At 37.3% G+C, this 243,834-nt stretch overlaps 44 protein-coding genes and 2 non-coding genes across 75 annotated transcripts; 28 read left to right on the plus strand and 18 right to left on the minus strand.

The window, feature by feature from the left end:
* Positions 1-2,354: 2,354 nt before the first annotated feature.
* On the plus strand, positions 2,355-5,203 carry LOC110760356 (UDP-arabinopyranose mutase 1-like). 3 transcript variants are annotated; one of them, XR_002527256.2, is made up of 5 exons: positions 2,355-2,968; positions 3,120-3,370; positions 3,501-3,669; positions 4,379-4,792; positions 4,892-5,034. XR_002527256.2 is itself a non-coding variant. In XM_021962605.2 (4 exons), exons 1-4 carry the CDS (start codon positions 2,660-2,662, stop codon positions 4,730-4,732), a joined length of 1,083 nt encoding a protein of 360 aa, XP_021818297.1. In that variant the 5' UTR covers positions 2,357-2,659; the 3' UTR covers positions 4,733-4,905. The 3 variants fall into 3 exon arrangements, 1 of the variants encoding a protein (XP_021818297.1); XR_002527257.2 differs by lacking the exon at positions 4,892-5,034 and adding an exon at positions 5,063-5,203 and having other exon boundaries at positions 2,356-2,968; XM_021962605.2 differs by having other exon boundaries at positions 2,357-2,968; positions 4,379-4,905.
* Positions 5,204-5,251: 48 nt separating this feature from the next.
* Positions 5,252-6,839, plus strand: LOC110760359 (putative WRKY transcription factor 43). The gene is made up of 2 exons (XM_021962607.2): positions 5,252-5,597; positions 6,374-6,839. Exons 1-2 carry the CDS (start codon positions 5,263-5,265, stop codon positions 6,549-6,551), a joined length of 513 nt encoding a protein of 170 aa, XP_021818299.1. The 5' UTR covers positions 5,252-5,262; the 3' UTR covers positions 6,552-6,839.
* A 76-nt stretch (positions 6,840-6,915) lies between these two features.
* Positions 6,916-7,875, minus strand: LOC110760357 (uncharacterized). Its single transcript, XM_021962606.2, has one exon. The coding sequence runs from the start codon at positions 7,867-7,869 to the stop codon at positions 7,069-7,071; it is 801 nt and encodes a 266-aa protein (XP_021818298.1). The 5' UTR covers positions 7,870-7,875; the 3' UTR covers positions 6,916-7,068.
* A 966-nt stretch (positions 7,876-8,841) lies between these two features.
* Positions 8,842-12,329, minus strand: SAE1A (SUMO-activating enzyme 1A). Of its 3 annotated transcripts, none has more exons than XM_021962635.2 (11): positions 12,190-12,329; positions 12,010-12,112; positions 11,817-11,868; positions 11,504-11,699; positions 11,190-11,269; positions 10,966-11,082; positions 10,646-10,696; positions 10,197-10,263; positions 9,605-9,708; positions 9,401-9,505; positions 8,842-9,273 (listed from the first exon to the last, which is right to left on the minus strand). In XM_021962635.2, the coding sequence occupies exons 2-11, from the start codon at positions 12,090-12,092 to the stop codon at positions 9,166-9,168; spliced, it is 963 nt and encodes a 320-aa protein (XP_021818327.1). In that variant the 5' UTR covers positions 12,093-12,112; positions 12,190-12,329; the 3' UTR covers positions 8,842-9,165. The 3 variants fall into 3 exon arrangements, with proteins under 3 accessions (XP_021818327.1, XP_021818328.1, XP_088108993.1); XM_021962636.2 differs by having other exon boundaries at positions 12,010-12,105; positions 12,190-12,325; XM_088252867.1 differs by having other exon boundaries at positions 12,222-12,239.
* A 4,065-nt stretch (positions 12,330-16,394) lies between these two features.
* Positions 16,395-19,985, plus strand: LOC110760374 (squamosa promoter-binding-like protein 13A). 2 transcript variants are annotated; one of them, XM_021962626.2, is made up of 4 exons: positions 16,395-16,719; positions 17,281-17,804; positions 18,465-18,598; positions 19,160-19,985. In XM_021962626.2, the coding sequence occupies exons 2-4, from the start codon at positions 17,386-17,388 to the stop codon at positions 19,810-19,812; spliced, it is 1,206 nt and encodes a 401-aa protein (XP_021818318.1). In that variant the 5' UTR covers positions 16,395-16,719; positions 17,281-17,385; the 3' UTR covers positions 19,813-19,985. The 2 variants fall into 2 exon arrangements, with proteins under 2 accessions (XP_021818318.1, XP_088109744.1); XM_088253618.1 differs by lacking the exon at positions 16,395-16,719 and having other exon boundaries at positions 16,751-17,804.
* A 6,179-nt stretch (positions 19,986-26,164) lies between these two features.
* LOC110760386 (uncharacterized) lies at positions 26,165-27,123 on the plus strand. Its single transcript, XM_088253650.1, has one exon. It carries the CDS (start codon positions 26,301-26,303, stop codon positions 26,850-26,852), a length of 552 nt encoding a protein of 183 aa, XP_088109776.1. The 5' UTR covers positions 26,165-26,300; the 3' UTR covers positions 26,853-27,123.
* A 62-nt stretch (positions 27,124-27,185) lies between these two features.
* LOC110760391 (F-box/LRR protein) lies at positions 27,186-31,268 on the plus strand. The gene is made up of 10 exons (XM_021962645.2): positions 27,186-27,548; positions 27,661-27,768; positions 27,878-27,970; positions 28,074-28,217; positions 28,406-28,507; positions 28,634-28,673; positions 29,010-29,165; positions 29,930-30,111; positions 30,329-30,447; positions 30,644-31,268. The coding sequence occupies exons 1-10, from the start codon at positions 27,306-27,308 to the stop codon at positions 31,071-31,073; spliced, it is 1,617 nt and encodes a 538-aa protein (XP_021818337.2). The 5' UTR covers positions 27,186-27,305; the 3' UTR covers positions 31,074-31,268.
* A 4,346-nt stretch (positions 31,269-35,614) lies between these two features.
* LOC110760360 (gamma carbonic anhydrase-like 2, mitochondrial) lies at positions 35,615-38,993 on the minus strand. Its single transcript, XM_021962608.2, has 2 exons — positions 38,553-38,993; positions 35,615-36,260 (listed from the first exon to the last, which is right to left on the minus strand). The coding sequence occupies exons 1-2, from the start codon at positions 38,923-38,925 to the stop codon at positions 35,884-35,886; spliced, it is 750 nt and encodes a 249-aa protein (XP_021818300.1). The 5' UTR covers positions 38,926-38,993; the 3' UTR covers positions 35,615-35,883.
* Positions 38,994-39,608: 615 nt separating this feature from the next.
* LOC110760390 (agamous-like MADS-box protein AGL19) lies at positions 39,609-42,266 on the minus strand. Of its 2 annotated transcripts, none has more exons than XM_021962644.2 (8): positions 42,030-42,266; positions 41,824-41,911; positions 41,438-41,502; positions 41,196-41,295; positions 41,020-41,061; positions 40,087-40,128; positions 39,905-39,982; positions 39,609-39,794 (listed from the first exon to the last, which is right to left on the minus strand). In XM_021962644.2, exons 1-7 carry the CDS (start codon positions 42,209-42,211, stop codon positions 39,905-39,907), a joined length of 597 nt encoding a protein of 198 aa, XP_021818336.1. In that variant the 5' UTR covers positions 42,212-42,266; the 3' UTR covers positions 39,609-39,794. The 2 variants fall into 2 exon arrangements, with proteins under 2 accessions (XP_021818336.1, XP_021818335.1); XM_021962643.2 differs by having other exon boundaries at positions 39,905-39,988.
* Positions 42,267-45,514: 3,248 nt separating this feature from the next.
* On the minus strand, positions 45,515-46,045 carry LOC110760381 (uncharacterized). The gene has a single exon (XM_021962634.2). The coding sequence runs from the start codon at positions 45,847-45,849 to the stop codon at positions 45,640-45,642; it is 210 nt and encodes a 69-aa protein (XP_021818326.1). The 5' UTR covers positions 45,850-46,045; the 3' UTR covers positions 45,515-45,639.
* A 2,125-nt stretch (positions 46,046-48,170) lies between these two features.
* LOC110760344 (uncharacterized) lies at positions 48,171-54,966 on the plus strand. Its single transcript, XM_021962590.2, has 5 exons — positions 48,171-50,109; positions 50,190-50,480; positions 51,343-51,414; positions 52,276-54,270; positions 54,391-54,966. The coding sequence occupies exons 1-5, from the start codon at positions 49,563-49,565 to the stop codon at positions 54,810-54,812; spliced, it is 3,327 nt and encodes a 1,108-aa protein (XP_021818282.2). The 5' UTR covers positions 48,171-49,562; the 3' UTR covers positions 54,813-54,966.
* Positions 54,967-55,744: 778 nt separating this feature from the next.
* LOC110760379 (uncharacterized) lies at positions 55,745-56,273 on the minus strand. The gene has a single exon (XM_021962633.2). The coding sequence runs from the start codon at positions 56,077-56,079 to the stop codon at positions 55,870-55,872; it is 210 nt and encodes a 69-aa protein (XP_021818325.1). The 5' UTR covers positions 56,080-56,273; the 3' UTR covers positions 55,745-55,869.
* Positions 56,274-58,210: 1,937 nt separating this feature from the next.
* LOC110760351 (CBS / octicosapeptide/Phox/Bemp1 (PB1) domains-containing protein) lies at positions 58,211-63,042 on the plus strand. The gene is made up of 15 exons (XM_021962597.2): positions 58,211-58,635; positions 58,864-59,032; positions 59,394-59,562; positions 59,704-59,836; positions 59,930-60,100; positions 60,263-60,341; positions 60,431-60,544; positions 60,690-60,756; positions 60,953-61,058; positions 61,147-61,205; positions 61,619-61,728; positions 61,830-61,963; positions 62,170-62,255; positions 62,346-62,435; positions 62,569-63,042. Exons 2-15 carry the CDS (start codon positions 58,896-58,898, stop codon positions 62,749-62,751), a joined length of 1,638 nt encoding a protein of 545 aa, XP_021818289.2. The 5' UTR covers positions 58,211-58,635; positions 58,864-58,895; the 3' UTR covers positions 62,752-63,042.
* A 1,146-nt stretch (positions 63,043-64,188) lies between these two features.
* NPC6 (non-specific phospholipase C6) lies at positions 64,189-67,274 on the plus strand. The gene is made up of 3 exons (XM_021962601.2): positions 64,189-65,803; positions 66,171-66,347; positions 66,651-67,274. The coding sequence occupies exons 1-3, from the start codon at positions 64,690-64,692 to the stop codon at positions 66,947-66,949; spliced, it is 1,590 nt and encodes a 529-aa protein (XP_021818293.2). The 5' UTR covers positions 64,189-64,689; the 3' UTR covers positions 66,950-67,274.
* Positions 67,275-81,772: 14,498 nt separating this feature from the next.
* TRNAS-UGA (transfer RNA serine (anticodon UGA)) lies at positions 81,773-81,854 on the minus strand. Its single transcript has one exon. It is a non-coding gene; the product is annotated as a tRNA-Ser (tRNA).
* Positions 81,855-82,016: 162 nt separating this feature from the next.
* Positions 82,017-83,839, plus strand: LOC110760375 (thylakoid lumenal 17.9 kDa protein, chloroplast). Its single transcript, XM_021962627.2, has 4 exons — positions 82,017-82,377; positions 82,679-82,793; positions 83,013-83,082; positions 83,301-83,839. The coding sequence occupies exons 1-4, from the start codon at positions 82,103-82,105 to the stop codon at positions 83,522-83,524; spliced, it is 684 nt and encodes a 227-aa protein (XP_021818319.1). The 5' UTR covers positions 82,017-82,102; the 3' UTR covers positions 83,525-83,839.
* Positions 83,840-85,521: 1,682 nt separating this feature from the next.
* LOC110760361 (protein NUCLEAR FUSION DEFECTIVE 4-like) lies at positions 85,522-88,578 on the plus strand. Its single transcript, XM_021962609.2, has 3 exons — positions 85,522-86,057; positions 86,638-87,569; positions 87,687-88,578. Exons 1-3 carry the CDS (start codon positions 85,722-85,724, stop codon positions 88,177-88,179), a joined length of 1,761 nt encoding a protein of 586 aa, XP_021818301.2. The 5' UTR covers positions 85,522-85,721; the 3' UTR covers positions 88,180-88,578.
* Positions 88,579-88,641: 63 nt separating this feature from the next.
* LOC110760362 (uncharacterized) lies at positions 88,642-91,543 on the minus strand. 4 transcript variants are annotated; one of them, XM_088253468.1, is made up of 5 exons: positions 90,797-91,543; positions 89,559-90,536; positions 89,368-89,452; positions 89,116-89,229; positions 88,642-88,836 (listed from the first exon to the last, which is right to left on the minus strand). In XM_088253468.1, exons 1-4 carry the CDS (start codon positions 91,150-91,152, stop codon positions 89,152-89,154), a joined length of 1,497 nt encoding a protein of 498 aa, XP_088109594.1. In that variant the 5' UTR covers positions 91,153-91,543; the 3' UTR covers positions 88,642-88,836; positions 89,116-89,151. The 4 variants fall into 4 exon arrangements, with proteins under 4 accessions (XP_088109594.1, XP_088109593.1, XP_088109592.1 ...); XM_088253467.1 differs by lacking the exon at positions 88,642-88,836 and adding an exon at positions 88,879-89,027; XM_088253466.1 differs by lacking the exon at positions 88,642-88,836 and adding an exon at positions 88,879-89,024 and having other exon boundaries at positions 90,797-91,542.
* Positions 91,544-108,681: 17,138 nt separating this feature from the next.
* On the plus strand, positions 108,682-112,926 carry LOC110760392 (uncharacterized). The gene is made up of 2 exons (XM_021962646.2): positions 108,682-108,866; positions 109,770-112,926. The coding sequence occupies exon 2, from the start codon at positions 109,935-109,937 to the stop codon at positions 112,416-112,418; it is 2,484 nt and encodes an 827-aa protein (XP_021818338.1). The 5' UTR covers positions 108,682-108,866; positions 109,770-109,934; the 3' UTR covers positions 112,419-112,926.
* A 1,412-nt stretch (positions 112,927-114,338) lies between these two features.
* Positions 114,339-116,979, plus strand: NF-YC1 (nuclear factor Y, subunit C1). Of its 2 annotated transcripts, none has more exons than XM_021962625.2 (2): positions 114,339-115,330; positions 116,713-116,979. In XM_021962625.2, exon 1 carries the CDS (start codon positions 114,616-114,618, stop codon positions 115,327-115,329), a length of 714 nt encoding a protein of 237 aa, XP_021818317.1. In that variant the 5' UTR covers positions 114,339-114,615; the 3' UTR covers position 115,330; positions 116,713-116,979. The 2 variants fall into 2 exon arrangements, with proteins under 2 accessions (XP_021818317.1, XP_021818316.1); XM_021962624.2 differs by having other exon boundaries at positions 114,342-115,325.
* A 3,336-nt stretch (positions 116,980-120,315) lies between these two features.
* On the plus strand, positions 120,316-121,435 carry LOC110760370 (protein transport protein Sec61 subunit gamma-1). Of its 2 annotated transcripts, none has more exons than XM_088253111.1 (3): positions 120,316-120,540; positions 120,661-120,776; positions 121,055-121,182. In XM_088253111.1, exons 1-2 carry the CDS (start codon positions 120,447-120,449, stop codon positions 120,774-120,776), a joined length of 210 nt encoding a protein of 69 aa, XP_088109237.1. In that variant the 5' UTR covers positions 120,316-120,446; the 3' UTR covers positions 121,055-121,182. The 2 variants fall into 2 exon arrangements, with proteins under 2 accessions (XP_088109237.1, XP_021818315.1); XM_021962623.2 differs by lacking the exon at positions 121,055-121,182 and adding an exon at positions 121,212-121,435 and having other exon boundaries at positions 120,324-120,540.
* A 137-nt stretch (positions 121,436-121,572) lies between these two features.
* LOC110760369 (glucuronoxylan 4-O-methyltransferase-like protein (DUF579)) lies at positions 121,573-123,609 on the plus strand. Its single transcript, XM_021962622.2, has one exon. The coding sequence runs from the start codon at positions 122,227-122,229 to the stop codon at positions 123,244-123,246; it is 1,020 nt and encodes a 339-aa protein (XP_021818314.1). The 5' UTR covers positions 121,573-122,226; the 3' UTR covers positions 123,247-123,609.
* A 172-nt stretch (positions 123,610-123,781) lies between these two features.
* LOC110760367 (coiled coil protein) lies at positions 123,782-126,873 on the minus strand. Of its 5 annotated transcripts, none has more exons than XM_021962619.2 (7): positions 126,282-126,873; positions 125,970-126,093; positions 125,415-125,733; positions 125,161-125,237; positions 124,995-125,049; positions 124,337-124,767; positions 123,782-124,103 (listed from the first exon to the last, which is right to left on the minus strand). In XM_021962619.2, the coding sequence occupies exons 1-7, from the start codon at positions 126,548-126,550 to the stop codon at positions 124,035-124,037; spliced, it is 1,344 nt and encodes a 447-aa protein (XP_021818311.1). In that variant the 5' UTR covers positions 126,551-126,873; the 3' UTR covers positions 123,782-124,034. The 5 variants fall into 5 exon arrangements, with proteins under 5 accessions (XP_021818311.1, XP_021818310.1, XP_021818312.1 ...); XM_021962618.2 differs by having other exon boundaries at positions 125,970-126,096; positions 126,282-126,868; XM_021962620.2 differs by having other exon boundaries at positions 125,448-125,733; positions 125,970-126,096; positions 126,282-126,866.
* A 3,413-nt stretch (positions 126,874-130,286) lies between these two features.
* LOC110760377 (SHOOT GRAVITROPISM-like protein) lies at positions 130,287-131,260 on the minus strand. The gene has a single exon (XM_021962630.2). It carries the CDS (start codon positions 131,165-131,167, stop codon positions 130,625-130,627), a length of 543 nt encoding a protein of 180 aa, XP_021818322.1. The 5' UTR covers positions 131,168-131,260; the 3' UTR covers positions 130,287-130,624.
* Positions 131,261-132,882: 1,622 nt separating this feature from the next.
* Positions 132,883-132,963, minus strand: TRNAL-AAG (transfer RNA leucine (anticodon AAG)). Its single transcript has one exon. It is a non-coding gene; the product is annotated as a tRNA-Leu (tRNA).
* A 1,327-nt stretch (positions 132,964-134,290) lies between these two features.
* Positions 134,291-137,254, plus strand: LOC110760348 (Cytidine/deoxycytidylate deaminase family protein). Of its 3 annotated transcripts, XM_021962594.2 has the most exons (9): positions 134,291-134,595; positions 134,782-134,857; positions 135,044-135,083; positions 135,262-135,320; positions 135,418-135,455; positions 135,718-135,781; positions 136,096-136,149; positions 136,435-136,536; positions 136,872-137,253. In XM_021962594.2, the coding sequence occupies exons 1-9, from the start codon at positions 134,408-134,410 to the stop codon at positions 136,926-136,928; spliced, it is 678 nt and encodes a 225-aa protein (XP_021818286.1). In that variant the 5' UTR covers positions 134,291-134,407; the 3' UTR covers positions 136,929-137,253. The 3 variants fall into 3 exon arrangements, with proteins under 3 accessions (XP_021818286.1, XP_088109148.1, XP_088109147.1); XM_088253022.1 differs by lacking the exon at positions 135,044-135,083 and having other exon boundaries at positions 134,782-134,880; positions 135,242-135,320; positions 136,435-136,556; positions 136,872-137,254; XM_088253021.1 differs by lacking the exon at positions 135,044-135,083 and having other exon boundaries at positions 134,782-134,880; positions 135,242-135,320.
* A 2,569-nt stretch (positions 137,255-139,823) lies between these two features.
* LOC110760345 (HCP-like superfamily protein with MYND-type zinc finger) lies at positions 139,824-141,405 on the minus strand. The gene is made up of 3 exons (XM_021962591.2): positions 141,067-141,405; positions 140,803-140,965; positions 139,824-140,710 (listed from the first exon to the last, which is right to left on the minus strand). Exons 1-3 carry the CDS (start codon positions 141,228-141,230, stop codon positions 139,994-139,996), a joined length of 1,044 nt encoding a protein of 347 aa, XP_021818283.1. The 5' UTR covers positions 141,231-141,405; the 3' UTR covers positions 139,824-139,993.
* A 7,441-nt stretch (positions 141,406-148,846) lies between these two features.
* On the plus strand, positions 148,847-153,339 carry LOC110760394 (NAD(P)-binding Rossmann-fold superfamily protein). 3 transcript variants are annotated; one of them, XM_021962649.2, is made up of 15 exons: positions 148,847-148,993; positions 149,065-149,202; positions 149,702-149,770; positions 149,874-149,987; positions 150,095-150,223; positions 150,484-150,552; positions 150,755-150,907; positions 150,995-151,031; positions 151,497-151,579; positions 151,699-151,773; positions 152,109-152,183; positions 152,327-152,413; positions 152,523-152,641; positions 152,817-152,863; positions 152,969-153,339. In XM_021962649.2, the coding sequence occupies exons 2-15, from the start codon at positions 149,113-149,115 to the stop codon at positions 153,100-153,102; spliced, it is 1,281 nt and encodes a 426-aa protein (XP_021818341.2). In that variant the 5' UTR covers positions 148,847-148,993; positions 149,065-149,112; the 3' UTR covers positions 153,103-153,339. The 3 variants fall into 3 exon arrangements, with proteins under 3 accessions (XP_021818341.2, XP_088110035.1, XP_021818342.2); XM_088253909.1 differs by having other exon boundaries at positions 148,922-149,202; XM_021962650.2 differs by lacking the exons at positions 148,847-148,993; positions 149,065-149,202 and having other exon boundaries at positions 149,874-149,991.
* Positions 153,340-153,616: 277 nt separating this feature from the next.
* LOC110760378 (uncharacterized) lies at positions 153,617-157,901 on the plus strand. Its single transcript, XM_021962632.2, has 12 exons — positions 153,617-154,168; positions 154,368-154,496; positions 154,591-154,683; positions 154,797-154,876; positions 155,305-155,418; positions 155,695-155,768; positions 156,000-156,076; positions 156,501-156,584; positions 156,672-156,764; positions 156,876-156,983; positions 157,098-157,169; positions 157,285-157,901. Exons 1-12 carry the CDS (start codon positions 153,860-153,862, stop codon positions 157,729-157,731), a joined length of 1,680 nt encoding a protein of 559 aa, XP_021818324.2. The 5' UTR covers positions 153,617-153,859; the 3' UTR covers positions 157,732-157,901.
* An 843-nt stretch (positions 157,902-158,744) lies between these two features.
* LOC110760395 (ribonucleoside-diphosphate reductase subunit beta) lies at positions 158,745-160,981 on the plus strand. Of its 2 annotated transcripts, none has more exons than XM_021962651.2 (5): positions 158,745-159,130; positions 159,503-159,847; positions 160,082-160,160; positions 160,498-160,591; positions 160,666-160,981. In XM_021962651.2, the coding sequence occupies exons 1-5, from the start codon at positions 158,834-158,836 to the stop codon at positions 160,727-160,729; spliced, it is 879 nt and encodes a 292-aa protein (XP_021818343.1). In that variant the 5' UTR covers positions 158,745-158,833; the 3' UTR covers positions 160,730-160,981. The 2 variants fall into 2 exon arrangements, with proteins under 2 accessions (XP_021818343.1, XP_021818344.1); XM_021962652.2 differs by having other exon boundaries at positions 158,747-159,130; positions 159,503-159,754.
* A 617-nt stretch (positions 160,982-161,598) lies between these two features.
* LOC110760388 (putative inactive purple acid phosphatase 27) lies at positions 161,599-165,173 on the plus strand. Its single transcript, XM_088252877.1, has 12 exons — positions 161,599-161,889; positions 161,996-162,087; positions 162,178-162,244; positions 162,357-162,479; positions 162,679-162,771; positions 162,913-163,042; positions 163,168-163,249; positions 163,358-163,490; positions 163,618-163,823; positions 163,933-164,058; positions 164,184-164,487; positions 164,615-165,173. Exons 1-12 carry the CDS (start codon positions 161,614-161,616, stop codon positions 164,918-164,920), a joined length of 1,938 nt encoding a protein of 645 aa, XP_088109003.1. The 5' UTR covers positions 161,599-161,613; the 3' UTR covers positions 164,921-165,173.
* A 3,224-nt stretch (positions 165,174-168,397) lies between these two features.
* On the plus strand, positions 168,398-172,758 carry LOC110762955 (nucleotide pyrophosphatase/phosphodiesterase-like). The gene is made up of 12 exons (XM_088253880.1): positions 168,398-168,659; positions 168,738-168,829; positions 169,863-169,926; positions 170,021-170,143; positions 170,258-170,350; positions 170,477-170,606; positions 170,691-170,772; positions 170,902-171,034; positions 171,186-171,391; positions 171,498-171,623; positions 171,869-172,178; positions 172,284-172,758. The coding sequence occupies exons 1-12, from the start codon at positions 168,435-168,437 to the stop codon at positions 172,587-172,589; spliced, it is 1,890 nt and encodes a 629-aa protein (XP_088110006.1). The 5' UTR covers positions 168,398-168,434; the 3' UTR covers positions 172,590-172,758.
* A 1,781-nt stretch (positions 172,759-174,539) lies between these two features.
* Positions 174,540-179,324, plus strand: LOC110763003 (putative inactive purple acid phosphatase 27). Its single transcript, XM_021965741.2, has 12 exons — positions 174,540-175,108; positions 175,778-175,869; positions 176,098-176,167; positions 176,274-176,396; positions 176,603-176,695; positions 176,958-177,087; positions 177,240-177,321; positions 177,424-177,556; positions 177,820-178,025; positions 178,136-178,261; positions 178,456-178,765; positions 178,877-179,324. Exons 1-12 carry the CDS (start codon positions 174,938-174,940, stop codon positions 179,180-179,182), a joined length of 1,842 nt encoding a protein of 613 aa, XP_021821433.1. The 5' UTR covers positions 174,540-174,937; the 3' UTR covers positions 179,183-179,324.
* Positions 179,325-179,517: 193 nt separating this feature from the next.
* Positions 179,518-182,350, minus strand: LOC110763014 (snurportin-1 protein). The gene is made up of 7 exons (XM_021965750.2): positions 181,992-182,350; positions 181,717-181,903; positions 181,367-181,617; positions 181,000-181,114; positions 180,797-180,889; positions 180,171-180,314; positions 179,518-180,054 (listed from the first exon to the last, which is right to left on the minus strand). Exons 1-7 carry the CDS (start codon positions 182,315-182,317, stop codon positions 179,941-179,943), a joined length of 1,230 nt encoding a protein of 409 aa, XP_021821442.2. The 5' UTR covers positions 182,318-182,350; the 3' UTR covers positions 179,518-179,940.
* A 132-nt stretch (positions 182,351-182,482) lies between these two features.
* Positions 182,483-184,732, plus strand: LOC110763123 (uncharacterized). 3 transcript variants are annotated; one of them, XM_088253363.1, is made up of 6 exons: positions 182,483-182,788; positions 182,943-183,113; positions 183,231-183,320; positions 183,434-183,553; positions 183,670-183,743; positions 184,240-184,732. In XM_088253363.1, the coding sequence occupies exons 1-5, from the start codon at positions 182,615-182,617 to the stop codon at positions 183,715-183,717; spliced, it is 603 nt and encodes a 200-aa protein (XP_088109489.1). In that variant the 5' UTR covers positions 182,483-182,614; the 3' UTR covers positions 183,718-183,743; positions 184,240-184,732. The 3 variants fall into 3 exon arrangements, with proteins under 3 accessions (XP_088109489.1, XP_088109490.1, XP_088109488.1); XM_088253364.1 differs by having other exon boundaries at positions 184,389-184,732; XM_088253362.1 differs by having other exon boundaries at positions 183,670-184,732.
* Positions 184,733-186,588: 1,856 nt separating this feature from the next.
* Positions 186,589-191,204, plus strand: EXO70F1 (exocyst subunit exo70 family protein F1). Of its 2 annotated transcripts, none has more exons than XM_088253360.1 (2): positions 186,589-188,892; positions 190,274-191,204. In XM_088253360.1, exon 1 carries the CDS (start codon positions 186,939-186,941, stop codon positions 188,883-188,885), a length of 1,947 nt encoding a protein of 648 aa, XP_088109486.1. In that variant the 5' UTR covers positions 186,589-186,938; the 3' UTR covers positions 188,886-188,892; positions 190,274-191,204. The 2 variants fall into 2 exon arrangements, with proteins under 2 accessions (XP_088109486.1, XP_021821553.1); XM_021965861.2 differs by lacking the exon at positions 190,274-191,204 and adding an exon at positions 189,677-190,105.
* Positions 190,979-193,566, minus strand: KING1 (SNF1-related protein kinase regulatory subunit gamma 1). Its single transcript, XM_021965872.2, has 6 exons — positions 193,274-193,566; positions 192,660-192,832; positions 192,345-192,527; positions 191,984-192,259; positions 191,559-191,722; positions 190,979-191,470 (listed from the first exon to the last, which is right to left on the minus strand). Exons 1-6 carry the CDS (start codon positions 193,458-193,460, stop codon positions 191,173-191,175), a joined length of 1,281 nt encoding a protein of 426 aa, XP_021821564.1. The 5' UTR covers positions 193,461-193,566; the 3' UTR covers positions 190,979-191,172.
* Positions 193,567-195,155: 1,589 nt separating this feature from the next.
* LOC110763162 (SAP domain-containing protein) lies at positions 195,156-198,151 on the plus strand. The gene is made up of 6 exons (XM_021965928.2): positions 195,156-195,375; positions 196,320-196,365; positions 196,491-196,617; positions 196,906-196,976; positions 197,624-197,730; positions 197,931-198,151. Exons 1-6 carry the CDS (start codon positions 195,256-195,258, stop codon positions 197,964-197,966), a joined length of 507 nt encoding a protein of 168 aa, XP_021821620.1. The 5' UTR covers positions 195,156-195,255; the 3' UTR covers positions 197,967-198,151.
* A 3,352-nt stretch (positions 198,152-201,503) lies between these two features.
* CYP94B1 (cytochrome P450, family 94, subfamily B, polypeptide 1) lies at positions 201,504-203,379 on the plus strand. The gene is made up of 2 exons (XM_021965916.2): positions 201,504-202,347; positions 202,559-203,379. The coding sequence occupies exons 1-2, from the start codon at positions 201,564-201,566 to the stop codon at positions 203,305-203,307; spliced, it is 1,533 nt and encodes a 510-aa protein (XP_021821608.2). The 5' UTR covers positions 201,504-201,563; the 3' UTR covers positions 203,308-203,379.
* Positions 203,380-205,272: 1,893 nt separating this feature from the next.
* LOC110763036 (SWI/SNF complex component SNF12 homolog) lies at positions 205,273-207,941 on the minus strand. The gene is made up of 2 exons (XM_021965771.2): positions 206,243-207,941; positions 205,273-205,632 (listed from the first exon to the last, which is right to left on the minus strand). The coding sequence occupies exons 1-2, from the start codon at positions 207,796-207,798 to the stop codon at positions 205,563-205,565; spliced, it is 1,626 nt and encodes a 541-aa protein (XP_021821463.1). The 5' UTR covers positions 207,799-207,941; the 3' UTR covers positions 205,273-205,562.
* Positions 207,942-208,619: 678 nt separating this feature from the next.
* On the plus strand, positions 208,620-210,480 carry LOC110763045 (large ribosomal subunit protein uL22y). The gene is made up of 7 exons (XM_021965784.2): positions 208,620-208,747; positions 208,941-208,977; positions 209,162-209,202; positions 209,527-209,757; positions 209,848-209,950; positions 210,036-210,103; positions 210,240-210,480. The coding sequence occupies exons 1-7, from the start codon at positions 208,745-208,747 to the stop codon at positions 210,306-210,308; spliced, it is 552 nt and encodes a 183-aa protein (XP_021821476.1). The 5' UTR covers positions 208,620-208,744; the 3' UTR covers positions 210,309-210,480.
* A 1,199-nt stretch (positions 210,481-211,679) lies between these two features.
* Positions 211,680-221,060, plus strand: LOC110762964 (P-loop containing nucleoside triphosphate hydrolases superfamily protein). Of its 5 annotated transcripts, none has more exons than XM_088252901.1 (28): positions 211,680-211,946; positions 212,082-212,277; positions 212,429-212,550; positions 212,679-212,795; positions 213,017-213,163; positions 213,324-213,695; positions 213,798-213,955; positions 214,655-214,776; positions 214,874-214,965; positions 215,181-215,424; positions 215,542-215,605; positions 216,194-216,339; positions 216,433-216,503; positions 216,594-216,767; positions 217,413-217,484; positions 217,643-217,744; positions 217,837-217,926; positions 218,052-218,127; positions 218,230-218,316; positions 218,403-218,500; positions 218,652-218,831; positions 219,098-219,220; positions 219,309-219,392; positions 219,479-219,663; positions 219,804-219,942; positions 220,036-220,095; positions 220,210-220,314; positions 220,428-221,060. In XM_088252901.1, the coding sequence occupies exons 1-28, from the start codon at positions 211,851-211,853 to the stop codon at positions 220,539-220,541; spliced, it is 3,636 nt and encodes a 1,211-aa protein (XP_088109027.1). In that variant the 5' UTR covers positions 211,680-211,850; the 3' UTR covers positions 220,542-221,060. The 5 variants fall into 5 exon arrangements, with proteins under 5 accessions (XP_088109027.1, XP_088109028.1, XP_021821390.2 ...); XM_088252902.1 differs by having other exon boundaries at positions 213,324-213,686; XM_021965705.2 differs by having other exon boundaries at positions 211,681-211,946; positions 218,230-218,323; positions 218,431-218,500.
* A 447-nt stretch (positions 221,061-221,507) lies between these two features.
* Positions 221,508-227,263, plus strand: LOC110763063 (oligomeric golgi complex subunit-like protein). 2 transcript variants are annotated; one of them, XM_021965805.2, is made up of 12 exons: positions 221,513-222,079; positions 222,533-222,739; positions 223,277-223,613; positions 224,237-224,398; positions 224,527-224,626; positions 224,728-224,943; positions 225,029-225,137; positions 225,405-225,605; positions 225,823-225,927; positions 226,393-226,518; positions 226,611-226,745; positions 226,971-227,263. In XM_021965805.2, the coding sequence occupies exons 1-12, from the start codon at positions 221,624-221,626 to the stop codon at positions 227,082-227,084; spliced, it is 2,268 nt and encodes a 755-aa protein (XP_021821497.1). In that variant the 5' UTR covers positions 221,513-221,623; the 3' UTR covers positions 227,085-227,263. The 2 variants fall into 2 exon arrangements, with proteins under 2 accessions (XP_088109029.1, XP_021821497.1); XM_088252903.1 differs by lacking the exons at positions 226,393-226,518; positions 226,611-226,745; positions 226,971-227,263 and having other exon boundaries at positions 221,508-222,079; positions 225,733-225,870.
* A 1,181-nt stretch (positions 227,264-228,444) lies between these two features.
* LOC110763094 (putative calcium-binding protein CML19) lies at positions 228,445-229,296 on the minus strand. The gene has a single exon (XM_088253047.1). It carries the CDS (start codon positions 229,187-229,189, stop codon positions 228,767-228,769), a length of 423 nt encoding a protein of 140 aa, XP_088109173.1. The 5' UTR covers positions 229,190-229,296; the 3' UTR covers positions 228,445-228,766.
* Positions 229,297-230,467: 1,171 nt separating this feature from the next.
* On the minus strand, positions 230,468-238,583 carry EMB2746 (RNA-metabolising metallo-beta-lactamase family protein). 2 transcript variants are annotated; one of them, XM_021965817.2, is made up of 17 exons: positions 238,215-238,583; positions 237,864-238,086; positions 237,407-237,530; positions 236,552-236,608; positions 236,124-236,315; positions 235,968-236,045; positions 235,448-235,630; positions 235,247-235,327; positions 234,654-234,719; positions 234,476-234,568; positions 233,933-234,058; positions 233,276-233,389; positions 232,472-232,567; positions 232,288-232,385; positions 231,728-232,179; positions 231,027-231,472; positions 230,468-230,933 (listed from the first exon to the last, which is right to left on the minus strand). In XM_021965817.2, the coding sequence occupies exons 1-17, from the start codon at positions 238,399-238,401 to the stop codon at positions 230,838-230,840; spliced, it is 2,712 nt and encodes a 903-aa protein (XP_021821509.1). In that variant the 5' UTR covers positions 238,402-238,583; the 3' UTR covers positions 230,468-230,837. The 2 variants fall into 2 exon arrangements, with proteins under 2 accessions (XP_021821509.1, XP_021821517.1); XM_021965825.2 differs by lacking the exon at positions 238,215-238,583 and having other exon boundaries at positions 237,421-237,530; positions 237,864-238,028.
* A 472-nt stretch (positions 238,584-239,055) lies between these two features.
* Positions 239,056-242,461, minus strand: CPI1 (cyclopropyl isomerase). Its single transcript, XM_021965664.2, has 8 exons — positions 242,264-242,461; positions 242,028-242,170; positions 241,767-241,850; positions 241,108-241,149; positions 240,580-240,690; positions 240,301-240,492; positions 239,665-239,762; positions 239,056-239,437 (listed from the first exon to the last, which is right to left on the minus strand). The coding sequence occupies exons 1-8, from the start codon at positions 242,268-242,270 to the stop codon at positions 239,245-239,247; spliced, it is 870 nt and encodes a 289-aa protein (XP_021821356.2). The 5' UTR covers positions 242,271-242,461; the 3' UTR covers positions 239,056-239,244.
* Positions 242,462-243,834: the final 1,373 nt, after the last annotated feature.

Here is a 243,834-nt window from a genome sequence, read left to right on the forward strand (position 1 = left end):
TTTTTGAGGCCCATAAGCACAAACTGCTTTTCATTATTCAGAGAGGAAAGGGAATCAGATGTGACCCCTTCACGGTTCATGCATGCATGAACTGTCGATTAATTGTATGCAAATCCTTGGAATATATTACAAACGTACGATGAAAAGATATAATTTCAACCAAGGTGGTTGGTGTGAGTGGTTCGGCACTCTCATTCCTTAAAAGAGGTCAGGGGTTCGATCCCTGCTCTCGTACGGAGTCACCACTTTGGCCAACATTTTACCCCTTACGGGCCGACCCGGTGTGAGTGAGGATTAGTCTGGGTTGTGGTTAAGGCTTAAAGGTGCCACCCATAGTTGGGGCCCATCCAGGACCACCTCATGGTTCAGACAAAAAAAAGAAAGATATAATTTCTTAGCCTAGGTAAAAAGTCCATATTACACGTATGAGAAACCTAGTATTAGGTTTTCTCTTTTCCTGATAACTTATTAATCACCCTATTGATTTTTGCCTCGTTTATGTGATTTTATGTGTTGGGTTTGATCCGGGGGGTTGGTTTTTTTTTTCTTTTGTTCTCATTTTGTTGATTCTTATTTACAAGATGATAAACACACTGACTTACTCAACTGACCTAATCCATATTTGCTTCAATTTTTTTTATTGAATTTGACTCACACACAAGTCACAAAATGTTTCTAAGCGTGGAAGACCTACAATATTGAATTCAAGGCTTTCATGGGAAAGAATACCATAGGGCCCTAGATCATGGAAGACAACTAGTACTATGCTACAATGAGGGGGATTTGGGTGAGGGAGTTGAATGAGGGGTTCAAAATATCCACCCATCCAATCATTAAAAAAAGGGATATGATTTCCCCACTCTCCTTTTCTCCACTCACACTCCCTTTTGCTTTTTAATACTTTTTAATCAATTTTGTTTTTTCTCTTTCCTATTCTACCATTACCTTACATTATTTTATTTTTACTTCACTTTTATATTAGTTCTTTTTCTTTATACTTAATTTTCTAACTTGCACTCCATTTTTAGTTTTTTTTCCTTTAATCGAGTAAGAAATTAAGTTTTTTTTTCCCCTTTAATACTGAAAATGGAATGTAAGTTGGAAAATTAAGTATGAAGAAAAAGAAATAATATAAAAATTAAGTAAAAAAGAAATTAATATAGGGTAAGGATATAATAGGAAAGAGAAAGAACAAAATTGATTAAAAAGTATTAAAAAGCAAAAAGGAGTGTAAGTGGAGAAAAAGGGAGTGGGGAAATCAGCTCCCTAAAAAAATTAAGTCCAATATTTTATCTCTCTTATTGGATAGCGGGATTGAACCCCTTCCATAACCCCCTCACTCACAACCCCCTCATTAGAGCACTTCCACCCGTTTGTCATGGCAAAGGCCAAGGGTTGGTTACTGTTTCACATTAATAGTATAAGCCCTAGTAATATTTTTTTTTGCTTTTCCACCCATTACCGTAGCAACCCAAGGGTAATTACCATTTACATGGGATTAATTTTATTTATATGTATGAGATTAATAAATAAAAATAAAAATTTGCTAGGTATGTATGAAAAAATATTATGAATTTTTTGGTAATTTTTAAATTTGTTTTTCTTCACTGACGTCAGCTCCCTTAGGCCACAGCTCTGACTGTTCTAGCCTTCGGGCCTGCCCAATCTTGGTGGAGCCGACCATCTGCTCGGGCTGAATTTGATCGCTGGAGAGTGTTTTTGGAAGGGGGGGCGCTTTTGCCCTGGCAAGTCCAACCGGTGGAAATGCTTCACTGTATGGTCTCACAATGGGTTGCAAACGTTTAGGTGTTTTGATGTGCTTCACTGAAATAACTTACCTCCTGCATGTGAATCCCAAAAGTGTCAATAGGTTTTCTATTTACATATACGCATATATACTTCAAATCTCAATCTTTCTTTTAGTATATGATTAATTACCAGAAATTTGCCTACATAAAGTGTATCTCAAGGAACTTCATCTGTTGAAATTAAGGAGACGGTGCACTTTCCTTCTCTAACACAAAAAATAAAATAAAATTTGGGCATTTGTAATTCAAACCTGCCTTTTCTTTTGTTTATTAGTCTTTACTTAAACCTCAAGTGAAGCAAACTTCACATTCTCCACACAATTATAAAACTAATGGGACTTCATTTTTATAGATCTTCATGTTACTGAGATAGTACATATATATACTTGGTTCGAACTGAGAGAGATAGAATCAAGCATGGTTTTTGCTTTTCTTTTTCTTTTTTTGGGTCAGAGCATGGTTTTTGCTTATCACACCCAATTTAATTAGCAGATCCCCTTAATCCTAGTCTCTTCTCCAATACGCGATTGTCACGTGTCAGCTCGAAACGTTAACCCTATCAGTTATAAGTTCTTACAACTTACTTATGTACACTTGTGTTGTCACGGGAAAATATATGTGCTCAAAAGAACCCAAAACGAGGAACAGCTAGCACAATTCTAAAACGCTCCTACCTGCAGCTAGTTGCAGAGTTTCATGTAACCTTCACTCATTTCATTCACCTTTTCCATTAATGCCAACCAAACCTTACGCTCCTCTTCCCCTCTCCCCAACTATGTATAAATTCCCCTCCATTAATAAAGTTCCAATCTATCAATCTGTCTCTCATTTTCTTTCAAGTTCTCTAAAAGATGGCTCAGTTGCGTGATCTGAAAGATGAGCTTGACATTGTGATCCCAACAATCAGGAACCTTGATTTCTTGGAGATGTGGAGGCCTTTCTTTCAGCCCTACCACCTCATCATTGTCCAAGATGGTGACCCCTCCAACACCATTGGGGTCCCTGAGGGCTTTGACTACGAGCTCTACAACCGCAACGATGTGAACAGGGTCCTAGGTCCCAAGGCCAGCTGCATATCTTTCAAAGACTCTGCATGCCGCTGCTTCGGTTTCTTGGTCTCCAAGAAGAAGTACATCTTCACCATCGACGACGATTGCTTTGTAAGTCTTTCGTGCTTTATGTTTCAGTTCGCACGTCAATAAATAATGTGTCAGTATACAACGTAACTAACATACGTTACGTGATTCTAGCGAGTCCTCAATGTTCATGTATTGCATTAACGTTTTTTTTTTGGGTTGAGAAAAATTAAAGGTGGCGAAGGAGCCTAGTGGGAAAGAGATAAATGCTTTGGAACAACACATCAGGAACCTGTTGACACCATCAACTCCATTGTTCTTCAACACACTCTATGACCCGTTTGCAAACGGGTCGGACTTTGTTCGTGGGTACCCATTTAGCTTAAGAGAAGGTCTGCCCACTGCTATTTCTCATGGGCTTTGGCTCAATATCCCTGACTATGATGCCCCAACTCAGCTAGTCAAGCCTCGTGAGCGCAACACCAGGTTACAAATTTACAATAATAATCCATGATCTTCTATATATCTATGTCTTGAAGAACTTCCATTCTTTTTTTATTTTTCATTTTGGGTGTGCTTAAAATAATTTCGGATTGAGTTTTTTTCGCTCATGTAGGTATGTGGATGCTGTGATGACAATCCCCAAAGGAACCCTTTTCCCAATGTGTGGGATGAACTTGGCTTTTGACAGGGAGCTGATAGGCCCAGCCATGTATTTTGGGCTCATGGGTGATGGCCAACCCATTGGCAGATATGATGATATGTGGGCTGGCTGGTGTGCCAAGGTAATTTTCCATATTATTTTATTCCCTTTATTTTTACGATAATACTAGGATACTAAACTTCCGTACCAAACATTGGAGAAATTTTTATATGTTCCGGGTACACCACGTGAATGGTGTACCATCCAATAGACATAGGACATGTGGAATTATTGTCCAACTTATTGCATTTCTTTTTATGACATGTGGCGGGCTGTATTGGAAATATTCCATATGTCCTCCGTCTATTGGATGGTACACCAGCCACGTGGTGTACCCGGAACACTCAAAAATTACTCCTTAGAAATTTTTATATGTTCCGGGTACACCACGTGAATGGTGTACCATCCAATAGACATAGGACATGTGGAATTATTGTCCAACTTATTGCATTTCTTTTTATGACATGTGGCGGGCTGTATTGGAAATATTCCATATGTCCTCCGTCTATTGGATGGTACACCAGCCACGTGGTGTACCCGGAACACTAAAAAATTACTCCAAACATTGAGCTTCATGATGTGTCACTTTATAAGTCAATATGTTACTCAATTTTAATAAATAAGCTAGGTATCATGGCTCAATGGACAAGAATGCTAGGTTATCAAATTGGGGAAGCTTAAAAATGACATATATTTGGACTGATTATATTATTTAATGATATAAATTTACATGAGATGAGATGAGATGAGATGAGACCTTGGATAATGACATTTTTTTTTTGTTTTTTCAGGTGATATGTGACCATTTGTTGCTAGGGGTGAAGACAGGGCTGCCATACATTTGGCACAGCAAGGCAAGTAACCCATTTGTGAATTTGAAGAAAGAGTACAAAGGCATATACTGGCAGGAAGATATCATTCCATTTTTCCAATCAATCGTGCTCCGAGAAGAGTGCACAAGTGTCCAAGATTGCTACATTGAGCTTGCCAACAAGGTCAAGGAAAGGCTTGGCCCTATTGATCCTTACTTTGAGAAGCTTGGGGATGCCATGGTTACTTGGATTGAAGCCTGGAATGAGCTCAACCCACCGCCACCAGCACAAACTGCAACTGTGGCTCATCCGAATGTTGCCATGAAGAACTAAGGCTATGAGTCCTCCTCTAAATTTAAAGCCAAAGTTATCTGTCCTTTGGCCCTTGCATAAGTAATATGTTAAAAGTCTCTCTTCCTTCTATTCTCTTAAGAATTTATGGATTTTTAGCTTTCTGTATTATTAATTGAACTTAAATTCTATCTATACAAGGTCGCTATACATAAGATGACTCTAGGTTGAGGGTGAGTGAGGTGTTTGATGAACAGAAACAGAATATTCATTTTCCTTAGAGTCATTTTGACAAAGAGTAAAAGATAATTATTGCGGGTCACGGTAACGTCCTCAATTTCGTATACGTGCCGACACAAGTTTTCTTTACAGGTAGGATCTTCTCATTTGGAGCAGCCGCTGTCAATTTTTTCTTTGTAGCTAGTGAAATTGGACGTTTGGCCACTACAGCCGCCCACATTTTTCTACATGTTTCACATTTTCACAAGATTCATAAGCCGCCTTCATCGGTACCTCGCAATAAATACGTGTGGTATACTTCTTAGTCATAATTCATATCCCTCATATTAGAGATGGAGCACAACCAAATACTTTTCCTGGCTTTACCAAAATCATCAGATTCAGCTTCTCCTAATCTCTCATCAAACCCATCAAATATTTCTCAAGTGTTTCCTCGTTTTCACATCGACAGCGCAGGCCTAATGAAGAATGAAGCAAAAATTTATCAGCATTGTGGAACCTCTTATGGTTCGGTGGGCAAGGTGAAACCCGGAAATAAAGAAGGTGGCAAAGAGACCAAGAAGCACAAATATGCATTTCAAACAAGGAGCCAGGTTGATATACTTGATGATGGGTACCGATGGCGAAAATACGGGCAAAAAACAGTTAAAAACAGTAAATTTCCTAGGTTAGTTTCTGCTGGCTCTCATCAAATAGTTTTCTTGTGAATTTGTGGTATTGATCTTTGATCGAATTTGGGTATGTTTGAACATCTTATCACAATAATCACATAGACTAAACCACCATTATATCTATCTTTATATGCATGCCTTTGATAGAAAGCAAAAGGGTTCACTTATCAACTACTTAAACCCTGGAAAAAGAACAGCAACCATCCATTTGATAGAAGATCTTCATTGACAAGTAACCAATAGATCTAGAAAAGCTCTTTGATCTGTCACCTGGAAGTTAGCATGATTCTCCTTTGATCTGTCTATATTGAACTTTGTCAAATTTCTGGCTTGTTTGTAGAATCTATCACCTATAGCTACCTTTTACAGTTCTGATTTTATTTTGCAATGAATATTCTGTGAAACACACAAGGAACCAAGAGAAAGAAAAACCCAATGAAGACCAAGAAGTTTTGGATTCTTGTGATGAAGTTTTGATATATTGGTTCTCAGTTCAAGTGCTAAGAATGGGGATCAAAATGGAAGTCTTCTATTTCTAAATCAAACACTGTTAGCAAACTGCCAGCAATTAATTATTGGATTTGTAAAGTTTATACCTAAGATGGTCCTCTAAATAAATGCACTAAAACACTTGATTGCTCATATCTGCTCAGTAACTTCATCTTTGTCTAGTTCCATGCTTCACCTAATGCTTGAAATTTCCTTCTGTTTCTGCAATGCCTTGGTCATCTTGCTCGTTCTAGTGAATTGGTTTTTTGACTATATGATGCAGAAGCTACTATAGGTGCACGCATCAAGGGTGCAATGTCAAAAAGCAAGTCCAACGCCTTTCGAAAGATGAAGAGATTGTGGTGACGACATATGAAGGAATCCATTCACATCCCACTGATGAAACTTCCGCAGAAAACTTTGACCAGATACTGAGACATTTACAAACATATAATGCCTAATAAAGCAGGCAATATTGCCACCATGTCACATAGGGTTGGAGGGTCTTCCAAGGCAAATGGTTTTTGATGCTATGCTGTGCAAATTTGCTTGATATGCAAAATACAAGTCATGCACTCAGGCAACGACCTGCTAATCAAAATGGAAAGACAAATCTTATACGCTTGTCTTACATGCATCCTCTTTCGTATGGTTTCTAGAAAATTTTCTTTCCTCCTTGCTTTCATGTTTCTACATATGCTTTTTATTACTATTATAAGATAAATCTGCTGAGTCACTGCTTTGGAAAACTACCATTTTCTGGATTGTGAATATGAGTAAATATCTCTACACATATATAGATAGATAACACTCCAACCACCACTAAAGGGTTCTCTGTTCTTCAAAAAGATTATCAAAACTTCACTCATAAAATTGAGAAGGAAAAAAAGAAAAAGAAAAGGAAGATTGGTTCATCAAGCTCCATGGAGAAGAGGATGAAGCAAAAAAGCAATACCTAACCAAGATGAATGAGGCATATCATGTTGGGACTAGAACCACCTCATCTACATTTGGATATCCAGCAAAACCTCTGATAAAGAAAATTGCAAATACAAGTAAAGCAATGGCAAGCCAAGGCATGATCATAGCCATGCACCTTCTTCCATTACCACCTTCATTTTTGTTAGCAACCCATTTCTCTTCCACACTCACCAATTTCTTTCTTGCCTCTATCTCCACCTCTCTCTCCACATCCTCATCAGACAAAGAAGAAGATGAAGATGAAGAAGTTTTAGAACAACCCTGAAAGCAAACTGCAATCTCTTTGCTCTTACCAGAGCCATCATCATCATCACCATCAGAATCATCAAAAGACACTGATCTCACCTCACTCCCTTGCGCCAAACCATTCCCACCACACCATATCCCTTCTGTTCCTCCAAAACACATCTCTGTTTCACATTCCTCTGCCTCAAAAAGCCTCCTTCCCTTCAACTTACCACTCTCAATGGCTGCCCTTCTCTCTCTCCTAATCTCCTCCACCACCAAATCATTGGTCCTCACTCGCCATTCTCCTTGTGAAGGTGACAGTCCGTGTTGAAGTGAAGACATGAGGTGCCTTGGAGAAGTGTCCAGGAGCTGATCAAGATTTTTCACCATGGTGAAACTTGATGAGTTGGTTGAATGCCTCCTCTTGGCTCTTGGGTTAGACTGTTTGTATGAATCCCAGTCTTGCTGCAAGTTCATGAACTGCTTCAGCAGTTTGGTTACACTTTCTTTTTCTTCTTCTACTTGGTGAGTTTTCATGGTAGGGCACTCTTTTCCCTTTTGGATTTTCATGGTAGGGCCCCTGTGAAATTGTGATTTGCTTGTTTTTTGAATCTTTTTTATTGAATTTGAATGAAGGGTAATCTGTATCAGATAATTTGGTGGGTTAATTTTGATTTTCAAAGACAGTCAAAATGACTTCCACTTGGATAAGAAAGAACTACCCACGTTCTCATTATCATTTCTGTGGATTTTGATCCTTGGTGTCATTGGGATGAAGTAGGAGACTGTCCTATGATTCTTTGTATTAGGAAGAATTAATCCGGGCCATTGAATCACTAACCAGATTTTATAGTAGCAAAACAGATAATTATGACCTTTGTTAAGCTACCCTACTGTTTTCTTTTTCTGTTCTTAGGATCCGATTTCTTTCTATTTTCTGTTTCTTTTTCTCTTTTTTGCTTTTACTTACTTTACTGATTAATCAAAAAAGAGAGAGAATCCTTTTTCCTTACCATTTTAAAAACATTTTCTTTATTTCCTCCAATTTGGGGAAATTCATCACAATCTCACATTAAGAACTGTTTTTCTTTTTTCTTTTTATATAAATAACAGAGGAAAGATAATTTATTTCATCATAATTAGTCCAATTCCTGACCAAATGTTATCCCGATCGAATTGACATTAAAAATATATATAGACTACAACTAAAATTTGTCCATGATCGTCATCATTTTATTTTCCTTCTGATAATCATGATCCTTAAAAAATCATGTTCCCAGAGAGAACTGATAATTACTATTATGTTCATTGAATTTAGGGCTGCAGCGCAGAGTCTATGCAGCTATAGTGATATTATGCTTTTCATCACCTTTCCTTCTTGGACTTTATCAGACAAAATTGATTGCTCCCCCACAACCACGGTACCACCCATGACCCCGATGACCAAAAACGATACTTTTTCCCCCAAGAAAGTCATAAGGCTACGCTCCCATTGAGTTTCGTGGACCAACCAATATGATGTCATATTTCGATTTAAACAAATGAATAAAAAGTTCAAGTTTTTGCCATGGTTTTGATTGAACTTGTTTAACACATGACCATCCACTGGATGTCATAATTTATGATTCATTTAACAATACTGCAAAAGCACAAGAAGAGATGCAAAAGCCCAAGAAGCACAAAAGGTGAGGTAGAATTTTTTGAAGCTACACTACAAGCAAAGATTAGTATCCACCCATGAAAAGGGGTCAACTCTCTTAAAAATCTATCACCAACAACCTGAAATCCCTGTACGGCAGTTAGGACATCTCCTACTTTCCTAGCCCTTCCATCTATTTAAGTTTCCCTCTGCATGACTGCTCAGCTTCAAGGCTTCCCTGATACGTCCTCTATTATACCCTTTCCATCCATAGCGTCGAAGAAGAAGAAATTCTTGAGAGGGTCTCCTTTGCCTGATATTGCCTTAATGACCTCCTGAGAAGTTTAATACCAAAACGTCAAGAAAATGTCAATATGTGGTAACTAGCATTTTCACTATAATTTTATTTTGACAAATAAACATTTCTTTCTATATAATAAAGAAAATGGATAGGTAGCGCACCTGTCCGAGAATCCCCCCAATGATGGGACAAACTGGAGGAAATTCTCTTGTATCAGTCACCAGTCTTTCGAGGAGGACATTTGGGATATGAGATTCGTTCAATGACTGCAATTTTGTTACAATAGCAAGCTTAGTAAGATGCAGAACACAAAAGCAGTAACAAGTTTCAAGTACACAAACAATAACAAGGTTTAAGTAGCAAACCTGTGCCTCACAGATCTCCTTTTTCAACTTCACAACAGCAGGAAGATCTGCAATTGATAATTCTCCAGGTTTACGTTGCTCAGCTTCTTCAAACCTTTCTATTACTGCAAGAAAGTGGGGATAATCTTGATCAATTTATTTTAACAATAAATGGATTGTAACCAATTCATACAAGATTTATACGGTTTAAGGTTATAAATAGATGGTAACAATCAATTCATTCAAGGTGTAGTAGAATTGCAGCATGACTATTAGACTAGAAAGAAAGCATCAATATGCATTCTGGTGGTATGAAAATGATACGTACATCCTCACCCCTTTAGTAAAACATTAGCCTTCTCTTCCTGTTCCAATTTAATCCTCTTCTTCTTTACTAGTTTGGTAATTGTAATTCTTTTTTTTTAAATGGCAATAGTTCACCACTTCTCATATAGCAAAGTATAGCTTTGACACTTTCCTGGGAAGTACTCTTGTATCTCCTTTAGTAAAGGCATTAGCTTTCTCATCTTCTTCTTTAATCTATTGCTAAATTTATTTTTAACAACTTCTTTCAAAAACAAATTAAAATAAAAATGAAAATAATTTACCACACCTCGCATAGCAAAGTATAGTTTTGAGAATTTCCTGGGAAGTGCTTTCCAAGGTACTGAAATTGATTCCTGTAATGTAAGATGCATAACACACTTCATCATTAGTAAGTTAAACGTAAATGTGATCCATTACAACACCATTTATATAAATAAATAAATATTATAACTATATGAGAAAAAAAATTGCAAAAAATAAATTCCATATGAGACCTCAGTGCAAAAGAAAAGACAGATGGTAGCCCTAAATGCTTGTTGTATGAAGAATGTTTTACCATATGAAAATATAATCTTGTGGTCTTAATTTGATCAATAAGGTTTTATATTTAATTGTCACCCAGAAAAAGGCATAAACAAGCATCAGCAATTGGAAAAAGGTCTTGGGAGGGTTAGCATGAGAATGATCTGAAACCTAATACATCCTAAGAAAGAACAATGACAGACCAAGTCATACCTCAAAACTTGGATAATGTAGTTCGCATTCGATTGTTTCCTCCCGTTTTTGCTGTTAAGAAAAACAAGAAAATCATTTATGGTCCTGTCATTACAGCATTTATGCTGAAGATACTTAAAGGCTATGCTTCTCAACGTTCATGTAATCTAAAATTTCATAACCAGTCTAGTGTATGTGCAAACCAATAGCACTTCACTGAAAACCTTCTTACAGTTCTAGCAATGATGGTCATTAGTGCATCAGCCATAAAATGAATAAAGAAACTGGTCAACTAAAAACAATGATATTAGAAAGAGTGCGAAATCAACTAAGATCTTCACCTTCGAGTATTTGTGGTGTTGCAGATCAACAAATATTTCACCACAAGAGTCTCTACAGTCAACTGTATAAAATGCCACACGCTTCGATAACTTTCGGCATTTTTCATTTATCAATTTCTGCAAAATAATGAGAAAGGAAATGGAAATTTGGATATGAACTCATCAAAAATGGATGTTTTAAAAGGTTAAAATTAAACATCAAAGAGGAAGGGTATGCACGGTACTTTAGTTGTGAAGGAGCAGCAACTGACAACGACGACATCAAACTTACTGTAGAACTCTGCTCCAAAGCTTGACAAATCACCTGTGAGATCAAAATGAGGTATATTCTTAGTTTCTTTCTCTTCTCACTTAACTTGGACCAGAAATTACAAAGCATTGTTTAACTAGCCTGTCTTTAGTGCCATAAAATATTATAACCATCAACACCAGATTTAATATAGAAACTATGCAACTCAAAAATGATGTTCAGCTACAATATTAATAGTAAAAATGGTGAACCAATAATATTGGAAATTAATAGCACTATAGGCCAGACCTTTTTCTACAGAAACACGAACCATCGGATTGAAATCTTTCAGAGAATCGCGACAAAGTTCAGTTAGAGTTTTCCCAGCACACACATTTTCATCAGAAGGTATCAGAAAGTTGGCAGAAAGCGCTTCTTCGGTCACAGCCCGATCATCAACCAATGTCAAACTACCAACTCCGGCTAGTACAATATTCTTGCAAAACTACCCAAAGAAAAAGTGCAACAAGCATGAACATGAATTCACCTTAAGATTCTAACACATGCTATCACCACCAATAAAATAGAAAGTAGATAAAGGTGTTGAATTTCGTTGAATTACCTCAGCAATAGTTCCAGTAATTCCACAGACTAGTATATGAGCTTTGCTCAGTCTAAAGCAAACAAAAAACAATTTTTTAGACAAACTGTAGCTCAAAACAAAAAAAATTAATTCATGAAATCTTTAAATTTTATAAAAATGCTCACTTTATTATCTTGTGTATTTAACTGTATAGTCACATATATGTACGTACCTTCTCTGGGCACCAGCGCCCCAAACCCTAATTTGGCGATCGTAAAGAGCAGTCTCCTGCTCAGTCAACTCCTCGCCGTCCATTCCTACCCGCAACCTGAAACCTTTGAAAATAAAAAATTCACATTTCTAACTCGAAAAGTTTGAGTGTACTGAAAAACCCTAAAAAGCATTTACTTACACAATTGGTAGGGAAGGTGGAGCAAGAAAAACCTTAGATGAGCTGAGAATTTGAATTACTGAGAAAACATACGGACAAAGACACGGGCTCAGCAGTAAAATCTCCGGAATTGAATTTCAGGAATTTTTATTTTCGAGGCAATATTCGGAGTTTGTTCTTTTTTATTTAGACCCAACCTGGATTGGGCCTTAAAATTCAGTCACAGATTGGGCCTCATTTCATAGTTTGTCTCAGATTGGAATGTATATGTTTCCCAAATATTTGGGTTCATATAGAATTACCCATAAAAAATAGGACTGAAATGCAAAAAGGTCAATCAAACTGGACCCGCCTAATTGTGGGAAACCAACTGTCCATGTCGAATTTGCACACAGTGTTCGCTTAGGCCCAAATAACTGACTCTTTTAACCAAACCAGTGTATGGTCACATCCATTTTATTGCGCCTTTTCTTTTCTTATAAATTGTTCAGCATCACCAAGTTGCTAAGAAAAATGCTCCGATAAGTTTTCGTTTTAAATTTATGAAATTGCCAAATATAATCTTATGACGGATCCTTTTGGGTGCTTATGCAACCTGAAGGTGGCTCAGAGGTGCGTTGACGTTTCTTGTGGTGTTCGGAGATTGCTGAGTGGCGATGCCCTTCATCTTGGCGCTTTCAAACTCCTTGTTTTGTTTGATGTGAGATCTTGTTTGCATCCGATATTGTGAGGTTTTAAAATTTTGTTAAATTTTGATTGATTTTCAGTGAGTCGGGTGTGAGTTTTGTATATTCCAATAATTGCAGAAAAACCTCTCGTAAGTGCAGAAAAGCTAGTATTTTATAATTTGAATGAACTCGTAACATGATATTTTCGAACAAATCTAATCTATGGCGATAGGTGAATAGGTGAGGAGTAGAAAAATCAAACTGAAATTGGTGTCCACGTGATGAATGAAAGTAGTCACGTTCACATGCTTCCTCCATAATGCACAAGAGTGCTTTTTAGTCCCACTCACTCCTGCAGCAAATTGTTCAGATGAATCAATAATTTCACCATTGTTGGGTAAAATTATTAAATTTTACACTGCAAAATAATTAATGAGTTGCTTTGAGTTACAGACTTATTGGACAATAATTGTCGGGTTCTTGGCATATAGTTTACTCTTATGAATAAATATATATATATATATAATTTGATTCTGACTCTGGAATAAGTGATGATCCAAAACCATAATAAATTCACACCATGGAGTGTTGTTTATGGGTTCTAGTCATATATGATCAAAGTTCGAGTCTAGTATTTTATTTTATTTTTCTCAATGTGACCGAAAGCGAGTAGTTCAACTTATCACACACATATATTTGCATTACAACAAACTTAGTTTGGAATTGCCCTCTTAAGTGAAGTCATTGTCAAAGTAAGGTAGCAATGACAATGGACCTGGCTCCATCATTGAACAATCATCCATCATTATTCATTACAATTGGTGACGCGTAGCTCTTTCAATGCTATGAACAACAAATAAACAAGAAAAACGATTGCAATCAACATTATATTTAAAAGAAAAGAATTAAATTAGTATAAAATCCAAGTACAAATTAGAATATATATATATATATATATATATATATATATATATATATATATGAGTCAAAATATTAGTATAAATGTGTCAATCGCGTACAAAGACGGATGTACTTTGAGAAAGAATTGATGGTGCCGACAAGAGAAAACTACACTTTAGGATCCTGGGTTTTTTTTATAAATAATTTAAAACAAATTTGGATTTCATGGATGGAGGAAGAGGTGGACAGGACGACACGTGGTAAATAATTAAACACCCTCTCTTCATCCCCCTACTGACACAGTTTGGTCCCACTGACATTCGCAATTACAGCTGCCACACTGACTTTTGAGTTGTTGCAGATTTAAAGGACTTTGTCTAATGTCTCTCGTTTCTGTAGCATGACTCTTTTACCCTTCAATTATTACTCATATTACTACTCTTATTCATGAGCGAAAGAAATCATGAATAAGGAACGTTTATATGATCTTTCAATGCAAGTGTACGTATGCTAAGTATACGTTGTATAGTATATGCGATCCAATGGTTGAGATTAGAAGTCACTAATCACTACGTAACATAAATTCCTTCATATTGCCCTCTCAAATTCATTTGATTTTTTTCCCCTTCATATAAGCGATATTGGGGGAGAGGAAAATCAAACTTAAGATCTCTGATGCATGAATAAATGCTCATAACAACTTGAATTACAACTTGCTTGTTATTGCCATTCTTATTTACTATGTGAAACATTCTTAATTAATATATAAATGTTGGTTTGTGGGTGGATAAAATTTTGTGGTGATGAATTATGCCAACAAGCCTAAACCGTTATTTTTTATGCAGAAAAGAAAGTTACAAAGCAAAATCTCTTAGACACGCATATCCAAGGAGGTCAAATAGTGTCACTATTGTATTATTTTTTTTGGTAACTTGTCACTATTGTATTTTAAACAAGCGTAAACTACTTGTTTACCTTTTTTTTTTCAAGGTTTTATAAAAGTGATTTTGGTCAAATAGTGTCACTATTGTATTTTGAACCAACACCATTACTTGGCTTGAGCCCTCAAATCTTCAAGAATAATAGTCAGTAGCGCATCTCTTCAAACCTACCTTCAACGTGTTTTCCACTTTACCAAAATATCATGTAAGATTTTTCTTTTCTTCTTTCTATATAATTTGAGCTAAAGTTCAAAATCAATAGCTTATTGTGTACAAACCTTTTTATATTTCATTTCATAATGTTAGAAAAGATTTCAAATTTTATATAAATATTGCCCAGCGAAGAAAAAAACATAGATACTAATGTAAATGTGAAAACTTATTTTTCTTTTTTAGAAAAAAGAAATACAAAATTTCGATGAATAGAAATGCAGAAATAGGTGTTTGAAGGTGTTTGGTGTCTGACAGCGCCAACCTTCCCCTTCCTTTTTCTTCCTTGTATGGGCCTTCAACAAATCATTACGTGCACGGCTCACGCGCTCTGCTCCCAAACACTCCCAAGACCAATAAATTTCCTGCTAAGCTATTTGGTTATCACATGGATCATGGACCACAACTACAAGTCTACAAAACCATGGACTATGGTTTATGGTCCATAAATAATCCCATATGAAAGCAGACCCTAATCCAATTTTACCAACTTTTACTTTTATTAATTAGTATAGGCATTCCAATGGCATGTGTGTGTGCATTTTCCTCCTTCCCGCTTTCTAACTTTGACAAAAAAAAACTGGGTCAATGGTTTTCCTAGTTGAAAACCACACGAGGAGGATCACACAAAGATTGTGGAACTTACCCAAGTCTCAAAAACTCAAAATCAAAGTGATATTCTGAGCACAACATGAATTTGATGTCACTAGCAAAAGGGAAGAGAAAACCCAACTCATAAAATTGGAAAATACTTAAATTCCAACTAAGAAAGCAACAAAATTCAATTATTTGTGTGAGACATGATATCATTGATATGGCACATGCAAATGGAACAAAATTGTGAATAATATTTTGACATTGGCTTATGGCTAATGGCTAATGGAGAGAGAGAGAGAGAGAGAGAGAGAGAGAGAGAGAGAGAGAGAGAGAGGTAAAGTAGTAATCTATTCAATCAAATTGACATTGGCCACTTGAAAAACATAATGCAGGTTTTGCTCCTAGATGGTATCTTCACCTTCTAACATGGAAACCCCTACCTTTATTGCCTCTTTCCTTTATGGTTAAGAAGGTAAGCAATTATTAATCCAAGCTATTTAGGGGCCCCATTGATTAACAAGCCTAGAGACAGACAGCCCAGCAAAAGGCCTGTACTAATAATTCTCAAATTTCAATTCAATTGAAAGCAAGATTGGAATTTTACAGTTTTAGGCCCCAAGATGAAGAGGAAGGCTCACTCTCTCAATGAGGAGAGTGGGAGAGTGGGGGGTACAACACAAAGGGTTTGAAGTAAAAGAAACCCAAATGAAGGACATGCCATGAAATGTGAAACACAATGCCACATGGTTTGTCCTGAGCATCCATCCTTGTACTTCTTTTTCTTGTTTTGTAAAAGTCTGAAAGCTACAAACAAGCTGTCACTATTTTCCCTTCTCTCCTCCTCCTACTTACACATTTCAAACAAACCCTAAAATGGACAAAAAGAAATTTTTAAATAAAGGGGAAGTGAACTTGGCCCCCTTCATTTGCAGTTTCTTCTTTTTCTATAAGCATCTCTCTCTCACTTCACTAATAATATCTATTCTCTTTCATTTACATTATCCACTCTCTCTCTCTCTCTCTCTCTCTCTGTGCAGCAGATACCTCCAATGGCATTTTGCTGAATGGTACAATAAGTGATCCTTCACCTCTTAAACCTACAACACCCAACTAATAATTTTTTAGCTTTAGCTTTTTAGTTTATTTCCTTGACTACCCACTTTATTGGTTATTAATGGAATCCATGTCAGTGAATAAATGGCTGGAAAACCATTCTTCTTCTGCACCACTTATCTGTAAGTATTCTCTCACCTCTTCTTCTCTCTCTCTCTCTCTCTCTCTCTCTCTTGTTTGTTTGTGTTTATTTATTTGTTTAATGGTCTAAAATAGTAATGTTTTTCATCTTATAGCTTCCCAATTTCTTGGAGAAACACTGCTTAGATATCATTAATTTATTAGAAAGAACAAAAGTCTGACTTTCTAGTTTGGGTTTCTATCTTCTATTTGGAGAAAACAAAGATTGCAATTCCCAGAGTTGCATTTCTTGCTTTGCTACTTTATATTTTCTTAGTTAAGTAGTTAATTTTGTTTAAGCTCCCGCATATAAATTGGTTGGGATTCTTGTATAATTTTTTGGTCAATTTGGGTTTCTGATACGCTATTTAAATTGGCATATTGCTGTTATGTCTGATAGAATAGATTAACCCTTTTGGAATTTGAGAGTCCACAGGCTGCATAGAGAGATTTGTTTCATCATTAAACCTCTGTTTATTTGGATTTCTGATGAAGTTATTTGGTGTTTTCGTTCTTTAATAATGTTTATTGTGATGAACTTTTGAAATGCATTCTTATTGAAGGTGATACAATTACAAATAGCAAGAGAGAAGCTTAATTGAGGGGGGTTGGGGGAGGGGGCCAGGGAGGAGAAGTAGAAGAAACAAGCTTTAGAAGTAAGAGTTTTTATGGACTGGAACTTGAAAGCACCTTCTTGGGATTTGACTGAACTAGAACAAGAAACCTTTTCCAACTTAGGCACAGTTGATGGGTCTAGTAGCTTTGGAGATCATAGGACCATCAAAGGCAACTTTTCTGTTGATTTGAAGCTTGGTCAGTTGGGTGATTCAGGTAACAATGAGTTGGTAGATATGTTGAAGGAGGCTGGGGGTCCGAAAACTACATCATCGCCTTCTGGACCATCAAAGAGGTCAAGAGCAGCTTACAGTGGATCTCAGACAGTCTCATGCCTTGTTGATGGCTGCAATTCAGACCTTAGTGTTTGTAGAGATTACCATAGGCGCCATAAGGTCTGTGAGCTCCACTCTAAGACTCCTCAGGTCACAATTAATGGCCAAAAGCAACGATTCTGCCAGCAGTGCAGCAGGTATAAGATTTTACAGCAAGTGTTTCATTTCATGTAAGAGTAACATTGGTTGTTTTTTCTTTCACTTGAATTTTGCTTTAGAATGTGGAGCACCTTAGTTATTGCAATGTTCTTGATCAAGTATTTCCCTATTTTGATTTTGCATTTTAATTTTACTTACACAGCGATTATCCCAAAATATTGTGAACAGAAGTTGGTAGGTCAATTTCATCTCTCCAAGCATTCTGCTGCCTTGGTGAAGCATCTGCACTGAATTGTAACTTTGATATGTATTTAGGATTTAGAAAGCCGATCTTATTATATATGAGAGAAAGTCTTAGCTGAGTTGATTATACAGGAATTAGAATGTCTAACAGAATGATGTTCATCTTTGTGATCCTTCTCTAAGGAGGTAGTGTACCACAATTCCAGAAGCCCTCTTAGATGTCCTCATGTCTCTGCAATAGGAATATGAGTTGATAACTTTCAAGTCTATCCGATATTTTGTTTATATTTATAGTAGACTTGCAAATGTGAACGAACAAGAATTCAACTGATATCGATTTGTTTCTTATATTCAAGATGATATCTATATATGTTAGTTTCAGATGAGTTATTCTTTCTGTTCTGAGCCATGATCCTGGAAAGATCAAGTTTCTCAAACTTCAGTCTTTTATGTAGGTTCCATTCGCTGGAGGAATTTGATGAAGGAAAGAGAAGCTGCAGGAAGCGTCTTGATGGACACAATCGTAGACGAAGGAAGCCCCAACCAGAACCCTTGTCACGTTCAGGAAGTTATTTGTCCAGTTACCAAGGTTAGCTGCAACCTTGTTTGTGGTGCACTTACTCTAAATCTTCGAAGCAGGCATGTGCATGCACTTGTGCAAAGGCACAGACACAGATATTACTCATTCTTGCATCCGTACATAGAACTTAGGAGTAATAGTATAGTATCCTCTGGAACTTTTTATTTGAACATATCCACTCAGCTGAGTGCTTCATCAACTATGTGTGGTCAATTTCCGCACTTGATGACCTAGTGGCCACTAAAGCAATTTCTGGTGGCCTATCCTTATAGCCTGGTATTTGACTTCAATAAGATCCTTCTCTTTATTTTATTTTTTTATGGTTCTTCCAAAGTATTAATCTTATTGTCAAGTGCTGCCTGCCTTTAGATGTCATTTGAACTGCAAATTTTTCTGCTTTTACTAACTGATCATAGATTAGTACAAACTTACATGAACTAAATTCTCAAGCAGACTGATGGGATTTCTTGAATTTGATGTCAACTTACAATCAAGTATATACTTATGCCTTTTCTTTTAAATAAAGCAGTTTGGATTTCTTGCATTAAATTAGATTTTCACTTCTTGCAGGTACACAATTGCTACCATTCTCCAGTTCACTTGTGTACCCCTCCACCACTGTTGTGCACCCAACCTGGGCTGGAGTTGTCAAAGCTGAGGCCGATACCGGTCTTCATAACCAGCATCTCCAACTGCCATTGATAGATAAACAAAACATGTTTCTTGGGTCCTCAACCAGCACCAGCAGCAGCTACAAGGGAGGAAAGCAATTCTCACTTTTCCAAAGCTCCCCACTCCACAACCAAACATCTCATCATGGAGCATCTGTCTGCCAGCCCCTTCTGAATACCATTTCATTCGCAGAAACTGGTGGTGGGGCAAAGAGCAAAGTGTTTTGTGACAGGTTAACAACTCAAATCCACGATTCGGATTGTGCTCTCTCTCTTCTGTCATCACCACAGACACAGCAGACATCTGAAATAGGTTTGAGACACATGGTGCAGCAGCCTAATTCAATATCTCTGATGCAACAACGATTAGGCCCCGGAAGCCTTCATGGGAACAACGGTATAGAGCCCATGGATTCAGTTCTGGTCTCCAATGGAAGTGAAGCAAATGTTCATTGCCCCGGAATGTTTCACATAGGCTCTGATGGGTCTCTGGGGAACAATCAACAACATCAACATCAAGCCCCTCAAACACTTCCCTTCCATTGGCAGTAGCAAAATGCAGGTTTCCTATACTGCTGCATAATTCATTTAGAACCTCCTTTGTATGATTTTGCAGGGCCTTCTAGCCTTCCTGTAAACTAAAGTATACTATTTACATACTCTCCCAACTATGATTAATTATATTTGGCTCCTCATGAATCATGATGGATAACCATTTTGGTCAACTCCTTATTTGCCTTTTCCATTCACAACATAAGAGTTTGACTCTGCGCTCCTTAGTTTCTCATGAAATTGTATTATGGTCAAAGAATGTCAGTCAATTAATTACCAATCTGACCTGCAAAAGAACTGTGAATGTGTTTGACCATATGGGGAAGCAAAAGCCGGCTTGCTCTGTACTCACTTGAGTGCCAATTAGTTTTTTGAGGGCTCTGCCAATTCCTGAGGGCATATTGAGTCTAAGGACATATTGAGTCTCTGCAAATTAAAATTTAAAGTTCCCAGAAATAATATGTAGATGCAAAACTTCATAGCGAAACACCAAAATACGAAAATTCACAGGGTTCAGGATCGAAACTTCAAAATACAAAAAATTCATGAGTGAAACCTCAAAATGCAAATTTTTTTTTCATGGAAACCCTAAAATACGAAAATTAATATGTGAAACCCAAAATGCAAAAATTAATTAGCAAAATGTGAAAACTCATTTATTCACAATAAAGGGTTTCGAGCTGTGGCATTGCCCAAGGCTAAGGCAGTGATTGAAACAAGTTGAAAAAGTTGAGGCTTTTGGGCTTGCTAATGATCAGAGGGTTGAATATGTACGGAAATAAGGTGGTTTAGAGTTTAGAATGTCATTTGTATGAAAACAAAATTTAATAGAAATGACGTCATTTTGACAAAAGCATAATATCAACCAGGAAAATACAAGGATTCAAACTCTTTAAAAGTAACATAAGAAACCCTAAGAGCATCTGCAAGAGGTGTAAATTGGAAGTGTAAAGTCACATTTACATTTCCTTTACACCTCCGGGAGATGTAAATGTCATTTTTTTTCTCTAATGGGGGATAGATGTAAAAATGATATGAAATGAAATGATTTTATATCAAGTTGAAGCAAAATGATATTTGTGGTATTTTGGTAGGTATCTCACTTTTTATATGTTTGGAGCCCACCACTTTTGCATTATTTCTCCTCTTTTTCAGCCTATATGGCCTAACAAATGGGGATGTAAAATCAGATGTAAATGTCCATTTTTTTTATTTATTTACATTTTCCGGCCAAATGCTATATTTGCATTCATTTACACCCCACCATTGGAGCAACTTCTACAATTGTGGGTGTAAATGTCCTTTACATCTCCCTTTAAACCCTTGCAATGGAGATGCTCTTAGTCCTAAATCCTAAATTCTTCTCGCAGACATGAGTTTAGCCAAGTTGGCTAAAGCGGATGTCCTTTCCACTTTGCACTTGAGTTTGAATCCCCCTTCATGTAGTTTAGATTAGATTAGAGTAGAATATTGCTTGTATCAACCAAAAAAAAAAAAAAACTTCTCATTTGAAACATAATATGTATCTATTATGACATTAATGTCGAAAACGACAAATGATTTAAAAGCAACTCAAAAACATGAAGATACGATTTAATTAGGTTATTCGAACATAATGAAAGAAGACTCGAGACGAGATATGGTAATAAATAGCATCAAAGATATACAAATACTTGGGTGTCATCCTCATACCGCCACAAAGTATTACTAATCTATGTGTTATCATATAGGTGGACAACATAAATAATATGTTGCAAACCCAAGGTATAGTACGAACAAATACACATGTTATAAAATTGGTAGCTCGGCTTGGACTGTATTAGTGTTGAGTCCAAGCCAATCCTTTTGAGTTTCACCCCTTTGGTTAGGACTTGTAAGATACAATATGTGGGATTATTGTTTAATTTAATAACTCCAATCCCAAAATTTATAAGTTCACCAAACATCGCCTAATACTCTTATTCATTTCAATTGAAATATTAAAAAAAATTAAAACAAAAAAAACCCCAGTCAAGCCGAGCGGCTATACTATTTATATAAAAACAAAAGAGGACATGCCCAACATTTAGGAGTCCATGTGTCAAAATAAGTTTAGCCGTGAGGATATACTATTTTAAAAACCGGTTATAGCCGAGAGCCTAGTGTTTAGGTGCCATGTGTCAAAACAGTAAAGCCGCGCAGCTATACTATTTTTAGGCGCCATGCTTAGTTAGTTATTATAAGAGCATCTCCAAGGGAGATGTCAAATACCAAACATCAAATTTAAATTTGATGGCTGATGTGGCAATTTGACATCTTACACAGCTTTACACTCCACCCGATATGTCAAATTAAATTATTATTTTATTATATTTTAGTGTTGATTTATTTTTAATTAAAAAGAATAGAAAAGAAAAAATAATAAAATATTCATTTGACATCTTGCTTTTGGGATGTCAAAAATAACATCTCAATCTTCAGCCTTTATTCCATATCAGCTTTGACACATCGGTTGGAGTGTGTGAGATGTTATTTCTAGCTGTTAAATATCTATGTGGCACTTTTGACATATCGATTGGAGATGCTAATGAATTATATGTCATTGACTTAGAATATAATATTAAAAAACAAATACACATTTATAAGATTAGTGGATTGGTAATATCAAGTAATGGCATGACCGTCACACCGAAAAATATCTCCCGTAGAAAAATAAGCATTACAGACGCCTCATATAAGTGTGAGCAATCTAAACCGTACATTAATACATGACCCACATAAACGTACGACTGAGATTAACAGTACATCGCACCTGCGAACTTTCGTTTCGTAGCATAGCCTAGCACCAAAAAAAGTAGTATATTGAGAGAAGAATTCAAATCCAATTTAATACTTCGGATTTCAGATGTAGGAAACTGTTTGATTGGATTGGATTTTCTCTGGCAGAGTAGACAAATGAAAATTTATGAATTTGCATGTAAAACAGCGTTGTTTTCTGCTACCTAACTCAGGAAGGTTAAAAAAACACAGATATAAAAAGGAGCTCCCACTACCACCATCACAACAGAGCAGAGCTACTCAGAGCATTGTTACGTTCTGTTCTCATAAAAAAGCAGAAGGAGGAGACGAGAAGACGACAATGGCTGCAAAACCGGACATGGTTGCAGAAGTGGAAATGGCTGACGCAAAAGGAGTGTTTTCTCCGGCACACGACGACGTTTCAGTGAACATTCTGGCGAGACCACCTGCCGTTTCTTTCGCATCATCAGCGGCCTGTGTTGGCAAAACGTGGAACCAAAGCTGCAACAAAATTCTTTCTCGTCCCCAGTTCTCTTCAGCTTTGTCTCTCAATCCGGACCTGCATGTAAGTCTTAAATAACTCTGTTTACTTGACTCTGGATTCTGTTTCATGTATGGTTCTTTTCTTCTTTTTTTGAAGGCTGCCTTAGATGAGGTTCTTGCTGACGCTTTCTCTAAGCCGCTTCGACCGGACTTCATTGTCGCATACATCGGCACAAATTTTAGCTTGGAAGAAACTCACCACCTTGTAAATGATCTTTCCACCTCTGCTTAAATTTTTTGTAGTTTTTTTTTCTTTTTCTTTTTGAGAGTAGTTGTTCTGCTGCAGATCACTGAGAAGGTAGGCCTTGGAATTCCGGTTATAACCAATAAGGCCAAGGGACTAATTGGCACTGATGTCCAAACTGATAAGCTCAGAGAGGTCTGTTCTTTAATTTCATGGAATTGTTTGAGTTAATAAAAAGATCATGTTGACTAAATAGAATATTTTGTGCAGGTGATTTGGGGATCGACTGATGGTGATTCTGAGCGGAATGAGAACAATTCGAACCGAGGGATTGTTTTGTCTGTCGGATACATGCCCGGTTTGAAAGTCGATGTCATCCCACTCTTAAGGCCAAAGAATGTAAAGCTTTTGCTGCCTTTGCAATACTATTAAGCTTTTAATTAGTGTTTCTCTTTTTATTACCATTTGTTGGTGTGAAGGAAAATTGCATGACTCGGAGATTCTTGCTAATCAGGAACAACAATTGACTATGGTTGACCACTTTCCGATGGAAATTATGGATTTCACCTGCGCTGCCTCAGGTTCTTTATCCCCATCTTGTATCATAATGTTTGGTGTAAGTTGGTCTTTCCTCTTCTGATCTTTTCTTTTGTTGGTTAAACATTCACAACAAGGCAGTTTCTTTTATTTCTTCTTATTGAGTTACTTCATGGTTGCTCATCTAGGATAAAAATGTGGACATGAATCCCATTCTTACCATCCTTGGTGAGTACTTTTTTCCTAAAATGAGTTGATAAGTATATATTACTTACTTATTAGCCTAATTTTCGAAGCTCATAGATTTTTATGTTTCCACAAACTTGTTTATGGATCTTATGGCTGATAACTTTCTGTATCTTGCAGATCAGGTCATGCCTGATGAGACAGCCATTGTTGGTGATGCAGGTGCCGCCTTTCTGTGCACTCGAATGGATGAAGCCGAAAATTACAATAAGGATGTGTTCTCTTTCGCCGCTGCTGCTCTCGTTTTTGCAAAGGATCTATACAAGCCTGAAGGAATTTCCCTATGCAGAACTGTCCTATATTCTGCAGCAAATTATGTCTGAACATAATTCATAGTAGTTTACCCTTTTTTGGCACTCTATTGCTGATTTCTGTCATTCATGTGCTTCCCATTTTCTTGTTTCAAAGTTCTGTTTTTAATAACTCATCAACTTTGTGTCTTTCCTGGTTTTGAATTTAATGAGCAGACATAGGGGAGACTGAGTTTCATGTCACAGTGTCGAACGGTATAATACCATTTGGTCCTCATCTCAAGACGGTTTCAGTTCTGGAGAAGCATTGTCTTTGTTCATAGGTTTCTGCCATAATGCTAGGATTCGAAAGCGTCATTATCGATTGCTACGATGTTTTAATGGAACTGAAAAGCCATGTGTGTCACTATAAATTCGTAATTGACTCACGAATAACATAGATATGCTCGAATATTATATTGTCAGACCGTCAATTTGGCATCACAAATTAGAGTAAGAATCCCCCGAATTAGGGTTGAAATAGATTTAACTTCGTTATAAGAAAAATCTGTTGTGATGTAGATCAAAAAGCCTGATATGTACATCGGGGTCACACAAAGAGGAAACTACTCCATTTTGGAAAAACCACCAAGCTCCGTAAGATCCTTGTCCTTTCATGAAGTTAAGGAGTAGGTCACAAACCCCTTTTCTACTTCTGTTTGCCTGAATTTCTTGTAGAAATATTCATATCAATTGAAAAACAAAAAGGGACTAGGGCCGGTTTACAAAAGCTCAAGATCAAATCAAACCAAACCAAACTATATACGGTAAGATTCAATTTTTAAACCATTTGACTTTTTTTAATTAAAACCAAACCAAATCGATAATTACAGTTTCATCAGCCGAATTATAATAGATATACAAACTCTTTTTTCAGTTCTTTTTTTAGTACACACAAGCAATTGGTGGAGGGGGTTTACACACAAATATTTATTGGGTACTTGAGAGTTTCAAACTTCTGCCCACACGATAAAAGTGGAAGATCTAAATCAATTGAGTTTTACCTTAGCTTTATGATGTGAGAGAGTTGAGATATAAATTTAGTATGGTAATTGACATATCACTTGTTACATAACTTGCTTGACTAAAATGTGTTCCAAATTTTCCTGTGATTTTTTTTTGTTGGGAGACAAATTTTCCTGTGATTACTTATGTATATTATATGCTTAGAAAAAAAAAGTATTTATTTTATTTTATAATCTTATATAGTATTTTTCCTGTTTTTATTTTATTGGGTTATTCGCAGCAATGGTCCCTCAACTATACCCGTAGTTACACTTTGGTCCCTCAATTCAATTATTAGTTGCAGGGGTCACTCAACTAGGTGCTATGTTGCACTAGTAGTCCCTCCGTCAAACTCTGTTAAATTTTCTGTCAAAAATGAGGGTAAATTCGGAAATTCATCCACAACCCTCCCATTGTCGCAACCCAATCCTTGGGTCTCCTCTCTTGTACCAAAATCTGGGCAGAAAAAAGAAAAGAGAAAGACAACTCAATTGCTTCTCCTCCCTTGTACCAAACTCGCCAACCAATCCTTCCTCCCACCCCAACCCAGCACTCACTGTAAACCATCAACCATAAACATCCATCAATTTCTCTGCTTTTATATTTTGATTTTTCTATTCGTTTTTAGGAAGGTGTAAGCATCTATAAAGCCATCCACGGCAAATACTTGCACCACAAACGCAAACGAAAATTGTTCTCGATTTCTTTAGCCGCCACGACGCCATTGATGGAAGTAGACGAAGTAATGGAGCTCTATGATTCTTACTAGTTTCAGCTCGGAATCTTCGAAAAGCAACCAAATTCATCAAACCCATCAAGGATTGAAGCAGACCCGGTTCTTGAAATTGAAGAAGAACCATCAAAACCAGAGCTTTTACGCATCCCGACCCTCTTCCGTACCAGGTATGAGCGACGAATTGAGCTCCAAAACAAGCTTCAACTTCAGCTCCACTCCCTCACCAGACTCAGTCCTCCACAGACCAAAGCTCTTCACCATTCTCTCTGGCAAGGAAGCCACAGAAGTTGAAACCCCAATACAGAGACATGTCGAAGAGTCGCCAAAGAAGATTACAAGACGGAGGAGGAAGAAGAAGAAGGGTGAGAGCAAGAACTTGACAGACCTTGAATTTGAAGAGCTAAAAGGGTTTATGGATCTTGGTTTTGTTTTCTCAGAGGAAGACAAAGAAGATTCAAACTTGGCTTCGATCATTCCTGGGCTGCAAAGATTGGGGAAGAAGGACGGCCAAGATGAGGTCTTTGACGAGTCTACAATTCCAAGGCCTTACCTTTCTAAAGCTTGGAAGGTGAGGGATCAAAGAAAGAGAGAGAAGCCATTGATGAATTGGAGGTTTCCTGCATTGGGCAATGAAATTGACATGAAAGACAATCTCAGATGGTGGGCTCACACAGTTGCTTCCACAGCTGCTAATCGTGAATTTAGCCCGCCTAGCCGCTAGGCGTGCAGAGGGTTTCTTTTGTTCCACACCAATGGGGCTGCAAATTTTAAGTTCGCTCAGAGAGAGAAAGAGAGAGAGAAAGGGATTCTTGTGGAGGAGAGGGAGGGGTTGTGGATGAATTTCCAAACTTACCCTCACTTTTGACAGAAAATTTAACAGAGTTTGACGGAGGGATTACTGGTGCAACATAGCACCTAGTTGAGTGACCCCCGTAACTAATAATTGAATTGAGGGACCAAAGTGTAACTACGGGTATAGTTGAGGGACCATTGCTACGAATAACCCTATTTTATTTATACAGTGAGAATATTTTACCAGTAGTTTGTTCGATTTTTCCAACTAAAGAAGAAAGAAGGGAAGATACAAACACGATAGCTCAAACCAACCAAAGCTTGAAACTTGCAATTGCTTGAGACTTGAGACTCTGAAAGTCGGCATCTTTACAGAACAAAGATGGACGAGGCATCGTCGTCGTCGTTAACGATCAAAAACAAAAGCGACATGAAACGGCCCCAAACGACGGCGGGGTTGTTATCGCCGATAAACGACGACCTTCTCCACAACATCCTCTCGCGCCTGCCCGCCTTATCCTTCGCATCGGCGGCGTGCGTTAGCAAATCCTGGAACCAAATCTGCAGTCGAATCCTCTCTCGCCCAAAACTAGCCTCCGCCCTCTCTCTCCACCCCTCGCCTAAGGTTTAGCCCCTGTTTGGTTTCCGAGAAAATCACGAGCACCCACATTTTATCACACATTTTCTCTGCGTACATATGTATGTCAAGCTTTATTTTTGTGTCTTGGAATTGATAGGCTGCTGTGAAAGAGGTTATCGAGAAGGTTCTAGCTGAGCCGATACGACCTCATTTCGTTGTAGCTAATATTGGCAGTGGGTTTCGCTTGTATGAAATTTTCAAGCTTGTATGTGTTCTTGATCCTATGAACCTTAATTTACTTCATTGTATATACACATATTTAATTAAAAAAATCAAATTATGGATTTTTCTTGTGTTACTGTTTAATATTGTAGATATCAAAAAAATTGGGGTCCAGCGTTCCGTTTATCATTTCTACTTCAAGCGGAATTATTGGAAGAGATGCTCTTACCCATGAATTCAAAGAGGTTTCATAGATAGTTGTGTTTTTGGGGGTTCGCCTAGTTTTTGTTCATTACTTTGCAGCAAGTTTAACTCTTTACTAATTTTGGGTAAAATTTGGTTCATTAGGTTAAGTGGGGAGATGTTTGTGGTGATGGAAGTGATGAAGATTGCTCTATACCAGCAAAGGATGTGAACTACGGCATCCTTTTGACTGTTGGCTTTGTGCCGGGATTGAAAGTTGATGCTATCCCACTGTTAAGATCAACAAAGGTGCCAAATTCTACAATGAATCTGAAATGCTGATTTTTTTGAAAGTTCTACAGTGATGAATTTCAGATGTGGAAACTTGGGACATATAGTTTCGGTTGTTATTATCATTTGTGGGAATTTGTAGAATCTTTCAAGCTCTTTCTGCAGTAATGGATTTGTTGACGCATAAACGTTTACAATGACATCAGGAACCTCGAGAGGTCTTGCTTGATAAATTCATCATGGATATTAAAGATTACACAGCCTCTGTTTCAGGTTGCACCTTCCCTGTTGGAATTATGATGTTTGGAGTGAGTTTCTGTCCTCATACTTGATTGTCTATTCGTTCTTTTTTTCCTTGTTTTTTCCCTCTATTAAAAATCAACTGCAGTTTTCCATTGTTGCATTGCTAATATTTGACATGATTGATGGTACAGGATGGGCTTATTAACATGAAACCAATAATTGATGCATTGGGTGAGTATCCTCACTGTGTAATCATATTATGTTTTTATATCTTCTTTAATTAGACTGTCTTTATGAGGAAAAACATGAAAGTAGTTTTATGCTTATAATTGAAAACTTTAACTGCTAAAAAAGAAATGGGTTAGAAGAGGAATATGAAAAAGAAAAGAAAAAAAAGCACTTTGTTTCATGGCTAGGAAAAACAAGGAATGATTTGTTTAGCTTTTGAAACATGAGGGAGACATTCCGATACTTTCAAATTTTTGTGTGTTGCAATAAAATTTTCTGTTGCAAGATCTTACTGGATCAACTTTTGTTGATTATATCTCAATATCTCATTTATTGCAGACTATTCTATGCCTATGGAAACGGTCATTGTGGGTGATGAGAGAGGTCGCTTTTTGTATAGAAGTGGGAATGAGTCTAGAAATGTCTGTGGGAGTGCAAAATACTTTTCAGATGCTGTTGCTCTTATATTTGCCAGGGACAAAGACAAGCCGTCTGGTAATGATTTAATTTCTTTATTTATACATTATTGTGCTCCTCATGTTGTTTCCAGTGTAGTTTCCTGTTCACATAGCTAACTTGTATGCCTTGACAAAATTTGAAGAAAGAAATAAAAGATATATATCATTTCTTGATAGATTGCTACCTTAGCCTTCAAAAATCTGAAGCCACTTCGGGTTGCAGTATATTTTGCAAAACCCCCTTTGCCAATTTAAAACACAGCCAGATGTATTCAATTCTGAAGCATATTACTTATGCTTTTCATGTTTAATGCTTGCATACTTTAACAAAATGGGTTTTGTTTTCGATCACAGTTTGTTTTCAAATTTTGGAACAGTGACTTTTCAAAATTGCATAAATTCACAATTGACTTTAATCTGGTTTCCATATTTGAGATGCATGCTAATCTCAACTTTTGATAAATAAAGGTTTTCCGTTTTTTTAATGCATTGCTTTTTCCAAATTGTTTTTATTTTTATGAGTAAGTGTTTGTTTTTTCTTTTTTTGAACTTTCCAGATTGTATCTGACACACCTCATTATGTGCTGATAAGGTTTCATAGATGCTTGCTTCTGAACTTTCCTAGTCACTTTCTTTGTTTTCTTCTTCCTGCTTTCATATGGAAACCTTGGCCCACCCCTTTGCAGTTACTCTAGTAATCATGTAGTATATCTATGATTGCCCTCTTATTCTGTAAAGTTATTATATCAAACTGCCCAATGTGTTTCATTATCACTTATCTGGTCTGGTATAAATGAGAAGGTATGGGAGATATTCAATTCCAAATTGCATTGTCAAAAGGAGTGTCAACAGTAGGTCCCAGGCACAAGGCTGTTTCTGTTAAAGAGAACCACTGTGAGCATTCTACTTGGCTAACTGCAAGAAGAGAAGGACACCCAGAGATTCTTGATGGTCAACAACTTCTTAATGACATCAACGATGAGGTAAAAGAACACATTTAAAATTTCCAAGTGGTGCATGTTAAAAATCTGCAGAAAGTGCCAGTTGACTTTGAAGTATTGTTTTACGTTGGATTAGTGAATCCAAAAAATATTACAAGGGAATTTATTTAACAAATATAGTAAATGTAAAACCTGTTTTATATAAGTATCATACATTCTTACAAGTACTTTTCTTGTTTTTGAAATGTTTATGTGACAGTTAGAAGATTATGCTGATTCTTCTGATCTATACATTGGGGTTATAAAACGAAGAAATATCTCCATGGGATCAGAGAAGCCAAGAATGATTACGTCCTTAGAATTCCACGGAGTTGTAGGGTAATATTCAGAACTTTTCATCTTTAACTGGCTTGTATTGTCTTTTGCAACTTTTGATCTTGGGCTCGGAACGGATTTCCTGCACAGTTCCGCATGGATAGTATACCAGCTCTCTTTTGAATTTCTATTATATTGATTTAAAACTTTTTTTGATAAATCTATTGATTTAAGTATTAACATGAGGCCTTTTCCACAGAGGAGATGATGAGTACCTTTATGTCAGTGGTGTTGGCATTAAAACTGCCGATTACTTCCATTTCTATCGTTCTGACCCCGAATCTGCATTATCTTCATGTAACAATGTCTCCTTAAGCCTTAAAAAGTTGAAGTCAGATGAAGATTCAAAACATCGTTGTCATATAAGCGAAGTATTCGGGGGTTTTATGTTCGCTTGTTGTGGCCGTGGTGAGTCATTCTTCGGACGCGTCAATGTTGATGGTTCTCCATTCGTGGAGAACTTCCCTGGGGTTCCGCTGGCAGGAATATTTTGCGGGGGAGAAATTGGACGTGGCCCTTCAAGGTTGACTGGGGAAGCACATAAAGATAGTGATGCTCGTTGCAATATGCATGTTTATAGCACCATTTATCTTGTACTATCATATACTCCAGTACCATTGGAGCATTAGATGTTTGACGATCGCTCAACTGTAATTTGGTTGCTTATACTAGACTCATTTTCCTTATTTTTCTTTATTTCTTTTAACCTAACCTTTAGTTGAACACAACTATTGATATACTTTGGTTGCACTGTTGATGATCAATGAACTATTTGTATGACCCCGAAAATAATTTGCATTGGGTGTTTTCTTTTCTGTGTAGCACATTTTCATGCGATATATATACTATGTCATATATGCAAAGTTCATTTTTCAAGCGGATCACCTTTTTTTATTTGGTGTGCAATTTTTGGCCTAGTGAATCAACTCAAAAACTTTTCTCACTTTTTCTGCATTAATAGAATAGAAACCATGCTTAGCCAATGCAAGAAAAGTCTAACATCACCACTAGATAGGTCTTTTCCTTTATTGGTGGCCTATAAAGGGAACTTTGAGGTTATTTATGGGTAACCTCAGAATGTGTACACACATACACCCATTTTACATCCTTATCTAAACAATGTGTTTGGAAAAACACTCACCCTACCAGTAGACTAATCTGTATTTGACTTAAACATACACACCTTTGATCCAATGATTACATCCCTTGAACTATTGTTACTGTATTCCTCTCTAATATACACTAGATTCATAAAATTGTCTGATGCTTCGATCCACGTGATAGGATGTTTGCAATAATTTTAATGATCCAAGTTTCGCTGAGGTTCCTGAGAAATGTCAACGAGCATTATAAACAGTTTGGTTGGTCATTGTCTGTTGAGTATGCTGATGAGGTTGTCAAAGGCCGGTTGAGTATGTTGATGAGGTTGTTAGAGGCAAATGCATTGGGTTTTTGGATATGGTTAATTTACATTTCTGATAGTAGATTGGGAATGAGTTTCTTGCAAAGAGATAGTGATGCTTGTTGCACTTTGAATGTCTATAGCACTATTTATCATGTGATGTCATATACTCAAGCACCTTTGGAGCATTAGATATTTTGCATGTTGTTCCTCCTTTCAGGACGGATGTAGTTTTCGCTTGGCAATCACCATCGTTTTTAAACCTCCAAAACCCTTAATTTTTTTTGACAAACTCATCGATTTCTCAAACAAGATCCTCATCTACTTCCAACCAATTACATCCTTAGCCAAACAATGTTCTTTTTCAGTTGAAAAACACTCACACGCCTTTGATCCAATGATTACATCCCTTGAACTATTGTTATTGCATTCCTCTTTAATATACACTAGATTCATAAATTATAATCGTTTGATGTTTGCATCCACGGGGATAGGATGTTTGCAATTCTAACATACTGATTTTGTAATAATTATAATAATCTTATGGTTGATGATCTCTTGAGGTTTCTGAGAAATGTCAACAAGGATTTTAAGCTGTCTGGTTGGTCATTCTCGGTTGACTATGTTGATGAGGTTGTCATAGGCAAATGCATTGGGTTTTTAGGTATGATTCATTTACATTTCCGATGGTAGATTTGGGAATGTGTTTCTTGCATAAAGATAGTGATACTCATTGCACTCTGCATGTCTATAGCCACCATTTATCTTGTGACTATGTTGTTTGATGTTCCTCCCTTCATGAAGGACGTAGGTTTCGCTTGGCGATCACTCAATTGTAATTTGGTTGCTTATACTGAACTCATTATCCTTATTTCTCACATCTACCATCCAGCAAGTAGGTATCCTTCAGGAAAAGATCAAAGAGAAGGAGAAGGGAATCGGTTAGCTCCTATTGAAAAAGTCTTACCCCTTGGGCTTGGTCAGCTTCTTGCTTGGATGCTTTAGTGGTGTGGAGTCTATTTTGGACCTTTACTTTAGTTGAACATAACTGTTTATACACTTTGGTTGCACAATTGGTGATCAACGAACATTGTGTAGTAGATTTTCATGCTATATACATATATAGATATACTATAAATATATATATATGCGAATGAGGGTTCAATATACCAGGTATAATACATGGTAGATGATTTAGCTGCCAAGAACATAATGCACTAAATATTTGCAATTGCAGGAACTTTAGTTTGCTTCCAAACAAGTGGATGCAATCATGCAATTTGCAAACATGTCTAAATAAATACAAAAATATAGTAATTTCTATTACTAAAATAATAAATTAGATGGAATCATATCTGAATGCTGGGTTCTATTTTAGGCATGTTAACATAAGATGAGATGTATATATGTGGATGTATGTATATACGTACATGTGTGTAGGATCATGTATAACACAGTTATCAGTATACGTACAACAAAATTTGTAATAAATTAGAGCCCAAAAAGGAAAAAAAAAGAAGAAGAAGAAGAAACTAGTTAGCAAGAAATGGGATGAAGTGAAAAGGCAACTGTGATATTGGCACGGCTCAATCAAATCAAAGGACCCAATACTTGGGAGATTTGATTTGATTGAACCATTCCAACATCCCACATTTTTTAGCTAAACAAGAAGACAACTGATAAGGCAGGAAGGAAATCATAAATTTGATCACCTCCATTGCTTTATATCACTCTATCAAAAACCTTCTTCTTCTTCGTCTTCTTCATATGGTTTCCTCTTATACATATTGATGGCGAGTCAACGTTGCATAGAAGAAGAAAAAAAAGAACCAAAAAAAGAGGTGATGGATGTGGAGAAGCCATTGAACTAGAAGGTGCAAATGGGGAGACAGATATATAAAGGAAATGAAAGAGGAGTGGAATTTATAAAGATGGGTTGCAAACAAATAGAAGCAGACAACGGTTGAGACGTCAAAATCTTTGTTTCACTTGGGAGAAGATATTATATTTAATAAAATTTTCCATTTGGTCTTCCACAAATGCTTAGTGGTCTATGACATTGTCACATTGAATGCACAAGAAAGATGCCTTAGTAGCAATTTCCCTCTCATTTCCAATTGTAGTGGTGACTACACAAACCTTCGCCATATATATATATAGTCACCCCCCATATTTTAGAGCAACCCTAATGATTGAATATTTCAATTTATTGTATTTTCAACCATATACAGGTAGATTGAACTGGCAAAACCATGAAATTAAAAGTAGCCAATATTCTATGGAATTCATTGCCGTCCAATTTAGAAGTTGCCAAATGAATGCTTAGGAGACTTGTTCATATGGCGATGATGATGGTGATCATAATAATAATAATATGTTCAAGTGAAGTACTTTTGAAGGTCTTATTTGGGTTGTTGACAACTAGGGTTTGTTTTTTGTTTTTTTTTAATAAATGTATTTAGCAAGAAAATACAACCTCTAATCTAGTGTGAATAAATTATGTTAGAATTAATTTATGTAATAATGCATGGAAATGGTGTGCTCATTATCTCCACTAAAAACAAGAGAAACAAACGTATGCATATTCGCCAACCAATGAAGCCAAACACTGAATGACTTACACCTAATTTTATGTGTCCCATTTTTCTTCATGAGTAAGAAACCACACGGCTTTGAAAGGGAGATGAATATAGTCTATAGAAGCCCACTGAAAACGAAACCAGATTTGACCCCAGCCTCTACAAGAAGAAACAAGCACCAGCGCCACCGTTTGCCCTTTGAAGATTTTCAAATTTTTTGTTTTTTATTTATTATTTATAAGATTTTCAATTTATTGACTGCCCAAGATCCACATTGCCCACTTCAATTCACCAATCTCAAACTAAAGCATGTTGCTCTTGGCATCGCTTTCAAGGATATGGAATCAAATCCTGCTTTCACCCAAGTGAGGGGCTATGAGTCTTCACCTCATTTGGGATCTTAAATTTGGCATTTATTTTATTTTGGGTGTAATTAGCATAAAATCAAACAAAAGACGTCAAAACAAATTATAGCCGGCATCTGACTGACCAATAGGGAAAGAGGGAATTAACAGTCGGCAGCCGACAATTAAACAAAGAAAAGAAAAAGGTTAACAAATTTGGCCACAGAAAGATTGAGGAGTGGGCCAAAAAAGAGGGTTTTAAGTCCCCAAAAGATTCAGTTAGTGCTCTGGATGAGTGAGAGGTTGAGATAATTGCTTTGGGTAGCCATAATATACTACTCTACTTAACAGTTAGTGCTCTGGATTTCTGCAACCAAACCAAAGAGAAAGGAAGTGATTAAGTAAATGTAAATAAAAAGTTCGATCAACTCTTTGTATTGTATGTTTGGGAGTGCTTGTGGAATGGCTAAAAGCTATTTTCGACAACAAAAAAAACGTATTAGCATACACAAGAAACACTTGGATTTTTAATGAAAATATCCACTTTCTTCTAATAGAAGTTTTTCCAACAAAAGCAATTGTGATCGAAAGTGCATCCTATACAAAAAGTTCTCAAACAAACCGACCTTATAAGATTAATCATATAATAGTGCAATGATTTCCATGAAAAGTCGCTAAAGCTGGTGCTGTGCAATGCTAGACCAACCAGAAAGGAAATAAAGAGGAAGTGGTGAAGGTGGCTGGAATATTCCTCACCAAACCTAAGAATCTTATATCCAAGTCCATGCAGAGCAAATCTTATAACCTTTTTTTTAGTGCCATGTGGGTATCATAAAGCTTAGAAAAACAGCAATGGTTTCTCATCTTTATATATAACATAAAACCTGCCAGCCACAACCACGGGCATTGAGCTTTAACAAATGATCAGAATTTCCTGATAAGTGCCGGCCCGGAACTACCATAGGACAGCCGATTGTCAATTGATATTTGAGAACAATTTGATCGAAATACAAGGTAGACACCCAAAAAAGAAAGCTCTGTCTCGGAGCTGCTTATTTCCTTACAAGGAAAGCCTCCAACTAAACAATACACAGAAACATGACAATGCAACTGATCAAATAGAAATCCCCAAAGACTTCTTGAACTTTTCAACCTCCAAGTATACTGTGGAGTAAGGGAGGAATTCTTGGAAATATTCTTTGCTTAAATCATTTATTGCGACAGCAAGTTTGGGGATCTCCAAGGTCTCTTCATGCGTCAGGGTTCGGACAAACCTTGCTGGGTTTCCAGCCCAAAGTTCACCAGTTGGAATTCTTCTCCCTGGGGGAACGACAGATCCAGCTTCAAGGATAGCATGGGTCTCCACCAAGGAACCTTCCATGAGAATCGAATGCTGCCCAATAATGCATTCTGGCTCAATTGTACACGACCGTAACAGACTGTATGCACCAATAGTCACAAACCTCTCAATGGACGTCTCTGCTGGAAGTCCTGAGATAAGGAAAGGGGCCACGTATTGTAAAACTCAGAAAAAATTCCACCATATCTACAACTAGGGATTGCTCACTTGCACATTTTAGACATTTTCATTTAGAAACTTGCTAGTTGCTATGCATGTCAAGACAAAACATCAACAACTAGTAACAATGGAATATAAAGGAGTCGCTATGACGTTGTAGGATGGACTAACAAGCCATGTATTTTTAAGTTTCATCAAGTATCCTTATTAGAAATATTGATATATGCTCCTTTTATGAAGCGACGGGTCAGATGATCATATTCATAACAAGTTGATGAAATTAAAGTTGGTCTCTAGGTAGGACCAGGAACAATGTAGAGGTCTACCTGTGGAAAATCAGTCTAAAGCAGAAATCCAAGGGAGAAAACTAATTAAGGAAAAAAATCTCCAGGGTTATATGCTAAATATTAGAACTTGAAGGAGATTTCAAACTCTTGAATGAAGTGAACTTAAACCTAATTATAAGCTTGAAAGTTCAAAAAGTTTAAAGCAAGAGATGTTACATGTATAACAGGTTCAGAAAAGGCCACTTCAACAACCTGTTTAAAAACATTATATAAATCCAACTAATCAACATTACAACTTTCTCACTTATCATATAAAATAAAATTTTCTCCACAAATGCTACTGAACTCATCCTTCAATATTTATTGAAACCTGCTGTTCCTCAAAGCAGAGAAGTTCTAATCATATAGTGCTTGACACCCATGCCTAGCATATCAGTCTGCCCACAAATTTGGGCAACGGAAAATGTACAAAGGATAGCCTAAGAGACCCCATATTGGAATAGAAAATCCAAATGGCTGAGGCAATTGCACGCTACCTCCTCCCCAACTTTGTTTTAAAAAACTCTTCTATTTCTTTATGCTCAAACCACACAAAAAATAGCCATCGCATTACTTCCACAAAACAGTCGCTTTCTCCCCACCAACAAAAGCACAATGATTCTCAAAGAACAATGAAATGTATGAAGCCAGAATCACCCACAACGACTTTGCTTCCCATAAACAACATGTGTCATAGGCGCAATTAAGAAAAAGATGGTCAATACTCTTGGAAACCTTTTCGAACATAATGCACCAATGGGGTGACACAGAGAATTAGGTCCTATCCTTTGAATAATATCCCAAGTCCTACCATGAGCAATAATCCAAGTACAAACTTTCACCTTGCAAGGCTCTCCTTCCCAGAAGGATTAAAATTGGGAAAGGATAACTCATCAATCACTACTCAACAATGGTTGCATGGAAATAGACCTGAGGATTCAATTTCCCAATCTTCTATCCAATCTAAATGATTGTAAAGAAAGAGACATTTATATCAATGAGAGACTATAGAAGAAATCTCCCTAACTTCCAAACCATTCAAATTCTACAAAAACAAAAATTCCACCTCCTTGGAAAAAAAGACACAGCAGACACATTGGCAGATTAGGAAACATTCCACACAAAGGAGAGTCTCCAATTCATTTATCCTTCCAATCTAACTCTTTCCAAATCCCCATGTGAGGAAAGAAGGAAATAATGACATGGTGAAATGTCTTTACAATGACATCAACTCGAACCTATAGCCACTATTTCAGAACCCCACTATTGACATATATATTTTCTTGTGATGGGTATGCCAAAGGGCTTCCCCCTTCCCCTTCTCTCTCCGCCACCACTTAACTAAAAGAGCAAGATTTATAATTTCAAATTGTCCACCCCACCTCCTATGACCTATTTTGGTTTATACAACTTCCCACCCAAACAGACGATGCCTTTTTTACTTCTCCAAATCCTTCCCACAAAAAATATTCACTAGTTTCTGTTTCTTCATCCTCTTAAGTCATTGCTCAAATCCAAAAAGGAGATAAATATAAAATCACCAAGCAGCTCAAAGCTGACTGAACTAGTGTAAGTCTAAACTTTAGATAAGTCCACCACTTTCCATCGTCCCCATCTTTTCTCCCTCACCGGAGCCCAAAAATTAATAGCTCGGGGACTACAGTACACCTAGTGGAAGACCCAAATTTACGACAAGATTCCAGTATTTACTTATCAATTTCAAGTTTTTTTTAAACCACATTTTCAGCTAAATCAGCCAAGCCCATACACAGAAACTATACTCAGTGTAGCAATTTAAAACTACATTCAGGTGTTAACTCGTTTCAAATCGAACAATTAACAGAACCTCAACCAAATTCACTATCTAAATAACAAATTAAGAAATTAATTGAAGGAAAAAGAAAAAACCGACGACAACTAGGAAATTGGGGAACCTACCTGTAGGGGAAGACCAAGCAGCATGAAGGACACAGCGTTCCTGAACATTGGAGCAGAAGCCGACGGTGATCTTATTGAGATCACCGCGTAGGACCGACCCGGGCCAAACGGAGGCTCCGTCGTTGACCGTGACCTGTCCGGCCAAGACCACGTTGGGTGCCACGTAGGCGTCGACGGCGATCTTCGGCAGCCACTGGCCTAGCGGGATTATCTTTCTCTGACCTCGGTAGTCCCATTTGACCCGATCCGGCGAGGGTGTTATGGCCGCGGATTTTGATGCTTCGGCGGCGAAGGTGCGGTGGAGTGAGGTAGGCTGGGCTGAGCTGGAGAAAGAGGTTAGGGCTTTTCTGGAGATGCGAGCTAAGGCCGCCATTGGAGAGAAGCAGAGAAAGAGAGAGAGAGAGGTAGTTTGGGAGTGGAAGCTGGAAATGGAGGAGAGTGAGGTGGGAGAGTGGTTTGGTTTGGATGTGGGCCGGAGATTGTGATGTGTACTATAAATTGGGCTGAAGCCAGATAACTATAGTTTGGCCCAAATTCCCAACTATCAATTTCCCAATTGATGTATAAGTTAATAGTGATTTTATTTGTACCACATTTACTCCTTACATTGCATAATTGGCCAAGGGAGTGTGCTTCTTCTTTGCACCCGAGTTCGATCATAAGTATTTTAGAATATCACTTTATAAAAAACAAAACAAAAAAAGCTCAAATGAGTGAGAATTAATTAGTTTTTTCTATTGTTCTCGTAATTTTGTATGTACAAGTTCTTGGCATGTGTATGTATGGATGTTATCGAATCTCTTTGTAATTTAATAAGAAGTTTTCTTTTTTTATATTTTTTCTTTTCATTTGGGTAATTAGTTGATCATGATCAGCATTTGTACCATATATCTTCTGGGTTCTTTCTGCACTACTTGTGCTTAGTACCTAACATAGACTTCATTTCTTTTGATAGAATGGTTCTTAATATAAGTCAATATGCTTGAAGAATTTTACATATAATTATAAACAATACGTCGTATACCATGGTGCCCACACGTTAATAAGACGTTCGAATGAAAATAGAACTGCATATATTAAACTCCATACACAAGAGAAAAATGAAAAGAAAGAAAAAAGCATTAGAAACCCAAACTTTAGGTACAAATAGGAAATAGCTGAAGGCACTATCACTGCCTTTACAAATCAAGTACTTGGTGCGAGAGATCATATATCTTGAAGAATCTTGAATCTCAAAATTCACTGTCACATACCAGAATATAATTATTAGTTAAAATATGATCAAGCCATTAGCTTATTGAGAAAGTAAATAAGAAATTGTCACATCAGTTTATAGCATCATCAATAAGTACCTAGGAAATGAATTGCATATATGCATTTGGTCCCGAAATCCTTGAGCTTGAGGGATCAGCATAATGAAGCTCATGGAGCTTAACCTCAATTCACAAGACAAATCAGTATGCGTGTGAAACTGAAATATCCAAACTATATGCATATTTATATTATTTCAAAGTAATTTGTAAAAGCAACTCACTCTTTTTTGCAGACGACTGTTTTCTTCTTGCAATGCTTTATGCTGCATTTCATATACAGATATGAAAAATTAAGAGATGTTTAGTCATATATTGATACTTAGCATTAATGATATAGGTAAACTCTACACTATTTAATTTCTATAACCAAACCCAAAAAAATGACAATTGGCCCTATTGAATTTAATGCCCTATTGAGTGTTTTGGGTTTTTTTTTTTTAATGAGGTTTTGGGGTTTGGTTTGTTTTAAGAAATCGATGGTAGTTTTGTAATTTATAAGAAGTTAAAAGTCTCTTTGTTATGTTCCAAAGTCCATTTCATATATGATTTTTAAAAAAATAATAATTTAAGCTCCTATATTTGATATAATAGTGAATCACCCAAAAATTAATTTATGTACGTCCAAAGTAATAATCCATTTAGGGTTGGTGGTAAGAAATAATAATAATAAAAAAATAAAAGGAAAGTTGAAAACCATTCCTATTTAGTATTTAGCTATGGTTAATTCTTAATATATGGAATATTTTTACTCACCACTTTAACTCAAGGTGTATGTTCACCATTTTTCTTAATACTTGACATATGTCCATAGGCATAATCATGGTTAACTTTTTACTTGGATTTATATAACCATGATTATGCTTATGAACATGTATCAAGTGTTGAGAAGGGTGCTAAGCATATAGGGACGAACCCAAGATTCCGAATTGAGGTAGGCTTAATTTGCTTTCTAAGTGCAGCCAACCAGAGCCAATTCGTGAAGGGGTATTGCTGCTGTGTGAGTGGGCTTGGGGCAAGCTAAAAATTTACTTTGGGTTGTAAAAAATTAAAAGCCCCCATGGATGTAGCCCAGGTAAGAATGCACTAAGATTCGTGCCTGTGAGCATACACCTTAAGTTAAAAGTTGTGAACAAAAATGCTCTCGTTATAATTACCTTTCCTTTCAGCAAGCTGATGTTCTCCGAAATGACCCGTCCCTGCGAATTAATCACAAGTCACAATCAAATTAATCTTTCTAGTTTACGCAACTTTTAATGATGATCATTAACTTATGACTTGAACAAAGTAAAACAGAAGTTGGTGTGATTAATTAGTTAATTCTTAAACATACCATTTGAGAGCGGATGCGTTCAACCCCAGTTTTCAACTGCCGCTCGAGCTGTTTTAGCTCTTGCATGCCCAGCATATCAAGCTCTTCCCCAGCCAAGTTCCTGCGTACAAGTCATATATATATATATATATATATATATATATATATATATAATTCCATTTTAATGATAATTAAGGTTAAATTACTAAAACAACCATAATTAACACACGGCAAATTGATTTTTAGTGGGTGTAAAAACCTACTTCAGCCTCATTTCCAAGTTGTCTATTGATCTCCTTAGCTCTTCATTTTCATTATTCCTCCCAAACTGTGAACAGACAGACAGAGATTATATTATAGCTAAATCATACATAACATAAGATGATTACAATTAGCTCACCTTCATGTGACATGAATTAACTAAAAAAATTAAGAATTAGAATCCCAAAATAGAAGAGAAGTTGTGTCCCGTGAAAATAGGACCCCGTGTTTTTATTTTGATTTTTAATATGAAAAAGGTTAATTTACTATATTGTCCTTATTTAATGAAAAGTTTCAATGCTTAATAAATTCATTAATCATGGGCAATTTTTTTAGTATTTTGAATATTTTACCATTCTCTATCTTTTTGCTTTATATATAAATATACCTCCATGGTTCTGGCCTGTCTGAAGCTTGAGTTGTTTGATTCAGGCAGACCCACTTGATTCCTATACATGGCAATGGTCCTGTTTATGCTGCACCACAGATCAATAATCCTGGTTTTACTGCTAGTTGTTTATAATTAAACATGCACCAAAGTTCATTAAGCGGTAATTAAAAGTGATGTATTAATTAAGGATGGGGAAGACGAACTCATGGCTTGAAAATTGGTAGATCTTGCCAGAGGGAGACAAGATGATGAGTGCAACTTCAGCATCACATAAGATGGAGAGCTCAAAAGCCTTCTTCAGAAGCCCATTTCGTCGTTTTGAGAAGGTCACCTGCCTGCTTGTTGGGTTTTCTATTCTCTTCAGCTCCACTTTCCCCCTCCCCATTTTACTATATCACAGTTCAAATCTTATCACCCTATCATACTATATCAATATTTATATATATATATATATATATACACATATGTTTAAGTAGAAGAATAAGCTATAGATGATTCTATTTACAAGGTTGGTTAGTTTGATTTGCTTTGACACGACGCCACTACTCAAATTCCCCTTTTGCAATCATCCCTCCTCTTTCATTATTATTTATTTTACTATGACCCCCTACCCTATTCATTCACTTTTAGTTACGTGAATTTGCAGCATGTTTCTGATTAAACCTAACCTAGCTAGGTAGTTTGTGGGGTTTAAAACCGCGGTGCGAAGATTTTGACTCGAAATCTCTAACAAAGTGAAGACTAAATGACACTAAACTAAATAGTTACGGTATTATTAATTACGTACCCGTGTATATCCTAAACTTTCACGCAAGTTGAGCACTTAAAAAACTATATTGTTTGAATTAGCAGTATTGTCAACAAATATTGGAATAGAGTAATGCTAATAAGATATCATCTCTTCATGTAGAATATTCCGTCTTTGTGGGAGATGGGACTTAATACCAATATTGTCAATAAATATTCGAATAGAGTAATACTACTCTTACCACATTTGTATACCATATTTGTATACCACCTTATGTAGGTGGATGAGGTGGACAGCCACATCAATTAGAATTAATTTAACATTTTCTTTTCTTTTATGATTTATTGACACTTTTTAATTGATATGATTGTCCTCTTTTTTTTGGTTACATTGGGAGGAAGGAGACCCCTTGGGGTTTCGAACCTGGGTTGTCAAGCAAGGGGAAGGGGGAGGCCACCACTGTGGTACCTGCACTCGACTTATGATTGTCCTCTTCATGTGCCACATAAGTGGTATGTGAATGTGGTATACAGATGTGGTGAGAGTAGTATTACTCTATTCGAATATTTGTTGACAATATTGGTGTTAAGTCCCATCTCCCACAAAGGCGGAATATTCTACATGAAGAAACTCATCTATACAAGTGAGTTTGAGTATGATGTGTGCATTTAATATTATATATATTGATATCACATGTTAATATGTCCTTAGTCAAGTTGGCTAGAACAAATTTGCTCTCCACTCTGTATCCGAGTTCGAATTCCCTTTTGCATAATTTACAATAGAACATTATTTGTATAAATTATGTCAACTAAAGAAGTGACATATCTTTATGCAAGAGATGCAAATATGAAACATGCATTTGCATATATGCCATGTCAGTTATACTCCAATATAAATTGCATGTTGCGATAAATATCAATCAGCAGTTGACACGTAAAACTTAGAACTGAAGAAAGAGGAGAGGGATGGGACGTACATGGGTTGCAAAATCAAACACATCAATGGCTTTTTGAATAATTGAAAGAGAAAAATATGTTGGCAAGGTCAAAAGAAAAAAAGTTTTTGTTGGGATTTACAAGAAAATGTGGTGAGTGACAAACAAAGCGTCAAATTATGGCTTATCTTCAAGGGGTTTCATGGAGACATGTTATGTTAAGTCAAGATTGGAGCTATATGCCTCAATGGTGGTCCGCCTCACCATGATGCTGATGGATTCAAACCTAGGACATTACCACTTGCACTGTGGGAATCTTTGAGCTTAAGTATTGTATAAGTTCTCTCTTCTCTTGTAAATTTATGAAAATTCGATATTCTTTGAGACACTTGCAAACACAAAAGGGGGATTTTGAATAGCTTTCTTGCTCATATGTACGCGAGTTCACACTTTGATGAAAAGAAAAGCAAAAAAAATATATATATGAAAATGCAATAGGCTCTCACAATAGTACTTTGTTATTGTATACGAGTTTCACATCGTATCTGAATGAAAAATACTTCGCTCTCTACATGTTAGCCTACAAGGAGTTTTTACATATAAATCATAATTATTTGACACGTACGCAAAAACTTGGGTTACAAGCAATATTGTACGTGAATTATGATTGGTTCATACAAGTTTTTCTAGGTACATATCCACTCATACTTAAGTTCAAAGTCAGTTGCAGTTAGACTCCAACTAGACTTGAACCGAAAGCGAAAACATTTGCAATTGCTCATGTGAATATCAATCACTTTTGTCTGAAATTCCTCATCTAGGATTGGTTACAACAACATGTGATTTAAGAGAAAAATGGCAAACACGTCTCCCACATTTTCCTTTCTATGTCTCTTGTACAGCAAACCAGCAATCAAATCTAAAAACTTTATAATTAAATCGAACATGGTGTTACATCTTTAAAAGTATACGCATTTTTATTGATTGGGCTAAGCTCAAAGCTGAAACACGTGTTCGTCAAGATTTGATAACTTTCTTCTAAGTGAGGGGGCCGGGGGCGGGGAAAGGGGTTGAATTTCGGATCTCCTGAGCAATGACACGCGGGGCTAGATTATCATTACCTAACCCAATTGCTCCACTTTCTTTTTCGATCCACTTTCTTTGGCTCTTCATTTTCTATTTCCTTGTATTGTATTTGTATGGTTCATTAAAAACTTATTTTATTTAAAAGTTGGTCCTAAAGTTGGTGTGACAGTGTACTCGACCCTTTTCTCAAATTTGATATTCCTGTTTAAACTTTCGCTTGTTTTAATCAAAAAAGTATTAAACTTTAGGGTGCATTTACTTATATTATTTATTTTCATGCAAATGATATTAAAAAAAGGAAATAGAATCTATGACCTCAAGTCTCCTATCCAACTGAGCTTGAGCTACATGCCCTTTGCAGGAGAAACACTCGTGTGTAACGGGAATAACACTGTTTTTGTATCTCCTGCCAATCACGCTATGCCACGCTTGATAACTTTTCCAATTATCATAGTATGATTTTTGGGATAGCAAAACAGTGATATTCCCTATTTCATACAAGTTTTTCTGCCCTTGTAGGGTGCATTTATTTACGCGGGCCGAATTCATTCGTGGAGAGTGTAATGGGAAATGATACAGGTGACCCAAATTCTTTCTAGCAAACACCAATAATTTCCAGCCCACAAAAAAGCCCAAAAGCATGACCAAAATTCATAGAATGTAGTCAATAATTTCCACATCAGAGAGGGAATTATGCCAAAATATGACAAAATAGGTGAACTTCATAGCCATCCATTTCATTGGATTGATTGAGGCATAGATTAGATGGATGTGCCCCTAGTAAATACTAATTAGGAATCCATTAAAAATCAGGAGCTGCTAAACCATTAAAACTTGCATCAAAATCCCAATAAAGCTGCTCCTGTCCTGCTAGGTTTAGACCAAAGGAAATGCTACTACCAAACAAAGCTTCATGATTCAAAGTAAAAGCAATACCAAATTTTGCAATAGATTTATAATACACAAACTAATTAAACATGGTAAGAAATTAAATGTCAGATGAAAGCAAACTCTAAATTCAACTGAAATACAATATAATTAATCAGCCAGCATAGATGTGAACACCAATGGCAATGAGGAAGATGGTGATGAGGCCAAAGTAGATGATTGTGTGAACCACAATAGAAGCGCCACTGGTCTGCATGTTCCCAAACTCCACCACCCTCCCCTTTCCGGGTATCTGAAACAAAAGCCCCGGTGTCAATAGCACAAAGAGCACCACTGCTATCACCACAGGACCCCAGTCTGCCATTTTTCTCTGCAAAACCTAAACTAGAAGAAAACCAGTAAGAAGAAAATACTTGATGGGTTTCGAAAAAGAAGAAGATCTGAGAAGGGCAAGTGGGGTTCTGGAAATTTGATGAGATTTGAGGTTGGGAACATAAAAGAATGGACAGGTGCCTTGGTATCATGTGTTTTTCTCGTGACAAGAGGCGAGCTCAACGGTGCTGAGGCTAATATGTGTCAGGATCTTGTTTATTTGGTTTCGACGGCTGTGATCTTCTTGGATAGTATGATGAGGATAGAAATTTATAAAAAAAAACAAAAGAGGACCAGCCCAGCGATTAGGCGCCCATGTGTCAAAATACCAGAAAATGACATTGATTAATGCAAACATTATTAATTAAATTAGGATAATATGGTAAATTCACACTTTTTCATATTAAAAAAAATTAAAAGAAAAAGAAAAATTAGATAATGAATCCTATTTTTATGGAATACAACTACCTATTATCTTTTTTAATTCTAAAATAAATTTTAAATTTTTTTAAAAAAACCTCTTGTAGGCGTGAAAACGCGTGAGGTGAGGCTAGTATATAGAAGATGAAAACAATCACAAAAAGGAAGCCAACAAAACAAATGAGATGTTTATAGCAATGAACTCACCATAACCTGATGCAATGAATTTAAGTCATGTTGTGCCTAGATAATTACAAATTTATGAAAAAATTAAGAAAAAAATCAAAGTGAAGGGCCCTTATTAGACTGGATTGATTGACCATATATGAATTATGATTAACTGGATTGATTGACGTGAAGAAGACGCATGGAAACAGATAGGCGCCCAATTGTCCATTCTTCCTTTCCTACAAGACTACAAGTCTAAGTTTAAGGGCTCGTTTGGGAGTGTTTCTTCCTAAAGCGCTTATGCCAGTAGAGCTTATGTTAGTAGCACTTATGACATAAGCGCTTCTACAAAGAAGCAGTTTGTCGTTTGGATGTCACATTTAAAAGTGCTTTTACACTACATAAAAGCGTTTCTGATATTTTGTTGAGTGTTTGGTTGACACAGTAAAAGCGTTTTATAGCATTGGCAACCCTTCCCAGTATTTTAATCTCTCACAAAGCCATATATGTTTTCCATTAATGCATCTGTCTCTTTCCTTTTCATTCAATTTCAATCAAAATATATGGAAAGTATGTATGTGCTGAAATTTGGAAGTAGTGAGCGAGGGAGTGACTGAGGCAACAAACAGACAAACAAGCCATAAATTTAAGCAAAAGGGAAAACACCAAAAAATTCAAAGAAGAAAAATAAACATGAGATATGCGCCTGTAAAGGGTCGGCTTCCCTGTCTTTTGTCTCTCTGTCTGTGTGAAAAGCCCAAGTGGGTTTTGTCTTTCTGGGTTGCTTGCTCCTTTCTCTTTCTTTCCTTCTTTTCTGTCTCGGGTTGCTGTGTTTTGGTATATTTCAAGGCTAAAGAAGCTAAACTGAAGCTGTTTATTGCTGGGAAGATAATAGATGCAGGCAGATATGATTGAAAAAGATATGATTGAAAAAGATATGATCACAACGTTTTTCAAGGCTTCATGTTTATATAGAGAGGTTTCTTTTGGGATTTTGTCAAAGTTCTAGCTTAGTCTGGAAGTTTGGGAACTGGAAAGGGTAGAAAAAGGTCTGAGAAGAAGAAGGGTGTTGCTGAAGGGTGATGAGGCTGAAGCTTCGTTGCCGACCAGAGTTAGCAGTGTGTGTGAGAGAGATGGAATAGAAGCTGTGTTTTGGCCTCTGTTGGGCTTTTCGCATCTAGTGTTTTGATTTTAATGGGAGAGAAAAAGATAGAGAGAAAAAAAGGGAGGGTATTTTGGCATTTAAAAAAATTAAATATGGGTATTTTCGGCATTTTAAAAGTTTCATTAAAGAGAGCCAAGTTCTTCCCGTGTTTTTGTCCTGCAGCGCTTTTAAGAAGAAGCACCTCTCAAGTGCTTCTTCCAAAACCACTCCAAGTGCTTTTGGATCTCACCCAAAGCGCTTTTGCAATTTTTGCCAAACGCCATTTTTAAAAGACAGAACCGCTTTCACCCATTTAGAAGCGCTTTTCGCTGCTCCAAAAGCACTCCCAAACGAGCCCTAAGTCGATGCAACCAGCGAAAACAGACAAATGGATTAACACCGAAAACATGCATTCCCTCTGAAAGCTCTTGAAAGCCCCTTCAGATATACCAACGGAAATTGCTTTCGATAAATCCATTACAAGTCTAAGGCTTAGTTTGGTATTGCTGTGCTTTTAAAAAAAACTGCTTCTGCTGTGCTGTGAAAATAAACAGCTGTGAAGTGAAACAGCAAAGTGTTTGGTAATCTATATTTGTAAAAGTGCTGTGAGTATAAAAAGCAGTCTTCTAATGTTTGGTAAACTTTTTTATAGAAGTGCTGTGAGAGTGTATAATAACAATAAAGGGCACCATGATGAATTTTTTTTTAAAACCTAAAATTATCATAAGAAATAAAAAATGTATAGTTTTTTCTCCCTTTTGTTTCTTCCTTTCTTCTTCCTTTCCAGGCCCCATTCCCTTTTTTTTTTCTTTCTCTTTCTCTTTTCTTCTTCCTTTACGGGCCCCAATTTTTTTTTTCCTCTATTTCTTCCTTTCCAGGCTCCATTCCCCTTTTTTTCTTCTTTCTCCCTCCTCTGCTTTCTCTTTTCTTCTTCCTTCACGGGCCCCAATTTTTTTTTTCCTCTATTTCTTCCTTTCCAGGCTCCATTCCCCTTTTTTTCTTCTTTCTCCCTCCTCTGCTTTCTCTTTTCTTCTTCTTTCACGGGCCCCAATTTTTTTTTCCTCTCCCTCTTCTCCCCTTCTCTCCTTTCTTCTTCCTTCCCCCCACCCCCAGCCCCTCCCCCCCCCCCCCCCCCTCTTTTTTTCTTTCGTCATCTTCCTCATCCAAAATATTCAAGACAAACTTGTTTTTGTTGTGATTTCATACAAATTCGTGTTTGTGGAAGTATATCTATATATACGCCATGAAGTCGAGCATCTGCAATTTTGATTTTGCTTTCTCTCCCTAGTTCTCTATCCTTGTCTCTCTCTCTCCCTTCCGATCTCTCTTTATTTTCCCCATCAAAGTTGCATATCTTCTTTCCCTTCCAAGTTGCAGATCTTCTAGGTTTGTAAAATAGGAAGCTGGGTTGGTGGGGTTTTGGGTTGAGTTGGTAGCTTTGAGGGATTGAGGAAGGGAAAAAGTTGCAGAGAGAGGATGAGGTGAGCAAGTTGCAGAGAGAAAACAAAACAACTACAAAAAATCCAAGAGGAACAACTACTGGGAGGCTCGAACCGGGATAACGAGGATAAAAGCCTGTAATTGTTTGAAACAAATAAGGGCAATATGGGTAATATGAAAATTTCATTAAACCCTCCGCATGCTTCTCCGCGCAGCAGTTTTTAGAAGCAGGTTGTGAGCTGCTTCTGTTTTTTAGCTTTGAATGACAGCAACTTATTAAATAAGCAGCTGGAATTTGTTTTACCAAACACCCAAATCTCCAAAACTTTTTTTCAAAGCTGCTTATTTTTTAAGTTAAGCAACCCCAAACTAAGCCTTGCATTTGGCTACTCGCGAATTTTCTCCCCCAGGGTGCAATCCCAGTCTTGTCAACTTGTTCTGCCTTCATCTGCAACAAATTATTCAATCATTTCAGGTTTTCAATCTTGGGGGGAAAAAAGGAAAACGAAAAACACTTTCTGTTTTCAGTGCTCATGGAGAGAAGTCGTTTCCTCTTGTCAATAACTTTGTTGCTGCTGCAGTACAGTTCCATAGGTACAGGTGCAGCAAAAACCAACATCACCACCGACCAGTCTGCTCTTCTTGCTATGAGATCCCATATCACTAGTGACCCTCACAACATCTTGGTCAACTGGTCAACCTCCACCTCCGTTTGCAACTGGGTTGGTGTTACTTGTGGTGCTCGTCACCTCAGAGTAGTATCGTTGAATCTCTCATACATGGCGTTTACTGGCACCATTCCACCACACTTAGGCAATCTCTCCTTCCTTGTTGCACTAAGCTTCAACAATAATAGCTTTTACGGTACTTTGCCCCATGAATTGTCTTATTTACGTCGCCTGAAGTTTATTAGCTTAGGATTCAATAATTTTATGGGATCCATTCCATCGTGGTTTGGGTCCTTCCCCAAACTTCAAAGATTGGATTTGTGTGGCAATCAGTTTTCAAGTTCCATACCCACGACTATTTTCAACTTATCTACATTGCAAGTACTTGATCTAAGGGCTAACAAACTATCAGGTACGTATGTGTCAACAATTTATCTAGAATCTATTGGTGATCTATCATTATGTTTTAACATCTTGTTATTAATCTAAAAGGCCCTATTCCTGCGGTTGTTTTCAACATGTCTTCTTTGACTATGTTGGGTTTTTATGGAAACAACTTGAGTGGTGGTCTTCCAGACAATATATGCCAACATCTTCCTAGTCTTCAAATCTTGAATTTGGGTCGCAACCAGTTTGATGGTCCACTTCCATCCAAATTATGGCAATGCAGAGAGCTTCTTATACTTAATTTGGAGGAAAACCATTTCAGTGGAAGCATACCAAAAAATATTGGGAACTTAACAATGATGAAAGGCATATCCCTTTACAACAACAATTTGACGGGTAATTGATATTTCATTATGTTGATCCAATTATGATTTATCTTTTTTCATTTTGGTTGCATAATTTATCATTATTTAACTATTTTATGTTTTAGTATATGAGGGAGATAGTTAATCATGAATATAACAATTTTTTTGGAAGGAGTTTATTCTTTCCCCAAATTGTAGAGGTTGAGTCCATTAGGGATTTGATTGAGATCAAATCTCCTAATTTGATGATGATAATATCTAAATTGGTGGTATTATCTTATTAAATAAAGATAATATCTCATATTTAAAATATTCTCCCTATTTTTAGTATTAATTAATTGGCCAAATAAATGGGCCCAATTAATTAACCTAAAGGATATTCTTCTTATCCACGTAGCGTCTTGTGATTAGATAACATATTGACTTGCCTAATAAACATTCGGCCTAAGTTCATAGCTTCAATTTGTATGGCAATCAGTTTTTAGGTTCCATACCTTAGACATAGATCTAGGCATTAACAAACTATCAGGTACCTATGTTATGTGTCAACAAGCTATCTAGACTCTATTGTTGATCTATCATTATGTTTTAACATCTTGTTATTAATCTATAAGCCCGTTGTGTTCTTTTTTCTTTAGAAAATTAGGCTAATTTTTCCCTACTTGCAGGTCATCTAATACTAAAAAAACTCACACTTGAATAGATTTATGTATTAATTTGATTTTTAATTTTAAGGGTGGTTGAGTCTATTCATGTTCTTGCATTTATGAAACTAGGGACTACCTGCTGTAGGCTACAAATGATAAAAACTTGTTGGCCGTTGGGGAATAATGACATAGATTGTAAATATTGAATAATATATATTCTGAGTCTTTCTTTGGAATACATAACAGGTACGATACCAAGGGAAATAGGGAACTTAACAATGCTGAAGGGGATATACTTTGGCTCCAACAATTTCAACGGTATATTTGTTGCATTGCCTTGCCTTGATGTGATCCAATTATATTGACTCGGCTTTTGTTAACATATATATATATATATATATATATATGCATATCTTAACAATTTGAGGGTAATTGATATTTCATTATATTGATCCAATTATGATTTATCTTTTTTATTTTGGTTACATAATTTATCGTTATTTAACTATTTCATATTTTAGGGAATGAGGGAGATAGTTAATCATGAATATAACAATTTTTTTTGTCAAAATCGCTGGAAAATTTATTAAAATCGAATAGCAAGGTTTACAATCATGAATATAACATATTGACTTGCCTAATAAACGTTCTATCTAAGTCAATATGTTCAAATCTAAGGTTAAACAAAGTAAGAAGAAAAAGAAGAAGAAGAGTTATAAAGACTTGCAAACAAAAACGTGTTTTGCTCAAGGGAATATGACATTTTGTAAACCATATATCTTCATCCCCAGATTATGGCCTGATTTCTTAATTTGTTTCAAACACAACTTTTTAGAGATTTCCGTGTAAATATTGTTGTATTAACTAATATTATGAGTGTGACATTTTATACTAAAGGTCATGAACGAGTAGATAGTGTTAGATTAGATTACATAAATCCATACAAAGTTAAACATGCAACGGTTGTGACATTGTGGCAGGAACTATACCAGATGAGATAGGTGATCTTTAAAATTTAGAGTCTTTTGCAGTCGGTGGTAATAATCTGAATGGCCTCATCCCATCCTCAATCTTCAATATCTCCACGATAGAATAAAATAGATTGAATTGCCGTTTCTATCCAAGTCAATATTCTTTTCAACTAATGCTAATGCTACAACGTTTGTGAAATTGTGGCAGGCACTATACCAGACGAGATTGGCGATCTTCCATATTTAGAGTTATTGTTATTTCAGAATAACAATCTCAATGGCCTCATCCCATCCTCAATCTTCAATATCTCCACAATGAGAGCACTGTCACTTACTTTGAATCGGCTATCGGGTAGCCTCCCAGCAAACCTAGGCCTTGGGCTTCCAAACCTACAACAACTTTATATAGCAGGAAATGACATCAGCGGAGTAATCCCCAACCTCTCCAATGCTTCTGCGCTTATCAAGATAGATTTGAGCTACAACTCATTTACAGGGTTGATTCCGAGGACGCTCTGTACCTTAACAAATCTTCAGTGGCTTAACTTAGGAAGTAATAATTTGACGATTGATACTTCCACTCCAGAAGCAAACATTCTCTCTTGTTTGTCTAATCTTAGAAGTTTGACAACACTAGCCTTGGACGCTAATCCGTTAAATGCCACACTTGATGATTCCTTTTCAAATTTCTCTACATCGACGCTTCAACATATTGGTTTAAGAAACTGCAGCATGAGGGGTAACATTCCCATTGGTATTGGCAACATAAGCAGCTTGATAGCCTTAGACCTTGGAAACAATCAATTGAGTGGATCAATTCCAACTTCATTAGGAAGACTCGGAAATCTCCAAGGTATGAACTTGAATTACAACATATTGCAAGGTTACATCCCATATCAACTTTGTCAACTATATAAACTAGTTTACTTACAGTTGGCTAGTAATCAGCTCTCTGGTTCTATACCTTCCTGCTTGGGTAATCTAGCAGCATCTCTAAGGTATCTATCACTAGAGTCCAATTTGTTGAGTTCCACAATACCATCTACTTTTTGGAGACTTGCCTATATCGTGAATGTAAACTTATCATCCAATTCTCTAATTGGACCTCTCTCACAAGATATTGCAGAGTTGAAAGTTGTGGAAGTCGTAGATTTATCAAATAACCATTTATCTGGGGTTATACCAAGCACCATTGGGGGTCTTTGGGATTTGGTTATTCTATCCTTGGCAAATAATAATTTGGAAGGCCCTATTCCAAGTTTTTTTCACCACTTGCTAAGCCTGCAACTCTTGAATTTATCCAGAAACAATCTATCTGGAGTGATTCCCAAGTCTTTAGAAGCTCTGTCACTTCTTAGGTATCTGGATTTGTCTTTCAACAGGCTCCAAGGAGAAATTCCAACAGGTGGACCATTCCAAAACTTCTCTGCTCAATCATTTGTCTCAAACAGCGCACTCTGTGGTGCACCCCGACTTCATGTTCCACCATGCAGAAATACTACACTTGAACCAAATTGGAAGAAAGCTAAATATATCATCCTAGGGATCATATCAGTAATCATCCTAGTGGCCTCCATATCTATATTTGTACTACGTAGGAAAAGAAATGTGGAAGTTGCAAGAGAGGCTACCTCGTTGCCTCAGCTTCTTTGGAGAAGAATTTCACACCTAGAACTTCTAAGGGCCACGAATGGATTTAATGAAAACAACTTACTCGGAAGTGGGGGTTTTGGCTCAGTATATAAAGGGACGCTTTCAGATGGAATAGATGTTGCAGTAAAGGTTTTCAGTTTACAACTAGAAGGGGCTTTCAAGAGTTTTGATAGGGAATGTGAAATGCTAAGCAATATTCGTCATAGAAACCTTATCAATATCATCAGCTGTTGCAGTGAACTTGATTTCAAAGCCTTGGTATTGAATTACATGCCAAATGGGAGCCTCGAGAAGTGGTTGTACTCTCAAGACTATTCTTTGAATATCTTACAGAGGATGAACATAATGATAGACGTTGCGGCGGCAGTGGAATACCTACACCATGGTTATTCAATACCTATTGTGCATTGTGATATGAAGCCCAGCAATATACTACTAGATGATGATATGGCTGCACATGTTGCTGATTTTGGAATTGCAAAACTCTTGGGTGGAGGAGATTCTATTACCCAAACCATGACCCTAGCCACAGTTGGGTATATGGCTCCAGGTATGTACTTGCTAATTTAATAATATCTTTCAGTTACGAACAACAACTTAAAATGGTCTTTTCATGAAATATCATTTAGATTTATATATAAGTACAACTCAAATATAATTCATATTGCAGAGTATGGAATGGAAGGAATAGTTTCAACAAGAGGGGATGTGTATAGTTTTGGTATTGTGCTCATGGAAACATTCACAAAAAGGAAGCCAACAGATGAGATGTTTGTTGGGGAAATGAATTTAAAGCAATGGATTGCAGACTCACTAGTATTTCCACGTGGAATCATAGATGAAGTTGTGGATGCCAATTTGCTTGGGATTGGGACAGAGCAGGAAGATGATGATCATGTGAGGAAGAGGGATTGCATATCAGCCATTATGAGATTAGCTCTTACTTGCTGTGCAGAATCACTAAAAGAGAGGATAAGTATGAAAGAAGCTGTAGCCACACTCAACAAAATCAAGACAAACTTTTTGAAGGACGGTACAGCAGGAAGAGGTGTGCTGTTAAATCGTCCTCTTGTTCAGCAGCACTTCAATTAATGGGTCATATCCTATGACATGTATTTCATGCACTTTGATTTGATTCAATTTCAGTCTTTAATTTAGACAATGTAGAGGAAGGCATGCCGTTTTATTTCGGACTAATTTTATGGAGTGTGTAGACTTATTATATAATATACTAGTCTTGGTTGTTGTTATGGTATCAGTATGATAGGAGGGTTTGTTCTGTTGTGTTGGGGCTGCAACCACGATCTCTTGGGAGCTCCACCGCTGCTTTCGCCATGTCAAGAGGCAAACAACGGTTGATTACGGCAGCCAGGCCTCCCACCCTATTTTTGTTGTGTGTAAACAAACGAGTTGGGTTTTGGCCCTTTTGGGAGCTATTAGCCTAAAAGCTAAAATCATACACACGTGATATATATATATATCACGTGTATGATTTTAGCTGAATTTATATATCACGTGTATGATTTTAGCTGAATTGGCGTGTATATACGTGCACGTATATATACACACATATATATGACGGGCCTAAGCCCAACAAAGGAAAATACTTAACTGAATTGGCGTAGACAAACCAATCCACCTACCTTAACTATGTATCTGGTTCTCGAAAAAAAAAAGTTTTATTTATTTTATATTGAAAAAGAGGAGTCACCAAGATTTTCATAGAATTATGAATAAAGAAAGAAAAAATTGGTTGTTAGCTTAAATTATGTTTAGAATATTCCACATCAGAGAGGGATTATGCCAAAATATGACAAAATAGGTGAACTTCATAGCCATCCATTTCATTGGATTGATTGAGGCATAGATTAGATGGATGTGCCCCTAGTAAATACTAATTAGGAATCCATTAAAAATCAGGAGCTGCTAAACCATTAAAACTTGCATCAAAATCCCAATAAAGCTGCTCCTGTCCTGCTAGGTTTAGACCAAAGGAAATGCTACTACCAAACAAAGCTTCATGATTCAAAGTAAAAGCAATACCAAATTTTGCAATAGATTTATAATACACAAACTAATTAAACATGGTAAGAAATTAAATGTCAGATGAAAGCAAACTCTAAATTCAACTGAAATACAATATAATTAATCAGCCAGCATAGATGTGAACACCAATGGCAATGAGGAAGATGGTGATGAGGCCAAAGTAGATGATTGTGTGAACCACAATAGAAGCGCCACTGGTCTGCATGTTCCCAAACTCCACCACCCTCCCCTTTCCGGGTATCTGAAACAAAAGCCCCGGTGTCAATAGCACAAAGAGCACCACTGCTATCACCACAGGACCCCAGTCTGCCATTTTTCTCTGCAAAACCTAAACTAGAAGAAAACCAATAAGAAGAAAATACTTGATGGGTTTCGAAAAAGAAGAAGATCTGAGAAGGGCAAGTGGGGTTCTGGAAATTTGATGAGATTTGAGGTTGGGAACATAAAAGAATGGACAGGTGCCTTGGTATCATGTGTTTTTCTCGTGACAAGAGGCGAGCTCAACGGTGCTGAGGCTAATATGTGTCAGGATCTTGTTTATTTGGTTTCGACGGCTGTGATCTTCTTGGATAGTATGATGAGGATAGAAATTTATAAAAAAAAACAAAAGAGGACCAGCCCAGCGATTAGGCGCCCATGTGTCAAAATACCAGAAAATGACATTGATTAATGCAAACATTATTAATTAAATTAGGATAATATGGTAAATTCACACTTTTTCATATTAAAAAAAAGAAAAATTAAAAGAAAAATTAGATAATGAATCCTATTTTTATGGAATACAACTACCTATTATCTTTTTTAATTCTAAAATAAATTTTAAATTTTTTTTTAAAAACCTCTTGTAGGCGTGAAAACGCGTGAGGTGAGGCTAGTATATAGAAGATGAAAACAATCACAAAAAGGAAGCCAACAAAACAAATGAGATGTTTATAGCAATGAACTCACCATAACCTGATGCAATGAATTTAAGTCCTGTTGTGCCTAGATAATTACAAATTTATGAAAAAATTAAGAAAAAAATCAAAGTGAAGGGCCCTTATTAGACTGGATTGATTGACCATATATGAATTATGATTAACTGGATTGATTGACGTGAAGAAGACGCATGGAAACAGATAGGCGCCCAATTGTCCATTCTTCCTTTCCTACAAGACTACAAGTCTAAGTTTAAGGGCTCGTTTGGGAGTGCTTCTTCCTAAAGCGCTTATGCCAGTAGAGCTTATGTTAGTAGCACTTATGACATAAGCGCTTCTACAAAGAAGCAGTTTGTCGTTTGGATGTCACATTTAAAAGTGCTTTTACACTACATAAAAGCGCTTCTGATATTTTGTTGAGTGTTTGGTTGACACAGTAAAAGCGTTTTATAGCATTGGCAACCCTTCCCAGTATTTTACTCTCTCACAAAGCCATATATGTTTTCCATTAATGCATCTGTCTCTTTCCTTTTCATTCAATTTCAATCAAAATATATGGAAAGTATGTATGTGCTGAAATTTGGAAGTAGTGAGCGAGGGAGTGACTGAGGCAACAAACAGACAAACAAGCCATAAATTTAAGCAAAAGGGAAAACACCAAAAAATTCAAAGAAGAAAAATAAACATGAGATATGCCCCTGTAAAGGGTCGGCTTCCCTGTCTTTTGTAGATTCTAAAGCATACTAGGGCAAAATTCTCACGCAATATGCCTATTTTTTTCTTTTATCTAAAGAAATGCATCCATTGATGCCTTGCATAAACCTTACTACTAGAATTTAGCATCTTGATCATCATATCATATTATGCTGGGAAATCCGAAGTATTTAAGCGCAAAGTTACATTTTCTATACCTTGAAAAGTCTTTTTTAAATTAATGGGGATGAAGGGATTCGAACTTGAAAATTTGAGAAGTAAGAACTAAAAGCTAAATTATATAAAAAGTTACACTATAGCTCAGTTGATTGAGGTATTTCACCTCCACCCCTATGGGCAGAGTTCGAAACCCCCAAGCACCCAATGAATATTTATGTGTAACATTCTTCGTGCAAGATTTAGAGACTCTACTTGGGTTTGCTTGACTTTTTCGATAGATATACCACCACAATTAAAAACTATACAAGGGCCGAAAAACTAACACCAACCTTATTTTGGCTTCAAAATTTTGACACTTGGACAGTTTTTAATTATAGAAAAAATGATTTCTTGAATTGATGCAAGTGAAACCAAAATTTTGGGCATGCGGGAGTTGACTATGTTAGTATATGATTTGAAGCGTGACAACATTGTAAGCCAAACATAGAAATATATATTGGCATTTTCCAGGACCTCTCCTAATTTCATATGAAATGACCAGACTGTACCCATACTAGAGATGCCAGAGAGATAAGACGAGGCTAAAACCGTAAGTTTACAATTTATTTGTGACCTTAATTAGAATCTTACAACAAAAATATTTGGGAGGCCTCAAAAAAGCGCCAGTAAATTTGGAGGTAATTTGAAAACTTCTGTTAGAAAAGCGTTGACGTGCACGGTTTTGATTGGCCCACTATCTCATTGTCCCATTTTTTAGGGTATTTCTCTCTCTGAGTCTCATTCACTCTCGCCGGTCGGTGTATTTTCCCGGAAAATTCCGATTTTCTGACCAGATTCCCGACCGCGAGTGTTTCATTTTGCTGAAGAGTTTTCAAACCCTTCAATCTTGACCGCCTCCAATCCCATCCAATTCCAATCCAATCCAATCCAATCCAATCCAATTTCTTGTAGCTCCATTGCCCGGGCCATGGCCAATGGCTAAGCTGTGATTTTTGTTGAGGTTTTCTGATTTACGATTCTGAAGCCGTCTTTCTTTTCTGTTTATTGAGGAGAAAAAGAAGGGGTGCAAAAGAAGTCCGGTGAGTTTCTATCTCCGTTTGGTGTCCGAGAAAAATAATACGTTGAATGCGATATTTTCCTTATTTCTTCATTTCGAAAGGTCGTAAACGATGAGCCTCAGAATTAATTGTGCAGGAGCTTCTATTTTGGGCAGGCCTTTAATTTGGAAATGAAATTCGTCAAATATTTTCATATTTTGAACAATAATTATTTAGATTTTATAATGCGATAATGATTTTTTGCTGCAGGATAATAAATTGGTGTTTGATTAAAGGCGACGATGGCTAGTCAAGGCGGTTCTTCTAGAAGAAGTCTGTCATTGACGAACACATCGTTGCAGGACAAGAAGAAATCCTCTGACGCTAGTAACGGAGGCCCTGAATCAGCCCGTAAATCCTTTTCGGCTTCTCGTTCCATGTGCGTATTCAATTTTTTTCATATAAAATTTTCATTGAAATGAATGTTTTCTGTAAATAATTGAGCTTTTGTTGAATGTGAATTGCGTGAAGAAGAAACCCACGATTGTGTTTTTGACTGATTTTGTGACATTTTTCATTTTCTTTGTGTTATAGTCGCGTTTGTGTTATTGTAAAGCAGTAAAACAGTAAAATATGTAGTGGTTGTAGGACATAGAAGTTGGGTATTGAGAATGAATCAGTTTTTGTTGGAAAAGGTGCTTGATACTTACAAGCCATTTGTTGAAAATAGGCTTGCTCAATTTAAAGTTTGTGCATTGGAATCTTAGTAAGAAAAATCTCCTCTGCTTGCATTGGGGCAGGGGGCTAACTGGAGAGCGTACGGTAAAACGCTTGAGGCTATCAAAGGCTCTTACAGTACCTGAAAATACCAGTATTCAAGAAGCTTGTCGTCGAATGGCTGCTCGTAGAGTTGATGCTTTGTTGTTAACTGACTCAAATGCATTGCTCTGTGGAATACTTACGGACAAGGTATGACTTTGAATTCAGTGTGACATTTGCCAAGAAAATGCCATTCACAGAAAAACTTAAAAATGCACTTGTTTGGTATGTTTTGATGGATTTTGTGGGCGTACTGTTTTCTTATGTATCTATTTGTTTATGTGGTTGCAGGATATAGCAACAAGAGTAATTTCTCGTGAGCTTAATCTCGAGGATACGCTTGTTTCTAAAGTTATGACAAGGAACCCGATTTTTGTTCTTTCTGACACTCTCGCTGTTGAAGCCCTTCAAAAAATGGTGCAAGGTTAGTAATAAATTAGAGGCAAATTTGCTTCTTAGACATACTATCTTTTAGTGGCTTGCTCTTGCTATATGTTGCTGATTTCTGCATTTACAGGAAAATTCAGACATTTGCCTGTTGTTGAGAATGGAGAGGTCATTGCTTTACTTGATATAGCAAAGTGCTTATATGATGCTATTGCTCGAATGGAAAGGGCAGCTGAAAAGGGAAAGGCTATTGCTGCTGCTGTGGAAGGTGTTGAAAAACATTGGGGCACATCTACTTCTGGTTAGTAGACATTTATTCTTCTTTTAATTTCTTTAATCACATTCTTTAATATTTTTGCAGCTTTTAGGAATAACTTCCTTCTTATGTAGATTTATGTAATGGAAAGTAGTTGGTTTCCTCATAAACCAAAGATTAACTTTATGCTTTTTATTTGAGATGCAGGTTCCAATACATTTGTTGAGACACTTCGGGAGCGGTTGTTTAGGCCATCCTTGTCTACAATTATTCCAGAAAATTCAAAGTAGGTAATATTTTTATGTCTGTTATTTTATGTGGCCAGATGTTGAAGATTTTACAAGTTTTAATTTAACAGATAGATATGTCTTTCAGGGTTTTAACAGTTTCACCAACAGATAATGTTTTGATGACAACAAAGAAGATGCAGGAGATGCGAGTAAGCTCTGCAGTTGTGACAATTGATAACAAGCCACGAGGAATTCTTACGTGAGTTTCTTGTCTTCTGTTTCTTTAAGTAAAAAACATTGCACTTTACCTTTTTCTCAATAATATTATCCTTTCTTGTCACTGTCATCACTGTATCGTTTTACAGATAAAATGAATTGTGAATTGTGCTTTTGATTCTTGTCAGTTCAAAAGATATCTTGATGCGGGTAATAGCACAAAATCTTTCTCCGAAGGCCACTCTTGTAGAGAAGGTACATGTCTCTATCCGTTTGGAAATTTTGTTCTTTGGACCATCCTGATGAAAACTGTAATTCAATCCCTCTGTCCTTTTCTTATCTGGCCAGAAGTTGTAATATCTGCTGATTCCAAGGAACACTTCATTTTATGTGTAAGTGAAGGAATATAAATTATCCACATATCTTAGCTTTCTTTTGAATTAATTAATAGGTCATGACTCAAAATCCAGAATGTGCCACAGTTGATACACCAATTGTTGATGCGCTGCATACAATGCATGACGGAAAATTTTTGCACCTTCCTGTTGTAGACAGAGGTAAAATCATGATATAGTAAAAGTTTTTTTGTTTTGTTAAGTAACAGAAGATTTTTAGTTTCTGATGATTATGGATGGCCATATACAGATGGAACTGTGGTTGCTGTTGTTGATGTAATTCATATCACTCATGCTGCTGTAGCTACTGTAAGTCATGTCTTTACCTACTGTTAATTATTGTGATTTACGTCAATCTTGCAATAATCTTTCTAGGATAACAGGAATATATCCACTTATTCATGCTTTCAGCATTACTTGATGAACTGATCTGTAGTTCTTACATATATCCATGGAATAAGGGTTTGAAATTATGTATGTGGCATGAAACATCATTCTCATTTTGCTGTCCTTACTTGACCTGTTTACTAATGACATGCTTTTCACAATTCTGAACTATCCTAGTGGGGAAAACTTAGGCTTTACTTTCTTTGGCTGTTTAGGATCCTTGGCATCTAGAACAAACATATCATCTCTGCAGTTCTCTTTTCTCTGGATGTTTAATACTTTTTCCCCCCGGGGGCAAAGAAGAAATTGTTTACATAATTGTCTTTGCTAACCAGGTCGGAAATACTGCTGGAGTCAGCAATGAGGCCGCAAGCTCTATGATGCAAAAGTTTTGGGATTCTGCCATGGCCTTAGGTCCACATGAGGAAGATGAGGATTCTCGAAGGTTATATATTTATCTGTCTATATTCATATGTTATCGATATTAACATGAAGGTTCAATTTTTTTATATTTTATGTGTTTATGCATCTTTATTGTCATCTCAGTGAAGGGTCATTGAAGCTGGCTTCTGACGGAGCAGAGACGGGGAGATCGCTTCCCTTTCTGTCATCAAATTTTCCGAATACGTTTTCTTTCAAACTTCAAGATAAGAGGGGTCGAATGCATAGATTTACTTGCAGTATGCTCTTTGTTCCAGTTACCCATCAAATTACTGTGTGTGTATATATATTCGTGTGTGTATTGGAACAAACAATATTTTTTAGGCTTTTAATTCAGATTTCCTGGTTGAGCCACCTAATCTAGCATATATTTCACGTTCAACAAGAACAATTTGGCTAACATTAGCTCTTGACTGGGGTTTCCCTGTTATGGCTTTCTCTTTAGATATTCAGAGTTTGACAGAACTTATAACCTCCATTATTCAGAGAATGGGAGATGACATTGACCGCAACAACCTTCCTCAAATTTTGGTATTTCTAAGATAACAATTTACATGTTTTTTGAGTCTGACTCGAGTTCTATCTTTCTAATCTTCTTTTAATTGGTGGAAAATTGTGTAGTATGAAGACGAAGACCGTGATAAAGTTATATTGGCATCAGATAATGATCTTGTAGCAGCTGTGGAACATGCAAAGCAAGTTGGTTGGAAGGTATGATTATCTGTCTGGTGTTGCTTGGTGCTTAGAGAAGAGAAAATATAGTGAAGTATGCAACTGAATTAGGTCTTAGTTTCTGTTATCAATTTTCCTGTGAAGTCTGACGTAGAAGTGATCAACTCTGCAGGGTTTGAGACTGCATTTGGATTATTCAGGAATACGCGGTCGCCGAAGGGGTTCAGCTGGAGGAAGTGTGGATTATGCTTATGCAGATTCTGCATGGTCATCAGCATACAGTACCGTTGCAGCTGGGGCTGCTCTTGTTGCCGGCTTAGGCGTTTTAGCGTACTTGAAGAGATCCGGCAACTGATACTATTTCTGTTTGAAGAAGGCTAGAGTGATTTTCCAAGAGCAGCAGAACTCTCTTCCTGGGACCTCAATGGAATTGGCAGGGAGGGCATAACTTGTGCTTCATACGTCTCTTTATAGAAACTATACCACATATACAAGTGAAATTCAATTCTTCGTTTTCTAATTATTGCTGAATTACATGCTTGATTGTTTCTCTGATGCGTACTCACGCGACTTCATGAACTTGTGTAAAAATTAAACGCTGCCACCTGAAATGTGCAAGTTCTTGAATTCGGAGGATTTGGATTGATTTTGTCGTATCGAACATGTGGTATGTTATGTTGTTAGAGTGTCAGAATATTGACAGTGTATTCATACAGATCTCATTTGATCTATAATCGTGATTGACATTGTAAAAACATAATATTTCATAGTGCTTTTAAGTTTTGAATATTTTCAACACAAAATTGAAAACTTAACTTCTTGTTCTACGTAAATTTTGTATTTCAAAGTGGACACATGAACTGAAAATAAGTTACACAGAGCCAATGCCATTCTTCTTTTTTATGTCTAATCTTCCATCACAGTAGTGGGACAGTGAGAGAAGCAAAAGTGGCTTAGTGGATGATCACCACAAAATTTCCACAACTAGCAGACACATGGTGTCAATCTGGGCCGTCCGTCTTGGAGCTGCATTCTTTATTTTCCTTGTCGGCCCTTGGGCCCACCTGGCCCAAAATCCTCTAATTTTTGTAACTTTTTTGGTTTTTAATGGTGGAAAATTTTGACTTTATATATGCTCATTTTTGTTTGGTTAATAATTCATCAAAATCTTTATATTTCTCTTTATGTGGACCCCCTTAAAACATGGCCATCGTTATAATGTACATATTAAAAGGATAGATTGAAGTCACACATTCACATGGCAATGTACATATTATATGATATTGCCTATTGCCTCCACTCTCCAAAGTGAAAAAAGAGAAAAAGAATAAAAAGAGCCCTATTGTATTTGACATCAAATCTCACATCATCTTTATATTTGCAAGATATGTGGCATGATTCGCATGCACAGCATTATCAGAATAATTTAGCCTATTTTTGGCATTGGCATCACCAACTTTTGTCTGGTGGAAATGGCATCTCCATCGCCCACGGACTGTTCCCCCAAATTCTTCAGAAACTGCTATTTTCAGTGGTATTTGTAAATTTAATTTTCGGACGGATCGGATCGGAATATGAAATTTTGTAGCTTAACGTAGATTTTGATATTTAGTGACGTAATTTAATTTGCTTGCTGTTGACAGTTAATTTTATATCAAATTAATTGATAGCAAAAAATGATCACATTAAGAAACCCCCAATGAAAAACCAGAAGAAGAAGAAAGGCCACAGGATATTCTCATATATTTCAGTCAAACCCTTTGACATTCTTTGCTTCTTATTCTGCTATTCATACTAGTTGTTATACATACAGTGAGTGGGTGGTTCCTTGCCATCATGCAATCACTTCTTCAACGTTAACAGAATTTGCGAAAGAGATGGATTTTGGAAAACCATCTTTCCATGTTTAACACAAATTCTGTATAAACACAGAGTAGTTATCACATTCACTTTTCCTTTTGTTGCCTTTTGTTGCCTTTTGCTTTTTTCTTTCCAAAAGAAACAGACCATCACCAAGGGCCTATTGCACCAGTACAAAACCAGAAGCTTCTTCTCATCTGTTCTTGCTCTTGTACTCTGTACCCAAAAATCCATCGCCCTTGTATCTCTATCTCACTCTGTCTCTTTAAATAAAAATATCTAGCATAGATGCAGTAATTATTTATTCAGATTCTCTTCCACATACTCATTGTTTCCTTCATTAGCCAGACAGACCCATTTGGCTAAGGAACCTCTCTCTCTCTCTCTCTCTCTCTCTCTCTCTCTGTGTCATTCTCTGTTAGCAAACAAAGACATGGGAGGTTCAAAGACCAGACCTTTCCTATGGCCACCTTCATTTTCCTCCATTTTCTTGCTGTTTCTCACTCTGTCATGGACTTCCCAACCAACCCATTTGTGTTTAGCCCAGCAGCAGCAGCAGCAACCCATCAAAACCATTGTGGTTTTGGTCATGGAAAACAGGTCCTTTGATCATATGCTTGGGTGGATGAAGAAAGCCATTAATCCAGCAATCAATGGTGTCACAGGCAAGGAATGCAACCCTGTTTCAACCAAAAATGCAGACCCAAAATCCATTTGCTACTCAGACGATGCTGAGTTTGTGGATCCGGATCCGGGTCACTCATTTGAAGCAGTGGAGCAACAGGTATTTGGGTCTAGTTCCCTTCCTTCAATGACTGGTTTTGTAGAGCAAGCATTATCAATGTCCCCAAATCTCTCCGAGACAGTCATGAAAGGCTTTAGGCCTGAATCTGTGCCTGTTTATGCGGCTTTAGTGCGAGAATTTGCTGTATTTGATAGGTGGTTTTCTTCAATTCCTGGCCCAACACAACCCAATAGGCTTTTTGTGTATTCTGCAACTTCTCATGGCTCAACAAGCCATGTTAAGAAGCAATTGGCTTCAGGGTATCCACAAAAAACCATATTTGATTCGGTTCACGAGAATGACATGAACTTTGGTGTTTACTTTCAAAACATACCCACCACTATGTTCTATAGAAATATGAGGAAATTGAAGTACATTTCTAAGTTTCATCAGTATGATTTGAAGTTTAAGAAAGATGCCAGGAAGGGGAAGCTCCCAAGTTTAACTGTGATTGAGCCGGCCTATTTTGATCTAAAGGGAATGCCTGCAAATGATGATCACCCTTCTCATGATGTTGCCAATGGGCAAAAACTAGTTAAGGAGGTCTATGAGACACTGAGAGCAAGTCCTCAGTGGAATGAGACCCTTTTGGTCATCACCTATGATGAACATGGTGGATTTTTTGATCATGTCAAGACTCCTTATGTTAATGTTCCTAACCCAGATGGGAACAGTGGCCCTGCTCCATATTTCTTCAAGTTTGATCGGCTTGGGGTTCGTGTACCGACAATTATGGTCTCTCCATGGATTAAGAAAGGAACTGGTAAGCTCAAATTCTCATTATTTGGCCCGTCTTAGCTGTAATTTTAGATGTTAGCCTTCAATAATTGATGTGATATTGGTCCACTTACCTGTTCTACCGGATCTGTCTGGTATCTTTTGATTTCTTTCTGTCTCTGAGTGTACAAATTAAATTGGATTAGTTGGCTGAATTTCTTGATTCAAAATGTTGTGCATATTGTGTCTGTGGATCAAGTAGAAGTAGAATTTGGTGGGTGGGTTATTGTATTGGGGTCAACCCATATTGCTACATCTGCATATTGTTGAGCATCTGAAATGTGTAAAGTAGAATCAATCAAGGGTTTTCTGTTTCACTTCTTTATTGCACTGATGTTTATTTGGTTTTGCAGTAATGAGTGGTCCACAAGGACCTACACCAAACTCTGAGTTTGAGCATTCTTCAATCCCTGCCACCATAAAGAAGATGTTCAACCTCTCGTCTAACTTCTTAACTCACAGAGATGCATGGGCCGGCACATTTGAGCATGTTGTTGGGCAATTGACTTCTCCCAGGACTGACTGCCCAGGTATCTATCTATCTATCTATCTATCTAGAATCCGAATTAATCAAATTTATGCAGTGTTCATGACAAAAATTATTTGGAGATCTATTAGAAAGTAACAGGGTTAGAAGAGAATTGATTAGAAACATGAAAAGTTGATCCCTTTAAGCAGAACAAAAGGAAAAACAAAGAAAAATGAAGATACATTTGTCACTGTGGAGCCCCATGCATCATCTTTATTTTCCAACTTGTAGCTCAATGGATATATCATATATTGAGGTTGTCAATGGAAGAAAGCTGAAGCTGTCTCCTACTGAATTCTTGTAGAGACCTTGCCAGATGTGGTGCCTTTGAGGAGCACAGAGGCGAAAGAAGATGCCGGTTTATCCGAGTTTCAGGGCGAGGTAGTCCAATTAGCTGGTGTACTTAATGGTGACCACTTCTTGAGCAGCTTCCCTGATGAAATGAGCAAGAAGATGAGCGTGAAGCAAGCTCACGGGTACGTAAAAGGTGCTGTTTCAAGGTTCATTAGAGCAAGCAAAGAGGCCATCAATTTGGGAGCAGACCAGTCAGCAATTGTAGATATGAGATCTTCCCTCACAACAAGGTCCTCGATTAAAAATTAATTCATCCTCCTTGGGTCTCTCTTCTATACATTCATCAGTGTTTGTGCTCATGTCCCATATAAAACGTTAGGAAATTGTTAAAATGCTTGTGTTCGATTGCTTGTTTTTCTATGCGTCTCTATGAACCGTTGTCTATATTTGTCTACTACATCACTTGAAACAAGTGTCTTTCTTTCTTAATAGAAAATTAAGAGGTAGTCATGGGCTCAAACCTCTTTGGGCACCCTTCACGTTCGCTTGTGTAATTTTAAAATATGTAGTTGCGTTACCCTTTGAACATTTTACTTTCAGAAGAATCAAGGCAGTCATCAAGTTCAAATTTAAATGCTCTTGGAATTGCTTTCAATGATCCTGCTTTGACCAAAGTGAGAGGCTGAGTCTTCACCTAATTTGGGTTTTGTTTTTTGGGTGTATTTAGCATTAAATCAAACAAAAAACAAACTTCACCAGTTAGCAACTCAGCCTAAAGCAGAAACCCACTAATGAAGAAAAAAGATGCTCCAAGGTTATATGGTAAATGCTACAACTTGAAGGAATTCCAAATTCTTGATGAAGAAATGAAGTAAACTACTTACACCCAAGTATAGGCCATGTTAAATGAATAACAGGTTCAGAAAAGGCCACCTCCAGATACACACCCACCTGTTTTCCAACTAATCAACATTCTTACTTATCATATAGAATTAAAGTTTCTCCACAAACGCTACTGAACTCATCCTTCAATATTTATCGGAACCTGCTGCTGTTCCTCACAAAGCAGAGAATTTCTATATCATGGAGACACCCAAGCATTGTTCTGAATCATGGAGAGAAAGAGCAAGAGAAAACCAAGCAAGCATGCCTCAGATACAACAGATTACATAACAGACCACAACCGCCCATTATCAACATGAAACCAGAGTTAATTTAGGACTTGATGAAGCAAAAAACCAACTATTAATTGCATATGTAAGTAGGGTAGGTAACAGAGATGGGCAAGAAGAACTAACAAAATACCAACAATTGATAATTACAAGGCGCAAATGAGAAAGAGAAGATTCTATCTGGAAAGTTCCAAAAAGGGTAGGGTTTTTTTCTTAATTTGTTTAATAAATGGTATAGCCGCACGGCTGTACTTTTGAAATATAATATCTTAAAAGGGTATCGCCTCGCCGCTCCGCTGTACTCCGGTATTTTTTTAAATTTTTTGAAATTAATAGTATAGCCGATCGGCTATACTATTCTTTTTAAAAGGTCCGCCTAGGTTCTACGCGATGAAATTAGTAGTATAGCCGCTCGGCCATACTAATTTTTTAAATAAATAGTATCGCCGAGCGGCTATACCCCTTTTAAAAAACTAATAGCCGCACGGCTATACGTATTTTGACACGTGACACCTAATTGCTAGGAGGGTCCTCTTTTGTTTTTTATAAATCGTATAGCCGCACGGCTGTACTCGATTGTTTTTATTTTTATTTTAATAAATAGTATAGCCGTCCGGATTTTTTAAATTTCGTTTAAAAACAGTATAGCCGAGCGGGATTACCGTGTTTTTTTTGTTTTAATTTTTTAAAAATAAATAGGGCTGAACCAACAGCTAAAAGTATGACTATACATGTAATTTACGTCAAACGCATACAACAGCCTGAACCAACATGTGTAATCTTCAGACTGAACCAAGAAGCCTGCCTCCGTTTGGGAATTAAAGCCTTGTTATTACTCCATTAGTACATTAAGAATCAGCTTATTCCCCTAATTAAAATTAAACACACCCAAATGCCCGATGAATAACAGGTTCAGGAAAGGCCACTTCCAGATAAACACCCACCTGTTTTCCAACTAATCAACATCACAACTTTCTCCACAGACGCTACTGAACTCATCCTCCAATATTTATCGGAACCTGCTGTTCCTCACAAAGCAGAGAATTTCTATATTATGGAGACACCCTTTGTTCTAAATCATGGGGACAAAGACTAAGAGAAAACCAAGCATGCCTTAGATACAACAGATTACATAAGAGACCACAACCACCCATTAACAACATGAAACCAGAGCCAATTTAGGACTTGATAATGCAAAAACCATCTGGAAACTTCCAAATGCATTTATAAATGTTAATAATCGTTAATATATATTCGGAATAAGGTACTGCATACCTTGCGGAAGATTCCAAGTGAAAAACCGCTTGCAATTACTAGCCCGCCGAGATGCTTCCACGTCACGAACACGCCAACAAGATTCTACACGTTCCTCGTCTCCAAGGTCGTTGGATTGGCTATGAAAGTTACTCCATTGATTCCACGTACCCAAGACCAAGGCTCTTGGTGAATTGCCTAAAGGAGAGTGTTTAGGGAGATATGAGGTTTCTCTCTTTGTGGGTGTAAAACTCACTACAACTCTTTGATATGCACTCACACTTCTTGTCTCACACACACCAACTTAGAGAGTATGCACTAATGCTTCTCATCATCTCTTCACTTGCACACACTCCATCTATTTATAGGAGTTGTTTTAGCTCATCTCAAGAGAGCATAAAACATACACTAGTGATTAAGTTGGTAGTGCCTTAAAACAAGGTTTAGTGCCTTAAAACAAGGATTAGTGTAGTGCCATAAAACAAGGCTAAGTGCCTTAATTTGTGTAGTGCCATAAAACAAGGATTAGTGCATAATCATTGTTTTATTACATCTCCCACTCACCCACATAGGGTGTGATGACCTTGTTTTATTACATCTCCCACTCACCCACATAGGGTGTGATAACCTCATAATCATCTTAAACCTCTTCTATACACTCTTCTTCTCATACAGGAAATGGGTCGTGCGACCTTGCAAGAAAAAACGTACAGCTACAAGAGCACATTTTATTAAGTCATCACCAAACTAATAAAAGTGCATCATTTGAAATCATCTCGTACATACCCCAGACTTATTCAAACTACACCGGTATCAGCACTCTTAACCCCTCATAAAAGCAGTGCTTCACCCCAAATATGTTTTGTACTCATGACATGTCATCAACAAATATGACATAGACGCTGGCCAGCTATGAGTCACAAAAACATGGTGTATTGTCGAACAGCCTTCCTTAAGCGCTTATATCAATCCAACTAGACTTAACTGCTTTCTTAGACATGCCCCTTGAGACCTTATAATTGATCCTAGGAAAACAAGCTAAAGTAGCAACATCAAGCATCCTCTTCATGCCATAGGCTAAAGTCAACTAAGGGTACATTTTTAGGATCTTAATTAATGATCCAAGTGGCTCACATAGTGATGAAGCAGGGATTCATTCATCGCTCCCACTGTCGATCGCATCTAGCACATACAGTATAAAATGTATGCTATGACGTATTCTCATAAAATGAGCATGTCACTTGTCCAAGAATTGGACATACGTCATACGAATCTTAGTCTAGACATTACACAAATGTCTAACTTGAGTTCTAGTCTCAGTCACCCTCTCGGTGCCTGTCTGGAATCTCACATTCGGCTCAATACAGGCTTCATAGATTTTATGGAAATTTTCTATGATCGACCTCTTTCCTTTTTCAAGGTCTCATCTTAGCTCCAACTAAGGCGACATTTAGAGAAGTGTTTTATCTTGCTGCCTACTTGGGCGCAGATATACATATATGTCATAATATGTTGTCTAAGCTTTTTAGAACATAACACAAATGTCTCATCTTGCTCGCTATCTTAGCGCCAAGGTGAATCTCCCATGTGAGTGGGCTGACTCAAGCCTGGTGACAAATCTTTGTGCAAAAACCATATCAATCATTCTAGAACAAGTACCATGGAAAAAACGATTAACATTGCATTAATAATAAAGTCAATTACAAAATAGGTATACTAAAACCTTCGTAGTCCCATACTCCTAATATGAGAAAGGAACACATCTCTAGCAATGGGTTTAGTGAGAGGATCAGCAACCATATTGCCACTTGAGATATGCTTTAATATAACCTCTCCTTGTGCTACCCTCTGTCTGATATAGTGATATCTGACATCTATGTGTTTGGATTTTCCATGGTATTTCGGATCCTTTACATATGCCAAAGCAGATGTACTATCTGAGTAAACAAGTACTGCCTCACAGGTTTTGGCTGTATAGTTTAGTCGTTGCAAGAATCTTCTTAACCAAACAGCTTCCTGAACTGCTGCTGAGCAAGCAACATATTCCGACTCCATTGTGGATAGGGCTATGCAAGACTGTTTCTTGCTACACCAAGAGATAGCTCCACCTCCAAGTATAAAAGCATAACCAGAGGTGGATTTACGTTCATCTCTGTCATTGGCCCAATCTGCATCGCTGTAACCTCTAAGTCTCAAATCGCCACCATGGTAGCATAAGACAAGATCAGCGGTACCTTGCAGATATCGAAAAATTCTCTTTACTGCTTTCCAATGAGCAGGTCCAGGGTTACTTTGATAACGGCTCACCATACCAACTGCATGACAGATGTCTGGCCGTGTACACAACATAGCGTACATTAGACTTCCTATCGCAGATGCATAAGGAACTTTGGTCATTTGGTTTCTTTCCTCATCATTTTTAGGACATTGGTCAAGGGTTAGGACACATCCTTTTTCCATTGGTGTGTCTATGGGTTTGGAGTGATGCATACGAAAACGTTCAAGTATCTTCTTAATGTAAGTCTCTTGAGACAAACCGAGAAGTCCTTTTGAACGGTCTCTTATGATTTTCACTCCTAGCACATAATTTGCCTCACCCATGTCCTTCATTTCAAACTTTGCGGACAACCACTTCTTAGTGGCGACAATGGAATCCATGTCATTTCCTGCTATGAGAATGTCATCAACATACAATGAAAGAATCTGAACATTTTCCTTGGATCGTTTTAGATACACACAGTGGTCTTCTTCAACCATCTCAAAACCAAAGGAGATGATTGAGGTATGAAATCTAATGTTCCACTGTCTAGACGCTTGTTTGAGGCCATAAATAGAACGTTTGAGACGGCAAACTTTGCGCTCTTGTCCTTTGACCTCAAAACCCATTGGTTGATCCATATAGATCTCTTCGTCTAGATCTCCATTGAGAAATGCAATCTTAACATCCATTTGAAAAAGGTTCAAATCCTTTTGTGCGACAATAGCGAGGATTAGGCGAATAGATGCAAATCTCACCACAGGGGAGAAAGTATCATCATAGTCTATACCCTCTCTTTGAGTATAGCCTTTCGCCACAAGACGTGCCTTGTACTTGTCAATTGAACCGTCCGCTTTGCGTTTGATTTTCAAGACCCATTTGTTTCCAACGGTCTTGCGCCCAGGCGGAAGGTCAACTAACTCCCAGACCTTGTTTTTGTCCATTGAGCTTATCTCATCTTGCATAGCAGTCATCCACTCTTTACTAGCTAAAGATGATAGCGCTTCCTTATAAGAAGCAGGCTCTTCTTCATCTATTGGAGTACACAAGAAAGTTTCCCCTTCAATTTCAAAAAATCGACGGGGAATATTTCCTCATTTGCTCTTGCGCACCATTAAATCTTGAGTTTCTAGCGGTGTACCATCATTTGGTATACTCCCACTAGGTTGCAGATCATTGTCACTTTCTTTAGCGATTACTGGATTAGGAGTCAATTCCCCATCCTCGCTTAAAGATTGTGAAATATCTTCACTTCCTTCCAACTCATGGAGGTCAAGATTCTTTTGGGCATCACCAAGGCTAGGAAAATCATTCTCTATGAAATTCACATTTCGGGAATCTATTTCAGTCATTCCTCCATCAGCATGTTCACCATACATCACATAGCCTTTCGAGTGCTCGCAATACCTTATGAAGATATGTTTTTTACCTCGAGGGCCAAGCTTTCCATGTTTGTGAAAAGTATTATGAACAAAACCAGCTGATCCCCAAGGGCGCAAATGCCCCAAATTGGGCTTTTCGCCTTTCCATAATTCATAAGGGGTTGAAGTGACTGATTGGGAAGGCACTCGGTTAAGAATGTAGGCAGCAGTTAATATTGCATCTCCCCAAAACGAAATTGGGAGATTAGCTTGCGCCATCATAGACCTAACCATGTCTAATAAAGTTCTATTCCTTCTTTCCGCAACACCATTTTGTTGCGGTGTATAAGGAACAGTAAGTTGTCTGCGTATCCCCTTATTTTCACATAGTTCTTTAAACTGTTCAGATAAGTACTCGCGTCCGCGGTCTGTGCGAAGAGCCTTTAAACTCTTCTCTGTCTGATTCTCAACCTCAGCTATAAAATGCTTGAAACAATCCAAGGCTTCATAGCGGTGAGCGATCAGATAGACATAACCATATCGCGTGTAATCATCAATAAATGTGAGAAAATAAGAGGCGCCATGACGTGCCTTCACACTCATAGGTCCACAAATGTCCGAGTGAACTAACTCTAGCGGTTTAGTAGCTCTCTTAGCCTTACCAAAAGGCTTTCTTATAGCTTTACCAGCCAGACAACATTCACATATAGGTAGGTCAACTTTAGCGAGTGAGCCTAAAAGACCTTCTCTAGCTAACCTTGTCATCCTGTCACGTCCTATATGTCCTAGTCTAGCATGCCAAGTTGCAGAATCAACATGTACATCAGCATAAGCTATATAAGAAGATGAGTAATCAGAATCATTCAAATCCAAATAAAAGAAGTTACTCCTTAAAAAACCATGACCAACAATTGTACCATCCAATAACACATCCAAACCAAAAGCAGAAAACTTAAAACAATATCCATCACGCAAACACTCTAAAACTGAAAATAGATTATGCTGAATTCCAGGAACGTAGAGCACATTATTGAGGAGCAATGTGCGCCCATTGCGCATCTGAAGTTGATATGAACCAACTCCCAAAGCTTCTATACGGCTTCCATCACCCATGAACACACCAGAGGTGCCCTTTGGAATTCGTCGATAATCCAAAAAACCTTCTCGATCTCGAGTCACATGTTTGGTTGCTCCCGTATCTACAATCCACCCAGAGGACGTATTAGCAACTAAAACATGCTCACATACATATATGTGGGAAGGTTTAGTCAAGAAAGATACCTTCTTCGGCTCAGTACAATCACGAGCGAAGTGACCCTTCTTATCACAGTTATAGCATTTGACTTTGGACAAGTCTTTCTTCCCACCACGCTTGCCCCGACAGCGCTTGGTTTTGTTGTCATCCTTTGGTGCAAGCTTGTTTGCCCCATCCTGCTTATCTGTCTTTCCTTTTCCTTTACGCTTAGACCCTTTAGTCTTAGTCGTGCCACCCTGGGTGAAAAGGACAGTAGCATTGGTCGCCTCTTGGCGCTCCGATTCTAGCTCAACATGACGAGAAATATCAGAAAAATTCTTGATATTCTCATTATGTGTCATGATTTGTTTCATGGAGCCCCATGAATCTGGCAGGGATCTGATGACTGCCTGCACTTGCTGCTCATCAGTGAGGGTATTTCCAGCAGCCTTTAAGTCACGTATCATGCTAGAAAGCACCCTTAAGTGCTCATGAATCGTGTGCTTAGGATTTTTGCGGTATACCTCAAACTTCAGGACTAAACTTCTAAGTCGAGTGGTGGACGTACCACCAAAATCAAACTTTAGTTGATCCCATAAAGCCTTGGCAGTAGGGTAGCTTTCATATCCCCCAATAAGATCATTGTGCATGCTGCTTAGCATAGTAAAGCGCGCACAACGATCCTTTTTGAACCAAGTCTGATAAGCTTCAAGATCACGGCGATGTTGGGCCGTTTGCCCAACCTCAGGTTCGACCATTGAATTGGTTAATGTTTCCAATAACTCCTGCTCATTCAAGAGATATTGAATTTTTCTATGCCAAATATCATAGTTGGTACCCTCAAGCTTGTCTCCCTTATTTAGGTCAGCAACAACATTTTTGGTGGCCATTATCTATACAACACAAGGATTGACTTTAGTATTAGCGTTTTGCACATTTCTATTTGTTTCAAAAATAAATTGAAAAGAATTATCCTTCCTTACAAATTTGGACTCGAAAATTTGCTATGCTTATAATCATCACCCAAAAAAGCAAGTCAAAATAAACATTTTCAATTACTTTTAAACAAATTTCTACTTAGAAAACACAAAGTTTCCAACCAAACAAATGTTTGCGCAGTTTCATAAAAGCGCATGGGCCTCTCATAGATCTAAAATTGGGAATCCATTTAATAGGTTAACCAATGAAAGTCCACCGAAAAAATGTGACCAGGTAAGTTTCGGGAGTAGTGGTGGAGATGAACTCGCTTAAATACCATTTCCTCTTAAACACCAAAGGTGTTTCCTAAATAACTTGCCTAGACATCACACATTTTTGGGTAGTCAATTCCACTAGTATGACCCATAAATTAACTCAACCAATCTTAAGTCCATATTTGGCATGCTAAATATGAACAACTTAATAACATATTTAGTTTCTAAATGACATGTCATTATGTTGCAACTTCATAAACAAACAATTATTCATTTATTCCAAGTGATACTTTAGCCAAATGATTTTTAGAAAATAGACGGGAGGAGTCCACGATTGGATTCCGTATGTCTAAGATGAAGCTCTACAAAGGGCATACGTGCTCTCACGCGCCTTCAAAGAGGATGTGTTCACAAAGAACACTGTTCACGAAGAACACTGTTCATATGCTGAAATTTCCAGAAAATTTTTTCCAGATTTTCATGATCATTTGGCCATCTTTGGAGACCTCTATCTCCTTCGTTATGCATCCAAATGACGCATACAATATGTCATTGGAAAGCTCATGCAACAGAGAATATGCTAAGGCAAAGAAACAGCATAGAAAAACAATTTAACAGCATACAAACATGCTCTAAAAAACTCGAAAATAAACTGTTTTTCATGCTCTTTGGTTTCAGTTTTTCTCCTAAACCACTCCTTTAAATTGTGCGAAAATTTAAAGGTAAGTTCTCATCACATAGAGGAACATACTTCATGGAAAGAAAACATCAAAAAACAATCAAACAAAAAACGAAGTTTCTTGGTTCATGCTTTCATGGTAGTTCTTGTGGAAGAAAAAACACATTCTCATGCATCATTCAACATGGCGAAAAGCAAGCATACAAGCTCTGATACCACTGTTAATAATCGTTAATATATATTCGGAATAAGGTACTGCATACCTTGCGGAAGATTCCAAGTGAAAAACCGCTTGCAATTACTAGCCCGCCGAGATGCTTCCACGTCACGAACACGCCAACAAGATTCTACACGTTCCTCGTCTCCAAGGTCGTTGGATTGGCTATGAAAGTTACTCCATTGATTCCACGTACCCAAGACCAAGGCTCTTGGTGAATTGCCTAAAGGAGAGTGTTTAGGGAGATATGAGGTTTCTCTCTTTGTGGGTGTAAAACTCACTACAACTCTTTGATATGCACTCACACTTCTTGTCTCACACACACCAACTTAGAGAGTATGCACTAATGCTTCTCATCATCTCTTCACTTGCACACACTCCATCTATTTATAGGAGTTGTTTTAGCTCATCTCAAGAGAGCATAAAACATACACTAGTGATTAAGTTGGTAGTGCCTTAAAACAAGGTTTAGTGCCTTAAAACAAGGATTAGTGTAGTGCCATAAAACAAGGCTAAGTGCCTTAATTTGTGTAGTGCCATAAAACAAGGATTAGTGCATAATCATTGTTTTATTACATCTCCCACTCACCCACATAGGGTGTGATGACCTTGTTTTATTACAATAAATTAACATGAACTTGTTTGCAAAAGATCCCATCTATATATTTAGTGACATAATAGTAGAATATATTGGGCTATCCAAAGCTTTTGAATTTTCAAAATTCACATTCCTTTTACAACAACGAGGTGCCAGTTCGCCCAAAATAGGCTCTTTCACGATGCTTGGCAGCTAATCTTCCATCTTCCTCACGGATTTTAATTCCGGCTGCCTCACATTTATTCCATGCCTGGCTTCTTTCTGCAAAACTCAATTATAGTACAAGAAATTAGACTCAAAGTCCAATTAAAAAAAACTTATAGTCATGAACAAAATTGAGTCTCTTGATTCATGATCATTAAATAAACAAAAAGATTTCATGTAAACACATTTCTTTCACCTTTGCCATTGTCCTATGTTTCACCATAGAATAGTATAGCCGGGCGGCTATACTTTTTTGTTTTTTTAAAAAAGGCCGCCTAGCTAGGACCTAGGCGGTTTTTTTTTTTTATAAAAAAATTTAGTATAGCCGCCCGGCTATACTCGTTTTTTTCCCACTTTTTTAAAAAATAGTAAAGCGGAGCGGCTATCCTCCTTTTTTTAAATTCTTTTTCTAAAAATAGTACTGCTCTAGGCGGGCGCCCAGGCGCTAGGCGGGTTTTTTTTTTTTTTTTTTTAAAAGTATAGCCGAGCGGCTATAGTCGGTTTTTCCCTACTTTTTAAAAAAATAGTAAAGCCGAGCGGCTGTACTCTTTTTTTAAATTCTTTTTCTAAAAATAGTATAGCCGGGCAGCGGTACTGTTTTTACACGCCGCATTAGGCGGGTCCTTTTTTAATATATATAAATCGTTTAGCCGGGCGGCTATACCGGGTTTTTTTTAATTTTAAATAGTATAGCCGCACGGCGATATGGATTTTGACACATGGCTCTAGGCGGGTCTTTTCTTTAATAGATATAAATATTAAAGCCGCGCGGCTATACCCGGTTTTTCTAATTTCTTTGGCTATACTACGTGCTATTAATGTTTTGTAAAATAGCGGCTATACCGATTTTGACACATGTCACTTAATCGCTGGGCAGGTCTTGGTTTTCTTTTTTTTTACTATTAGGCCAGTACACGAGTTTCTATTGTCCACTTTTAATTTTTTACTTTTCCAAGGTTATTATCCGTATTATGAATTTAGTATTTACATGTTTAATAGTCGTATCATACACGTACGTATGTATTTTTCAATAATACATCTTTTTCTGTATATTTCTTAAAGGCTCGGTAAAATACAAGTTTTTTTTTGTTTTTTTGAAAAAAGCAAACATACAATACATTTATTTTTTATGTTTAATACACGTATTTTTTACAAAGTTTTCAATAATACACATAAAATTCACGTATTATACACATAATTTTCACATATTATTGATTACAAATAATATACATTAACATTTTAAAATAAATTATTGTAAAATATTATATAATGGCTGAACTTTTCAGTTGTAACTTGCCAAAATTATAATTTGTTTTAATAAATTGTACAGCCGCACGGCTACAAGGCGGTGTTTTTTTTAATTTTTTAAAAAATTAGTAGTACAGGAAGTTACCTAAAACGACATCATTAATTACCTTCCCAATTCAATTTTCTCGAATCTGAAGACTGATTTCATCCAACGGTCATGATCTAAGCTTGGTGAATAATGGTATCCTGGTCTGTTTGTAAGTATGCTAATCAACCGCTTCACATCCTTAACATGCATTGGTGGTGACTAAGATCTCTTAATCGTTCCATATTTTTGAGCTCGTTTAGGTGACTTAAACTCTGAGGTATAAATTAACATAAAGTTGTTTGCAAAAGATCCCATCTATATATATATATATATAATATGAGGCTATCCAAAGCTTTTGCATTTTCACATTTCACATTCCTTTTACAACAACGAGATGCCAGTTCGCCCAAAATAGACTCTTTCACGATGCCTGGCATCTAATCTTCCATCTTCCTCACGGATTTTAATTCTGGCTGCCTCACATCTATTCCATGCCTGGTTTCTTTCTGGAAAACTCAATTATAGTACAAGAAATTAGACTCAAAGTCCTATAAAATAAAATAAAAACTCATAGTCATGAACAAAATTGAGTCTCTTGATTCATGATCATTAAATAAACAAAAAGATTTCATGTAAACACATTTCTTTCACCTTTGCCATTTTCCAGAATGGTTTCTTCTTGTTTTGGCTGATTCATACTAGTCACACTCTTATCTTCTATAGGTTCATAATCCCCACACTCACTGAGTCATAATAATGAGAAACCTTGTTACATACAAAATGCAACAGAATTCCTACGCACAAATTAATAATGTTATTGATGAAAACACAATAAGAAACGTGTAGGAAACTTACGGCATGAAGCAAAAAACAAGATTGAAATATTCAGCGCACTCTAGATCCACAGAATGAACAGTTGAATTTATGGTCTTGATCATATATCTTTCTCCTTCTCCAACAACAATTTGAAATGTGGTGATACAAAGATATTGAGCCGTGTCAAAGCAACGACCAGTCTTGACATGGAAAAAGTCACGGTTCCCCAAATGAACCAAATACTCGCTCTCCATATCAAATGGCAATGGTGGACGCACAATCTCTAGGTCTTGCAATATAAACAATTGGCTTAAGGAATATACAATACTACCGTCGTCACTTTTGTCCATCCTAAAGGAGAATGCTATAAACTCATTGTCTTGTAAGGAATAGATAGTCTTGCTTACAACCACGACCCTCCCTTGGAAAGGAGCATAATCAACAGAAGTGTCAACTTCCACCTGCCTCCATTGGTTTCTACTAATGTGAAAAGCAAGGACATCAAATTTCTCTACTCTCCTGCCACACAATGAAAACAAAATAACGCCATAACAAACAGCATAACCAGTTATAATCATATAATCATAAAATGGATAAGAAGGCATTTCCTCCCAAACATTCATATCAGGATCATATCTCTCGAAGGAGAGGTACGGAATTGGTTCAAGGAACGATGGGATTGCAAGACAATACAGCTTGTCATACGCAGATACAACACTCGGTATTGATTTACAGGCTAGGGGAGGAGGAAAAGATGAACATCTTGACATAGTCTTCGTGTCAATAATATATCCACCGCTCTTTGTAAGGATGTATAATTTGGAGCGGTTGAAAATATGTGCAGCCTTCATGCCAAAAACGTCATACTTCTCACCCTCACAGAACCTGTCAACAAGTCCAATTACTGGGGGTTCATGAGTGAGTCCTCCTCCGTGTTTGAATTTCACTCCATAGATTGCATTACTTCCTTCTTCAATCCCAAAATAAGACGTAATTAAATATACAGATCTAATAGCCCCCTGATTTAATGTCATTGATGCATGCTCCGAATCCATGGGCAAGCTGGACAGAGAAGAGAGATACATACAAGAAGTCAAGTTAAGCTTTTCAAACACCTACCAAACTAGGTAAAGAGAATTAATGAATGAAGCAAAGGTGAAAGCAGCCAGCTAGTAAAAGCTGCTTACTATTTTTTTCAAGCAAGAATCTTTGAATAAGTAAACATGCATGCAGCAACTAGAGAAAACTGAAGCAAAATTTGAAAAAGAAAAACATCAACAATTTTACAGAGAAAAGAAGATGAAATCCAGTAAGCCAAGCACTGACCTTGGGTAAGGATTAACGGCCTTATGCACCGTGGGTTGTAGTGAGCGAATCTGCTCCAACATTGATTTCGTCAAATCGACCAGTTGGGCAAGAGATTTCTCCATCTTCGATATGTTGCCCAGTTCGCCCTGAGATTTATCTATCTCCGTTCTGTCGTACAGTTCGCGCATATATTTCTTGATTAAATATATATTGCGGCGGACCTCACTTTGGCGTGAATCCACCAACATCCAGGCATAGTCCTGAACATCTTGACCAGAGGTGAGCAGAGCGGCGGCGGCAGAAGGTTGAGATGTATTCCGATCATCCCCCATTATTCCGGATGATAGGGCCTTTGCTATTATTAAAATGCTAAATTGAGGCACAAGCGAATTTAGAGTTTCGGCATAAGGGAGTTTGGTTTAGGGTTTGGGTATGATATGAACGTTTCGAACTCTTGGAAAAAATTCCAATAAAAAAAAAAAACTCTTGGAAAATTCTAGTTCTAGAGGCTGCTATCTTATTCCGCACGCATTATGTTGTTATGCCAGCCCGTCCAGAATAACTTCGATTTGTTTTTTTTATTTTAAACTAGCCCCTCATGACTATGTCAATTGGTTTTCTTTCTTTATTTTTTTTATTTTAGAATTAAAAAATAATAATGGGTAGTTGATCTGATTTATTTTAAATTTTAAAATTTTTAAATATGAAAAGTGTGAATTTACCATATTATCATCATTTAATTAATAATTTCAATTCTTAATGTTTGCATAACTAAGGGCATCTTTTGGTATTTTGAATGTTTCACCCTTGGTTAATTCAAACATTAAGAATTGAAATTATTAATTAAATGAGGATAATATGATAAATTTACACCTTTTTATATTAAAAAAATTAAAAATTAAAACAAAATCAGATAATAGGTCCTATTTTTATGAAACACAATTGCCCATTATCTTTTTTAATTCTAAAATAAAATAAAATATTTAAAAAAACCAATGCCAAGGAGCTAGTATTAATTAATAAGCATGGGTATTTCTTGGCATTTTTAAAAGTTTCACTAAACTCTGCCTCGAATTTTATATATATAGATGAAAAGGTAAAAGCGTAAAAAGAGCGAAAATGGTGAAAAGGGGAAAGAAATCTAGATTGGGGTTCCTAGATAAAAATAAGTAAAACATGGGAGAGTAATTGTGTGAATTTTATGTAAAGTACATAATGTCTAGCTCAAGTCAAACTATAACTCCTAATTCTATCTATAGTAGAAAAACATAAATAAAAAAGGAAATAAATTACAATCAATATGGGAATCTTGGTGTGCAAGTCAACTGACACCAACAATAGATGAAAACTGAATCTTGAATTTTGATGTCATGTTTTGGGTTCTGTTGTATTCTTTGGTTGGTTTAGAAAATTATAGTGAAAATAGGAGACGTTCATGCTGCAGTTTTGGACTTGGCCAAACTTTTTTACTTCGTGCGTTTTCTAAGCTAAAAAAATTAAATTCGTCGACAGCAGGGTTCGAACCTGCGCGGGCGAAGCCCAACAGATTTCAAGTCTGTCTCCTTAACCACTCGGACATATCGACTTCTTGTATGCATAGTTTATCTACAAAATATTTAACTGTTACGTAAACAAAACGACATCAAGCTTCTCATATTGACATATATATTAACAGCGCGAACGACAATTTGCACGTGTGGTGGTCATTTGCACGACTAAACGGCAATGTTCGGATGAATTTGCAGGCTAAAACACTGCGTTTAGAGAGAGAGAGAGAGAGAGAGAGAGAGAGAGAGTGAACCAGAGTGAGAGGATAACAAGAGCTTAACCAACATGAGTTTGATGGTTGGTCATCTTCTACCTCCAACTTCCAAACACTCATTCACTAAAACCTCTCATTGCCTTCAAAACCCAAAAGCTAGTTTGCAAAGTTCAGCCCCAAAGCCCACAATCTTACCCAGTCTACTCTCTTTGGCTCTCTCTGTAACACTAAGCTCACCTTTTCCTGTTTTAGCAATCCCTTCTCTCAACTCCCAGTCCAATTTAGTCCCTCCCCCCACCACTCCATTCTCTCAATCCAAGAATTTGCAGACTGGGCTGGAAAATGGGTACACTTTCTTCAATTCACTGTTTCTTGAACTGGGTTTTCTCCTTTTGCTACATACAAAGTGTTAAAATTAGAATTCTTCAAGGAGTTTTGGATTAAATTAGTTAATGGGTTTGTACTGAATCCAATTCTCTTTAATGGTTTCTTTCTATTTCTGCTAATTTACATCCATGTTGTGTTGAAAAGAATGTATTTGTTGGAAGGCATGGAGAAATTAGAGGTTTTTTCTTCCTCTGCCTTGTGCAATGTGCTTTGCTCTGTTTGCTCAATATGACCTGTGTGTGTGTCCCTTCAATTTGCAGAAAAATCAGACCTTGCCCATCGATAAATCCAGGCTGTGTGTCAACAAATCCAAGGTCATCATCATTTGCATTTCCATTGACGATTCCCGCAAATTCTTCAGACAATGCAATTCAGGTTTAGAGAGAATCAATGCATCTACTCTCATGAACAATTTAAATTGAACTTTTACTTTTGTCATGATCTGAGACTTGCTTGGTTATAAACTTTCGGCATTCACTTGTTTGCATCTTGAGTTAACTAGTTTTAATCTTCTTCTTCTTTTGCCCTAATGTAGTTTTAAGCTTTACAAAATGCTGAAAGTCACTTTCTTTTTATTTTAATGAAATTATGCAGAGGTTGAAAGAAGCAATCTTGGAAACTCAAAAGAATGCAAAAATTCAAATCTTGCAAGATACCCCTGATGGTAAGTAGATTGAACACATGCAGAACAAATTGAAATCTGGCCCATGAACTTGATCTCAAGTAGTAAAACAGAATGTTGCCAAGATGCTTACTAATTAAAGTGAAGAGGAACTTGGTCGTCAAGGCCTTTTTCCACTAGGCTAGATCCTATTGGCGAATCATTAATTAAATTTAAACCAGATTTTAGTGAGACATTACTGATAATGAAAACAATCCCAGGAGGCCAATATCTACAAGCTGAGTTTGATGGAGGGTTTGGCCGAGATGTGCTGGAGTTTCTGGTGAAAGGAGACTTGGTTTCTTACAGGTGCATGGCCACAAAAGTAACCTACTTGTACCCTTTCACTACTGCTTTAGGGAATTCAAAGGGACAAGAAGAAAGGATGAAGAAAATCACTGACCAGTTGGGTTGGTATGCTCCAAGTTTCGAGGCTATGGACTAGAAGTTTTTTCTTCATCTGCTCATCTCTGAAAAGAAAGAACAAAGTTGATTTTATTGACAAGAAATTTGTTGATTTGTGAATAATTTGCTCATGCTTCTTGTTTTCTGAATCTTATGATCAGCTTGTTTCTTAAGTGCCAGATAAATTACATGTGACAGAGAAGGGAAGGCTCTTTTGTTGCACGTTAAACTCATTTGGGAAAACTGGTTTTGTAGTCAGAAGACGACGTATGGTCCCTTCTATGTATCTATAATGGTTGATGTGCGACAGCTCAACAAATCTGGCCATATTTATATAAGCTCAACAACTTATGTAGGTGTGTTGAATCTGGTTCCTGCGTGTTGAAATTGAACTGTTCTTCTTTTCAATTCGTCGGCTATTCATGTCACGTGTTGATCAAACGAAACTAATACCATTTTAGGACAAATTTAGGAGCGAATGTGTACTTTTATAAACTAGTCTTGGCATTTTCACTCACTTTGTAGTTTCAACATTTTTTTTATTTATACAAACGATAACAATGGAGGGGATTCGAACACATGATATCTCGAGTGCAAAAATAACTAATCTTAACTACTTGAGTTACAAAGTCTCTTACTATCACGTTTACAGTGACGTAACATCAATTAGAGAAAATCGAATATTCCTATTTCCAGATCTGTCATGATGAGCTATTCTCTCGAGTTGGCGTGGCATTAGTATTGATTAAGAAGTGTGACAAATTCTATCCATATAATAATGAATCCACTGCGATAGTCTGTTAATATTGGTTGCACGTTATGCATGGCAATAAATAAAAGAAAACGAAGGTTGAAGCACCACGTGCTGCCAGTTGTAAATTGCATTGTTTTTGTTCTCTCTCCTTCAGTATCCATCAGTTGTGTATATCATTAAAACCGTGGGGGACTCTAGTAATAAATCATCTTACCCTACAGTCCTATTACAAGACTTCGAATCTTTGCCTGGATTCAATCCCCTGAAAAGACAGACAACCGACGGTCTTTTTTTTGTTTAAGAACTGTTTCTCTTTCTTTTTTCTGTTTGGTTTAAGTTGTTGAATTTGGATTTTCTGTCACTCTCTGGTCCCCACTGCACGGCCTCTAAATTGTTTCCAAATTGAGTGAAAAATATAATGGTTTGGACAATTTCTCCACTTTCCCTTTTGTTTAATATCATTTTGTATACGAGTGATAGTTTAAATTAATTTCATATGCTTTTATCACTATTTCTCTCATCATAAGATGAGTCACGTGATGAGAGAGATGGAGAGAAAATATATGAAACATGAAATATGTAAAAAAAGAATTTCCTTCATCTAGCTTAACTCACGTATGCTTTTCTTGACATCATATTATTAATTGTTGCATGACTTATGGTTATAAAACCAAAAATGGAAATCCCAGAAGAGGCCAAATGATAAGCAGCCAAATATAAGTTAGATGGATATTTTTTGTGTGGACAAAGGTTTGATGGATTTGAGATGTAAACCTCATTATGGTACGTTTCTAAAAATAATATAAATACGTGAAAATAATATTTTATATACTAGTGTGTTGTGTCTCTCTACTCATAGAATAATTAATCACGTTCTAAAATTTGTATAAAAAAATCTAGAAATCAGCTATCAAAAGTCAACAATAACGATGATGGTCTTCGTAAAGTAGTGGCTGAAAAACAATCACGCCTCCTATGATTGATTTTAAATAAACTTTAAAAGAATTTATAACATCAGGGTCACAACCACTGTTCTTAATTTTGTTTTCACTCAAAAAATAATCACCACCCCATTTTTTTGGCATGCATAGGACCCGAACCTAAATTAAGAAAGTTCAGAAATTGAAACTCTTCAAACATTTTTGTCTTGAGCAGTCAAAATTTTTTAACCCCAGTTACATATCAGTTGATTTTTCTTTGTTTTACAACAGTTGATCATCTTTTCATTCTACATATTATATATAGGTAGTTATATTGACTGTTGGTGAGACTAAGAAGATTAATTTACCGCCATGTTGATCGAAAATATCACACAGCTGGATATTATATTTATGTCAAGCTTAGACAGACAAAAAACCAATCATTCAAAACTAAGTTTCAAAGTGATCATCAGAGATCTCAATTCCAATCAAATAGAGTGATGCAGTAGACTTTGCTTTCTTTCATCATCATCATCAGCCACTGATTTCATCAAAACACAAAGATGGTTCGGTTTCATGGGAAATTGAAGGCTCTCTTCAACAGCAGATGGCTTGTGTTTGTGTGTGCAATGTGGATTCAGTCATTTGCAGGAATTGGGTACTTGTTTGGGAGCATATCTCCAGTGATCAAGAGCACCATGGGGTACAACCAGAGGCAGCTGGCCATTCTTGGTGTGGCCAAGGACTGGGGTGACGCTGTTGGGTTTGTGGCAGGAAGCTTGTCTGAGGTTTTGCCCACTTGGGGGCTTCTGTCCATTGGGGCAGCTCTCAATTTTCTTGGCTATGGCTTCCTTTGGCTTATAGTCTCTCAAAGATTGCCTGCTTTTCCTTTGTGGGTGGTGAGTTCAAACTTCAATCAAGTCTCATCTGATCATCAAGTCTTCTTTTGGATCTGGTACACAGATAGATTGGCTCTCTCTCTTTTTCTGTCGGGACTTGAATTTCATTGTTAGAACACACACACACACACACATATATATATATATATATATATATATATATATATGTATGTATATATATATATATGTATGTATAAACTGAGAACTTTGATTGGTTTTTCTTACTCTGTCAAGATTTTGTTCAGTACCCTTTTGGTTATTGGTTGAAATATCAGATTTGGAAATGACAGAAGCGTTGACAAATTTGAAATTTCCTATTGGAAAGGAAAGAGGAGCTATAAGGTGCTGAATTCTGAGTATATTTTTCAAATGGAAAGGAGTTGCCATTGTCTTTCTTAATATTGTTTTTCTTGACAGAACAGTCATACACATTCTATTGATGTCCAAGCTGAATTGGGACATGTGAAAACTTGACTGAAATCTCTTCTTTTTGTTCATTGCTATTTCAACAGAGTTCAGAAATTCTTCTACATTTCTTTGTGAGCAGAATTGTTAATGAAGTTTGTTTTTTTATGTGCAGCTTTGCATCTGTATATATGTGGGAACAAATGGAGAGACCTTCTTCAACACAGCAGCATTGATTTCATGTGTGCAGAACTTTCCCAAAAGCCGGGGTCCTGTTGTGGGGATCCTAAAAGGATATGCTGGGTTGAGTGGTGCAATCATTACTCAGATTTATGCAATGATCAATTCCCCAAATGAATCATCATTGCTTTTCATGATTGCGGTTGGCCCATCTATGGTTGTCATTGCTCTGATGTTCATTGTTAGGCCTGTGGGAGGTCACAGACAAGTCAGGCCAGCTGATAATTCAAGTTTCCTATTTACTTATAGTGTTTGCCTTGTCCTGGCAGCTTATTTATTGGGAGTTTTGATTCTTGAGGATCTGCTTAACTTGAGTCAATCTTTGATCACATTGTTTGCAGTCATTTTGATAATTCTCATATTACTTCCAATCATAATCCCTATCATATTAGTTTTCTTCTCCGAACCAACACCTTCGGCACAGGAGAGCCTTCTCCTTGAGGCTCAGAGAGAAGAAGATGGCAAATCTGAGCAGGACAAAACTGAGGTGATTCTTAGTGAGGTGGAAGATGAGAAGAGTCCAGAAGTAGATTCACTTCCAGCATCAGAGAGACAAAAACGAATTGCTCAGCTGCAGGCTAAACTGTTCCAAGCAGCTGCAGATGGAGCAGTGAGGATCAAGAGGAGAAAAGGCCCTCGTAGAGGAGAGGATTTCACATTAATGCAGGCATTGATAAAGGCAGATTTTTGGCTTATATTTGTTTCTCTTTTACTGGCTGCTGGATCTGGTTTGACACTTATTGATAATTTGGGTCAGATAACTCTGTCACTTGGGTATACTGATTCAAGTATATATGTCTCCATGATCAGCATTTGGAACTTTCTTGGACGTGTCGGTGGCGGCTACTTCTCTGAGATTATAGTAAGGTGAAACCAGATACAAGCTAACTTAAAATCGAAAACTTCAGTATTTTTTTCTCTCTAAAATGTTGGCACATGAAAGTTTACCAGTCCTAATGTTCAATATGTTTGTTATTTTACCAGAGACTTCGCCTATCCTAGACCAGTGGCTATGGCTGTAGTTCAGGTCATCATGGCAATTGGGCTCTTCTACTATGCTATGGGGTTGCCAGGGCAAATATACGTGACAACTGTGTTGGTAGGGCTAGGGTATGGTGCTCACTGGGCAATTTTGCCAGCTGCAGCTTCAGAGCTATTTGGCTTGAAAAGTTTTGGGGCCCTATATAATTTTCTTACAATGGCAAATCCTGCTGGTTCTCTTATTTTCTCAGAAGTGATTGCTAGTGGTATATATGACCACTACGCAAAGGAACAAGCTGCACTCAGACACCAAGACTCGGCTTCAATGCTTATAAAACCCCTCAGAGATGACTCACTCAGTTGTGTTGGCACTGTATGCTATTCCATTACTTGTGGAATACTCTCAGGACTTTGCATTGTTGCAGCTGCATTGAGTTTAATCGTTGTTTACCGGACTAGGAGGGTTTATACACAACTCTATGGATCACGCGGTTGATCAGTCAGCAGAATGACTCTGATCGGTCTTTCATCTCTATGAAATATGGCCTGGAGTCTTTCTGAGGGTAAGAGTCTGAGGCAAAAATTTCTGCTGCTCCTATTATCACAAAAGTAGACAGCCAGCCATCTAGTACGTCTAAATTATTATGCCAGTTTATTATAAATCCAATCCCTCTGTAGGCATTCTTCTACATGAAATTAAATTCTTTTCTTGCCATGGCCCAGTAGTTTTCCCAAATTTCTTTTTTCTTATTACAGCAGAAGAGCAATGCCAAAGATCTGCGGGATATACCGTTCGACGGATTACTATATGGTATATGCCATTACATCAGGTTTTTCTATTCATGCTATGTAAACAATACAGGTGCAGAAATTGAATGAATCTATTGTCTACAAATCTTTTTTGCCTGCTTTGATGTTTACCCTTAACTTCGGTTAGAGTTCCATTTTTTGTCCAACCAAAGAAAAATCTGTTGTTACATCAAACATGAACAGCTTGAAAAAGCTGAAATTCTGAAAGAGCAGCCAAGACATTTCCAAAGACAAGAATGCAAAAGCATTTGGTGTGTAATTCTTATCAAAATGGAGGAACATAATGGTAAATAAGCCTTCATCCTGAGAACAGAGGAAGTGCACTAGAATGTGATATGGGATTCTGTGATCGAAATCAGACAATATCATGTTATAATTCAGCATCTGTAATAACATTGTCCATATCATTAATATATGACTTAAATACTAGTCAATTTTTTTTTTTAAAACTTTAGTTTGTATTTGAAAATTACAAAAGGAAAGGCAGCCGCGACAACACTGCTGAAGTCATCCTTCAATACTTATCGGAATCTGCTGTTCCTCACAAAGCAGCAAATTTCTATATCATGGAGACACCCTTTGTTCTAAATCATGGGGAGAAAGACTAGAGAAGCAAGCATACCTTAGCTACAACAGATTAAATACAACAATGACTCTCTCACGATGCCTGGCTCTTCCTATTCCTGACGGAAAACAATTCCGGCTCCCTGGCAGCTATTCCACGCCCAGCTTGTTTCTGCAAAAGCCAAATAATATTACAAGAAATTAGACTCAAAGGCCAATAAAAACATAGACATGAAAAAAAAAAATTGAGTCTCGTGATTCATAATCATGAAATAAACAAAAATATTTCATTTAAACACATTTCTTTCACCTTTGCCATTCTCCTATGGTTCACCATAGAAAAACTCTCATCCAGACTGGTTTCTTCTTCTTTAGGTTCATAATCCTCGCACCCACTGAGTCATAAGAATGAGAAACCTTGTTATATACAAAACATAACAGAACTCTAATGCACAAATTAATTTTATTGATGAAAACACAAGAAACGTGAAGGAAACTTACGGCATGAAGCACGAAATAAGATTGAACCATTCACCGCACTGTATATCCACAGAACGAACAGTAGAATGTATGGTCTTCATCTTAAGACTTCCTGCTTCTTCAACAACAATTCGAAACGTGGTGATACAAAGATATTGAACCGAGAGAAGTGTACGGCGAGTCTTGACATAGAAAAACTCACTGTTCCCCAAATGAACCAAATACTCTGTCTTATACTTCCCCCCATATGGCAATGGTGGATGCGCAATCTCCAGGCCTTCCAATACAAACAGTTGGCTTAGGAAATATACAAGACTACCGTCATCACCTTTGTACATCTTAAAGCCGAATGCTATCAACTCCTCCCCATGTACGGAATAGATTCTCTCGCCTACAACCACAGCCCTCCCTTTGAAAGGAGCACAACAAACAGAAATGTCAATTTCCACTGGCTTCCATTGGTTTCTACTTATGTGAAATGCAACGACATCGAAATTCGTTCCTCTCGAGGCACACAATGAAAACAAAATAACCCCATAACAAATGGCATAACCAGTTATATTCATATAGGTGTCATAATCATTATAAAATGGATAAGAAGGCATTATCTCCCAGAGTTTCTTATCGGGATCATATCTCTCAAAGGAAGCCTCTAGATTTGGTGGGAAGCTCGATGGACATGCAAGACAATAGAGCTTGTCATATGCAGACACAACAAGTGGTGATCGTTTATGTTTTATTGGAGGAGTAAAAGATGAGCATCTGGACATAGTCTTCGTGTCAATAATAAATCCACAATCCTGTGCAAGGACGTATAAATTGGAGCGGATCCGTGCAGCGACCAAGCCAACAACCTGATTCTTCTCACGTTCACAAAACCTGTCAACACGCCCAACTACTGGGGCTCCGTATTTGAATTTCACTTCATAGATTGCATTACTTTCTCCTTGAATCTCAAAATAAGACACAAATAAATATACAGATGCAGCTTCCGTCAAGCTGGACAGATAAGAGAGATATATACAACAAGTCAAGTTAAGCTTTTTAAACACCTACCTAACTAGCTAGAGAGAATTAATGAATGAAGCAAAGGCCAAAGCAGCTAGCTAGTAGAAGCTGCTTACTATTTCAAACAAGAATCTTTGAATAATTAAACATGTATGCAGCAACTAGAGAAAACTTGAGGAAAATTTGAAAAAGAAAAACATGCACAATTTTACAGAGAAAAGAAGATGAAATCCACTAAACCATGCACTAACCTTGGGTAAGGATTATCTGCCTGTTGGATTTGCACCAACGTTGATTGTATTAAGCGAAACTGCTCCGACATTGAACGCATCAAATCGACCAGTTGCATTTGCTGGGCGGAAAGCACGGCTAGAGATTTATTGATCTCCAATATCTTGCCCACTTCGCCCAGAGGTATCTCCATCTCCGTTCTCTCGCACAGTTCGCGCATAGATTTCTCGACCTCTTGTACATAGTGCAGGACCTCATCGCCGGTTGAAGTGAACTTTTCGAGGAAAGGGGAGAAGTTAACACATCGATTCAAGGGGTGACAGTAGGGGAGCAAATCGGCGGAGGCAGAAGGTTGAGATGTATTCGAATCCCCCATTATATCGGATCCGTTGCTATCAAAATGCTAACTTGAGGCACAAGGGAAATTAGGGTTTGGGGATGGGGATGCTGCGGCAGAAGGGAGATTGGTTTAGGGTTTGGGTACGATATCAAAGTTTCGAATCGAATGAACGAAAGAAAGAGTAGAAATCAGAGTGTTAGGGAAAGGTTCACTCAATATTCAAATCTAAATGTTAAATAACTGGGTATTTATAGCAAACTAAAGCTTAGAGACAAATGGATAAAACTAGATAACCTAGGAAACCAACAAATAATTTTTTTTTTTAAACTAATAATTTAGGTCCTACACGCATCCTGCATCATTGGATGATAGGGCCTTTGCTTGCTGTTAAAATGCAAACTTGAGGCACAGGGAATTTAGGGTTTGGGGATGGGGATGCCGAGTTAGAAGGGGGTTTGGTTTAGGGTTTGAGTATGATATGAGTTTTTTTTTCTCTAATATATTGCCACATGAAGGTTTAACGGTTGGAGAACAATCAGAATATAACCAAATAGCATAATAAAACAACACGAAAATATATTCTATATAAATAATAAAAAAGAAAATACTGATTTGGATAGGTGACAGAGTCATGCGTGTTGTAAAATGGCTCACATTTAGTATGCAAGTGAAGGAGGAAGCGACCGGTCGCAAGGGAAAAGCGACCGGTCGTTTTTGCACAGAGTCGAAGTCTGGAGAATTCGTAGGAAGTCGCACGTAGTGCTGTTTCGATTTTTCCACGCGTTTTTCAGGTTCTCTTCACATGTGCTTGTTCCCTACCTAATCCCTCGGGCCTCTAAGTTGTTCTATGGGTTCTAGGAAGTCTAGCAAGGTGCTGGAAAAGCAGGAGCACCATTGAATGAGGATTGTTGACTTGTTTCAAAGAGTACCTATCCTATAGCTCTAGATAGGATGGCTGAAGTTGCAGCTATCAATGCCTAGCCTTTGTTCTGCCCAAGTTGTGGTCCAAGTCTGGAAACCAAGGGGAGAGCGTGGGAGGAAAAGATGGAGCCTTCTCCTAAGTCTAAAGGCTTGTGTATTAAGGGGAAGAGGAAGCAAGACAGCAATGGTGTGGTTAATCTCAAGGAGTGGTCAAGTAGCTGGGAGCTATTGTGTCCAAGAGGTTGAACTTACCAAGGGAGGAAGAGAGAGAGGGCAATCAGTTCAAGAGGGAGCTGAGTTGGGTCTTGAGAGCCTAGACACCAAAGGGGGGAAACACCAAGTGTAAGAGAGTGTTCACAAGTGCATCAAAGTGTTGAGCAAGGGGTGAGAGAGAAAAGAGAGCTTGGGAGAGAATAGAGTTCTAAGGGGGTTTCTTTGTAAACCAAAGTTGTAACTTATTCTTTCATTAGTGAATTTCTCAAGGGGATCACCAAGAGGATGTAGGCAATTGCTGAACCTCTATAAATGCTTGTGTCACTTTGTGCTTGGTTGGTTTCTCAAGTATGTGTGTGTGATTCATCCATCATTGTGTGTGTCACAAAGTCCATCAACAACAAGATTATTAGGGGAGTGAGTGAAAGTGTTTGTCCATTTTCACCAACAATGCGGAGTTGCAGTGTTATTTAAACAGTAGCTTTGCTTGTAGAGATCTGATACCTCTTCATCTAACAATTGTAACAAGTGTTCAAACATTTTCGAATTTCAGATAATGATATTATCTAAAAACGAATTTCTCATTAATACAAAGAATTATTAATTTAATCAACAGAGCTCAAAGGCCCCAGGCCCATATTTTGACAATTAAATCTATAGTAAGACAAATTGGAAACCGGAGTGGGCCCTACAAAGATGTCCCTCAAATAACTTATTTGAGGGATCCCTCAATTGAAACTCCATATATATATATATTCTATAACATAGGCTATACCCAAACCATGATAAGGCCCAACTTTGCCGTCACTAGGCCCATAACCTATTGAAGGGTTTTAAAGTGTTGGTGCTTATATAAACCATGAAAGGAAACTACTCCCTTTCAATGTGGGACTATGTGAAAGTGTATTTTCTTATACCAACTCTAACAACCAATCCTAATGTTCAATGTGTTTGTTATGTTACCAGAGACTTCGCCTATCCTAGACCAGTGGCTATGGCTGTAGTTCAGGTCATCATGGCAATCAGGCTCTTCTACTACTATGCTGTGGGATTGCCAAGGCAAATATATGTGACGATTGTGTTGATAGGGCTAGGGTATGGTGCTCTCTGGGCAATTTTGCCAGCTGCAGCTTCAGAGCTATTTGGCTTGAAAAATTTTGGGGCCTATATAATTTTCTTACAATGGCAAATCCTGCTGGTTCTCTTATTTTCTCAGAACTTCAGAAGTGATTGCTAGTGGCATATACGACCACTACGCGAAGGAACAAGCTGCACTCAGACACCATGACTCGGCTTCAATGCTTATAAAACCCCCCAGAGATGATGACTCACTCAGTTGTGTCGGCACTGTATGCTATTCCCATTACTTGTGGAATACTCACAGGACTTTGCATTGTTGCAGCTGCATTGAGTTTAATTGTTGTTTACCGGACTAGGAGGGTTTATACGCAACTCTATGGATCACGCGGTTGAGCTGTGAAGGCAATGGGGAAGTGGATATCTACTGTCAGCAGAATGAGTCTGAAAGGTCTTTCATCTCTATGATATAGGACCGGAGTCTTTCTGAGGGTACGAGTCTGAGGCAAACATTTCTGCTGCACCTATATTATCACAAAAGTGAGAACCAGCCGGCCCTGGGGTGGCGCAAGTGGCGCCACCGCACAGGGCCCCCGATTCTTGAGGGCCCCGAAAAAAAAAATTATATTATATATATATATATATATATATATTAATATTATAAGAATTGTACATATACTATAACATGCTAAATGTTTGCACAAAAGCATATGTGGTCGAGTTGGCTTTCTAGCGCACCTCTACTTAACAAAGGTGCCAGAGTTCAATTCTTATGAAGTCAATCAATTGCCTTTTTATATTTTTTTGGCCTTTTTATATTTTTTTATATATATTTTTGGCATTATAACAAGCTTTACATAATTATAAAATAAATAAAAAATAGAAACACCTTTAAAAAAAGGGAAACATCGAAGGTAACCACTAGAAGGAGTATATATATATCCCCCAAAGACTTTCTACTCCTCCCCTATCGTTCTTAGAAAAAAAAAAAAGTTTTCTCCTCTAAGAAAAGTACTTTCTTCATTCAAAATAAAACAAAAAAAGCTTCATGACTTCTTCTTTCTCTTAAACTATGTTTTTCTAGTAAGTAATCATCATCATTCATCAATCTCTCTTGGTTCTTTTTCCAATCCTTTGAAATTTTTTGTTATTATTTCAATTTCAGGAATTTCAACACTAAAAAGAGAAAACCATAATTCCTAAATTCATAAAGACCACTCAAAATCAAATAGGCATATTCAAATCTCAATTCAAATTCAGGTATGTATCTAAATTTCAATCTATATATTACATGACTCATTTTATTAAATTATTATCATGTTGATGATTGGTTATATGAGAATATAGTTTTTAGAAATATTTATCCATTTCTTGTTGGGGTTTTCTTCCAGGTTATAGGGTTTTGGAATTTTTCTTTGTAATCTAAACATGCCACCTACTAGAAAATACGTTTTTGGATATACAAAACGACTTAGTTAGTCATTACATGTTTATTGATGGTGACTTTTAGTTATATAAAAAATTGTTTATGACATTAAGTTATGGCAAATTTTTATTTATAGTATTTTTTGTATTAGATTATGTGAGGCCCCAATTTAAGTTTCGCACAGGGCCCTCAAAATCTCAAGAACGGCCCTGATCTAGTCCAAAGACAAGAATGCAAAAGCACTTGGTGTATAATTCTTATCAAAATGGAGGAACATAATGGTAAATAAGCCTTCATCCTAAGAACAGAGGAAGTGCACTAGAATGTGAAATGGGATTCTGTGATCGAAATCAGACAATATCATGTTATAATATTCAGCATATGTAATAACACTGTCCATATCATTAACCTATCACTTAAATACTAGTCAATTTAAAAAAACCTTTAGTTTGTAGTTGAAAATTACAAAAGGAAAGACTAATCCTTCAATATTTATCGGAACCTGCTGTTCCTCACAAAGCAGCAAATTTCTATATCATGGGGACACCCTTTGTTCTAAATCATGGAGAGAAAGACTAATAGAGAAGCAAGCATGCCGTAGCTACAACAGATTACATACAACAACGACTCTCTCACGATGCCTAGCTCTTCCTCTTCCTGACGGATTTCAATTCTGGCTCCCTGGCATTCCACACCCTACTTCTTTCTGCAAAAGCCGATTATATTACAAGAAATTAGATTCAAAGGCCAAAATAAACACTTATAGACACGAAAAAAATTGAGTCTCTTGATTCATGGTCATTAAATAAACAAAAACATTTCATGTAAACACATTTCTTTCACCTTTGCCATTCTCCTACGGTTCACCATAGAAAAACTCTCATCTATACTGGTTTCTTCGTCTTTAGGTTCATAATCCTCGCACCCACTAAGTCATAATAATGAGAAACCTTGTTACATACAAAACATAACAGAACCCTAATGCACAAATTAATGTTATTGATGAAAACACAAGAAACGTGAAGGAAACTTACGGCACAAAGCAGGAAACAAGATTGAACCAATCACCGCATTGTATATTCACAGAACGAACAGTAGAATGTATGGTCTGTTGGAAAAAATGGCTCACCTAAAAGGATACAAAGTTTTTTGGCGCTCAAAGGATGATTTTGAATCTGCCTAAAAGCGACCGGTCGCTGGACATTTGCGACCGGTCGTTTTGAAGCAGATTCGAAGTCTGGAAGCAAAACTGAAGAGCGACCGGTCGCTAGTTCTTTGCGACCGGTCGCAGGCACACGAGCGACCGGTCGCTGGACATTTGCGACCGGTCGCTTAGAAGCAGATTCAAAGTCTGGAGGGAAAAATTCTGGCGACCGGTCGCCCATTCCTGACGACCGGTCGCTCCAGTCGTGCTGTGATGCTTTGCTTACGTATTTTCAACTGTCTTTTCAATGGCTATCGCTTTCCACGAGTTTGCAGGTGCTTAATGGATCACTTCTGAGGTAAAAGAGGGTTGACTACCTGCTGGATAGTTGGGAGAGCACTCATGGCTAATTGGTTATCCTATTTTGATTAATCTCCTCTCCATTTTCTGGTTTAATGGAGGTGGCTGAGTGGGATTGTATTACCTACCTAATCTGACCCTTAGTCTAAGTGGTGACTAAAAGGAAAGAACGTGGAGGACAATCAGATATCCTATCTCTTGTCCATTGGCCTGTGTAGGTAATGGGATGAAGTAAGATAACACAAGGGAGAAAGAATGTTGAACAAATGTAGTGGCAAAAGCTGGAAACAAGTTAGAGTTTCTTTAGAGAGCTTTGTTCAGAAAAACCAAGGTGAGAGCAAGAGAGTTCTCTAAGTGTATCAAGGTGTTGAGCAAGGGTGTGAGAGAAACAGATTGTGAGGGTAGTGTTCTAAGGGGGTTTCCTTTGTAAACCAAAGTTGTAACCTATCTTCATTAGTGAAATTTCTCAAGGTGATCACCAAAGAGGATGTAGGCAATTTGCTGAACCTCTATAAACACTTGTGTCATTTGTGCTTGGTTAATTTCTGTGTGTGTGTGTAAGACTCATCCATCATTGAGTTCTTTGTCCAAAGTCCATCAACAACAAGATCTTAAAAGGGCAGTGAGTTAGTCATTAATTCTCAACATGGTCTTGATCATAAGACTTCCTCCTTCTCCAACAACAATTCGAAAGATGGTGATACAAAGATATTGAACCGAGATAAGTGTACGGCCAGTCTTGACATGGAAAAAATCATTGTTCCCCAAATCAACCAAATACTCTGTCTTATGATCCTCAAATGGCAATGGTGGATGCACAATCTCCAGGCCTTCCAATACAAACAGTTGGCTTAGGAAATATACAAGACTACCGTCATCACCTTTGTACATCTTAAAGCCGAATGCTATCAACTCCTCCCCATGTACGGAATAGATTCTCTCGCCTACAACCACAGCCCTCCCTTTGAAAGGAGCACAACAAACAGAAATGTCAATTTCCACTGGCTTCCATTGGTTTCTACTTATGTGAAATGCAACGACATCGAAATTCTTTCCTCTCGAGGCACACAATGAAAACAAAATAACCCCATAACAAATGGCATAACCAGTTATATTCATATAGGTGTCATAATCATTATAAAATGGATAAGGAGGCATTATCTCCCAGAGTTTCTTATCGGGATCATATCTCTCAAAGGAAGCCTCTAGATTTGGTGGGAAGCGCGATGGACATGCAAGACAATAGAGCTGGTCATATGCAGACACAACAAGTGGTGATCGTTTATGTTTTATTGGACGAGTAAAAGATGAGCATCTGGACATAGTCTTAGTGTCAATAATAAATCCACAATCCTGTGCAAGGACGTATAAATTGGAGCGGATCCGTGCAGCGACCAAGCCAACAACCTGATTCTTCTCACGCTCACAAAACCTGTCAACACGCCCAACTACTGGGGCTCCGTATTTGAATTTCACTTCATAGATTGCATTACTTTCTTCTTGAATCCCACAATAAGACGCAAATAAATATACAGATGCAGCTTCCGTCAAGCTGGACAGATAAGAGAGATATATACGACAAGTCAAGTTAAGCTTTTTAAACATCTACCTAACTAGCTAGAGAGAATTAATGAATGAAGCTAAGGTCAAAGCAGCTAGCTAGTAGAAGCTGCTTACTATTTCAAGCAAGAATCTTTGAATAATTAAACACGTATGAAGCAACTAGAAAAAACTTGAGGAAAATTTGAAAAAGAAAAACATGCACAATTTTACAGAGAAAAGAAGATGAAATCCACTAAACCATGCACTGACCTTGTGTAAGGATTATCTGCCTGTTGGATTTGAACCGACATTGATTGTATTAAGCGAAGCTGCTCCGACATTGAACGCATCAAATCGACCAGTTGCATTTGCTGGGCGGAAAGCACGGCTAGAGAATTATTCATCACCGATATCTTGCCCACTTCGCCCAGAGGTATCTCCATCTCTATTCTCTCGCAAAGTTGGCGCATAGGTTTCTCGACCTCCTGTACATCGTACAAGACCTCATGGTTTCTTGAAGTGAACGTTTCAATGTAACGGGATAAGTTAACATTTCGATCCAAGGGGAGAGCGTAGGGGAGCAAATCGGCGGAGGCAGAAGGTTGAGATTTATTCCAGTCCCCCATTATACCGGATCCGTTGCTATCAAAGTGCTAAATTGAAGCACAAGGGAATTTAGGTATGGGGATGGGGATGCTGCGGCAGAAGGGAGATTGGTTTAGGGTTTGGGTATGATATCAATTTAGAGGCTTTGCTTGCTATTAAAATGGTAACTTGAGGCACAAGGAATTTAGGGTTTGGGGATGGGGATGCCGAGGCAGAAGGGAGTTTGGTTCAGGGTTTGGGTAACAATCAGAATATAACCAAATAACATAATAAAACAACACAAAAATATATTCTATATAAATAATCATATAAAAAGAAAATACTAATATGGATTGGTGATAGAGTCATGCAGAGTTGACCCAACTTTGCCTCCTCTAGACCACCTTATTGAGGGGTTTTAAAGTGTTGGTGTTTATAAACTATGAAACGAAACTACTCCCTTTCAATGTGGGACTATGTGAAAGAGTATTTTCCTATACCAACTCTAACAACCAATCCTAATGTTCAATGTGTCTGTTATGTTACCAGAGACTTCGCCTATCCTAGAACAGTGGCTATGGCTGTAGTTCAGGTCATCATGGCAATTGGGCTCTTTTACTATGCTGTGGGGTTGCCAGGCAGGCAGGGCAAGTATATGTGACAATTGTGTTGATAGGGCTAGGGTATGGTGCTCACTGGGCAATTTTGCCAGCTGCAGCTTCAGAGCTATTTGGCTTGAAAATTTTTGGGGCCTATATAATTTTCTTACAATGGCAAATCCTGCTGGTTCTCTTATCTTCTCAGAAGTGATTGCTAGTGGGGTGTTCACAAAAGGCACATCAAAAGCTAAGCCTACAGAGAAATCCATATTTATATTTTTATTGTTGGTGTATATATTAAAAGCTTATAGCCGGGCGGCTATACCCTTTAATATGTATCTCTCTTTTTGAATCACTTTGATTAGTAGTTAGGCTTTACTTAGTGAATATTAAAGGAAAAAAAGAAAAAAGAAACAAGAAAAATTGAATTACTATTTATTAAGTAATATAATTCATGAAGTTAATTAAAAAATTTAATACTAATTATTCACTAAATAAATAATAATTAAAATATAATTACTAACTTAACTAGTTAGATAAAGCAAATATATTATTTAATTACTAACAATAAAATTTAAAAAAAAATTAATTAACCCAAATATCCTAAGTTTAGATTTATTTTTTTTAAAAGGATCTTTCCCGACAAAATTTCGTCGGCGCAGGTCAACAGACCTCTCCCGACGAAATTTCGTCAGCACAGGTTTATTTGTCGCAAAAAACCTTATCCGACAACGTTTTGCCGGCATAGGTCTATGCCGACGAAATTCCGTCGGGAAAGGTGTTATGTTTATTTTATTTAAATTTTTAATTTTTGAAATATAAAATTAGTTTCTTTACTCTTTATTTTTTTGGCTAACCTCTTTAATTTAATATATGTAATTAAGTAATATCTTATTAGCCTTAATATCTCCTATATTTCAACAATATATATATATTACTTATTTTCATTTGGGTGCCTTAATTAAAGTTCTCCAAAGCCCAAGAGCCCCAAGGCCCAAGTCTTTGATTAATATAATTATTATTAATTAGCGCCAAATCCAAAGCCGAGCCTATAGCCAAGCTAATTTAATGACAAAAGCATCAAAGTAAGATTAACAGGTGAAAACACTTAAAAATAAAAAATATTAAAAAAAATACCCAAGTGTGCCCTATCTGTGACTTGAACCCTGGACCCTGAAGTTAATAATTAAAACAAAAACCAGCCCATCTAATATTAAACATTTTAATATAGTTGCTCGTTATATTTACTTGAACACCACTCTCCATACTATATTGCTACTGTAACACTACTTTCCATCTAATATTAAACATTTTAAATGAGTCCCCCCCATCACTTACTGTCTCCTATGTTCAAAACTGAAGTTTAGTTTGCATGACATTAAGAAAATGTAAGGAAAACATGTATGTGTTGTTACATTGGAAGATGTAACCCAATTTTACAGCAAAAAACAGCGTTTTTTAGGGGTCTGCAGGACTCAAGCCGCTTCTAGCAAACCATCATAGTGCTTTGTTTATAAAGACCTCTGTAGGAGTGGATTTTCGATGTGGGGTATATGACCACTACGTGAAGGAACAAGCTGCACTTAGACATCATGACTCGGCTTCAATGCTTCCTCAGAGATGATGACTCACTCAGTTGTGTCGGCACTGTATGCAACATGCTATTCCATTACTTGTGGAATACTCTCAGGCCTCGTTTGGTTCACGGAATGGATTTGAGGGGAAATCACTTCCCATGTCATTTCCCAAGGAATGGGAATGAAATATTCATTTCCCACGTTTGATAATGTTGGGAAAGTAACCGGGAGATTTCACTTTGTTTCCTTTTCCCATGTTTGTTTTGAGTAGGAATGGAAAACAAAGTTTGTATAATTTTCCAGTTATACCCATATTAAATCAAATAAAAAAAGAATGCATTTAATGATACGTTGTAATTATAAATTGTTCATAGGGACAAAATAGTCATGAAAATTGTGCATTGAATGTTGGCTCATTTTCCCAAACTTTCCCATGAAGAGGGAAAACAAAACCCAAGTTAAGAGGAGGGATTCACTTTCCCCCCTACTTTCCCATGTGCCAGGCAACCATTTCCCATGCCTGGACTTACCAAACATGGGAAAGCAATTGAATTCCCATTCCCAAGCCTCCTTTCCCATGAACCAAACGGGGCTCAGGACTTTGCATTGTTGCAGCTGCATTGAGTTTAATTGTTGTTTACCGGACTAGGAGGGTTTATACGCAACTCTATGGATCGCGTGGTTGAGCTGTGAAAGCAAAGGGCAAGTGCATATCTCCTGTCAGCAGAATGAGTCTGAAAGGTTTTTCATCTCTATGATATATGGCTGGAGAGTCTGAGGCAAACATTTCTGCTGCACCTATTATCACAAAAGTTGCAAACCAGCCATCTAAATTATTATGCCAGTGTATTATAAACCCAATCCCTCTGTAGGCATTCTTCTCTGAACATGAAATGAAATTCTTTTCTTGGCATAGCCCTGTAGTTTTCCCAAATTTCTTTTTCGTATTAAAAACAGAAGAGCAATGCCAAAGATGACGGATTACTTTATGCCAGTGCATAGGTTTTTTTATTCATGCTATGTAAACAATACAGCTGCAGAAATTGAATGAATCTATTGTCTGTAAACTATAATGACTGCACATAAGTAGAACACATATCTTTGGTATGTCACAGAAACTGTCGAAATATCAAGAATATACACAAGAGCTCTTCTCCTCAATCCGATCCCTCATACACTCATTCTAGATGGGGTGAATTCTTTTGTGTGGGTTGGCTTGATCGGTTGAGCAGGGGCACTTGTGTTTTATATGCATCTGCCTGGGAGTCTCTCCCATCAAGAAAAACTCTCAAGCAGTCCTTATTGCATTAGGAAATAAAAACCCTAGTCCATATTAATTAGGAATCCCTGTGGCCCATGTATTTAACTTAAACACTCATACAAAGGCTACGGGCCGAGTAGTAATTGAGTCCTTGATCAATATTGAGCCCAAGACAACCCTATGATGATTAGAAGACCACTTAAGTAGGTAATTAGATTAATCCAACGTCTTACATTCTCCCACTTGGTCAAATAATCATCAAGGCTTCAAAGTTGATCACTGTATGGCCATGTAGAACTCAACATCACTCTATTCCTAAATCAAGCCACTGTCAAAAATGTAAACTTACATGGAACTGTCGGAACACATTGAATTTATAACATCCAAGATTCTTACAACCACACATATAAGCTTGCAAAATCACATAAGGCTTCCATCAAGACTAGGACACAGAATGATCAGGACAAAACTTAATTTGTGTTTACAAAGGTCACTTTCATTCATAAGCCCTTCCTTAAGAGATTACTAAGATCTCTCCTTAATGACACTGGCATGAATTCATGTCTTATGCAGTGACTGTAGCTAGCTATACTGCATGACGACATGTTACTGGATTCATTTGTCAAAGAAAGGTAAACATAAAACTGAAGTCACGTAATCCAATAAAAGAACCGAACCAAACAGCAATAGACGAAATAATTGAACTGTCTCCAAGAAATCTAATGAAATTGAGTGGAATAAAACTCAGCTCCCACTAATTCTACATATCAAAACTTAACGGCATAACCATAATTGTAACAAGTATGAAACAACCTTATTCAATGAATCAATGAACCACTGGAAAAATTTCTTTCTTTTACCTTCTCCCTTACAAGCATGAACCAAAATCCAAATGCTTATTAGCAATCAAAAAATTCAATTGAAAAGGCAAAAGTCATTGATTAACTACTGAAGATTTGAACAAAACTGCATGAAATAATAAGAACATATAACATACGTAAACCAAACTTTGTTCTTATTAGCCTTAAAATCCTTAATGCAAAACTAGATTGTTAAGCGATTAATAAGAAATATCCAAATTACTGAATACATCCTCAAAGAAGATCATTAAACGCTCCCACTCATCAAAACATATATTTTGCATGTTACAAAAATGGATCAATACCATATAAAATGAATTAATACCATATAAAATGAATTAATACATTATAAAACTTTATCGCAATCCAATCCTTAGAGTTAGAACTCAAATTTAATTTATTCAATACTTTCTCAAACAACACTTTATATTTAAGTTGCACGTAGATGAGAAAAACCAAAAACTGTAATGGAAGCATTCAACTTTATTCCACTTGTATCTTAAACACCGATTCAATTTTCTTTAAGCAATACGAAACAGTCAGTCATCCAAACAGTTCCAAGTATGCTTATTAGTACTCAGAAAACTTCAATGCGTCAAAACCCAGAAAAGAATTCCAAGTATGCTCCAAAATCTATATGAGCTTTATGAAAATACAAGATAATAAGGTATTGAGTGTGAAGCCCAAAACTTTACATCACTTCTCCCACTTGGGCAAACACTCACTGCTTTACTACTTCAAAATATATAGTGCACCAATAACCTTATGATTAGAAACACTGTGACAAAAAGGTGTAAAAGAACTTTCAAGGCGTGCTCCTAATGTACTTCACAGTATAAGCCTAAATGCACAAAAACTTTCAAGAAATTTCCAGCAATGATATGTGATTACTTGAGAATTTACCATAATTAATTTATAAGTCGGATTAGCATCAAATTTAATGCAAACAAACTAGAGTCATTAATCTTCAAACAGAAAAATTAATGAGTCGTTTTAAAGCTAATTAAAAAGACTGAAATTGACCTACAAGGTTACTCAGAAAATCTGTCAGCACATACTTTTCCTGAACACAGATCACTAATAAAATTCTCACAAATAATCTATACATCCAATAATCACGAAACTTTGCAGAATTCACGAAGACACGTATATGCTCAACATATCAAAAATTCAGTTCATTTGAAGATCTTTAAGTGAGTCATTCAACAATCTTTATTCATAATGCAGAAACTGTCAGGAAAATTCCTGTGCATCTGTTTCAACTTTATAAATTCACCAAAAAAATTCAATTCTCAATATATTTTCATGAAATCAGCGTCTAAAGAAAGCTTAGAAAATGATCCTTATCGCCTAATTTTATCACAAATTAATTCGTACTACAACATTATGTAAATAGACATCATAGCAGCATAGTTCAAAACTGAAAAATTAGTTAACTATAGAATTATGAAAGCTATCAATATGCTCCTCAAAATTTAATTATCCTTATGTGCATTCTAAACATCATAAAACAGTAAGTTCCATGTAGGTGCAAACGAAACAATTAAAACCATATCACAAAACCAAAATATATAAAATATCACTTTATTAAGTTTGAAAAACACCTTTGAGCAATCCAGAGATCGTATCTTGAGTATTTTATATATGGCAATGTGCCACTTTGATTCAAAACAAGTAAGTTAGTGATCCTTAATCAAAAGTGCAATTTTATCCATGCACCTCATTCATTAAGAAATAGCAATACAACAGCAGAATATCCTTATTTCTAATGCAAGATCTAAACTTCATATAGCATGACATTTTCCTCATATTAAAACAAAAAGTTTATCCAAATAATTCGCCATGCAAAACCCAAGTTTTTCTTTAGGTTATCATTCAAAATTATCCTTTCTTGGGTGAAAAGATCATATTTCTTAATATCAAGCATGAATACTATATAACATGACATATAATTAGACGTCGATAAACTGAGAATTGAAAACTATAATGGCAATAAAATAGTGATATTCCTTAAATGCAAGTGATATAACCACAATTAATACTTGTAAATATATATTCACAAGGCAAGTTTGTCTTTATCCAATACTGAAAGCATAAAAAATAACACCAATCATGCCTCAAAAACACTTGCAGCAGTACACCATACCATTTAAAACAAGCCAACTTTATTTTATTTCATTCTATATGACGAACACAACCTTACAGATCAATCCAACTTTACGTGATTCAATCCAATTAAATATGTATCAATCCTTTTACACGTATGAATCAATCCAGCTGTATGATATAAAGCAGTCACTTGATTGCATATGAAAAATAGCCAAGTATCAAACATGTCCATACATAACCAAATAAGAAAACACAAATTTTCGATCAATCAAGTCACAAATACCAAAATTGCATACATTCTATGAATATGCATAAACCTTGATGTGAACTAATAGTGATCAGAAACTGTGGTGTAACTTGAGAGAATATTTGATATGAGAAATTAATGCAATCAATTTTTCATACTCATATCTCCTTTATGTGATCAACCAAAAATCTATTTCTTTGTCATACCATTAACTTTCATGACTATTCAAGATCACCAATATCAAATTATCATCAACAACTTAAACATGTTACAATCCGTATAACAAGAACAAAATTTGTATGCCAATGGAGTTAAGGTTCATTGTGACATAACTGAAATCTTCCAAAATATATCATACAATCAATCTGTCCCCATATCCTCAATCAAACATAATTAATTCACACCTTTGGGTAGAGAATTAAACATGTTTTCAACACTAGGACATGAACATACACGAATTTCCTGAACAAAGAAACTCCCACGTCTTTGGACTGAAGAAATTCCTTGCTAATTCATGCAGTTCATCTCCCATGCTGTTCCATTATAAGTGTACTCATGTTAAACCACTCACATCTTTGGACAGAGAGTTTTTAACACTCATTCACCTACAATGCCAATTATGATCAATTCCTTAAATCCAGAAAACTATTAATGATTGAGTTGCTTTGGCTCACTCAACCATTGCTAGAATATCTGTAGACTATGATCATAAAACTTCCAAATATGATAAAGTTAAAACTTTATACTTTTATCACATTTAATAACCAATCTTATTAGAATCAAAGGTTCTTTAATCAACTAGGTTGCTTTCGCTCTTTAAATTGAAACAAGAACTCTTGAAACTTTGATCTCAACCCTTCAAGCATGAACGAGAAAAGCTTTATATCGAAACATGCTTAACAAAGTATGTTAGTGTAACAAAATATTAGAAAACAATACATGCTTATGTAGCTTTCAGTTTTAGGTTTTAGCTTTCTGGTTTGGTGCTTTAAAACTTTATGCATATATGTACTATCATGCTTACTTGAAAACCTAAAAAACAGCTTGATTAAAACTACCCAACATAAGCAGCGTTACTAAAAGGCCTTTGGAAAAAAAAAAATGTAATTATTCTATCTCTCTCTAGCTAGATTGCAAGCCAAGCACAAGTACTCTTGATTCCGATTCCATGTTTTTCGACATCAACCTTCTTGAAAACATGTCAACTTGAATGAGATCTAATGCATTTAGCTTAGTGCCGGAATAAAATTACTTGTATTAATTCATAAGAAAATGAGCATGCATCCAATGTGTCAATTCTTTTAATAAGATCTGATATGCCATATATGAAATTATGCATGCCAACTATATCCATGATTGATTGACTCTCCCAAAACAAGGTGCAAGCAGCCTTTATGCTAATTTGTCCCCTTATGTTTCGTTTCCTAATTTCTAGGGATATTTGGCCAAAAAGTTTAGGATCTAATAATCTTTAGAGCTGAACCAAAATAAACAATATAGGTGACTTTACCTTTTAAAGGGTATGAATGCAGTGTTAAGCTTCATGATGTGTTGCCTATTATTCAGAACTTGAATTTCTGGATCAAACTCAATAACTCCCATGAAACCGATAACTGAATCAATGGTTTCTGCTCAACGTCTGCCGAACGCGACTTCCTCTTCCTAGGCTTGCGGCTTTTGGATATTGGGTCTGAGAGCAAGCGTCTTGCTGCCGTCGTTTGAATTACCATTATCGATTCTGTCTAGTGATTTTGGGAGAGGAATGAGAATCAGAAGCTGGGGTTTTAGAGGGAGGCAGTGGAGACGGGTCCTCATAATCTAAGACTAGAGTTTCTAGAGTTCCAATGGCTTTGGCAGAAAAGATGGGAGAAAAACTTTTGGTTCTAAGACATGCAGCCTAGGCTCTGATACCACATGTAAACTATAATGACTGCACATAAGTAGAACACATATCTTTGGTATGTCACAGAAACTGTCGAAATATCAAGAATATACACAAGAGCTCTTCTCCTCAATCCGATCCCTCATACACTCATTCTAGATGGGGTGAATTCTTTTGTGTGGGTTGGCTTGATCGGTTGAGCAGGGGCACTTGTGTTTTATATGCATCTGCCTGGGAGTCTCTCCCATCAAGAAAAACTCTCAAGCAGTCCTTATTGCATTAGGAAGTAAAAACCCTAGTCCATATTAATTAGGAATCCCTGTGGCCCATGTATTTAACTTAAACACTCATACAAAGGCTACGGGCCGAGTAGTAATTGAGTCCTTGATCAATATTGAGCCCAAGACAACCCTATGATGATTAGAAGACCACTTAAGTAGGTAATTAGATTAATCCAACGTCTTACATTGTCTACAAATCCTTTTTGACTGCTTTGATGTTTACCCTTAACTTCTGTTAAGAGTTTCATTTTTGTCCAACCAAAGAAAGAGCTGTTATTACATCAACATGAACAGCTTGAGCTTGAAAAAGCTGAAATTCTGAAAGAGCAGCCAAGACATTTCCAAGACAAGAATGCAAAAGCACTTTGTGTATAATTCAGAATTCTTATCAAAACGGAGGAAGAAACATAATGGTAACTAAGCCTTCATCATAAGAACAGAGGAAGTGCACTAGAATGTGAAATGGAATTCTGTGATCGACATCAGATAATAATATCATGTTATTCAGCATCAGTAATACATTGTCCATATTATTCACTTGTCACCTAAATCCCAGTCAATTTAAAAAACTAAAGTTTGTATTTGTAACTGAGAATTACAAAATAAAAGACAGTTTCTCTCTTTCACACACACCAAAAACTACAGGTGGCATATTGAGAGCCCCGATGTACTAAAACAATCCTCCTCGCACATAATATGTGAATTCTCAATCGAGTCAGTGAGATTAGACTTCACGTCCTTCTCGTTGTAACGATAAATAAAATAAAATTACAAGGAATGTAATATCCATCCATATTTTCAAAAAGAATTCTAACTATGACTTCAACAATAAAAGTTAAATAGGAATGGAAAAAGCTAGCCAATTATTATTTCTTTTTTAAGCAATGGAGAGAAATGATTCGAATTTAGACATCTTTCAATAATAAAAAGAAATATCACTCATTAGTAACTTTTCATCGTATTTACATACTTAGGTGAGATGCTAAAGTGTTGTGTCACTAGATGAGACTCATTTGTCTTTCATTTAGTATTAGTACCATTGTGTGTAATTTCATTAACTTTTACAAGCATTTACTCTTTTAAAAATTATTAAAATTTTAATTGAATATACCTGTCTTAGCTATCAACTAATGTACTTTAAGCGCTTATTTCAAAATAGATGCACCACGCAATTTTTGAAACGATTAGAAAATGTGACCAAACGGAACATTGTGAAATAAAATACCTAACAAAATAAAATAAATTGAGGTAAAAATATGGCAAACCAAAAATTAAATGTTGGTATCCTTGTAATTATCTAATCAAAATTTCCATGTTTAGGCAAAAGTAATTATGGATGGAAATGTAGCAACCCTGTAAAGCAGAATAAAATTAACCATGGTTAGGGTTTTAACCATAGGCCCAAAAATGGTTAGGTGTCATGATTAGCAAAAATATTTATATATATATATATATATATGTGTGTATGTGGATATATAAATATTATATTGTCATGCAAACTCTCCTCTGGAATTGAAAGAAATTCACCAAAAAAGAAAAGAAAAAAAGGAAAAAAAACCCCGGAAATTGAGATTGTTTAAGTTTTGATCAGGGCAATCGGGGCAAACATAAGAATTTTGTTGGGAATTCATCAATGGCGTCTCTGCGATACAAATATTTGAAATGGGTAAATTTCATACCTCTTTTATATATCTGTTTCTTTATGGTTTTCACTGTGCCCTGTATGGAATATTATTTTCCTTGTCGTTGCTTCCGTTAGATTTTCAGAAATGCTATCGACTTTCTAGGGTTTTAACCAAAGCTACTGAAATTGGGCAGGTTGAATGTGTAATTTGAACTATTATTGGTAGCTAATTCTGATTGTTTGCATGTCTCTATTAGATTGTGGGTCCGTCTATTCTATCAGATTTTAGTCAATTTAAGAACTGTATATATGTTTTTGTTCTAATTCTCCAAATTTGGGGAATTGGTTTTTCTGTTTTGGATTGTTTATTTATTTGAAGTGTATGATAACTGAGATTCTACTTCTAAGAGAATTGTCCTCTGGTTTCTGAGAAACCGTGAGGAAGGAGAAGTTGGAATTCAACAATATCCTTACTCCCTGCGATCTGTTATTAGTTTTGCCAGCATTTTTCAGGAACAAAACTGGCATTGTTTTTTTTTTCTTCTTTTTTCAAAACTAGCTATTGTTGATTGTATCATGTTCTGTGTGATTAGTGTATGAATGTGAAATGTGGCTGGCATGGCAATCATGTTACCCTCAATGTACTTTTGTCTATCCATCCAGTGCTAATTTTGGAAGTTGAGTGCTTTAACTTGTTAAATTTCAAGGATTCTTGATTTCCCGCGTATTTCGGTTGATCATTGAATTAGTATTCTAGATTCGAAGGTGTGAAAGATTCTGTAACTGATGTTTCAGAGGAAGTATTCATTAGCTCTTTTTTTCTATGTTTGTAGTTGTGTCTTTGATTAATCATGGCCATATTGCTCAACTAATCCTCACCATCTTTATTTAATATCTGAAATAAATTGGTTTCCTTATTGTGGTTTTTCTGTTTTCTGGTTGCAGCTTCCACAATCAAAGGTATCTTCTTAATGATGCGCGAAAATATCGGGTGTTAGATAAAAAGTAATACCTGGATTGACTCTTGTCCATAAAGTGGCAGCCTATCATTAAAAAGAAGTAACAAAGGAAATAACGTGGACAGTACAGAGAGTTGCCAAGATTGTGAAAATGGAATGTAATAAAGATGAGGCCCTTAAGGCGAAAGAGGTTGCAGAGTTGAAGGCTGGACAGATTGATTTCCCTGGGGCTAAAAGGTTTGCTTTAAAGGCCCAAAACTTGTATCCGGAGCTTGATGGTATTTCTCAATTTTTAGCCACTCTTGATGTCTACATCTCTGCTGAGAAGAGAGCAAATGGGGTGATTGATTGGTACAAGGTCCTCGGTGTGGAACCTTTGGCTGATGAGGACACAATCCGAAAACAATACAGGAAACTGGCTCTCATTCTTCACCCAGATAAAAACAAATCTGTTGGCGCAGACGGTGCTTTCAAAATTGTAAAAGAAGCCTGGAGTTTGTTGTCGAATAAAGCCCAGAGAATTCTTTATGACCAGAAGCTGAACTTCAATTATATGCACGAAAGAGCTCCAGATGGGAATTCATCCATGGCAACTAATCAGAATGGTTTCCATAATTTCTCCAACTATAATCATTTAAATGCAAGGATGAGGAGTGCTACTCATACCAAGCCTTTTCGAACTCCTTATCCACAGAAACCCACATTTTGGACCGTGTGTAATAGTTGCAAGATGCATTTTGAGTATCTTAGAGCTTTTCTCAATCACAACCTTTATTGTCACAACTGCCATCAGCGCTTTTTAGCGTATGAGACACCACCCCCACCTATAAATGAAAATGGTTCATCCACTTCATGGACATCCTACATTCAGCAACAGAATTCTAGTCTGCGCAACAAGACCAAGAATTCATATGCTCCGGGAAGGACACAGACTGCAACCACAAATGTGAAATTAGAAGGAATATCTGGTGTTGACACTTCAAAGAAAACTTTTCAGGCGGGTATATTCTTCAAGTCAAATGTTGAAAGTGTGCAGTTACCAGCTTCCAGTGCTGGTCAAGCTGCAGGTGACGTTCAGCCAGCATTTGGGCAATTGAAGAGAGGGCATGAAGAGGCATTTCCACACAAGGAGGCCCATAATAGGAAAAATCTTTCTTCTAAGAAAGCAGATGCTGCCTTAGCTACTGGGTTTCCCAGTGTTGTTTCCAGTTCTGTGCCCAACAAAGACAGGACTAAAAAGAAAAGGCATCTGAACAGGCAAGAGATGGCAACTCAAGTAGGAGTGGAAACTGGAGGAGTTGCTATTAAAAGTGTATTTGGACCTAACAAGGGTATTGCTCTTATGGAAAGGTCTGATGTAGCCGGAAAGCATAGAATTAATTGCACAAGGGAGCTATCACAGCAACAAATGAGAAGTATGTTGATGGAAGTGGCTAAGAAAGAAATTCACAAGAAGCTTAATGTATGGAATGAGGCTGCTACACCAAAGACTTCATTTATACCAAAAACTGCAGATAATAACGAGGTGAAGGAGAAGGAAAAGGAAGAAGCTGCTCTGCATGGTGTAGAAACTGACGTGACAGGATATAGGGTATTTGTGGATGCCAAGAATGTAACGCATGGCAAAAGGCCTTCCCCTGCCAATTCTGGTGTTGACTCTGATGTGGAGGAACATAATACAGTGTCAATGACTGTTCCGGATCCTGATTTTCACGATTTTGACAAGGATCGCACGGAGAAGTCATTTGGTAGCAATCAGGTTTGGGCTGTGTACGATGAAGACGATGGCATGCCTCGTTATTATGCTATGGTTCACAGTGTGATATCTTTGAAACCATTCAGACTTCGGATTAGTTGGCTTAATTCCAAAAGCAATAGCGAACTTGCTCCACTAAATTGGATTGCTTGTGGTTTTCCTAAGACTAGCGGGGAACTCCGAATAGGGAAGCATGAAGTCTATAGGCATCTTCCTTCTTTCTCACACAAGGTTAGGTGGAAAAAAGGCACAAGAGGAGCAGTTCGCATATATCCAGCAAAGGGAGATGTCTGGGCTTTATATAGGAACTGGTCTCCTGATTGGAATGAACATACCCCAGATGAAGTGATACACAAATATGACATGGTGCAAGTGCTTGAAGATTACAATGAGGAGCAAGGTGTGAGCATTGTCCCGCTGGATAAAGTAGCTGGTTTTAAAACAGTGTTCCGCCAACATTTGCATCAAAGTAAAACCAGGACAATTCCAAGAGAAGAAATGTTTCGCTTCTCTCACCAGGTCCCTTCTGTCTTGCTCACTGGTCATGAAGGTCCTAATGCTCCCAAGGACTGCTTGGAGCTTGATCCTGCAGCTACTCCTTTGGAGCTGCTTCAGGTGAAATCAGAAGCATGTAAGGATGAAATGGAGGAGATAGGTGAAACATGTAATGGAGAAGATCCACTGGGATGGTTGAAAAGCACCAAGGAAGAGGCTCTGGTGGAGAATGGAAAAATAACTATAGAAACAGGTTTGGTAGATGATCCTGAGAAAAAAGATGTGGCAGACATGATGAAGAGGGAAGAGGTATCCCGAGGAGCAAAGTTGCTAGTATATAGTCGGAGATGTTTCAAGAAAGGAAAAATGGAGGCTGCTAAGTGATTGCAGCTTTAGTGGACTTGTCGTAAATAGAAGGAATCAACTTTTGTTTTTTGTTTTATGTCATTTAATCTGTGGCACTGGAAGTAGCAAAGATCATTTGAGAAGAAGAAGGCTTGCAATCTCTTCCACCCGTTGAATTGAAAGTCCATCCTCTTTTCCTGCATCTTCTTTGCCAATTAGGCAGGGCAGTTATCATGAGTCACAAGACTGAGGTACAGCAGTTTTTGTTCACTTTTGTTTATGTCGATGGATCCACAGTTTTGTTCAAAGGCATGCAATGCCCTTGAGACTAGTTTCAGCTGTATTTGTGACTTGAACCACAGTTTAGGAGGTTTTTGTTTTCAAAGTTTTAATACCCCAGGAAGGGCTAATCTTTTGCAGCTGGTCAAATTTGCAGACCTAGGAGCTGCTTGACTTTTTTTGTTATACCTCATAATGCTTTACAGGGTTCAGTATCTGTTATATCAAAAAGAAAATGAAAATTGAATGACAGTTTCAACTTTGATAATCTGTCTACTTCGTGGCTGATACTTGTTATTTCCTTTTCATGCTTACTCTTCGTTGTCATTGCCATGTTAAGTCCATTATTTTTTATCATACTCTTGATCTTCAGTCAATGTTTTAGTTTACATATACAATCTGCCATGTATCAAAAGTAACGCATTTCACATTCACTATAGAGGGATTTTGAAATCCTTAATTGTGTTTTTTCATCTTGTGTATTTTACCTGTACTGTCCATGGGTAAACAACGGTAAAAACTGAATTTCAGAGGTTCCAAAGGAGAAAAATTTTCCTAGCACGGGTGCATTGTAACCTCTCTCTATCTCGATCATTAGCCAGTCAAATGAGGGGTGAGAAAGAGCAAAATATTTTCTTTCTCTTCACTCGACCAGTCAAATGAGTGAGATAGAGAAAAAAGTACATTGCTGCTGTGACACCCATTTTCTATACCCGGCTGGCATGAAGCAGTAGCAATGTTCTCATTCTTATTATATTATAGATGGAGGGACATTCTCATTTTTGTTATATCATAATAAGCAGCATTGTTTAATATATTCTATAAACTAGGGGACAATAGGTATCAGTCAAGTCAACGACATATGGGTATAGGCTTAAAGCCTATAATTCTAAATATGGGTAAGTGAGTGGCTTAGGTGCCATCAAGTAAAAAATGTGTTTGCTTTAGTTCATTGACTAATGGATCTATTTTTTAATACACGACACACATAATTGTGCAGGTTCTATTTTGATTCCTGATTGCCTCAAACTGTAATTGGTGCAATGCAATATATACTTTGGTTAAAGAAAGGGATTCAACTTTTTTACTTGAAAAATGTGAGACATTTTCCACTCACACCAGTAGATGATGAAATGGAAGTACAAAACTTACAAAATATATGTATTTTGGTTGTTTTTTTCTCTCATTAATGATACTCTTATGAACGGGCGCGATGTGTCTGAAATGATATTGGATTTACAAAATATCTATATTTTGATTTTTTCTTTCTCACATGAATATGGCACTCTTATAAACGACTGCGACGTGTTCATTTCCCGCACGAATATTAGGGAAACTCTCATGCATGGAAGATCTCGTAGAAGTAATGCAACGCCTATGTGAACGACATTTGTCACACACAAATATTTATTTAATTTTTATAATGTGAGAGGCACTTCACATAATCATGTACTTTTGAAGATAATTAAAGGAAAATGCAAGCCATTATATTTTCCTTCTTCTTACATATAATTCGTCTTGCGTTTTAATTATATTCATTCCATATATGTGTACCGCATAACATCTAATCTAATAGCAACTTATTTTAATAATTTTCAGGTAACCTATAATTATATTGGTTAACCTATTCTCTTATATCAAGGTGGTGCAAGCCTATTCGAAGACAAAAAAAGGCCCAATAAAAAAGCATCTGCAAGGCTGTATTGTATCACATCCCTGTCTTCCTGTCTTTCTCTCTCTCTCACTCTCTCTCTCTCGATCCCCTCATATCCATCTCCAACCCTTGAAATCCCACCACAAAAATCCCTGAAAATCAAATCTCAACACATCCCTCTGATCAAATCAAACCCCCTTCCTTCCCCCTCACCCCAAAAACCAAAACCAAAACTCACAAACACCCATTTGTCTATTCTTCCTCATCAGCCCACCCCATCAAAAGCTCAAGCCACACCCACCAATGGACACCAACCCCAACACCACCACCACCACCACCACCCCCAACCCCACCCAGCAACAACAGCAAGCTCAATCCTCCTACCCACCAACCCAATCTTCAGTCCCTGCCCCTCCATTTCATCATCTCCTCCAGCAGCAGCAGCAGCAGCTGCAGATGTTCTGGACCTACCAGCGCCACGACATTGAACAAGTCAACGACTTTAAGAACCACCAGCTCCCATTGGCTCGCATCAAGAAGATCATGAAGGCGGATGAGGACGTCCGCATGATATCGGCCGAGGCCCCCGTCCTCTTCGCCAAGGCCTGCGAGCTCTTCATCCTCGAGCTCACAATCCGCTCTTGGCTCCACGCCGAGGAGAACAAGCGACGAACTTTGCAGAAAAACGACATTGCTGCCGCGATTACCAGGACCGATATATTCGATTTCTTGGTGGATATTGTGCCCCGAGACGAGATCAAGGACGAGGCGGTGGGCCTCGGGGGGATGGTTGGGGCCACGGCAAGTGGTGTGCCGTACTACTATCCGCCGATGGGTCAGCCGGCTGGTGGGCCGGGGGGGATGATGATTGGGAGGCCGGCGGTGGACCCCGCTGCAGTTTATGGAGTGCAACCGCCGTCTCAGGCGTGGCAGTCGGTGTGGCAGACAGCGGCGGATGATGGGTCGTATGGGAGTGGTGGCAGCAGTGGACAGGGCAACCTTGACGGTCAAAGGTAATGTATGTGTCTATCAAAATGTGTGTTCTTTATGGTATGATTTGATTATTCTTGATGCGGGTATTGCTGGTTTGTTTGTTTTAATTGAGATTTCTGTGAGTTTAGTTATTGGGTTTGCGGCAATTTGATGCTTCTCTGATAAATTACCTTCTTGTAGGTGGTTTTTTTGTTCTTATTAGGCTGATTAGGTAAAATGTGGACCTTCATTTGTGATATTTGAATCCAATGGTTTCTTTCTCAAATAGTGCTAATGGAATTCCTTTCAAGGAGCTAAAGTTTTTAGCTTTTGGGGGCATAAATGTTGTTCATTCCCAAGGAGGCATTTTGGCTTTTGAATCTGTAAACTTGAAATATTTCTGTTTCTCTTGCACCTGCTTGTGAGTTTTCATTGTTTTTAGTGTAGGCCGCCTGGATGCTTCCTGCACTAAAGGAAAATGAAAATCCTAGATGCATGCAAAAATCTGGATATTAATTTCAGGGGCAATTTCATTAGGGTAAAAGGAAGCCACTTTTGTTTATTAGGTTATTGAAATTGATCAACGTGAAACTTGACTCAGCCTTTTGCATCCAACTCTTACAAGCCAAGTGTATTACTGTGCTTTTATGGAATTCAATCGCATGGTGGTTTATACGTATGCTTGTCTGGGGATGAGAAGATCAAGGTGATTCCACTTGGTCTTCACATAACGCAAATTAGTTTAATTGATTTTAGGGCTGTGATTTATAGTTTTCGTGGGAGAATGCACCAAGAGATTTCATGGTTGTGACTTGAAACTGCTTGTGTTTAACACGATCAGCTGCTGGTAGCATGGACCTGTTTGTATTGTTAGTAGAAATTGATTCCCATGGGAGCCATGAAGTTTTCTTTTGTTCTCTGCATCCCCCCTAGGTGAAGAGGGTTTTTGAATTTTCTTGTTGTGGCACGTGGCACATATTTATAATACTCTTGTTTGTACAATTCATTTCATGTTTTCTTTTTATCAATCAACTTAGAGGAGCACTTTGCAGGGCAAAAAATTGAAACTAAACCGTTTTGTGTTTCCATGATGAATTAACTTTATCTTCCAAATGGAGTGCTTTTTTTGTTTGATGTATTTAAAGTAAGTATGCATTAAAATCCTTGTATTTCGATGCGATGGTTAAAAATGCTAGTTCAATTGCGACAAGCTTAATTTTGGCAACTCTTCTTGGGATTTTGTTGTGAAATTTCCTTAGCTGTATTAGAAGTATGATGCTGCAAAGGGAATTTAGTTCCTTGTTTGCTTTAGTAGTGGTGACCTTGCTAATTGAATGTATATTATTGAACTTTTAGTAGTATGCCTAAGTTGTAACTCCAAATGGTTTCTAATACCAACTTGTTTTTTTTCCCAATTTTTCTATGTAGTTAAAGAGATTAATTTGCTGATGACATGCCGCGTGGCGCGAAGGAAAGATATTGAGCTTTGCAGATGATTTTTGATTGCTTGAATTAATATTATTTTTTTTTCTTATGAGGATGACTTAGACCTGTTAAGACTATTGATCGAGAGCAGCTGGAAAATCACTGCTGTGTTTAATATTGAATGTGCAGTCTTTATAATTTAGGTCCTTTTGTTGCTAACTGGAATGATTGTGGTCATTTCATATTAATCAAACCTGGTAGTTTTTAGTATGTTTTGTGATTTCTGTTCCCCTTTTCTTTCCCCTCTTCTTTCTTTTTGGTTGCTTATGGAACTTCTGATTCTTGGTGCTCTTAAATGACCAAACCCTCTCTGATAAACATGGATTTTGAGTCACAAGTGTCACCAAGTTTTAGAAAACCAAGGCCTTAAACTATATAATACATGTGGGAATATTAGTTCTTTTTTATCACAGCCAGCCATCTGTCTAACTATAATAATTTGTTATCTTTTCTACACATTTTTAATATTTCTTTTTGGAATTGTTTAAAACTCTGAAAAGATGATGAAATACTTTTCGTTTATTAGAATGGAAGGGAATCAGAATCTTGATTTGGCTTAATTCGAATTCAATTTTCCACTCACTCTCACCATTAGCATTAGGGCTACTCTGCTCTGTCATTCCATTGACGTATGGGCAAATAATTTTTAAAATCAAAATTTTTTGTAAGATGATACGGAAATAAATTCATAAAAATAAACATACAAATGACAAAATGGGTTTTTCTTTGACCAGAAAATAATAAAAAGGTTTAACGGTCTTGTTTTTTATAGTCACCCGAAGATAAATAAATAAATGCCAATTGGGTGTTAATTGGATTGTCCCGCAGCTTTGGTGTTCTCCCAAGTGGTCTTTGTGTGTGAGAGTTCTAGGGGTCTTTTTCTTCCAGCAGCCGGACAAATGGGCTTGGGCTGCTCTAAAGGATGAACAGATGAGATTGCCCCTGTTTCTGAGTTTGAAGACCGGGCTCCAAGAGAGTTTTGAAAGAAGTAGTGACAACCTTAGAAAACACATTGGATTCTTTCCACCAATACACCAAACGAATGTGACAAAATTAGTGACAGTATGGCTTGGCTTGAGAAGCTTGTGGCATGGGAGCTAAGCCTTCATAAGTTTAGCAATTTGAGAGAGAGACAAAAGCTTGAATTTCTTATGGAAACGAATGTTCAGGGCCAGGGGGAGAGAGACTTGAAGGGATTTTGACTAAGGAAGAGAGGGAGAGATGGAAATAGAGAGTGAGGTGTCTTGAGTAAATTCCCAGCCGCTTGACAAAGCTTGGTCGCACTCTGGATGATGGGTTTTGCTGGGTAGAGAAAGCTCCCTTTTATAGGCGCTTAGAACCCTAATTCTATCGATCCTCCATTCCTACTTTTCCTTTGCTTCTTTCCATTCACTCCTTTTTGGTGAAATCTCTTGAACCAAAGCACATGGGTCACAGGGTCTTTGGAGTTCCAATGTTTTCTATGCAGCTGGACCTCCCCATGGGGGTGAGGCACCACCTGCTTTCTTCCTTGATTTTCAAATTAGAGCTCGCAAAGGAAAAAGAGAATGAATGGAGTCGTTTGTCCAATGGGTATTCCTCTTGTCCTATGGATTTCCGTTGGTTTTTGCAATGACCTCTGTTTGACTTGGTTATGGAGCTTTGACAATGGCTAAACTCGATGCTAGATATTTTATTAAGTACTGGGCTGGGCTTTTCCTAAGGCATTGTATCGTTGGCTTCCTACTTCCAACAGTAAGCTAAGGTTTCGTTAGCCTACTGGAAATGGCTTATTTGCTTTACCTTTTGACGATGTGCTAGATGCTTTAACTGATATGGGGCTTTCCTAAGTGTTGCAGACCCTTAAATATTCTTCTAAGGCATTAGGCCACCTCTTCTCTCTCTCTATTGCTTACCCATGTGTTCGGGCTCAAGGAATAGGCCTGAGTTTTCATGCTCCCAGGCAGCCCAAAAACTTCTATCCCTTGAACCTTCAATGGGCCTTGTGAATACTTGTAACCATCTATACCACAACCTTCTCAGCAAGCCTCGGACATTCATGTGGCTTGGGCCCACTTAAGCTTGTAGCATGGCGTGGCACGTGTGTAAGTGCATATGACGAACTTTTATGTGCTTCAATCAGGTTTTTTCTCAATAAGGTAGGGATGGCAACGGGCCGGGTAGGGGCCGGGTATGACAATACCATCCCCGTCCCCGCTCTCCATCCCCGCCCCCATCCCCGAACCAATCCCCGTTTAATAGGTTTCGGGGAATCCCCATCCCCGTCCCCGTCGGGGGACTATTCCCTATACCCGCCCCAAATCCCCGATTTTTTTTGCATAAAAAATATTTGTCATACATTTTTACATCAAATTTCATATTAAATTATCATTCAACACATTCAAATTAACTATAAAGTTCAACTCAACTATTTTAAATCACATCAATATGAAAATCTAGAGAAGATTAGGAAGAATTAGGAAAGGGAGGTTAACTTAGGGTTAAACATAAATATTATAATTATATATATATAAATATAAACATATATATTTTCCGGTCAGGTTCAGGGATGGGGACGCCAATACCATACCCTCCCCATACCCATCGGGGATTTTTCAAGTTCGGGGATCTCCGTACCCAATACTCGTTTGGCCCCGAAATCTCCCCCCGTTAGAGTTGGGGACCCGACGGGGACTCGCCCCCGCGGGGATTTTTGCCATCCCTACAATAAGGTATCGCACTGGGTTAAGAATATTTTTGGGCCCAACCTTGGATTTTTTGGGCCTCAACATGAGTTTTCCTCCCTCCCCTTCTTAAGGCCATCTCCAACCCAACAGGCCAAACTCAAAAAATCCTAAATTCTAGCCCAATTTTTCTCCCAACTCGAAAAAAATAAGGGACTAAAATTTGGGAAAACCCAAAAGTATGGCGGAATACCAGTCCAGCTATTGCCTGGACATGAATTTATTTTTTTGTGAAGCCCATTGAGCCATGACGCAGCCCACATGCAAGGAAGGCCCGTGGCTACTATGCTGCAGATGCTGTCACACCAAGTGTCAGAAGCTGATGATGTTGTCAACGGCACAATTCAAAGAACTTTTTTAAAAAATTCCAACAGTAACCCAAATCAACTATTTATATTAAATCCAAGCTATTTTAATGCTATAAAAAAAGATCGAATGGCTGAACTTTAAATCCATCCTCAAAACTCACTCTAAACTTTATAAATACCAACCTATTTCTCAAATAAAATTATATTTTTGGAATTTCAATTTTTTTAGGTCAATATGTTCAAAAAAATCAAATTATAAAGTTATTTAAAAAGATTAAATGAAGAAAAGTTACCCATTAAAAAAATTAGATTTAAATCATTTTTAAACAATTTAATAAAGTTATAGACTTAAAATTTGAGTATGAAGGGTTGGGGAAAAAAACAGTTTAAATCCGGGCAAAATCGAATAGTTATTTTTTGGAGGAGGGAAATTTGAGATGACCAAATTGGGTTGGAGAATGCCTAAACGCTGACAAAAATAAATAAATTCCTCTCGTTAGTTTTTTTTTCCTCTTTTGGTCTGAAAAATCCGCCTGTTAGTTAAAAGTCCAAACGCGCCTAACTACTCGTTTCCTTTTCTCATACACTTCTCTTCTCTCTCTCTCTCTCTCTCTCGCTGTGTTTCTCAATTTGGTCTTCAGAGAAAATGGAAGCCATAGACTCAGTCGTCGATCCTCTCAGAGTGTTCGCAAAGGAAAGCACTCGACTGGTGAAGAGGTGCCACAAGCCTGATCGCAAAGGTAACCAATTAAGAATGTACACATAACATTCGGATCTGTGTTTTCTGGATCAAATTTTAACAAAAATTGGGGATTGTAATTCTCTAATTTATGTTTACTTGATGGTTGATTTCGGTGCAGAGTTCACGAAGGTGGCGATCCGTACAGCCATCGGGTTCGTAGCAATGGGATTCGTTGGGTTTTTCGTGAAGCTGGTCTTCATCCCCATCAACAACATCATCGTCGGCTCTGTTTAGGTATTCATTCAATTACATCTCAATTTCCGTCTGATCAAATTTATGCATTTAAGTTTAAATTTAGTGGCTTTAATTGGCATGCTTGTGGTTTGGTTGAGAATTTAGCTGATTTTACTTTGTTGATATTGCTGTATATAGAAGTTGGATATGAAACCCAGAACAGCCTACTCAGATATTATAAATCTAACCAAACTTGTTATCTCACGAACTTCATTTTTTTTCTTTCTTAGTTACATGTTTAGTGGGTTTATTGATTTGTGTAATTTTGCTGCTTTTAGTGTCATTGGGTGGAGAAATTATAGAGTGGTACTGTATCACCACGTCAGCCGGTGATACTCCCACTCCATTAGATGATGGTTTTTTTTAGACAGATTTTCTAGATTAATATGGTGTAATTTGGGACTGATTTATTTTATTTGTCCAATCTGGTTTCAGTTCAGGCTTAAGGTTCTGAGTTGACTAGATCATGGAGGCAGGCAGCAACTTGTACTCAAAGAGAAAGCAATAGTATTTTAGTTTACTTCTCATTTGGTTGGGCTCTTCTTTGCCTTAGTTCTGTAAAACCATGATGCTTCTTTTTGCCTCTTGAGAAGAAACATATGTAAAACTGTGATACATCAACTTGTTTAGTTTTCCATAATTGAGACCTCATTCCCTCATCCATATGCCGCTTTTAACCGAAGTTTTATTTGTTCTTTTGAAAAAACATTCAACAATATAACCCCGAAACGAGGCAACCCTGTTCCCCGACCGACCTCTTTTCTAGGTTTCCGACTAGGGTTTAATGTTCGAATTTGATGGGGCTGGGTCAAGAACACCGAATTTGATCCCCTTGAGCTTCATTTTTGTGACTACTTTTCCAAATTGAGGGGCACATTTGATTCATTGGATGTTTCCTATATCTTATGGGGAGTTTAATTATATAATATAGTTCCCTAAAGAAAAATTGCTGCCCCAAAAAGGATTGTAAAACAGCAAATCATTTGGCATGCAAAAACCTTAAACATCAATGTCTACTAGCCATCAAAACCAGCAATCAAACGGGGAATATTATATAACTAACAAAAAGGTCACATGATTGAAGCTTGAAAGTGGCCCAGCAACCACACATTAGCTAACCTTCTTCAACTTCACTCATAACTACCAAACAATCCAACAGTGAAAGTTTAGAGTATTTTTTTCTTTTAAAAAAATAATTTTCTTTATAAAGTTGTGAAGAAATTATTGGAACACCAACCCTTTATTGTTGTTATTCTTTTTCTTAGGTAAGCAAAAAGCAGATCGATCTCGAAATGCAATAACAAACAAACACCTGGATATAAGAAAAGCAACGCTTTGAAAAAAAGCAAAGCCTTCCTTCTTCCTCACTCAAGAAGACACAACCAAGTAGACTTTCAGCATAACAGCTTCTATTATCAAGAGCCCCACCACATCTCCCTACAATGAAGATATGATAGTGGCTGGCTGTGGAGGTCCTGAAAGCGAAGAGAAACACCAAAAAATGCCCCCAGAAGTGCCTCATTTTCGCTCTCCTGTAACTCCTCAAGTTCGATTCTCTTCCCCGGTGTCACCTAAGGCACAACTAGATCAACCTTATCAGCACAAGCACTGCAGAGGATCTAAAAACATGAACTTTAGCAGAAAGAAACTCATCCCTTTCCTTGTTTTGATCCTTTCAATTATTTCTGTACTCAGACTTGTTAGAATTGCAGTAACAACTTCATCTTCTTCCCCTCCATTTCCTGCCTTGACTGCCTTGCCTCCTACTGCTCTTGGAGATGCATGTTCTCCTCTCTCCACATGCTCGAAGTTTCCATCAGACAAAAATGCGTCTGCCAACATCATCGGCCTCAGGGAAAAGGAATACCACCTTCTGTCAAATCTCATTTCTCAGAAAGCTCCTTGCAACCTCCTCATTTTTGGGCTTGAACCTCAGTATGTATCTCTCTCCTCAATCAATGCAGGTGGCACCACCATCTTTCTAGAGGACGATCACAACAAGATAAGCAAACTGAAGACTAATTCCAACACCACCAGAGTCTACCAGGTGGACTACCAGATACCTGCAAAAGAGGCTTACAAACTGCTCAAGCATGCAAGGGAAAACCCAGATTGTGCACCTAGCTCAAAACTCCAACTATCAAAATGTCAACTTGCATTGAAAAACTTACCACAAGAAGTTTATGAGCTTAAATGGGATTTGGTGGTGGTGGACGGACCAAGCGGCAGTACACCAGACGAACCGGGTAGGATGGCAGCAATCTATACTGCTAGTATGATGGCAAGAAATGGGAATATTACAGATGTGGTAGTGCATGATGTAGATCGAATGATTGAGAAGTGGTTTTCCTGGGAGTTTCTGTGTGATGAGAACTTAGTTTCTTCGAAAGGGAGATTATGGAACTTTAGGATCACAGGCCAATCAAACTCTACAAATTTTTGCCCTGCCAAAGCCATTACGATAGAGTAATATAATAGCTTCTATTTTTACTATTATTTTTATTTTTCCCCCATGAGGTGAAAGTAGAAAGAACAAGCTCCTTTCATTATTGATATTTTCAATAGAGCAATGGTAAAAGTAGGAAAACCGGATGCCATACAGTTCTTCCTGAACCAGCTCAAAATGGCAGACAGAAAGACAGTTATTTCAAATTGTGAGATTGCACCCACAAAAATAGAGTAGGAGCTCTTTTTCTTTCTCCTGGGGTACAGAGTCCTTGTAAAAAAGATTCCCATCACTTCTTCCACTTTATTTTCTTTGTAAATAAGAATCATTATTTGCGGGCAAATATCCAGTGCCTAACAATGTCAATTCTTTTTACTTTTTCTTTTTCTTTTTGGGCCGAAATGTCTCAATTCTATTAATGGTGTCATAGTCATAGCTGACATAGTTTTTGCAGTTAAAGAAATTCCTGACTATTGACAGTGTTTCAACATGAACTAATTATTGATGGATCTAACCCTTGATGTCACCAAAAGATCTCATTTGCCACATGCATAAGATATGGGGATAAAGTTTCAAGTTGAATATATTTGATGGAGAAAAATTCAAGTTGAATACATTTGAGTGCCATGATCATTTGAACTTACAACTCTATTTTGTACACCAGCCTAAAAACTGATCACCAAATTTTGGGCAGAGTTTCACATGTTTGCTTCCTGCCTTCCTTCAAAGTTCCAGCTCAATTTGATCTCTTCCATGTCTGTCATCAGAGCTATCATCAACTTGCATAACCATCATGGCACAATCATTCACTCTCATTTGTTCGCTGCATGGAGAGGGGCACAATAAAAAATGCCTAAGCCTTGGTAATTCTTGAAATGTGTCTGCATAAGTTTTATGGATTTTATTTACAAAAACAATAAAATGAAAGCCTCACATCAGTTTGCTGCATGGTCTAGTGAAATTCAAACGGGACTGTCATAGCATCCGTGTATTGAGAACCATGCATGTTGTATCACAACATTAAATAAAGACATTTTTCCATCTATTATAACTAGCTTTAAAAATCTTGAAATCTACAACAAACTGACATAGTAAGAGGGAACATGGAACTCACCATCCGTTTGCTGACGTAAGGCTGTATCTTAATTGGCATCTCAGATTCACTTTCAACCTCCTTAGGTAATTTTTGTTTCTCCAACTCAAATTCTTTTCTGGACTCTTTTCGGCTACCAGATTGCCACACTCTACCAAAATTAGGGAGCCAATTAGCATCACAGTCACTCTTGACAATCTCCCCTCTTTTCTCCATCTCCATCTCCCTCTTTCTTCTTTCTGCCCAAGCTGCTCCCACTCGTTTTGGGTTCAATTTCTTGGACTTCCCCGACTTATTTGGCGGAGAGATAAGGGTACCTGAAGCTGGTTTCAGTGGAACAGTAAACTGAATTTCTTCATCTGCTTCAAGCCAAGGAGGAGGTGCCCCAGAATGCACATTTCCACTAGCCTCTTTCGAACCCGTGGAAGATATTTGTGTGAGATTCTGAAAACCTGAAGAAAAGAACCTTAAATGAGGATGCACAGCTATAATGAATAAATCATAACTCTATCAACCTCCTGCGCTAAGACATTGAATCGAGACAGATGTATATAAATTTTTCTGCAATTCCTAAGAACAGATGGCTCACTTCTCAAATGATGTATACATTTGGCATCAGTATGATCAGCTTAATAGGAGCATAGAGAATAAGAACATCAAAAAAATCAAAGGTGAATACCCGGAGAACTGCTCTGTCCTTTTGTCATTCTTTCATGCTGATACACCTTGCTCATCTACACCAAACGAATTACATATTTGGAATTTTCCAATGTTATAGCCAACCATATAAGTACAACCACAAGAAACGGATGCTTTTAGTGAAGAGCGTATATGACCAAACTTACCCTTTCATTACTGAAATAACCATCAGCTGAGCACTTTCTACCATTAGAAATAAAAGAATGTTGGGTACTGCTGCTAACTGAGTCATGATATAAGCAGACAGCAGAAATCATAAAACTAGCATAAGCCTTGAGTCATGATATAAGCAGACAGCAGAAATCATAAAACTAGCATAAGCCTTTTCACTACAGGGGAGCAACTTCTATGAAATACAAACCAAATGGATACAAATATCATATAAACAGAACATGCATACCGGTTAAACCTTTTGAATTTATGGAATATGTACCAGAACATGTTTCCCCGTGTAAAGAAGAGGTAGCCACGTCTTGAGGAAAGCAGCCAACATTTGTAACTTGAGGGGGTCCTGAATGGGATACCTGATACTCATTTGTATGATATAGTAAAGGCATAACTCCATTTGAAAAACTTGAATTACTATTATTTTCAAAAGTATCTATAATTCCATATTTCAGTTCATTATGGATATCATTTGAAGGTCCAAACGTTGGTCCTCGAGATTTTTCCCCGCTGGGCAGAGCTTCACTCTTCAATGATTTGCACTTCTTCTCCCACTGCAGCCACAAAGGGATAATAACCATACGTTAATGACTCAACTCTAAAAACTGACTTGAATTTCTATTTACTGTCTTCTTTGGAACTATAAGATTCATTATTCTACCATCTTTCTTCAACAAATCACATGAAAACACAAATCCATAGAATTCTACAATCTTTCTGTTTACTCTCACTGCCTCATATGACATAAATGATGAATGAAACTGAAAGCATATATACTATATAAACATACCATAGCAAGGTCATCTTCCGATATTCTAAATGTATCAAGGCGATCCATTCCTCCACCGTATTTCCACAAAAAATGCTTCAAATTCTTCAGATGTTCCGCACTTGCAAGGTGATTAATTGCATTACTACTGATAATCAAGAACACCAATAAAGTGTAAGGCCAACGTCATATATATCACAATGCACGATTTTGTAGCTCTAAATAATACATATTGCACAGCAATTCTGCACATGTTCCATTATTTTCCTTTATTTTCTCAGCAAACAAACAGAAGTTGAAAATCTAATTCAAGCATGGTGATAGAAATCTTACCAAGCGAAGGAGCTATCTAGCTCGTCAATGTCGGTGTCGCAGAAGACGCACCAGAGGCGATTGCGAGAGGCGAGTTCGGGGCGGAGAGGGGTAGGGTTTTTGAGAAAGAAGCGGACGTCGGTGAGCTTGTCCTGGAACCGAGAGAGGAAGGTAGAGAGGGACTTGGTATGGCTCGGTATGTACTTGTGGCTCGGGCCTTGGTCGTGATTCAGCTTGCAAACCACGCAGTACTCGAATTCGTACCTCTTCTTATTCTTCTTCTCCGGCATCTTTCGATTGGTTTTGTTTTAGGGTTAGGGTACCTGTGATCGTCCCTCCTCCACTGTCGTATGGACACAGCTTCTCTCTCTCCCTCTATTTGTTTGGAATTTGGAGGCAAACCTATAACAGCCACTACCTGCTTTTGCGTTTCCTCTTTTTGTTCCAAACGATCTCAGCAAAGCTTGCTACAGTGAAGCCGTGATAGAAAACGCTATCTGAAGTAACGGGTCCGTAATTTGTTCCTTAATTTTTTTTGGTCCAACTCCAACTGTTTAAAGGCTTAACTGTGACTTCACTTATCGACCCCAAAAAAACTTTCACTAAACAAAGGTTGAAGCTTGAAGCTTATATGATAAATGAGACTTCTTAAATGTTCACTGTGAAATAACAAAACGTACTAACATGTTATCAACAATATCGATGCACGTCGGTCCTTTGTTACAAAGAATTCCTGTTCAGATTAATGCCAAACTTTTAAAGCTCAAGAGCTGTCACACACTTTGCAAAGCTCATTTTCGCCTCTGCGCAACTTCAAGTAAAATTTCCAGCTTATTGCTGTAAAACACATTGTCTCATCAAATTGCTTTTGACTGCATCCTTCTGTTACTGCCTGGTAAGAAATTTTTCAGATTTCTCTGGTAGGGTATATGAACAGTCCAGTTCAGATGCTATGGTTTGTGATTCACATTTCCACATGGTGTGACTGCAACAATTTGAACCCCACCATCACCACATGATCATCTCAAAACTTTCCCCACCTTCAAAAGTTAGCTGCCTTTTTTCTTGATTGGTCTCTGGAGATGACTTGACTGAACAATCTTGTTGAATTCAATGTATATTTCTCTTTTGTTAACCTATTAAAGAGATGTAAGAAATCTGATTGTTTTTGGAAAACTCACACTCACAGATTTCTCTCTGTATATTTATGCCACAAAACTGAAATGAAATGGAAATGCTGCATGTGACTATGAACTCCACCCTATCTTGTCTCCTCTTTGTTGCAAAAAGTGTACCTCCAAACCACACCCTGCCAAATCTTTTGCAAACTCTCAGTTAAACAAATAATGGTTGGTTCTGAATTTGATTTTGATTCACTTCTTCTGCACATCATAAATATATAAATAAATAAATAAAAACAGTCAATTCTGTGCACCATAATATACTGCACGATCTGTGTAACTCAGTACAAAAATTATCACATGTACAAATGTGAAGTCCATTTTGTTCTGATAAGTTCCCTATTTGCTCGTCTGTGGGAAATCGGCAAAAGATTTCCTTGTCGTAAACAAGAAACTCTACATCGATGCATTTTAACAATTGAGTTAGTCGTCGACGCGCTCGTATAATAAGCGATTGACAATCGTTGATGCGTGTTACGTCTCTTTCGAACTCTACACTAAATAAAAAAAACTGTCGTGTCGTGTCATGTCGTGGGCGTGGTGGCTACAAAATCCTCCACAGAACAGTAATGGGATAAGAGTAAGTTTGTTTTAGGGTTGTGATTGAACATATCATACTGCACAGAAATAAGAGAGGGCATCAAGAGACCATCATATGTGGACAATATGAAAAGACAAATGTTAAGGTTATGTCATAATGGCCAGTTTGATGGTTCAACAAGCATCATACCCTACATCTTTTATCCTTGTTCTTCAAATTTCTCAAAGAATTGATGGCCCTGGTATTTGGTAGTATTTGGTATTTCCTTGATGGTACTGCAGATAAGAGATCCAAGACAAGGCATCACCCATAATGTAGGTGGTCATTTGTCAGGGTACCTAAAAATAATATCATCAAAATGTTAACTATTACATGATGTATTAAATCAATTAGGCTCCACCATGGCCATGGTAGGCATTTCTTTTTTGTTAACTTATGCCCTGAAGATGAGAGCCATGAACTTCCATCATTGGTATCCAACTTTTCAGCACAGAGCATCTCATGATAACAACTGTTGGGTTCCTATAGGACAAGTACATTCAATTCTTTAATTGGTATCTTTCTTTGCATTTTGATACTTTTCACAAGAGTAAATATAGAAACTAGCAAAGGAATTTTTTTTTTTTTTTTTTTATAAAAATGGATGATAATGAAACCACTAGCACTAGGACATGCTCATACCCACAAAAGAAAAGACTGTTTTAGGTTCTTCAATGCAAACAGAACTTTATCCCAGAGGAATCTTTTTTCTTCTTTTTTTTTTCCTTCAAAGGACAAACAGTGAACAAGTGAAAGGAAAAAAAATCTTACTTGTAATGGGGATATCACTGTTTTGCTATCCCTGGCCAATAACATAATGACACGTCGACGTGTCATTATGTTATTGATCATGAATAGCAAAAAATGTTATCCCCGTTGCATGAGAGTTTCTCTCAATGATAGGGTAGGGTAGTGATGGTATAATTGTCTTAGTGAAATTATGTTCGGATATAGAGATAGGGGAGCTTAAGCAATAAACCCAAATGGTTAAGAAGTGCAAAAGGGTTGTGTTCTGTCAGATCCTAGATCAGATTCTTCACTTAAGAAGATTCTGAAAACCAAATAAAAGATCAGGCTTGAAATAATTAGCCAAATCTAGATTACCCCTTTTTTTTCTTCTTTTTTTTTCTTCCCATGCCTTCCTTGCACTTTTCAGAACCACCAAATTTTGAGACTCTGTGATTCTTTGTGCCCACTAAAATGTGCCTAGCTAGCTCTTGCTCTCTCACCTCATCAAGAATCAAAAGCCAGTGCATTATTGTAGGCACCTGTTGATATATAAATATATATTTATATTTATACATGTCTTTGGCTGATTAAATTGTATCTGTTGAAGTTGCTGACAGATGAAGCTGAGCTTTTGTTGTTGAAGAAGCTTTTGGTGAGAGAGGTCATGATCTCCCTATCCAAAAATTGTTTCTTTTTGTGTTGGATCGGAGACATGGGTAGTGGGTGTTTGGTTTCATGAACAAAAGTTAAGAAGTTGAAAACAAGTGGATGTCCAGCTACAATGTCTTGTTGCTGGTGAAATTGGTTGCCTTTTTGTTCTGATTCATTTGCCTTTCTATATCGACATCAAGGTTCTGAACTTGACCCTTTTTACGTCAGATTTGACCATTCCATAACCCCAAAGCTGTCTTCACTTGGGTTTTCAATAGAGGTTAAGAAATTTGTAATCTTTGCACACTTAGCTTAAATCCAGGACTAGGGATACGCCATGTATTTTCTACCATCTCTCCATACTTCCCTCCCTATTTACAATGGCATCCGCACAGTAATAACGGACGTCTGCATATAGGAGAAGAACTGTATGTATAGTGCTCTTTGTTTAATGGAGTGGGGAAATCACCACTCATAATTATTGCTCATAAAAGTCCTGAGTTGTAACTTGTACCCTCAATGTGTCATATATTATTCCACCAAAACCCAACACGCTAACTTGTTGTTGTATATGCTCAGAAACTGCTACTAAGTCCATGACTGAATATGCTCAGAAATAATCACAGAGCTAGCATACTTTTTCTTTGCTCTGAATTCCATGCAATCTTGCCCAATCTCGTGTCATAATGACTCAGTGAAATACAATTAGCTTAAAATTCTAATTAGTGTTCCTTAACATATGATTAATTGATTATTATCAGTAAGTCAACACACCAGAAGACTTGTTGCCAAGCCAACTGAAAGTTATATTAGACCATCACAAGCATGATTTGATTCTTATGATCAATCTGGGATTTTTGGGGCTTCATGTTTATAACCTGCAAGTTGTCTACGCAAAATACAAAATTGAGATTCAAGCTTGACAGAGTTGGAAGACAAACATAAACATGCATAAGCTAAATTTAGTGGCAGCATATGTATTCTTCTGGTTTGAGTCTCTCAGATAAACCAAGCAGAAGCTCATTACATATTCATATCTCACACAGATCACAAATTGAGTTCAAATCTCATGCCACACATTTTATTATATCCATCAAATATATTTCATTATTTTCTTTGTGTTTTTGATGGAGGAAGAATCTCATCAGCAATCCAATACTCAAGTATGAGGAATGAAATACACAAAAATCTTGTTTGAATCCGCGAACCAAACGGACCCTTTTTCAAGGCCTAAACCTTTGTCTGCAAGACTGGCAAGTGATCTCCATGCACGTAGAGTCCATCTGAAGCATTGCCTTCTCCTTCATTCTCTCAGCTTTCTCCACTTCTTCTCTAGCCCTCTCCCACATGTGCCTTGCACGTGTGAACTCTGACTGAGCCAATTCCATCTCTCTCCGTGTCAGCTCCCTCACTCTCTCTGCATAGGCCTTTTCCATTGCAGCCAATCTGATTTGCTCAGCTGCTTGCCATTTCAAGGCCTCCACACAACCAGCTGTCTTGGGCTTCAAGACATCAAAATCACAGACTGGTTTTGACACAACACAATGATCTGAGGAAGAAGCTGCCCTTATTGGCCTCACACTGATTGACAGTTGCAGGTCAAGGGAATTAGGCCCTTCCAATAATGCATCCTGCACCGCTGCCTTCGATGACCGGTGATATCTTATCGATGAATCCGACGGTCGAGATGTCCTCTGTGATGAAGAAGAGGTCATCAGGTGAGGAGAAGGAAGCAGCTGCAACTCCTTTTGATCATCTCCTTCCATTGGATTTTTATTTTATTTTTAAAGGAAGCAAATGAAAGGTTTGATGAGTACAGAGGAAGTGACTAAGGTGGTGTGCTGACTGATGCAATAGCTTGTGTGAGATGCCAAAAACTTGTGGCTACATATATACAACTCAAACATGCCCAAATTACCATTGTACCCTTGTATAGTGCTAATTCTGAGATAATTTGGAATAATTCGGGGATTATTTAAAGGGTCAATGAAACTAAGAAAGGTAATCTAGAAAATCAAAAAAACCAATCCAGGGAGAAGTTGAAGGAATTGTCCAATCAAGGAAAATAACCAAACGAATAAATAAAGGTCAAAGTAACAAACAAAGCATGATGATTGACGATTGAGATAATTGAGGACATATGATCTCTGCATATTTCCTATGTTACAAAACAAATTTTGACTATAATTTATTTGTCGTACCAATTCATAATATACTAGATTCTGATTGACAATCTAATAACATAACATATCAATATATGGTAAGTCAGCGTCATTCTAAACCATGACTTAATGAAAAAGGACTTGCCTCCTCCTTAAGGATAAGGGTATTTTGGTAAAATCATATTGTTAGATTTCAACTGCGTCCGTTTAAAGAAGAGCCACAGGCTAGTAAAAATAACGGATCACGTTATTGGGCTATGAGTGGCCTTTTTTGTGTTCATGTGGACTCTTTTTCTCCTTTTCTCATAATTAAATTTCTTTGACTTTTTCTTTTTTGGGGAGATGAGGATTTGAAAGGGTGCGTAATAATTACAGTCGCACGTGCGCTGGGGGGTTTTTAGCTTATGTTGTGGGCTTTTTTTTATTTTTTTTTAAGCATGGATTTTAGCTTTATGGTAGGCCTAAGGTTGTCGGCCCTCTTGTACAAAAAAGCGACCCACTTTTCTATCTCAGCAGCAGCTCACGCCTTCAGGCAGATTGGCACGTGGGAGGGGCACACACACAGCCAAGTGAAAGTGTGGGGCTGACCATGATTGGCTCTCTGACTCTGCCACTTGGACCGTCCGATCACTGGTCCCATCTCGCTCACCTTTCTTCATCTAACATCATGTGATTGATTGGGAGGTTCATCAGATAATCTTGGGCTTGTAGTTGAGCAAACAAAACTTGCTCCCTGCTGCTATCTATTCTACTCCTGTATCATTTTGGATTTTTTTCTTTGTTCTTTTAGGTAATAGTTGGCGCAAGCCCGTGCTCTTAAGTGGTCATGAGTTCAAACGTCCATAATATTCGTGTTTGTGAGTTTTTTTCTCAGCTTCTTGATTTTGACAAAAAATATATATATAATAAAACTTTGTTATATTGTTTTTTGTTTTTATTTTGGGTTTTTCGTAGTGTGTGTTTTTCTATCGTTTTCTTATTGTCAAGAAAAAATAATAACAAAACAAAGACAAAAAAAAAGTGAAATGAATGTTGAGAGTGGGATTTGAACCCACACCCTTTTGGTTTGTTCTTTTAGGTAATAGTTGGCTCAAGGCCCGTGCTCTTAAGTGGTCTTAAGTTCAAATGTCCATGATATTCGTGTTTGTGAGTTTTTCCCTCAGCTTCTTGATTTTGACAAAAAATATATATATAATAAAACTTTGTTATATTGTTTTTGGTTTTTATTTTGGGTTTTTCGTAGTGTGTGTTTTTCTATCGTTTTCTTATTGTCAAGAAAAAATAATAACAAAACAAAGACAAAAAAAAAGTAAAATGAATGTTGAGAGTGGGATTTGAACCCACGCCCTTTCGGACCAGAACCTTAATCTGGCGCCTTAGACCAACTCGGCCATCTCAACTTGATTGCTCTAATCTGCAAAACTTCTCTACTTATCATAAAATATTCCATTTGCCTACTATTACACCAAAGCTATTTTAAGCACGTCATTGTACTACAACATGCCATTTGAAGGAGACAAATGGATGATCACAAATGTTTGCTACCAAAAAAATTCTTCCAATAAGTAAAAGAAAAAAATGAACAAATATTTCAATGACGGAGCCACAAATTGCATAAAGTTGACACATAAAATGACAATACAACTTTTTTTAAATAGGAACAAGAGGATACAAGTTAGGAGTCTTCAAAAGTTTATTGAAATTGATCAATCAAATAATCTAGTTCAATCTACCAATTTAAGTGAATCGTTTTTTCTGTTTTTGTGGATAAAAATCGGCTAAAACAAACTAATTAAATCTTTATTTTTCTAAAAATTTTGGGTGTGTTGATACTTCATGTGGAAGAGTATTTTCTCAAATAATGCTTGCTGGTAAGTATACATTTTTTTGCTTACGCATGTAAATCGGATCAAGGACATCATAGTCCCACCAAGGAAAGGCCCCAGAAACTTAGGTTGTTGGTATCTCTCTGTCTCTAAGATGCTGCCATAAAAATTTTGTGAAAGGTTTTACTTTAAAGGAAAAAGTTGTAGGTTTTTGGGTGGGCAAGGTGCATGTGAAAGTTCGGGAATTGGGGAAGGCTTTAATATTATCAGCTTTTTTGATCTGCCCAAATAAACCCACCTCATTTGAGGTAGTGATGGAGGTCACTCAACTTTAGGACAATGATTTATTTATCATGGTCTCCAACTAAGACTTTCATCAATTTTCTTCTTTTGATTTCCTCCTCCTCACCTCTATCATGTATATCAACCATAAAGTTGTCCTAGGGGAGATAATGGCGATTTAAAGTCCTCCCTCGAGGACCTACACTTGAACAAATCACAAGTAACAACGATAGGTAGTCTCTCGAACTTGAATGCACATACACATGATCGGGTTACATTATAATTGAGATGTTAAAAGTATTTATACTTGTGATTTTTACTAAGATTAGTTGTATGTGCGCACACGAACGACGGTCAGAATTCATCCACACACGTTGCACAACTCTTACCACTATATCCGAGATCTCTAATCGAATCCCTCTTCTCCGAATATCGAAAATTTTCACATCACTTTTTCACCTTCCTTATTGAAGAATTTCTGTTATATGGGCTGATAGATTGGGCTTAGATTTAGCCCACCACCAAAAAGAAGGGACCATTGGATTGGGCTTTATTTCTAAACAAAACTTCCTTTCTCCAAAAATAATAATAATAATAATAAAAAAAAACACACACGAACTTACCAATTCTCCATCCAATTTTCCCGCTATTTCTTCTACCACCTTAGCTCGAAGCTGGAAATTTTATCGGGAAAGTGACAGTGCAGTGCCCCCAAAGCTTCTCCCTTTTCAGCTCAATGAACTCTCGCGAGCTCGCTCTGGTCTCCACGGCCACTGTTTTCGGTGCCTTGGCCTCTGCGCTCGCTTGCCGCTTCTTACTTTCAAACCCTAAAAAGCAGTCTCCCAAGCTTGATTCGTCAGAAAACGGCGCCGTCCCCAGGAAATACTCTTCTCAGAGCCCATTTGACCCCTCAAAACGCAAAGGGTTAGTGTAAAAAATGCCAGTTGTTTATAAAGCCCTTTCATTTTGCTCAGATTGTTCTATTTCAGTACCAGATACAGTGGCAATTAGTGACCACATTGTACAAAAATGTTTACTCTTCAGTTATACTGTTACCCTAATATTGGTTTTGTTTCATTTTTGGATGTTATTTTTTGGTTTTGGTTGCAGATATTTGTCATGGGATGATTATTTCATGGCAATTGCATTTTTATCAGCTGAAAGATCCAAAGACCCTAACAGGCAGGTCATATTCTCTGCTCTTTTTGGGTATGTGTGCTGATTGAATTTGTAAGTAAATGAGGATAAGATAATTCTTGTGAGTAACAACAATGACAGGTGTTGTGAATTGCTTTAATTTGTGTCTGATAAGAACTTGGTAAGTTAGAACTGACATTGATTGGCGGTATGGTTTTGTATTGCCGGCGTATAGGTTGGAGCATGCTTGGTGAGTGAAAATGGTGTAATTCTTGGTGAGGATGAGATTATTTGACAGGAATTCTACATGGAATTGTTAATTACTTCACATTGTAACGTTCAGAGGTCATATGGTTCTTATTTTGTGGTTTACATTGTCTACGATTTTTATGAACATTGAATTTTTCCACATTTAGCTCTCTTTGACTTCCAGGGTAATTTCTCGTTCTTCAGGAATTGGGTATAATGGGTTCCCAAGAGGTTGTTCGGATGACAAGCTTCCTTGGGCAAAGGTTTGTAATGCTATTTGATAAAATTTTGAAAAGAAAAAAAGTGATTATAGGATCATATGGTAAGCATTAATTAGTGAATCTTTCTTTTATTATTCAGAAATCCAGAACTGGGGATCCTTTGGAGACAAAGTATCCGTAAGCTTTTGTGCTTTCTTAAATTCTATTCCTGATTTGTGGTCTGCTGTTTATCGTAAGAATGAAATCTGAAATTATGTTGAAGTTGACATTTAATGTCTGTCTTCTTTCTAGTGCTCTAATCAAATTGATTCTTTCCACAGCCATCACATCATATCCTATTATTGTGCTTCATTGATATACTGCTTTATCCTTTATGCCGATTTATAGAATTCTATCCGGAACTCTGGTTGTTGCTTATAATCTCTCTAACCTTTTGCAGTTATGTTTGTCATGCTGAAGTCAATGCTATCCTAAACACCAACCATGCTTCTGCTGCTGGACAGGTTTGTTACACTTCCAAAGTCTCATTTACTATGAATGTATTATGTCAATCTGCTGGCCCAGTTAAACCATAGCTACCCATGGCCTAGTAGTATTGTGTGAAGTCGACTAAGTTGTTGTCCTTGACCAACTTGACCAAAGACCATCATGGGGCACTTGGGACTGAGATGTTTTGAAGCTTCTTATATAAACTCAAGTTCTAAGATGGAATCTCAAGTTTTAAATAATTGTTGGCAATATTTCCTGGTTACTTTGTTAAATTTTCCCACTTTGACTGAAAGTACTGAAGGAATGTTTATTCTATATTTCTTTGCAGAGGCTTTATGTGACCATGTTCCCCTGCAACGAGTGTGCCAAAATAATCATTCAGGTTTATTACTATGTGTTCTTGTGGTTATGTTTTACAGTATATATGAAGATGGCATGCCCTTACTTGTGTCATTTCCACCTCCTGCCAGCCCGTCCCTCCCTAGTCCCTCCCCAACCCACTTAAAGTAATAGAAATATCCAAAATTTTGCTTGTGAGTAATGAGCATGTAAAGATATTGTAATCCATTTTTTGTTATTGCTTTTCAACTACATTTTGTGTATTCAGTCAGGCACATTGCATTTTCTAACCTGGTATTTTTTTCTTCTAACACCTTCTTTCTTGCAGTCAGGAGTCTGTGAAGTTATATATTTTGTGGAAAAGCGGTTAAATAATCCAGATGTTGCCTACATTGCTTCTCACAAACTACTTTCATTGGCTGGTGTGAAAGTATGCATCGTTCATTTGTTGTACTGTTCTCTCATCTCCCAAATTCAATTGATTTTGCTTAAGCTTTCCTGAAGCCTCAAGAATTAGCCATTAGGCTTGTAATCTATTGAGCTTCACATTTTCTTGTTTAGATGAGCAGTCCCATAGTTTCGCTAATGCATTACTTTTACAATGCTAATATGCGTATGCAGGTGTGTTTGTCCATATAGACATGCTGTGTGAAAAATTGTTATCCAATTGAGTGAACCTGCAAGGAATTGCTTGAACTTTCCCTTTTACGCTATACAAGAGCCCGAGACCTTAACAGATATCTGTATTTTCTGTCTTATTTGCAGGTCAGGAAACATCAACCACGCATGAACCAAATTTTGATCAATTTTGAGGAGCCCTAGAGTTTGATTCTTATTTTATACGAAGCCTAATTCATCGTTTGTATCGTCTGTTACCATAAACTGATCAAACCGAGTTTGTTGCTCTTAACAACTTTCCCCTGGTTGTGTATGCATCTAGTATTAGGCTGTTGTCTCTTGAGTCATGTAATATTTTCCCCTTGTAAACTCTGGTCTGCTTACATGTTTGACTGTAAGCTTTTGTGCTTTCTTAAATTCTATGAATTCCCACGACACCAAGAAACCCCATTGTTATCTTCTGATAGGAGTAATTGTCAACATCTGATTTAATCATTGTAGCCATGTGCAATTTGTACACCCATACACGATACAATGAGTCTCATTTTCAAATGATATTTGTAATTTCTTACAATTCTACTAGAAAATATTACACACTCCACCCGTCTGAAAGAAAATAAATTTGTTTGAATAAAAGTGGGAGATTTACAAAATTATTATAATAACCATGCATTTCAAATGCCTTAACATAAAAGGTTTGACGATACCAATTTTTCTGTTTGGTTGGTTCATGATGATGAAATTGAATTGAAGAGTCTTCGAAGACTTCTCTTGGGTTGGTTGGCCCACGATGAAAGTGAAATTAGCAGTTCCGTATTCGATAGCTTTCAACCGTATCAACCCGCAGAGGCATACGCAATACGTGCAGTATAGTGCCTCCTACGTCCAAACTTATAAATTGAAATTAGTAGGACTACAAGTCTTCGACCCGACCCGCGATGCCATAATATTTGCTAAATGCGCCTGAGTGATTTCTGTCTTTACATGACTAAATGTAGCATTTAATCACCTCCTTCCTTGCTTAGGATGTCGGTTTCTTTGACTTTGGGAAGTGTTTTTCCGGATTTGTTCTTGGATTCTTGGTGTTTTGGTGAATTCATTTTTTAAGGAGTTAATGAGTCTTTGATGGTCAGTTTATGTAGTGCTGGGGATTTTTAGATTAGTAGTTTTTGTATTTGTTTGATGTGTTTTGGTGTGTTTGCAGTTTTTTCACTCATCATTAGTCATGGTGGCGATGTCTCGGTCTTCATGGAGGCAACGACAACGGTACTTTGGCTTTTGGTGGTGTTTCTACTTTTGGTTGGCTCCGGCTTTATGCCAATTTTGGACTCTAGTTTTATGTCAGTTTTGGGCTCTAGCTTTCTGTCAGTTGTAGACTTTATGCATGTTTAAGTGCCCGTTTGGCATTGCTTATTTGGGGTGATAAGTGATTTTTAAAAAAATTTGGGAAGCCCAACCCGTTTGGTAAACTGTGAGAAAATCACTTATTGTTAAAAATTGCTGTGAGAGAAAGCTATAAGGGAAAGCAGCTAATGCGGTGCTGTCATTTTCTGATTATGCAAAAATCAATTTCGAAGAGGCGTTGGGTTTAATGATTATGCAACAATTATTTTCTGATTTTGTTGAAATCAATATCAACAACACTTTTAACAAAAATTTTACCAAACGCCAAACTGATTTCTCTTACAGCTGATTTCTCTCACAGCAAATCTAACAGCGATTATTTTCACAGCACAGCAATGCCAAACTGGCCCTAAATTTCATTTCTAGTGGGCTTTTACTATTGCAGTTGTTCGGACTCATTTTTATGAGTTTTACTATCATGTAATTGACATTGCCTTTCTATTAATGAAACTTGATTCCGAAAAACAAATGTAGCATTTAATCTTAAGATATAATGATATACGGTGGCAACTATTTATTCCATTAACCAAAAAGGGAAAAACGCAAAAGAAAAGAAGAGAAGATTATGGGAAATGCACAAGTGGGCAAACAGACCCATCGCCACAGCTTTCTGCCGTACCAAGAGAGGGAGAATCTTATAAATTTTTATTTTAAAAAAAAAAAAAGAGAGAGAGAGAGGGAGAATCAATTTATTCCTGAATTAAATGCATTATTGCCACTTGCGACTTAATTACCATCGGCCATCACTAAAACTTGTCACACCAATAATTATTATTGCCACTGTCTATATAGACTTGTAGTACCCACAAGACTATTGGATTTGGAGTTTGGACACAAACGTCATGTTTAGTTTACGGAACGGATTTGAGAGGAAATCACTTTCAAAGTCATTTCTCAAATGATAGGAAATGGAAGATTCATTTCTCACATTTGGGAATGTTGGGAAAGTAACCAGGAGATATCACTTTATTTCCTTTTTTATGTTTGTTTTGAATATGAATGAAAACAAAGTTGGTATAATTTTCCAATTATATCAAATATTAAATCAAATAAAAAGAATGTATTTAATGATATATTGTAATTCTAAATGGGGACAAAATTTGTATTTAATGTTGGCTCACTTTCCCAAACTTTCCTATGATGAGAGAAAACAAAATTCAAGTTGGGAGGAGGGCTTCACTTTCCTCCCTACTTTCTCATGTGCCAAATAGCGATTTCCTATGCTTGAAATTACCAAACATGGGAAAGCAATTAATTTCCCGTTCCTAAGCTCCTTGCACCGTAAAAAACGAGAGAGAGAGAGAGAGAGAGAGAGAGCGTGAGAGATCACATTTTCAAGTATAAAGCACAAGATTATTATCATTATTATATATATAAAGATTATATTTCTTATACCCTATGCACGTATTGATTCCCCCTGACCAAGAAGACAATTTAGGCTAATACTAAAGTCTAGGACAAAATTAAAAAAAGTCTGGAAATCTAATCAATCTTATTAGGTATAATTCTTTAAGATTGCAGACTAAAAATAATATAAATTAGACAAACAAACACAAATTACAGGTGCGATCCCTGTTTTTAGCATGTTTAATACCAACTCTTCCAAGTCATGCATGCATGATTTTTGGGGTCTGAAATTTGTAAATACGAATTTGCCCCACTCCCAACCTACTTGACATTATAACAAAAGGCCCCAACATAAATATTAATTCATATCTAATAAAGGCAAATATTGCCCCTTCTGTTCTGTATATCGTACATCTGTAATTTGCCAAAAGAAAAAAGAGGAAAACCAAACGCACCCAAATTAATTAAATTTCTCTCTTTTTTCTTGTCCTTTTTTTATTATTAATAATTAATATTCATTACCCAACGGCCGCATTCTCACCATCTCCACCCTCCACCAGTCCCCCTAACTCACCATCAACACCCAGCCACCGTTCGATCGGCTTACACTTGACTTTGTGCCTCAGCTTCCAATCAAGCGCTTGACACCCACGTGAGCAATAATTCACCGTACCACAAACTGAGCACCTCCTAAACTCGTGCGGCCTCGTCTCGGGCCTCCCGCACCCCACGTGCGAGCACAGTCTCATCCCCTGCCCCGAAATTGCCCGACCCGACCCGAACCACTCTTTCAAAAACCGGTTCGCCGGGTGGAGCTCCGGGGCCGGAACGTTACAACCGAAGTCACTAAGCAGCGGGCAGCTGACCAGCCCCGTGAGGCACGCGTACAAGTGCTGGTAGTGGTGGGACCGCCACGTGGCGGAGCGTAAAACGGACGCAAGCTCCCGGGCGTTGGCCTGGACTAGCAAGCGGCGTCCCTCGGAGACGTTTTGCTTGACTCCGTAACCGTCCTGGAGGCAATGGCCGAGTTCTCGAAGCGCGTCTACGTGGCCGAGCGAGGCGGCGCGAGCGCAGAGAGCTACGCCGGCTCGCAGGTCCTTCTCCTTCTTGGAGCCCCCGCTGCCGTTGAACTGAACTACGGCGAGCGAGTACAGCGCCGGAGCGTGAGATCTCATCGCGGCTTTCGCCATGAGTGAAGCTCCACTCCCTCGGTTTTGCAAACAGTAAAATCGGATCTGTAGCAACAAAAACGTGAATTTATTTTCCAAAAACTAAAAAAAAAAATCAGAGAAAATTAAATAAATTGAAATTAGTTCAAGAGGCTGACCATCCCGAGAGTGTAGCAAGCTTCGATGTTACCGGCGCTCACGCACTGTTTGAGAAAACGGTGAGCCGAATCGGACCAGTTCTTGGCTCTGATAGCAAATGCTTTGGGACCGGCTTTGGATAATACCACAGAGTGAAGCCCCAAGCGATTCAATCTTTTACACCTATTTTTGTTTTCCAAAAATATAAATAAAAAATTAACTACAATACCAAAAGTCATGGAACAACCACCACAAGGAGCGGAGGTAACAAAAGAAGTGCTTACGTGATGAGGATGTTGATGAGATCGGACGGTGAAGAGGCGGAGGAGCTGAGCTTGCAGAGGATGAAGACAACGAGATCGTCCGGTAAGCCGTCGAAGAAATCTGACTTGGCAGTGGTTCTTCGCGAGCTTCTGAGCTTTTTTCTGTGCAGCGTCATCATCGTCATGTGTAGCTTGCCTTATCTTCTTCTTCTTCGTCAGATTCTTCTCATATTCCAAGCTCTGTGTGAGCCTCTGCGTGTGCGTTGTGGTTTGTTTGGAAATTTCTCGGGTCGGGTATGGGAGAGAGTCTGCAAATGGTTTTGGCTGTTTCTCTTTATCAGCGTCGTGATAAAAGACGAAACTAATGCCCTCGGGACGAACTTATATACAAGGGGAATGAGGGAGACCAAATGACAAGCCATGGTGTGGAGCCCACTAGATTGATGAAGAAAATTAGTTAATTCAGTAATTTTAATCTGACTAGAAAGAAAATTAGTTTTGATTAATTTTAGTGGGAAATAAATTGGATGCCCTGATTTTAGCGGGTTTTGCGGTTCAGGCTTTGGCGAGAGACCAAACGACTGGTCAAAGACTCATCGTGGACACTGAGCTAGCTAGGCCAGCAGGAGCAGGCCCAGTACACTGTGTAGTTCAGCCGAACTGATAAAGTTTTTTTTTTTTCTTTTCTCAAGCAACATTTTTTATATTAAACCTGAATTTGTTTTAATTCTCATTGGTGTTATTGGACAATTTTAAATTTTAACTTCCATCTCTTTATGAAAAATTATCATGAGTTTGAATTAAAAGGTTATAAATAATGTTTGGGTAAATCTAACTTTAATGTGTGATAAGACAATGTCGAAGTTATACAAGTAATATTGTTAGAGGGGGGTTTTCTCACACACATTGCCAAAGTACCATGCAGGTTCGAATCTCAAATGACTAGTCTACAAGTGAAAGTTATTTTCCACTAGACTATATTGGCGTCGAAGCGTTTGAAAAATACTAGTTTTGGAAATTGTTTTACTCATGATGTGTTACACGTTTTCTTGTCAAATCTACATGAATTTAAAGAACCTTCGATAATTTATAAATTAATGAGTTAATTCATTACAACTTGTGTAAGTATGAAATGAGCTCATGATTTGCACATGCGTTACATTTTCTCGTGATTCATATTTCCTGCTAAGATTCAAGAGGCAAATTTGCTCATGTAATCAAAACCATGAACGACTCAAATAAAAAGCTAATGTTGAAAAATTGTTAGGTTTGCCTAACTATTTTAATTACACGACATGTCATTTAAATTGGATTTTTAGTTCTGGTAGTTACAGCATTTTCCTTATTTTCCTTCATTTGGAATTGTGCATGGTTAGACTCAAACTACGAGGATGGCCAAAACGCACAAATTTTATAGATGAACCATTTTAGTTTTTTAGTCAAGAAGATGAAGTTCTATTATTTCGCACTTGGAGCATGGATAACGCTGGTTTTACAGCTATCTTGTATCAAATAAACTAGAAGCTTCTGAGCACCGTAAATAATTTGAATATGTTTAAGCTCAACAGAAAAATACATTGACTAGTAGACTATTGGTCTCAAGCTCGAGCCTACCCCCTCTCTTGTAGTTTAGACTATCCCGTACTAAAAATAAATAAAAAGTACTTATACACACCAACCCACTATGCTAATCCTTAACCACTATTATCTTCCTATTTAAGACACATAAACAGAATTAAGCATGATTTGGTAACTATTGGTGCCAAAGTTATAATATTATGTACTCTTTCTCTTTTCTTTTCTTTTTCCCCCTCAAAAGGAGTGAGAATGCAATTCTTAACGTGAGTGTTATATTATAAGTCTCAATTATTACTACTTTTTCTTTAAAAAAATACAAATTGATAACATATGTTCTTACTAAAAAAGACTTTTTTTATTTAAAGCGTGTTACTTAAGGAGATAACAGTAATTTAGACTTTAAACCCCGTGAATTGAAGGGGAGAAAAGAAAAAAAAGGCAAAACATCATGTCGGTAAATCCCGGGGATCAATGGCATGAAAAACATGGTTCCTAATATGTGACTATTAATTTATTTTTAGGCCGTCTCAATGAGTGACGGAAAAGCCAAACCTTCTTCCTAGTCTTATGGAGCTGTAATTTCATCATGTTCTTCAACTTAATCTCTATCATAAAATTGGGTTAGACATTACAACAATTTACCAAAAATATGTCCTCTTTTTTTATATATTTATATTCTTGTTAAATTAAACGTGGAAGTTGGCACATACATAAACCATTCTCGAAGTTTCAATTTTCATGCAAGTATGATTTCATGTAAGTATTGTTTTTTTTTTTTTTTGGTAGTGTTTGTAAAATATATGTATAGTCGTCACAATTATATGATGCCTCCTCCACCCATCTATTCAATATTGCATTTTCATAGCATTGCGCATGGTGGTGGTGCAAGTTGAGGAGCTGTGAGAGTTTTGCAAACTAAGTTAGGATGGATATTTGTGTGTGGGGACACAGATAAAAAATAATTTTTATATAAAAAAATCCCAACTCCTATAATTCGGATATGGAAATATGGATTTGGATAAGGCTTGACGATGTGGAGTTGGTGGAACACAAATCTTGTCCATTCCAAAGAGTTTGGTAGAAAACGAGTGATGCATTGCTGCCAAGCCTGCCATATGCCACAAGCATGCACCTTTCAAAAATTAACAATTTCCCCCCATTTTTTCTTTTTATTTATTTATAAATAATTATCCTTTTAAAGTTCAAATTAAAAAAACCGTTCTTTAGCTCAATTTTTTTAAAGATTTTTTTATATTAAAAAATGGGATAATATACTAAATTGGTACACACTACACGGATGTTATAGGACTCGAACCCAAGACTTTATCTGAAGGAGTAATCATTCCAAATCACTACACTAGTGAATTCTTTACTTTTTTAGCTCGATCTTAAACTAGACCAAGAAGCTAAAACATCAAAATCAAAGGTTGAATAAAAATATCCATGCATGATGTAAAGCATTCGCAATGTGGATGTTGTGTTGTTTTTGGTCCAAGAAAAATAACAATATAGATATATATATATATATATATATATATATATATATATATATATACTAATTTGGAAAGGGAGGCTAATTTGCATGTTCACACACTTGGCTTTACCGATTGGATCTTTGCCTATTAAGCTAGCAGCAAGCCATCAATTCAAGCTTTTTTAAGGTTGGTGCGACTGTGACTTTTAGACTTTAGTTGATTACATATGGCTAATGCTGAAGACTTGAAAATAATTAGAACCAGTGAATCGGCTGTATCTGCATCATTACTGAAGCCTCGTGAACAACTACTTCATCTTCTAGTTACGCTAACTAACAACTTTGTTAATATCAAATTTAATTTGTATTACCGACAAAATTTGCGTCCACATCTTTTATGGGTTTGTGAGAATGATTCAATAATTCAAGGTTTTATTTAGTTATTAGGATTGCATTTGAATTCAGATGTATCATTGGTTGGATTGAAAAGGATAAGTATTCTGAATTTATCGCGGCTCTCGGGACTTTGGTTTAAAGTCAATGAATTGTAATAATGAGATTATGAATCTCACCTTCTTAGTAGGTTAAGTTATTCTACAAAAGTGCATATAATGGGATTGTGTGGATATATCCGCATTCATTTTTCAGATTTTTCAGTGGATTAAGCTAATTCAATTTTGTTACTTCTTCTACCCATCAAACAAGGACAAATATTAGTCTATACCTTAAAGAGATGGTGAACATGTCGATCTAATCTAACAATTACAATTGTATTGCAATATGAATTTGTATTATTGAATTATGCTATATATATACCATATTTACTGATCCACACATACGAGATTCATGTTGAAACTCATTTATTGGGTCTCAAATTTATACGAAAAGAGATTAGCTATACGCATTTTTAAAATTCGATTGTGTGATGCAAATTAATAATTTTATTAATATAAGTTAAAACCAGGGACAAACCTAGCAAGGAACTAACCTCGGCTATAGCCCAAGCTACTTTTCTTGTCTTTCAACTCTAAATTACATTTAGCCCACCTCTGCTAGCTAGAAGGTTGACTTGCAAATCTTTGCAAAGGATAGAAAGAGTGTAAACATAATAAAATTTCCCCCGATTAGTGTGAAATTAACGTTAAACTATTTTTTTCTTTTTGAAAACATTGGAAACTTTACCTTGGATTAATTATGTTCTACATCAATTTTGAGTTGATAAACACGTGATCAACTATTTTTAGATTTTTTGGAAAACCATTCATATCACTAGCTTTCCTTTTCTTCAAGCTATAGCTAAAAGAATTACTTCCATTACATTTTATCATAAGAGTTCCTATGGGAAAATTAGTCAAAGGCTTTTATTGTCATGAAATAGAGAAAACTCAGATAATAATATTGGTTTTCTTGCTTATATGAATAATATCGATCAGTGAGATTTAATGAATTAATTAGTTGTTGACAAATTGTCTTATATATATATATTATTTAATAGGTTATACTTTTATAATGTCGGGTCAATATAAAAAACCTAAGAGATCAAAGATTCTTTGGAATTTTTTTTGTTATCAATGAAATTCATTCGTATCATTGAGTTTTTTTATCTTCTTAGTAGGTTTGTACGTAAGATAAATTTAGCCCACTCCATTTTGAAATCCTGGGACTGTCAGCTCAGTTAGAACTTATTGTTTTCCCCATACAATTATTAGAAAATGGCAAACTTTAACTTGTTCATCATCCATGCGGATGCGGCGTAATTATATACGTGGTTGCGTTGCGTGATGCATAAACATCTTATATAATCTTCGTCTTCTGGAGCAAGTTATCTCAATCAGACTTAATACCTCATTTGAGTCTCTAAGCACACACACTAATTAGAAGTTATAAATATAAATAATTAACAACGGTACTGCTGGAGAAAATAAATATAATTTGAATGATTATTATAATATTCGTCCTCTCTGCAGCCGAGCAGAACATAATGACAGCCCACGTTTCGAAAGAGACAGACATACCCATAATTCACCTTTTTTATTATTTTATATATATATATATATATATATATATATATATATATATATAAATTAGGATAAGTAATTAGCCATAATAACAAGCAAAGTTTCATCATCATATCAGGAGGGTTATTTTCAGATAACTTCTAGGTCATGGTGGTCGGTCAATTGCTCTTGTTTTATATTCACATGATTGTTTTCTTAATCACTTTGGATATAGATGAGCAAGTAAATGATGCAAATTTATGCTCAGTCATAGATTTCGCTTATTGACCTCGCAACTTAGGAGACTGAAAATGACTGATGTAAAGTGCTTCATATCTAAATTAACTTTTGTGGTGTAATACCAAAAGAAAAAGGAAAAAAGTGCTTATGACTTACGGGAGAGAGAGAGAGAGAGAGAGAGAGAGCACCCTTTCAAAAGCAGCTTAGAAGAATGCATGTAGAAGTGATTATAACTCTTTGAGGGGCATAATCACAACAGCAAGTGGTTCTTCTTCACATGCATGCTTATGGAATGAGAAAACTTAAAAAGAGGCAAAAGGGTCAAGACCCAATGAGTGATTTAAAGTTTTTGAACCCAAAATCATATCCTAAACAATGCTCATTGTTGAAGAATTCCCAAATCTAACCAAACAACTTTTAGGGTTTGGTGCAATGTGATACACATGAATCAACACCTTGAAGCATGTCTATATTGTTTTAGAAACCCATTTATGCGCCACTTTTATGTACCAATAATTTCCTCAACTAAAGAAGAATATATGCGACCCCATGCACTTCATTACTTGATTGGCATTCATTGTTGCAATGATATGCATGGTGTGTTGGTTGCTTCTCTTCTCTTCTCTTCTCCTGCCTCAGCATCCCGATTCCAAAAGCTTGACTGCCACAATTCAACCGGACACAAAATGTGCGCGATATCGATCAATACAGTGATGCCTAAGGTTGACTTTTAGGCCATCAGAAATTGTGGCTCATATCATTTTGTTGTGAAACACCTTGTTCCTTTTTGTGCACGCTAAGGTCACATACCAATAAGGACCATGATGCGCTACGCCATCTGTTTTATTATGAGCTTTCACTGTTGCTATTGCAGCTATAAGGGTTGCATGCCTGAGAAGTGACAACAGCTTGCTTGTCTATTTTTTGGTCAAACCCAAAAAGGTTCACAATGACAAAGCCTGTAATTTATACACCATACAGGGTATGCACAAGCTTGAATCTACAAGTTTGGTGGGGCTTGATAGCGAAGGGAGTTTTGGATCATGCGATTCACCATAATCAAAATAATAAAAGATACATATGAATCGCAAATCGAATAACCACCCTAATTAGTTTTTGCAAGTTTTTAGTCACAATGGAATAGAAGGAAATCGAACCCTTAATTTATAAGTCATTTCAACATTAATTCTCCTTCCCTACTTGAGCTAACCCAATTTTTGTATGATTCAATTCACCAAAGAATATATTCCTACTTCCCCATCTTCCCCCGTCTAATTCCTGTGGGCAGAACAGAAATGGTCCAATATTCTAGATAGTGGATAGATTCAAACGCTTTGTAAATATATAATGCATGATGGGACACCACCATCTTCATGAATTGTTCAAGGCATCATCGTATATAAATCAATCTATACAGAGATCCCTTGCAGATTGAGTTTTAGCCCCAAAAGCAATCTACTAGAATAGTGCAAACCACTGCATTTCTTCCTAGATGCATTAACAATCCAACGACTGCCCTACCTCATACAAACACAAAGAATCAAACAATTATATTTCTTAGTAAGTCTAGTTTAGGTACTAACCCTCTATTTCCATTAATTAATCCTACAAGAAAATATGTTATTCGAGAAAATAATATGATGTTAGACTGTTCGTCTGAATCATTAATATATCAAAAATCGACGAGAAAACATCACGTTATGGCATCCTTATCGTTAACTAATAACAAGTGATTAAAATCAAATGGATTACTGAAAACTGAAAAGTGTGTGGAAATGTACAAGACATTTTAGACCCGCTAACATGGAAATTCAATTATTTTTTTTGGGGTCAAAAATATGATACATGGTTGACGAAAAATGAGTGGTGGCTGGTGCGTGGCGTATCAAACTCTATTATATTATATTCCCATCTGAAATTTCGATCCGGGAAACAATTTGCTTTTGCACATGATATGACAAGGAAGTTGAAATGTTTTCTTTCATCGTGGGCTCCACCTTTTGCATTTATTTATTTATTCACATTTTTAATAGCCGTCACACACTTGTCTATTGGGCTATCAAACCATCCACTAGGGCCCATGACAATTGGTCCACAACTCGGCCCAATAAAAAGAAAAGTGATTTATTCATACTTTTAATAGCCGTCACACACGCGTACTTTTTTTTTTGGGTCATTCGCTAGAGAAGGGGAGTATTATATTAGATTGCTTCAAGATTGTCTCCTATGTGAATCGAACCCAGGTGCACTTTGGGGGAGGGGGAGAGTTTGGCCCACTTTTCTACTGTGGTGCCACCCCATGTTTGCCGCACACTTAGACGTAGGTGAGTCCAATTGGTCAGGGCAGTGAACCCGTCTTCTTACACTCAAATTTGAGCTCCTTTCCCGTAGATTAGATTAATCTAAAATAATCGCTTGTGTCAAAATAGCCATTATACACTTGTCTATTGTGCTATTCCAAACGATCCTTCAGGCCCAATTTTATTGGGCCTCAACTCCCAATAAAAATAAAAGTAGCAAGTTGGTTGTTGGTCCACTCTCAGTCTCAGTGTAGCTCTCTAGACTCTAGGCTCTAGCAATGCGGCAACAGTGAGAGTTGCCTCCAATTTGGCCAAAAAGATCCACAACGGTAAAGTGCTAGTAAACGCTCGCAAGAAAGGTAGCGATTCTAGCGAAGCGAATTTAAGAACGTTTTTTTTTCTTTTCCGTAAATTAATTATCAAAACACAGATATTCAGCTGCGGCTTCGATCGAGAGAGAGAGAGAGAGAGAGAGGCAATGGAGGTGGAACTGAAGGAGATGCTTAACGACCTCGAATCTCTGAAGAGATCGCTAACTGATCCTTCCCATCATGCTCCAATCGATCAGGTATGTCTCAATTCTGATTTATTTGAGATCTAACAGAGAAATAGAGTTTTAGTTTGGAGTTTACTGGCTTTGATCGGACTACTTGATTTGGCCTGAATTGGATCAATTTCAGAATTCTATTTATGGTTGATTATTGTACTGCTATGTTTTAGTATTTTTATTTTACGATGCCTATTAGGCTACGGAAAATTTTGGCCTAATCCATAAATTGGAATTGGTTTTTATTCATTTAGTTATTTATTGTTGCATGCTTGTATTTGTTTATTCTTTTGGTGCTTGTGTTTGTTGCCTGAGAAAATTAAGATAAAGAAACTAGGATATTCAATTATATATACTTAGTTTGATGTTTTCTTTATGAAAAATAAGCAAATTATTGTTTGATATCGGGAAATGAAGTTCGAAGTAGCGGAATACTGATAAGTTTAGTAAAAGCTTTCTAAATTTTTCTTGTAGAACTGACCTTTTTTTTAAATTCTTAATGATTTTTTTTTATCTGTAGCTACAATTGCGTGTAGAACGCCTTACTAGTCTTGCAAGTTCTGGACCTGTTCGACGTTCGAAAGTGAAGGTATTTTTCTTTTGTAATTCTGTCGTTTCTCTATTCTCATTGTGTTATGTATGCTTTTAGGTGATGATTGTTTGTTCATGCATTTTACATGTTATGCTGACAGGATATGAGTGCCGAGGTGGTAGATAGCAATCCCTACAGTAGGCTTATGGCACTTCAGAGGATGGGTATTGTGGAAAACTATGAAAGAATACGGGACTTCTCAGTTGCCATTGTTGTCTGTATTTATCTCCTCTTTCAATATTCCTTTTGTTATTGTAGATTTGTTCTTGCCACTGACTTGTAGTGATGTCCTATTTGTTTTTTTTTGTTTTTTTTTTGCAGGGAGTAGGCGGTGTAGGAAGTGTAGCAGCTGAAATGCTAACAAGATGTGGTATTGGTCGCCTTTTGTTGTATGATTATGACAAAGTAGAGTTAGCTAACATGAATAGGTTATTCTTTCGACCAGAGCAGGTATTCATGCTTGTTATTCTCATCCGTCATTCTTTCTTTTTGAAAATTTTTCTTTACTAGTTTTGTCTCAACCAAGTCATTTAATGCTTCAAAGATTAGATGCTACTGCTTTTAGATTGAACCAAAGTTCTTATTTCTTGCTGTTGTGTTGTTACTTTAATCCATTTTTTTACATACCAAACATTATTTTATTTTCCAAGTTTTTCATGATTATACAATTTATAAATTTTCATTCAAATGTGATCTGTTTTCCTTTTCAGAGCGGTATGACAAAAACAGATGCTGCTGTACAGACCCTTTCAGACATAAATCCCGATGTTGTGCTTGAGGTAAGCATTTCTCAAGATTTTTCTCTTATCTAACTTGATCACGACTGTTAAAGTTCATTCGTCTTGAATTTTCCATCTACACTTTCTAGGCATAGAAGAATGATAATATGTCAATGCTACTAGTATGGATACTTATATATTTGATGGTTCCATCTTACTGCCCATATTTTGTAACCATGCTGAACAATTTCTTTGTTCTTAGAGCTATACACTGAACATCACAACAGTGCAAGGTTTTGATACCTTTATGTCCAGTTTAAAAGATAAATCATTCCGCCCAAATAAAGAAGGTAGTGGAGTGGACCTTGTGTTAAGCTGTGTTGATAATTATGAAGCAAGAATGGCTGTTAATCAGGTATGAGGTTATAATTATGTTCTCTTCCTTTCTTCTGCTTCCAAGAAAACTTTTGTAATTTTTTTTCTTTTTCTGACTGTTATACAGGCTTGCAATGAACTGAATCAGACATGGATGGAGTCTGGTAAGCAAAATACTTCCTGCATTTGTATTACCCTAAGTGTAATATTAATTAAAAGACACACTGTGGGTTACATGCATTGAAATGCTGATTGGGTGAGATTAGATCTAATCAGGACCTAAGTGAAGGACACACATCTTGTCAGATCAGATATAAATGGCTGAAGTTCACGGTGGATGAGATGCATGCATCTCAGCCGTATATTCGTTTGAATGTGCATTAGTAGTATGTATGTATGAGTCATATGGTCAAGCATACCCGTATTTTTTAGACATACAACTTTATTCTGCATGAGTTTTTCTTTATGAAAGAAGCATACATGCTATATCCTGAAAATCATTGTGGTTGTTATCCAATCAATATTTACGGCCTAGTGCATGTCATATAGAAAACACATATACCTTTTCTTTTATATGCCATACATGTATACTTTACAAGGAAACTCACTTGAAGAACATAAACATTCAGGTGTGTCTGAGGATGCTGTTTCAGGCCATATTCAGTTGCTGATTCCTGGTGAAACTGCCTGTTTTGCATGTGCACCACCTTTGGTATGATTTTTTGTTTGTTTGTTTGAATTTTAATGATGTTGGAGGATTCTCAGTGAGGAATATGAAACGTGAAGACTTGAAGATTGATATTTATTTCTTCTTGAATATATCTTTCTTAGGTTGTAGCATCTGGAGTGGATGAACGTACACTTAAGCGGGAAGGGGTTTGTGCTGCATCTTTACCTACTACTATGGTAAAATATCTCTCCCAATCTCTTGGTGGCTCTCCCTTTCTGGGAATTTTATTATTCAGACTTGCTAGTGTTTGTGTCTTACTGGTAGTTTAGTTGAAATCCATGTAAAGTGACCACAGGAATCTGGATGTTGGTACTTATTATTTAAAAGAGAAAGAAAAGAAAAGAAAAAAACTTGTCATTGTCATCGAATTCAAATGAAGACGATGCTTGGCTTAGTTACTCTGTAGTATTCAGGCTGTGGAGACAATCTATAGTTGGTTGATTGATATGTCAATATTTGATTTGGTATGGATGTTATTTGTATAGCAACTAAATTTGATTTGATTTTTTAGGGAGTTGTTGCTGGACTTCTAGTCCAAAATACACTAAAATACTTGCTGAACTTCGGAAACGTCTCACCATACTTGGTAAGTCGTATGTTGTATTCTCTCATCCTCCTTTTATTTGGCAGAACATCTCAAGGGATTTAGTAATATGTTAAGGTTTAGCATTAAATTGCTTCTTCATTGCAGCATGCTGATCAGCCCGAATTTGGTGTGCTTGATTGCAGGGATATAATTCTCTTAAAGACTTCTTCCCAACCATGGAAATGAAGCCAAACCCTCAGTGTTCAAATTTTGCTTGTCTAGAACGGCAGGTAAAGAAACCAAGATCCAGCACTCGTGCACCCAAACTGGATCTAATGATTTTTAGACATTCTGTTAGTTGGTTTGGCATTGATGCTGAAGGCCGTATCTACTGTGCAGAAAGAATTCTTGCTTGTAAAGCCAGCTAGGGATGCTGCACTTAAAGCAAAGATGGAAGCTGAAGCATCATCATCAGTTACAGAATGTCCACTTCATCTTGATAATGAATGGGAAATAAGGTACTCAAATTACACAGTTACACTAATGCCTAGGCCTTAAAAAAAAAAACTGCGCACACTGGGGATATTTTCTCACTTGCATATAAAAAGAATAACGTGCATTTTAGAAGAATGACGTGCATGTTATAAACTGAATAACATGCATTTTATTGCTTGATTTGTGTTGTATTTGCAGTGTCATTGATGATAGCGAGCCGGATAGGATAGAGGCCAAAAGTGCAGGTAATTTATCCTCAAATGTTTCAAGTTCTTAGCAATTAGATGGATTCCACTGGAAAATCTCGCATGTCACTTCTTTTCTCATTGATTTCTGTCTTTTGGTCTCAGATGTTCTACCAGAAGGTCTTGTTCGAGAGCTTCCCAGTGCAGATGAGTTCCAAAAATCGCCTACTGAAGCCGCAGATGCTACTATTGATGACCTAGAAGATCTCCGGAAGCAACTTGAGGCCCTTAATTCTTAAATTATCATATATTTTTTATTTGTAGCCCCCTTCGAAATTGATATGTAGCTTCGTTGTTTCTAACTTTATAGCCGCACCCTGAAGTGAGGGTGTACATGAGGTGGATAATACTAATCTCCATACCTGCAAGACACAGTTTTCTGAGTGTTGCAGTATCTGGGATTTTTGGTTTAATTCTCAAATTTATACACCTTGCAATTCAAACTCTTAAAAAATTGTGTTCTTACATTTTCCAATTTTTTTTTTTGTGAGTTAAAAATGTACTCTTTACAATTTTCAATTTATACACGAAGTACAGTTTGATAAATTATCTTCTTGAGATGTCATGTGCCGAATGCTCCATGCACATTGGCAGAAGAAATAGAAAGAAAAAAAAAATTCTATTCGACCAAAAGAAAATGAAAAAGAGAACGGTGTTTTGTCAAAAAAGAAAAAGGAAAAAACGGAGTAAGATAAATAATAATTTTTTTTTTTTTAAATTTAAAATTTTATATAGAAGGAAAAAAGAAGAAGAAATTGCATCGTCTACGTGGCGTCTTCCATCGCGCGCAAACCCTACATTGCAAGCGGCTTGGCCGCTTCAGAAATTGAAAAGAACAAAACCTCCCTCAGAACTCCGACTACGCCGCTTCACGCAGTTTGAACTCAGTTCCAAGCTTCCCTCAAAAACTTGTTTTCAGTATTTTCCATTTGATCATTTGAAACCGTTGATTTCCTCCTCTGCAAATTACCAGAAAAGTTAATATAGCAAACGAAAATGGCTGCTGTTGAAGAAATAGTAGAGAAAGAGAAGGCTCCCGAAGCGAAAAAAGAAGAAGAGGAAGAAGAAGAAGTGGAAGAAGATGAAGATGAGGAACTTTGGACATCGGACTCGGACGTCGGAGATGCATTGGACTATTTGGACTCGAGGGACGATGACAGAGGAGTTGACGGTGGTTTCACAATCAATTCTAGGCGTCCCAATGCCCATGGAGGCCTTCATTCTCGTCCTAACTCCTCAACCCTTCAGCCTCTCTCTAATCGCAACCAGAAGTTCACTACCCACATCCGAGCCTCACCTTTAGAGGTACAATTTTGAGAATTTAAAAGTGAATTTCAATTGCTTTTATTGTTGCTGCTGTAGGGTAATTGAATGCAAAACTTCTTAGCTGAGATGAGCTTTTACATTGTTTGGTTCGAATTCTGCTTATTGTTGAAGTTTTTCAGCCTAGAACTGTTAATTTGCTTGTAAAGTTACATTTTTTGAAGCTGGTTTTGCGGTGTAGGAGTGGGAAGGCAGGTTGAATGTTGGCATGTCCAACTCCGTGACAACTGCCATTCGTGGAAGTGTTCGAGATACGGCCATTGGCAGAAAGAGAACTACTGAGAAAGCAGACCGTGCCACTGTTGAGCAGGTGAAAAACAACTTTTTTAATTCATGGGTTTTCTTTAATCATTCCAACCATGTATTTTAGCTCATTAGTTTCACTGATTGTGTGTTTTCACCAGGCCATCGATCCTAGAACTCGGATGGTTTTATTCAAAATGTTGAATAGTGGTACATTTCATGATATCAATGGCTGCATTTCTACCGGGAAAGAAGTATGTGTTGCGTTACTATTATTTTAACCCCTTGACCGGTACTTGATTTTTGCGGTACTTGATTTTTGCGCTTGTGGGTTCTCATCATGGAATTATTCTTTCTTCTTGAACAGGCAAATGTTTATCACGCAACAAAATCTGATGGCCAGGAAATGGCGATCAAAATATACAAAACATCTATTCTGATTTTTAAGTAAGTCTTCTGTGACACTTTTAGCTTATCCCAATGACAAATTGACAGTTTAGCAACTTTGGACCATTTATCATGTCAAACACTATAAAAATGAGAAATTTCATTTGGGCATAGCAATATATAATGCTCATTGCTTACCGTATCTTCTGAAATTAAACTTTCTTTGCTTCATCATGCATTTATGTATTGATGTTTATTGTGATTTTTCTTATAACATTATTTAAATTTTCCTCCCAAAATATTGTCTTTTTATCTTGGATAGTTAAGATTGGCAAGTTGACCTTGCAATCATAGAGCATTTTAGAGAAGAAAAAAAATGTTTTGCAGTTTCAAGGACTATTCAGTTTGCAAGCTGGGTTTTCCATATATGTGTTTATATTAATAGCTTTGTAATATATCTTACTTGTTTGCCGTTCAAACACCTTTAGGGATAGAGATAGATATGTACAAGGAGACTACCGATTCAGACATGGATACTGCAAGAACAATCCTAGGAAAATGGTCAGGACATGGGCTGAGAAAGAAATGAGGAATCTGAAAAGGTATGATTAACAACATCTTTAATGTGAGTACCTTTAATTCTTTGGTCAGTAGCAGCACAAATTCAACCTAGTGCAGATCTGCATATCAGTAATCAACCCCCTCTCTGTCTCTCTGTCTCTCTCTCTAGCAAGTACATACATGTACAACGGTTTTTAGCTTGAACTTATGAAATTTCTGTTTAAGTCCTAATAAATTAAAATTCCCCGAGTCAATAATCTTATTATCAAGCTGGTTTTGTTCTGCTAATTGATGTAAGATGGTTTGTGAAAATGCAGGCTGAGGGAGGACGGAATTAGGTGCCCGGCTATAGTTGCTTTAAAGCTTCATGTTCTGGTTATGGAATTCATTGGTATGTTCTCCTACTTTTAATGAACATATGTTCTGACAGAATTGGCAATATCACTTGATTTGTTCATATAAAAAATGAGAGGATAAGATCAACTTGATTGGCTGTTAACTTCTTACTTGTGAGTTGTGACCATGCATAATCTACCTTCACCTTCTTCTTCTTCTCTTTTTTCTTTTTCCAGTAACAGTATTTGCTAGTTAGAGTAACCTTGGTTCATGTATTCTATTACAGGGAAGTCAGGTTGGGCAGCACCTCGTCTGAAGGATGCAGCATTATCCCTAGACAAGCTACGAGAAGGTTATATTGAGGTGCACACAAATCCTTGGTGACAAATTTTTTTGTGATAGTAATTACTTACAATAACAGACCCTTTTGGCTAAGATAGTTCTGTTGGGACAGATGTAACCGGCCATGAAGGCTCTCTGGTAGTTTAATTTGTTGCTAGTCTTAGTGAGGCTCCTTGTGGAAGTCCAGCCCACTTGAAGACAAATTTTTGGATCTGTTTCTGAATTGTATACACGTGATTTTATAATTTGGATGGATCAGGTTGGAGGAGCCAGAATAGTGTTCATTGGGAATAGCGTAGTTTTATAACATGTTGAATTCTTGCTTGCTGGTCTATAGATTATTATCGAGAAACCTTTTATATGAATTTGTTTTAGGCTTAAAAACGTTGTGTATTTGATATATTGTTTTTGTTACTGGAGTGATGTCGTAGTGATTCTCTGCCAGATGATTATTGCTATGCGAATGATGTATCAGAAGTCCAAGCTGGTGCATGGAGACCTTAGTGAATACAACATACTTTACTTTGAGGTGAGTTGCAATAAACCACTTTGAAGTTTGAACTCCTTGGAGACGATAGCATGTGATGTTAATATGTCTTCCCTTCCTCTTTGGCAGGGCCACTTGTACATTATTGACGTTTCTCAATCAGTTGAGCTGGACCACCCTCATGCCCTTGATTTCCTACGTGAAGATTGTGTCCATGTATCTGTAAGTTCTTTGTACCCAAGTGACTTTCTGTAGATCTGTTTCCGTTGTTTATGAAAAGTACAAGTAATGCATTCAGTGCTATAGGCTTATCAAGCATTTTGTGGCCCACAGGATTTCTTTAAAAAGAATGGTGTAGCTGTTATGACAATTCGAGAGCTCTTTGATTTTATAGTTGATACATCTATTGCTGATGATGCGGTGGACAGTTATCTGGATATGGTTTGGTTCCTTCCTTTTTGGTCTCAAATATGAAAGAACTTAGGTTCCCATAAAGAAATAAGTAAATAACTAAAGAACTTAATAAGATCTCTGTTTGACTGTGTTTGATTTCAGGTACAACAAAAAGTTATTGCAAGAGGAGATATGACTGCGGAGGATGAAATTGCAGACTCTGTATTTGTGCAGGTGATGACAATGTAACTGTGTTTATTGACTTGCTTTGACTGACATCCGGTATTTGCGGGATTGTGGGTACCAAAAATTGTGTGATATTCATTTGCTTTTCTTCCCTTCTTTCCAGTCGTACATTCCAAAGAGATTAGACAGCGTGAAGAATGTTGAGGAGGATGTAATACGGTTAACTAGTGGCGGGGACACTGGAGACATGTACTATAAAACTATTACAGGACTGAAGCAGGCTCTGCCTGAATGCCAATCAGCTCCATCTGAGAAAGAGCAGCAACAGGATGCTAATGCTGTAGCAAAGTCCTCTGTCGATCCAGTTGGTCATTCTGAAAATCCTGAGACTGAATCTGACTCCGATGGGGATGACGAAGACTCAAGTGACTCGGAAGGCCGGAGTTCCTCATCCGAGACCAAGGCACAAGATCCTCTTGATAAGAAAGCTGCTAGAAAAGAGAACAAGAAGAAAGTCAAAGAAGAGAAGAGGGAAGCTCGGAAAACTAAAGTGCCAAAGGCTTTAAAGAAAAGAAAGAAAAAGATGGCCAAAGCCCACAAGACCAGATAGCCGCTTGGGATTAACTATAGAGCAATGGATGCAAGCTATTGTAGAAAGCATTCCAGAAAAGTTTTGTTAGACATTAATTTAAAAGAAAATTGCATTATTTTGTCTAAGAATTACAACATGTACTTTGATATATGAGAAATATAAGCCTTCCAAGGCTATCGTTCCAATAACCAAGGCTTGGACAAAGAAATCGAACAAAAAAAAGGAAAAAAAATTGGCAACTCAACCATTATGAGTTTTCGACTAAGACTGAGAGAGACTGAGAAAGGGTTTCTTTGAAATCTTGAAATCAAGTTCATCCGGTGCAAAAATCAAACTGCAAATGAAAGTTTCGGCAAGATCTGAAGAATATAAGTTGAGTATTTCGTCCCAAAGGATATGAACAACCTTTCTATGGTACGCATGAGTTACTGTGCTAATATTCTTGGCAATTTGTGTTTTTAGTGAAACTTGCAAACAGTGAGTCTGAGAAACAGAGGTTTTTATAATGGCTGTTGATTGTGAGTTTCAGAGTTAGGTCCTTTTACTATGTGTATTTAATTAGGGCAAATTGGTAGGTTGAATGGTGTCCTTTCACTGAGAAAGCGGACCGTGCCACTGTTGAGGAGGTGAAAAACAACTTTTTAAATTCATGGTTTTTCTTTAATCATTTCCAACCATGTATTTTAGCTCATTAGCTTCACTAATTGTGTGTTTTCACCAGGCCATCGATCCCAGAACTCGGATGGTTTTATTCAAAATGTTGAATAGTGGTACTTTACTTTGAGGTGAGTTGCAATGAACTACTTCGCCGTTTATAATGGTGCAACATAAATAAATAAATAAAGGGAAAAAAAGTATATAAATTTAAATACGAGTAAAAACCAAGACGAAGAAAATATTATTAGCAAAAGGAAATTAATAAGAAAAAATATAACAGTAAGTGAAACTAAACGTCGCAGTTTCGTCTTACCAAACAAAACATCTGAAAAACTACGTCGTTTATATCGGCGTTTCTAATTGTATAATGTATACACAGTCACAGAAAGCTGCAAAAATCGCAAGCAATGTCAGCTTCTGCTTAAAATAAAAACTATTCTTCTTCTCCTACGCGGTACGCAAAATGTCGAACTCCGCAGAGCAAACCCTAGCAATAGTAGCAGCAGCAACTGAAGGAGAAGAAGCGGAACAGCGAGTTTCTGATAACGACAACACCAGCGAGCAATCCCAAGAATGGGAGACCATGGCTCGAGCTTGGCTCTGCTCGTTCCCCGAGGCCAAAGCTGTGTCCATGGACGAGGTCGAAGCCTGGATCGACTCCAACTTTGATTTCATCCCCGACGGCATCAAATCCATGCCTCGCCCTGACCTCTGTCAGCGCCTTATTTCCATTCAGAATTGCATGAGACTCCCCAATCAGGTCCTCGTTCTTTAATTCTGTTTTAATTTTGGTAATTCTTAGTTTCAACGATTTTCGATTTTTTTTTGTTTTTGTTAAAGGTGGAACCTTTCTGTAACTAAGCTAACTGGGATTAAAAAGATGAGATTTTGGGGGGCAATAACTTCATGTACTGTAAATTATAAGGAAGTGAACATAGTGCTTTGCTTAAAGTTGTAGGTGGGTTCTGGAAGGTTGTGGGTAGAATTTAAATTATCTACAATTTGGGAAGTAAACCATTAAGGTTTGGATTGAAAGTGTCTTTTAATTTGAATTTTGTTTTCAGTTTTAGGTTGATGCTCTTTTCATATAATGCATAAGTTCTGACATGATTTCTATAATATTAAATGGCAGGAAGAAAAGGAAGAAAACCAAGGTGATATCCCACATGCTCGATTCCAACGAACCGATCAATGGAGACCGGTTTATATTTGGTTGGAATCTTTGGATAAAGATGAGGTGGTTAAGTCCAAAGATATATCTGACTGGCTAACTGAGAATCCAGATATACAAGAACAGTTGTGCTCTAGGCATTCTCGGTATCATTTGATGCATTACATCAAGAAGTGCCATATGAAGATACTAAAGAGGCGGGAAAAGAAGAAGGTATTGAATACTTCTTGTTTTAGCTCAATTAGCCTAGAAATTTTCAAGCGTCTGTCTGAAGATGCAGATGCTTCCTCAATTTGGACCACATCAGTAAGATTTTTTATTGTCTCAGAAGCCTTTCTTCCTTGTAACTGTGGCCTAAAAGTTCATTATCTCTGTTAAACTTGGGTACCATTGGCTTCATTCATTATTGTTGATGTCTAACTTGATGATCTTGGGAAGCATTATGTAGTTGATACATCAACTATAAGCTTCAAGTTGGTGGATGCTGTGTGCCTCTTTATGCTAGATAAATAAATTACATAAGTTGTTCTTGTTGAACAGGGTGTCCAGCAGCCTGACACACCAGCCCCTCTAAAGGTTCACAAAGATGTGTTGATGAAACAGCCAGCTCAGCTGCCATGTAAGGACCATCTATAGAGCTATGCGTTATAATTTAGGGGATATTTGAATTCCATTCTAAATGGAATGACCGGTGTGCTTTTGCCGTTTTGGCCATTCTCTAGTTTGGCCGCATTATAGAGAATGGAGCCATCACCTAAAATAAACAAAAATAAAATAAAATTGAATTCCAGGAAGTTTTGAGACTGAAAACTGTTTTAAGGAACAGAATAAACTCAATTTGAAGGCTATAATATAAGTGGCCATATGGACTATTTTAACTGCTGTGTTACATGTTGCATTTTTTCTTCTTAATTTTGTCTTTTGACACAATTCTGTTGGTTCAACCTGCTTCCCAGCTCCACTTTCTGTTTGCAATTCATTGATCAATGTACCAAAAGATAGTGATGTATATTTGACAAAACGAAAGGAAGCACTTCAGAAATACGAGATGTAAGTCAACAACTGATGTATTGTGTCATTTTATGCTCCAGATTTGCTTACTAATTAGGTTCACATGGTTTCAGCTTAGCGGAGTTGGAGAAGCTGCTTGCCCCCACCTTTTTAAAACGTGAAGATGGAAACAAATGAAGGGATTTTGAAACACCCAACTTGTGCCTGTGTCCTGCCTGCATGTTCGTGATTCTGTAATTTAGCAGGTGCTTTGCTGATTGGTTATAAGTTTTGGCTTTTAACCGATCCAAATTATATTTCGCTTTAGGAAAAGCCGGAGCTTCTATCTGTAAAGCAAGCTTTGCATAAGCTGAGTTTTAAATTAGTTTCCTTGTAATCTTACCTGTACTTCTCCTAGATAAATGAATCATTAACCTTTATTGACACTGACTTTCAATTTCGTCCGACGGAAGCGTTTTGAACCTTTTCTGTTAAACCATGAGACACGCGAGAGGCTAAGAATTATGAACGTGAAACAAAATTGGTGTGTCAGCATATTACAAACTATGCTTTGGTCAATCTATCTATTCAAATGAATGGACTAAGCATACTGAGATATGCCTTGGTTTGTTATACAAAAACAGCATATACGGTCATTCGGTAATCTTGTACTGCAAGCTTATAAGAATACTTAATTAGCAATGACGTTATCCGGAAATTTTATAATTCTAATTTTGAGTTAAAATTTTTGCGTTGCCCTATACAATAAGAAATAGGAGGGAAAGGATCTTTGAAGGCAAATGCAAATGCAACTTCTTGGAAGATCACCACAAATACAATATTAGGAACCTAGCTTATGTATTTGAGCTCTCTCACAAGACACTGCCTTAACAAGAAAGTCAACATCAAGTCGGCATCTATCAAGTACGTAGAACTAGAATTTTCAATTGTAAATGAGAAAAAGACATAATGGAATCAATATATTCCACAAGCAGCCGGTCAAAGGTTGACAATACAGCAACTGGAAGAAAAAAAAAATTATCAAAGAGTTGGAGACAAATTTGGTTGGCCTGCTAGAAGATATGGCTGAGACATCAATGCTATACATTGGGGTTTATTCATTTTGGACAGAGATTATGAGCGTTCCCAAACCACAGATGGAGGAAGGCTTCAGCTTCTTGTCCCTGAAAGTTGTGTTGCTATTGGTTTTCTTAGTGCAGTTTACAGTTGCTGACAGTCACCATAAGCATGCTGGTGATGGGGTGCAGCCACTGTCCAAGATTCAAATCCACAGAGCTGTTTACGAGCTTCATGAAAATGCTTCCGTCAAAGCATACCCTGTCCTTCTTGGCACCAAGGTAATCATCAACCTGCTTCTCTTCAGCCAGAATATCTTGTTACTTTGAATGAAACAGGATTTTGGCTGAAAAATATAAGATGGTGTATGTTTCAATTTATGTGCAGGGGGAAGATTCTCAGTGGGTAACTGTTGAAGTGGCAAGTCCTAAACCTTCTGAAGATGATTGGTTGGCAGTATTTTCTCCTGCAAATTTCAAGTAATGTTCATCTTGGTAACTCTTAATTGTTTCATATAGGGCCGCCATCTTGCATATCACTGATGTTTGCTGCATAATATTTTATGGCAGCTCATCGACCTGTCCATCTACCGACGATAGGCAAGAGGCTCCAAATATATGCTCAGCTCCAATAAAGGTTTGTGTTATTGCAATATACTTATCTCTTGGAATTTGATAAAATTATAGCTCTTAATATATATGCTCTAACCAACCATTGTCGTACTGAGATCTTGTTGCTCTAATTTCAGTACAGATTTGCCAATGATTCCAATGCTGATTATGTGAAGACAGGCGAAGCATCTCTAAAATTTCAATTGATCAATCAACGCGCAGATTTTTCGTTTGCATTATTCTCTGGCGGGCTGTTTAGCGTGTGTTCATGTCCCTTCTCTCTCAGCTTGCTTCCTATAATATTTAAATATCATTGTTTTAAAATTTCAGCTACTTGGTTGCTTAATATTTATAATATTCAAATATCACTGTTTCAAAATTTCAGCTAATTGGGTGCTTATGGAAATACTAAGGTCACTTCAAGAGCTGTCAGTCTAACTATGTTTTTGTGAAATGCAGCCAAAACTGTTGGCAGTTTCTAATGCTGTAAGTTTCGTGAATCCAAAGGCACCCCTTTACCCACGTCTTGCTCAAGGGAAGTATTGGGATGAAGTAAGTTTATGTTATTATGATTCAGTACTTTTCTTTTTCGTGGAGTTGTGGATGTAGATTCCCAAGCCTGAGACAGAATCTCTATATGCCTTCTATATGTGAAACCAAGTTTCTAAAAAGTTTTCTTGCAATCTTTTGCAGATGACAGTAACCTGGACAAGCGGCTACAACATTATTGAAGCTGTACCTTTTGTTGAGTGGGGTCTTAAGGGAGAAGCTCAAATTCAATCTCCCGCAGGAACATTGACTTTTCATCGAGAGAGCATGTGTGGTATGGATCCTATGATCAATTTTTTGAACAGCAAAGCCAACTGAATCAATTCTGAATAATGAACTTGGAATATTGTCACATCAGTGCCAGATAAATAAATGTAACTGGGTTCTTGTAATTTGCAGCTCCACCAGCTCGAACAGTAGGTTGGCGTGATCCTGGTTTCTTCCACACAAGTTTTCTAAAAAATTTGTGGCCAAATTCGTTGTATGCATCTTGAACTTTAGGTTTAAATTTTTTAAAATGAACTATAAAGAAGATCATGGCAGATAGTTGTTCTGTTCTTGAGGCTGTTCTGGTGATTGTCTTATTTAGGTACACATACAAGCTTGGTCACAGGTTATCTAATGGTTCCAATATCTGGAGCAAGTCCTACCATTTCAAGTCATCACCATATCCAGGCCAGGACTCATTACAGCGTGTCGTTATATTCGGTGACATGGGAAAGGTAAGATCAAGCAAATGAGAACTATATATGAAAATTATACCGCTTCACACATGTCACGCATCGTTGCGTAATGTTCAATTTCTACAAATAATTGCTGGGATGTTTATATTTGTACCGAAAATTTCAGGCTGAGCGCGATGGTTCGAATGAATACAATGCCTACCAGCCAGGTTCACTAAATACCACAGATCAACTGATCAAGGACTTGGATAACATTAACATAGTTTTTCACATAGGAGACATTACCTATGCCAATGGATACATCTCACAGTGGGACCAGTTCACATCGCAGGTGGAGCCTATTGCATCAGTTGTGCCATATATGATTGCAAGGTTTGCAGATGCTTGCGTTTATCCATACTGCTCTGCATGTGTATACTTGTGTTTGATGTATGATTTCACATTTTCCACTCATAAAAACTTACATGAAGTGTTCCAACAGTGGAAATCATGAACGAGATGTACCAGGGACTGGATCCTTCTATGACGGTAATGATTCTGGTGGCGAATGTGGTGTGCTAGCTGAGACTATGTTTTATGTTCCAGCTGAAAACAGAGCTAAGTTCTGGTAAATATCAATGCTTCTATGAACTTGGCTAATTTAGCAAAATTTGGAAAAATAACATGTTAAGTTTTATATATGTATACTAATCCCCTTATGAAAATCATATTGTGATTGTTCCTTCCTTACAGGTATTCAACAGATTATGGTATGTTCCACTTCTGTACAGCTGACAGTGAGCATGATTGGAGGGAAGGCTCTGAGCAGTACAAATTCATTGAGAAATGCCTTGCATCTGCAGACAGGCAGAAACAGCCTTGGCTGATATTCGTCGCTCACCGTGTTCTTGGTTATACATCCTCTTACTGGCGAGATGGCTCATTTGGTGAGCCCATGGGAAGGGAAAGCTTGCAAAAGCTTTGGCAAAAGTACAAGGTGGACATTGCATTTTTTGGCCATGTCCATAACTACGAAAGAACATGCCCCATTTACCAGGTATGGAAAAGATCATAGTATTACTGTTTACTTAGAAATTTCACCATGTTCCACACAAGTTTAAATCATTTTCTCAGTTACTATTCCGATGATCCAATATTTCATCATCAACGTCGATATGTTGCAGAATCAGTGTGTAAATACAGAAAAATCACATTATTCGGGAACCGTCAATGGAACAATCCATGTTGTTGTTGGTGGAGGAGGCAGCCACTTAACAGATTCTGGTCCAGTGCAGACAACTTGGAGCCTCTTCAGAGATTCCGACTTTGGCTTTGTAAAACTTACGGCATTTAACCACTCGTCGCTTCTCATGGAGTACAAGAAAAGCAGTGATGGGAAGGTCTATGATTCCTTCACAATCTCAAGGGACTACAGGGATGTCTTGGCCTGTGTTCATGATGGCTGTGAACCAACAACTTTAGCTACATGATCGATCAATTTATGCGTTCTTGACAGGAAATTGGCTTTAATTACAATTGTATAATACAAAATATAAATCTTCTCAAATTATTTCTAAATGGACCCATTACAAAAATGTCTTGTTCTTGTCACTCCTCCAGAATGCCCATCTTATCATTCTGTTTTATAAAGGAAGAGCTTGTGTTTCCATTGTAAACTAAAACTACAATGAATATTTACATCTCTATGTATCAAGCAAAATGCCCTTATGGTTCAATTTTCATATACGCCTTTTGACCTTGATGAGATGGTCATTTGAGAGTAATTTAGTGTCATAAGGCAGTACGGCAATGGAATATAACTTGTTCATGTGTTATAATATAAGTGGATATTTATTGATACTACTCATATTACAACATGTGTACAAGCTATACCACGTGACCATACTCCAATGCCATCCGATAATTTCTCGTCATTTGAAGGCTGTGTCGGAAGTAAGACATCATGTCCAAATGGGAAAAATAGTTTCATGTATCTCCTTCCACTGGTTACAGTCCTCCTACAGCCGAAGTAATTTTGCCCCCATCGTCCTACAACATATATCAGATTAATTTTACGGGAAGCCTTTTCAGATAAATTCTTTGATTGACAAAACTCTACACTCTTTGCAAGCAAAGATGGTTAACTAAAAAATAATATAGGTACAAAATAAAGAGCCTCAGTATTCAAATACTGAAACTGTCAGGTTCAGCTGCTGTTGAGGCAGCACGTTTTTCTTCTTTTATTTTTACAGTTCATCTTAGGTTGGCTTTGCTGCCTTGGTTTTGTTGAGGCATAAACTCTAAAAACTTAAGCTGTTTTTGACTTCTAACACCCAAAGAAAAAACACTTCCAAATCATACTTCTCTTGAGAGATAAAAAGAACCAGGTTTATTTATTTATAATTTTATCAGGCTTGGGTCAGAAAGTTTTTAATATTTACTTTGTCGCGCATTAGAAAAGATGAAAATAATGATAGAGAAAAAAGGTCATATAAAGTTTTTTTTCTCAGCAAATGGTATCCGAAGCAAACACACGTTATTCACATTCCTGAGTGTTTTTTTTTAACCACATTGTTTATTATGTTTATATATATAAAGTTTTTACCACAGTCGTGATTATTTTCTAACATTACTTTTAATTTCCAGAACAGAGTATGCGTTAACCTGCTGAAGAGCATCATCCTATTCCTATAGAATATGCTGTGGTCAAATTTATCCTAACCACGTGCTTTGCACAGACAAATTTATTCTTTTGGTCACATTTGCATCAAAAATATTTATCCACATGAAGATATCAATATCTCGAATTCACAATTTAAAAAGAATATATCTGAAATTCAAACTTTATATATAGTTTTGGTATATTGAAGGGCTCGATAACCAAATTGTATATTTAAGGGTTTAGAAGAGGTCTCAAGTTCAATTTTCCCTTAGTCGAAGAATAAAAAACAATATAATGTGCTAAATATGATACGCCTTACCTATACGGTTTCATATTTCATCTCTTTGATCTCTTTTTCAAGTATTGAAGTAGATGATGATTGAGATAGAGAATGACAATTACGTAAAGTTTTTCGCCTCAACATTCTTGAATTGTTTTATCTTTTAACCACATTTTTTATATGACTTTTAATTTCAAGGGCAGAAGCCTCCCTAACCAAAATTAGCTCATCCTAAGTCAAATTTATCCTAATCACGTGCTTTTGCACTGACATTTGCATTAAAAAAAAATATCCATATGAAGATATCACGAATTCATAATTTAAAAGAATATATCTGAAATAAAATTTAATCATTAGCTTACAAAAGCTCCAAAGTTTAAAATTACTTTACAATAAATAATAAAATCATGCAAATCGCGTGACCCTTACATTATGTTTCTTTCAATCGCAATTTGTCGCCCAATAAGAAAAGAAACGATAAGATATTTGGATATGCAAATCTCGAAGATTGGGCTTTGACCCATAAAATTACAATATTTGGCAGTAAGCTCTCACTTTGTCACGTGTACGAAAACGTAGGCCCATATTTATTTATTTATTTATTTTGTGTTGGTACATGTAGGCCCCATATTCTCTTTTTTTTATTCCTAGTATTCTTTTCCTTCTGTGTGAAACGGCTTTTTGCCAAAGCGATCAAAAATTTTGTAAGCCGGAAAAAGCATCAAAACTAATTATAGCAAAAGACGTTAAAGGATAAGAAAAATGTGTAACATGATATTCTTTCAAATATGAATTTTCAGTGTGCTGAATAAAAGAAGTTGAAAAAATTGTAGCTGTAAGAAATTTGGGAATATGGATGCAATCTTTTCTTGTTTTTAGCACGACTCTACGAGGGAAGATTTTATTAATTATCAATGGAAAAAAAGAGGAGACTTGGCGCCTTACCCCGATTACAAACATCAAAAATCAAAGTGTCGTATAACATAAAACAAAAGTTACTAAACCTATTGTGGTCTTTTACCAAGGTTTTTTTTATTTCTTTCATAATTAGTGATGCATTGCGTTGGGGAGGGGGGCACTTTTCTTGGGGATTCGAACGGGTGACCAAGGGGAGAATGGGGAGTGACCTCACCACTAAGGTAAAGGGAGCATTTTTGCTCACCACGTTAAAGAAATGGGCCAAGAAAGAAAGGAAGAAGAAAAGTCAATGAAGAGAAGAGGAAGGAAGAAAGAAACGGAGAAAAAAAACACAAAAAAGAGATAAGATAGTTTGAAGTGCGTGGTTCAATTATTTGTTTGACCAAAGATAAGATAATAAACCACCACATACTCACTTATTTGTTTTCTTTTTATTTATTTTTAGGTCAAAAAAGCCTTAATTAAAATTAAATATTAGAATTTTAATAATTTTTTATTAATTAAAATTAAATATTAAAATAATTATTTTTAGTTCGACACAATACCAAACATAGGTTTTCATTATTTTTACAATCCAGTTTCTTAGTCCGACGCAGCACCAAACGTAGGTCAGTACTTAATTCAGTTTAGTCCAATCCAAGCTAATCTAAGATAGTCCCAAAATTTAGTCCAGTCCATGACAGTCCGCCGTACTAAACGATCCCTTAAGATATAAAAACCCTCGGTGTCAATAGTACTGCCAATCTTTGAAAGATCATCACAAATAATATAAATAAGTCTTCAATTTTCACTTGGTTGTTTGGAAATTACAAGTATAGCAACAGAGTAGGCCACATGTTTTGAAACGACTTTAACAAAAGTTTGAAACTTATTAGACTGCATATGCTACCTAAAAAAGAAAAAGAATACTGAAAACGCAAGAAATGAAGAAGTAAACACGTTCGTGCAATTATTAAACTAATGGTACCATCCAAAAATAGAATTTTAAACGAAAAAAATGATATTAAATTGATAATAATACATGGTAGACTGGGCAAAAGCTATCTTTCCAGCAAAGACTGATAAAGAGTGATTAGACACTCTGAATCCTTCTGTTGGGTTGGCCTGCAATGAAATCATATATAAATGCAGCTAAGGCTTCAGTATGGCCATTCCAAAACCAGAGATGGAGAGGTTCAGCTTCTTGTCCCTGAAAGCTGCACTGATATTGGTTTTCTCAGTGCATTTCACAGTAGCTCATAATGTCAAGAGGCATGGAGGGGCAGGTGATGGGGTGCAGCCACTGTCCAAGATTCAAATCCACAAAACCATCGATGCGACTCACGAAAATGCGTCCGTCCGCGCATACCCTGTCCTCCTCGGCACCACGGTAAGATCAACTACTTCTTGAATATCGCTATTTGTACCACATTTATTGTTAATAATTTTGGCTCACTTCTGTGTGCAGGGGAAAGAATATGAGTGGGTAACTGTGAATGTTGTTAGTCCTGATCCTTCTTCAGATGATTGGTTGGGAGTCTTTTCTCCAGCAAAATTCAAGTAAAGTCCACTTTTGTAACTCTGATATGAAGTTCTTTTTTGAAAAATACTATTTTTGGTTAAATACTATGATATGAAGTTCATAGCTGCTTTCCCTTTTACGTATATACTATATACGGGCCGTGCTTGAAGCGGGCTTGGGCCAAGCCCCACTCATGTCGGGTCATGGGCCGGTCCAATCCATTGGACCTCATTTTTTGATCCCAACCCAGCTCAAGTTTTAGTGCCGTGCCGAGCACGGCCCAGTAATATTCATGCTCGTGTTGTGCCGGACTTCATTTAAACGGGCTGAACTCGTGTCGTGCTGAGCCGGCCTATCCCGTTTGACACCTCTAGTATATAGTGTGCTGAGTCAACTTACAAGGCTTAGTTTCAGCTGTTGGATACTTAGTTGAGATTAAATGTCATTTCAGTTCAATAGTCCAGTATTATGAACCGTTGGATGAAACATTACTCATTTCATATGATTGGGTTTGCTGTGTTTGTAGATCCGGGGCTCTGTTTGTGTGTTTCTACTTTTGTTTATGGTTTTGGGCCTCCCTGGCTATGTATCAAGGAAAGTTTCCGCTCTTGTTACACAAAAAGAAAAGATAAAAGCCACACCTCTCACCCTTTTTTTTTTTTTTTGGTCATTCGCTAGAGAGGAGATAGGGGAGTATTATTTTGGGGTTGGGAGGAGAAATTCAAGATTATCTCCTACATGAATTGAATTTGGGTGCACTTGAGGGGAAGGAGGAGAGTTTGTCCCACTGTGGTGCCACACCTCTCACCCTTTGACATAGAAAACAAATGTTGATGCTTTTCCACTTTCTATTCTTTTGGCCTTTTAATTCCATACTTTTTTTCTTTCTTTTGGTTTGTTTAATGTTTCGTTGGTCCATTTCGTAACAACAAGCATTTGGATCCAATATATGATTCTCTAATAGACTTTTCAAATCATCAAAGTTGCAGTCTTTTTTTTTTTGGTTTTGTTTCCTATCCATTTCAAAGAAAAGCTTATAGATTAATTAAAGAAGTGAATCTGTTGTGGCAGCGCATCGACCTGTCCATACACTGAAGACTATTATGAGCCATATCTATGCTCAGCTCCTATAAAGGTATTTGTATATGTTGTGTTATTTGGCTTGTTGCAATATATGCTCTAACCATTGTCCTGCTGAACTCAAATCTTGTTGTTCTCGTTACTTGCAGTACAAGTATGCCAATTATTCCAATGCTAATTATAACAAGACAGGCAAAACCACTTTGAAATTTCGATTGATCAACCAACGGGCAGATTTTGCATTTGCTTTGTTCTCCGGTGGCCTGTCAAGCGTGAGTCTCCATGTCCATGTCTCCTCTGTTTCAGATAATCTGCTGCTTCAAACAGTATTTTATATCACCTGTGTTTCAAATCTTCATATACTGATAAATGTTCGTGTAATGCAGCCAAAATTGGTGGCAATTTCTAATGCTATAGTTTTCGCAAATCCGAAGGCACCACTTTACCCTCGTCTTGCTCTGTCCAAGAACTGGGATGAAGTAAGTTTTTGTGTTAATTATGATTTATAAGTACTTTTCTTTCGTGCCTTAAAAGTTTCTTGTATGAAATGTTATCCCAAATAAGTAAACCAAGTTTCTAAAAAGTGTTGTTTTACTCTTTTGCAGATGACAGTAACATGGACAAGCGGCTATGACATTAGCGAAGCTGTACCTTTTGTTGAGTGGGGTCTCAAGGGAGAAGCTCAAGTTCGATCTCCAGCAGGAACATTGACATTTCCTCGAGGAAGCATGTGTGGTATGGATCGTATGATCAAAATCTAATTTGAACAGAAATGCCAATTGAGTCTATTTGTAATGAACTTCTTCTTGTGATTTGCAGCTGAACCAGCACGAACAGTTGGTTGGCGCGATCCTGGTTTCTTCCACACAAGTTTTTTAAAGAATTTGTGGCCTAACTCAAAGTATGCAGCTTGAAAATTATTACATTGCATTCTTGTCTTACAAGGAACTATGATGATCAGGAAAGAAGAAACAGCTGTACTGTCCTTAAGGCTTTAGCACTGATTGATTGTTTAAGATTGTTTATGTAGGTACACTTACAAGCTTGGTCATAGGTTATACAATGGTTCCTATATCTGGAGCAAATCCTATGCTTTTACAGCACCACCATATCCAGGGCAGAACTCGTTACAGCGCATTATTGTGTTTGGTGACATGGGAAAGGTAACATAAAATAAAATGAAAACTATCAAAGCTTGGTGCAGAATGTTGAAGAACCAAGAAAATTATGCCTTATGTGACATTTAAATTCTGAAGATTTAGTTGCCTAGATGCATACAACAGAGAATTTACTTTTCCTCAACAAAAATTTCAGGCTGAACGTGATGGTTCAAATGAATACGCTGATTATCAGCCAGGCTCACTCAACACCACAGATTCACTGATCAAGGACCTAGACAACTTTGACATAGTTTTCCACATAGGAGATATGCCCTATGCCAATGGATACTTGTCACAGTGGGATCAGTTCACATCGCAGGTGGAGCCTATTGCATCAGCTGTGCCGTATATGGTTGCAAGGTTTGCATGCTTCTTTTTTTATCCTTAGTGCTCTGCATATATACTTGTGCTCAATGTATAAGCTGTTCACATTTTCCTCTGAAACTTATATGATTTGCTCCAACAGTGGCAACCACGAACGAGATACACCAAACACCGGCGGTTTCTATGACACTAATGATTCGGGTGGTGAATGTGGAGTGCCAGCTGAGACTATGTTTTTTGTTCCTGCTGACAACAGGGCTAAGTTCTGGTAAATAACATGAATGATTATGTGACTTATTATGACTGGTTAGAGAAAAGAAAAATCTTAGAGAAAGTTAAATTGGTTAACCAAATATTTTGCAAACAGGAAAAATTTACAAACCAAATGTGTCTGTCTAAGCTTATTTGAGTATATTAATAATATTCTGAATCAACACACCAAATTACATATACCAATCATCCAACAAGTTGGCTAGTTAGCTAATGTAACACTGTAATTTTTTTTCTTTTCAGGTATCAAGCAGATTATGGCATGTTCCACTTCTGTATCGCTGACACTGAGCATGACTGGAGGGAAGGTTCTGAGCAGTACAAATTTATTGAGAAATGCCTAGCAGCAGCTGACAGGAACAAACAGCCTTGGCTGATATTCGCCGGTCATCGTGTTCTTGGCTATTCCTCTAACTCTTGGTATGGCCAGGAGGGTTCATTTGAAGAGCCTATGGGAAGAGATGATATGCAAAAGCTTTGGCAAAGGTACAAGGTGGACATTGCATTTTATGGGCATGTCCATAACTATGAAAGAATATGCCCCATTTATCAGGTATGCAAAAACATAATAGCATTTGAAGAGCTCTTAGACTTGCCTGTTTAAATCGTCTGCCGTTTACTAATCTGATCCTTCATCATTGATTTCTATGTGTTGCAGAACCAATGTGTAAATTCAGAACTATCCCATTATTCAGGAACTGTGAATGGAACAATTCATGTTGTTGTTGGTGGAGGAGGCAGCCACTTATCAAAGTTTAGTACACTCAAGACAGTTTGGAGCGTTTACCAGGATCTTGACTTTGGCTATACAAAACTCACAGCATTTAACCACTCTTATCTTCTCTTTGAGTACATGAAGAGCAGTGATGGGAAGGTCTACGATTCCTTCACTATCTCAAGGGACTACAGGGATGTGTTGGCCTGTGTTCATGATGGCTGTGAACCGACCACTTTGGCTACATGATTTAAGTGTCATCTCACTTTCTTTTTCTTTTCTGATCAAGCATTGTATGCATTTTGACGAGAAAATTGGCATTTAATTATTTAAGCTGTTCAGTTGTAGACAGAACAAGCCATGACCGGTGAGCTTTCTGGTATTCTCTATCAATGAATAAACTCCTAATTTCCTGATATTTCCTTTGCTTTTAGTTCTTTCATTATTTTATTTTATTTATTTATATGTAAGCGATATTGGGGAGAGGAATTTCTCACATGCACTATCAAGGTGCCATAAGGGTTTGAACATAAGACCACTAGTCTTTGATTCGTAGGCGTTGTTTAAAGGGAGAGTTCTAGTACAAGTATAATTGACCAATTGTTGGGTTTAATTAAATTTGGTGGAAGCTAAGCTAGAGATAAGAGTACATGCTTATGATTGGTCCAAGCACTTCAAATTCCAGTAGAATAGTCCTTTAAATTGGATTAATTCTTAGCTTGAATTCCATTTTCTTCTACGAATTTTGATTAAACCCATCCACTTTTAGCCAACTGCATTATTGACACTTCCATACCACCAATAACTCTTAATAATGTTAGGATGAGTAAAAGGCTAAAAGGGTCACTACAATGTATAAATGGTACAAGTTCAAGGTATGGACTAGCAAGCAAGCACATATCATAAGATGGTTTGATATAAAAATTTACCGTGGATTCTAAGACACTGGTTATATACCATGGTAGACTGGGAAAGATGGAAATTACTGTAGCAATCGCGAGCACTATAGCTCTCGGGTTACTGTGGCACTCAAATTAAGAGAAGAGAGAAAATAACGTGGAAGAATCTAATCTGGTATTTAAATTGGGACTTCGCAAAAATTACGATTGTGCCACTGCACTTTCGTAGTTCATAATTTCTTCATTTTAAATCAGAATTGAGCTTGCCGCTGTTTACGAACTTGTATAAACTACGCAATTGTGCCACTTAATTCCCCAAAATCATTTCCGAACAAAAAATGACTAAAGTGCCCCTATTCCCAAAGGCAAGAATGTAATTTCACAATTAAATCATTAAATAAATTACTTATTTGGATCGAGGTGTTACATGAGGGGTCAGGCGGCGTTGTTAGAATATCCTTGATTAAGGAGGGTTGAAGGGTTATTGCTGAGATTTTGGCAGGGAAAGTCTGCATTCTAGTTAGGGCAGGGTTTGAATGTGATGAATGAGAGTTGGCTTAACAAAGGGGTTGGAGTATGGCAGGTACATTAGTTGCGCGCCTCTTTCAATAGAAAAGGCATAAATTCATTTGTGAGAGATGATGTCTGATTGTGGTACAGTCTTCCTTGCATTTGAATTATGATCTTCTGTAAGTGGCAGTGTTGATGCAGATCTCAACTATCCATTAGAATGATTTAAAATTAAACAATATGGAATGTTAAGGTGATTTCCATATGATGATGATGTAGAGCTATAGCTTTCACTAGTTGTCTCTAGTTGCTCAACAATTTCCAGGTTTTATAGGGCAAGGCCAAGAAAATTGGCCTACAATGCTGTTGTGCATTGTATGCATGCTTGACAAGAAAATTGGCATTTAATTATTGACACTTCCGTTCCGTACCGCCAATAAGTCTCAATAATGCCTTTTTTTTTGTCAACAATAACTCTCAATACCGTTAGGTGGAGGAAAAGGTTAAAAGGTTCACTACAATGTATAAACGCTACATGTTCAAGGTATGGACTAGCAAGCAAGCACCAATCAAAAGATGGTTTGATATAAAAATTTAGTTGCAACGTGGGGTTTTTTATTGACACATATTTTGGAAAACCGCTTAGATTTTTGTTTTCTTGTTTTGGTCAATGAAAGCAGTTACTTGAATCTGATTTTATGTTCAAATGTGTTGGTAGGAAATTTAAGGAATTGGTCCATATTATGAACCCAAAATTACCAACATCCAAAATGGTCATCTAAAAACATGGTAAATTTTGTGCACACATGCAACGAAAGAATCCATTAAAGCTTAAACAGTTGGAGACACATGCAGTAATACGAAGACCAACTGATAGGCTCTTCCCCTTCCCTTTCTCTGCTCATTTTGGGAGAGAGAGACTGAGAGTGTCACTTGTGGTTTCTTATTAAAATCCACGCTGATTTCTCTCTCTGTTTCTCTCCCTCTCCAATCCTTCTCGCATTCAACCTCCAATTTTATCTCCCAATTGATAAAGGATAATACCGGGAATTAGAGGAAAAGATAAAGAGTGAAACTTGGATATTCTGGGACTGTAATTGGTACCAAAGTTGGTTCGTTATCCGATCTTCTGATACTTATAAGGGTTTCTTGAATTTTACGCATTGCGTTCAAAACCCACCTCAGAAAATGGAACGAAGCTTTCGACTTTTCACGATTTTTCTGATTTTGGGCTCAGCTTGTGCTCATATCGGTGGTTTTGGGGAACAGCCACTCTCCAAGATTGCCATTGAGAAAGCCACTCTCGACCTCCATGACTCGGCCTCCGTTAAAGCCTTTCCTCCTGTTATCGGCTTACAGGTAACAACTTCTGTTTACTATTTTGATTCAATGGCGCCAACAAGCATCTATTAGTTATACACTGTTAAGTTTATATGCTATTTTATAACATAATGAATGGGGCTTTTGTGTGTGGTTAAAGTTCATCGATTTGTTTACACAAAAGATTGAGACATGTCGCCAGAGGGGTATAGCTTAGTTGGTTGAGCTCTTCCACCTCCACCCAATGAATGTTTGTGTAACCCCCCTCCCCCAATCGCTTGTACTTAAAAAAAAGAATGAGACATGTCAAAAATATTAAGTAAAGTGGATAGCTCAATCTGCAGAACAAGGCATGGCTACTAGATTATGCAGTAAAGTGGATAGTTGATCTTACTTTTATTATCATTTAATTTTATATTTGATTAATTTGTCATTGATAGACATTAAGACCAACACTTATGGTGTCCAATTTCTTACCCCCAAAATTTATACTGATAGTTGGTCGCTACTGTAGTATTTTGATTGAATAATAAGTCTTTAACTTTGTGGATGTAATGTGTTGGTAACTGTTGGCTGAGTGGGTGCTGACTTTTTAAAGTACATGAATTTCTGCACTGAGTTCAAGTTTTGACTTCATATAATCTCTGTGTGTTATTTTATTCATGGAGTTGAAGTGTTGATGAGTTGTTTTAATTCGTATGATTACAGGGTGAGGATACCCAATGGGTAACTGTGGCTCTTGAGTACCCTAATCCTGCTGCAGATGATTGGGTTGGAGTTTTTTCTCCTGCAAAATTCAAGTAATGTACATGACCAAATGATCATATAACCTGTTTTACCACAACTGTCTAGCTATTGATTCAACGTAGTACACATTAGTCGGAGGTGCTAGAGGGACTGAATCTTCTGTGCAAAAATGTCATAATCAACCATTAGTTTACCAAAACCATGTCCACTCATAACTGCAGACTGTAGAAAATCTTTGTTTCTTTATTTGAAATTCAAGTAATAATGTTTTGCTATGACAGCTCATCAACGTGCCCACCAGTAGATGATCCCGAAGAACAAAAACCCTATATATGCTCTGCCCCTATAAAGGTTTGTGGTTGTAGTTCCTAACTTTGTAAAAACGAAATTAAAGTAACATATGAAACGATTTCATTTGGACTTGTCTAACCTTCGTGATATATTACCTGTGTTTCAGTACAAGTATGCAAAAGACTCCAATCCAGATTATACAAAGACTGGCAAAGCTTCTTTGAAGTTTCTGCTTATAAATCAGCGTGCAGATTTCTCATTCGCATTATTTTCAGGGGGGTTGTCAAATGTACGAGCATGATTCTTTCTTCCGCTCCTATGCTTCCTCATATTCTATCTCTTAGTTAAAGAATTAATGTATATTTTTTCTTATTGCATTCATTCTTTGTCACCTTGGACCTTCGTACATATGACCTCTCATTATTTTTCCTAATTAATCAACCTTTATGATTTAATGATTTTAAATGTGATTGACCCAATACTTGAATTTTGCAGCCAAAGCTGGTGGCAGTTTCAAACTTCATATCATTTGCCAATCCTAAAGCACCTGTATATCCACGTCTTGCTCAAGGGAAGTCTTGGAATGAAGTAAGTTTATCTTAATTGTTGATTCGCTTTGTGCTATTTTGATGGACATTGGATTATTGAGTTCTTGAACATGTGGAATCCACATTTTCACCAATTATGTTAAACTTCTTTCAAAGTCTTGACCTTGGGTTATCTGATGCTAATTTGTTTTAATAAACATCCTAGAGTTTGAAAGGTTATGTTATGGTCCATGCATCTTTTGGCTTGCTATAAACTCATATTAAGGTTTTTCTATTTTTCTTTTCTTTTAAATATTTTGCAGATGACGGTAACTTGGACAAGTGGCTACGACATAAATGAAGCTATTCCATTTGTTGAGTGGGGTATAATGGGGGAACTTCGAACGCGAGCCCCAGCTGGAACATTGACATTTGATCGTAGCAGCATGTGTGGTATGATTCATTTTTTCTATTTGTGATACCACCACGTTGCATGATCTACTGAGACTTTCTATTTTGATAATGAAATGATTTCACAGTGATGGGATATTGAGGGCTATTTAGGCCATGTTGCATACTGAGGTTGTTCTCTTCTTTACCTTTAGGTTCACCTGCTAGGACTGTTGGGTGGCGCGATCCTGGTTTCATACATACAAGTTTCCTGAAGAATATGTGGCCAAACGTTGTGTATGCATATAAGGATTTATATCCCTTTTTGTTTTTGTGTTTTTGTTCATGAGTTTTGTTAAGTATTGATGATATCTTCTTACTGTTATGATGGTTTTTCAGGTACATCTACAGGATGGGCCATCGTTTAGTTGATGGTTCGTTTATTTGGAGCAAGTTCTACTCATTCAGATCATCTCCATATCCTGGACAGGACTCCTTACAGCGTGTCATAATATTCGGTGACATGGGGAAGGTACTTTTAATTGTAGTTTTTATTTGCAGATGTCTTTTACTGTTTACATGAGTGGAAGATCCGAGCAGAAAAAGATTTTGAACAATGCCATTTACCAGTTACATAGAACTTCCATTTGTGAGGTTGCTTGACAACCATTGCCAGGGGTTTTAGGCATAAGTTCCAGCCTTTCTCTACAATGTCATGTGTTTAAATGTTATAAAAGTAGTTAGATTACGTTGAGGTTTTGGTATGTGATACATGTTTGCACCTGCATCTTTCAGGGTGAGCGTGATGGTTCAAATGAGTACAGTAATTACCAGCCTGGTGCACTGAACACTACCGATCAAATCATCAGGGATTTGAACAACATTGACATTGTTTTTCATATTGGAGATCTGTCATATGCAAATGGGTACATCTCACAGTGGGACCAATTCACATCACAGGTGGAACCCATTGCATCAACTGTGCCATATATGGTTGGCAGGTTTGTGGAATGGTCCTTACATATTTCTGTCAGTTATATAATTATAAATTAGATTTCAGAAATTCCTTTATGATCTCAGTTGAATGAATATTTTTCTTTGATTCCTGCAGTGGTAATCATGAACGTGATTGGCCTGATTCAGGGTCCTTTTATGACCAAAACGATTCAGGTGGAGAATGCGGTGTGCTGGCTGAGACCATGTTCTATGTTCCAGCTGAGAACCGAGCAAAGTTTTGGTAAATTGCATGACTGCATTTCTAGTAATTTAAAGTATTTATACTGACTTTGAAGGATGTGAGACCTGATACACCACATCATTTCAATCCGTTTTTATCAACTGCTTTCTTTGCTTTTCTCTGCAGAGCAGTGTCTTTGTTCTTAAGCTTGTGTGCCGCATATTCTAATGAAAATTCTATGAATGTACATACAGGTATTCAACTGATTTTGGGATGTTCCGCTTCTGTGTAGCTGACACTGAACATGACTGGAGGGAGGGATCTGAGCAGTACAAGTTCATCGAGAATTGCCTTGCATCTGTGGATAGACAAAAGCAACCTTGGTTGATCTTTTTAGCTCATCGGGTGCTGGGCTATTCCTCTAACTGGTGGTATGGGCAGGAGGGCTCATTCGAAGAGCCAATGGGAAGGGAAAGCTTGCAGAAACTTTGGCAGAAGTACAAGGTAGACATTGCATTTTATGGCCACGTCCACAACTATGAAAGGTCGTGCCCCATCTACCAGGTATCAAATTGTTTAGCCACTTCTAAGTTTAGCTTGAAAATCTTCAGTTCCAGTCTCAATACAAAGTTTTCCGATGACTTCGATTTCATTTCTTTAATCTTTTCGTTGTAGAACCAATGCGTAACGTCAGAAAAATCGCACTTTTCCGGCACATTCAAAGGAACAATCCATGTTGTTGTTGGAGGGGCAGGGAGCCATTTATCTGACTTCAGCCAAGTGAAGCCTAATTGGAGTATTTACAGAGATTATGACTACGGATTTGTGAAATTGACCGCATTCAATCACACATCTCTCCTCTTTGAGTACAAGAAAAGCAGCGACAGTAGTGTCCATGATTCCTTCACCGTATCAAGGGACTACACCGATGTATTGGCTTGTGTACATGACAGTTGCGAACCAACCACCGCTGCGTCCTAGAATTATAACACTGTCTTCAAATTCTTTTCTATTTCATTTGGCTGCTATATATCATGTAACATATGATGCTTGCTTGCTTATTAGTTCAACTTTGTTGACTATTAGATGTGTTACAAGAGGAATGCAATTATCAATTGGGGTATATTATCAAGCCATCAAATCTAAAATAATAAATTTGACCTCGTGTTTCATTCCAACTTTCATTCATGGCATTTTTGTTATACAAGCGATAGTCTAAGTAAGTTACTCTAAAATTCATCTAATCTAGGGGTTCAAACCTCAATATAAGGAGATAGGCTCACTGTCCTAGCCAATTGGTCTAACACACATACTCATTTATGGGTATAAGGAAAAAAATGAATTATTTCAATTCTTAACTTCCCCACATTTACTGAACAAATAAGGAATCGGAAATACACGTCTCACCGTAAAATCAATAATCACTTCCCAATTCCTTATTCCCCAGTCCTAAGTTCCCATAACATGTCTTGAGAACTTCTATACATTGATGATCATCCCACATCATTACGTAGCTCGCATACAGATATTCTTGTTCTCCCATATTAACGGCCTAATTTAAGAGTACAAATAAATTAGAGTAGGCATAAATCAAACCCTACACTCAAGCCATGCAGCTTGCCAATGCAAGTTTTAAGAGCCTTTTGGAGCATATAAACATCACCACGGTGATCACAGTGAGGGCAATGCGTCTGCGGTGTGCTCTGCCTACCATTACTATCAGAATTATCAACTTATCATCAACCAACCATATCAACGTCAGGTCTGTTTCCTTCATCATCTGGTGTGTTGATTGATGCTACCAAATCATCAATTTTCAGGGGGGACCCCCGAACCATATTCTGAAACATGACCTGCAAGGTTATATTCCAAAGAGATTATCAGTATCAGAAAAGATTTTAATAAAATTTTACTGGGCTAATCTTAACATCAAGAAAGAGTGAATTCCACCAGACATTTTTCTACAAACCTTGGAGTAACTATCTGCAAAAGCACGTGCTCGGTTGGACTTTCCAAGGTAATGTAAATCAGCCTTCTCAAGCTTCCCATCCACAACACTCAATCCTCCATCGCCAATAGCAAAACGAAGAAGATTTCCAGAATGCAACCCTGACTGAAAATAAAATGAAAAGTTAAAATACAAAGGCAAATAACATACATCGAATGAAGACAAATAGGAAAAATGCTAAATGTCCCGGCTACCTCTTCACAGAGTTGCAAAGAACCCAGAGGTACCAGCCAGTCAGTTTGTCTGGTCAATCCCCAAAATGGTTTTACTAGTGGCCTGACATAGAGCCACACTTTCATCGGAAAACCAAGGGCTAGGGCCAATATGCCATGGTTGTGGCTTTTGAGCATGGGGTTGGTTGGGGAGAGAAAAGAAGAGGGAAAAAAAAGCTACCATGCAAAAGCTAAGCGAAAATTTTGTTTTCAGTGACAGAACACTGAAATTTGTAATGACTGCAATAGCAGCACCACTCCCTTAAAAAGCCGTACCACACTTTTACGCACTACTTGTACTTACTGGGTGCAGATATCCATGCCAATTAGTTGATGTAAAAAATTTCTAGTTTGAAAATTAACTATAAAGCAAACCTTTTGTATGAAGTCCAAATCTAAGCAACTAAATACAACTGGGGGGTCATCTGAGGTAGTCACTTTTCCATCATCTTGCAGCTCCAAAACTACCTGATCATATGGAATGAGAGGGAGAGAAAGGGAGTGTGTGTGTGTGTCAGCCAATCACAATATATATCTAAGTTGTAATGGAAAATACGTAAGATATGTAATGAACATACCTGTTGATGGCTTGGAACCTGTCCTTTATTATCTGTGTCAATAACATACTGACTACAATTCTCATCCTTCCAAACTAACGCCAGTGGTGTATTTCCTGGTTGATAATGGGCATGCCTAGCAAAAACAACAATTTTACATAAATCATATGCTAAAGAAGGTTCCAAATTCCAATAGTATAAATCCGAGAACAATGACAGTGAGTCCTCAAGCTGTCATCTGACCCGACAAGCACAGATGTAGTGATTCACAGTGACAACATAGGGCATATTTCACAGCTCCAAACAACAGATAACCACGAATCATATATCACCGCTATCAACACTCTCATATCAACAAATTTCAAGTAGTATCAGGAAATGGGCTTACTTGTTATAAAATAAAAGACCATCTTTTACATAAGGTACCCCTCCAGCATATGCAGCATGTAGACCAGACTGATCGCAAGTATGTACAGGAACCAAGCTGAACCTATACTTATGATAATGGGAGGGAGGCTCACAAGCCCCCGTCTCAGCCAGCTTAGAATTCAACCAAAAGAACCTAAACTCAGCCGTACAATCATACAAAGAGTAGCCTCTCCAGCACACCATGTCGATTACATAGTAAGTCTGGTCCATCTGCATTCATTTCACAACCAGCTTGACAAATTAACAAACACTTAGAGCGCAATGCAAACAAGTAAACAATCAAGCTTAAATGATAATTGAATTACTTACCTCGTGAAATATACAGTCTAGAATTGAATATGATTGAGCAGAACCCGACCCGTCTCTGGTCCTGGCACCATTGGGTAGAGCAGACGGGAAACGGTGGAGGACCGTGCCGTTTCGTTGCCTACTGATTGTCGTTCCGTCCGATGAAACGACGAAGCATCTCTTCCCAGATGGTCTCGCAAACACATACCTACACTTACCCAAACCCAAAATTACTTATTTAAAAAAAAGCAAAATTAGTAGAAAATAAAAACAAATTTTGACTGTGAAAAGTAAACCAGTCGTGGGGCAAGCGATGAGGGACGTCGATCATCCACTCCGGGAGCATGAGCTGTCTGGCGAACCACTTCCGCGCCTCTGTGCCTCTGAGCTTCGAAGCGTTGCGAAGATCGAATTCTAAGTCGGAGTCGGATTCTTTGGACGATGATCCGAGTTCGGGTTCGGGTTCGGGCGGGAGGGAGAGTAGGGTGGAGGCTAGGCGGCGGGCCTGGAGCTGAGCGTCGCGCCGGCCTTGCTCTTGGCGCTTCAGCGAGAGCTCTCGGCGCCTCTGCTGGTCTGAGATCGCCGGCCTCTTGTACGCGCGGCGGAGATCGTGCGGCGCCATTTTTGTTGTCGTCTGAAAATTGAATTTCAAGGAGTTGGCGTCCTTTTAACTTTTGAAAAAACGGTAACGGTGCCTTCAAGCGAATAATAGAAGTACAGGGGCTCAAATGCAAAATTAGTATAAGCTCTTAACTCAAAACGGCACAGGTCACGTCGTTTGGTGCTCGTCTTCTCTTCAGTCAGAAAGAAGCGGAAGCAAATCCCTGCACAGAGTCACTGGACCTTTTGCTAGGGCGCGAAAGCCCGCCATTTTCTGAAGTTGAGAAGCTAGGGCATCGATTTCTGAGCTTGACAAGCCATGGAGCAGACGCTGTGGAGCCATTTACCGCTATTGGTTAGGTCCAATTCGAAAGATTCGGTTGAGTACATTCTTCAGGCTCTTTGGAGGACCCGGAAAACCGGTCTGGACCCGGCCGACCGAGACATTATCCGAGATATGCTCCAGCTCCAGAACGAATCGGACCTCGACCCGGTACACTTCTCTCACTCTCACTCTGACTCTCACTCTCAATCTCTTGTGTTTTGAATTTCGAATTTCTATGAATTTAGCGCTTTTTATTGGGAATTTGTTGCTGAATTTCATTTGAAAGAATTTGTAAATGTCTGGTTTTTTTTTTTGGGGGCAGCTTTTTGTATGCCTTCGCATGTTGATTCGCAGATGCGTTTACGATAACATCGGGAGAGATGAGATTCAGAAGCTGTTTCCCAGTGAGGTCTTACCTGAGTTACAGAGACTGTTGACGCTTTTGTTGCAGAAGTTTCAACGAGAATGGCGGCAAGATGTACTCAAGGACCAGGTTAGAGATATGAACTTTCAGATTTTCCTGCGTTTGTACGTAAACTCATTGATTTACTGGGGGTTAGGAAATTAGGCTAATGACATGCTGTATATGTAAACTCAATGATGTAAATAGGGTGCTTTGCCACGGTTAAAGACAATGACATGGGACATGGCGAATCCGGATGCAGAATTCGCAGACCCCGTGGCTGTTATCAACTTGAAGGTACTGGAAAACCAACATAACTTCTTGTGAATGTGGTGTTATTAGTATATGTGGTGAAAAGATGTCATTTTTATTTGCTTATTGGTTATAACTTATAACTGCTCTTTCTGCAGCTCCTAAATGATTCACAGTCTCGCTCAAAAGAATCGGAAGTGAAGTTTGAATTAGCTAATGATACACTAGAAACAATGCTGAATTCCATGTATAGCATAAGAGACCAGTTGTCAAACATGGTAAGCATTATGTTTGCAGTTTTCCTTCTTCATTCGGTTTCATGTAGTACAGAAAGCAAATATTTTTCTCTTAGCTTTTTGGGGAATCTTATTGTGCCTTCTCATCTCCTTCTCAGGGTGAGGCATCAAATGACTATTTATCTCAAGATGCAAATATGTTGTAGATAACCCATATCCCCTGGATACAATGGTATGGTTTGGCTCAAATATTTCTTGTGATACCATTTTCGTGACTAAACCTTGCCAGATTAATTGAAAGATGTAAAACTTTTTCTATTTTTGTGTTGTTTCTGTTGGGGGGTCCAATCGAATCTAGCAGTAGAATCTGTGACTCGAGGTTTTTACTTCACCGTGCCCCAAACTTCAGAGAGGGATTGGTGTTTAGTCAGGATTTTAAAAGCATTTAAAACTCAAGAGTTTCTCTCCCAGATGAAGCTTTCTTCCTTCCGTTTGTTATATTTCAAGAAAAATGCTGTCAAAAGGCATATATATCATGGTTTATATAATGCTGGTAGTGAACCACAAAAGCATGTCAGATTTGGCTTATGGAGTTACTCCTGCCATTTTTGTTGTCTTAAAAACCTTAATAACTGAATATTTTTTGGAAAACCAATACCTTGGACAGTAGAGCTGTGCTTTGTAGATTTCTAGTTTAGCTTCTCACCGTTGTTATTGTTGTGATGCAGATTGAGATAAATGGAACTTGTAAGGAGCTTATTTTTTTCCTTGCTTTATGTCGGTGCAGTTCGTAAAAATGATATCTTTATTTGCTATATTTTTTACACTAAAGATGTTGAAATGACCCATAGATAAGTGTCCCTTTTTCATTTCCTAGATGTTTCCCAGTGTTTGATACAACTTTCAAGTGACGAGAAGTTCTTCGAAGAATCCTTTTGTGGTTGGCTAAAGTTCGATGTCATCCTAGTTGTGCCTACCGTGTAAAAAGTTGTCAAAATTGACTTGCTTGAACTTTCCATGGCATGCCTTTTGGATGAGAAAATTTTATGTTAGGCTTTGTCTGATGCAATTCGCTTTTGTTTGGAGCTTACTGATTTCCAGGAAAACCTCCCTGATTGATTCTTTGTTACCTTTACGGCAGGTTCTAAATGATGTAGCTGAAAGAAACATCATTTTATTATCCGAAAATGACAATAAACAAAAAGAATAAATCATTGTTAATTTCTTTCTCTAATGTCATTTACTTTAATTAGTAAAGTTAATTTCTCAATCAAGCCTCTAATTTGTCACGTCTCAAACTTGAGGTTGATGGTTTTAGACTTTTTAGTCAGGACCCGTGGAGTCTTGGACCAAAGCTTCTGTTTTCCAAGTTTGGCGCTGGTTCCGTGTGAAACTGGAACCATGGCTGCACCTGCACCAATCAAACCCCATCCCTAAGAAAGAAAAATGTGAGAGAGACAAGAGAGACAACCACATCAACATTTCGTTATATAATTAAATAGTGGAATTATAAAAATATCTCATAATTGAGGGGTAGATTAGGAAATTAAGCTACAAAATCCTACATCCATAGTTAGAGAAACACTTACATGAAACGGGGATGACACTATTTTGCTATCCCTGATTAATCATGATACACATGGATTATAAAATAATACAACAAAAAGATTTGAGAAATCAAATTCTAAACTTTCTGATTATTTCTAAACAAAGCTTGGATTTGGATTTTGGATTTATGAATTGGAAATCTAACGTGTTAGGTGAGGTAGTTTATTTTAATTTATTTATTATAATCCATGGAAGAAATTTAAAAGAAGAGAAATAGAATTGGGGTTCTTCTAGTATTTTTTGGGTCAACTAATTGGAGTTTGTAATGCAGTTGACAACGACAAAAGTTACATTCATGACATAATCCGAAGTTGCAGCCTTCGACGAATAGATGGTGTCGTCATTCAGAAATAATAATAATAATAATAATAATGTTTTCTTTTCTTTATTCTCTGTCAGAAAAATAAATAATTTAATCAATTTATTATTTATTTTATTTATCTATTTTCAGGAGAATAATTAAATTCAAGATCTGTGGTTTTAGTTCGCCATATCTAAACTTTACAATTTTATGCCCCTGAAATGATTTAATTGAAAATTCAATCTTATCCAAACTAATCTGAGACAATAAAAAGGAAATATAATCCAAATTGACGTCGTCTCTTTTTAACTTTGATCCAATTAATCATAAAGTTACTAAGAACGGAAAAAATAAAGTCATCATTTCACATTGGTTTTCAACTTCTTCTTTTTTCTTTTCCTATATCGAGGGTCTTCCACTTTTTTGTTTCACTATTTTCTTTAGGAGTTGTTATTAACACTATAAAAAAGTCAATATATACTCATTCAAGTATAATTTATTAAGATTTAACGTTTATTGTTGACAAGTCCTCAGAAATATTTTTACTCACCATTTTAACTTAAAGTGTACCATCACCATCCTTCTCAACAATTGACATGTATCTATGGCCCTAATCATAATTAACTTTTTACTTTATATTTAGGAAATCATAGTTATGCTTATGAATACGTGTCAAATGTTGAAAATGATGGTGAGACTACACTTTGGATTAAAGTAGTGAGAAAAATGCTCTCATTTTATTCAAGATGAGTTTAAGCATACACCCTTATTGATTTTGAATTAGATATCGTGTTTCCTAAAATAATTATTTTAAAAAATAATAAATTTAAAATTAAAAAAAAAAAAAAACAAACAAAGATAGGAGCTCCTAAATTGCATCATCAGCCAAAAAAGGAAAACCTAAAATTGTTTCATTTTTGTGCAATATACATGTGAATGGGGCTTATTATAATCATTTTCTGGTGTGAATGCGTTATATTTTAATGAAGAAACATTCATGGCACGTTATTTAAAAATGACATTATTCTTTAAAAATTCCTATTATCGTGCAAAAAGAAAGTATATAGGTTGGATAGTGGGCCCCAGCCCATTTGACCCAATCAAAAATGGGTAAGGAAAAGAAACTAAACCGCAGGTTAGCATCAGTGCACAACACCGCAGCCGATCCATTCAAGCACTCCCAAAGTTTGATAAGGAGGAGTTTCCCGTAACTCACTCCTCTTTCCTATTCTTTTCTTTTTCCTTGTCCAAAAACCAGCACAACCCAAAGCAGCCGGCCAAAGCCAGAGCAAACAGACAGTTTGGTCATTTCAGTTGCAGACTGGAAAAAAGAGAGACGAACAGCCCTAAACCCATAGCCGAACACCCCCAAAATCACCAACTCTGCCGTCACCGAATGGTCTCCGCCTCCCTTAATTCCAGTTTTGCCAAATCCAAATCCTAATAGGTGCTCCCTTATCCCCACTCCCAAACAACACCTCATCTCCAGCCTAACCCTAGAACCCAAACGCCTCCCAAATGACCACCACGACCACGAGCATAGGTGGTGGCGGCGAGGACCGGGTCCTCGCCACGGCTCAGCAGATCGTCAAGAGCCTCAACACCCCCAAGGAGGTACGCGAGGACATGCTCTTGATCTTCTCCAGCTTCGACAACCGCTTATCCAACATCACAGATTTGATCAACGGCGAGGATTCGAAGGCCGAAAACGACCGATTCGAGGCCGCCGAGAAGGTGATTTTTCGGTGGGAGTCGAATTCCGAAGCTCACAGAAACTCGGTTCCTTGGGAGGAGCCGGAAGAGTCTGGCGAGTATTTATCGGCCGTCGATGAGATCCTCACTCTCATGGAGGGGCTTTCGGTCCGGTCCGATAACGAACTCGTGGACCGGGCCGAAAACGCGCTCCAAATCGCGATGACCCGGCTCGAGGACGAGTTCCGCCACATTCTGATCCGAAACACAGTCCCGCTCGACTTAGACCGGCTTTACGGCTCGATCCGCAGGGTCTCACTGTCGTTCGCGTCAAACGACGGAGAAATCTACGAAGAATTCGAGAGTTTCGGCGAGGAGGACCGAGACGCTGGCCGGTTCCACGAGCGCGGCGGCAGCCTCGGCGACACAGACGTGGATTTGATACATCCCGATGCCGTCGTCGAGCTGAAGGAGATCGCCGAGCGTATGATCCGGTCTGGTTACGAAAAGGAGTGTATCCAGGTGTATAGCAGTGTCAGGCGTGACGCTTTGGACGAGTGTTTAGTGATTCTTGGGGTTGAGAAGCTGAGCATTGAGGAGGTTCAGAAGATTGAGTGGAAGTCTTTGGATGAGAAAATGAAGAAGTGGATACAAGCTGTGAAAATCGGCGTTAGGGTTTTGCTAACCGGAGAAAAGAGGCTTTGTGATCAGATTTTTGAGGGGACTGATGAGACTAGGGAGATTTGCTTCAATGAGACTGCTAAAGGGTGTATTATGCAGCTGTTGAGTTTTGGACAGGCGGTAGCCATTGGTCGAAGGTCGCCGGAGAAGTTGTTTCGAATACTTGATATGTATGATGCCATGGCCGATGTGTTGCCGGACTTGCAGCAAATGGTGACTGATGAATATGTGGTTATTGAGGCCAGGGGAGTGTTGGATGAGCTTGGTGATGCAGCCAAAGGGACCTTTGCAGAGTTTGAGAATGCGGTTCAGAGCGAGGCCAGTAAGAAACCAATGCTAAGCGGTGAGATTCATCCGCTTACTCGGTATGTCATGAACTATGTTAGATTGTTGGTTGATTATAGTCATACTCTCAACTCGCTTTTGGATACTGGTGAAGAAGAGTTACAAAGGTTGCAAGGGCTGCCAAATGATGATTTGGGTATAGAAAGCATGTCCCCGATAGGCCATAGGTTGTTGTTGTTGATTTCGAATTTGGAGTCCAATCTCGAGGAGAAGTCTAGGGTTTATGATGATGGAGCAATGCAGTGTGTGTTTTTGATGAATAACATTCTGTACATAGTGCAGAAAGTGAAGGATTCTGAGATTAGAAAGCTCTTGGGAGATCAATGGGTTCGCAAGCGCCGTGGCCAGGTACGCCAGTATGCTACTGGGTATCTTAGAGCTGCTTGGAGTAAGGCCTTGTCTTGTTTGAAAGATGAAGGAATTGGTGGGAGCACGAGTAATGCTTCAAAGATGGCTTTGAAGGAGAGGTTTAAGAATTTCAATGCAAACTTTGAAGAAATCTATAGGATCCAGACAGCTTGGAAGGTCCCCGATGCTCAACTTCGGGAGGAGCTTCGGATATCTATATCAGAGAAGGTGATTCCGGCTTACAGGTCGTTTATGGGGAGGTTTGGGAGTCAGCTAGAGAGTGGAAGGCATGCTGGGAAGTATATAAAGTACACAGCAGATGATTTGGAGGGCTATGTGTTGGATTTGTTTGAGGGGACTCCAGGTGTTCTACACCATCTGAGAAGAAAAAGTACATAGAATACAGGTAAACCCTTTGCTTTTATCAAGGACTAGTTGGAAGTTGGAACAGAGTTCTAATGTTGAAAAAGAAAAAAAAAAAGAATGTAGCTTGATGATGATACCTATTTATTCTGCTGGTGTTAATGTTATAAACACAGGTTTTTGTGAAAGCTATTTTCCAACCCCTCCTATCTTTTGCTGTAATGATTTTTGTACATGTTTTTATAGACTTTAGTTTTTTTTATGCATGGATTTTTTTCATGGTTCATGTATTTGATTGCCATGATCGCCAGCGACATTTGTATGTTATCTGAGTGCGGAAGAAGAACTAAAACCGTCGCTGTAAAATATTAAATTTGATATACACAAAGATTCAGAAACATGTATCATTACAGTTTTAAATTTATTTTCCCCTCTAAACATGAGTGACAATTGCTTGTGCATGAACTGAGAAATTGCTTGAGGGTTTGAATGGTTTTCTGCGAAGTTATCAATCTTTCAAACCCTTTTTACTTTTAGGAAAAAAAATTAACAAACAGAAGGGTTTTTGGGGGCAATAATTAACTTTGGTATTACAATTTCCTCATCTTTTAATGAGTTTTTGGAATTGTGTGGAGGCATTGTTAGGAATTAGGTATCACTTAATTCACTTCTAAATTTCCAAGATTGATACTTGACGCGGTGGCTAGAGTAGCAATTTCCTTGCTGCTGAATTAGCATACCCTATATAGAGCATGGTTTCATAGGGAAGATCGTGAAGTTTTCTAGCTCATCTAATTTTCTTTGAGAAATGAAGAACTTATTTACAGGATCATTGAAGCCATTGATGGATGAAGTGGAAGTTTTTGAGAATGTGTGTTAAGAAATCGACTATCGATTGTTTGTGCGGACAATGACAGTTTACAATCTAGGGTTAGCAAATTGGTGAAAGGTCAGATGCAATGATAACCAAGATGTCAATGATTTTTCTCTGTAGGGGAGTGATTCGATTCAAGCTTTTTAGGTAGACACCGACAAAAAGACAGCCAAGAAAAGAGAGAAAAATTACAAATTTAGTGCATATGGCCAGTTTTGCTGTTAGTGTTTAGTGGCAACTGCTTGTGTGATGGCGAATTTTCCCATCTTGGTTTTCATGTGGCATGAAGTTGGAAACATTGCCGGTTTTGGATTTTTTGCTCTATTTGGCTTCTGCAAGGCATTATTTCATCTATAGTGTAGAGTGAGTTTTCAGTTTTCTAGTATCGGAGGGCAAAGGAGAGAAATAAAAATAAACACTGGAAAAAAAAAAGCATTAAAAAAATGTTTCAAGTAGTCTTCAATGTCGTTACAAATGCTCTATTATCACTGAGCTATGGATCCGTTGGCGTTTTCGCCTGTTTCAATCTCTCATTTTTTGCACATGACAGCGAACCACTTGATATGTCTTGACGTTTGCGAGCACAATGAAGATGGAAACGACACACATGGGAGGTAACATGATGTTTCAGAGGGTAGAGTGTCCATCCATTCAAATTCAATCAATTATTTGGCTTAGGTGGATGATGAGAGAGAAGGCTCGATAGCAAAAGGTCCTACAGGAAACAAAAACAACACCGTTTTCAATTCCCAACTGATTGGAACAGTGAACCCCACTTGCTATGTTGCAAGTGCAACCTACAAACGTGCCATGTCCGAGAGAAGAAACTTGTATATCATGGAGATAGCAAACACTGATTATCATACATAGTGGGATGTGATTGACCAGGCATAGCAAAACAATGATATACCCGTTTATCTAAATGTGATTGACCAGGAATAGCAAAACAATGATATACCCGTTTATCTCCATGAACCTGAAATTGGCTTCTTCTAATAGCGTTTAATATATCAGCACCTAATAGCCTTGTCCATGCAGATTGGAGTTAGATGCAACATTGAGAGAAGTTTCAACTTTTATTTCTAGGGCAATACAAGATAAGTTGGGCTTCTTGCTTGGAAACATGGACAAAAGTCCAAACTTGGCTGATTCGTTTTCATACCAGAAAGTTGCGAACTGCTAGCTAGCAGTGACAAGGGCATATCTCAGCACTAGGGGGTAAATTTATAGTATAACGAAGACATTAGGCACTTGATTATTCGATTGTTACTGCAAAAAAGCTCGCTTGGGGGAGGGCTTGTGGATACAACATTTATACAGAAAGCTAAACCCTGTCAAACCGAAGAAACACTAATTACACGCACGGGGCAAAACAAAACAATACAAGACAGGGTTACTCATTTGCTTTTGTGGAAATGTCAGAAGTGTTGTTCTTGATGCCTTCTTCTCTTAAACTCTGCTGTTTTGGGGGAGAGGCAGAACACCATCGAAAAAGTCACCAAAGTAGCCACGGGGCTCATGAACTAGCCTTGAGATGATGTCCCTGAGTGTAATGACTCCTTCCAGATTCCCATCATCATCCACAACATATACCCTGTGGATCTTCTCGGCGTCCAGCATCAGAATTAGGTCTTTGATTGTGTGATCCTTTTTGCACGTAACCATGGTACTCAACATTGGGTAGACTTCATGATGCGTCTCTAGGTACTTTTCAACAGCCGTCAGGAAGTTCTTCGCCGTGATCGATCTGTCATAAAATGTCAAATGAATGATCCAGGCATACATAGCAACTAAACTTCTTTATGAATAATTCTGAACACATTTTCGCTACGAACCTGTAGTCATGGTAAATTTCCGGTGCAGTAAGCAAGAACTGAACATCTCTTAAGCTTATATTACCTACGGCCCTGCTACCACCCTTTTCAATCACAGGTACCCCTCCAACCCTCTTCTTCCTCATCAGCTTAAATGCTTGCAGCACCGGTTCATCCTCATATACCTGCACCAGAACATTAAAGAATTTAAAGAAATGACAACAAGTAAACATGCTGACAGGATGTCGTTGTGTTTGAAAGAGAGAATTCTAATGGATCATCAAAAACTTTTGGAAACATACTGAGGCTAGCAGAAGCAACTGTCTAATACGACAACTTAAACTTCTCGAGGGTTTTTCTTCTCTTGTGCACCCAACCTTACTAAATTCTCTGACTATTAAAATTATCTAGGAAGACCAAATGCTGCAAGCGTAAAAAGTATGCACCTTGACAATGTGATCGGCAGTCATCATGGGAAGACCGAGTTCGGATAGTTTCTTGGTTCCCCAGCTCTCAAACCACTGAAGTCCGGCACATTCAGCCAACATGTGAATCACCGCAGATTGTGTGATGACATTATCAATCTTTCCATCACCCAAATCAACCACAGGAACGCTCTTCATCTTGTACTTGGAAAGTAGCAAAAGCATGGTGAGAAAGGAATTGGATGTTTGCAAAGCAAGAAATGGAGCCCAGCGGAAGGACCCGGAGATATCTCGAACCTGTAAGCTCAAACGTTAATACATATCATGGGAATGAAAGTAAGGCTTATGCTACTGAGGCTGAGGTTTATGCCAATAGTATGACCTGTGTGTTCTTGTAAAACTCAGATGAGGTCAAAGCCTCAAAGAAACTTCCTGCAGTTGTTGCAGCAAAGTCAGAGCCCAATTCCAATCCTGCAATATCAAGACCTTTCAGTCCATTAGCTGCTGCGGCAATCGCGGTTGCACTCGATGGACTGGTCGGCGTCCTCGGAGATGGAGGTTCTGACTGTCAAGATTAACATAAACATCATGTTTTCAACTTGTCAAATATGACTTTGTGGGCACATGAGAAAAGAAAATGCATTTTTAGTAACATGAGCAGATGTTTCAATGCAGGAGCTTCGAACCACAAGCTAACCTGATGCAGAATCCACACAACAATCCCGGCAAATTCAACAATACCGATGTATCTGTCGATCCAGCTAGCATCCTCAGGCGCATCGACATCCACCACTGGTGCACTAAGAATTTTGTGTTGGGACAGGATTTTAACAGCTTCAGCTAAACTGGTGTCTGACTTTATCTCAATCACTGAAAACAACAAACGTTTAAAATGTTAATAATCCAATACACACACATCAATCATGGTTGTTATGAGGCAAACAAAAAGGTTTTTAATTTCCAATCCTCAATATAATAATTCAAATTTTCCAGAACCTTCATCAAATTCCAACAGAACATGATTTGTCTTACTTTTCTTTATTAATTATTTGTTTTCTTCTTCTAATAACATTCATAATCATCAAATTCTTATTAACTAATCATTTGTTCATCACCATATACACATATAACAAAATTTTTAACATGATCCAATTTCTATAAATGTTATCTGCCAAGAAAACGTTACCCAACAAGCATATGCATAAATCAATCAAACCCAAATGTGAAAATCTATGTATGTATGTATGCATGTATGTATCGTAATTTTGTATATAGATGTATGTATGTATGTATGTACTGTAAAGATGGTACCTTGATTAGAAGGAGCAGGAGGGAAGGCAGAGACAGGGACGCTCTCAAAGCAAGCATTGAGCTTTTCAGTTGGACTTAGCTGTGGCTCTTGCACGTCCCACAAATCCTCTACTTGCATCCCAAGCTTTGCCTCTGGGCTCCGAGGGCTCTCACTCTCCCCCATCGTCGTCGTCGCCGGCACACCCATTTTTTTTCTCAACGCACACAAAGTACAATTTTCTGTCTCTGTCTCTGTCTCTCTCTCTCTCTCTCTCTCTAGAACTCTCTCTCTCTGTTACTCAGAATCAGACACACACAGACAATATTTAACTACGAAAACTGAAAGCCACGCCAAATACGTCCAAACTAACCAAATATCATACCCATCACTCTCCTCATCGCGCAAAATAAATCAGGACCGTTGGAATTAAATACTTTTAGTGAGAGAGGGACTGTTTTGGGACACGTGGAGAGCTGTGATGATGAGAGGGCATAGTTCGTGATTGACTCGGACTTCAATAAACGAGGTGCTGGCTTTGGTAATGTATATCCGATTCGCTTGATTGTTTTAGGTAAAGTTCTTATCCGGTTTTCAATGCTGGCCACACTGGTGGGCGACTCTATCTTGCGCCGTAGCGCACTTTGCGCACCTGGGTTTGAGGACTAACTGGTGACGTGGACGTTATGGGGAACACGTGGTTGCTGTTTACTAGAGTGTAGCTTTGTTGTTGACCGTTGACGGTTACTAGTCGATGAGTGGGCGAGCGTCGACCTACTTTATGCCGGGGCCATCGTCAACCTTTCCATATTGGGCTTTCTACGGTTTTTGGGTAAATTTTGGATAGGTCTAAACCACTAGTACAGATCTATTGGGCCGTGACTCATACAGTCAGGGTTTGAGCTGGCCCAACTTGACTCGTTGATGACCCGGGCCTTCGTTCCGGGTTATCACAGCCCTAGCCATTGTGCGGTTCATTTTTTCTATAACACGGGATTGTACCGCACATCAATGGTAAACACAAACAAAAATAACTAGCTATTAGTCTAGTGATATTTTTCATTTCAACCCAGCATTATAAGTCGGAATACAATGATAAAACACAACACACTGAATAATAAAATGGTACAAAACAGCCCACAACATTGTAATTTGATTGTTTTTACTATCATAATTCAATTCTTGTTTTTAAAAAAGAACATTACAATTTGATCCATTTTCACAATTCCAATTTTTGAGTTAGAAATTTAGGTCATGTTTGGTATTATATTTTAAAAAGTAAATTAAAAAACTATGATTCTTTTTAAAAACATGAGCTTTCATTAGTGATTTTAAGATCTAGAAACTTGTTTGGTATTGAACTCCAAACCATTTTTAAGATCTAAAAAAAATTGAAATTAAAATAAAAAAATCAGAAACCCTAACTTCCCAAACTGAAATTTATAAATTGAAATTAACACAAGAAAAGGAGTGAAGGAGGAGAGAGAGAGATATGAGAAAGGGAGGAGAGATAGAGATGAGGAGAGAGAGAAAAAAAAACTATAAAACCTCACTTTTTTTGTTTTTAATGGGGTGTTTTTGAGTTTTTCATGAGTTTGAGTTTTTAAAAATGGGCATACTAAACAGGTTTTGTGACTTTGGACTTAAAATATGTTTTTGAGTTTATAAAATTAGATCCAAGTAGGATACCAAACAAGCCATTATGAGTTATTTTTCCTCCCAAAATGTATTGCCAAATTACTTTGTGGCCAAGAACTAGCTGAACTCTGGGTGGGGATTAATCTCACCCTTCGGGTGTGAGGACACCTCGTGGTATTTACCCAAAAATAATTACTTCAATGGCGGCCCCCACTTCCGAATATGTAGAGAAACCGAGTACGGTCACGAATCCAAGTCTTAAGCACACACACGCGGCCAAGACTCTCACAGACTCACAAACCAGTTTGATTTGACTCCCTCCCTCGCTTTACCTTTGTGAATAGTTACCGAGGCTTGTTCACCCGCCATGGAGGGCTCCTCTTCTCAGCCCTCTGATTCAAATCAGACGGCTTCTGGCGCTTTTAAGTTCCTCCAGAACCTTCCCTCTCGCGGCCTCCTCTCCTCCACCTTCCTCTCATCAAATCCGGTGACCCTCTCGTTTCCTTTCCTTTTTTTCTCGCTTTTTTTTTGTTGGGTTGCCGATATATTGTGGGAAAGTGTTGAATTCATCGGTTTGTGATTTTGCAGATAGGGTTTGGTGGCAGTTAACATGGTTTTGATGTAAACCGAGACTGAAAATGAGCATTTGGGTTGTAGTTTTGTTAGGGTTTTACACTTGTTAGGAAGTGAATTCAGAAGTATAGACTTCAATTTTGATTTTCTTTTTTATCGATTTTTAAGTTGGTTTGGGTTCAGATGAATGGTATAATTTGTATTTGCATTTTTATGTAGTTGATTGTGAGTAAACTTGGTGTAATTTTATAATTCAGGAACAAAAATAGTGGCTTGTACTTGAATTACTCATTGGGTTTTAAACTTTACATGGGGAACTAGATTTAAGTAGACCCTATTGATTGCATATGTGGAAAAATTATATTTTGATTTGGGAAATGTGCCAATTCGCATGTTGTATGCATGGTACAACTATTGATTCAAATTGCATCAATGTACATTGTATGTGGTTGTGCGAGCATGGATCATGTGTCTGCTTCATTTTTTCTCAATTACATCAAAGTCTGTTTCTTTTCCGTAGAATGGAGAGCATTATAGGTGGGCTGGGTTAGCTACTACCGATAACAATAACTTACCAATGCCGGAAGTAGTATTAAAATTTTTAAAGTTATAGGTGGTTGTTATAATTTTCTGTATCTAGCTTTGCTCTCTAATATGAGAAGTCAGTTCGATCAAGCCTGTGTTTCAAGAAACAAATTCTCTGTGATGCATTTCTTATTGTGTTTCACTCATTTGGATACTGACAAGCCACAAGTGCTTTTAGAAATTATTGAATGATTTGAGCATATACGTGGACAAATGATCTTCTTGTCTGCTTCATTTTTGTTCTTTTGCTTACATTATGAAAAACTTTTGCAGGGTGGGATGCGCGTGTATGTTTGTGTCCGTGACACATCGCCCCCAGGTTTACATGTGCTTTTAAGTTTTTGAAAATTCATTTATTTTGCTCCAAAACAATAAATGCGAGACTAGCACTCTATATTCAGTTTATTCCACTTCTGACCTGACAACTTGCTCTTGTTTGTCCAGAGGATCAACATATACAGACAAACCAACAAAACATATTGATTAGATCACTTACACTTAAGAAACAGAAGGGAGATTCCAGTTCAAAGGATGTGAAGGGTGCAGTTGCAGCTGAAGGTTCTAGAAAGAGGTAGGACTACCTTTTGCTTTTGGGATGAATGATGTATGGATTTTCTTGACAAGATCCACTTCTGTGTTTTTGTTCCAATGACCAAATTATTGTGAGGGTTTAGTTGTAGGCTTCAGGTCATAGACTGTTGTTACTAGCAAATGACAATGTCTGTTACCAACTTACCATTCCTTGGTTTATAGTTTTTTAATTACTCATATGTGTATTTATCATTGTATTCAGTCTTAACTGGACCTGGTAAAGAAGATTGTGTGCAGTCTCATTTACCTGCTATCTTTTATCATTTAGGGTTGCTGAAAGAGTTTTGGATAGCAGAACTTCAGCTAAGAGAGCCGCTAGTCAAAGTAGTTCTCGACAAGGTAAGTTTCTATAGTTTTTATATTGCATTAGCGATTGCACAAACATCACTCATTTGTAAGTGTATTGGTGTAATGGTCCCTTGAAGTCTATATTTAATGCTTTAACTTTAATGTTTCTATTTGCCGGTGACCAAATAAAAAACTTTAATGTGTCTTGTTCATAATTTTATTATCTTGTAAAGCCCTCACCTTGAAATTTTATCAAGTTTATTGCTTGTGAACGGTGGAAATTTATGGCCAATTGCATGGTTGTATGGTTTCATCGTGGTTTGAGATGATGACTAATCGAACTGATTGTTGTGGAGTAGGGATTTTTATTTTAATGCAATTCTTGTACAGTTTTGATTTCAAAGGTTCTGCCGTCTTATTACTTGTGTGTACAACGTGAAATCATGATACTGATTGAATTTTGGTTGCTTGTGTTGACATGTCTGATTTTGTTATCGCATTCTATAGATGGAGTTGTATCTGTAATTTCTATGTAAAGTGGGTCGAGCCGTTCATTCTTCATTGGAGGACCCTATGATTCTTAAATTCAAGTGCTTTTTTCTGATTATCTGTTGGACATGCTTAATTCTTTTGAATTTCCCAGAAAATGAATGATATTTATTAATCTTATTTGAGTTTGTAATTGCTGTAACATGCAGAGGGATCAAGCAGCAGTCAAGCATCTAGTAGGGACTTCCAGGGGTTAACTGTAGAGAGGCTCCGTGCCCTTCTGAAGGCTAAAGGTCTTTCTTTAAAGGGAAAGAAGGCAAGTATCAAGACAATCTAATCTCAACTCTTAAGTATATACTTAAAGGACCTATTTATATATGAACCAAATTGGGTTGTTTATGGTGTGTGGACCATTGGCAATTCAGATACGATAGCTTTATTATTATTGTTTTAGTTGTTATTAGCAGAGACAAAACCTTCATCTGACTTTATTCATCCATGAAATAATGCTTGCAGGATGAGTTGATTGCACGACTGAAAAGCTCTAGTTGATCGCAGTTCAGATGGTGGGGTATCAATTTCTGTTTTCTGTATGTGTACTCTTCTAGGGGAAGGAAAGTGGTTGGCTTTTTTTTTATATATAATTTATATCTGTAACTTAGGAATGATGTAAGCTCGAATTCTCGATCATTTAAAATGGTAATGACAAGCTTAGAGACTGAGAAATGCATTTTGTATCATCATGTTCTATAAATTTTTTGGTCAAGACATCGTGTTCTATAAATTACATTTGGCTTGTTTTATAGCATAACTTCCCAATGTAATGAACTGCATACATGTTCTTATCGATTAGAAGTTAAAACAGTAACTGGTGTGAGGAATTCATCTCTTCAATCAGTGGTGAAAGCTAGAGATGCTTTGCTTCCTTCAGGGGCTGCATGGGAATTGGGAGAGTTTTTAGCAACGAATCTGGCCATGGTGTGAAGCTGCTGCTAATGAAAATGTTGAAACATTTTGCTAAAATCTTGAGAAATGAGTGTGCTCGGCAGTTTAGAGGGTGTAAATAAAAGCACTAAAAAAGAAGTAAGAGAGAGCGGAGAGGACAAATTTTGTGAGATATGCAATCTAGCCCTATGGGCCCAGAGCCCGTAACCCAAACCAGCTGCAAGATGCAATTGGCCCCAGAACGGAGTAGTTGCAAACAAACTGAATTATCACAATAATTTATGCAAGGGTCCCAGAAAGCTTCTCTTTATGGATATGGACTTAAATATACATAAAACTATAATATAAAAGAATACATAAAACTATGCTTCAAAGTTATGCTACTCCCAACTTGTCGTCACTTACCACGACGGATTCAATTCAAACTTTCCTCAAACCCAAAATATAAAAAGAAAGGGGACGGGGGAGGGAGAATCGACCTCTTGTCTTTATTAGGATTTTCACGTGAATTAAATCGAACTCTGTAGAAGAGTAGACATTCTGCGGTAACTAAGTGACTTAATCCACGTTTGCAATGTGTGAAACAGTGGTGAGTGAGCCGTTAATTTACATAAAAAAAATATCAAACCACGTACATCAATGATTGGTATTTCGCAGCTTGGACGGTGCAGCACACTGCGGAGGTCCCTTCATATTTGAACTGGTTCACTATTATTTGAGAAGAGAATCTGACTTATCGAAGCTTCAAGTTATAAACATGGTTTCGATTTTTCAAACTAAGCCTAAGTGGAACCTACTTGAGGCTTGTCCTCATTGGGAATACGGGCGCCGAATTGATGATATTGGAGGAAAATGATTGGATGGTGTAACACTATTACTTGATGATTGGTTACTTTATTGTAATGAAGAGAGAAAATGAGATGAGACTGACAATTGTGTCGACATCTTTAGCCATAAAGAGGAACAGCTTCAAAGCTAGTTTCCCACCAAACAAAATGAAGAGCTGGCTCACACATGACCATATGCCGTATTATTATATTCCCAAATCGGTTGAAGCTTTTGGAGATGCTCATTGAATTTTAATTTGTAATGACCATGTATAAATTTATGATAGATTTTAACTGGACGGTGTGTATTATTCAAATAATCTGAGATAGACAAGTCCGGCCTCAAATTATGAGTTGTTTTAAAAATAACTGAATTTGAAGGTCATTATTCTAAATTAAAGAACAAGTTTGGCTTGGACCTGGAAAATCTTTGTTGATGTTGTCTCATTACCTAATGGTATCTGTGATGCTGAGAAAGTAAACCAAACAAGATAAGGCACGTCTGAATTGAACGGTTGATAATAGTTCTCCAAGTGCTAGTTCCACTTTGGGAAAACATAAACGTGCTTAATAATTTCCACGTGGGTTTGTTTATATTTCGGCAGAGAATAAAGCCACGTTTAATAATAGGTAGGCCAGTTTTTTTTTTCATATTTTCTTCTTCTTCTTCTTCTTCTTCTTCTTTTCCATTTGAATTGATACTTTATACGACGAAGTCAAAACTCAGAATGTGATGGAGAATTTCGAGTCTGTGTTTGAAAGGTGGAGACTCAAAATCTTTGAGACTACTTTGAATATTGATTTGATGATATTATAGTAAAGTAAATACCAAAGCTACTAACCATGCAAGTGTTTTCTCTATATTAATTATTGTGTGGCACGTACGTTGCTAATTTAATTACTCAAATTAAGGTCAAACTCTGGTGATTACTATATCTCACAGCCAATGCTATGAAGAGCTTCTATATATCGTATATGTATGGTCCTTCACTGCCCCCACCTCCAAAAATCAACTCTATAAAACTACGAAATTCATGTGATTCTTGTGCGTATTTGAGATTCTCTATTCACTTTTTATGTCAACTTTCCAATATTACTCTTTACATCACAATCATAAAAAAAACTTCATAATTATGATAAACTATTGAGTTCTGAACCTCTATATTTGAAGAGCATACACGAGTCTTGAAAATACTTTTACTATTTTCGTCATATTCTTTATATGATCGTATCAACTAATACGTGAGACATCTAATGTTTCTTTGTGTATTTTAATATAAAATTTATAATATATATATATTAGAGTACGTACACAGGTGTAAAAACAACTGGGTTTTTAAAATGGTCATATTGAAATAGGCTCTTACAATTTAAAAACTCTAGACAATACTCCACAAAAAATACAACTTATAAGTAAAATTAAATTTTTTAATCGGATGAATGGTAGGATAAAATGTGTCTATGTAATTTGATTTACTTATATGAGACAATTCAAATACTCCCCTTCAAACCTCCTATAGTTCGTGTGACTAGTAGGTACACACAAATAGATAAATGCTTGTAAGTACATTATAATTATAACCTAAAATGACATATATGTGCATTATTCCATAATAGGTAACTAATTATTTACATTGTTGTATGATATAGGAAAATTACTGGATACATTATTTGCATAGTATATGTACATTTTTTTTTTGGTCATAGGAAGGGAAAGGAGAGTATTCTCTCACCCACACGGTGCCATGAAAATCAAACCGCATACCATTAGCATGCATGCCAACACTTCTACCACTAAGCTAAGACCCATTAGCATTCACATAATATGTTAAGTATAATGGGGACGTTCCTTTTTTTCATTTAAAGCATAGTTTACTGAATCAAATAGACATGAATTGGCAATGAATTCAAAACAATACCAACTCTAATACCATGTTAAATGTATTTTTTTATTTAAAAAAAGTAATCTATAGCTTATTTTAGAAATTCGAAAAAAAAATCTAAAACATCAAGTTTTTTTTAACAAAACTTATTTAGTTGGATCTTAGTAATCGGATTTAAGTCACGAAAAATAAATACGATATGTTTTAGGTATTAAAAAAAGAGTTTTAAGGGAAAAACCTAATTTTTATTTTTTTTTTATAAAAAAGGACTTATTATTATTGTTGCACATTTTATACAAGTAGAGTAGGGACGGCTTCACTATCGCAAGATGTAGACCCTATAGCTACGCTTGAGTGGAGACCTCACAAATTTATGACAATAAACTATTAAAAGTCTACACCTACGCATATATATAATACCCCTCTTCTTGACCCTCATCCTTCATACTCAAAAACTCTCATTTCCAAACCAAAGGTTTCTCATCAAGGCAGCCATGTTTATCACTCTCCTCGTACTTTGGTCTCTACTTTTGTTCCTTCTCTACTTCTTGAAAACCATCCGAAAATCTCATACAAAATTACCCAAATCACCTTTGATCAATTCTCATGGCCCTCCTTCCTATCCCATAATTGGTTGCCTAATCTCATTCTACAAGAACCAGCACAACCTTCTTGATTGGTACACCAGTCTTCTCTCAAACTCGCCGTCACAAACCATAGTCGTGAACCGAATAGGTGCACGTCGTACCATTGTGACGGCGAATCCATCCAACGTGGAGCACGTTCTCAAAACAAACTTCACAAACTTCCCTAAAGGCAAACCGCTAACTGAATTCCTTGGCGATCTTCTTGGCTGCGGCATATTCAACGTGGACGGCGATTTGTGGTCCACTCAGCGCAAGCTCGCGAGCCACGAGTTCAGCACAAAGTCACTGAGAGAGTTTGTGGTGAAGACTCTTGAAGAAGAAGTGGAGCACCGACTTATCCCACTGCTGGAGGAAGCTGCAGAGAGCAAAAGTGTGTTGGAATTACAGGAGATATTGAGGAGGTTTGCTTTTGACACTGTGTGCAAGGTGTCTCTGGGATCCGACCCATTTTGCTTGGACTTGACCCAACCCGTGCCCCCTCTTGTGGAAGCTTTTGACTGTGCTTCCGAGATAAGTGCCAGGCGTGCCACGGCTCCTTTGTATTTGATGTGGAAGGTGAAGCGTGCTTTGAACATTGGGTCGGAAAACAAGCTCAAGGAAGCTGTTAAACTCGTTCATGTCTCTGTTCATGGTATGAAATTTCCATAATATCCTGAGTTTTATTTATTTATTCGACCAAAAAAAGATTGTTCATGGTTCTAGGTATCAATATTTTGCCAATTTTTAATAATATCGACCACATATCGACAAAATACTAGATATTGTAGATTATTATTCAATACCAGTCGCTTTAGGTTTCCTTGGCCATTGATAGTTGATTCTTTGATTTGATTTTGTTGCAGAAATCATCCAAAACAAAAAGAAGATTCTTGAAAAAGATGAAGGATGTGAAAGCCATGACATGTTGTCACGCTTGTTATTAGCAGGGCATGGCGACGAAGTGGTAAGAGACATGGTCATAAGCTTCATACTAGCTGGACGAGACACCACATCAGCAGCCATGACGTGGCTCTTTTGGTTGCTCAGCAGGCATCCAAGCATAAACCAAAAGATTGTGAATGAAGTTGAAAACGTACTAGGACAAGACACTAGTACTGAAAAATTAGGTTTCGAGGATTTACTAAAAATGAGGTTTTTGAGGGCTTGTTTGTGTGAGTCTATGAGGCTCTACCCACCAGTCCCATGGGACTCAAAGCATGCTGAGGTGGACACTGTTTTGCCAGATGGTACTTGGGTTGGGAAGGGGGATAGAGTCACTTATTTTCCATATGGGATGGGGAGGATGGAGGAGTTGTGGGGCAAAGACCGGTTTGAGTTTAACCCGGACCGGTGGTTTGATATAGAACCCGGTTGTGATGATGGTGGGGTTTTGAAATCCATCAGTCCATACAAGTATCCGGTTTTTCAGGCCGGTCCAAGGGTATGTCTTGGCAAGGAAATGGCTTTTATTCAGATGAAGTATGTGATGGCTTCGGTGTTGAGGCGGTTTGAGATCAAACCGGTTTGTGAGAAGGACCAGCCGGTTTTTGTTCCTCTATTGACGGCTCACATGGCTGGTGGGTTGAAGGTCTTGGTTCGAAAAATAAATTAGAATGGCAATACAAAACTTTCTATGTAAACTCATATAATCAATCAATATTTGTGCACATTTGTACTTTTTTTGTTAGCTTTTGTTTTTTTCATTAACGATGGAATTCAAACTTGAGACCTCTTCTTTTGTTAGTTAAATTTATTGAAATACAAAATCACGTATTTGGAAAATGACAATTATAACAATGTAAATTTTGCATAAATGGTTCGTTTTAAGAAGTTACACGAGTTTAACTTGCTTTTTCAGTTCAAATAAACTCAAGTCCAAACTTATACAGTTGAGCTAAAGCCCCACACATTGTAAATCAATTTGACATATGCAAACTAAAGATCAAAGATTCCAATAGGTTTAGGTTAAATTCCGGCATGCTGAACAACTTGAATTTGAACTAATCTTGATCGAATTTGATACCAAAAGAGAAAAAAGAAAGAAAGGAATTTAAAAAAAAAATCAAAATCAAAATCAAAGCGCGTATGAATAAAGCGGCATACATGTGAAGTGTCACAAGAGTGGCTCCCAAACTAGGCTGCATGTAACTAATAATGTAAGTAGAAGTCGAGTAGCAGACTAGACAGCATATACGTGCATGTGGAGGAGCTCTGTTCAAATATATTTGCAGCTACAATACAACGTGCTTTCTTCGTTTCAGAAGAATATACCAATCTGAACTGGCTTTTTAAAACTTTTTACCCACTGAACCTGAAATTCAATTCATAAATACGGGACGTAGTACAAGGTACAAACCCCAATTTAGATGAAGCGAAAATTCTACAGCGGAGTTCCAAGATCCATGTTCATCTCATTTTCAGCAAGCAGAGCTTTGGATGGCCACAAAAACCCATGTGGAATCTTTAGAGAGCTACAAGTTTACAACATTATCAATAGATTTCACCTGACTGGACAACGCAAATGGGTAGGTGCCACGTGTAATTCATATTTGGGAGTTCTATCTACTTTCCTCGTGGATGAATGATTGACCGTCCTCCATTGATATAAACTTTCCCAGGCCATGTTTGAGTCTGATTGATTTGACGTCGAGTGCGATGTGTATATGTAAGTGACTTGATATTTGAGTTAAAAAGAAGGAAAATTCTCATTCTAACATACTCCCTATTTGGCTCTTTATTTTGGAGAATCAATTTTTGGCTCTCTACATCTAGCAAGGAGGAGAGAGCATTTGACTAGGAGGAGAGAGAGAAAAGGGGGAGAAAGATAGAGGCATTTGAGAGGTTGAGTTTCTACTTTTTCTTTTTAAATATATTTGATTTACAAGAGAGAGAGGGAGAAAGAGAAAGAGAAAATAATAATAAAATATTTCAAATTAGTCAAAATAGAAAACATTGCCGGAGAAAACACTTTTTAAGTGGTTTGCTATAATAGCTTTCTAGCTATTTTAACTAGAATTTAGCTAAAATTTGGAGACTCTCCTGGAGATGCTCTCCTTCGCCTGAGTTTGAATTCCCTTTCCATAAATTAGATTAGTAATTTAGAATTAAACGAACAAATACAACAATCGCACACGTGAAAATTAGGGCTCTTTTTTTGGGGTCAATAATTAGAAGCAGATTCCATTCTTGTACCAAAAAGCAAAATCCACTCAATCTTCTGAAATGTACATGACATCTGACCGAGGGGCCTGGTACCGTATGTGTGCAGTATTTGGCATGTAACGTCAAGCCAATGCTGGGACACACAACGTCAAAATTATGGGCATCCAAGAGCAGATGAGTTGGGGGATGAAGCTTTTGCATAAAGTTTTTTCTTCTTATAATGGAATGCAAGACTACAAATTTTTACTTTTACCTTTTACCTTTTACCATGTACAATAATTGAACCCTTTACCATGTACAATAATTGACCCCATAAAACAAAAAACACCACCCTCAACCCATGTGTTTCAAGTCTTTCAGCCATAACACAAGAAAAAGGTCCACAAGTCCAGACACTAAGCATCACCAAGCAAAATTCAGGCAAAGAAACAATATTATGTTTTCCATTAATAAAAAAGAAAAATATATATATTTTTCTTTCCACAGGTGGTCGTATATCATCATGAATCTAATACAATTAAGAAGAATTTCTACTAGAAAGGTACTCAACGTACGCTTTCTGTCTACAGTATTTCAATACTCTCCTAATAAAAAGGGAAAAGATTGAATTCGAGAAACGAAATAAACATGAGAGGAAACAACTAGACCTAGATATTTTGGAAAACACACTACTGCCATTTATTGAAAATTAGGCAATTCCTTATTTCAAGTGCTTCCGGGAGCATCACTTCCCGCCGACTTACGGTTCAAGTAACGAATAACAGCATCCTCAACCCTGAAAAAAGAAACACCAAAATGGAAATTAATTCTGAGAAAATGATGGCAAACTTCCTAATTTATACGTATAATGCCTTGACTCTATTCAGTTTCCATGACAAAGGTTGAAGTCCTAGCATATCTGATTTGCTATATGTAGGGAAACTAACATCATATACTGCTAGAATTGGTAAATCTTATACTGTAGGGGCAAGTGACCAACAGAAAATTAAATTCTGCAATATTTTCAAGACATTTTAGGCAGCTTAGTTTATATATCAGACCAAGAAACTGTGAATTACAATTCTTTTTTCAAATTGATGCGGAGAATTTCTATTTCAAAATAGAAGATACAGTATTAAATGTTGAAGTTACGCTCACTGAGTAGGGATTGTATTACTAATACAAACGCTAGGTAAACCTAGGGATTTTATATAAATAAAGGTTACCATAGAAATCCAAGAACTGAAAGGCAACTGGCCCATCTTAGTTTTCTCTAATCAAACTGTATTTAGTTGGCAAGCTCTAAATAGTGACATGAAGTTATTTGAGCAGTATAATCCCACTAAGCAAGAATACAAAAGAAACACATAAAAAGTGTAAGCATAAAATGCAGAGTAGAAGCTTACCAGGGTTGATTGTAGAAATCAGAGCGCCGCTCCTTTTCCGCATTACGACTAGCATCTCCAGCAACAAGCTTCAGATCCTTGCTCTGAGAAGCAATCAAAGTATTAATGAACTCTGCTGGAGATTGACTGAACCCAAGAAAGAAAGACCGCCGCCGACGATGTTCATGGATTTTTTTGATAGATGCACAAATCAATTCATCACAAGCATCAATCTCCTTGTTCCTCTCGGTGCTTGCCAAGAATGCAGACATCTCCTTCTCTAATGGCATAGGTACATCAACCAGTATATCATGGCAAGTAGTTCCAGCTGGACAATTTCCTGAAAGTTTTATCTTATGCTCTATATTTATAGGCTGTGGTGGAGTTAAATGCTGAGATATCTTTTGTGAAACCATAGAAAACTTCATCTTCTCTTCCCCAAAAACCTTCTGAAGAGGTGGATCACACACAAATAAAGTGGGGTCATTTGGGTTCTGCAATTTCCTGGCCTTCACATAGTGCCAAATAGCAGCTATAACTCGGGGCCGTGTCTCTACCTCAATTCCCAAAACTTCATTCAGAGCCAGGGAAAGTTTAAATTTTTCAGGTGCATAATTCATCTCCAGTCTTATTATTGCATTAAACTCCTTGTCCCCTTTTCTTTTGACCTCAAAGCCATCATGAAGAGCGGGTGAACGAGCACTTTCCCATAAAATCACATGGTTATCTGGATAGAGGCTTTTGTCCAAGTATATGGTAATCTTCTTGAACAGAGATGAAAATTTTGCCCTTGATTTTTGTGTCATTCCAGCCACCACAGGATCATTCCCCTCTTCCAATAGCCTCCCAATTATCTTCAGTGACCAAGAAGGGGGTTCTGCATTCGTCTTCTCAGGAGTTGTTTGCGTCTGATTTGCAAAGGTGTTGAAGACATAAATTCGAACTGTTTTCTGAACACGAGGAGGACTTTTAAGGGACTCCTGGATGTCGATCTTCTTCCTTGCCAAAGCAGCATCAACACGAGCCTCAAATTCAAGCAATTGAGTATAGAGACCAGACTCTGGCAGAAGTGCAGCCACTTTGTCTGGTATTTGTTTATCAGGTAGTTTCCGCTTTTTTCTACGAGCAGCTGGGGTGAGCTCCATGGTTTTAAATGGTGAAGCAGTGTTGGCATTAGATGAACCTGGAGGCCGAGAAGGTGGCTTCTGGTTAGCCCTCTTGGCAGAGCCCGTGCTAGGCGTTGCTATGGAGGGTGAAGCAGCACCAGCATTACTAGTATTGGAACTATGCAACTGGGCAAGGGACTGAGCTTGAGCTTGCAACTGAACAAATTGGGCATGAGCAGCTTGAGTTTGGGCCTGTGCATGAGCATTCACGTACTGTGCCTGTGCAAGTGCCTGCGCTTGGGGCTCCGACAACTGAAAGTGACCCGGAAAATGAGACCCACCTTGAGTCTGAGGCTGTGACTGAGATAGAAGATGAGGCTGGTGGTTCATGGCCATAGGTTGTGGCACTGCCCCAGAATTGCCAAAATGGGGTGGCACCCCCACATTCTTGGCCTGATTATTATTATTCATCGACTTGGTTATCTAAAAACACAATCTTTAACACCAAACTATTCCATCAAAAACCAATAAAACCCTAATTCAAACCTCTGAAACCCCCAAACTTCCATATGCCAACAAAAAAATTCAAACTTGGGTCTGGCCCCTACCAAGCTTTCTCCTCCAGCTAATAAACAATTCACGATATTTACACCTATAAAGAGCTCCAATTGAGCAGGCACAAACTTCCCAGCAAGAATTTGCAGAAGCCCCGCTTTTTTTTTCTGTGGAAGAATATAAAACCCTAAGTTTAGAAGCAAAACCCAGAATTCAAAAATCAAAAGCAGCGCACTTTGAACCCAATTTGAGCATTTAAAACTGACAGAAGAGCTGGTGAGTTCAAAGCTTATACAGGCTGTGCTAATTCAAATTAATCTTCTTTACCAGAATTCAGACGCTAATTAATTCATAAAAGAAGAAAAGGAGAAGTAGGAAGTAAAATACATACGACGAGAATTAGATAAGCAAATAATTAACCAAACGACATTTCCTTACTTATTGCTAAAGCTTTTGTTGCTTCTCCTCCTCGCAGCTTTCAGATCGGCACCGGAGCTAAAACCAGTTCTCTCTCTCTCTCTCTCTCTCTCTCTTTCCTCTGCGGCTTTCTGCAATTGCTGAAGTTACAAAAGTGCCCTTTTTTAAACGATGGCCTGTAAAATTGTTAACGCGTGGCGGGAATCTAGTGGTTGGCTATATATTTGTTAGATTAGCACGTGGGTAAATTCCAATATTAGAGGAAAGCCCAATTTAAAAGGCCCATTTGTTGCAAGTGTTAGTGTGGGTTCTGGCCCAAATAAAAAGTTCGAGCCCACTAGCAGTTGGTAAAAAACCCTACTCTCTCTCTCTCTCTAAAACCCTTGGCTTCGTTTATCTTTGCGAGCTGGGAAGGAAAATCTTAGCAGAGCCTGTGGGAGCAGCCATGGTGAGTTGTTTGGATTTGATTCTTGTGTTCCTGTTTCTGAAAGCAATGCAATTGGAACAAGGTTTTATTTTTTGACATCAAAGAAGAAATCACTTCAGAAATAAAAATCTTCCCTTTGGTTGCGTAACTAGTTTGGTTTTTGAGTTCTTATGAGTGTTGGATTGAAGTGATTTTTTTTTTTTTTTTTTTTCAGGTGAAGTATTCGAGAGAGCCAGACAACCATACCAAATGTAAGTACCTGCTATTATATTTTAATTTTTTAAAACTAATGGTTTCTTCGCATTTAGTGTTAATTAAGTTTTTGTTTGGTAGCTGAGCAGAGTTTAGTTTGAGATTCAAAGTTTGCATTTTTTTTAATTGTTTAGGGTTTCTTCAAAATCTAATAATTGTATTGTTCTGCAATTGTTAAATCAGCCTGCAAAGCAAGGGGCAATGATCTCCGAGTGCATTTTAAGGTACGGAGACGAAATTTGATGTACATATGGGGTTGACGGGAACAGGATTGATGAAATTTTCTGTGCCAATTATTCTAATGAATACAATGTGGGTTGTCATATATGTTCGCAGTTGTTAGGCTATCATATTTTTTTGGTTGTTGCTCTCATTCTTGCTTTATATCATCTTGTGATAGCTATTTTTGAAGTGCTTTAAAAAGTTAGAAGTGTTTCTATGTGGTTTTTTGGTTTTATATATATAACTGTTTGTTGGCCAACACTTCCGTTTTCACCTGCTAAGTTCCTGCAATATATTGCTGCAATTATCATTTCTTTTCTCTGCAGAACACAAGAGAGACTGCCCATGCTATTCGCAAGCTGCCTTTGATCAAGGCTAAAAGGTATTTGGAGGATGTTTTGGTCCACAAGCAAGCCATTCCATTCCGTCGCTTTTGTCGTGGAGTAGGGCGAACTGCTCAGGCTAAGAATCGCCATTCAAATGGACAGGGACGGTGGCCTGTTAAATCTGCAAAGTTTATTCTGGACTTACTTAAGAATGCTGAGAGTAATGCAGAGGTATGTTGTACTTATATTTGTTTTTTTGTCACTACTGTTTAACATATGTATGCTTACAGCATGTATGTTTTCTGCTGACATATTCTCTAGGTGAAAGGTTTGGATGTGGATTCGCTTTACGTATCTCATATCCAGGTAAACCAAGCCCAGAAGCAAAGACGCCGCACATACCGTGCTCATGGGAGAATTAATCGTGAGTGTTTCTAACCTCCCGAGTACCATACAGTTTCTTAAGTGTTTCAACCTTCATAATAGTGTCATTTAAATTCCTTTGGCAGCTTACATGTCATCTCCATGCCATATTGAGTTGATTTTGTCAGAAAAGGAGGAGCCTGTCAAGAAAGAGGTAATTGAATATTTGTTCGTTACCTGTTTTAACTAGGAAAAGGTTCCGGGTTGTTTATTCATCAGATTTTGCGAGTATAGTTGTATTACTTAAGATTCCCTCATTGACGTTATTACATTGTTTGTTGGTTATGCAGCCTGAGACTCAGCTGGCGAGTAGGAAAGCAGAGAAGGGTCGAACTCTACGCAGTGGTGCTGCTTCTTAAACAATGATGACCTAATTTAAGATGTTATGAGTTGGGGTTTTTCTTTTCTTTCTTGTCATCAGTAGCAAGAGAACCTTGTGGTTCTGTTAAACCTCATGTCGGAAATGTTATGGTCCTTGTATTGTTTCTTGGATCTTATATGAAAATGTGAAACTTGTTTAGACTCCTTCAAGCTCCGTTTGCCCTGAGTACAATGTTTCGAGACTGCAAACTGAAGACGATAGATACTTTGATTGATAGTGATACCTTTAGAGCCCATTTGATAACCATTTCAATTTTAGTTTTTAGTTTTCATTTTTTTCGCTAGAGTATAGAGGAAAAAGTGGGAGATAAGAAGGGAGGACGGGAAGAATTAGCAATAAAAGCTAAAAAGAAAAGAGTAATTATTTAAGAAAAATCATGGGAAGAGAGAAAATTGTTGGAGAGGTGTGCCTTAATATAGGCTGCATCTTTATGAAGTTGGTCAAGTGTATAACAATGTTAGTGAGTTGAGTTAATAATTGTTTACTCATTACTTAAACTCACTAAACATTATAAGTCGTAGAAAATACACTTTGTACCTTCACGTGCACATTTTATAATACATCCATGACTATAAATCACAAACACATAACCCATCATGATTCCATAAAAGCTCTTAAATTCTTTGTTTAATTATGATAGTAATAATAATACAACTCTCTTCACAAAATATCCTTGTAAATACATAAGTAATTAGTCTATCAAATTTATTCAACTCCCACAAATGCATAGTTTATACATACAATTTGTGTGTAATGAATATATTATACATATCCAATATATTATAATCAGTTTGTGTGCCGATGATAACTCTAAATTGTTAATTGAAGTATCACTATATAATTACTATTGTGCGCGTGAGAAATACGTTAACATTATCCACTTAAAAATTAAAAAAAAAAGATAAAAATCTATCAATTTAAGAAATCCAATCAACCAAATTCCACTTGCCAAAACATAATAGGTTGAAACCAAGACTTGGGTCCATGGCAATAGGGCTTAGGAGGAGCCTCCTTACATAAGTTGAGTTGTTGCTCTTAAGTTCCATATAAAACCTTGTCACTTCTATAAGCATAAATGCAAGTACAAAAAGACAAAACCCCCACTAGATTGATCTTTGAAGAACCAAACCCCTTCAAGTCAAGTCCTCTCTAAAACTAAAACCGCAACCCCTCCTTCATTATGAAACACCCACCGGCGCATTTTAGGAACAACCTAACAAAACTTGCTAACGTGCAACACCAAGTCCTTGTCAGTCGTGGCTAGTTGCTAACTCGCGCTGCTTAGCCTACGCCGTCGTCTCCCTCTATAAAATCCAACTTGGGGACATCAATCTTCCATGCACCAACCGAACACAAAGAAAGAAAAGAAAATAATATTTTATCACTTTTGAAAAACAAAAACTATAAATGTACAAAACAAGACCATAAAAATAATTAAATCTCTCCCTTTCTCTCTCTCTCTCTTTATAGCATTTCTAGCAGAGAAAAAGAAAAAGAAAGGAAACGAAGAGAGAGAGCCATGGTTTCAACGAGGCGAAGTGGATCTCTCTCTGGAAATAACAGCAAACGATCGTCGTCTTCCGAGGACAGGCCTCCGTCACCAAAACGACATAAGGTTTTTGTTGGCATAGAAAAATCGGATTGTTTTTCTTCTTTTCATTTGTTTGGTTTTTTCGGGAGGGTCAAAGATTGGGTTTTTGGGGGTCGTGAATTGTGAGATTTAGGGTTTTGATTTGGGATGATTTCGCAGGTCGAAAATGGCGGTGCTTCAGAGAAAGTGACGCCGGAGGTGGATAATTCGAAGGAGCTCTGTACGCCTCCTACGGCGGCAGCCGATCCCGGAGAATGTGGTCTCGCCAATGTTCCGGCCGCCGGAGACGGCGTAACTTCTGGGAAGACCGACGCTGCTACGCAAGCTGTCTCGGTCACGCCGCCGATCGCCGAAGGTAGGGTCTTGGCACTCCGACGATTCATTTCTGTCTCTGTAATGTTTGAATTTTGTTCTTTAGCTTCTGTTTTGCCTCAATTTGTGTTTATGGGGTATGGGTTTCATTGAAATTTGAAAAATTGGAAATGTTGGTTTGGTGGTTTATGAAGGGTCTACGCCTGTGGTGGAAAAGCCGAGGAGCGCATTTTCGTCCTGGAGTTTTTATCAGAAGCAGAGTCCTAGTTTCGAGACATCGACACCTTGGTGCAAGCTTTTGTCACAGTCTGGACAGGTATTTCGTGCTTATCTTACAAATGTTGAATTAGAACCTGTTTTGTGATTTTGAACTGGACTACTCTTTTTAGTGTTTTGCTTTGGCTCTGTATTTGACGTTTATTTATCCTTTTTTTTTAACTGCAGAACATAAATATTGGTATTTGCACAATGAATTTCACAATTGGTGCAAACAGACAGTGCAGTTTTTCTTTGAAGGACCAGACCATTAGTGGGGTCCTTTGCAAGATCAAGCGCACACAGGTATTCTTTGAGAGTCCCATTAACATTTTTTTCGTAATTTATAACACTAATGTGCGCAGAGGCATGCAGCAACTTTCATACATCACTAGGTTATGATCAGGGCTTCTCAGTGGAACTGAGAGCTGTAGTGACCTACTTGGGTAGTCACTGGTTTTCATTTTCTGGTTTCATTAAAATATGTACATGCAGTATGACCACTCATTGTTTCTGGACATGATCAGCGTGAGGGCGGTGCTGTAGCTGTTCTAGAAAGTATGGGAAGCAAGGGATCAGTGCAGGTAAACGGGACAAATGTCAAGAAAGGCAACAGCTGTGTGCTTAACCCAGGTGATGAAGTGGTCTTTGGTTCACTGGGCAACCATGCTTATGTATCCTTCCTCGGTGGTTTACTTCTCTACTTCTCTATTCTGATATTCCAGTCTTAATATCTGGATAGTCCCTGTATCACTTTCAGTCACTTGTGTAACTGTCTAGGCCTATACGTGTTTTTGTGTCTTTATGGATAATTTCCTTAACTTGTATCAATAGATTTTTCAACTACTTCTGACTGAGGCTGCAGTTAAGAGTTCAGAGGTTCAAAGTGGTATTGGAAAATTTATGCACATGGAAAGGAGGGCAGGAGATCCTTCAGCTGTGGCTGGGGCTTCCATACTGGCTTCTCTTAGTCTGAGGCCGGAACTATCACGATGGAAGCCTGCAGCTCAGACCACCAGCAAAGTTCACCCAGGTGCTGATGTACCAGCTCAGTCTGTTGTTCAAGATGGTACCGAAGTTGAGCTCGATGGCCTGGAAAGCAGCTCGACTCCGAACAGAGCGGCTGACAAAGCTGAAGATATTGGAGCAATAGACAAGAATCTTACTCTGGACTCCAACCACGATTCTGGCATAGAGGCAGGCAATGTAAAACTCTCTGGGATGAATGATTTGCTAAGGCCTTTATTGAGGATGTTAGCTCGATCACCTAGTTGTAAACTAAAATTGAGCAAAGGTATCTGTAAACAGGTATTGGAAGAAAGAAACGAGTGGACGAGGGATTCGCAGTCAGCATCAACGTCAGGCATGTCTCTTCGGTGTGCTGTATTTAAAGAAGGCATTCATGCAGGCATTCTCGATGGAAAAAGCATAGATGTTTCCTTTGATAACTTCCCATACTATTTGAGGTATTCTTGATTTTATTTGGTAATAAGACAGTTTTCAATATGTTAATTAGAAATAGTCATCTAATTTATGCTTTATTCACCAACTTTATTTTTAATTTGAGCTATACAGTATATTCTTTGTTGACCATCATGCAACAAGTAGTCTAGTGAAGCAGATTAATCATATTCTTGTTCTTCTAAAAATAAATATTATATATTTGTCATCGGTTGGATCTGCAGCCCCACGTATCTTTGCATCTATAGTTTAGATATGGATATGTGATTCCATATTCATGATCTGCATTCTCTCTTTGCTGTACTTTGCTTTCTGTTCTTAAGTTTTCTGTAGTAATCTAGTGACATATAATGTTGAAATTTGTCGTCAAAGAAATTTGTAGGAATGTGCCTTTAGATTGACTTATGAAGAAGGAAATTTGGGGTTAGGTGGACCTTAGTCAAGTTTGTTTTGGTTGAAGCTGCAAAGTGTGATGTCATGTCATTAGTTTTGTCCACTCTTTATTCATGCTTTTATTTGATGCATATTTGCTTCAGTATGTATGTTTCTTGTTAGTGATGTGGTGATTATGAAATTGATACTGCTGAGTGCTGTAGTTGTTATTTTAGTATGCCGTTTCTTTTACGACTGATTTCTACCCTGTGTGATTGTTAATTAAAATATGCAGCAGTAATTTATGGAGTTCATATTTTTGCTGATTTCAGTGAGAATACGAAGAATGTGCTGATTGCAGCTTCATTTATACATTTGAAACATAAGGAACATGTGAAGTATACCTCAGAGCTTACTACTGTGAACCCTCGCATTTTGCTATCTGGTCCTGCAGGTATGGATATTGCCGTGTTCATTCTAAAATAACCCATTTATGATATTTGGTTTTTTTTCTCGGAACTGAAAATTATTGTTTCTGAATGCTTTTGCAGGGTCAGAGATATATCAGGAAATGCTGGCAAAGGCCCTTGCACAATATTTTGGGGCTAAGTTGCTCATATTTGATAGCCACTCATTTTTGGGTGTAAGCTAAACGGCACCTTCTTAGCATTTGCTTAAGTACTCACTTCTAGTATACTTCCTTATTCTTGGGATATAATCATTCTCATTCTGTTCCACTGAGTAAAATTATAATATTTTGCTTTAGTATCATTATCAATATTCCTTTTGTACTTCTGTCTATAATTATAGCTTACCAGAGCTAATTAGAGGGAATTACCAATAAAAAATGTTCTATAGGGTTTATCATCAAAGGAAGCTGAGCTGCTGAAGGATGGATTTAATGCAGAAAAGCTCTGCAGCTTGACCAAACAAAGCCCCGCACCCACAGATGTGGCTAAAAACACAGATCCATCAGCTTCTGAAACAGAGGCACCGAGCCCTTCAAATGCACCTTTGAATGGCCTGGAGTCCCAACCAAAGATGGAGATTGACACCATCCCCTCTTCCTCAGGGACATCGAAGAATTTCTTGTTTAAAATAGGTTTGCACTTTGCAGATATCTTTCTGCTGCTCTCTCCCAGTCTAAAAGTTTCTGCCTTTTTCATTTTTATAGTTATATATGTAACTTGACATGATTATTAAAAACTACAATATGCAGGTAACAGAGTAAAATTTATTGGGTCATCTTCCGGTGCCTTGTATACCGCAGCATCTTCTTCCCGGTACAATAGTTATAAACACTAGTGGAATGCTTCTGTTGTTGATACTATTTGTCTTTTGAAAATATGTGGTTTTGAATTGAACTTGATTTATGCATATAGAAATTTCCTACTATACTGGTGTAATGTGTGAGTTTGAACTGTATATCACATAATATTGTTTAGGACTACATTTATCTACCAGTTGTTTAATTGTATGATATGTTCCTAGCAATTTTGAAACGGCTTGATCCATATCCTGTTGTTTCTTTACAGTAGGAGGTACATAAATTTGTAGCATAGATTGAATTTTGTGTTTGGTTCCTTGGAATAATGGTATTCCCTATATCAATTAGTTAATAATTCTTGGAATATTTACCAGTAGTATTATTGAAGTGTATTATATACTGATACTATAGTTTCTTCTCAATGTACGTGTATGAATTTGCCACTTACATTTTCTTGACTTAATTAAGTACAACCGAGTGTAATATTGTATCATGTTACGAAACTGTGAACTTTGGCCGCTCCTATAATCTACAATGTGGTCCATGTATAGTGTTGTATTATTGCACTGATGCTGGTATATATGCTATGTTGCGTGATATACAGGGGCCCAGCAAGCGGAACCCGGGGAGAGGTTGTACTGCTTTTTGAGGACAATCCTCTGTCAAAAGTTGGCATAAGGTTTGATAAACCAATACCTGATGGTGTTGATCTTGGGGGTCTATGCAAAGGAAATGGATTTTTCTGCAATGGTATGAATTCAGACTTGTACTTTTGTTTTTTGTTTTCTTTTCTTCTTTAGGTCTATGCATATGTAAAACTTTTCTTACTCTCTCTCTCTTTAGTCTCTGATCTTCGACTGGAAAACACTGGTGCGGAAGATTTGGACAAGTTACTTATCAACACATTGTTTGAGGTGCCATATCTTCCATCATAGACTGATTTATTTTTACTTTTGGTTTAATTTTATTATCTCCTTATGAATTTATTTACGTTTTTTCCGAAGGCTGTACATGGTGAGAGCAGGAGTTCTCCTTTCATTTTGTTCATGAAAGATGCCGAGAAGTCCCTTGTAGGAAATTCAGATTCATTTTCCACATTCAGAGCCAGACTTGATAAGCTTCCAGATAATGTGGTTGTCATTGGTTCTCATACTCATACTGACAATCGTAAGGAGAAGGTAATATATGTTTTAGCAATTTGTTCTTCAATCTTATACATGATATGAGGAATTAGCTATGTGATCTTTTAAGAACTTTCAACTTTAAATGAACAAATGGAAATTGCAATAGAATTTGAAATGTATAAACCTATGTATCAATGCTATATCATCAATTATATGCATGTATGCACCGAAGATACATGATCTGGTTTATTATCATGTAAAAGAGAGTAAGTCCATACGAACAGTATGGTTTATTATCTTTGTTAAATGATTGGACAGAAATTTTCTTTTTGATGTATAAAACCATCCTTACCTATGTTTTAGACAATGAAATCAAAAGTATATCTTGCTAGCATTTCTTTCTGCTCTAGGTATTGTTGTCCGGCCGATGCTCAATACTTTGAGCCAATATTGAATTTAAAGAAACACTAATGTTAACAATGTATATATCAACTTAATAGCATTAGGTGTGTAACCGTGCAATATGGATTAGGTGGTAAAAACTTGTGGCAGTTAAATCACTAGAAAGCGGGGGGAGGCTGTAAGATTTGCTTGAAATTGAATGTTTATTTTGCTTCCTTTTTGAACTCCACCCTTGGATTAGACGGCCTTGAAAAAGATTACGGTTTATCTTAAATGTTCTCCTCCTTTCTCTTGCAGTCACACCCTGGTGGTCTGCTTTTCACAAAGTTTGGCAGCAATCAAACTGCTCTTCTTGATTTGGCTTTCCCGGTAATGTTTATATAAACAAACATGTGCTTTTGCTTATGTGTTTGATGTTTCTTTTAACCTTTTGCATAACGGCTTAGTTTAGTTATCTGTCTTAAAATTACGCGAAGTCTGGATGGAGCCCTTTTGTTATTCTGAGCATGGATTCTTCCTGGTTTCAGGATAGTTTTGGAAGACTACATGAGAGAGGGAAAGAGGTTCCCAAGGCAACAAAACTTCTGACCAAACTCTTTCCTAACAAAGTAACCATTCATATGCCGCAGGTTTGTATATTGGGTTCCTGTTGAATATGGGTATTTTTTTCTTCCTTTGGCGCGGCTTTCCTTAACATGCTATGAAAGCTTAACCATTGCAGGATGAAGCACTTCTTGTCTCATGGAAGCAACAACTGGATCGAGATGCTGAAACCCTTAAAATGAAGGGAAACCTGAATCTCTTGCGCACTGTAAGCTTTTTTCTTTTTGGGGTTTCAGGCTGTCTTGATTTCTATTTCCTTTTTGTCATGGAAGTGTATGGTTACAGCTGGTGAGTTATAAAGATGATAATCATGGTGCACTATCTCATCTCTAGGTTCTCGGTCGATGTGGAATTGAATGTGAAGGACTTGAGACTCTATGCATCAAGGATCAAACACTTACAAATGAAAGTATGCGCCATTTCTGATATATCAAAGACATCGATAGTTGCTTATGGTTTTGTTTTGTTTCTGCTATATTTTGTAACTTATGTTTTGTTTCATCTGTTTCAGGTTCAGAGAAGGTAGTTGGATGGGCTTTAAGCCATCATTTAATGCAGAATCCTGAAGCTGATCCACAAGAAAAAGTTGTTTTGTCCGGTGAGAGGTAATTGACAGCTCATTTCTTGCCATCTTCATGAATAATTGTTAGCTGAAATATCAGTTATTGGATGGATATTACACAGTTGTAATGCCATGTTGCAATTCTGGCAGCATCCAGCACGGACTTGAAATTTTACAGGCTATCCAGAATGAAACAAAGAGCTTGAAGAAGTCACTTAAGGTGGTTAGCTGGATTTTTGTTTCCAATAACTTTTATAAGCATCCTTTTTTGTCCTGAGTGGAATTATTCCAAGATTTGAAATAACTCTTCGTTTTTCCTTACAAGGTATTCTATGTTAATCTTAACAGTGATTTTTTTGGGTTGAAATCAGGATGTTGTAACTGAAAATGAATTTGAGAAAAGGCTTTTGGCTGATGTTATTCCTCCTAGTGACATTGGAGTTACGTTTGATGATATTGGAGCCCTTGAGAATGTGAAGGATACATTGAAGGAATTGGTGATGCTTCCATTACAAAGGCCGGAGCTTTTCTGCAAGGGGCAATTAACCAAGGTTTAAAGCTTTATCTGTATTCGGAGAAAATATGATTCTTTACTTAATTGCTTTAAAATTGTACGGCTTGTATATGCATGTGAAATTTAATATTGTTGTTTATATGAATTACTTCTGATAGTGCGTTGTTTTACTGTGCCTGAGATGCAGGTTGTCATCTATGAACTTGTTTATTTTTCAGTACTAGGTTGATACATGTTTAGATTTGAGTATTTTAAGCATCTGATGGTGAGTGTAGATCATTTTTATATGTCTTCTGTGTGCAGCCTTGCAAAGGCATCCTGTTATTTGGGCCCCCTGGAACAGGTAAGACAATGCTTGCGAAGGCTGTGGCTACAGAAGCTGGTGCAAACTTCATCAACATATCCATGTCAAGTATCACATCTAAGGTTGGCATTTTGGATAGTTTGGCTATAGTATAATCTCATAAGGGATTTCACTTCACAATTGTAAATCATTTTATCTTCTTTGGTGCAGTGGTTTGGCGAAGGTGAGAAGTATGTGAAAGCTGTTTTCTCGCTAGCTAGTAAAATTGCCCCTAGTGTTGTATTTGTTGATGAAGTAAGGTTCTTTTATCCCTTAAACAATAATATTTATTTTGTGTTATTGTTTTAAACTTATGCTCTCATTGTTGGTGCTTGTAATAGGTTGACAGCATGTTGGGACGGCGGGAAAATCCAGGGGAGCATGAGGCAATGCGTAAGATGAAAAATGAATTTATGGTAAATTGGGATGGTTTACGAACAAAAGAAGCAGAACGAGTTCTAGTACTGGCAGCGACAAATAGGCCTTTTGACCTTGATGAGGCCGTCATTCGAAGGTTGCCGCGCAGGTAAACATCACGTCCTAATTGGAACAATAGTTTCATGTATACAAGTACCTATTCCGACACCTGTGTTTACACTTCAACCCACACATCTGCTACCCTTTTACTACATGGTGTCTTTATTTATAATGAGTCTTCTTCTGCAGGTTGATGGTAAATTTGCCAGATGCTCCAAATAGAGCAAAGATATTAAAAGTCATACTAGCAAAAGAGGACTTATCTCCCAGTATTGACTTTGATGCAATTGCGAGCATGACAGATGGATATTCTGGAAGTGACCTTAAGGTAATAAATGTGATACTGTTTTTCTTGGTAGTTTTTTGTTTCTTTATTGGGTATATTTGAGTATCCGTATCAATAATTGTTGTTATATTGCAGAATCTTTGTGTAACTGCTGCACATCGTCCAATCAAAGAGATTTTGGAGAAGGAAAAAAAGGTTGATCTTTTTTCCTTGGGTTTTTTTTGTGTTTTAAAATCATTAGAGCAAACGTGGTACTTAATCAAGTTGTGCCTGTTGATTTTTTGATCTCATATGTTCCACTGGTGACAGGAGCATGCTGTAGCTGTGGCAGAAGGTAAACCTGCTCCAGCTTTGAGTGGCAGTGCTGATATACGGTCTTTGAACATGGATGACTTCAAAGATGCTCATGAGCGGGTAAAGCGCATATCGAATTCCATTAGCATGCCTTCTTTCAGTCCTCTCTCTCTCTCTCTCTCCCTCTCTCATTATTGCGGCTTTAAATTTTTGAACTTGTTATCTGGAAATAGGTATGTGCTAGTGTTTCATCGGAGTCCGTCAACATGACTGAGCTTTTACAATGGAACGAACTATATGGCGAAGGGGGTTCTAGAAGAAAGAAGGCCCTTAGCTACTTCATGTGAAGGCATCCTTTGTACAAAAGGGGTTTTTTTTAAATCATTTTTTTTCTTCGAAATTTTCGCTCCTATAATCATCTACAGTTCTCCTGGAGCCCGAAGTAATTTTGCCCACATCTTAGTTTAGGCTTTCTGGAGAATCATTTTGTCTGTAAAATGAAATTCAGTTTATCAAAGCTGTTTTTTTTCCCTTATCCTTTAGTTTGATGGTGGCGGATACAGGGGAAGTGAAGCCTTCCAAAAGGAGAAGTGGCTTGGCTTCCACTGCTTGTGTTTTGTTTCCCATCATCCTCTTTTGTCTGCACAAAGAACGGTGCCTGTTAAATCAAAAAATTACTGTGGTGATCATAGAGTGAAAAACAAAAGCCAGAGACGGAATGGCCATATGTGCATATAGTCATTGTTTTATTGCGCTCGTCGGAATTGAACAATAAGTCATTTTTCAGTAACAATTCACTATTAAGTGATTTTTTTTGAAGTATCAAATGTATAATAGATGCTGGCTCAGCAGATTTTCTGGTCTCACATTTGTTTTATTATCCTTCATTTCCTCCCTTCAAACATTTCCTTACGTATTTTTAATTACAACATGTTCATATGATGATGAATGTTGAATTTTGTAAGTAATTTATCAAGATGACACAAAGGGTTATCCCTAAACACCCAAGAATTCCCTCTTGACACGACAGCTAATGTTAAGAATTGGCAGATGTGGTTGGGGGCCAATGCAGTGTGTTTGCCTTATTATATCCGAATTCAAATCCCCCTTTTTTTCACAAGAATTTGAGTGTCCAGAGACAATTCTTGGGTGGTGTTCGAATCCACCTAAAAAGGAAGCAAATGTTCTCTGGGCCCATCTTGTGTTTGGTGTACTTGGGCCTACGTTTTTACTCTGTCATTAAGATTTCAACACAAAAAGAAAAAGAAAAGAAAAAGAAAGATGTTAGTTCGCCATTAACAGTCCGTAACGTATAAATAAAGCCCAAGTAAAAATAAGGAAACCCCAGATCCGCAGTGACCAGCAGTTACTCGTCTTCAACCTCCAACATCCCTGTTGTCTGATCTGAAGACACGTAACCTCCTCCCACATGGCGGATCCAATCCCAGCACCGCACAGAACCGCCACGGACTTCTTCTCCGACCCACTTGACTCCCACCCTCTCTGGTTCAAGCCCGCGCTCTTCCTCTCCCCGGAGTTCGACTCCGAATCGTACATATCGGACCTCCGAACCTTCGTCCCATTTGACACGCTCCGGTCCGAGCTCCAGTCCTACTTGGCTTCCCTCAACCACGAGCTCATCGACCTCATCAACCGCGACTATGCTGACTTCGTCAACCTCAGCACCAAGCTTGTCGACGTCGACTCCGCTGTCGTCCGCATGCGCGCCCCGCTCGTCGAGCTCAGGGAGAAGATCGAGCAGTTCAGAGGCTCCGTCCAGAACTCGCTCGTCGCCTTGACCAACGGCTTGAAGCAGAGATCAGAGGCCAACGAGGCCAGGGAGGTCTTAGAGCTTCTGCTCGACACGTTTCATGTCGTCTCTAAGGTAATGCCAGTTTGATTTTAGCTTTGGTTTGCTAATTTAGGGAGATTGGAGGACTTAGTGTTGGTTTCATTGCTTGGTTGATTTATTATTATTGGAATTGGATTGCAATTTCTAATTCCACTGACCAAATCTGTCGAAAAAGATTGGGACTGTAAAGAACATTATTATTATTTTTCTTTCGTTGTGGAATGTGATGGCTTTCGGAATTCAGAATTTAGTTTGAGTTTGTATAATGAATGACTCATATTAGTTGATTTCTTTTTGGATATGAAAACTTATTCAATGACCTTGTCTGGGTTTCCTGATTTGAGAGCTTCTGGAAAGAAGATAATATGAACAGAGTGGAAACCTAACCTGGATTAGCCACAATGTTGTGTTGATCTTAGTTCCCATCCATTCTCGTACTTATCTTGTAATAGCAACTATTCATAGTATAAATGTTATTGAATGCAGGTTGAAAAACTAATACAGGAACTGCCCAGTGTGCCTGCTGATTGGTTGAACGGAGATGTAAATTTGGCAGAGAAGAATTTTATTACCAACGGGACTTCCTTACAACATGTCGAGAATGGAACAAATCTCAGAGATACTCAAAGCATGCTGTTAGAGAGAATCGCCAGTGAGATGAATCGGCTGAAGTTCTATATTGCTCATGCTCAGGTTGCTTTTGCTCTCTCTTGCAATCAGTTTTTATTACATCCAATTTTGAATATCATTAGCTGCAGCTTCTCTTTACATTTGAGCTGAAATTCAATTCAAACTTGTCGATTTTGTGGTTGTTGGTTGTCAAGCAATGCTGAAAGGTTAAAGATTTTTTTTTTTCTTTCCCTCCTTGAATGAGGCTTGGGAAAGATGCTGAAGAATAAATTATGTTTTAAGGGAATGGAGTTCTGCTGCTAAAATATTTCATATTTTTATATAGGTGACATGCAAAATGGTGAGTCTAGGTTTGCAATTTAATTTTGTTCAGATTTAATGATTGGAAAGTTAAAAATTCCTTGCCCTGGATCTCGTATTCCTCCCGCCTTAGCTGCATTAATTGTTGGTTGGTCCTCGTATGGAATTCTTGTTTATTTATCATAATAAAAATCTAATATTTACCCAGTGAATGTGGTAAATAATCAGTGAGCGTTAAAATATTGTATTAGGGACTTGGACATTTTGTGCTCATCTATCTTCGCTATTATGTCAATACAGAGCCTGCCCTTCATTGAAAACATGGAGAAGCGGATTCAGAGTGCAAGCCTGTTATTAGATGCCAGCCTGGGACATTGCTTTGTAGATGGGCTGGAACATCGAGATGCAAATGCAATTTACAATTGCTTACGCGCATATGCTGCCATTGATAACACAAGGAGTGCAGAAGAACTTTTTCGCACAACTATAGTGACTCCATTGATACAAAACATTATTCCAAATAGGACATCATTGGCAGCTACAACGCCCTCTGGAGATGACCTTGAGAATGATTATCAGCAAATCAAGCTATGTATTGATAACAACTGCAAATTTTTGTTGGAAATTTCTTTTGAAGGTATTACCATCTTCCTTATATATTTGCTATTTCACTCCCATCAACTTAAGAGAGCTTTATACTAAAGTTGGGTTTCTACAGAAATAGTGTGTCATTTAACTTATTTTGGGCCTTAAAGTTTTATCTTTGGCCTTTCTTACCTCAAACTATGTTCTGTGGATCTTCTCCTGGTTGTTTTAGTGTCGCAAACTCAATTACCTCTCCTTTGCAGTGATCATTTTATGAAAAACAGTCATCTTTCATTACTATTATCTATAACTCATTTGTCTACGATCTTGTTCAACATCATTGTTTCATTTGTATATGTTTATGGATAAAGCAGGTGTGTCCATGTAGCCCAAAATCAATTGCGACTCCTTTGGTCATCATGTTACAAAAATGCACCATATTTTGTCTACTTTTTCATAGTATTTTCATTTCCTTTGTCTTTCTTCAACTTCATTGCTTCATTTTATGTGTTTCTTCAGGGTCAGATGCACCCTAGTTTTATAGATAAAGCATGTGTATTGATGTAGCGCTCATTGATAATCAATCCATGGTAACATGAAGAAGGTCAAATTATAGTTTTTAATATTTGACATGGAAAAGTCAACTAACAGTTTTTATGGGGTTTTCTTTCCCAGAAAATTCTGGTTTGCATGTGTTTGACTTCTTGGCAAATTCAATCCTCAAAGAGGTTCTCTCAGCAATCAAAAAGGGAAAACCCGGTGCTTTTTCTCCTGGAAGACCAACAGAATTCTTGAAAAATTACAAATCTAGCCTAGACTTCTTGGCTCATCTCGAAGGTAGAGAATAGTATTCCCTCCGTTATATTTTTGAAGTTCTAAAAATTTGGCATAGCTTATCCAATTTTGAATCGATACTCAGTGATGGTCTGGTTCTAAGTGCATATAACATTGTATTGTCATGCAAGGCTACTGTCCGTCCAGATCAGCTGTTTGCAAATTTCGAGCAGAAGCTGTTTATATTGAGTTCATGAAGCAATGGAACTTTGGGGTTTATTTCTCTTTGAGGTACTTGGCAGAACTCTTGGTGGTTGCTGTTTTTATTGAACTTGAATTGAGGTTTTTTTGTTTTGGACTGCTCTTTGAAGTGTTTACTAGAATTACCTCAGGTTTCAGGAAATTGCGGGGGCGCTAGATTCTGTACTTGTGGCCGCTAGTCTTGTCCCTGTTGACAACATACATTCTGATCAAGGAAATTCTCCTGATTTAACATTAAAACAAAGTGTCACTTTGTTAGAGTGCTTGGAATCCTGTTGGAGAGAAGATGTTGCTGTTCTTTCTTGTGCTGACAAGTTTCTTCGCTTGTCATTGCAGCTTCTTTCAAGGTCAGTTTATAGTAGAGCTTGGATACTGTGTTCTAGTCTATACCCCTGTTTTATTACTGACAACGTATTTGTGAATGTATCATAGATACTCAAGTTGGTTGTCATCTGGACTGGCTGCTCGTAAGAAGGGTAGTACTGACTCTATACCTGGCCGTGAATGGGCTATTTCAGCTGTCCCTGAAGACTTTATATATGTATGCTTCATGTCTTGATTCTACTAATATGATATGTCCATAAATTGCTCCATTGGTTTTAACGACTTCAATGCACTAAATCCATGCATAGCTGGTAGGGAAACATAAGAGTACAAGTCTTCTCGGACTATAAACCTGTAAAAAGACTTCACATATGCTCTAATGTAGCTGGATCTTGCCACATCTCAACCATATACATCAGTTAATTTGAAAAGAAAAAAAAAAGAATTTTAACCCATGAACTGATATATGTTGTTGCCATTGCAGATTATTCATGACATAGATTTTCTGTACAAGAGGGTTTGTGGAGACTTCCTCGAGCATGTACTTAAGCTTCTTTCTTCTTGTCCTGCTGATGTTCTTGATCTTGTAAAACCGAGCATTTTACAAGGAGGAAACTTATTGAATGATTTAGTACCTCTAGTTATCAACACAATTGTAGAGGCACTAGTTAAAAAGTCTAACGAGGTAAGCTCTGATTGATTAATAATATATTTTGGGTTAATCATGCAATGCAATAAGACCAGGCCCCTTGGGTTCGCATGTACCCTCTCAAAACGTGAAATTATGTGATGGATTTAATTTTTTGTGACAGGTATATCCCAGTGCTCTGTTCTGGGTCTTTAATTAATTTGCACAATTTCCTGTTACCTGCCTTGTGATGCTATCTTCATAAACAATGTAGGGCGTGGAACAGCTAAAGGGAATAACTGCAACTTACAGGATGACTAATAAACCTCGTCCTGTCAGACATTCACCTTATGTAGCAGCAGTAGTGCGTCCCCTAAAGGTATGCAGTCGCTAGACTAACGATATTCTAGGGAACTGTGATGCAAAACTGGGTTTTTCAGATAAGGTGGGGTAAAGTGTCAGTCGGTGTGTATTGAGGTGTCAGATTCATCTAATATTCAAACCTTAGGACATGGAGACATCTTTAATTTGTCTACTAAATCACATGTTTTAATGTGATGATGTTGATTTACCTAGTTATAAAGGTACAATTTCCGAAAAAGAGAAAAATAATATGATTAATTGGATCCCTGTCCTAACCTTTATCGTTACTTCAAATAAGATCGGTTCTTAAACTATAAAACAATCTTACCTTGTGCTAAATGCACTAGGTAAAACTGGAACATCACTCTATTTGACAGTGGTTTAGATTGACTATTAATCTGTAAAATATGCAGTATATTTTGAGCTTCAGAATATTTTCTCCAAATTATAAATTTTATACTGATCTGCCAACAACTCCCAGGCTTTTTGGGAAGGAGAACGAGCTACAAAGTATCTGACAAGTGATACTAAGCTTGAGGTGCTGCTTAGTGCTGCAACTGAGATTACCGGTCATTATTATGAGACAGCTGATAATGTCATCAGTATGGTAAGTGTCCAGATTCTGAGATGAACCTTAAAATATATAACCTTCTAGGATTCATAGTTGCATAACTCTTAACTCCTAACTATTGTTGCCAGGCTAGGAGAACGGCATCTTCACTCCAGAGAATAAGGCAAGGTGCACAAAGACGAGGCGGAGCAAGTTCAGATGTCTCAGATCAGAATGTTTCGGACACTGACAAGATTTCCATGCAAATTTTCCTTGACATTCAGGTAAGAACTGGCCTACAGATTTGCATTCAAATTTTCCTTGACAAGATTTGTGTGTTGTGTTGTGTCACTGTGAGTGCATATTAATGTTCTTTTGTCACACTGGTTTATACCCTATGATGTAAAACTAATTTTATTTATGCTGCTGAGTTGGTGGATCTCAAGCAACTGGGTAGCAAATTATTGATTTGATGCAATAGGATTAATGTTGGCATATATTATTGTCAGGAGTATGGCCGTAATCTCGCAGCCCTTGGTGTTGATGTTGCGAATATTGAGACATTCCGTTCCTTGTGGCAATCCGTTGCTCCTGCAGAGAGGCAAAGTGAGATTAGTTTCTAAAGTTTTGAGCATTTGGTCTTGAGCTGATTGTAGATGTTACGTTTTTCCTTTTAGAATCCAATCATATGTTTTTGTAAGTATGGCGAAATGCATTTTTACTGCAATAGTTGGCTATTGAACATTAGTTCTTGGTGCGTTTTGCATTTCTATGATTGGAAGACTTAAATTTTTTTTCCTTTTGTCCGACTCTTTTTAAAATATTTTTAAGAGATATTTAGTCATATACCTATTCTTAGCACTAATAATATGGATAAACTCTACACCATTTAATTTATATAAACAAACCCAAAAAAAAACCCAAAAAATGACAGTTGGGCCAATTGAATTTAATTTTGATTATTAAATTACTTCGATGTATTTCTAAAGTCCATTTCATATAGGGTTTTTTTATAATTTGGGCTCTTATATTGGGTATAATAGTGAATCTCCCTATTTTTAAATGTGGGTTTCTGACACTCTCATCAACCAAAATATTGCAAGGTTTCGATTTAATGACAAAATAAGGTGCAAAATAAATGTATGAATTGGAGTAAACCCGCAACCTTTGTACTCATAACCTGGATTCGCCTAATCTGCCAAGCATTCTCTTTAAGCTCTTGGGTGTTATAAACATGCAAAACACTCCACCTCATGATATGAACCTCAAAAGTGTGAATTTGTGTGTTAAACAATTACATCTTGGGGTTGTGTGAATGAATTTGGTAATTTGAAGTTTTGTAATTCATCGCAAAAGCCTAAAGTGCACTCATCACGGGACTGGATTCTCTTAATCTACTAAGCATTCTCTTTAAGCTCTTGGGGTGTTATATGCCCACAACCCTATAATGATTTTCTGCATTTTGGGGTTGTGTGAATGAATTTTCGCATATTGGGATTTTGCAAATACATTTTGTCAATTCAGGTTTCCTATTTGCTGTTCATTAAACCCATAAAAGCAAAAATTCATAAGGCTTTGTGAATGAATTTTCGCTTCAGGATCTGCTAATGAATATTTTTATTTTGTGGCTTTGTGAATGTATTTTTCACATTTTACGGTTTTGTTAATGAATTCGCTTGTTTGGGTTTCATGAATGAGTTTTCGCATTTCCGAATTGCAAGAGTGGAATTTTGCCTTTCGGATTCGTTTCAAAATTTTCACATTCAGCGTTCGGAATTTCAAGAATAAATTTTGGATTTTGGGGTTGGGTGAATGAATTTTCTTTTTTTGGTGTTATGCTAATGTCTTTTCACATTTTGGAGTTTCCCAAATGAATTTTCGCATTTTCGGATTTAACAAATGAATTTTTGTAATGTAGTGTTCCTTAATATACTATCAACTCACCGAACCCAAAAATTTTATTCATAAGCAGATTTTCGGGGCTATGCGAATGGATTTTCCTCTTTGTAAGCTTTTTTATATTTTCTCTTTACAAACAGGAATCGACAGCACTACGACTTCAATATGTATGCGGTAAAGGAGTTTATTTTGCAACTACAACTAAATCAAAACACTCCTAAAATTTGACCACTTCTGAAAAATAACATCACAATTCCCAGGTAGAAAACTCTAACATACACAAAATAATTATAGCACAGCTCAATCGATGAAAATCTCAACTACTTAAACCTAGAAAAAAATAAAAAGAATGAACCAATTAGTATATACAGAATACACAAGCACTGCAACCGCAAGATCAATATGATCACTGCATCATTATTCTGAATTCTTCAAAGCTGATCACACCATCCCCATTCAAATCAAACTGATTGATCATCACTTTGCACTCATCAATTGACTTGGATTCACCTAATCTGCTAAGCATTCTCTTCAAGCTTTTGGGTGTAATGAACCCACATCCTTCCACGTCATACACTTGAAAAGCATCTCTTAATCCCTTCACTCTCTCCTCTTCTTCCCCACCTTCCATCAAACACACAAGATCCTCCAAACCCAGCAAGCCATCTCCATCTGAGTCCAGCAACTCCACTGCAACCTCTGCCTCCTTTTGCAATAACTCTCCACCCACCAAGCCTAGTCCCCGCTTCAGCTCCGAAGGCGAAATCTTTCCATCTCCATCTTCATCAAAGTAGCTGAGCACACGTGCAAATCCTCTGTTGCTCTTCATTTACAATCGCAAAACACAATGCAAAATGGATTAGCAAGTTATATATATACTTTAACCTAACAGAAAACCAACTCTTAGTTTGATTGCAATGGAACAATAACAAGCATGGGGCCCTTATATATAGACTTGGAAGTTGGAGGCCGTGTTGAAGTTTTGGAACCGACTTTCCCATGTTCTATGATCCTGGGTAGAAGGTGCTGTGAGTTTTCTGGACATCTGCATGAAATGAAGAATTCAAAAAAGGGAGGAAAACACGAGAAGAGACGGGGGAATAACGTGGCTCACAGGTCATGTGTGATGTATTTTTTATGTCGTAAGAAAAATAGAAGGGAAGAGACGGAGAAAGCAGATTACATGGAAGAAGATGGAACAAGTTCAACGTTCTAGAAGAGACTAATACCTTATTTGATGGTCAACATCTTCCTCCTTTTGACTTTTTAGCCACTCACTTATTGATTGGGTAAGGTCTCACATACAACACTAGTACTGAGTCGTACACACGCTTATATAATGGGAAATTATTGTGTATTAATACATTACGTAACATGCGGATTCGAATGCACTCCTATAAACGTCTAGATTGTATTTTGTTCAGTGATATTTTCCTTTCCAATGATAAAAGATATGCAAATTTGAACCCTCATTTTCTCCGTTGATTCAGTAAATTTTTTTCACAATTTTTGTATTTATAAAAAGTAATAGAAATTTATTAGATCAACGGAAAAAAGAGTACAAATGATACAAACTGTAAAGAAGTCATTCCATTAGTAGTATGACAGACATGGATAAAACCTTCCTGAGTGACCCGAACATGTTGAAGAGCTCAAACTATCTTAATAGAATCACTCTTAAAAATAACTTTTCTATAACCCATTTCTACCGTCATAGTTGCTCCGAATCCAATCCAATTACATCAATGACAAAACTTAGGGTGAAATTTACACAATATTATGGGGTTTTTTTTATGTGGGATGGAGGTTTCATTTTTTTAGCATTTTTCAGAACTTAGTTATAAAATACAAAGTTATTAGAACGTTGTTGCTCCACGCGTTATTATATGAAAATTCAATTGTTGTCCACATTGATCCACCTTGTCTATTTATAAAGAATACCAGCGTCAATCCTTCATGTGACTTAGAAAGAGTGCTAGAATTATTTTGCTTTCTTTGTTGACTTGTGAAGGTGGCGCAATTTATTTTCACAATTTTAATGTAATCAATACAGTTATGCTCCTGTATTTGATCAGGATGATAGTGTAAAAAATAAGTAGAATTCATGACAGCCAAAAAGAAGCATTATAACTTTTTCCTACTTACACTATTCATAAAACAATAATAAGAATATTGGAAAACAAGATGTAGGATAAAAATTATAGAACCAAAGATTTCCCCCGCTACAAAAATTCCGCCCTTCCCCCTTTGCTTATCTATCTGATTTGACTGATATACATCTAGGTTATGTGGGTACACAGAAAAAATAACCTAATTTCTATTTTTTTTTTTCCCATTCCTTTGATCTGGCAACCATCCAAACCTTGAGTCTTGGTGAATTATCATTTGGCTGCTCCTCCAGCTTAATCAGATTAAATATTGTTTTCGGGATCTTTCAGAAGTTCATGGGGCTTTTGTTGCCATTTCTCCTCTACCAATCATTTTGTTGCCATTTCCTCAGAATCAGACAAAGCTCCATCCATTTCCTCAAAATATGGCCAACTCTTTTGGCTTCTTTTTCCACTCTTGCTTTCCTGTTTCACAAAGACACTTAGCGCAATGACAAAACAAAATAACAAGCACAAAGGGATGAAGCAACACCAGCATTAGGGTGGAGGTGGACAAACCTCATATTTTTGAACCAGGGATGCCCACAGAGATTTGCATTGTCCTGGGCTTCGATTGATCCCATCAGCCAACAAGTTTCTAGATATCTCTTCCCAGAGGGCCATTCTCCCCTTCACAACTTGAAATCTGCTTCGCAGTTTCCCGCGCATTTTAATAAGCTTCTCAACCTCCTCGGGCTTCCATTTATTGCGTTTCACTGGCTTTGAGGGATTTGGTATTTCACTGCTGTCAGGACCATCTTTCTTTAGATGTTCCTGTTGCACAGCCAAACCATTTTTATCTTCTACTGATTTGTCAACAGTTGATAACCTAACGATTGCATTCCAAAAATCATCTGACTTCTCTGAATCAGAAGAAAGCTTTTCTGACTTGGAATTTGAGGTAGCAGAATCTTCCTCAGGTAGGAGTACTTCGACTTCAATGCCATCATCTTCAAGTACGTACTCTGATGAGATAAAATAATAAAACATACCTGATGTCAATTCTAGAAATCACAAGTCCAGGATAGAATATATTTTAGATATATCAGACTGACATTGAGGTGACAGTGACGAAATATTATGCACCCTAACAACAGCACTGAGTGACCACTATTTACTGGAAAGGGGAAAATACAGAACATATTTCTATAAGGTGTATGACATTCGCAGAGGTGCCCGTGCACAGAGAGAGAGAGAGAGAGAGAGAGAGAGTAAAGGACCTTCCGTATCTTGTTGTGAAGTGCTCTGCAAACGTGCGTTGTCCTTGCCTTCATCTGCTTGTGTCCTATTTGACTGACTCTTATATGGATGTCGATCAATTACTTTCCTCAATGTGGACATCTCAGAACCAACATGAGATTTTCCAGATAGTCTTACACTGACCTCATCAGCAAGAACTGCTGCAGGGTTCTCCATGGCAATGGCAATTACGTCTGGCCTCTTACCACTGTACTTTCTTACCAATTTTCTCAATACCTCAGACACTGTTCTTTCCATGTGAGGCAGAGGACAATTTATGGGGCAGCTTGACAGTGCAGCATGGGCAGCTTTATGGAGTGCATCAATAAGCTTCCCCTTGTCAAGCCATAAGCATCGAGTAGTAATTTTTATCTTCCCCTTAATGCTATTTTCAGTCAGACCATTTACATTTTGAGGGCGTAAAATTTCCATGCTTAAAACCGGAAAAAAAAAAACCATAAAATAAAATAAAAATCAGGATGCTATCATATAGAAACTCATATTAGGATGCATGTGTCATTGAAGAATCCATGAGATCTACCTGACCACTATTATGCCATCTAAGGCAACTCTTAGTCTCTCATCAACACAAAGTTCACTTGATGTACCAAATGCTTTATCGCCATCGCTAAACTTCAACTGTAATATAAGAGTAGATTTATTAGAAATTGCTTGATTAACTTCTCATAATAGTCAGAGAAAACTTCTTAAGGAACAACTCCAACCTGCAAATTCTCTTTTCCAAGCAAGGTGAAACCATTAGAAAGTACCCTTCTGTTTCTTAAATGAGAAACCCCAAGCATTTCCCCGTTCTTTATAACCTGATGCATAAAAAAAATTCATGTTTTATCATCTGAATACCATAATTCCCTTCGGATTATGATCACAGAATAAAATTTTAACCACTATCATGCATGCTACATATCATTGGGCCAAATCATGCACCAAGGCAATTTTGACAGGATAAATTCCTTGAGTTGGGGAACAATTAGAAAATGGTATGAATAAAGTCTAATATGGAGCAGGTTACTTTAATTTACTCCTTTCGTACTTTTAGGTAACAAGTATCGAAAATATTAGAACTTCTCAACATTGCACAAAATATCATCTTAATGCTATGTACTTTTAAATGGTACTTGTACAAGGCTGACACCAAGGAGACAAATAAAATCCACTGTTGTTTGGTACAAGGAAACAATATAATTTCAAATCCAAAAATCTGTAAATCTGTAAACACTATAAGCTGCAGTATGGAAATTCGACATTAATAACAAAAACGCCCCCTTAATAATGCAAATGTAATTTAATTGTTGCTAATTTGGAAATGTATATGGGTCATTTTAAAGACAAAGAAAGAAATAAGAAAATACTAGATGACTTTGTGATAAAGACATCAAATTATAAAGTTCCAAGTAATAGCTATGTCGAGTACGAACGATTTGCTCTTTCATGTAACATAGTTGAATCAGACTTATCAGACATAAACAGTGATATCTCATCAGTATAACAAGATAAACAGATTGACTCACAGTGGTGTGCCGGATGCCAGTTGATCTCCCAAGCAATTCATGCTCTTTGAGAAACAAGAGCTCTCCATGTATGGGCAGAAAATGTTGCGGCTTCACAATTTGAAGCACTTCTTCCTTTAAGAGAAAATTAGATTCTTTCCCAGTTAAAATATATAAGACAAAACCAAATGAAAATTGCAAATGAAAAGGCATATCAGGTTACAAATAAATCAGATGAATAACATACAAATTACATCTTCTATAAGAGTCAATCTGTTGAAAAGTGACATAAAAAAGGGGCATTCCCCATGCATAACATCATTGCAAACTAAATACTGAACAATCACCAGATCCCAACACATGGCTAAATGCAGTTCACCTGCTGCTTCTTTAGCTAGAAAATAACCATTATGGCATTACAACTTAGTCCTTGAAAATAGAAAATATGAAACAAGGTGAAACATAGAAAGACAACCATGTCTACATTTTTCCAAAAGCAAGGGAACCTGCACAGAGTCCGCACAAATGATACACTACTGTTTTTTTCCTTGATAAGAAGATGCGATAGTGACATTAATATCAAGTTTATCATCAGTTTCGAGAAGATTAGAATATGATCTAATCATACAAGAAATTAAGACCTTTCAAAATTAAAATCTTCTGATGCAAAAGACTTACCAGTTCTCCACGATACCCATGACCAGATGTGTGCAGCCCCTCATTCTTACCCATAACTATGGTGGACCCAATCTCTGATATGCGGTTTAACATTTTCATAACCCGAGATTCATTACCAGGAATTACCTATAAGGTAAACAAGGTCAAAATAACCAAACAGAAAAATCACAGCAAGCAGCAACAAAATCTATCGAAGTAGATCTCAGAATTCTGAAAACCAGAAGAAAGAGTTGGAAAGATTTCCAAAAGATTTAGCTGATCTGTGTGCAACTTCCAATTTTGGGAATTTCATATTTTTTCTATGCATCGATGTTGAAATTAAACTTTGGACTTTCTTTCTTTTTCAATGAATGAATAGAATTGTTAACCACAAGCATAGGGAATTTAAAAGTCTACAGAAACTATATGTCAATTAACAAAAGAAAATGGGGATACATAAATTCGTATTTGTCCAAACAAATTTGGTTATGCTAAAAACTCATGGATGTAACTTATATGAAAACACAATTAGAAACGGATGCTTATTATATCGAGTTTTATTACCTTAGCTGAATACAAAATTATATCCTCTTTGGTCAGTTTGACAGAGTGACTACTTCCAAATGATGCAAGATTTAGAGCAGCACGTGGTTCTGCCTGACACAATAGCATACATCATTCGCCAGCAAAAGGTTTTACTTTATGAAACTAGGCGGCCATAGGAGGCCATCTATAAACTTACTTGAGAGCCAGTTGTGACGATTAGCAAATCCTTTGGAGCATAGGAATCAATATCTTCCACTTTCACCTAATTCAAAGTATAAAAAAAACATAACTTTATGATGAGATCTCTCACTAAAGAGAGGAGAAATACGAATAAATGCCATTACTGATGTAGAGATTTAAATGATAACCACACATAACTCCAATCCCAGCATAATTCCATCCGGCACCCACTCAATGGCTTACAACGTAATAAATTAATAGAAGATATTGCCCAAAATAGAAGTTTGCTGGCAAGAACTAGGACTTCCACATACTAGCACATTTAGTTGAAATAAGGTTGAATGTTAAAATGACGTGAGTCAAATTGTCTAGGCACAGTCCATTGTTTAGCTTATGGCCGAAAACAATTTTCCTCAACCAATAGAAGCTGAAGCTAGCTCCTAATTCTTAATTGTACCCTCACGTGACATGGAGCAACACAATACCTCATAAGATAAGCAAAAACATGCATACACACGGAGATGGGGAAGAAAAAGAAAACAGCATCTGTGTCTACCCGTGTAAAAGAGAACTAGACAACACTACAACAGAACCTTTATGCATTATTACCAGGGATGATGGATCAATTGGTGCCTTCCCATCCTTCCAAGCTGCATCAAGATATGTCCTTAAGGACATACCAACAAATACCTAATAGATCACAATATAACACTTACTCAGACACATTTTGTTTTCATAGTACTAAGGTGGAGGGTATTTTAAAGAAAAGAAACACACTGGATTGTGTTGGATAAGGTCGGAAGAACCTACCAACTTTCTGCCGGTAAAATCAGCAGCAGCTTTCACACTTCCAAGTCGGTGTATGTTTGAAGCAAACTGAGTAGTAATAACCCTCCCTTTAGCAGCTGAAATATGCCTCAACAACGCATCTGCCACAGAAGTTTCACTCGTAGTCCTTCCAGGTGATAGTACGTTTGTAGAGTCACTCATCATCTGAAAAATAATGTGCATGAAATGATACCTTCATCTTTTCCTCCATGAAAAACAGTTTTGACCAAAAATGTGGATCACTTACATCCCAGTTTAGAATATCATTTTTAATTCTTCAGTGTACATACACATGGTGAGAAGATATTTTATACTCACAACATATAAAATATGCCTCACCCGAGGTTAGTAACAATATGACTTCGTATTCTTGATTTAACAGCCCCAACAATTAACCCTTATTTTGTCCCCAAGGAAAATCCCAATCTCACTACCAAGTCCAAGTGGATCCCAAAATATAAGAAATTAAGAAATATACGATTACTATGACTCAGAGGCATACCAAGGTTACTCCTTCTTTTGAAAGTTCTTCCAAAGCTTCACGGTCAAAACCTCTACCATCCAATGGTGATTCGTCAATCTGTTTAACACAGTTCTTTATTAAGCTTGAGAACTTAATCAAAGAAGAGAAGATACTACACCTGTAAGAAAATTTTACCTTCCAGTCCCCAGTATGAAGAATTGTCCCATCAGAACAGCGAAGGACTAATCCACAACAGTCAGGAATTGAATGTGTCACCCGAACAGGCTCAATCTCAAATGGTCCAGCCATAAATTTCCTCTTTGTTCTAAATGTCTTAAGTCTAGATGGAACAAAAATCCCATGTTCCTTCAGGCGTTTTTTAATAAGCTGTTAAAAGAACAATATCAACTTTTTGAACATTATGGTAGCAACAAAATTGTAAAGACCCAGGAATTCAAGAGGACAAGCATCTTCATCACACAAAAAACCTCAAAACCACATGGTTAAGGGCTGCAAAGAAAGAACTAACATTCTATGGAAGGTCAACATTAACAAACAAGTACGTTGAAATTTACATATCGTGAAAGAAATTTTTGGCTGCCAAATTAAAGTTATGCAAGTACCTCCATGGTAAAGGATGATGCAAATATTGGTGTACGGGGATCCAAAGCTGGGATCACCTGTTTAGAGAAAAAAGATGCATCAACTAAATTACATGAAACCCAAAATAATAAACTTCCAGGAGAACGTTTAATTAAAATAAAATATGAATAGGAGAGAATTTAAGTTCCAAGGATTTCAGGTAGGCATTTCAAACTAGTTGGTAAGTCTCTCAAAATAGTTGGTGCAAGTGCCATTGTTTTAAGAACATAAAAGAGATTTTGATGCAACTACCATATTATACAACCCTTTTGTACTAGAACAACATTTACAATCTAAGTTCATCTTCACCTAGAAAAGCACCTAGAAGTAAAAGAAAAGTACTTTATGGAATCAGTCCTTTTATGATGTTTCTTTCTACAAACATGGAAAATGCAGTAGATTTATTAACTGCTGGTATATATTTTTATGTGTGCATGCTGCTTTGGTGATTGACATTCTCATTTCACCCACTTCGCTCTCACTCTCTCTGCAAACTACTCACGTAGGTCTCAACAATTCAGGACTACCTTAGCATGCCATAGGCAGGGACCAACTGTGCATGTTGACAACTAATGGTTGTCAAAAGATATTTCGCACAACTCATTATATTACAGCATTTCCACCATCACCCAAGGCACCAATATGCATTCCACCAAAAATTCACGCAAGCCCCACAGGACTCCAAATCCACTTACCATAGTATGTAAGCGAACACCAGGCTTTCAAGCCTATTACAAAATCTTAATGGTAGGTGTCAATGACAGGAACTTAATAGAAGTAACAAGTGTGGTATTCAGTCAAAATGGCATTTCCAAAGAATCAGAAGGAAACTTTACCCAAGGCAACGCACCAATGTGATCTTCATGCCCATGTGTAATAACAATTGCTTCAATTTTGTGGCTCCATTTTTTGATAAATGTGGTATCAGGTATAATCTTTTGGACTCCAAGCTCATCAAAGCTGCAATACATATAACATATCTAGGGTCAATGCATAAGCGGAAGAAAAGAGAAGGCAAATAAGGATCACTTTCAGCATAGATTCAGAGAAGCAAATACAATTAAGGATCCATTTTTCATGTAAGAAATTCATTTTTAGCAGTTCCGAATGCATAGAGTACATTTATGCTGGTATTACGCAATTTGTCAATTCTCCTAGAATAAACTAAACCTATAACAGTAAAAATGTGGACAGAAGAAACCTTCTAAGAAAAGAAACTCATACTTGAAAAATTACATCTAATTATCACCAAGATGCATTCTGTCAGGAGTATAAACAATAGAAAACACATACTCTGGAAACATGACACCAGCATCAATCAGAATATAGCGATCATAATTCCCAACCAGCATGCAATTCATCCCAATTTCTCCCAGGCCACCAATTGGTAAAACACGGATTGGTGGGCCCTCTCTGCCTTCATAAAATTGTTCCATCTTTCGTTGAACAGAGTCTTCCATGCTTTTCCGAGGCCCTTCCATTCTTCCCGATCTTTTAACATTCGACCCACGTGTACCTAAGTAAAGCAAACCAATAAAATTTCATTATACTTCCCATTTTCATTTTCTTCAACTTTCCGAGCACCAAAAAGAAAACTTTCTGATTTTAGATGCGTAAAATATGATGTTCTTTGAACTTTACTACCTGTAACAGCAGAAGAGCCAACAGAGCACGAAACGCAGCGGTTTGTAGGTTTCGGCCGCCACAGGAGGCTGTACGGACAAGGAGAGAGAGCTCCGAAAGCGGCCATTTGAGTTGAGACGCTTGGTCTAAAGGGAGCTGAGCAAAGAGAATGGTGGACAGATAAACCCCCCAAAACCCCTAATTGCATGAGTTTCGAGTTGGAGGTTTCGGAGAGCCGAAACGGTGGAAACGAAACCCCCGGATAGGATTGTGGGGTTTGCCGAGCGTTGTTTGAAGCGGGAAACGGAGAGAGAGGAGCGGCCAGTGAAGTGAGTTTTAGAGGATTTTTGTAGGCTTCAGAAATATCTTTCTTATCATTTTTGGAACAAGACAATGGCAAATGAAGTGAAGTGATAAAGGGGGCTCGCACGTGCGAACGGGCCTGCTTAAAACATTTTCCCACCTATTTTTTATTTTGTATAGAATATTAGTATATGCTTATACATACTGCCTCTCTTTTACTGATATTATTTGATTTGAGTGAAAAAGAAAAAAAACAAAACAATTTTGATGCAAGAGAGGTTTTAAATATCCATTATTTTTCTTTACATTAAAATAAAAAAAATAAAAAAATCAGTGGTTGGATATCCAAAGTGTCAATTTTTGAGTCAGCTGTTTGAAAATTATACACCTTCATCCTCAATTTCTTTTTCTTTAAGCAATGGCAAAACGCCATGCATTTTTTGTTGGCTTTTGGATTGGATTGGAGAAGCAGAATTCTACTTGTGTACGCTACTAGGTTAACTCAGCTTTCAGAAAGCAGCATCAGATCAGTTATGAATCTACAACGACACATGTACCATGAAAGATGGAATGTAAACCGAATGCATTACCAAATTCTTTCTATGTCCTGAAGATGGAAATTACAACAATCATTCAATATGGTACAAACACCATTGCCATGTCATCAACGAACTACAAGAAATCCCGGAGCATGGTATCTTCTCGGGCAGGGAACTAAATCCCAGGTCCCGGTTTGTGCAAGTAGGTGTCAACGTTGATCATCATGTCCCGGAAACCATGGTAGTCCGGGTCGAAGACACTGTTTTGTTTCTGGGATTGGAATAATAGGTCCCAGAAAGATGCGCCACAGATCTAATATTATAGTCACCAGCATTGCAGCACCCAAAGCATCGATAGCCACTCTAGGCAAGTCCCATGGATTGCCAGGCTTTTCATCAATCCTGTGTATATGGATGAATCACCAGCAGTTAAATTCGTATAACATTGAGTAAAGAAAAAAAAGAAATTATTAGAATTGGTCATCATGGAAAGGATAAAAAAATTATGCAAGTGAAAGATATGTTAGTAAAATTTGTAACATGAACAAAGAAATAACATGAGAATTCTGCGTGATCCCATATATGTTTCTGATCACTAAGTTACACCAAAAAAACTGTCCACTTCTTACCTTAGAAACATGGGAAAGCTAACAATGAAGTAGATGGCATAAAACAAGGACCCAACTGTGTACATAGATGCCCGGTCGACAAACTGATAGTATGGGAACTGCACATTTTCAAAACAAAACATCATTGTAACAGAATCTATTCACATTGATGTGGGCTAGTTATATTGTAAAATATTAACAAATCCTTAACCTGGAGGCATTTCAAAGGAACGGCTTGTATAAATCATTTATGAAGTCTATTATATTGCAGAGGTCTTACCTATCAACAGAGAATTTCTGAAACAAAGCTGTCTCTTTAAACCAGTAAAAGATAAACAAATACAGATCACAGGCTTACTCCAGACATTATTTTTGTGGTTACGGTAACCAAGAAACTTTACTACTATATAAATTTTCTTATTAAAGCTGACTTGATTCTCATCACAAGTTTACTGGGATTCTTGATACGAGGCCATAGGGGTCAAATGGAATTCCAAGGGATAAGCAAGACTAAGACTAGAGGGACATGAAGCAACGTATATATGAACTTCAGCATTCTACCTTATCTAGAACCTAATATTGATAGGCTAACTTTGGAAATTCGTCAAAATTTACGAGTTGTTAGATGAAAGATATCACAAATGTGTTATAACATACATTAGAAATAGCTACAGTCTCCAGGTATGCTATGAAGTAAGAAAGAGCCAAAATCCATGCAGCCTCAGTAACCCATTGAACTTGTTCTGGCAATTCAGCAGTAAAATGGCGTAGTCTGCGAAGCGTTATGTTTGATGTGACATGATAAAATAGGAAGCAAACATGTGTAAGAAGGAAGGTAGTGTGTGGTACCTGCACAGAAATTTTTTTAAAAAAAAGTGGTTAGAAAAGATAAGTAGTCTATTACAGAGTGTTTCTAGTTTTCTAGCTTTAGCTTACATTGTTCATTTTCCATGATGGGAAAGTATACGAAGCTCCCAAAACTGTGAAGAAATAGTGGGTCCAAAAGTAATTCCCAACATAGCTAAAAATTATTATCCACAGGCTGGCCTGTAACAAAAATTAAATTATGGTTCAGGCTAAGCATAAAGTTGTAAATAAAGATGACAAATGCTAATGGATTGACTGGCGCAGTAAGGCAATGAAGAGAAAAGAACCTTCAAATGACAAGAACAGGACTACTAAAACTACATTTTTAACCAAAGAAATTCCTTTTTATCACATGTTTTGCAACTTGATAAGATGTGTGATATTATATAAGCACATTAAGTGCAATACAGAATACCAAAAAGAGAAATACACAGCATTTAGAATGAACGATAAGTCCAGCATGAAGGTATAGTCATTGACAAAAACAAATGATTAATAAGCAAAGAAACTAATAAACCAAAGTATAAGTTCCATTGTCTGATGACCTTGTCCTAATCATGACATATATAAAGAATTTTGCCCCAGGAAAACACTTGCCTTGACCCAATAACGATCCTTCCAAGGCAAGCTGCTATCTGCCTGCAATCATGCTCACAAAAAATTAAACAAACAAAAAAATGGTTAGAAAATAAACAAATATTGGGTAACACATTCGATTCTATTGGACTTTCCAACTGCTAAACCATATGACGGTTATATCAGTGTATATTTACTCTCTCTTATATTCCTTTTATCTTTAGATACAAATTAGATTCAAAGTACTACTAGTTTCAAGAGATAAATGAAGTTTTGTAAACAATGACAGAAAATAAGTTGTGAGTCTTAGCAAAAAGAAGAGTTATTAACACAATTTGAATGCTGGTGGAATTTTTAATTTAACCATTATTCTTTTTTCTTTTCTTTTTTTCAAATTGAAAGTTTTGAATATTATTTTGAATACCCCATTATAAATGAGAAATTACAGTAAGTTGACAACAATTTTATTCGGGAACACCATTTTCAAACAAAATTTGGAATAGATTGAACTTGTTTATCTGAAATAATGAATTACATCTAAAGCACAAGGGTGTCAAAAGTCACATCAGTACAAAACCCAAATATTAGCAAGAACTCACATGCTTAGTTGACAACCGTTCGTTAAGTTTTGAGGTCTAATAAGAAATCTAAACTGAACTTTGTAAAGTTGAAGTAGTTACCTTCCCAACGAAGAGCATTGGTAACAAGAATGCAGGGACTGCTGAAACCAATCCAATCAGCAAATACTCCAATTCCGTAAAGCTCTGCCACAGACGCAGATCAAATTTCATGGTAGATACTTGGTCAATACATATACAAAAATCAGAAAAATTAAACAATTTCATCAAAATAACATTTCCTTCTTTTTCTACTACTCCTTTCATTCATTTTCTTCATTTTTTTTTTTCTCAGTAACCAATCAGACGGTAACGAAAGCGAACCTCGTAGAGCTTCAAGGGCACGACAATTCCCAAGCAGAGACTGAGCCAGAAAGGAGTGTAGAGAAGGAAGAAGAGCTCCCCCCATCTCTTGCTTGGATTGGGAGCTAACCATAAACTCGAACAAGAGCAAGCTGATTCTTTACCTGTGCATTGCCAAACAACGGTTTATCAAAATTCGGATGCCATTTCAAACCCTAATTAAATGCACTTTTGAATTCAACGAATGGTGAATTTACCGCCCATTTTGGTATTCGGATCTTAAATAACGGTGTTTTTTTTTCGGATCGGGGCGAGCGAGTGTGGAGGTGAAGCTTTTAGTGTTTCAGTTTCACTCTGAGTGAGCTCTCTCCTTCGTGATTGCGCCTAGAGATTGCTGTATCCTGTGCTGAAGATGAGGTGGCGGGTTTTGCGAAAATAGGTCTGTTATTTACGCACGTACCAGCGGCCTTGAAGAAAATAATCAAATTAATTAATATTACCATCAAATGAATATAAGTGAAAGCAATAGTCTAAACTATAAGGCCAGAGATATTACAAACACACTCTAAAGGTGTCAAAGAATTTGAAGCTCATACCACTAGTTCTCAATATTGAAGCGACCTCAAGTTCGCTTTTGGTTTAATATGCTAATATGTATAAATTAGCTTTTGGTTTAATAATATTTTTCTTCGCAATATTGAAAAGACCTCAAGTCTCATTTCTCATTTAAATTCTAATTCAATATACCCAAACAATGACTCAATCCAAATTCAACAACCTACATGATTGACAGGGGGGTCAATCTAAATTCTATTTCTCATTTCTCATTCTTCATTCTTCATTCTTGCAAGGGTTTGACAAAGATAAATGATAAATAATGAAAGTTTTTCCTTCTAAAGGGTTTTGTATGTTTGTTAAAATTAGGAAGGAGAAGGGTGCTTTCTTATACACACTACCAATATGTCATTTAAATTCAAACACGAGACCACTAGTATGCAATTCAAAGTCATTTTTCATTGGGCTAGACCCCGTTGACTCCTGGTAAGGGTTTGGTGTAGCTAAATTATAAAGAATCCACATCTTTGAATAGAATTGTGTTTGTTACATCATATAACCACACTATCTACATCGTTTTACATTAAAGCTCTATCTTTTGGGGAAGCACAAAGTCCCAATTAGAGATATTTAGTCATATACCCATTCTTAGCACTAATATTATAGATAAACCCTACACCATTTAATTTCTATAAACATACCAAAAAAAAAACCCAAAAGAATGACAGTTGACCCTATTGAATTTAATTTTGATTATTAAATTACTTGGATGTCCTATTGAGTGTTTTGGGCTTTTTTAGGAGGTTTTGGGATTGAGTTTGTTTTAAGAAATCAATGGTAGTTTTGTAATTTAAAAAAAGTTAGAAGCCTTTTTGTTATATTGTAATAAGGGCTTTGGGTGTGTTTCTAAAGTCCATTTTATATAGGGTTTTTTAATAATTTGGGCTCCTATATTTGGAATAATAGCGAATCTCCCTTTTAATTATCAATATATGTTAGTTTATGACTTAATTTGATGAGGTAACATTTATGCACATTTTTCATAAGACGAATTTTGTGATTAAGTTATTAGGTTTTTTTTTTTTTTCCAAGATTTAAGTTATTAGGTTCAAATCATGTCAAGGTTGTAACCGAAAAGAAAAAATAGCTCAAGGGTCCCCTCTTCTTCAAACATAGTAACGAATTTATCTTAAAAGGTTGTTATTCATGACGTAGTAAACATGTTACGAGATTTAGTTGTTTGTGTGAATACCGTTGTTAGTTTATTTTGTCT

This window comes from Prunus avium, chromosome 5 (genome assembly GCF_965620075.1).
Source record: "Prunus avium chromosome 5, drPruAviu1.hap1.1, whole genome shotgun sequence".
Lineage (NCBI taxonomy): Eukaryota > Viridiplantae > Streptophyta > Magnoliopsida > Rosales > Rosaceae > Prunus > Prunus avium.

Excerpts from the sequence above, each read along its gene's own strand:
- LOC110760356 (XM_021962605.2), top strand. The coding sequence starts at position 2,660 with ATGGCTCAGTTGCGTGATCTGAAAGATGAGCTTGACATTGTGATCCCA. Across the intron at positions 3,371-3,500 it reads CCTCGTGAGCGCAACACCAG|GTATGTGGATGCTGTGATGA; the intron begins GTTACAAATTTA and ends TCGCTCATGTAG. Across the intron at positions 3,670-4,378 it reads GGGCTGGCTGGTGTGCCAAG|GTGATATGTGACCATTTGTT; the intron begins GTAATTTTCCAT and ends TTGTTTTTTCAG.
- LOC110760359 (XM_021962607.2), top strand. The coding sequence starts at position 5,263 with ATGGAGCACAACCAAATACTTTTCCTGGCTTTACCAAAATCATCAGAT. Across the intron at positions 5,598-6,373 it reads AAAAACAGTAAATTTCCTAG|AAGCTACTATAGGTGCACGC; the intron begins GTTAGTTTCTGC and ends TATATGATGCAG.
- LOC110760357 (XM_021962606.2), bottom strand. The coding sequence starts at position 7,869 with ATGAAAATCCAAAAGGGAAAAGAGTGCCCTACCATGAAAACTCACCAA.
- SAE1A (XM_021962635.2), bottom strand. The coding sequence starts at position 12,092 with ATGGACGGCGAGGAGTTGACTGAGCAGGAGACTGCTCTTTACGATCGC. Across the intron at positions 11,270-11,503 it reads TCGTGTTTCTGTAGAAAAAG|GTGATTTGTCAAGCTTTGGA; the intron begins GTCTGGCCTATA and ends TTGATCTCACAG. Across the intron at positions 10,697-10,965 it reads AACACCACAAATACTCGAAG|CAAAAACGGGAGGAAACAAT; the intron begins GTGAAGATCTTA and ends TTTTCTTAACAG.
- LOC110760374 (XM_021962626.2), top strand. The coding sequence starts at position 17,386 with ATGGACTGGAACTTGAAAGCACCTTCTTGGGATTTGACTGAACTAGAA. Across the intron at positions 17,805-18,464 it reads TTCTGCCAGCAGTGCAGCAG|GTTCCATTCGCTGGAGGAAT; the intron begins GTATAAGATTTT and ends TCTTTTATGTAG. Across the intron at positions 18,599-19,159 it reads TTATTTGTCCAGTTACCAAG|GTACACAATTGCTACCATTC; the intron begins GTTAGCTGCAAC and ends CACTTCTTGCAG.
- LOC110760386 (XM_088253650.1), top strand. The coding sequence starts at position 26,301 with ATGAGCGACGAATTGAGCTCCAAAACAAGCTTCAACTTCAGCTCCACT.
- LOC110760391 (XM_021962645.2), top strand. The coding sequence starts at position 27,306 with ATGGACGAGGCATCGTCGTCGTCGTTAACGATCAAAAACAAAAGCGAC. Across the intron at positions 27,769-27,877 it reads TGTATGAAATTTTCAAGCTT|ATATCAAAAAAATTGGGGTC; the intron begins GTATGTGTTCTT and ends TTAATATTGTAG. Across the intron at positions 30,112-30,328 it reads TTAATGACATCAACGATGAG|TTAGAAGATTATGCTGATTC; the intron begins GTAAAAGAACAC and ends TTTATGTGACAG.
- LOC110760360 (XM_021962608.2), bottom strand. The coding sequence starts at position 38,925 with ATGGCGGCCTTAGCTCGCATCTCCAGAAAAGCCCTAACCTCTTTCTCC. Across the intron at positions 36,261-38,552 it reads TGCTTGGTCTTCCCCTACAG|GACTTCCAGCAGAGACGTCC; the intron begins GTAGGTTCCCCA and ends TCCTTATCTCAG.
- LOC110760390 (XM_021962643.2), bottom strand. The coding sequence starts at position 42,211 with ATGGGGAGGGGGAAAGTGGAGCTGAAGAGAATAGAAAACCCAACAAGC. Across the intron at positions 41,503-41,823 it reads GACAGGCCAGAACCATGGAG|TTTGGGAGGAATAATGAAAA; the intron begins GTATATTTATAT and ends GTCTGTTCACAG. Across the intron at positions 40,129-41,019 it reads TCAGCTTGCTGAAAGGAAAG|CATAAAGCATTGCAAGAAGA; the intron begins GTAATTATAACG and ends TATGAAATGCAG.
- LOC110760381 (XM_021962634.2), bottom strand. The coding sequence starts at position 45,849 with ATGGCAGACTGGGGTCCTGTGGTGATAGCAGTGGTGCTCTTTGTGCTA.
- LOC110760344 (XM_021962590.2), top strand. The coding sequence starts at position 49,563 with ATGGAGAGAAGTCGTTTCCTCTTGTCAATAACTTTGTTGCTGCTGCAG. Across the intron at positions 50,481-51,342 it reads TTACAACAACAATTTGACGG|GTACGATACCAAGGGAAATA; the intron begins GTAATTGATATT and ends AATACATAACAG. Across the intron at positions 54,271-54,390 it reads AGTTGGGTATATGGCTCCAG|AGTATGGAATGGAAGGAATA; the intron begins GTATGTACTTGC and ends TTCATATTGCAG.
- LOC110760379 (XM_021962633.2), bottom strand. The coding sequence starts at position 56,079 with ATGGCAGACTGGGGTCCTGTGGTGATAGCAGTGGTGCTCTTTGTGCTA.
- LOC110760351 (XM_021962597.2), top strand. The coding sequence starts at position 58,896 with ATGGCTAGTCAAGGCGGTTCTTCTAGAAGAAGTCTGTCATTGACGAAC. Across the intron at positions 60,101-60,262 it reads TTGGGGCACATCTACTTCTG|GTTCCAATACATTTGTTGAG; the intron begins GTTAGTAGACAT and ends TTTGAGATGCAG. Across the intron at positions 61,206-61,618 it reads CTCATGCTGCTGTAGCTACT|GTCGGAAATACTGCTGGAGT; the intron begins GTAAGTCATGTC and ends TTTGCTAACCAG.
- NPC6 (XM_021962601.2), top strand. The coding sequence starts at position 64,690 with ATGGGAGGTTCAAAGACCAGACCTTTCCTATGGCCACCTTCATTTTCC. Across the intron at positions 65,804-66,170 it reads ATGGATTAAGAAAGGAACTG|TAATGAGTGGTCCACAAGGA; the intron begins GTAAGCTCAAAT and ends TTGGTTTTGCAG. Across the intron at positions 66,348-66,650 it reads TCCCAGGACTGACTGCCCAG|AGACCTTGCCAGATGTGGTG; the intron begins GTATCTATCTAT and ends GAATTCTTGTAG.
- LOC110760375 (XM_021962627.2), top strand. The coding sequence starts at position 82,103 with ATGAGTTTGATGGTTGGTCATCTTCTACCTCCAACTTCCAAACACTCA. Across the intron at positions 82,378-82,678 it reads CAGACTGGGCTGGAAAATGG|AAAAATCAGACCTTGCCCAT; the intron begins GTACACTTTCTT and ends TTCAATTTGCAG. Across the intron at positions 82,794-83,012 it reads CTTCAGACAATGCAATTCAG|AGGTTGAAAGAAGCAATCTT; the intron begins GTTTAGAGAGAA and ends GAAATTATGCAG.
- LOC110760361 (XM_021962609.2), top strand. The coding sequence starts at position 85,722 with ATGGTTCGGTTTCATGGGAAATTGAAGGCTCTCTTCAACAGCAGATGG. Across the intron at positions 86,058-86,637 it reads CTGCTTTTCCTTTGTGGGTG|CTTTGCATCTGTATATATGT; the intron begins GTGAGTTCAAAC and ends TTTTATGTGCAG. Across the intron at positions 87,570-87,686 it reads TTCTCTGAGATTATAGTAAG|AGACTTCGCCTATCCTAGAC; the intron begins GTGAAACCAGAT and ends TTATTTTACCAG.
- LOC110760362 (XM_088253468.1), bottom strand. The coding sequence starts at position 91,152 with ATGGGGGATTCGAATACATCTCAACCTTCTGCCTCCGCCGATTTGCTC. Across the intron at positions 90,537-90,796 it reads GCAGATAATCCTTACCCAAG|CTTGACGGAAGCTGCATCTG; the intron begins GTTAGTGCATGG and ends TTATCTGTCCAG. Across the intron at positions 89,230-89,367 it reads ACCATAGGAGAATGGCAAAG|AAACAAGCTGGGCGTGGAAT; the intron begins GTGAAAGAAATG and ends TGGCTTTTGCAG.
- LOC110760392 (XM_021962646.2), top strand. The coding sequence starts at position 109,935 with ATGGAATGTAATAAAGATGAGGCCCTTAAGGCGAAAGAGGTTGCAGAG.
- NF-YC1 (XM_021962625.2), top strand. The coding sequence starts at position 114,616 with ATGGACACCAACCCCAACACCACCACCACCACCACCACCCCCAACCCC.
- LOC110760370 (XM_088253111.1), top strand. The coding sequence starts at position 120,447 with ATGGAAGCCATAGACTCAGTCGTCGATCCTCTCAGAGTGTTCGCAAAG. Across the intron at positions 120,541-120,660 it reads CCACAAGCCTGATCGCAAAG|AGTTCACGAAGGTGGCGATC; the intron begins GTAACCAATTAA and ends ATTTCGGTGCAG.
- LOC110760369 (XM_021962622.2), top strand. The coding sequence starts at position 122,227 with ATGATAGTGGCTGGCTGTGGAGGTCCTGAAAGCGAAGAGAAACACCAA.
- LOC110760367 (XM_021962618.2), bottom strand. The coding sequence starts at position 126,550 with ATGCCGGAGAAGAAGAATAAGAAGAGGTACGAATTCGAGTACTGCGTG. Across the intron at positions 125,050-125,160 it reads GTTATTTCAGTAATGAAAGG|ATGAGCAAGGTGTATCAGCA; the intron begins GTAAGTTTGGTC and ends CGTTTGGTGTAG. Across the intron at positions 124,104-124,336 it reads CTTACGTCAGCAAACGGATG|ACACATTTCAAGAATTACCA; the intron begins GTGAGTTCCATG and ends AAACTTATGCAG.
- LOC110760377 (XM_021962630.2), bottom strand. The coding sequence starts at position 131,167 with ATGGAAGGAGATGATCAAAAGGAGTTGCAGCTGCTTCCTTCTCCTCAC.
- LOC110760348 (XM_088253021.1), top strand. The coding sequence starts at position 134,408 with ATGAACTCTCGCGAGCTCGCTCTGGTCTCCACGGCCACTGTTTTCGGT. Across the intron at positions 135,321-135,417 it reads ACAAGCTTCCTTGGGCAAAG|AAATCCAGAACTGGGGATCC; the intron begins GTTTGTAATGCT and ends TTTATTATTCAG. Across the intron at positions 136,537-136,871 it reads TTTCATTGGCTGGTGTGAAA|GTCAGGAAACATCAACCACG; the intron begins GTATGCATCGTT and ends TCTTATTTGCAG.
- LOC110760345 (XM_021962591.2), bottom strand. The coding sequence starts at position 141,230 with ATGACGATGATGACGCTGCACAGAAAAAAGCTCAGAAGCTCGCGAAGA. Across the intron at positions 140,966-141,066 it reads CTCATCAACATCCTCATCAC|GTGTAAAAGATTGAATCGCT; the intron begins GTAAGCACTTCT and ends AAACAAAAATAG. Across the intron at positions 140,711-140,802 it reads CTTGCTACACTCTCGGGATG|ATCCGATTTTACTGTTTGCA; the intron begins GTCAGCCTCTTG and ends TTGTTGCTACAG.
- LOC110760394 (XM_021962649.2), top strand. The coding sequence starts at position 149,113 with ATGGAGGTGGAACTGAAGGAGATGCTTAACGACCTCGAATCTCTGAAG. Across the intron at positions 151,032-151,496 it reads TCAGACATGGATGGAGTCTG|GTGTGTCTGAGGATGCTGTT; the intron begins GTAAGCAAAATA and ends ATAAACATTCAG. Across the intron at positions 152,414-152,522 it reads TTGCTTGTCTAGAACGGCAG|AAAGAATTCTTGCTTGTAAA; the intron begins GTAAAGAAACCA and ends TCTACTGTGCAG.
- LOC110760378 (XM_021962632.2), top strand. The coding sequence starts at position 153,860 with ATGGCTGCTGTTGAAGAAATAGTAGAGAAAGAGAAGGCTCCCGAAGCG. Across the intron at positions 154,497-154,590 it reads ACCGTGCCACTGTTGAGCAG|GCCATCGATCCTAGAACTCG; the intron begins GTGAAAAACAAC and ends TGTTTTCACCAG. Across the intron at positions 156,077-156,500 it reads TACGAGAAGGTTATATTGAG|ATGATTATTGCTATGCGAAT; the intron begins GTGCACACAAAT and ends ATTCTCTGCCAG.
- LOC110760395 (XM_021962651.2), top strand. The coding sequence starts at position 158,834 with ATGTCGAACTCCGCAGAGCAAACCCTAGCAATAGTAGCAGCAGCAACT. Across the intron at positions 159,131-159,502 it reads GCATGAGACTCCCCAATCAG|GAAGAAAAGGAAGAAAACCA; the intron begins GTCCTCGTTCTT and ends ATTAAATGGCAG. Across the intron at positions 160,161-160,497 it reads ACAGCCAGCTCAGCTGCCAT|CTCCACTTTCTGTTTGCAAT; the intron begins GTAAGGACCATC and ends CCTGCTTCCCAG.
- LOC110760388 (XM_088252877.1), top strand. The coding sequence starts at position 161,614 with ATGGCTGAGACATCAATGCTATACATTGGGGTTTATTCATTTTGGACA. Across the intron at positions 163,250-163,357 it reads AATTTGTGGCCAAATTCGTT|GTACACATACAAGCTTGGTC; the intron begins GTATGCATCTTG and ends TGTCTTATTTAG. Across the intron at positions 163,491-163,617 it reads TATTCGGTGACATGGGAAAG|GCTGAGCGCGATGGTTCGAA; the intron begins GTAAGATCAAGC and ends CGAAAATTTCAG.
- LOC110762955 (XM_088253880.1), top strand. The coding sequence starts at position 168,435 with ATGGCCATTCCAAAACCAGAGATGGAGAGGTTCAGCTTCTTGTCCCTG. Across the intron at positions 170,144-170,257 it reads TCTCCGGTGGCCTGTCAAGC|CCAAAATTGGTGGCAATTTC; the intron begins GTGAGTCTCCAT and ends CGTGTAATGCAG. Across the intron at positions 170,773-170,901 it reads AATTTGTGGCCTAACTCAAA|GTACACTTACAAGCTTGGTC; the intron begins GTATGCAGCTTG and ends TTGTTTATGTAG.
- LOC110763003 (XM_021965741.2), top strand. The coding sequence starts at position 174,938 with ATGGAACGAAGCTTTCGACTTTTCACGATTTTTCTGATTTTGGGCTCA. Across the intron at positions 176,168-176,273 it reads TATGCTCTGCCCCTATAAAG|TACAAGTATGCAAAAGACTC; the intron begins GTTTGTGGTTGT and ends CCTGTGTTTCAG. Across the intron at positions 177,322-177,423 it reads AATATGTGGCCAAACGTTGT|GTACATCTACAGGATGGGCC; the intron begins GTATGCATATAA and ends ATGGTTTTTCAG.
- LOC110763014 (XM_021965750.2), bottom strand. The coding sequence starts at position 182,317 with ATGGCGCCGCACGATCTCCGCCGCGCGTACAAGAGGCCGGCGATCTCA. Across the intron at positions 181,618-181,716 it reads TAGACTGTATATTTCACGAG|ATGGACCAGACTTACTATGT; the intron begins GTAAGTAATTCA and ends AAATGAATGCAG. Across the intron at positions 180,055-180,170 it reads TTGCAGATAGTTACTCCAAG|GTCATGTTTCAGAATATGGT; the intron begins GTTTGTAGAAAA and ends ATAACCTTGCAG.
- LOC110763123 (XM_088253362.1), top strand. The coding sequence starts at position 182,615 with ATGGAGCAGACGCTGTGGAGCCATTTACCGCTATTGGTTAGGTCCAAT. Across the intron at positions 183,321-183,433 it reads TGGCTGTTATCAACTTGAAG|CTCCTAAATGATTCACAGTC; the intron begins GTACTGGAAAAC and ends CTCTTTCTGCAG. Across the intron at positions 183,554-183,669 it reads GAGACCAGTTGTCAAACATG|GGTGAGGCATCAAATGACTA; the intron begins GTAAGCATTATG and ends TCTCCTTCTCAG.
- EXO70F1 (XM_088253360.1), top strand. The coding sequence starts at position 186,939 with ATGACCACCACGACCACGAGCATAGGTGGTGGCGGCGAGGACCGGGTC.
- KING1 (XM_021965872.2), bottom strand. The coding sequence starts at position 193,460 with ATGGGTGTGCCGGCGACGACGACGATGGGGGAGAGTGAGAGCCCTCGG. Across the intron at positions 192,833-193,273 it reads TCCTGCTCCTTCTAATCAAG|TGATTGAGATAAAGTCAGAC; the intron begins GTACCATCTTTA and ends TGTTGTTTTCAG. Across the intron at positions 192,528-192,659 it reads TTGTGTGGATTCTGCATCAG|TCAGAACCTCCATCTCCGAG; the intron begins GTTAGCTTGTGG and ends TAATCTTGACAG.
- LOC110763162 (XM_021965928.2), top strand. The coding sequence starts at position 195,256 with ATGGAGGGCTCCTCTTCTCAGCCCTCTGATTCAAATCAGACGGCTTCT. Across the intron at positions 196,366-196,490 it reads CCGTGACACATCGCCCCCAG|AGGATCAACATATACAGACA; the intron begins GTTTACATGTGC and ends TTGTTTGTCCAG. Across the intron at positions 196,618-196,905 it reads GCTGAAGGTTCTAGAAAGAG|GGTTGCTGAAAGAGTTTTGG; the intron begins GTAGGACTACCT and ends TTTATCATTTAG.
- CYP94B1 (XM_021965916.2), top strand. The coding sequence starts at position 201,564 with ATGTTTATCACTCTCCTCGTACTTTGGTCTCTACTTTTGTTCCTTCTC. Across the intron at positions 202,348-202,558 it reads CGTTCATGTCTCTGTTCATG|AAATCATCCAAAACAAAAAG; the intron begins GTATGAAATTTC and ends ATTTTGTTGCAG.
- LOC110763036 (XM_021965771.2), bottom strand. The coding sequence starts at position 207,798 with ATGAATAATAATAATCAGGCCAAGAATGTGGGGGTGCCACCCCATTTT. Across the intron at positions 205,633-206,242 it reads GATTTCTACAATCAACCCTG|GGTTGAGGATGCTGTTATTC; the intron begins GTAAGCTTCTAC and ends TTCTTTTTTCAG.
- LOC110763045 (XM_021965784.2), top strand. Across the intron at positions 209,203-209,526 it reads ATCTCCGAGTGCATTTTAAG|AACACAAGAGAGACTGCCCA; the intron begins GTACGGAGACGA and ends TTTTCTCTGCAG. Across the intron at positions 210,104-210,239 it reads AGGAGCCTGTCAAGAAAGAG|CCTGAGACTCAGCTGGCGAG; the intron begins GTAATTGAATAT and ends TTGGTTATGCAG.
- LOC110762964 (XM_088252900.1), top strand. The coding sequence starts at position 211,851 with ATGGTTTCAACGAGGCGAAGTGGATCTCTCTCTGGAAATAACAGCAAA. Across the intron at positions 211,947-212,081 it reads CGTCACCAAAACGACATAAG|GTCGAAAATGGCGGTGCTTC; the intron begins GTTTTTGTTGGC and ends ATGATTTCGCAG. Across the intron at positions 216,504-216,593 it reads TTATCAACACATTGTTTGAG|GCTGTACATGGTGAGAGCAG; the intron begins GTGCCATATCTT and ends TTTTTTCCGAAG.
- LOC110763063 (XM_021965805.2), top strand. The coding sequence starts at position 221,624 with ATGGCGGATCCAATCCCAGCACCGCACAGAACCGCCACGGACTTCTTC. Across the intron at positions 222,740-223,276 it reads TCTATATTGCTCATGCTCAG|AGCCTGCCCTTCATTGAAAA; the intron begins GTTGCTTTTGCT and ends ATGTCAATACAG. Across the intron at positions 225,928-226,392 it reads CAGTAGTGCGTCCCCTAAAG|GCTTTTTGGGAAGGAGAACG; the intron begins GTATGCAGTCGC and ends AACAACTCCCAG.
- LOC110763094 (XM_088253047.1), bottom strand. The coding sequence starts at position 229,189 with ATGAAGAGCAACAGAGGATTTGCACGTGTGCTCAGCTACTTTGATGAA.
- EMB2746 (XM_021965817.2), bottom strand. The coding sequence starts at position 238,401 with ATGCAATTAGGGGTTTTGGGGGGTTTATCTGTCCACCATTCTCTTTGC. Across the intron at positions 237,531-237,863 it reads GCTGGTGTCATGTTTCCAGA|CTTTGATGAGCTTGGAGTCC; the intron begins GTATGTGTTTTC and ends TATGTATTGCAG. Across the intron at positions 232,180-232,287 it reads GATGGCATAATAGTGGTCAG|CATGGAAATTTTACGCCCTC; the intron begins GTAGATCTCATG and ends TCCGGTTTTAAG.
- CPI1 (XM_021965664.2), bottom strand. Across the intron at positions 241,851-242,027 it reads TGCCCTTGAAGCTCTACGAG|AGCTTTACGGAATTGGAGTA; the intron begins GTTCGCTTTCGT and ends CGTCTGTGGCAG. Across the intron at positions 240,691-241,107 it reads AGGATCGTTATTGGGTCAAG|GCCAGCCTGTGGATAATAAT; the intron begins GCAAGTGTTTTC and ends TTTTTGTTACAG.